The 260,000-nt window shown below is 36.9% G+C and overlaps 5 protein-coding genes and 1 non-coding gene across 21 annotated transcripts in view; 5 read left to right on the top strand and 1 right to left on the bottom strand.

Moving 5' to 3' along the window:
- The first annotated feature begins 2,883 nt into the window (after positions 1-2,883).
- ZCCHC14 (zinc finger CCHC-type containing 14) lies at positions 2,884-114,253 on the top strand. Of its 3 annotated transcripts, none has more exons than XM_074286261.1 (13): positions 2,884-3,561; positions 42,750-42,873; positions 70,972-71,045; positions 99,228-99,299; positions 102,459-102,568; positions 104,159-104,253; positions 104,350-104,404; positions 105,307-105,589; positions 106,665-106,756; positions 108,329-108,456; positions 110,213-110,353; positions 110,433-111,914; positions 113,703-114,074. In XM_074286261.1, the coding sequence occupies exons 1-13, from the start codon at positions 2,986-2,988 to the stop codon at positions 113,756-113,758; spliced, it is 3,288 nt and encodes a 1,095-aa protein (XP_074142362.1). In that variant the 5' UTR covers positions 2,884-2,985; the 3' UTR covers positions 113,759-114,074. The 3 variants fall into 3 exon arrangements, with proteins under 3 accessions (XP_074142362.1, XP_074142361.1, XP_074142360.1); XM_074286259.1 differs by lacking the exon at positions 113,703-114,074 and adding an exon at positions 114,117-114,253 and having other exon boundaries at positions 2,898-3,561; XM_074286260.1 differs by lacking the exon at positions 99,228-99,299 and having other exon boundaries at positions 2,897-3,561.
- Positions 114,254-119,241: 4,988 nt separating this feature from the next.
- MAP1LC3B (microtubule associated protein 1 light chain 3 beta) lies at positions 119,242-130,091 on the bottom strand. Its single transcript, XM_074286262.1, has 4 exons — positions 129,681-130,091; positions 123,731-123,786; positions 121,697-121,803; positions 119,242-120,954 (listed from the first exon to the last, which is right to left on the bottom strand). Exons 1-4 carry the CDS (start codon positions 129,718-129,720, stop codon positions 120,780-120,782), a joined length of 378 nt encoding a protein of 125 aa, XP_074142363.1. The 5' UTR covers positions 129,721-130,091; the 3' UTR covers positions 119,242-120,779.
- Positions 130,092-150,142: 20,051 nt separating this feature from the next.
- Positions 150,143-210,243, top strand: FBXO31 (F-box protein 31). Of its 10 annotated transcripts, none has more exons than XM_074286266.1 (10): positions 150,146-150,505; positions 180,948-181,019; positions 185,806-185,892; positions 195,817-195,893; positions 199,239-199,406; positions 200,074-200,148; positions 203,281-203,390; positions 204,186-204,339; positions 206,037-206,458; positions 209,870-210,243. In XM_074286266.1, exons 3-10 carry the CDS (start codon positions 185,838-185,840, stop codon positions 210,090-210,092), a joined length of 1,284 nt encoding a protein of 427 aa, XP_074142367.1. In that variant the 5' UTR covers positions 150,146-150,505; positions 180,948-181,019; positions 185,806-185,837; the 3' UTR covers positions 210,093-210,243. The 10 variants fall into 10 exon arrangements, with proteins under 10 accessions (XP_074142371.1, XP_074142367.1, XP_074142366.1 ...); XM_074286265.1 differs by having other exon boundaries at positions 150,146-150,443; XM_074286263.1 differs by lacking the exon at positions 150,146-150,505 and adding an exon at positions 162,603-163,047.
- On the top strand, positions 161,033-161,105 carry TRNAM-CAU (transfer RNA methionine (anticodon CAU)). Its single transcript has one exon. It is a non-coding gene; the product is annotated as a tRNA-Met (tRNA).
- Positions 210,244-233,872: 23,629 nt separating the features above from the next.
- C2H16orf95 (chromosome 2 C16orf95 homolog) lies at positions 233,873-256,107 on the top strand. 4 transcript variants are annotated; one of them, XM_074286273.1, is made up of 9 exons: positions 233,882-234,136; positions 235,558-235,725; positions 239,083-239,128; positions 240,141-240,192; positions 243,789-243,938; positions 247,134-247,280; positions 249,396-249,432; positions 253,639-253,864; positions 255,854-256,107. In XM_074286273.1, the coding sequence occupies exons 2-9, from the start codon at positions 235,698-235,700 to the stop codon at positions 255,870-255,872; spliced, it is 705 nt and encodes a 234-aa protein (XP_074142374.1). In that variant the 5' UTR covers positions 233,882-234,136; positions 235,558-235,697; the 3' UTR covers positions 255,873-256,107. The 4 variants fall into 4 exon arrangements, with proteins under 4 accessions (XP_074142376.1, XP_074142374.1, XP_074142377.1 ...); XM_074286274.1 differs by lacking the exon at positions 233,882-234,136 and adding an exon at positions 235,286-235,382; XM_074286275.1 differs by lacking the exon at positions 247,134-247,280 and having other exon boundaries at positions 233,873-234,136.
- A 3,074-nt stretch (positions 256,108-259,181) lies between these two features.
- LOC141554412 (uncharacterized) overlaps positions 259,182-260,000 on the top strand; it is an 11,001-nt gene continuing 10,182 nt past the window's right edge. For both annotated transcript variants that reach the window (XM_074286277.1, XM_074286278.1), the window contains exon 1: positions 259,182-259,254. In XM_074286277.1, the coding sequence (XP_074142378.1) occupies positions 259,250-259,254 (5 nt within the window). In that variant the 5' untranslated portion in view covers positions 259,182-259,249. The remainder of the gene's footprint in view (positions 259,255-260,000) is intronic.

A 260,000-nucleotide genomic window follows, 5' to 3' on the forward strand; every position in this document is an offset into this window, starting at 1 on the left:
CCAAGGGGAAAGAGGAAGTTGTACGGCTGATTGGAACAGGATAAGAACAGAAAAAAAGGCCTCAGATTTTGCAGTTAGATTAATTGGTAAATAAACAATGTCAGTGTAATTATGAGTTTGGAGTGAGAATGGAAAGAATTGAGGCGCAGAATGTAGATACCACGTATGCCCTGGCAGGTTTGTCTAGGAATCTGGACGAGAGAGAAAGGAGGAGGTATACCGAACAGTGGTTTGAGGAGAAGGAAGGCTATTTAATATTCTTTTTGAGGATGAGAGAACTTTAAGCTGCTTTGAAGGACGTGGGGATCGAATCTGCACAATGAATAGGTTGAAGATTGAAGGGGAGTTCAGCGTGGTGGTTGAAGATACATAATTTACAGATGCTAAAGAGGTGGGATCAAGTGCCCCCGAGGATAATTATCTAATTATCTCATATCAGACACTTTAAGGGACGCCTCACTCTTTAGCCTGACTTGCACGATTTCCCATAATTCCGGTTCCAGCCGACTAACCTTTTCAGCCTTACCCTGCTCCGTGTCACATGCTGCAGGCAAACTGACTCCCTAGCGCTTAGTGCCTTCCCTCTTGTTTACCTGAGTTTACCCCCCTTCTGCGAACCTTGTTTGTGCACAAAATTGTTGCACGTTGTATCAGAGCGTGAGCTCCCTGAGAGCAGCGAGTGCACTTTGCCTATCCCTACGGCTCTGCACCGTGCCTGGGACACACAGCAGGCTCCAAATAACTGAGGACGGGCTCACACTCCGTTTTCCCCAGTCTCCGGGGTCTCATCCTATAAACTCCCCGCCATTTTTAAGTCCCCTTCTCTTCCTTTAAGGTCAAGCGCGTCCACCTTCTTCCACGACCATTTTCCGGACTTGCCATTTTCATCAGGTGAAAGTGATTTCCAAAGAGGCGCCTCCCAGTCTACAAGTCAGCGCTCGCTCTGCGCGGGCCTTCGGGCTACAGCGCGAGGCGGAAACTTTCTGCCTCCAGGAAGCCCATTCCGATGGGGCTGACCGCAGCCACCAGCCTAGGGTCCCGACTTCTCCCTTCGCATTTAGCTCCCTTTGCCTTGAAGCCCAGTTCTTTGTCTTTCCCCAGTTAAGTTCTCCGCTTCGAGGGAACAGGGCCTGTGGATCACCATCGTTTGATCCCCCTCCTCTCCCCCCGGCCCCAGTGCTGAGCTGACGCTTAAAACATGTTTGTTGAATCAATGTCAGCTATTATTACTATTACACAGAGAAAGTCTGTCACAAGGCACCCCTCACCCTGGCCTGCTGCCTAGCAAATGTCATACCACTGGCCTCATAGGGACAAAAGCCAGGGGATGTAGATGATACGTTGCAAAACGTTCCTGCCCTGCAAAAACATCTCAAGACACACGTGCTCCTTCCTCGTGGGCAGGGACAGTGTCTTGTTTTCCCATTGTATCCCCAGCGAATAGCACATAGCCTGGCACACAATAGGCGTTTAATAAATGCTTGTTGACTTGTCTGATGCTTGGGTCTTCGGGGACATCGTGGGGATAAGGAAGGGCATTCCATGATTACGAGGCAAACAAAGGGGAAAAAAAAAATCCATGAACTCCGAGCCCCTCGCTTTCCCCAGAGAACAATGCAAAACGGCGGAATCACAAGCGGCGCTGAGCTGGGAGTCGAGCGCCCAGAAACCCACCCGGGAGCCCAGTCCACCCCTCTCTCGGCCGGCCAATCAAATATCACTACTGTAGCCGGGCGGGGGCGCTCGGAAAATGATTGACAGCTCCTCGAGGGAGGAGTGGCCGTTGAAGGAGCCGGACGGTTGGGAAACCAGAACAATCAGGGGCAAAGAAGGGAGTTGTTTGAACCAATCAGCGGAAGAGAGGGGGTGGAGGGGGCCGAGCTCGGAAACCCGGTGCTCAGACTGTCGCGAGACGAAGCCATCCCCCCCCACCCCCCCTCTCATTCTGCTTCGTTCCCGCTGTTCGTAAGGGAGCGGGAGAGAAAGGAGATTTCGTCGTTATCCTTCCGCTGCCATCGCCGTCATCTCCGTTCGCCGGTATCCGTCCGCGATAGCGAGCGAAGGAGCGCGAGGAAAAAGGGGTAGCGGAGCAAAGTGAGGAGGGGGGAGCGGGGAGAAAGGGAAGTCCCGGTCGAGCGAGATCCTTCCGCTCCATCCTTCGCCGGCGGCTGTGAAGTGTCCCTCCACCTCGGCCCTGAGGGAAAGGGAATTCTTTCGGCGGCGGCCGGCGCGGAGGGACCCTCGGGGGCGACCGTCGGCCGAGAAGGCGCTAGAGGCGGCGAGGGCGGCGGCCGCGACCACCCCGGCTCGGGCTCGGGCTCGGCTTCCGGCCCGAGCGGCGCTTCTGTGGTAACCGCTGCCCGCGCCCGAGCAGCCGGAGGCGGAGGCGGCGGCGGCCCGGCGCGGGCCGGCATGGCCGGGCTGACCCCCGTGGGGAGCGCCCCGCAGTGACAGACCCTGCGGCGCGGGGGGAGATGGGGGCGGCCGCCTCCGGGGCGACGACGACGACGACGACGAGGAGCAGCCGCCGCCACCGCCGCGCACCGTCCGCCGCTGGGGACGGGCGGTGGGAAGGAGCCTCCCCGTGAGCGGGGAGCAGGAGGCCGCTCGCCGCCGTCGCCGCCGCCCCCGGCCGCCGCCGCTCCGGCTCTGAGAGGAGGGGCCGCCGGCCCCCCTGGGCCTCCTCCCGCGGGGCCCCCGACCCCGCCCAGCCGCCGCCGCCGCCGGCACCTGGCGGGGGGCCCCGCCGAGCTGCGCCCCCCCGCCCCGCCGCGCCTGCTACCGCTGCCGCCGCCGCCACCGCCCGCGCCGACCCCGGCTCCGGTCCCGGGCCGCAGCGCGTCCCAGCCCCCGCCGCCGCCGCCGCGGCTGCCTCCCGGCCGCTCCCCCCGCCACTTGGCCCCGGGCCCTCCGGCCGTGCGCGTGTCCCTGGCCCGCCTGCCCCCGGGCTCCCGGAGCGGCGGCGGCGGCGGCGGCCAGGGCAGCATGGTGGAGAAGCGGTGCCCGCTGCAGAGGGACGGCGTGTACCGCTGGTTCTCGGAGCTGCCCTCTCCGCAGCGGGTGGAGTTCCTGTGCGGCCTCCTGGACCTGTGCATCCCGCTCGAGCTCCGCTTCCTGGGCTCGTGCCTCGAGGACCTGGCCCGCAAAGACTATCACTCGCTGCGGGACTCGGAGATCAAGGCCAACAACCCGGCCGACCTGGGCAGCTTGACCAACCTGACGGACGAGGTGGTGCGCAGCAAGCTGCTGGTGTCACTGGCGCTGCTGGGCTCGGAGCAGCGCGAGGCGGCCGGGGTGCTCTACCGCACGCTCACGCACATCGACTCCATCATCCACAACTACGGGCTGCAGCTCAACGAGGGCCGCACGGGCGATGAGTTCCTCCTGCTCTTCACCATGGCCTCCAACCACCCGGCCTTCAGCTTCCATCAGAAGCAGGTGCTGCGCCAGGAGCTCACGCAGATCCAGAGCAGCCTGAGCGGCGGCCCGGGCGGCAACAGCGGCGGCAAGAGCTCCCCGGGCCACGGCAGCCCGCTGCCCACCTGCCCGGCCTGCCACAAGGTGCGTGTGCGGCCCAGGGGGCCGAGGGACCCGGGCGGGGGGGGATTGTTACCGGGGGCGCCCCTCCCTCGCCGCGGCCCCGCTCTGCGCCGGCCCTTCCTTTGTTTTTTTGGAGGCTCGCAAAAGATGCCGCCTGGAGCGCCGTTCTTAGTCTAGGTTCTTGTTTTGTTTTGTTTTAACCATGAATTTTTCATTGTTTTCTTAAGGTTAACGTTAATTTCCCACGATTCAGTAAAGATGCGATACCTACAATGTCGTTCTTAACCTTGTATTTTATCTTTTTGCCACAAATGCTTAATATCGCTCTTTTTAGAGGCAGCTACTTGTGTGTATTCTGAAAGACAGCTGCTTGGTGCCTTAAATGACATAAACCAAAGTGAGCGTTTGGACCCCTTTCATTGTTCGTTTGATTGGGACTCTCGGGTTAGATTTCTTCGGAAATGTCCTCAAGGTAGAAAAGGAAAGCCTGCTTTGTAATGATAGTTTTGTCATTTTGAGTTTTAACACTAAGTACTTTGAGGTTATTATGTAATCGTAAAATGCCTGTGGAACGGTCTCCTCTCGGGCTCAGGCCTTCTCTCTTCCCCTCCTCCTCTTCCCACCTCTCCGCCTGCAGATTTTTGTGCTAAACACTTTTTTAAAAAGAAAGATGACTATGAAATTGAAAAATCATGAGACAGGCTAAAAGCTCTACTCTATTGTTAAGAGTTAACTTAGAAGGGGTTAAAAATCAGTGCCACTTTACGGGAACTGATCGTTAATTTGAGTTCCAGATCTTCATTGACTAGAAACCAAAAAAACCTTTGATCAGGGATTAGCTAGTGAAGGTAACAGTACCATTTCAATCAGTAATTCTTTCATCTTGTTTTGATCTTGTTCTTTTTGTGGCATAAAGTAAATCTTGTTTTCCATTCAAATTTTTGTGGTACATTCTTTTTCATATTTAGGGTTTTTAAATCACTATATAAAAACTTCAAATGTACACACACTTGTGTATATATGTATGTGTGTGTATTCAGTATCCACCCCAATTTTAATGTCGGGTGTTAAGACTATTTACAAAATAGAGAATAGGCCAACTGAATGGAGATTTTTGTACTAACCCATTTGGCTAAAGTCAAATAGATTGACATGTTTGTGATGCAGTGGATCTGTTTTATGTGACCTTTTTAGTCTTCGTTTATTTTGCTGTTATTTATTTTAAAGATAACAGAATCCAAGAAACTTCATTTCTTTAGTGGTTATTAATGGAAACCTGGCAATTGCTAGTGTATTTATAATGGATAGTGTTTTTTATTCTGAAGATGCACCTTTAGGAAATTAATTAACACAAAACAAAACAAATAAGATAACAAAAGAATCTTGGAGATAGGAATATCCATCTCTCCTCCTTCCTTCCCCCCTTTCTTTCTCTCTTTCCCCACTTCCCTACTGCCCTGTTGTTTGTCATACACTCAGATTTTTACAAATATGATGTAACTAATACAGAATATATATGTGTGTTTAGAAGTTGTCCATCTTCCAGAAACATTTTTGAACCAGGTACTTGTTTAATTGACATTTCTTTTAATCTTGCAAAATTGAAAAAAACATTCTAGTTGACCATAATTAAGAAGGCCCATAGTTAGGTAACTTTGAAGTTACTGGAACCCAGATTTATTTTTAAGATATTAAACAAACCCATTTAAGTTCCTTGTCTCTCAATTCCCATCTTCTCCCCCCCCAAAAAAAAAACAACAACAACAACAACACAACCAAGAAAATTATTTAATCTAAGGATGGTGTTCGTTCTGATGGCAATTTTGGAAGATGACATTTAAACATTTTGCCCTTTTGTTTTAAAAATCTTGAATATTTCCCCTGAAAATTAAATTTGTCTCAATTTGCATTTCTATTGTGAATTCATATTAATGCCATGTTATATTAAACTCCTAGGGGACCATGTGAAGGCATAAGTGTTTTTCTTCCAAACTGTTAGAGACGTTGGAGAAATATAGCAATATCATTGATTTATTTTTAAGATTTTGATGTTGCTTTAAATAAGTTTTGTTCTTAATTAAAATAAATAAAGGCACACCTGTTGATCTGGCTTTTGGGGGAGACCTTTTTTTAAAAGATTGTAAAAAAATTCAAGGGCTATCTTCTATCTTTCTCAAGAATAAAAACATTTTATCTTTATTGGTCAAATAATGGAATGAATTAATTTTTACTGTTATGAAGAAGCCAAAAAAGCTATTATGGTTTGATAATTTCTTCTTTTAAATTTTATTCGTGGATGTCAGTTAATAAGGACGAGGCTGGAAAGTTACCTTTTCTCATGAAATTTTAATTTTATAAAAGTTTAAAGCCAGTTTGTCCTGTACCAAAGTTTTGGATATATCTGTATGCCCTGAATTTATTTCCGTTCTGGTTCTTTGTCTCCTACTTTTGTTGAATCAGTTAAATTCAGCAAACATATGGATAAAAGGAAAGTTTTGTATATAACATATAGATGTTTTGCCATCTATGTGTTAGTCATTAAACTTAGATTCTCCAACTTCTTTCCTAGAAAACTTATCAGGATTTGTATTTAGTGAACCATCAATTGGTAACTGTCAAAGAGCTTTTTTACTCATTACCTTTTAAAAAAAAAAAAAAAAAAAAGACCAAAATTTGTCTCTAATAACAGATGGTGCTGTGCTAAGCATTGTACAGAGATGGTATTGATCTGTTTTCTATGAATGCATGCTGGTGTGCATTCTTAGCTATAAGCTAAGTATTCTTAACCCGGAGACTACCCACTTTCCAGGCGTTCTCAGATATGTGGATTGGCAAATTTCAGGAGTCTGTGTACTTGAATGGGGAAAAAATAACTTTGTTTTCACAAATCTCTAACTGAAACTTAATATTCCTTCAATTATTTAATAAAAAAGCAGTATTCTGAGAAGAGGTCTCTAGGCTTCACCTACTTACCTGTCAGAGGGACACAGGAAAAAAAAAAAAGTCTCAGATCCCTGGCTCTCTCCTAAACCACCATTTACATAGTTAATGTTCTTCTCCTGGGTCAAGGGTTAGTTGTATTTTATATTCTGTTTTGGTCTACATTTTTGGAACTACTAGATAAAACACATAATAAAAAGTGCCTAAGAAATAAGTGGTAATAAACTGTGGAAATAAAAACTAAAATGTCTTGGAGTATAAAAATACTTTGAATCATCCTTTCAAATAGACACTGCTTAGGGCAATCAATAACATATTTTGGTTAACCAATAGTCCTTTTTCAAGACTGTTAAATCATTACAGTCCAAAAGTGAAATATTGGATAGTTTGTCTTATGGTTATTATCAGTTAGGTAGAAAATGACTCCTTCTGATTCCCTGACTCTGATCCTAAATTCTTTTCTGTTACCATCATAAATATTTCATCATTCTTTCTGAATTATGATAGCTCACATTTATGTAATTTTGTAACAATTTACAAAGCTGTTTCTTTTCAATACTGTGATAGTAGGATAGATCAAGTATTAAATATTTCTGGTGTTTTTCTTCCAAAAGTAGAATTCTAGAATTTTGAAAACAACAGTAGAAAACTGAGGCAGAAATCAAAGGATATGGATTAAGTCCTAAATCTGGTGCTCTTTTCACTACCTAAGTATTTTTCTGTAAATGTAGGGGATGTTAATACTGACTGAGGCATAGTTATGGCCTTCAGGTATGTTGGAAGTTTCTTTAGGAGAGCAGGGATGGTTAAAGGGGTTTTAGTTTTCTCCTTTCTCTTGGTTTCCTTAGTGTCTAGCATAGTACATAATTCCCTGGTGACTATTAAATGCATGTTGATTGATTTCTCAGCTATCCTTCTGAATTGTGAACTTCTCCACAGTTTGACCTTTCTTTTTATAAAATGTTACAAAAAGAATTTTAGTTAGGCCAGTTTGGGGTTTGAGGAATGATAAAGTAAAACATTTGACTCACTTTAAAAAAAAAAGCGGGGGGGGGGGGGCATCTAGGTGCTGCAGTGGATAGAGCACCAGCCTTGAAGTCAGAAGGACCCGAATTCAAATATCATCTCACACACTTAACACTGCCTACTTATGTGACCCTGGGCAAGTCACTTAACCCCAATTGCCTAAGCAAAAAAAAAAATAATAATAATAAAAATAATAATAATAATAATAATAAAGGCATAAATGACATAATTTCTTTTACATAATAAAGAATACCAGAATAATTCTGAAATGAACATAGATTTCCTGGAATTGCAATAAGATTAGTGTTGTAAGTTCTGATTATAGCCTGTTGATTTTCCTGTCCATTGATGATATTCTCAAAGTATTTTCCATAAGAATCAGTTGATTTTTTTTTTGTTTCTTTATTCTATCTTGTATTTAAGATAATAAAATAGTATTTTTTAAAGATAATAAAACAGTATAGAATGTTGTTTCAGGACCTGATTTTGAATCTTTTAAAAAAATATGTATGTATATGGGTAAACACATAAATGCACATATGCAAATGCAAAATAACTATTTTAGAATTTGTAACTAAAGTCACAGCATAATTTGAGAAAATAACAGGCTTATGTTAGTTTTCATAATAAGATTTTAAATATCAGCTAATTAATTAGGCTTTTATTAAATTGTGGTGATTCATTGCTTAGGACATGAAAGTAGTATTTATCCTATTTTTTAGACTAAATGCTTTGCATGTAAATGGCATCATTATATTGAGGCATGTAAACTATAGTAGATGGAGGGACCTGCTTCTGCTACATCCTGGCATATGGACTCTGGGCAAGTTACTGATGACACTAAGATTATTAGGTGAAAAATAGTTGCTGGTTTGTATTAATAGAGGGGGAAATTTTCCACTTTGGGATACCAATGGCAACACAGGTGTAGCCCCAAATAGCATAGTACATCATTTGTTAGAATAATGCATCAATAGTAGGTGAACCATTTTATCAAAGGCGAAGACGTACATGTATTATTAAATACAAGATTGTTATAAAAGGAAGCGCACCTGTATCTGGGGATATCAAGAGAGCTTTTACTTAGAAGAGGTTGTTAGAGAGAACAATGGATTCTGAGAGGTGGCAGTGAAAAGGGAGTACATTATAGGAATGAGAAGCAGCCAGTGCAAAGGCAAAGAGATGAGAGATGCAGTATATTGTGAAAGAAACTGTCAGGAAAACAGAGTATTTTTGTCCTCTCTCCCTCAATTTAGCTTGAGTTTATTTTGTATTTTCTGTTAGATATATATGTTATTTCTCTAAAAGAATAAGTTGAATGAAGGAAGGAATATTTTTCATCTTTGTCTTTTATCTCCAGTGTCTAGCATGTGATGGTAAATTAATAAATAAATGTGCAGGAAGAAGGATAATGCCTCATAAGTTTGGGAAAATAAGTTGGGGCTGGGTTGTGAATGATTTAAAAAAGCCAAATTGAAGGGTTTATATTTGATTATAAAGGCAATAAGGAAGCCCTTTTTGAGTGACATAGAGAAACTCTTTAGGCATATCACTTTTTTTTCCCCCTTGAGCTGTATATGTGGAGTATTGATTAGAGTGGAAAGAGACTTTTGAGAGGCAGGATTACCAATTAAGAAGGCAAGAAGTGAAAGGGTTCTTGAACTTGAGGTTGTAGCTGTGAGAGTGGAGAAAAGGAGATCAAGATGAGAAAGAAGATAGAAACAATAAGATCTGGCAACTTAATGGAAATGTGATGTGAGAAGAGTGAGAAGGTTGTACTAAGCTTGCAAACCTGGTTGAAGAGAACAATGGTGATGTCTTAAGAATAAGAATTTGAGGGGAAAGATAATAGTTTTGTTTTGGAGTTGTTGAATTTGAGATGCGTATAGGACATAGAATTCAAAATATCTTCTAGAATTGTACATGTTTATTGGATTACTTATTACAATATATTGGATTACTTGTTGCCTAGGGGAGGAGGGAAGGGACAAAAGGGAGAAAAATGGAACACAGGTTGTGAAAAAGTGAATGTTAAAAACTCTCTTTGCATATATTTTGAAAATAAAAGGCTATTATATATGTATATATATATATATACATGTATTAGATGTGACAGTGGAACTTAGGAGAGAAACTAGGAAGGTAATGAAACCTGTGAAGGCTGTGAAGGTCATTAATCTATAGCTTACCTGGATAAGTTTTAAGGGGCCATGCACTTGGATGGGGGAAAAATATATCTTTATTTTCCACTATCCTCTAACTGAAATTCAGCATTTCCTTCAGTCTTGAAAAAGTCGTTTTGAGAAGGGATCTATCAACAGGCCAGACTAGCAAAAAAAGGTCTATAATGGAAAAAAAAAAGTTAAGAATCCCTGGTGAAGGGAAAAAGAGCTCCCAGGGCAGAGTATTTCTACAATTAGGGGGTGTGATGTGGACGAAGAATCAGCAAAGGTGACTTAGAAGGGGGTGAGTGTCATGGTCAAGAAAGATAACCAAGAAGAGAGCACTTAATGATGTAGAGAAGTTAGGAAGATTAATTTGAGAAGAGAACCATCAATCGTTGCTGATTTTGGAGAGAGAAGTTTCAAACAAGCAAGATTTGAGAAGCAAGTAAGTGGTGGTAAAATAGCCTTTTCAAAGAATTTGGCTATGAAAGAAAGGTGCTATAGGACAATAACTTAAGTGAGTTTTTTTTTTTTCAGGTTGTGCAGACTTAAGCATGGGAAGTGGTTATGGAGGCAGTCCCGTGGAAAATACCAGAAAGAATGGGGTTTAGGATACATGTGGATTGGCCTTGACAAGGAATAGGGTTACCTCTTCACAGTGTGGAGAAAAAGAGGAGCAAACACAAGGAGATTTGATATGTAGAGAAGCAAAGAGGAGGGAGTGCAAGTCAGTCAGCAGGATTTAGTATGTGCTTGTTATGTGCCATGCACTGTTTTAAGCATTGAAATTACAGAGAAATGCAAAAATAAGTCCCTGACTTCATAGCTCTTGTGCTAATTTTCTTGGTAAAGTCTGAGGCAAGGTCCTCAGTGGAGAGTCAGTTTTGTAGGGCTGGAGGCTCAAGAATTAAAATCAGAATGGTGTTTTTTGAGGAGTGGAATAGGAAATAAATTAGGGAAAATTACAAGGACTGCCTTGCTGTGTGGGAGCTCATTTGGGAATGGATAACATAAATCTCTAGTGTAAAGATATACAAGTCAGCCTTGCTGCATAATCTAGGAGTAGAGGAGGCAAATGGTGGGGATTAAGCAGGGTTGGAGTTGGTGAGAAGTGTGAGCATTGATAGGACAAAAGGGATAAGGGCTCAGGAAGTAAGATGACACTTGAGAATTGACTGTAGTGATCAAAATTTCAAGTCATGGGAGAAAAATGTAAGGACAATGTTACAGGAGAATGCTAAGGAATGGAAAGGTTGGATTTCTGGTAAGGAATCCTTATGAAAAGGATTGTGCAGAATGATGAAAGTCTTACCTGTAGTCATTACTAATAATGTGACATTGGACAAGTCACTTTAACCTTTCTGGGTATCAGTTTCTTTATCTATAAAATGAGTGGGGTGCTCCAAGTGACTTCTGAGATTACTTCCAGCACTGTCCAGCCTTAATCTCTGCTCCACACTACCTTAAAGACATAGCTCCTGAATTGCCTTAAAGATGTGCTCTGTATGACTCTTAAACATTATGCAAAACAGAACCATTATCTTTCCCCAACTCAATCCCCATCCTGCAAACTTCTTTTGGAGACACCAACATTCTAGTCACCCAGGTTTGTAACCTGGGATCACTGTAGTCTTTCTTCTCTCCCTGACTCTCCATATGTATTCTAAGTCTGGATTCTGACTCCATAATTTCAAAACATCCTTCCCCCTCCCCCCACCCTCATCCACATAGTTATCACCCTTCTGCCTGGATGACTATAATAAAAATCCTAATTGGTCATTTTGTTTGTAGCGTCTTTCTTCTCCAGTCTAACCTCCACAGGGCAATCAAAATAATCATCTTATGGTACGAGTCTGATCACATTACACAAAAAATGTCAGTAGCTCCTTTTTGCCTCAAGAACACTGCTTATCTTGGCATTTAAGGCCATCTGCTTTTTCTACAACCTACCTTTCCAGCCCTATTTCATATTAATGCCTTTTGTTCATTCTACATTCCAAATGTTTTCCTAAAATCAGCTTTCCCTTTCCTTGTCTATCTTTGCTTTGTACATGTTACTGTCTCAATGCCTGAAAATTATTATTTTTTTCATCTCATTTTTCATTTGTTCAGGAAGTCAGAGAAGGCTTTGTGTAATTTATAAGATATATCAGCACGAAATGGATTATACTTTATTCAAGTTTATGTGTTCCAGTGCCTAACTTGGTGCTTTGCATACCATAGATGCTTAATAAATGTTGGATTGAAACACAGTTATTGATTTTGTATTCCATACTGTATTTTGATTTATTTATTCCTAATCTTCCTCAGTAGGAAGGAAAACAGTAGGATTTAGGGTTATTGGGTCTAGCCATTTACTATCTATCTGTGTGACGTTGGAGGAGTCAGTTTTTCCATCTGAATTTTAGTCCTGAAAATTATTTCATCTTCAATTTCCATAATCCTCCTGTTCCTTTAAGGCAATGCTCAGTTTCCAGCTCCTTTGTGAAACTTCTAATTTCTCTTCCACCTCCTTGCCCCCAACAAAGGGTGTTTTTTTGTCTTTGTGTTCTGAAGCACCCAACAATGTTTTGGGTATATAATAGGCACTTAATGTTTGTGGGATTAAAAAATAATTCTGTGACTTTAATTCTCAATTTATTGTTTTGATTGATAGATAGTTGCTTGCCCTTCATAAAGCAGTTAATAAAGTAATATTGATTGAGCCTTGGGAAATCAATTTCTGTTTGTATATTATTTGTTCTTCAAGGCATGTATATGATCCTTTAATTCACGATGTAGGGAACAGGATCCTGGGTGAGGAGACTCCATTTACAACTGCAGGTCTGCAATTTGTGCAACTTTTAGATCCAGTTGTCTTGGACCACAGAGAATTTAAGTAACTCTCCTGGACTCTCACAGCTAGTGTATGTGTCAGAAGCTGGATTTTGAACCCAGTTCTTCCTCACTTTGAAGCCAGTCATACTCCCTATATAATTGAATATTTATTATTTTAATTATCATGAATTTAGAGAAATCTTGGTAAGAAAATTTCCTCAACCAATACATATCAGCACTCTGCAGCAACTTAAGAGTTACTTAGGGAATTCCAAATGTATATGATTTGTACAGGATCACCCAGCCAGTTAAGAATTGGTGGTGGCTTCTTGATTTGATGACCAGTTCCCTACCCACTGTTCTATGCTGTTTATTGATATTTTTAAAGAAACTTTTTATGAGTTGCTTTTTCCTCCTACTCAGTACACTGAGTATTATACAGGGAAGTGGCAGGTTGGTGGTGAAGTGGATAGAGTGCAGGGCCTAGAGTAGGGAATAGACATTAGTCACTTCCTGGCTGTGTACTTCTGGGCAAGTTACTTAACCTGTTTGCCTCAGTTTCCTCATCTATAAAATGAGCTTGAGAAAGAAATGGCCAACCCTCCAGTATCTTTGCCATGAAAGGGATAATGAAGAGTTGGATAATGGGAAATCAAACAAACAACTTAATATTTGGACAGGGAACTTAAAACTGGAGCTAACACAATACCATCAATTTATTTTGATTGTTAATAATGATAGATTGTGGTTCTTTGAGTAAAATACACACATATATATATACATATATATATATATATACACACACATACACATACACACATATACACACTCTTGAGGATTTTTATTATTATTATTGCTTTCCAGCTTAAATATTTTAATATTTAATATTTTTGGCTTTAATTCTATTTGTAAAGATTTTTATATGTCACAACTATATGCTATTTGTAAAGATATAAGAAACAATCTCTGTACGGATAAATTGGAAATAATCAGCAGAAGAAAGGTATTAGAATTAAGGAAAGACTTCCTATAGAAAGTGGGATTTTGGCTGGGATTTATAGAAAGCAGGCTGTGCAAAAATGAGGCAATAGTATTCCATGCATGGGTGACAGTCTGTCAGAATACCCACGGTTGAGAGATGGAATGTCTTATTTGAGAAACAGTGGGAAATGACTGAACAAAGCAAAAAATGAAGAAGCCAGTGTTATAGGTCTCAGAGTACTCACTGAAATTTATTTAGTGTGTTTGGAGTGTTCATGACAAAGAGACCAAGACATAGTCAAACTTTCACTTCAGAGTAATCACTTTGACATCAGAGTGAGAAGAAACTTGTGCTTGGGAGTTCCACCAGTAGTCTGTTGCCATAGTCCAGATATGAGGTGATGAGGAGCTGTTACTGGGGTGATGCTAGTGATTTTTTAATGCATACATATTTATACAATTATCTTGCTGTACAAGAAAAATCAAATCAAACTGGAAAAAATGCGAAAGTAAATAAAGTGCAAGTAAATAACAGAGAGAGTGAGAATGCTATTGTGATCCACACTCAGTTCCCACAGTCCTTTCTCTGGATATAGATGGCTCTCTTCATCTCAAGATCATTGGAACTGGTCTCTATCATCTCATTGTTGGAAAGAATCATGTTCGTCAGAATTGATAATCGTATAATCTTGTTGTTTCCATGTACATCTCCTGGTTTTTCTCATTTCACGTAGCATCATTTCATGTAAGTCTCTCCAGGCTTCTCTGAAACCACCCTGCTGATTATTTCTTATAGAACAATAATTACAAAACCTTGTGTTCTGATTTTTTCTTTCCTTTTCCCCAGCCCCTTCCCCTAGATGGCAAGTGATCCAATATATGTTAAACACAGGCAGTTATATTTCCACAAATATGCTGCACAGAAAAATCAGATCAAAAAAGGAAAAAAAATGAAAAAACAAAATGCAAGCAAACAACAACAAAAAGTGAAAATGTTATGGTTCACATTCAGTTCCCACTGTCCTCTCTCTGCGTGCAGACGGCTTTCTTCATCACAAGACCATTGGAACTGGCCTGAATCGTCTCATTGTTGAAGAGAGCCATGTCCATCAGAATAGATCATCATATAATCTTGCTGTTGCTGTATATAATGATCTCCTGGTTCTGTTCATGTCTCTCCAGACCTCTCTGAAATCATCTTGCTGTTGATCAGATTTTGCTTATGCAGCATGTTAATTGTGGAAATATATATAGAAAATTGTACGTCTTTAACATATATTGAATTATTTGCTATCTAGGGGAGGGTGTGTGTGGGGAGGAGGGAGGGAGAAAAATTTGGAACATGAAATTTTGCAATTGTGAAATGGCAAACTATCTTTGCATGTATTTTGAAAGGGGGGAAGCAATGCATTCAAGGGACATTAATAAAGAAAAATTTACAAGCCTTGGCAACAGATTGAATATTGAGTGTGAGAGTGAATAGTTGAGGATGGACCACTAGATTGCCAAAACTAGGTGATTTAAGAAAGGTAGTAGTAGCCTCAGCAGTAACAGGGATATTATTAGAAAGAGGTAAAGGTTTGGGAGTAAAGTTAATGAGTTCAATTTTGGTGACTCTCTTATCCCTTCTCCAAATTTTCCAGTCTTTTAACACTTGACCACCCTACCATCCACTCTTGATACACAATCTGAGATGCCCAGTAGGCAATTGGAAATGTGAGACAGAGTCAGTAGAGAGTTCAGGACTGGAGAAGTTGATGTAAAGAAGATCTCTCAAGCAGGGCAGTTAACTAGTTTACTAAGAAATTGGTTTTCCTTTTCTCTTTGAGGAATAGCTTGGATTTGAAATAGGAGTTATTTTGTGGATAGGTAGGAAAATAATTTTTTTTTTTTTTTTTTTTTTTTTTTTTGGCTGAGGCATTTGGGGTTAAGTGACTTGCCCAGGTCACACAGCTAGGAAGTGCCAAGTGTCTGAGGTCAGATTTAAACTCAGGTCCGCCTGACTTCAGGGCTGGTACTCTATCCACTGCGCCACCTAGCTGCCCCCGGAATATAAATTCTTGAACAGAAGTAGGTTGGGAAACACCTGGGTCAGCTTCTTAACCTGAACCTGGAGTGGAGACATAGGAATCCAGACGATCTGTATTTTTCTTTATTAAACATTTCCTAATTAACATTTTAATCTGATTCCAGTGACACTTAGGCCAGGCACTTCAAGTTTGAGGTCTCTGACCTTTGTAACTGTAACAAATTTTAGTGGGAAAGGTATAACCTCATTTCTGTGAACCCTGAAAGTCAGAAAAATTAGTATTTAGACCTTAGACTATTTTCAGCTATTGAGTCTTAATTCCTTTCCAGCTTAGAAATGTTTACAGAACAACAGAAGTAATGACTTTCTATGTGTATGTTGAAAAGACTTAGTACACAATGGAATATTTTTAGCTAAAATGTTAAATATGGTTGTCAAACATTTTCTCTGGTACTTTTCTTACTCTAAACTAACAATGCCTTTTGACCGGTTCTTTAGATCTTTCTTAAATGTCTTCATCAGCTGCTAGTTATATTTATTTTTTAAAGGATTGTATTTTTCTATCATGAGTAGAAATAAAAATAGATTTGTGTAAGTATCTCACCAGAAGCAGATAGTTAGCTGGTCACACAGCAATGACAGAATTAATAAGTCCGCATAATCCTTGGTTTCCTCCTCGTGCCCAGAGAATAGAATGAGGTATTTGTGAGTAGACCATTTATGGCAAATATATAGAAAATGACAATAAGATGCTATGAAAAGCAAGCAAGGTAAATCTCAGTGTGAGTCCTGCCTCGGACACTCACTATTGTGTGACCCTGGGCAAGTGTACTAGTGTCTTGCCTCAGTTTTCCTCATTTATAAAATGATGACAACACTTAACCTCACAGGGGTAAGTTGGTGTGAGAATCAGAGCATATATGTTTAATGCTTTGTAAACTTTAATATAAATGCTAGTCATGATTATCATCATTAAAGACAATACCTAGATAATTGAAATTACCAATCCATTTGGAAATTCATGAGACCCTAATACTGATTTTCAGTGATCTTACAGTTTGTGACTATTCCCTTGCAAGTAAAGTAAACATATAAGTAAACACTTATATGATAAATTCTGTCTTCTGCTACCTGCACTCCTTTTTGTATATGTTATATAGGGATTCTTCTTGATACCACATTTGCATTAGACTAGATGACCACTGAGATTTGTTGCAACTCTGGAAGCAAGAGATTCTGTGCTACATTATTCTTAAAAGCTGACTCCCTACTGTCATTCCATAAACTACTATGCAAATGAGGGGCCTTTCCTTACTCCAAGAAACTAAATAATTTTTTTAAAAATCTAATTTAGATTGCAAAGACAGATTTATGAAGTGAAAAATCGTGCATATTATTAAGGGAAGACATAGATGCAGTTTGATTATGATAAAATGCTGAATTGCACTTTGGAGTTTTCAATCTACAAGTGTATTTAATTCCTTAGTGCCAATATTGTTAAGGATTTGTTTGTTTTAATTATTTGAGTTCTTTTTATTTTTTAAAAGCTAAGATGACTTAAAATGGAATTGTATTCTCAGGTATTTTGAAGGACCAACAAGTGATTTACATATCATTGAACAGTTCTATACAAACTTCTGCATTTTAAAGAATGGGACTGGATTAGTGTTATAAAGAAAAGGCAGTATGGGCTTATCTCTTATTAATGTTTATAAAGTAAACAAAGTAATGTTTTCAAAGAATTAAATAAAATTATTTGAGAAATTATATCAGATTCCTCATTTGATTTTTGATGCATTTAAGGAATTTGTTATCTACACTAATTCTAGGAAATACAGTCTAGGGAAAAGATTAGGCAGTTTGGAATTGGAAGAGAAGTGATAATGTGAGACTAACACTGGCCACCTAACTAAAGACTGGTGAAACTTTTGTAAAGTGCTGATTTGTGTAGAAGGAGAAATAGAAAAATGTGCTGTGCTTGTGCACACACTGTGTGTGTGTGTGTGTGTGTGTGTGTGTGTGTGTGTGTGTGTGTGTGTGTGTAGCTAGGTACAATAAAGTAAAATACAATTATGTACCAAATCTGTATATGTGGGAGAATGAATTTATTTTTCTGGTTTCTGGATGCTTACAGAATCTTGCAGGGGTCAATTTCTGTTTTTGTTTTTTTCCTTTTGATGATATACTGTTCTCTCTCTCTCTCTCTCTCTCTCTCTCTCTCTCTCTCTCTCTCTCTCTCTCTCTCTCTCTCTATATATATATATATATATATATAATTTTTTTTCCCTGAGGCAATTGGGAGTAAGTGATTTGCCCAGGGTCACATAGCTAGAAAGTGTTAATTCCCAACTTGAGGGCTGGTGCTCTATCCAGTGTACCACTTAGCTGCCTCTTTTTTTATGTTTTAAGGAAGGGATGTATTAATGTATTTTATGGAGGATAAGCCATCAAAATAATTAATTTTGCTTAAAGCCTATTAATAAAAACATGTCTAATCAAATAGCTAATATCCCTCACAAGAATAGCTCTCCTTTTTCCTTTCCCAAATTAGTTTTAAAAATATTTAATATTTAAAGTAGAAGAAAAGTTTGGAAAGCAAGAGATGTTTCCTACATTTCCTGGTATGGTTTATAGAAATGGAGTAGGATGATCAGACAAACAAGGCTTTTTTTACCTTTATTGTTGGCTTCTTTGGTAACCAAGGATTTGTGGGGTCCTTCTTGAGAGCTACTGCTTTAGAAACATACCTTTTCACCTTTTCTCTCCATCTATCCTCATTAGTAGAGATAAACAGTATATCTTGTCATTCAATTAAGTGTATTATTACTTTTATTACTGCTCTGTGAATTTATCAATGTACAGACAGATGAACAGCTATTACTATGACGTCTGTATTTCTCTTTAGATAAAGTTGGCATGGAGTTTCCTCAGTCCTGGATGGGCTCTGTCAAGACCTTGACTCCAATTCCTTACTATCCCAGAACGTTCTTTCTTGTTCTGCTTTCCAGAAAGACTTTCTTCTTTTGCTTCTAAAACCTTGGTCCCAACCAATAGTATTTGCATTGGCTGCCCGAGGTTTAGGACAGGTAGTTTGTTGACTGTTTAGCTCTAGTTTAGTTAGCTCATAGTATTTAGTGATCCCCCTTTGAAGTTTACCACCTTTGTGGTCCAGGGCAAGTCACTTAACCTCCATGAATTATAGTTTCATTATATGTAAATGAAGGGTTTGGACTTCTGAGGTTCCTTTTATAAGTATCCTTTAAGTGTGAATTGGAAAGCGTTTTGGATTTGATCTTAAATTTAAATCCTGACTGTTGCTTAACCTATGTAGAAATCAACAAATGCCTTTATTTCTTGAGCCTCACAGCTTCATCCTTAAAAGAAGAGGCTGGATGAGGGGACGCCTAAGGTCCTTCTAGCTTTGCATTCTTGGTGCTCTGATCCACACCCCCCCAGGATATTCCCTTAGGCTAAGGATGAACTTCATTCTCTCAGAAGTTGATTTACTTTATCTAGCTGCTGCTTACTTTTTTCTTCCCTTCACCTCATGCTTTGATCTAATTAAACTTAAATATGGTTAATGTTTCATGATGATCACTATTTTGGTTGGCTCAACAAACATCTTTTTGACATACTAACAGTTTTGAATGAGGAATCCACAATTGCTAAATTAACTGTTGGATTGAGCTGAGTGTGGGGGTTGAATAGGAACAATTTTCTGATTGTGGTTGAACTTTGATTGCTATTTGGAGGGAGCTGATTTTGCTATCATTTTTTAATATGCTTCTGTCATTGCAAATATTTTCATTCTGTAATGACGTTAAAAGATATCACATAGATTTGAAGACTAAAATTCTAACCCTTATTTAGCAGTGGAATTGACCTTGATACCAGCTAAAACAGCAATTGATCCCTTAGGTCCTTCAAAGAGCCTGTTTTTCTTTCACATTAGACATAATTCTTTAAAATATATATTTGTACGTATATTTGTATATGTTTTTCTATTTAACATGTAAAGACAGTTTTTGACATTTATTTTACATTTTTTGAGTTCCAGATTTTCTTTCCCTCCTCAATTCCTTCAGACATTAAACAGTTTTATATAGATTACTCATATTCAATCATGTAGCATATATTACTACTTTAGCCATTAGATATAATTCTAATATATATCTTTTTAGTGTTTCACAGAAGATTAGAAGGAGACAATTTGAATGAGAAGATGGGAAAGATACGCTGGAATCACAGAAACAACAATGCTGATAGGAAAAACATAAGAAAAACTGTAAAAAACAAAAAAACAAAAAAAAAAAAAAAAACAAACAAACCCAGGCAATCCTTACAAAAGCATAGCACTCTGAGGGTATTGAAGTGAGGGGAAACAGTTCTATATTCATTCCTTGATAGTTCCTGAAGGCACTTTATTTGAAGACATTGGTAATGGTAACCCAGATTCAACCAGGCAAGTCTCAATCCCATTCATAAAACTTTTGTTGAGAAAAACATGGAAATATACATGATTAGTTTTGAAAATTATTTTTTCAGGCTTAGAAGACAGAATGCATGACTTGGAATCAGGAAACTTGAAATTCAAATACTGTCTCTAATATCAGTAGCTTTGTGACTGTGGGCAAAAGCACAGCTAGGTATAGAAGTGGAAGGGTGGAGTCAGGAAGACCGGAATTCAAAATCAGCCACAAATATTACAAAATTGTGTGATCCTGGGCAAGTCACTTGACTCTATTTGCTTCAGTTTCTTCATAGGTAAAATATGAGCGGGAGAAGGAAATGACAAATTGTTTTAGTATCTTTGCCAAGAAAATTCCAAATGGAGTCACGAAGAGTCAAACATTGTTTTAACACTTTTATGGACAAGCTACTCAGTTTCTTGTGTTCTTCAGTTATCTTCCCAAGATTTAACTACTAAAGACATGGACTAGTTTTTTTATATAGATTTTGCAGGCATTCTATAAAAAAAAAAACAAAAAACTAAGTATAGCCCACTTTTAAGAGGGTAGCTTTTTTTTTTTTAGTAAATTGTTATAAGCTTAATTTTCTCAAAAATCTACTTGTGAATAATACATAATTCCTGCTGTGATCAGGTCATTCAAACAATACTGAATGTTTTCACTATTTTATTTTATGATATTCTGAATGCAGCAAAGGTTTCTTTTCCCCCCAAAATTTATTTTACTTAAAGAAACAGTGAGGAAAAAAAAAGAAAAACAAACAAAAGAATACAAAATAAAAATGAAACAAAAGAGAACATTGTTTTGTGCCCAGCAGAACATTAGGGAGGATACAAAATATAACAATAAATTATCAGTTCAAGAAAGTATATATAAGTAGAAGAAAGTATATCCATGTATGTCCATCTTTACTTCCTTATAAATTGTTCTTTTGTTCTCTGCTGTGTACCTTTTTTACTTAATTCTTTCTTTCCCCCTTTTATTTCCCTTAGCACCACTCTTAAGCAGGCTAGTAGTTAAGAAAGGATATATTTATATATATACACACATACATACTCTACATGTAGACACACATCTTTCCTGTCCCTACTGACCCTTTACTTTTTTCTGCTCCTAACTTGCCTTGCTATTATTTAACCTCTTCCCCACCTATGGATCCCACCCTAGTCTTTTTCCCTCACCTTTTGTTTCCCTGATCACCCATCCCTTCTCCGTTATTTCTTTATAGATTTTGGAGGATGCTATATCCTTCATAGTATATATGTAGTGTTGCCTAATAACCCATTCCCAATGTGAGTAGGTTTTCAAACTACAAGCCCTCCTCCCTCATCTAATGTCTCTGTATCTATTCTTTCTCTCCACCTCATTTGTATGACATAATTACTATTTTTACCTTAACTTCCCAATCTTTCTTTTGAGCTCTTGTATTGTTGATGTCAATCTTAAATTTATGCTATCTTTTATGTAAAATAAAAACAAACAAACAATTTATCCATGGTGAGTTCCTTTAAACTAATCTTTGATATTGGTTCCTATATGTTAAATTTTCTATTAAGTTCTGGTTTGGTTGATAGATGCAAGTTCATTGAACGCCAATTTTTTCTCGTTCAATATTATAGATAATTTTGTTGGATATGATATTTTTGATAATAGATATGATTCCAGGACCTGTGATCTTTTATTGTGATTGCTGCTAAGGCCAATTCTAATTGTAGCTCCAGTGTTTTTTTCCTTGTTTCTTGCAAAAATGTTCTCTTTGATCTGGGGGTTTCAAAATTTGACAATAATGTTTCTATGTATTTTCCACAAAAGATCTCATTGAGGTGGTGATCAATGGATTTTTTCCTATTTCTACTTTCCCCTCATGTTCTATCACATTCCAGGACAGTTTCTTGGATTATTTCTTACATAAGTGTTGCAAAGGTCCTTTTTTTAGTCACAACTTTTAGGCAGTCCAATTATTACATTTTCTCTTTTTGATCTGTTCTCCAAATCAGTCACTTTTTCCTTTTAAGATGTTTTCCATTCTGTTTTATTTTTTCATTCTTTATAGTATGTTTTGTTATTTCTTGATCTCTCATAGCTTCATTGGCTTCCCCTTGCCCAATTCTAATTTTCATCTTTGAAACTGTCCTTTTCAAGTTGGTTAACTTTTTTTTCATAATAACCTTATTTTTATTGGGTGGTTTTTATTTGTTTGTTTTAGTTTTTCCTCAGTGCCTCTCATTTGATTTTTAATTTTTTTATTTCTTTGATAAATTCTCTCTGGGCAGGGAGCCATTTAACATTACTCTTTGGGGTAGAAGCATTTTTTAAAAAACTTTATTCCTCCTCTGAAGATGATCCCTTGTCTTCTCTGTTCCCATAATATGTTTTTATAATGGAGTTAAATTCTTTGCCAGTTCATTTTAGATATTAGTGTCAGCACTTCTAATGTGGGGGGAATGGAGGGAGGAGGATGTTTCTTCAGCTCTTCCCTCAAACCAGGAATCCCAAACTAAGAGCGGCACCTTCCAGCAAGTGCCCTCAGCCTGCAGCATCCCTGCCCCACTGTTTCTGCACTCACCAAGTGCTAGTTCCCTGTCATGTCTCTGCAGCCCAGCTGGGCCTGGCGTTCGTAACCAGCCAAGGCAGTCTTCTCAGACTCATACCCAGATTTCACAAGCAGTCCAGGAGGTAAAAGTTTCTGTGGTTGGCACTGAGGTGCCATCCAAACCCAACTAGCCCCAGGGCTCCCTACTTGGTGTTTCAGCCAAGCTAGCCCAGAGGTGTTTGCATTTCACAAGGGTTAATCTTGGCGCCCCCCTGTCTTCCTTCAGATCTCTGTTTGTCTCTAATAAGGATCCCTGTTGACTCCTGTTTTTACCCCAAACCTTTTGGAATTTTCCTAAGTGTGTGTTTGCCCTGAGACACAAATTTGTTCCATTTGTGGGGGAATCCGGAGAACTTGAAATTTGCCAATTTACTCAGCTAAATTATCTTTCTTGGAATATGTTCATTTTTAAAATTTCTTTTAAACAAAATGTTTTCAAAGATATTTGATCTTAGTTTTTTTTTTTTTTTGTTTTGTTTTGTTTTGCTAAAGTTTAAGAAATAAATGTTTTTAGGTAAGAATTGAGTTTTGGTTTTTAATATTTTATTTTCGGTTAGCATCGGATTTAACTTGGGCCTAAGTCAGCAAATAACTTCATTCTTAAAACCATCTATTTTCTTTTTTTTTTAAACTTTAAAACATATAATTACTATTTTAGTAAAATGCTTACTTAAAGTTTTATTTTTTTCTTATTTTTAGATTTTATCAGTGACTTTTGAAGTTTTAAATTTTATATCTGGTCTTCATATCATTAAAAATATCACTTGGAAATTAATCGAAAATGAATGATTACACCCTCAAATTTATTTCAATTTGGATTTCAATTTCAATTTGAATTTTCTTGTAAATGTAAGAATGATTTTGTAATTAAGTAAAATTTATATTGATTCCCATAATGCTATTTTCACTGTCCAAATATGTTCTTAAAATGGTGTGATTACATTACATTAAACTTTTTGAATGTCTTTTAGCTTGTTCAGTTATTATCCAAAGAACTAAAAATGAAAATTTCTGAATACTTATTTTTTTAACTCATTAGTGTTAGGAATAGTTTATTCTTTTGTGTAAAAATGCAAAAAGATAACTTGGTTTCCTTAAAGAAAAGTTTTCTTAAGTATCTGATCCTCTTACCAAACATATACAACTATTTAGTATGCTATATTGCCTATTAGCTCTACTAACCTTAGAGGCCAAACCCTGGGGGCTATCTTGAGCTCAGGGTTTTAAATGTAGTCAGTTGTGCTGAATGAGGAATCAAATTAAGGTCAGTATTAACCGGAGTTCTAGGTTTGTGAAATCATCAATTTACCTGAAGAGGAATGTAATAGTGGCCATGCTGATCATTATTGGGATCATAAATAACCCGTAAGGGGCTCCTCTGTGGCACAGTGGATAGAGCACCAGCCCTGAAGCAAGGAGGGCCTGAGTTCAAATGTGACCTCAGACACTGAACACTTCCTTAGCTATGTGATCCTGGGCAAGTCATTTAACCCCAATTGCCTCAGCAGTCCCTCCCAAAAAAAGTAGCCCCTATATTTCCAGCATAGATGATGCACTCTTTAAATGTTCATGTGTACATAGCATTTCCACTCCTTCTATTTTTGTCTGCTTGCATTTTTGTTTTCCTTCTTAAGTTATTTTTACCGTATTTCTAAGCCCAATTTTTCTTGTGCAGCAAAATAACTATGGATATGTGTATGTATATATATAGTGTTTAACATATACTTTAACATATTTAACCTGTATTGGTCTACCTGCCATCTAGGGGAGGAGGGAGTGAGGGGAAGGAGGAGAAAAGTTGAAACAGAAGGTTTTGCAAGGGTCAATGCTGAAAAATTACTCATGCATATATCTTGAAATATAAAGTTATAAAAAAAATTTAAAGAGAAGAAAAAGATTATCACTCAGAAAACCCCAATTGATATTATTACAAACAATATAATTCTGTCACAGTACCTTTGAAAATTGTTTTAGCTCATAATGTTAAGTCTAGATAACTCAGTTCATCTATGACAATTAAAAAAAAAAAAAAAGACAAAAGAAGCCTAGCGTTAGTAGCTAAAGAGGGGTTTCTTATATTTTTGGTAAATCATTTAGTATCTGTGCCTTAGCCATTTTCCCCCTAAAGATTTTGGATTAATATATTGGATTACTTGCCATCTAGGCAATTGAAAAATATCTATGCATATATTTTAAAAATAAAAATCTTTTAAAAATAAAAAAAACCAACTCGCAGATAATTACTGTTAACAATGCACTTTGCATTGTTTTCTTACCCATGCATGTGCAGAGAAATCTCTTTATACAGAGGGAGGTGAGGGTAGTATCTAGAGGAAATATAATGCATGGTAGCAAGAGTTTACCTACATTCCAAAAGTGGGAATCAGTTGAACAAAAGTAGTAACAAGCTTCCTCTTTATAAAGAAGTACACAACCAAAATAAATGAATGAATGAATAAATGTGCATATGTGTGCCTGCATTCACACCTGCTTTTATATCTCTTACAGTTGTTGAGATGTCACTTTTCATTCAGCCAATATTTGTTATTCACTTTATTAGACGCCCTTGTAGTTTCTGAATAAGCAAAGACAAAAATAAAGTTTATACAGAATATGTTCTTGATATATGTATAAATTTCCTTGATAACTTAAAATTTACCTCTAAAGTTATAAACTTTTGAAGTTGATTTGTCAATGTTACCAAATACAATGTTCTTTCTAGTGCACCACACTTCTTCGCCTTTATTTTAGCCTTAGTTAGCCTTAGCCTTTAGTTTGTTTCAAAATTGTTTTAAGTAAATGTTTTTAGTTTGCATCACATTTTTAAAATCCTCTTGGTAAGAGGAATAGAGACTTCATGTCAGTCTAAGGTTTTTTGGTTAAAATCTATTTCAATTCAAAAGCATTCCTCCCCTACCCACCTCCCCTCCAGTGGGGATGGAAGGGGGGAGACATCAAACTCTTATAAGCAAATATGCTTAGTTAAGCAAAGCAAATTTTCACGTTTAACCATGTCTAAAAGTATGACTCATTTTATATCCTTTTTGGGGGTCTCAAGAATTATGCTTGATCATTGCATTAGTTAGAATCCTTTCATGATTGTTTTTATAGTGTTGTTATATAAATTGTTTTCTTGGTTCTGCTTACTTTAATCTTGTACTGATTATATGAGTCTTCCTAGGTTTTTCTGAAATTCTCCCTTCCATTATTTCTTACTGCAAAATAGTATATCATTAAATCATATCCATAATTTGTCCATCCATTCACCAATTGATGGATATTTCTTTACTTCCAAGTTCTTTTGCCACTATAAAAAGAACTGCTATGAAATAAATTTACAACAGTCTTTATATAGACTTTACTCTTTGATTTCTTTAGGTAGTATAAATTTACTATCTATTGGTGGATCAAAGAATATACAAAGTTTAGAGATTCTGGAGAGGCATAGTTCCAATTTCCTTTTCAGAATGGTTGTTTCAATTCACAGCTTCACCAACAGTACATTAATGTACCTGTTTCCCTGAAGCCCTTCCAACATTTGTTGTTGCCCTTCTTGTTATCTTTGCTACTCCACTGGGTATGAAGTGGAATCTCAAAATTGTCTTAATTTGTATTTCTCTAATTATTAATAATTTTGAAAATATGACTATTGATAGTTTGAATTTCTTAACTTTAAAAGCTGTTTATAGATAGATAATCTTTGGCCATTTAACTGTGGGGGAATGGCTCTTGTTACATGTTAGAATCAATTCTTTACATATTATAGATATCCAACCCTTTCAGAGAAACTTAGTACCAAAAATATATGCCCAGTTAACTGTTTCCCTACTGTATTGATTTTGTTTGTACAAAAAAAAAAATATTTCAAGTAGGCAAAATTGTCTGTTTTTTTCCTCTGACAATCTCTTTGTCCCTTCTATAGTCATGAGTTCTGTCATTATAACCAAAGGTAATTTCTTCCTTGCTCCTGTAATTTGTGCATGATGTGACATTTTAATCTGTCATGTATTTATTTGGAGTTCACTTTGTTTTGGCCTAAACTTAGTTTATTCCAGACTGCTTCCAGTTTGCCCAGAAGTTTTTGTCCAGTTCTTTGCTCTATTAATTTGTTACTAAGTATGCTACGTTATCTGTTGTGTATCTTTTCTGTTATGCTTTCCTAAGGAGGTTAAGTGGTATCTATTTTAGAGGATAAAATGTTGCAATAATTCTTTTTTTTTTCCCTGAGGCAGTTGGGGTTAAGTGACTTACCCAGGGTCACAAGGCTAGGAAGTGTTAAGTGTCTGAGACCACATTTGAACTGGGTCCTCCTGAATTCAGGGCTGGTGCTCTATCCACTGCGCTACCTAGCTGCCCCGCAATCATTCTTTAAAAGAAAAATCCAACTTTTAAAATTAACTTTTAAGTTATGCATTCAAATGGGTCACTTACAAATTTTGCTTTAAGAAAACATAATTTGCTTACATCTTTTTATAATATGTATGCAAGTTCTGATTTAAGAACTAGGATAGTATCAAGTACTTTCCCATTCTGTGGAAATGTGAAAGAAAAAGTGTATGTACATCTACAATTGATAAGGGAGTAGCTTGTGTTCTTTGAAATGCCAAAGTGCCCCGAGAGTAGGGGACCCAATATATGTGTTTTATTTATTTACATTTGTGTGTTGTTTGCACATTCACATTTTTTTTATTTTCTCTTAAAATAATTTTGAAACAATAAAAACCTGTCACAATTTAAGATTATTACTTGTTTGGTGTTCTTTATTTATTGGATACTTATATCCAAGAAACTTTGACAGGCTGGGAGAGGAATTTGGCAAGAAGGGGAATATAGAGAGTGTAAGGGTTAAAAAGCCTCTAGAAGCAAGGAATGCAGTTCTAGGCATGTGGGAGGACCTGAGGGATGAGAGGTTCTGAGGCACAGGCGAGTCCTACGTGGAGGTGGGGCACAGCCCCATGTGGCGGTGTCTGATTCCAGGTCCACGCCTCCCTCTTAGTGCTCTCATGGCCTAGCACGCCTCCCTCCTTCTTCTCGGGCCAATCCCATTATGCCAGGTTCCTAGAGGACTTCCCCCTTCCCCCATATCATCAGTGGGGTATAAATATGTGCTTTCTCAGAATAAAGTTCTCTTTTGCTTCACCCCTACCTAATGGTGGTCTGTCTCTATGGGATCCGGGTTGGTGCCTGAAGACGGGTAAGTGTGGCCTAGCCGTGCCGTCGACGGACGGGCATTAAGAGTAGCTCTAAGGGGAGCTACCAGGTTAGAGTAGTCCATAGGGGTGTAACAGAGAGGATTAAAAAAATGAGTGACATGATCCTTCATAAGAGGGGTCAGCAAACTTTTTTGGTAAAAGAGCTTGAAAGTAAGTATAAGAGAACATTAAGTATAAGAGAACAAATCAATTTCTACAAAAATTTTGGTGACATTCAAATTAATTGAGTGGAATTTATGTAACACTGGTTTACATATGAGAAGAATGGAATGCTTTTTTGCAAATAACATTTCGCTTAATTGGGATTCAAAAGTAATGCTTTTGCTTACATGAACTGATATTAATTGAAATGAGTAGAACCAAGAGAACATTGTACATAGCAACAAGATAATGTGAATCAGCTCTGATGGACTTGGCTCTTTTCAACAATGAGGTGATTCAAGGCAATTCCAATAGACTGTGATAGAAAGAACCATCAGCATCCAGAGAGAGAAAACTATGGAGAGTGTATGTGCTTTATAAAAGCATAGAATTTTCATCTTTTGTTGTCGTTTTTTTTCTTTCTCATTTTTTCCCTTTTTGATCTTATTTTTCTCTCGCAGTATGATAAATGTGGTAACATGTTTAGAAGAATTAAATGTGTTTAACCTACATTGGGTTACATGTCTAGAAGAGGGAGTGGGAGGGGAAAAAATTGGTTTTGCAAAGGTGAATGTTGAAAATTATCTTTGTATGCATTTTGAAATCTAATTTGAAATCTAATTTCTAATCTATTTTAAAAATAAACAAAAGGAGTGTTTTCTATGATTAGGATTGATTGCAAGTGTTCATTTGTTAATGACGATGTATAATGATATTTTACATATTTCATTTTTGAAAATGTGTTTTTACATGGGTATATGCTGCCCAGTACTGATATTAATAAACTATGAGCATATGATTTTAATTGAGCATCATGCTCATTGCATTTATAGAACATTATTATATTTGTTCTTTTTGTATCTGTATTTAGCATGCCATTACATTGCACATTAATTACTTTCAATTGAAAGTTAAATTGAAGTTCCTCAGTTGCAATTAAATGGATTTTAAAGTATGGAAATTCCTTTTGTTCTTGCATCAACATTCAAAAAATGCTGTAGGAACTGTAGTTTAACTTGGAAAATCTGTCTATTGAAAATTTAGGTGTGAATGGAAATCTCTATTCTTGTTTTAACTTTTAACAGTATTGATATTACTTGTGATTCAGACAGTGTTAATTGTCATCTAATTGATTTTGCTACAGTATGTTTCACATATAAGCACTGTTTTGCTTTGTAATTTTAAGTTGAATTCATTAAGGAACATTATCAAGCCTGCTGCAAAAGCTAATTTCTCAAGTAATTTAATGTTCAATAATAATGGTTAGGAGAAGATCTCATTCAGAAAAGCTTAAATCTCAGCTCTAGGCTCAAGAAAAAACAAACAAAATAAAACTTTTTCTCCCTCTTGTTTGGACATGATAGGTGTGAATTGGTAATAAAATATTATGTTATAGTGATATATGTGGTGCCCCCCAAAATTGTCAAGTTATAACTATATTGTTGTGATATGCCAAAATTCTGAGCAGAAGTGGAAAGCAATGAGAGTACCACCTATAGTTGCAACTAGTCATGCACAATATGTAAACAAATGAGTATTTCTGTGTTCCAGTAACACTTTATGGTCACTGAAATGGGAATTTCATATGGTTTTAAATGTTTTTCAACCATTAAAAATGTAAAAACTCTTAGCTTGGGCCGTCCAAAAATAGGTGGTGGGCAAAATTTGTGAGCTGTAGGTTGAAACCCTTGTTTTGTAAATTCTTTCTGGTTACAGCTTGTGCTTTTCTACACAACAGGATAGGTTTAAGAAGTTTTCCATTTAGCAGAAAGATTATATTTGTATGTGTGTATGTACATATGTGTGGGCAAACACACATGTGTATATATGTATGTATATTATATATAACAATTGTACACATATAAAATAAGAAGTATGTATAAAGTGTCACGGGAGATAGAAGAGTTGCAAGTCACTGTTGGAAGGAATATAGTGACAGATCACCTTTGCCTGAAGAAGGTAGAATGGGATTCATGAAAGGGAGGCTGCACATGATTTGGACTTTAAAGGATTGTTTGGGTGGGGGCGGCCAGGTGGCACAGTGGATAGAGCACCAGCCTTGAATTCAGGAGGACCTGAGTTCAAATATGGTCTCAGATACTTAACACTTTCTAGCTGTGTGACCCTGAGCAAGTCACTTAACCCCAGCCTCAGGGGAAAAAAAAAGAAAAGAAAAAAGAAAGTTATCAGGGTACACATAGGTCATCACAATTACAATTAACTAAGAAATGAAATACAATAAAAACAAATGTAAAGATAGGGCCAACAAGTCATAAGCAAAAAGCTTTCTTTAAAAAAAAAAAAAAAAAAAAAAAAAGGATTATTTGGGGAAAGCATTATAGTGAAAGTAAATAGCATACTTGAAAGATAAAAAAGTAGAAAGCATATATGAAAAGTGACAGGTGATAGAATATATAGGGCATATGTAGAGAAATAAGCAAGGGCAGCTGGATGGTACAATGGACAGAGCACTGGTTCTGGAGTCATGAGGACTAACTGTGTGACCCTGGGCAAGTCACTTAACCCCAATTGACTCGATTCCCCCTAGGAAAAAAAAAGAAATAACATTAAGCTATGTGTCTTGTCTCTCAGACTTATTTGCATATTCCAAGAGAAATAAACTTTTGTTTTGCCTACAGTACTTATTAGTACAGTGTCATATATTAAATACAGGTTGGTTGAATGGAAAATAAAACATTAAAATTTGTTACTTGAGTGGTGGTGTGGGGAAATAGTCTAAGAATCCTCTTTTAAATAGATTTTAATGAGCTGAATTATCAGAATTGTTGCTAATTAGTACTAGAAGAAGCATTTCTCTGCTTCTGCATTAGACTGCTAAAACTTGGGAGAAAGAATTAGTTTGGGAATGGAGGGACAAGAAGAGGAAAAGACACAAGTAAATACTGATGGAATTGGGGAGAAATATGGTGGGAGTTAATGTGGGGGAATTGCTAATGTGTAATAATGATGTGAAGCAGATTGGAGTGAGAAAAATAAGTCTTTGGAAGGAAATGATGGAGTAGAGAGGTAGTAATCATGGTTGATGTACCTAGGTAATTACTCTGATTCTTGACTTGCTTTGATTTTTAGAGAGATGTCTCATGTCCAGAACTGGTTCCTTGACTTGGTCTGCCTTTATACATATCTAACCCCCTACTGTGTGACCTCCTTAAAAAGAAAAAAATTAAAAAGGACCTACATGTACAAAAATATTTCTAGCGGCTTTTTTTGTGGTGGCAAAGAGTTGGAAATTGAGGGGAATGCCCATCAATTGGGGAATGGCTAAACAAGTTGTGACACATGAATGTCATGAAATAATCTAACACTATAAGAATTGGTGGATAGGCAGATTTCAGAAAAACTTGGAAAGACTTAAACAAATTAATGCAAAATGAAATGAGGAGATCCATGAAAACATTGTTTGATGATCAACTATGATCGACTCAATTCCTCTCAGCAATGTAACGGTCCAGTATAGTTTCAAAAGATTCATGATGCAAAATGCTTTCCACATCCAGAAAAAAAGCTAAAGTTTAAATGCAGATTGAAGCATATTCAATGCTCTCACTTTTTTTTGTTATTTGTCGCTTTTGGGGCTTTTTCCTTTTGTTCTGATTCTTCTTTTATAATGTGACTGATGTGGAAATATGGTTTACATGATTGCATACATATAACCTGTATTAGAAGAAAGGGAGGAAAATTTGAAATTCAAAATCTTATTTAAAGAATATTGTATATTGGATTACTTGACATCTATGGAAGGGATGAGAGGGAAAAAATTTGGAATACAAGGTTTTGAAAGAGTGAATGTTGAAAATTACCCATGCATATGTTTTGAAAATAAAAAGCTTTAATAAAACATGTTGGAAAAATACCTTTATAAGTAAATGAGAAAATACCATTTAAAATTATATATATTTAATATAGTAAGTATGAAAAAGAGGGAAATGAGTCCTGACAACTCCTATAAGAGATAGGTGATGTATGGAGCTGAAATGTAGGGTATTGGTTAGACTATGGCTCAGAATTGCAGATTGCTTTGCATGTAAGCTGAAAATAGGGGCAATTTCAGAGGTAGGTTCAGAGAAACTTGAATATGTAGAGAAGGGGAAATGACTTGGGGTTGAAGTAACAAGGAATCCCATGGGGTGCTATAAAAGGATGCCTCTTTAAATAGAATATTGTTATTTTGCAAGTATGATGCTCAGGCTAGTTGAGGGGAAAGGTATATTGTTACAGTAAGCTTCTTAGTTGAATATCTGAAACCACATATATAGTGTTGTCAAGATAAGAAAGAAACATGAATGTTAATTTATATATTGTTTTGATACCTTGTTTTTACATCTCTATATTTTCAGTGTATCTTTCCCTTACCTTTAGTCCTCCCCCTGCCCCCAAAAAAGGTTCTTCATAATAAAGAATAAAAAGGAGGGGGAAGTTCAGCTAAACTAAGCAACATGTTGTGAAAGTTTGAGGGCATTCTCCACAACCATTTGCAATATTCCCCCCTCCTTCTTCCACAGTCTTCAATAAAGGCAGTGGGAGTCCTTGGTCATAACTTTTCTTTGGGAACCAAGCTTGGTGGTTATAATTTTGAAGCTTTCAGTTTAAGTTTTTTTCCTTGTTATTTCTATTTAAATTTTAGTCACTTTCATAATTTTCTTGAGTTGGTTTACCTCATTTTTGTTCACATTTTTCCCATTCTTCTCTATTCCTCAATTTTCCAAGAACCAAAAATTGAGTACTCATCTTTTATTTTTTATTTTTATTTCTTAGATTATATATGTACATATATATTGTACCTAGGATATACTATAACATATTTTATATGTTATGGGAATGCCTGCCATCTAGGGGAGGGAGTGAAGGGGAAGGAGGGGAAAATTCGGAACAGAAGGGAGTACAAGGGATAATGTAAAAAAAAAAAAATTACCTATGTTTATGTACTGTCAAAAAAAGTTATAATATAAAATTAATTTTTAAAAAATTATATATGTACATTCATTTTTTATATATTTTCATATGAGTCATGTTGGGGGAGAAAATCAGAACAAAAGGGAAAAATCATAAGAAAGGGGAAAAAAAGACAAGGGGGAGGTAAAAATATTATACTTTAATCCACATTCAATCTCCATAGTTGTTGTTTTTGTTTTTTTTTTTTTTTTCCTGGATGCGGATGGCATTTTCTATCCAAAGTTTACTGGAATTGTCTTGGATAGCTGAATTGCTGAGAACTAAATCTATCACAGTTAATCATCACATAATCTTGTACAGTGTTCTCCTGGTTCTGTTCACTTCACTCGGCATCAGTTCATCTAATTCTTTCCAGGTTTTTTTGAAATTTTGAAATTGTTCTTATAGAATAATAATATTCCATTACATTAATATGCCATAACTTATTCAGCCATTCCCCAACTGAAGGACATCCATAAGTTTCCAGTTCTTTGCCAGTACAAAAAGGGCTGCTACAAACATTTTTGCACATGTGGGTCCTTTTCCCTCTTTTATGATCTCATTGGGATACAGATCCAATAGAGATGCTGCTAGATCAAAAAGTAAGCACAGCTTGATAGCCCTTTCGGCATAGTTTAAAATTGTTCTCTAGAATGGTTGGGTCAGTTCACAACTCCACCAACAATCCTGCCTCATTTTTTGGTAATTTTTTTGTCAGGTTGGTTGAGTTTGAGTTATTTTGACTTTAACTTCATTATTAGTCAATTGGAGCATTCTTTCGTATGGTGATTCATTTTGTATAAACTGTTCATATCCTTTTACCTCTTATTCTTTTGTTTACTCTGGTGTCTTAAATGCTGCAATAGATAGAACTCTGGACCTAGAATCAGGAAGACCTAAGTTCAAATTTGGTCTCAAACTCTTAATAGCTATGTGATTGTGGGCAAGTCACTTAACTCCTCGATGCCTCAGTTTCCTCCTTTGTAAAATAAAGGTAACAATAGTATCTACTTCCCGTGGTTGTTGTGAGGATCAAATGAGATAATACTGTAAAATGCTTTACATTTTTTTGTTAAAAGTGCTATTTATTGCCATTATCATCATCATTATCAGATATGTATGGAATAAGATAGATGAGCTCTTGAGTAACTACTTTGTTCCATCCTTTTTCATTATCTAGGTAAAGAACTATATCTTGTCACAAGTTTTAATTTACATTTAGGGAGTGCAATGGATTGAGGACTGGATTGGGAGTCTAGAGGACCTGAATTTGAAAACTGCCTCAGACATTATTATTAGGGTGTCATTTTATTATTTTTTAAAAATTCTCTTAAGAGAATTTATTCTTTGGGATGGAAGAATATGAATAAAGATGTAAATCCTGATAAACTATGATTGTAGTTAGATCTTTTATCAATGCATGAAAGGAACCTTTGATAACAGCTAATCAAATATCTTCATTTCATAAAGAAACTGAAGGCTACAGAGAGGAAGTGAGCTGTCCAGGGCCATACAATCAATGTGACAGCATAGTTACCTAAAATCCAGGTCTCCTAGAATAATAAGTCCAATGCTTGAGTTATTAGGCTTTTACTACTTGTTGATTTAATGGATGGATTATTTCATGGTTTCCTTAAGGAAAAAAATTTTGTCAGTTTATTTTCTTTATATCAATAACTCATTTTCTACGTGTTGGAAAACTAAAAATGCTGGAATTGGAGTAGGGAATTGAGAATGTGGTAGGATGAAAATCAAATTGAGATCTACAGCAGGACAAAAAAGAATTTATAAGTTATCCACCCTTTAGTTTTCCACAGCCAGTGAAAGTTCCCTCACCCTCCCAACACCAGACCTCCTTCCATTCTACATTGACTTCAGGGCCCTTCAAGAGCATGGATTCTTAAACAGGTTCTTGAACTCAGAAGGGAGCAAAAATGACATCTTTACCTTTACTAACTTCTCAGTAAAATTTAGCATTTCCTTATATTGGTTTTAAACATTATTCTGAGACTTTTCTATAGGCTCTACCAGTTTGACCAAAGGATTCATGACAAGAAAAAGGTTACAAACTGTTGCTCTAGAGTTCTTCATTTTACATGGGGCCTGGACGGGTCTGGGGCACAACTTCCATAAAGATGTGATAGCATGCTATAACAAGGTACTCTTTCATGCCTTTTGAATTAGAGATGTGGTTAATAGGTAATCTAGCTGAAAACTTCTACCTTCCACAGTATTATTTGCTTATCTCTATTCCCCTATTCCCCTATAATCTCCCTTTCCATTGTTCTGTTCTTTCCTTCTTTCCTTCTTTCTTTCTTTCTTCTTTCTTTCTTTCTTTCTTTCTTTCTTTCTTTCTTTCTTTCTTTCTTTCTTTCTTTCTTTCTTTCTTTCTTTCTTTCTTTCTTTCTTTCTTTCTTTCTTTCTTTCTTTCTTTCTTTCTTTCTTTCTTTCTTTTTCTTTCTTTCTTTCTTTCTTTTTTTCTTTCTTTCTTTCTTTCTTTTCTTTCTTTCTTTCTTTCTTTTTTTCTTTCTTTCTTTCTTTCTTTTCTTTCTTTCTTTCTTTCTTTCTTTCTTTCTTTCTTTCTTTCTTTCTTTCTTTCTTTCTTTCTTTCTTTCTTTCTTTCTTTCTTTCTTTCTTTCTTTCTTTCCTTTTCTTTCTTTCCTTTTCTTTCTTTCTTTCTTTCTTTCTTTCTTTCTTTCTTTCTTTCTTTCTTTCTTTCTTTCTTTCTTTCTTTCTTTCTTTCTTTCTTTCTTTCTTTCTTTCTTTCTTTCTTTCTTTCTTTCTTTCTTTCTTTCTTTCTTTCTTTCTTCCTTTCTTTCTTCCTTTCTTTCTTTCTTCCTTTCTTCCTTTCTTCCTTTCTTCCTTTCTTCCTTTTCTTCCTTTCTTCCTTTCTTCCTTCTTTCTTCCTTTCTTCCTTTCTTCCTTTCTCCTTTCTTCCTTTCTTTCCTTTCTTTCCTTTCTTTCCTTTCTTTCCTTTCTTCTTTCTTCCTTTCTTTCCTTTCTTTCCTTTCTTTCCTTTCTTTCCTTTCTTTCCTTTCTTTCCTTTCTTTCCTTTCTTTCTTTTCTTTCTTTTCTTTTCTTTCTTTTCTTTCTTCTTTCTTCAAAACATACTGTGAAATTTTATTTGTGAGTTAACATGGCCAAAGAGTTTTTCTCAGCTAGGCTTCTAGAAAAATCTTGTCTGCATTTACTGTCTAATTCCTCTTCTTACATTCACCTCACAGCCCTTTGCAATTTGGCTTCTTATTCTATCATTAAATTTAAAACAATTCTCTTTGAGGTTCAACAATTTTTTATTGCTAGATTCAGTGACCTTTTCTGTCTTCATTCTTCTTAATTTCTCTAGAGTATTTGACCCTGTTGACCATCCTTTCCTGGATATTGTCCTTGAATTTTTGAGAGTTTTTGTACTCTCCTGGTTTTCTTCCTGTTGGTATAGTTGTCTCTTCCCAGTCTCCTTTGCTGGATCAAAATCCAAGTTCTGAATTTTAACCCCAATTAAGAGGCAATTGTGGTTAAGTGACTTGCTCAGAATCACACAGCCTAGGAAGTGTTAATTGTCTGAGGCAAGATTCTAACTCAGTTCCTCCTGACTTCAGGGTTGGTACTCTATTCACTGTGCCACCTAGCTGCTCCTTACCATCTATTTTTTGAAGGGCCTCACAACTTGCTATTTCATAATTATTATTCTGAGTTTATCATTTATATGTTATTGGATCACATGATACCAAAATTTTTTATCAGTACTGTGATTCAGATGCAGAAACATCCAGGTAGATAAGGCAGAAAAATATACATAGGCTAATCTATCAGCCAGTATTTATTTAAGCATCTTATAAGCTGTTCCAACATGAACTCCTCTAAAGTGGATTTGTCTTCAGTGTGCTTCAGATTTATTTTGCATGTGTTTTTAAAAGTCACAAACATTTAATAGGATAATTATGTGTATGTGAACTCATGCATGTGTGTGCATGTGTACTTGTGTATATGAAATTAAACACCTAGGAAAGTGTGTTAGCTTCAAAAAGGTCAAAAAAATCACTTTTTCATAGTGAAGTTTTTGAGTACTCTTAAAATTATAATTTTAGGAGTCTATACTTAGAATGTTCCTTAGGGACTACCAGGCCACATTCCTATTTACTGTGTTTATTCTGTTTCCAACATTACTGCTAGATCTTCAGTTTCCAAGGCAGCTTAGTCTATTTTCTGGAAAGTTCTAATGGTTATAATTTCTTTATATAAGACTGAAATTTTATTCAAAATTCACTTGATGATTTGTGTTACTAATTGAATATAAAATAGCAGCATGTAATCTGTGTCATACTAATTTTTACTTATATAAAATAGATTTATAAATTGCAAAAAAAAATACTGAATTTAGATTCAGTCTTGGGAAGGGGGAGTTAAAGGAGGGAGGGAGTAATTTTGAAACACAAAGTCTTACAAAAGTGAATGTTGAAAACTATCTTTATTGTATTTAGAAAAAATAAAATACTATTGAGAAAAAAAGATACATAACCATAATATCATCTTCCTAGCTAAAGGGCAACATTTGGAAATTATCAGATCTCTACTCTTGAGGATATAAAACTAAAATGACTTATGCTTCAGCGTGATTGTGAGTCAGAAATCTTTTGAGTTGAACTGCTTAAGTCACATGGGATAAATTAACTTTAACCCAAAGTAACCAAAAAAATGTTTTGAAGGTTTCTGGGAAGTTCAAATGTGTATAAAATGGTTTTGTAGATAAACAAAATATCAAAGTAAAGATGATAAAGGTTTCTGGGAAGTTCAAGTGTGTATAAGATGGCTTTGTATATAAACAAAATATCAAAAAAAGAGTCCCTTGTGCCTTTATTGGTATATTTTAGTGTAGTAGAAAAAAAGCTGGATTTGGAATGAAAGTACCTGAGTTTATCTTCTTGTCTTGCTACTTATACTATACCTGTATTATCTTAGACAAATAACTTCTCTAGGTCTCAATTTCTTTCTAAAATGAAGGGGAATGCACTAAATATTCTCCAAGTTCAATCCTATTCATGTATGGAAAAAAAGATTGCCCTTACAAGTTCTTAATTAAAATTTCAAGATAGATAGCTGGGGAGAAAATGTAAGGATTTGAATCAAAGAAGGGAAGACAGGACCAGAAGAAACTTAATGGAACCTGACATAATTGTTGATGGAAATACATAACTTCTTAGAGTCTGATTATGGCCTTAGAGTTAAGATATAAATCTTTACTTTTGGACTTGTTTTATCCTGGGATTTTGGAAGGGACTCCACTTTACAGTTTCAAGCTTGGGACATGAATAAGTAGTGCTGTAGTGTAGTTTGTAAAGCTGGGGCTCTTAATTATTCTGAAATCTGTCTAATGAGGGTGTGGTTCTTTTCCTGTTGATTTATGGGAGCTAACAAACCTCCATTAGGGAATGAAAAAATGGCAAGAGCTGTTTCTGTTTAGGCACACTATCCAACAAAAGTTTCCACTAGTATCTTAGTGTGTTGCTTAGGTTATTAATGTCTCGGTCCTCTGTAGGATGAGGACAGTGGATTTGATCTGTAAAATCCATTCTGGCTCTAAATCTGATCATTTAGTAAACTATCTTAAGGAAGTTGGGGAGAGGTGACTACAGAGGAGGGAGAAGATTATAGTAATAGGAATACACACACACACACACACACACACACACACACACACACACACACACACACACACAATATGAATGAAACATAAGTCCCTTAGTCTTTAGGAACTTACAGAGAATCAGTTGAAAAAACATAACAAATAACTGGATTAAAAACTCATGTGTGATATCTTATCTAAGGGATTTAAAGGAAAAAGATCACTTCCAACAATATCAATCAGAGAAGACTTGATGGGAGAGATCGAGTTTGTTCTGGGTTGTAAAAGTCACTGGATATGATTTTTTTTTTAAGCAAATTTCTTTTTTCTTTTTTTTTTCTTGCTGAGGCAAGGTCACAGAGCTAGGAAGTGTTAAGTGTCTGAGGCCAAATTTTAACTCGGGTCCTCCTGACTTCAGGGCTGATACTTTATCCACTGCTCTACCTAACTGCCCCTGGATATGTTTTTTTTTTTTTTTTTAAATAACTTTATTTTTCAAAATACCTTCCCATCTCTCTTGACAGCAAGTAATTCAGTATAAGTTAAACATTTCCACATTTATCATGCTGTGGAAGAAAAACCAAAAGGCAAGGGGATGAGAAAGAAAGAAAAAAAAACAAGTAAACAACAACAAAGGTAAAAATATTTATATTGTGATCCACATTCAATCCCCATAGTCCTCTCTCTAGATGCAGTTGGCTTTCTTCATCACAAAATCATTGGAATTGGCCTGAATCATCTCATTGTTGAAAAGAGCCAGATTCTTCATTGATCTTCATGTAATCTTCTTGTTTCTGTGTACAATGTTCTCTTGTTTTTACTCACTTCACTTAGCATCAATTCATGTAAGTCTCTCCAGGCCTTTCTAAAATCAGTCTGCTGATCATTTCTTATAGAACAGTAATATTCCAATACATTCATGTAACTGAATCTTATTGTAATAGATGGAGATCCAGGGAATGCTTACATTGGACAATGTAAAGTGCAATGAAGGTTTATGTCGATAAGTAGTGAGAAGTACCCCCAAAATAGACTACAAATTAGATTGTGAGAGGCTCCTGAATGACAGCCTGAGACTTCCTTTCATAGTACATACAACTTGACCTTCTACCCTTTTGACATGTTATTTCCCTACCAATCCAAATTGGCCTTCCTCTTCAATGCATACTATATTCTGTCTCCTGTTTGTGGACTTTTGCACTGGCTGTTTCCTATTACTGAAATCTTCTTCCCTGTTTCTCACTAAATCTCTAGTTTCCTTCAAGGCTTATTTTATTGGCCAACTTCTAAGTAAAAACTTTTCACATTCTCTCTGCATCCCTCTCACCTCAGCAGATACTACTGCTTCACCTTCAATTATTTTCTATTTTTGTACATACCTGATTAAGCATATGTTGTATTTCCTGGCCAGATTGCAAGCCATTTTACTTGAATCTTTGGAAAATCCTCGTGTTAATTTTATTGATCAGTTGATAAAGAGTTAAGAATTTTGTATAGGTTAATAGTCACTGAAGATTTTTGAGTAGGGGTGGTTGACTCGAATGTTTGTTGAATGAATGATAAAATCAGTGTGTTAAGAGAATTTCACTATTATGTAAGATTTGTAGGAGGAAGGATGTACCAGGGGAAGGGAGGCTGAAAACTCAAAAGGCTGTCTTGGTATGACATAATGTGGTCCAGGCCTAGCATGCTGCTATTGAGAATGGGAAAAGTGGGGAAGGAAGACAAATAAAAAATACATTATGAATGAAGAATTGATAAGGCCTTTCTGGCAGGATTTAAGAGTCCATGGATAGGGAGTAGCCAAAGGTACTTCCAAGATTTGGAGTTTAGGTAGCTTAAGAAATACCCTTATCAGAAAAAGGAAAATCAGGAAGAGAGAAGATGACTAATTTTTGAGGTAATTGGACATTCAGGTGGAGATGTCTCACAGGCAGTTAAATAATGGCAACTAGAGCTTTGGTAAAGCTAAAACAGGATTTTGGATTCTTCTTCATAGAGGTGAACTAGATGAACCTAATAATGGAGAAATTATAGACTAACAGAAGACAGAACCTTGGGATATTGCTTATGTGCTAAAGATCTCCTTTTATTTCCCTAAAGCAGTCATGCCTGATGTGGAGGCATCAGTCTGACAGTGCTACAGAACAAAGCAATTTGAACAATTATCAATTCCTCTTTGTATAATCCTTTTAATGTTCTAGAGTACTCTGCTCAAAAAGTAGACAGTATAAGTACCATTCTAAGTGAGTGAAAGTTGTAAACTTTTAATTTTATAAGGCAGCTAAACAAGAACTATATCTCTTGATTGTTTTTTAATTTCATTTTATGATTAACTTATTTTGTTAGAGCCTGCTTCTAGTAAGACCAGAGTCGTAGGTTCTTTACCTAGAGAAACAGCCACAAATGGCATATACCCCAGCTCTAAACAAACCATCAAGCCAAGCCTACTTGATGTTAGCAAAAAATAGAGGAAAGAATGGATAGGTCAGCACAATTCTGTTAGAACTGTTTGGCAAATAACTTAGCAAAGATCCTGTGAAGAGGTTGGCAGAGTTTTCATATACAAAGAAAAGCATTTGTACTAAAGAAAGTAGCATTCTGTACATTTTTATATTCAAGCACTTTTTAAAAAATAAATTTCCCATTCTGGTAGTGGATAATAAGAGCACTAGATTTAGAGCCCAGGAACCTGGGTTCTGAACTTTGCTTTTACTTCTCAGGAGACATTGAAGTAGCATGGTACAGTGGAAACAAGTCATAACCAGATCTTATGCTTATTATCTGTGGGATGTTATATAAGTCACTAACCTTTTTTGGTCTCAATTCCTCATCTGTAAAATGAAGGCAATGGAATAGGTGACCTATAAGTTTAATTAGGAGCAAAAAAGGTAGTAGCTAGAAAGCCCCTTTTGTGGCAATTCGAAGGAAACTTGAACACCTTAAAAAGCTTCCTAACTTCCTTTTAAAATTTTGTGACCTTTTCCCTGATGTAGCTGTATCAGTGACATAACTTTATTCTTTATAATTATATATTTATGTATGTATATTTATATTATATACTTTAATTATATGTGGTAGAAAAATTGTCTTTAGAATTTTTCATCTGTCTTATTTGGTTTTGCATCTTTCTTGCCTCATTCTGACCCAAATTATTATCCTATTGTGAGAAGCAATTTAAAGTGCTTCTCAACATCCCAGAAGTTATTTGTGCTTGCCTAGTATAAGAGCTTTTATTTACTCCTTTGTCTGGGGAAGCCTAATGTTTTAGATGCATAAAATCAACTACATAGTATTTTAAAAGGAAACCAATTATCCTGAAATATAGTTATGAAAATGTTTTTAAAAGTTCACAGACCCATACTGTAGTAGAAAAAACGTAAGTAGTTCAATTTGATGTCAAGTAACTTGCCCCCAATCATAACTTGGCAGAGTCAGAATTTGAGCCCAAGTCTTCTGACTTCAAATCCATTGCTCCTTTTACTACCCCCATTGCTGACTTTTGTTCTGCAAATTCTTTATATTTGCTTACTTGTGTATGAATTGTTTCTTTTGAGAGAATGTAGGCTCCTTGAGAAGAGGGACAGTTGATTTTTATCTCTATCTCTAGAACCTAACATTAAGTTTGTGGCATAAAGAAATGCTTGTTGATTGTTCACATAAAATTGGAGGAGTTCTAGATCTGTAACATAGGAATAAAGTTTTAAAAAATAATAATTTTTACTCATTAGGTTATGCTGGAACTCTGTCTTCCCAGAAATCAGCTGGAGTCAAGATCACTAAAAGTCTTTATTCTTGATCTTTTACGGTCAAGGGCTTAGGCCTAGCAACCTCACACACACCTTCCTCCCTCAAACGCCTGGAGAGACTGACTCAGCTGCTCGCCTCCATTCCTCTTCCTCCGCCTACTCCTCCCACACACATCACTCCTCCCTCTTTGTCCCACCAATCAAGTCAGCACAGAATAGCTGCGGAGGGTCAACCTTCAAACAAGTTAATAGGGAACTGTCCAATTGGCAATTAGTCTCATGTGCTTCATTATCCAAGTACATTGCTCAGTTCTAGCCCTTTACAAGGTTACTATTTCAAATTAAGAAATTGTTTATTAAAAATTACAAAACTATATACTAATCCACAGATTTGCTACTGTCAGCTAGTTTTATTCTGTGGGTACAGCCATTCAAGAAGAAAAATTAACTTTTTTTATGAAAAAAAGTTGAAAATGTATAATTATTGTATGCTTGGTTTTGTTCCCTTAGGTTACCCCAAGAGCAGAGACCCCTATAAATAGTGTTGGTAACAGTTTGGAAAATGCACTACATACATCAGCACATTCCATTGAGGAGTCTTTACCCAAGAGGCCTTCAGGAAAACACTCTAAAGGTAAGTACAAAATTGTGTTTGTATAAGTACAGACTTAAAAAATGAAAGTTTTTTGTTCTTCAGTCATTTCCTTACTGTCTTGGGGTAAATATTTTATTCTGGAGATCTCTACTGAGTTATAGGAAAGGACCTTCCTCAAGCCAATATTCTGAAAGTGTCAAAATTAGAATAATATGGTAGTTGTGGGACATTTATTAAGCAAAGGAAATTTACTCGATAGATTTACTCGATAGTGGCAAAGCAAGGTTATTAACTAATATTAATTATTCACTGAGGAAATGGCATTATTTCAGCTGAAGTAAGAATAAGGAAGTTTTAAGGAAAAACTAATCTAACTCTAGTGGATTTAGTATTTTCCTTTTTTTGTTTTGTTTTCCTTTCCCTATTATTATAATATTCTGTCACTAGAATTCATGTCTTAATTATAGATATCTTTCTAGTCATTACCTGTTGCTTCTTTATCAGAACATAATACTTTTCTTGGATCACTACCATATAGATTTTCTTAGTCAACATTTTGATTTATATTTGTTCCTATTGGTATTAGAGTTTAGTCATTATTGCTTAGATAAATGAGGACAATCAAGCAGAGAATTTCATTGCTTTACTTTCATGGATACTCTGATTTATATATGATTTTTTACTTATTTTTCAGTTTTTAATAAGTCATTAATTATTAAGCTTAGTGGCAGTGGGATAAACACTAAAGATAGAAAGAAAGGTAAAAGATAATCCGTGCCCTCAAGGAGTTCACAATACAATGGAGAAAAAAGATACATGAAAAGAAGCTAAAGGGAGTGGTGGGAGGCAGAGATAAAGATTCTCAGTTTAGAGACATGATTATGGCTTGTTAGGAAATGAAGAGATGGCTATCCTGGGGACCATCCTTAATTAGAGGATTGGAGAAAGGCTCTCCACTGTCTTTTCTCCACTCCCTTCAATGACAGAGAGGGAGAGAATGGAGGGGTTCTAGAAGCAAAGAGTACCGGACAAGATGCGTTTCAAGGTTAATATGATCCTGGGGAATAGTCAAGTTCTGGAAATCATGATGAAATTCAGAGGACTGTGGCCTAGTGGAAAGTGAGCAAAGAACTCCTCTTCAAGTTGATTTCTCTCTAGATTAGCAATTGTTTCCTCTTAGGAAAAATGTTTGGTTTCGATGAATTCTATTAAAATAGCACTAAAAATGATATGTAGTTATTTCAGGATTAAACACACTAATGGAGAGTATCAGAGACGTACCTCCCAAAATCTATTTTTTTATTTTGGAATGTGTTTTTGTTCTTATATTTGAATTTGGGTATAATTTTAATGAGGAAATTTACTTTCAGTAAATGGAAAGTGTTCAAGTTGTGGTAAGCATTGGATTTGTAATTGGAAAACTTGATCCTGTATCTTTTCTCTAACACTTATGTCACTTCGAAGTCAATAAAATTCGCTTTCCTTTTGGGAAATAAATGGAAACCTTGAATGAGGCTAGGTTTTAAACTTCATGACCTTAAAAGCTATTATCTTCTGTACAAGTAAACTGAGTGTTAGGAAAAGTTGTACTTTGTCTATATTGATGTAGTGGTGATGTTACTTTGTGTCTTAAAACACTTCTTTGATTATTAAATGAAATTTAGATTCTTTGAAGTGTATTTGATTATATTAGCCTGCTCATACCCACATGTTCCTGTTTATTGTCCATTGTGTGTAATACTTCTCTTTAGTTCTTCAATGGCAGTAGACCATTATGTATTTTGTGTTTCACTAACATATAGTAGTATTGGCAGAATGTTAATATCAGAACGTATTTTGAAATCTGGGTAATAGGCATTCTGCTTCTATTTTGATCTTTACTTTTTGGATGAATAGACCAAATTGCTTTGAGGAGTTACTGATCTCTTTAGTCTCTGCTGTTTTTTAGGTCTTGAAAGGCTCTTGGAATGATTTTGCCTCATTGAATATCTTTGCCAAGCTTTTTAAAAAGTGGTTTTACCTTCTACTACTCTACTTTATTAATATGTTACGGCTACAATCATCCATCATCCTTCTTTTATAGAAAAGTTTATATTTTAACCCAGTGATACTTTTGGCATCCACCTCTCCATTTGAAAAGTCAAATGTTTGATGACAGGTGCTTTCTGGGCTTTTTAGTCCTCCTTTAGAAGGACTTTGGAAAAGGAGATAGCTATTCCTACCAATTTGTTAGCCGTTACCAAAGAAGCAGCACACAAGACAGCCTCACTCAATCCAAGCAAAGACACACTGAGGATAAGACAGAAACCAGGCAAGTCAGATCACCATTACTACCTTGACCACAAATCTTTGTAATGATCTGTTCTCTCTAAATCGCGATCGTTCTCTGTGGGGGCAGGTTTCTTGGGGGGCTTCTGGAGGCATCCTTCCTAACAAATCTTCCCTCAAGAGTATACTGGAGATAAGCCAGCATCCTCATTCCAAGATTCTTGGAAATAATTGGGTTCTGGCCACCCTCATTCTGGGAAGGATCCCTTCTGAGAATGTAGCCTAGCAACTGCACATGCAGGTGCTCCTGAAGACCCAGAAAACACAGTAGTTGTCATCGAAGTCAAATGGTTCAACATCAATAACTGGACTTGATTTTGTCAGTGATGAATGCTATTAAAGAAGAGGTATCACCATTTCTAGGGATTGCCACTGTATCCTAAAGTCTAGGGAAACTTTCCATCTAACATGTAGCTGAAATCTTCCATTTGGGTTGTCTTCCTCATTAGAATTTGAGCTCCTTGAGGGCAAAAACTGTCTTATTTTCTTTTTTCATCCCTAAGATTTAGCACAGAGCTTTGCATATTTTAAGTGCTTGACAGATGCTTTATTCATACATTCCTTGTCATGGCAATTGTTTTACATTGTTTTAATTTCTGGATGAAATGATGATAGTGTCAGTACTCTTTTTGTTCACCTAAAAATTAGAAGGGTGAAAATCTGCCTGTCATGTCTTGATTTTATATAAAGTCCACATAAAGCAAAATGTAATGCTCTATTCACATTTAAAGATTTCATTTATAATGTAGGTTAATTTCATGTTTATAAATAAAATTATAAAAATATGTTGAATTTAATAAACCTAAGAATCGATAGATAACAATTAAAAATTACCTAAAGCCTTTTCATTGTACAAAATAGAACCAAATAATAACATACAAGTATCACACATCTTTTGTCACTCTTTACATTATTTGAAGTTCTACTGCAGTTTGACTTTGTATTTTTATATGTATAAATGAATATTTCACTGTATTTTAAGAGACCATTTTAGGAAGGGAAAGAGATTTTTATATCAACACATAGCAAGCCTAAAGATATTCTTAGTCCTTCACTTCTAGTTTTGATAGCTTTCTACCTTTAAGATATTTTATATTAAATAAAATTGTTATAATATGAATTATAAAAATAAAATCAGGAAGTTTTTAGATATAAACAACCTTGAAGAAGCCATGTTATTTTTCATATGAAAAAGCTGATCCCTTAGTTGGGCAGTAACCTCTATTATAAGAAGTTAAAGACAGACCTGGGAATCTAACCCCTTCCTAATTTTGTTATTCTTTCTATTACAACATGATATTTCAAGTTTTAGCATATAAACAAGCCTGGATTTTTGTTGTTGTTGTTTGTTTTGTTTTATTAGGTAATTGCGATTAAGTGACTCTCCCAGGGTCACACAGCAAGTAAGTGTTAAGTATTTGAGTTTGAATTTAAACTCAGGTCCTCCAGTCTTCAGGGCTGGTGCTCTATCCACTATACCATCTAACTACCCGCAAGGCAACAGACTTATTTTTAACCCTCAAAATGAAATTTGTTTCTGGGGATCTGGGAAAAGGAGAAGCTAGAATTGCTTTCTTTTAGATTTGATATTTTTTCATTTTGTCAGATTTTGAAATATTCTAAAGTTTTAATTTCACAAACTGCAAACAATTTTGTACAGTTCTAGATTAGATGAGGCAATGTCACTATTGTTTCTCATGAAATTCCTTGATCATTATTCTGCTGGTGGCAGTAGAAAGATGGCCTTTCTAAATTTTTATTAGTATATTCATGGAAGATCAGGGCAGCTTTACAAGTTTGTATGCCACCAGGTTCAGTTCCTGCCTCATATGTTAACTAGCTCTCTGATCCTAATTAAATCCTTAACTTTTGTTAAAATGAAAAGATTAGGCTCAGTGACTAGAACCCTTCTAGTTCCAAATCTATGTTCCTGTGATCTTATTAACATCTTAACTCAGGTGGACCAGGGAGTCCTCCAAAGGAAAAAAAAATGCATAATATGCTCATTTATTTTAAGACTTTTCTTCCATTTTTCTTCTCAAAAGTATTCCATAACTTGAAGAGTTCAAGTGTATACTAATAATTGTATTGAGAACTCTTGAGTATCATAACCCAAATAACATTGCTGGAGTTTGCTTTGATTTACTGGACAGCTCATTAGGAGCCTTAGGTTGAAAGCAGCTGCATTTGAACAGCTAAAAACAACTTTTAAAAAAAGAGAATTATTCCATGAGTACCACTGTATTGTGATGATAGTAGTCGTTTCTTTAAATTTCTTGATGTCTAATGAAATAAATTTAGCTTTCACTTGTTTGAGTCTAATTTTTAAAGAATTATTTTTTTCAGTGAACTTTTATACCTCCTTTTTCATTTGGATACTTCTTTTTTTTTTTTTTTTAATGAATTCTTCTCTTCAGTGGATTTTTGTGCCTCTTTTATCATATGACCTAATTTTTTTAAAGGTTATTTTCTATACCTTTTTTTAGCCTCCTTTACCAAGCTGTTGACTTTTTTTTTTCTCGTCTTACATCCATGTTTTACAAACTATATTGGATTGTTTTCTGTCTAGAGGAAGGGGGAAGGAAGAAGGAAAGGAGAAAAATTTGGATGGAACACAAGGTTTTTCAAGGGTAAATGTTGAAAACTTAATTTTGCATGTATTTTAGAAAATAAAAAGCTATTATTTGGGGGAGTGAAATATTTTCTTGCATCATTCTCATTTCTTTTACCAATTTTTCCTCCACCTGTCTTACTTAATTTTTAAAATCCTTTTTGAGAGCTTCTAGGAACTCGTTTTGGTCCTGAGACCAATTTGCATTTTTCTTTAGATACAGTTGTTTTGACATTATTGCCTTTTTCAGAGTTTATATTTTGATTTTCTTATCACCATGGTGAATTTCTGTGGTCTGGTTCTTTTTTATATTGTTTGCTCACTTTTCTAGCCTATTTCTTAATTTTAACTTTATATTTTAACAATTTTAAAAATTATTTTTAAAATGTTAAGTTGATTCTGCATGATAAAAGAACATATTTTCGCTTGGTAATATTTTTAAGTATCTGTAATTTTTCTCCTTACTACATACTGTCATGTGGTTCCTAACATAGAGCTCATAGTAGATATTTACTGAATATGTATTCGATTGAAATCAACAAGTCTTTTGGATATTAATATTGATATTTCAGTCTCATTTGTTGAATGATAAAATTTTTAATAGATTGGTGAAAACTAGTTATTTTTATTAAATTCTCAAAGTGAGATTCATTATAGCATTGAGAATAAAGAATTGGTCTTAAAATCAGCAAAACTAGGGTCTGTGGCATACGTCTGACATGTATATTGACTAATCCAGGGAGAAACTTAACCTCTCATTGCTGAAGGCCATTGTCTTAAGACTGTTAAGTTTCTATGCTTTAATATAGTTAACATATATTGGTCAACCTGCCATCTGAGGGGAGGAGGGGAAGGAGGGGAAAAGTTGGAACAAAAGGTTTTGCAATTGTTAGTCTTGTAAAATTAGCCATGCATATATCTTGTAAATAAAAAGCTATAATTAAAAAAAAAAAAAAAAAGACTGTTAAGTTTCAGAGAAGGGAACTTGGCACAGAGATTATTTTTATTCAGAATTTCAGGTATTACCCTGACCGTCTCAAAACTATACCCAATAAATAGATCAACATATCTCCAGACTGTTGCCAATTCACATTCGGTTGTTTTTTTTTCCAATTTTTAATTTGGAGGGAAATTATGCAGTAGTGATATGCTCTTCCAAATCTTATCAAAGCTCAGGAATTTTTACTATTAAAGATTAGAAACTATATTTGATCAAGAAGTTCCTCTATAACATAACAAACATGTTTTTTGTCCAGTATTTGCATGATGATCTGTAATGAGGGACATCCTACTACTCCAGCAGCTCTTTATGCTTAGGAATAGCTTTGATGGTCAGGAGATCTTTCTGTAAGTGGAGATGAAATTGCCATATATTGTTAACTTCTGGGGCTTAACAGAACCAAACCAGTTTTGTTTCCAGGTAATAATCTCTCAAGTACTTGAAGACATTTACTACCATATACCACCTAACCCATAAGTCTTCTATAGGTTCAACATTTGTAGGTTTTTCAATTGATTTTCAGCAGGTCTTAAGTTGACCTAATGATACTGGACTCTATTTAGCTTATGAATATATTGCTCAGAACCAGGAGGACATTATAATCAATAACAGCACTGTATGATAATCATCTATAATAGATAAAACTCTTCTCAGCAATACTGTGATTCAATATTCCAAAAGATTCATGATAGAAAAGGCCATTCAATCCAGAGAGAAAATGGAGACTGAATGTAGATCAAAGGATAATTTTTTTTTATTTTTCTGCCTTGGTTCTGATTCTTGTTTTCATAACATTACTATATGGAAGTTTCTCTTTGGTTCTGATTCTTGTTTTCATAACATTACTAATATGGAAGTTTGACATGATTGTACATGTGTTACCTATATCAGATTGCTTACTGTCTTGAGGATTGGGAGAAAGAGCAGGGACGAAGAAAAATTTGGAACTCAGAACTGTCTTTACATGTAATTAATTAGGGAAAAAATATTGTTAAGTGAAAAAAGAATTATTTCCCAGAACCTGTTTTGTTCAGGTGTATTTCAGTCATGTTCAATTCTTTGTGATGTTATTAGGGTTTTCTTGGCAGAAATACTGGAGGTTTGCTACTTTCTTTTCCAGCTTATTTTATAGATGAGGAACTGAGGCAAACAGGGTGAAATGACTTGCCCAGTGTTACATAGCTAGCTAGTGTCTAAGGCCAGATTTTAACTCACAAAGATGAGTCTTCTAATTCCAAGCCTACTTTGCTCTGTGCACTATAGTGCTGCTTTGCTGCCCCAGATCCTTTACGAATACTTCAGGGTTTTATTGGCAAAGATACTGAAATGGTTTACCATTTCATTCTGTAGCTCATTTTAGAGATTAGGAAACTTTAGGCAAACTGGGTGAACTGATTTTCCCTGGGTCTGCTATTAAGTGGTTGAAGCTGGATTTGAACTCAACCAAGATGAGTCTTTCTGATTCCAGGCCCTGTACTCTAGCCATTGTGTCACCCAGCAGACCTGATAATAATCCTCCAAATATGATCTGATCAATCAGTCAGCAAGCTTTTATTAAATGGCAGGCACGAGGGAGACAGCAATCACCACATACAGCAGTCCCTCTTTTTTTTCCCCTAAGGCAATTGGGGTTAAGTGACTTGCTCAGGGTCCTATAGCTAGGAAGAATTAAGTGTCTGAGATCAAATTTGAACTCAGATCCTCCTGACTTCAGGGCTGGTACTCTATCAATAACTGCTCCAACTAGCTGCCCTAGCAATCCCTCTTCTTAAGCGGCTTGCATTCTCTTATAGGAAATGATAGGTTCAAAATAAAGATAACATAGGATTCTATAAGGCAGAGGTGAAGAAGGGAGTATATTACAGACAAAGGAAAAGATTAAAGAAAAGACAGGTGGGAAATTGAATGAGAAATATGGGAGTAACAGAGAGAAGACCAGTTTGCCTGGATTTTTGTGTCCAGAAAGGGGAGAAAAATGGGTAATAAGGCTGGAAAGATAGGATGAGGCCAAGTTATAAAGATCCTCAGAAGTTTATATTATATACTAGAGGCAGCAGAAAGTCACTGAAGTTTATTGAGTCAGACAATAACACAGCCAGACCTGCATTTAAGGAAAATCACTTTTGAAGCTGTTTGAAAAATAGATTTGAACTCCTAATAATTCTAAATAAATCCTTTCCTGATCGCCTACTGTGAAAGTGGTCTTTCTCACTACATTGTCCTGGCCTCTCTTTTACATTTATAACTTTCTTATATTTTATCATATTTTTCATATTTAGTGTGGCCAAGTCTCTCTCCCTTAAATCAAGGTCTGTTTTATATCTATTTATTCCCAGCACTTTACCCATTATAGGAGTCTGATAAAATTTTACTGAAATGAGTTCAAGGCTATTTATATTGTCTTAATGTTGTATTTTATTTCCATTTTAGAATACTACAATTATTCTTTCAAAGCTATAGGGATTACTTAGCAATAGTATTTTACTGTCTGATCTCAGTGCTTGAGTGCTCTATCAACCTGATAGTCTTCAAACCAAGCTATGCTGACCCCAAAGCCATTTATTTGTAATCACATTGACAAAGTAACATATATGCTTCTCATATTGTTGAAAACTGGACACAAAGAATATTAAAACTGTTTAGTAGAATTACATGGCTTGATGTATAGTTTTAAAAATAGATACAATAAAATTGTAATAGTGACAACAAATAGAAGCTATGTTATGTTTATTTTTTCTCTTTGGAAAGTGTTATACAACTTTTTCCATTCCTATGCTAATGTTAACTTAGAAAAATCAAAATTTGACAGATTGCTTATACATCTAATGGATATGGAACATCATTCATGATTAGAATGGAAATTAGAAAACAGAATTTGCTTAAATGAGACATTTGTGAGATACCAGCAGTGAACTTTGCTTTTCTTGTCTTAGGTATTTTGTATCCCTAGCACTTTAACACATAATATCTGGCATAAAGTAAGTGCTCATTCAATGTTATTTCATCCATTATTCATTTTATTGTTTTTGTAGAGGCATCTATGGTGTGATGTTTAGAGAACTGGACTCAAGAAGGCCCATGTTGAAATCTGCCCTAAGACACTTAACTAGCTGTGTAATACTTAATCTTTGTCTACCTCAAATTTCTTAATTCTAAAATGGGGGGTAATAATAGTTTTTGCCTCACAGGGATATTGTGAGGATCAAATAAGATGATATTTGTTAAGGGTTCAGCAGTGTCTAGCACAAAATAAGCACTTGGATACATGATTTAGGACTTTAAAAATAGAAATTTCAGGGTGTTTCCAGAGAAATTTATTTTATTTTGTTTTATTTTATTAAAGCTTTTTATTTTCAAAATATATAAATGGATAATTTTTAACATTCACCCTTACAAAATCTTGTGTTCTAAATTTTTTCCTTCCCTTTCCCCCACCCCTTGCCCTAGATGACAAGTAATCTAATGTATGTTAAACATGTGCAATTCTTCTATATATATTTCCACAAATATCATGCTGCATAAGAAAAATCATATAAAAATTTAAAAATGAGAAAGAAAACAAAATGCAAGTAAACAACAAAAAAGAGTGAAAATACTATGATGTAATCCACACTCATTTCTCATAGTCCTCTTTCTAGGTGTAGATGGCTCTCTCCATCACAAAATCATTGGGACTAGCCTGAATCACCTCTGTTGAAAAGAGCCATGGCCCTCAGAATTGATCATCATGTAATCTTGTTGCTGTATATAATAATCTCCTGATTTTGCTCACTTCGTTTAGTATAATTCATGTAAGTCTCTCCAGGCCTTTCTGAAATCATCCTGCTGATCATTTCTTACAGACCAATAATATTCCATAACATTCTTATACCATAACTTACTTAGCCATTCTCCAACTGATGGGCATCCACTCAGTTTCCAATTTCTTGCCACTACAAAAAGGGCTACCACGAACATTTTTGCACATGTGGGTCCCTTTCCCTCCTTTAAGATCTCTTTGGGATACAGGCTCAGTAGAGACACTGCTGGATCAAAAGTATGGAATTTGATAGCTCCTTGGGCACAGTTCCAAATTGCTCTCCGGAATGATTGAATAACATCACAACTCCACCAACAATGTATTAGTGTCCCAGTCATTCATTATCTTTTCCTGACATCTTAGCCAATCTGAGAGATGTGTAGTGGTACCTCAAACTTGTCTTAATTTGCATTTCTCTGATCTATAATGATTTAGAGCACCTTTTCATATGACTAGAAATATTTTTATTGCTTCATCTGAAAATTTTGTGTTCATATCTTTTGAACATTTATCAATTGGAAAATGGCTTGAATTTCTATAAATTTAAATCAATTCTCTCTATATTTTAGAAATGAAGTTTTTATCAGAACTCTTGAATATAATTTTTTCCTAATTTATTGCTTCCCTTCTAATCTTGTCTTCATTGATTTTGTATGTACAAAATCTTTTTAACATAATATAATCAAAATTATGCATTTTGTATTCAATAATGTACTCCTGTTCTTCTTTGATAACATGTCTTCCTTTTCCACAGATCTGAGAGGTAACCAATGCTTTGTTCTTCTAATTTGCTTCTAGTATCACTCTTTATGTCTGAATCATGAAGCCATTTCAACCTTACCTTGGTATACAGTGTTAGGTGTGGGTCAGTGCCTAGTTTCTGCCATACAAATTTCCAGTTAGAGAAATTTATTTTAAAAGAATATAAGCAAATCAGTAGATGTGGACACTTAGTCTCAGAAGTGAGGGAGTTAAGTTGTAATTTGTATTTTGCTTGTAAGTATATGCAAAATGTTAAAATGCATATATTTGTATACCCATGGACCAAACTTTTCTATCTTCTACTCTTTTCCAGTCTGTCCCAAGTTCATGTTAATTATTTGCATGAGACTATCCATCTCATCCTCTTTCATCCTCTTCTCTTTTTGCCTTCAGTCTTTCCAATGTCAAAAGGTCTTTTCCAGTGAATTGTGTTTTCTCATTATATAGTGAGAGTATTTGACTTTCCAATGAATAGTCTGAATTATCTTTAAGTATTAACTGATTTAATGATCTTGCTATTGAAGAGACTCTCAAAATTCTTCTCCAGCACTAAATTCAAAAGCATCAATTTTGCAGCTTTCTTTATAATATAACTCCCATAGACACTCATGGCTACTAGAAAAACCATAACTTTTGACTATATGGACCTTTGTCAACAAATGATATCTCTGCTTTTTAGTATACTGTCTAGATTTGTCATAACTTTCCTTCCAAAAGGCAAGCATCTTTTAATTTCATGGGTGCAGTCACCATCTGCAGTGATCTTTGAGTCCAAGTATATGAAATATGACACTATCTCAGTACTTCTACCTCTATTTGCCAGAAAATGATAGGACCAGATACCATTATCTTAGTTTTATTTAATATTAAGCTTCAATCTAGCTTTTACTCTCCTCTTTCACCCTCAAACAAGAAACTTAGTTCTTATTTACTTTCTGCCATCAAAGTGCTTTGTCTGCATATCTGAAATTGTTACTATTTTTTGATTCATCCAACCTGGCATTTCACATACTCTGCATATAAGGTAAATAAATAAGGTGACAATATAGAGCCTTGTTGTACTCCTTTTTCAATTTTTAAATTAATCAGTTGTTTCATTTTTGGTTCTGTTTAGTTCTTGGCCCACATACAGATCCCTCAGGAAACAAGTTGATCTAGTTCTCCCATCTCTTTAGTTAGGATTTGCTACATTTTGTTGTGATCCACCACAATTAAAGACTTTAGTATAAGTGATGAAGCAGAAGTGGGTGTTTTTCTGGAACTCTCTTCATAATTCAGCAAATCCTGGTAATTTGGTTTCTAGTTCTGCCTCTTCAAAAAGCAAACTCCATTTCTGGTCGTGGTTCATATGTTGTCGAAACGTAGCTTGCAAAATCTTAAGCATAACTTTGTTGGCATGTAAAATGAGTGAAATCATTTAGTAATTTGAACATTCGTTGGCATTGCCCTTCTTTACGATTAGGATGAACAATCCTTTTCCAATCCAGTAATTACTGTTGTTTTTAAATTTGCTGGCATACTGGATACAGCACTTAATCTCTTCTGCTTCTGTTTAAGTCCCTACCATTTCTTTTATCATATCCATTTTTGTATGAAATGTTCCCTTAATAACTCTTTTCTTTTTTGAAGAGATCTTTTGTCCTTCTCATTCTGTTTATTTCTATTTTTTTGTATTGCTTATTTTAAGAAAATCTTATTTCTCCTTGCTATTCTCCAGTTAAATGTCTTTTCTTTTTCCACTTTCACTTTCACTTTCTTTCCTCAGTTATTTGTAAAGTCTCGACAGCCATTTTGTTTTCTCTCTTTTTCTTTGTTATATTTTTGTTGCTGTTTCTCATACAATATTTCAAACTTCTGTTCATAGTTCTTCAGGTACTACCATATCTAATCCCATAAATCTATCAACCAATCAATAAAGGATGGTATTTAGGTCATACCTTTATAGTCTGATGGTTTTCCATACTTTTTTTCAATTTAAGTCTGAATTTTGCAATAAAAAGCTCATGATTTGAACCATAGTTAGCTCTAGGTCTTATTTTAACTGATTGCATAGAGTTCTTCACCTTTGACTATAAAGCATATAATTGGCCTGATTTTTGATATTGATTGTTTGGTGACGTCCAAAGTATACTTTTGTATTATTGAAAAAAATTTTTATTATGACCAGTAAGTTATCTTTAGTCTCTGTCTACCCTGCTTCATTTTATATTTCAAGACCAAACTTGCTTGTTATTCTCAGTATCTTTTGATTTGCTACTTTAGCATTCTCATCCCCTATGATGATTGTGACAAAATTTTTTTGTGTGTTATTTGTAGATGATATCAGATCTTCATTATAACATGCCCTCCTGGCAGTTACAATTACTAGTCCTTTGACCGCTGACCTTTGCAGTGTCAATTCTACCCGGCTCGCCTCCTCTGAGGCCTTCAAAGGTTTCTGGCCACGATTTCTTGAATAGTAGTTTAATAACCGGTAGCACACTCAAGAACAACTGCGTGTAAACTTAAAAGCCTTTATTATACCCACTCACATAATGCCCTGACTTGTTAGTTCCCTAGTGAACACCTGGTCTGAAGACCCATGTGTTCACTACCAAACTTCTTACCTCTCTTGGCTATCCATCGGCTTGGCTTGGCTACTTCAGGCTAGGGAGCCAGGTTAAAGAGCGCCAGGTTAAAGAGAGCGACTGCTGTCTGCAGTGGGCTTATAAAGGGCCTGTGAGGTCACACACAAAGCCAACCAGCGAGAGAGACGTCACCCATTACCAAGCTATCTCAATATGGCCAGGATCCTACCCACAGGGTAGTCCTATATCCACAGAGAATACTTCTGGGCCACTCAAATCTCCTGTTGCGCCCATTTAAAGGACCCTTACAGTTCCCTTCTCTTGTTTTGCGGGAACTGCATCCTTACACTTCTTAAAACTGACCAACTTTGATCTTTAGAGCATAGACTTATATTACTGTGACATTCAGTCATTTGCCTTGGATTTGAACAGCTTCTCTGTCATTATTGAGATTATACCTCAGTACTTCTTTTCTCACCCTTTAATTGATTATGAGGGCTACTACATTTCTTCTAAGAGGTTCTTTCACATAGTAGTATATTTAATGATCACCTGAATTAAATTCATCTATTCCTATCCATTTAAGTTCATGGATTCTTATCTTGGTTCATAGATCTTACAATCCAGGTTCCTATGCAATGTTGATCTGTGTAACATTGGGCTTTCCTTTTGTCACCAGAGAGATTCATAGCTGAACTTCATTTACAGCTTTGGTCTAGCCACTTAATTCTTTCTGGAGGCATTTGTAATTGTCTTGCTCTTCTTCAGTAGCATGTTGGATACCTTTTGACCTGAAGAGCTCATCTTACAATGTCATATCTAATCCAATTTTAACACTTTCCATGGGGTTTTCTTAGATACTAGAATGGTTTGCCATTTTCTTCAGTGGATCACCTTTTGTCGTAACTCTACACTGTGACCTTTATAGCTCCTATGCAAGCTGTTCAAGTCACTCTGCCACAAAGCAGTGATTCAGGAAGGGGGCAGGGGGCTATAAGGGTCGAAGATAAAATTTGGCAATGGACTAGAATATGTGGGGTCCAGAATGACACAGATTTTGAGCCTGGGTGAAAGGGAGGATGTTGGTGCCCTGAAATGTATTATAGTGCAATAGAGAAGTCTAGAAGTGAGGAAGGTTTACAGGAAAAAGATGATGAGTTCTGTTTTGGACGTGCTTAATTTGAGATGTCTACAAGAACATCCACGTCCAGATGTCCAGGAGGCAGTTGGGGATATGTGACTATTTTTTAGCAGAGAGATTAAAGCTGAATGTTTTGGTCTGGGAGTCATTTGCTAAACCAGGAAGTAGTGTCATGAAAACCAGAGAAAGTATATTAAAAGGGGGAAAATTTGATAGTATCAGTTGTTGCAGAGTCTCAGAACTAAGGGGTATGGAAGTAAAGGCCATTTTATTTTACAATTAAAAGATCATTGATTATTTGGGAGAAGAGATCAGCTTAATTCAATGATGAGGTCAAAAATTCATGAGTGGAGAAGTAGAAGCACAGATTGTAGGTTTTTTCAAAGTTATCTAGGAAAGAGGAAAGATACAATAATAGACATTTTTCCCTTTAAAAAACAGTAATATTTTATGATTCTATTTAGATTCATTTCTTAATTACAGTATTGGACAAAAACAGTGCAGCTGATAATTCAAAATGTCATCTTAAATATTATTTATTTTGGCTTTAGAATGTGTTTTGTACTTTCATTTTTTTTCTTTTTCTTTTTGTTTTTGTTTTTTTTTTTTTCATGATCACTGTGATTTTTTTTTAAATTTTTACAAAAAATTTATGCATAGGTAATTTCCAGCATTGACAATTGCAAAACCATTTGTTTCAACTTTTCCCCTCCTTCCTCCCACCCCTTCCCCCCGATGGCAGGTTGACCAACACATGTTAAATATGTTAAAGTATAAGTTAAATACAATATATGTATACATGTCCGAACAATTATTTTGCCGTTGTACTTGAATATGGGTGTCCTAATCTTGTATTATATATTTAAAAAAATAAAGTCTTAATTTTGTAGGCTACATTGCAATGTTTTCAAGACTGCAATTTATTCATTTTAAACCTACTGCTAAATTCTTTGAGGCCTATTTTATAGTTTTTCAAAGAAGATTCTGAGTCTTTTTAAAAAAATCTTTAATACAAAAAAGCTTTAATAAAATAATACAATGAAAAAAAACCTTCATAACTTTCTACTTAAAAGTTTCCTTTTTTTGTGACTTTCCTTTCTACTCATAAGCAGTTGCTTAAATGTTTAATTGTCAAATTTAAAGTACTCATAAGTACTTTATATAGTACATATAGTACTCATAAAGTACTATAAAGAAAATGATTCTCATTCTCTCTCTCAGTAGAAAAAAATCTCATTAAAAACAATTTTTAATAAAAACACTCCTGTTATTAGATCAAAATCAATTTAATTGTACAGTTTATTATTTACTACAAAATCTGGTATTTATTGAACAGTGCCATTAAAAAAAAGATGCCAAATTTCAAGTTTTTAAAAAAATCAAAATCAGTATTTTATTTTCTTCAAATTATATACAGGTTAAATTTGTTTTGTTTTGTTTTTAAAAGCTTGCAATAGAGAACTGTAGCAGGTAATCTTTCAGTGACAGGAAGTCACTTATGACTAATAAGGCCAGGTTTATCTTAAAGGGGAAAGTATTTGTTACATATTACTTTCCACCTAGAAATATCCATTTGATGTTTATCCCTTTTGACCCAGAGACACTAATGTAAGGCGTCTATCCTAACCAAGGAAAGAAAGAAAGTTTTATATATAGCAAAGTATTTATTAGAAGAGCAAAAAACTGGAAGCCATATAGATGCCTACTGATTGGGGAATGGTTAAATAAATTATGGTATATAAATGTAAATGGAATATTATTTTGCTGTAAGAAATGCTGAACATATAGTACAGAAACTCATGTGAAATCTTATGTGATCTAATGTAGAATGAAGCAAGCAGAGCCATGAAACAATGACTAACAATATAAATGAAAAAAAAAACACCACAAAAAAATATAAAATGAATTCAATGTATTATTGGACTATCTGATATCTAGGGAAGGGAGTGGGGGGAAGGAAGGGAAAATTTGGAAAACAGAAGGTTTTGCAAGGGTCAGTGTTGAAAACTTACCCATGCATATGTTTTGTAAATAAAAACTATAATAATAATAATAGAAAAAAATGAATGAAAAAATACAAGTACAAAAATGAGTGCAATAAGCATAAACAGTCTTGGTCCCAAGAAGATGTTTAATGCCGTTGTACTAATTCTCATTCCTTTGTAGACATAGAGAATTCACAGGTATGAAATATTGTGCATAATGTCATTTTTAAAAGTTATATTGAAAAGTTTTGCTGAAATTTAAAGAATATTCTTTTCTTACTACTTTTACCCTCTTCCCCCACAACAAAGAATTACATTCTTTGTTAAAGAGGTGGTTCTCTGAAGAGATCATTCCATTTATCTTTTTGAAACAGAATTACATCAGGAAAATGTCTGGCACCCCAGAGATACTTAAGGTCTTAGGACAAAGGTGATATTGTCACAGGTCCTGCTTAGTGTCATGCAAGAAATTTTCAGAATTGAATGGATGCCCATCAATTGGAGAATGGCTTAAATAAGTTATGGTATATGGATGTTATTGAATATGATTTTTCTATAAGAAACAATCAACAGAATCATTTCCAAGAGGCCTGGGGAGATTTAAATAAACTGATAAGTGAAGTGAATAGAATCAGGAGAACATTGTACACAACAACAAGATTATACAATAATCAGGGCAGCTAGTGGCGCAGTGGATAGAGCACCACCCTTGAATTCAGTAGGACCCGAGTTCAAATGTGATCTCAGACACTTAACACTTCCTGGCTGTGTGACCCTGGGCAAGTCACTTAACCCCAGCCTCAAAAAAAAAAAAAAAAAAAAAAAGTAAAATGAAATTATATGATGATCGATTTTGACAGACATGGCTCTTTTCAGTAGAGAGGTGATTCAGACCAATTCCAAAGGTCTTGTGATGGAGAGAGCCATCTGCATCCAGAGAGAGGACTGTGGGGTCTGAGTGTGGAAGACAACATAGTGTTTTCACTTTTTTGTTGTTTGCTTGCAATTTGTTTTCTTTCTCATTTTTTTCCTTTTTGATCTGAGTTTTCTTGTGCAGCATAATTGTGGAAATATATATATTAAAAATTGCACATGTTTAACCTCTATTGGATTACTTGACGCCTAGGGGAGGGGATGTAAGGAAGGGAATGAGAAAAATAATTTGGAACACAAGGTTTTGAAAAGGGTGGATATTGTTGAAAATTATCTATGCATGTATTTCAAAAATAAATGGCTTTATTTTTTTTAAAATCTTTAAAAAAAAAAAAAAGGAAAAAAAATTTTCTGGGACCATCCATATCCAAATAGGTCATGGTTATTGCTGCTGTCTACTTGTTGGAAATAATTTTAGTTTGTGGTATTTTAATAGAGTTCCAGATTGATCCTCTGACTTACAAGTTGTTAATTCTTATTACATCTTTAACAACTCAAATAATAGTAAAGAAACTTGCCTAATTCCATCCCTGTAAATAATTTTTTAAGTGAAAAGTGTTGAGGAATCACCTTCAGAATCAAAGATAAGTGATTAAATTTCCAATAAATTTAATATAATGCTTTATTCATGATTGTGATCATAATAGTTGGATCCCTTATGCCATACCCCCATTTTTTTTTTGATCTAGGGAAGGAACGCAAAACTTAGTCAAAAGTCCTGGGTTTAAGCCTGAACCTCAGTTTATTGATTTGTAAAATAAAAATAATAATGTTTACCTTATTTCACATAAACATAAAGACACTATATGAATGTGAAATATAGTAGTTCCAATTAATTGGAACTAAAAATAATAATATAACTCCTCTGAATATTTTCCTATTACACCCTTATTACTTTTGCAAGTTAGATTAGAATAACAGGTTTCAATTTTCTCAGTCATACCTTCATGATATCAACACTTAGCACCACAAATATTCTCTGCTGTTTTTGTTTGTTTGTTTGTTTTTTAAACTAGGAATCTCCTGCCCACTTCACTCAGCCTCCTAAGAATACCACTATAGGGACAGCTAGGTGGCGCAGTGGATAGAGCACCAGCCCTGAATTCAGGAGGACCTGAGTTCAAATGTGGTCTCAGACACTTAACACTTCCTAGCTGTGTGACCCTGGGCAAGTCACTTAACCCCAGCCCCAGAGGAAGAAAAAAAAAAGAATACCACTATGCTTACTTTGAGTATTGCTTTAGTTATTGAAAAATGAAGCAGCATTATTTGCAGATATTAGATTTTATTGAAGCCAACAGTGACTTTTAGGCCCTCTTAAGCATGTCTTAAGGGAGAAATATTTGGAAATTTGTTATATTTTTAAATAGGAAAGTAGTTTGAAAAGGGGGAAGGACTTTTGCCTGATGCTATTAATTTTCCCTCCTTTCAGAAATTCAGGTCCACTACAAATGTATTATTTTCTCATGACCAAGTTTTGCTTATTGATTAACCTATCTATAATTTCACTCTTTTCTTGATGTTTTCTCTTGAGGCTATCCTGTCCTCTCTGATAGTAGTATTCTTTTATGATATATTAGCATTCAATCTCCATTAACTTTTCTGAATAAAAAGAGTATTAAAGTGAAATTTAGAGTTACCTATGTAATCTTGGACCTCTGGTCACCTTACTGAAAAGTAGATATGATATACGATTCTCTTCATCTGGAAGAATAACTATTAACTCTGAATGCCCCATTTCTTTTGAGGTGAACTTCAGAATGGTGTTAAATAATTTTCGTGCAACTACATCACAAAATTTAGAAATTCTATCACTGACAGATAAAGGCCACTTTGCCTGTATAGTAACTTATGGCCATTTCAAGGCTTAATGAAAATGAATGGAAAGAACTATCCTGTGCCTAATACAAAGCCCTTCCTAATAATTTAGTTCAAATGTGTTTCATCAATGAAGAGACAAAAGAGGCATCTGACTATAGATTAAGCTATCCCATTTATTGACTTCTCAATACAAAGCACTAGATTGGTCTGAAGATTTTGAAAAGGTCTCACAAACATTTAAGTCCTACAGCATAAAAGCCTTTTTTCTTTGAAAACAGCTGAATAATATCCATCTGTTTTTCACATTTTCCTGTCAAGATATGAGTCACTTCCCCCTTTGAGTCCAGATGGAGAGGTTGTGTGTGTTTTCATAAACCCTGATATTATGGAGCCCTGGAACATGTAGGTAGACATGTGGTATTTTTGTGGCCAGTAAAAATGCTGACTACATCATTCTCTTCTTTAGTTTTTATGTTGGACTGTTTAAGAAAGCTAAAGGATATAGATGAGAGTGATTGTTTTGAAAACTTATTTTGAAAAACTGTTTACTGACAATCTGAAGAAGTAAAACTGAACTACAGTAATTTCACTTAAATGGAAATGTAGAAGTGTTCACCGTATAAAACAGAACTTTCTACATTTTGATTTCAGGATCCTCAAAAGTACATATTAACGAGTATATAACTGGTGAATTGAGGGGAGGGGATGTAAAATTAAATCTTCAATTCAGTGAGGTATTAAAACATAATTACTATATGTATATATGCACACAAAGCTAAAGGGATAATTAGTTAATAAAATTAACTTCCAAATGGAGCCACTCTTTCCTCTCTCTGTATAAAACTGTCATCTCATCTACTAAACCTCAAGCATTTCTTCTCTCATGCATCTGAGTGTTGCTATAAGAATAGATATTGTAGGATCATTACTCAATATCTTTAAACACTGTTTATATATATATTCTGTTTTCAATTTGAAAGAAACACAAATCCATATATTATTTGATTCTTTGTAAATTTATGTATCCGTATCCTTCAAGTGAACTTAATCTTAGTCACCACTATACCACTAATGGTTTTAGTCATCATACTATGACCTTTGTTGAGTTATTTCATCTAAGTCTTCAACTTTAAAATGAAAATGTCTTTTCAACTTTAATATTTTGTTATTTATTTATACATTGATTAAACTATGGGTTGAAATACAACTTCAAAGGTGAATAATCTGGATTTTTATCATTAGTTCTCTGGAATCCTCTTTGGTCATTACTCTGATAAAAGAGATCAGCACAATAGTCTTGGTATCACATTAATATAACATAATTTGTCTATTCCCCAATTTATGGGGCATTCTCATAGATACTCATTCATTACCTCCTCAAAAAAAAGCTACAAATATTTTTACATGATCTTAAAATTTGTTTTTCTTAGGATTCTACCCGCTTTTTAATTCTTCCTCCTCCTCCCTATTTCCTTTGTTGTGTTTTGTATCTAACTCTGAGTTTATATATCATCCTTCTTTTCACCAGTTCAGGTAAGAGAGGTTCATGTATCAGCTGTTTTTCTCTTATTCTACCTCCCCAATTCTATAGATATCAATTTATACATCCTGATTTTTTAACATAACTTTCCCTTCTCTTCCCTGTCCCCTACCTTCAGCCATGTATTGCTTTCTTCCTTTTCATTCTTTTCTTCTTAAAGATCATCAATACATAATAAACCATTCTCAGGCTTCCCTGATTGGACTTTTTATATATACTCTGCAATGATGTTAAGGATTAGAGGGGACATATATGTCATTTACCATATTTGTAAGCTTTATCCTTGTCTTTATGATTGCTCACCCATATCTGCCTTTTTTATGTTTCTCTCCACACCAATGTTTTAACTTCAGAGTTGTTCCACTACTCTGATCTTTTTATTAGTAATGCATGGATGTCCTCTATTTCATTAAAGTTCCATTTTCACCCTTACTGTAGCATTATATGCATTTTTCTGTGTAAGTTATTCTTGAGCGTAAACTCATATGCTATGCCTTCTAGATCATATTCTGATTTCTCTACTCCTTCATAGTTATTGCTACCAAATAGTGTGTGATTCATACCATGGCCTCTTGGAGTTTGAATTCTTTCTTTTTGGCTGCTTTTAGTATTTTTTCTTTGATCTGAAAGCTCTGGATTTTGGCTATGATGTACCTGAGAGTTTCCACTTGGGGGTTTCTTTCTGATGAATTCTTTTCTATCTCCACTTTGCTCTCTTTCTAAAAGATCTAGTAAGTTTTCTTTTAAAATGTATTGAAACATGATGTCTAGGTTTTGTCATTTGTTTGTTTTTGGTCTTGGCAGTCACATAATTTCAATTATTTCCCCTCAATCTGTAGTCCATATCATTTGGGTTTTTACTATGGTTATCTTATATTTTCTTCCTTTTTTCAGTCTTTTGACTTTGTTATAATATTTTGGTTGCTTCATGAAGTCAGTTTGGTCCATTGTAATTTTCAGGAATTTTGTCATTTGGGCAAGGTTTTATAACTGGTGCTAAGCTATAATTCTTTCTTCTATAGCTCATGCCATTTCTTTTCCAATTTTGTTCCTCAAGCATTCTTATTCCATTTATAAAAAACATTAAAAAAAAACGCTTACTTCATCTCTTCCAATAATTGTAGTTGATTTTGTTCCCGAACTGTGTTTTTCTCTGAGACATTGTTTACAGAAGATTTGGAGTTTTTGTTTTCTTTGTGTTTGTGTCTTCAACGTCCCTGCTACCATAATAACTCATCATACTGGGATTGTTTATGTAGTCTACTTCTAACTTTGGACTTTGTTAGGGCTGGACTCAGCCACATTTCTAGAAGAAAGATCTGAGCTGATACTGTTATTATTTTATTGGGAATTTGGGTGTTGTGTTTTTCCAGGATCTTAGGGAGAAGTAGAGGAATTACAAGATTTCAGTGCTACCCAAATAGTCTGATCCAGGACAAAATCTGATTGCTGCTCCCCTACCCTTAGCTCTATAAGTTTCTGATCTGGGTTTGGATCTGAATTCGGGTTGGATTGATGCTAGAAAAGGAGATCTTGCTCAGAGCCTAAAGTCTGAACTATACATCTGCCACTGCCACTGCTGCTGCCTTCTGAATGTCTTGTCTTAGTAAACTGCTCAGTACAATTCTACCTGAGAATGCCCATTTCTACATTCATTTTCATCTGCCCATACCGGTTTTGTGACCCCCAAACTAAGTTGTAGATGACAAAGTTGGCACCTGTTGTCATTGGAGTTCGCTAATATATGTCTGACATATCCACTTAACCTGGTACACAGTCTCTCCCAGGCTACTACCCCATTGTCTACATGCTTTGCTTCTGTCTCCCTATATTGAGCTGGGCTGGCAAAATGACTCAGCATAACTTTTTTAGATTTGATCTGATGAATTTTTGTTCTGTTTGGAGGAGTTTGTGGAAGGAAACACAATAACTCCTGTCATTCCATCATCTTTGCTCTGCCTCTACAATATTGTTTACAAAAGCCTAACTAACCATTTCAAACCTTTAATAACAGTATCCTCAATATATAGAGATAGCATTATTCTAATGATTTTATAGAAATGAGAAAGCATAACTACCGATAGTATAAAATATTTAGGAATCTTATCTGCCAAGGGAAAATCAGAAACTATATGAGCAAAACTACAAAACACTTTCCACACAAATTAAGTCTGATCTAACCAATTGGAAAAATATTAAATGCACCTGGATAGGGTGAGCAAATATAATAAAGATTTCAACAGTAATACTATATGATCATCAATTCTGATGGACGTGGCCATTTTCTTTCTTTCTTTCTTTTTTTTTTTTTTTCCTGAGGCCGGGGTTAAGTGACTTGCCCAAGATCACACAGCTAGGACGTGGTAAGTGTCTGAGACCACATTTGAACTTGGCTCCTGAATTCAAGGCTGGTGCTCTATCCACTGCGCCACCTAGCTGCCCAGATGTGGCCATTTTCAACGAGATGAACCAAATCAGTTCCAATAGAGCAGTAATGAACTGAACCAGCTACACCCAACAAAAGAACTCTAGGAGATGATTATTAACCACTACAAAGAATTCCCAGTCCCTCTAATTTTGTCCACCTGCATTTTGGATTAACTTCACAGGCTAATTGTATACTATTTCAAAGTCCGATTCTTTTTGTACAGCAAAACAACTGTTTGGACATATATACATATATTGTATTTAATTTATACTCTAACATATTAAACATGTATTGGTCAACCTGCCATCTGGTGGGGGGGGGAGGGGGAAAATAGAACAAAAGGTTTGGCAATTATCAATGTTGTAAAATTACCCATGCATATATCTGGTAAATAAAAACTATTAAAATTTTTAAAAGAAAGAAAGAAATGAAAAAAGCATATGGATCAGATGGATTTAAATTTTCTCAGTTTTCTTGTTTTAAGGAAATGGTAAAATAATTTTTTTCCCTCCAAGCATTTGGTATTCTCTCTTCTTTCAGTTATTTTGAGAATCCATCTCTTGATACATACAGCATAAACCTTCTTGGTCTGATTCAACTGCTGTTCACTTTTGTCTTCTTTACATCTATTTCTGCTTTCTCATGCAGCTTATTGGGAGCTCTGATGTTAGAGGCCAAATATGGTAATTCTGCTATCATAAATGGAGAAAAAAATTTGAGGGTTTTCATCTTCAAATATCCCAGTGGTTATTTGGCTGAGTTTGGTCTTTTTGTAAAGTCTTCTGTAAATCTAACTTCTCTACTACTTTTTGCATTTTTATAAGGCAACATTGTACATTCTTTCCCCAGGTGAGATAATATTTGTAAAGTGTTGAGCACAGTACCTTGCACATGTAGGCTCTTAATAAATGCTTCTTCTCCATCCTATAATTTCACAATACAAAATTGTCTTCTAAACTGCTGTTGACAACCCTGTCTTTCATAAGTTTCTGTTTGTCAAGATCAAATGGTCAAGACAGTTTCAAAAATCAATATACAGGACAGGAAGTGAAACCACAGTTATTTTAACTTGCCATTGCTCTTACCCTTAATTATTCAGAATATGTTTTCAAAGGGTCATTTGGAATATTGCAGTTTTCCCTTTGAAAATATACCTGATAGGAAATAGTTCCTAGTGAATTATATATACACACAGAAATGAATAAAAAAAAAAAGACATTTTAGTTATTGGACTTACTACTGCTATGTGATGGACTATCAGTTCTATACCCCCATCAGCCTTCCTCTCCCTTTGCAGTTTATCTTATTTCATCTTCATTAAAGTTTTTTTTTAATTTCAAGTTATTTCTTTTTCTTTCTTTCTTTTTTTTTTTTTTAAACTGAGGCAATTTCTCAAGGTCACACAGCTAGGAAGTGTTACACGTCTGAGGCCAAATTTGAACTCTGGTCCTTCTAACTTCAGGGCTGGTGCTCTATCCACTGCGCCACCTAACTGCCCTGTTTTTTTGTTTTGTTTTGTTTTTTGTTTTTTCCTTTTATGATCTTCTCCTAAGCCAAATTGCTTTCCAGTTTTCCCAGAAGTTCTTGTCAAAAAAGAATTCTTCCTGATAATTTATATTCATGGATTTATTTCAGATACATTTTTGACTGTTTTTGTTTCCTGCTTTGCTGTACCATTCTAATCATGTACATACTGAATAATTTTGATGACCCTTTTATAATAGTCTGAAGTGTCATAATTCTCTTCTTCCTTTATCCACCTAAAATGAAATCATTATTACTAATGAACAGAAAAGACAATAGACATCAATATAAGACCATCACAATAACCTAAAGCATTTTAACCACTGTAAATCATTAGCAACAATGAAGCACCAAAGGATTTTGTAATTGTATAAAGTGCCTAAATATTCATTCATGTGATCATCCCCCTATTATTCCTATGCCCCACAGATCCAATGTATCCATGGCAGGATTCTTTGTAAAGAACTAAAAACAAAGCGAGTACCTATCATTTGGGAGTAGAGACTGGCTGAAAAACCTATTGTATTTGAATGTGATTCACTATCACTGTACTGTAAAAATTAGAAACATTGAAATTGAATATGCTGTTCTAATGGTTCTGTGTAAATTTTTAAAAAAGATCACCAAAAAGAAGTAGCTCTCCAAGTAAATGAAAAATGAAGGTTTTCAGAACAAAAGTGAAGCATATCCAATGCCAGATATATAGGGACTACTGGAGGAGAATATTGTGTATATTGTTAGATATGATCAGTGTAATGGATATTTAGCCTTTTTGTTACAAGGAGCATGGTTCAATTCAGAAGGGTGAATATGATAATTTTGGTTTGTTTTCCCCCAGAAATGACTGTTATCTAAATACAAAAGGTATCAGAACTTATTTTGGGGGAGCCAGGAATCAGGCAGTTATCAAAATCATTTGTGAATTGTTAATTCTGTTCTAATTTAGTATTGATTTTTTTTTTCTTAAGTTAGTAATCTGGAGACAGGTAGATGGTACAGTAGTTAGATTAATGTACTTGAATTTCAAATATGGACTCTGATAACTTAATAACTATGTGAATTTATTCATTATGATGTCATCATCATTTGTTTCTAGTTTATTGTTGGCAAACAACAACAAAATTCCTTTAAATTTATCCATATCTATTTAGTGATCTTTTTTTTTTACTGACTGATGAGTTAAAACTATTGATTTGATTAGGAGCTATCTAGATTTAATACAAGTCTCTGTTGTTAATGATAAAATTTATATTTTAACTAGGTTTCTATATATGTGTTAAAAATACCTACGTTTGCACACCTTCATTAATAAATATTTATTAAACTTCCAATATATGCAAGCACAATGCATATTTTGAATTTAAGCAGCATTGACCTTCTTGATGTTCTTCACATAAGACACTGTCTTTTGAAACCCTGCCTCTTCATTTCATGCTCCACATGAGAAGTTTTCCCTTCTCCCCTTTGCCTTGTATCATTCCTAGCTTTCTTTTAACACTCAACTCAGATTCTATTTCCTAAGAGGCCTTTCCTAGTGGATACTTCCCTCTTCCCTATGAGATAACTTCCCATTTACTATATGTATATATATATAGTGAAGGAAATAAAAGATTCTATGAGATTTAAGCAAGGAGAAAGGATATCACTATTGATCAGAGAAATGCAAATTAAGACAACTCTGAGATACCACTACACACCTGTCAGATTGGCTAAGATGACAGGAACAAATAATGATGAATGTTGGAGGGGATATGGGAAAACTGGGACACTGATGCATTGTTGGTGGAGTTGTGAATGAATCCAATCATTCTGGAGAGCAATCTGGAATTATGTCCAAAAAGTTATCAAACTGTGCATACCCTTTGATCCAGCAGTGCTACTACTGGGCTTATATCCCAAAGAAATACTAAAGAAGGGAAAGGGACCTGTATGTGCCAAAATGTTTATGGCAGCCCTTTTTGTAGTGGCTAGAAATTGGAAAATGAATGAATGCCTATCAATTGGAGAATGGTTGGATAAATTGTGGTACATGAATGTTAAGGAATATTTATTGTTCTGCAAGAAATGATCAGCAGGATGAATACAGAGAGGCTTGGACAGACTTACATGAACTGATGCTGAGTGAAATGAGTAGAACCAGGAGATCATTATACACTTCAACAACAATACTGTAATGAGGATGTATTCTGATGGAAGTGGGTATCTTCAACATAGAGAAGAGCTAATCCAATTCCAATTGATCAATGATGGGCAAAATCAGCTACACTCAGAAAAGGAACACTGGGAAATGAGTGTAAACTGTTTGCATTTTTGTTTTTCTTCCCAGGTTATTTTTACCTTCTGAATCCAATTCTTCCTGTGCAACAGGAAATTCGGTTCTGCACACATATATTGTATCTAGGATATACTATAACATTTCTAACATGTATAAGACTACCTGACATCTAGGGGAAGGGGTGGAGGGAAGGAAGGGAAAAATCGGAACAGAAGTGAGTGCAAGGGATAATGTTGTAAAAAATTATCCATGTAATGTACTGTCAAAAAAAAAGTTATAAAATTTTTAAAATTGAAAAAAAGAAAAAAAAAGAAGGATATACATAATGGGGGAGAGAAGAAGAAGGGATGAATAGTTATACAAAGGTTCACAGCTAAGAGGTAGAATCCCATGTATAACTAATTTCAGGAAGGATAGTGCAACTGAACCGTAGAATGCATGCAAAGGGAGAACTGTGTTGTAAAGCAAAACTTCTTAAACATAAAAATTCACATAAAATTTCTTGAGCAAAAAGGAGTTGCAAGTATAAAAGTTTAAGAAGCCCTGTTGTAAAGTACATTGCATACAGAATTAGAAAATTAGCAGTTAAATTTCTCAAGGAACAAATGCCTTCTATAAGTAGTTCTACAATATTTGTTATTTGTGTTTAGGAAAGATGATAGGAATAGGTTATTTTCATTTGTTTGTGCTTGTTAAACTGTCTTTTTAAAATTATAACTTTGGGAGTCAAATAGGTAGCACTACAGTCAGGAGGATCTGAATTCATACACTTAGCATTCACTAGCTATGTGAACCCTGGTGAAGTCACTTAACCCAATTGCTTCGGCCCACCCAAAAAAATTTATAACTTTTTGCTTCCTTGTATTATAAAAGCAATATTTAACAAATCCCTGCTTGGTTTTTCACAATTAGACTTGTCTTTGTAATTGCTGCCTCCAATAAAAATCACATTTTTATCACTGACATAATTTTGGTCTATTGAGAACTGGACCATTATTTTCAATATACATATATATTGTACATTACTGAATTAATGATTTTTAAATTCATATTTATTGATTCAGAATTGCTATTTTCTTTGTCTTCATCTGCCTCCTACCATTTTGCCCCCAGCTCAATCATTGTTTTCCTGCATATTTTCTGATACTTGGGATTTTACCTGCCCACTTCTTTCCATTTAGGGTCCTTTAATTCCACAAAGTTTTTCAAAAGTTGTGAAATAGTTGTCTCTAACAATTTATCAGGGTAGGTGACAAGATGGGTGGAACACGAGGCCTGATCCTAAATAGGGTCACAAAGAGTTGGACACAACTAAAAATGACAGAACAACAAAAAGTAATGAAAATTGTTGAGAGCAAGATAGTTGATTATTATTGCACCTCAGTTTAATTTCAGGATTTTTTTTTTTCTTTTTCTTTTGCAGTGGGTGTTGAAAAGATAGAACTGAAGGGATTATCGCATAAGAAAAATGAAAGAAATGTTGAATGTTCCTTTGAGGTAAGGTTTTTAAATTCTCCTTTGTTCAAGAAGATGTGGAAAGTGTTTTTTTGAACTTCACAAAGATTATCAGTGCAACATCTTTATTTTAGTATGTATCTCATGGGGCCTCCCCACATTCTGGGCTCCCAGTTAGCCACCCTAAATTCTAATTGTTTATGGATCAGAATCCTCTCCAAACCATTATTGCTTACTGATATACTTTACTTTTTAATCAGTCAGTAGGATTACACATTTTGATTAGAACCAAAGCATTTTATCAAATGACAATGTAATTAAAATCACCATAGAATAACTTCTTCCAAATTATAGCTCTTCCCCAGTAAGCCTTGAGCTTTCTTTCTCACAATTGCAGTATATGCAGTTGGAAGAGTAGACTTTGGTCACCAGAAACATCCACACGTGGGGAACCTGTAAAGAAATGCTTATGGAAGATCGGGCCTACACTTTTGATTTTGCAGAACTGTCATTGGTTTCTCCTTCTCTTTGGCTGAGCTGCTGAGCCAAATTGCTTTTAGTTTATTCTCTATAGAGAATAGAAAACAAATTCTCTCAGGCTGCTAATTATCACCCATTATCCTGAAGAAATTTCACCATAGATAATATAGCTAAACTCTTTCATAAGCTCTTTTAACCACTTTGAAATCCATGTTGCAATAATCAAATAACATATTTGTGAAGAACATAGTGCCTGGCCTATAGGAAACACTATTATAAAATCTTATTTGCCTTCTCTCTTAGAGGCAGCTTCCCTACTGCAAACCCCACACCTCTTCCGCACACATACATACTGAAATCCTTTGTACTAAAAGAGAAGAGGCTATAGATCTCTCTTTGGTAGAGATTAAACCGTTTTAAAATCTCTTAGACCTTGTTTTTCAAGAACTGAAAGATTCTACTCTATCACCATCTTATCCTTGCCTGCATCTCTAGCCAAAAAAAAAAAAAAAGTGACCAGTAACTACTTATCTTGTTAAATCTTTGAGAATGGTTTAACCCTATATTGAAGTACTGGCTGATGAAAATATGAGAACAGAATTAGGCAAATTTACAGAAGATTTAAAACTTCTATAGTAGACTGAAATCAACAAAGACACATAATTCACTGAAAAGTATAGATTAGAACAATCGTTTGAGTTTTTAAGTTTCTCTAATTTTATCTTTTCTGATCTTTTAAACCAGATATAAATAATAACCTTTGTTATCACTGATATGGGAAGCTCCTGTTTTTATTTCTAATCCTCCTGAATGAGAGGCTGATGTCCCAGGTGGAAATCTCTGGTAGAATTCATAGCTGAATTCTTTGCATTGAGAAAATCATCATAACCTCACAGTTAGTATATCCAATTATAAAGCCAAGTCATAATGTCAATCCCCGAGATTATATTTCCTCTATAAAAGTCCTACTCTACTGTAATTCCTTTGCCATCTCTTTTTAGGGTACTAAATCCATTTTGGAGTTAGCTTACTGGTCAGTAACATATTCCCACTTCATGGCATTTTCCCCCTTAATGGTATCTTCCACCAAAACCACCAAAAAACAAACAAACAAAAAAACAACTTTTCCTCACTAAAAACCCTTATGGATTTAACCCATTTTTATAAGCATAATAAAATAAATAGATACCTAGATAAATAAATGAAAACTGAAAATAAAGGAGATTCCTATCAGTTGGGGATGAACTAAATAAATTGTGACATATTAATGGATTGAAACAGACCTATGTTATAAGAAATGGTACATATGAAGATTTCAGAGAAGAATAGAATTGCTTACTTGAACTTGACAGAAAGTGAGATAACCTAGATAAGGAGAAGAAAAAAAGAAAGAAGTTAAATACTATATAATTATATTGATTAAACATGGCCACAGAGAATAGTTGCAGAGGTCTATGGGTGTGGAATATTGCATATTTTTAAAGAAAGATTTGATGTGTTGGTTTTATATAACTGTTCTTTTTTCTTTTTTAAAAAATTTTTATTACTTTGAATGGCTCACTAAAAAGAGGTTGGGGAGTAATAGAATACAAAGCAAAGATGATATAAAAACAGAAGGTATCACTAAAAATAAAAAAGCTTTGTTTTCACATGGGAATATTATATTTTATTTGGAAAACTTCCCTCCAATATTATCTTCCTCAGTAGTGCCAGATAAATGATCTGTTGCTATATTGCTGCATATAGTAAAGTTGGTGATCATTTAGTGTATAAATCTCCAAATAATTTTTGGCTTACAGAAACCAACTTAACTAGCCCAAAGGTAATTGAATTTATGAATTATATTTGTTGATGAATCATTCTAAATAATTGGAGAAGAATATAACTATTGTCATCATCCTATTTGGAGAGTCACGGTGTACTTAATAGAAAGTTGGCTTTGGAATCAGGAAGATTTGGATTCAAGTCCCATTTCTCAAACATACTTAACCCCTATCTCCATTGTTCAGTAACCTCTCTTCCTTTGAGGTTCATGCTATTCACATTTCCCACCTAATAAAAATCCTGTAAGCAGTTGTCTACAAACTTCTAAGAAGGTCACTCTTCTTCCTTTCTCTATGAAGTTTAGCACATAGATCAGTTTTTCTCTCTTCCCTAAGACGCTTCAACATATCTATATCTATCTATATGTGTGTGTATGACATATATGTGTGTGTGTGTGTGTGTGTGTGTGTGTGTGTGTGTGTGTGTATATATATATATATATATATATATATATATATATGTTCTCAAACATCCTGACTACTCATACATAGTTCCTCAATTTACTTACCTCATACAAACTACTCCTCCGTCCTATCATAGTCACACACAAAAATAGTCATATCCTTGATCTTTTCATCGCCCATAAATATACTACTTCCAAGGTCAAAAAGTCTAAAATCCTCTTATCTGACCAGAAGCCATTGTCTTTTCATTTCTGCCTTCCCTTGTAAAATTCTACTCTTCTTCCTCACCTTCAAACCCCTGATCATTCAGTTCTCTCCCTGGTCATCTCCTCTGCATTAATTACTCCTCTTTGTCCCATCTTGACCCCTTAGTGAACCAATTTAACTGTATACTGTATTCATCTCTTGAATCTGTAACTCTTATCACATCACCAATTACATCCTTCGAATCTCAACCACTAATTCATGCCACTAAACAAGGTGGAGAAAAACATAACCACTGGGTCCTATTTCTATTATCATCTCACTTTCTAATTTCCTACACCACCTCTTCCAAACCTTCTCATCCCTCCTCAAAACTTCCATAACTTCCCATTCTATCACTCTGAACTATAAATGTTGCTTCGTATTTTACAGAAAAAAGAGGCAACTTACCATTAACTCCCTCTTTTTCATCTTTTTGTCACTCAGATGATTTCTGCCATTCTATCCTTCACCTCTATCTTACCTGATGAAATGGACTTCTTACCGTGGCTAACCACTCTAACTTGTTCAAGTGATCCAATTCCATCTCCTCATCACCCCGACTTTTTCTACTAATTCAATCATTAACTATCTACTGGTTCAATCCCTACAGCCTATTAAGCTTGTTAATGTGTCTCTGTTATGGAAAAAAGCCTTACTTGATCCTTCCATTCCTGCTAACTATTGCCTGATTTGCCTGTTGCACTTTGTAAATAAACTCTTTTTAAAAAAAAAAAAAAAACCATCTACAGGGGCAGCTAGGTGGTGCAGTGGATGGAGCACCAGCCTTGACAGGAGGACCCAAGTTCAAATTTGGTCACAGACACTTAACACTTCCTAGCTATGTGACCCTGGGCAAGTCACTTAACCCCAGCCTCAGGAAAAATAAATAAATAAAGCCATCTACAATAGATGCCCTCCATTCTCATAACTCCTTAATATCTAACTTCAGAAACTGCTTTCTCCAAAGTTACTAATGATCTTTTAGTTTCTGTATCAAATGACCTTTTCTCAATTCTCGTTCTTTTTGACCTCTTGCACAGCTTTTGATAATTGATCACTTACTACTCCTTGATATAGCTTCTCCCTTCTGGATTTTCAAAGCATTCCTTTCTTCTGGTTTTCCTTCTACCTTTCTAACCTGTCTCCTTTGCTGAATCCTCCTCTGGATCAACACCCTTTATCTGAGGTGTCTCTCACAATTCTGTCCTGGGTGTACCTTGAGAAAAGGTTAAAAAAAAAAAAAAGTAAGAGAATTCTCCTATAGTCTTTCATTTGGTGATCTTATTAGCTCCCATGCATTTACTTACCTTCTTCTGATAATTTTCACATTTACATATCCTGTCCCACTGTCCATGTCACATTTCCAACTGCCTTTCAGACATCTCAAATTGGATGTTCAGTAGTCAGCTTAAAATCAGTATACCAAGAACAGAACTCATTTTCTTCTCCAAACCCTCTCCACACACAACCCTCCCCTGCACTTCTCCTATTACCTTAAAGAGCAACAGCATCCTTCTAGTTCCTCCCATTCACAACATAGGGGTCACCCTGGATTCCTCACTATCAATAAACACCCTCCTCCTATATTTAAGTTATTGCCATGATCTATCAATCTCATCTTTGCAACAAATCTCAAATATGCCTGCCTTCTCTTTTTCCCTAAAACACAGGTCCTCTCAAGCTAGAGATGAAAAGAAGACCTGGAAAAACTGGTCAGAAAGAAATTATAGGGGACTTCTGGACTAATATTAGTCACAGACCAGATGCTATTTGACAAATCCACTGCCTATACTCACTTCAGGGTCACAGTACAAGGATGGAAAGGAGCACTAAAGCACATGTCCAACCAGGTCACCCCACACCCCTACTCAGTAAACTCCAGTGGCTCCCCTCAAAAACAAAATGCTCTGTTTGGCATTCCAAGACCTTGTAAGCTTCCTCCTTTCCAGTCTTTATTTCCTACTCTATATTCTTTGAACTAGTGGCATTGGTCTCCTGGCTATTCCACCAAGAGAAGACATTTCTTGGCTCTGGGCATTTTCCCTACCTGTCCTCTAAGTCTGAAATTCTGTTCCTCCTCATCTCTGCCTACTTACTTCCTAATCTTTTTTTTTTTTTTTTTTTTGGCACTTAGCACATTGTCTGGAACATAATAGGTGCTTAATAAATTTTTATTGATTGATTGAGAACTCCTCAGTGCCCCACATAATTTTCTGCTTTAGTAGGGAGAATTTACTTACTAGAGAATTCTCAGTACTCATAAAATAACAAGATGAGGAGTTCCTGTTCTCCTGTTCCTCCACCCTTCCCCCCAGCTCCCAAAAGCATTTGGAACTAGAAAGAATCTTCTCATCTAATAATATAAAAGTTGTTTTCTTGCATGCATTGTTGGTTTTTACAATTTATATTTTAAATGTCTCCGAGTTGGGTTTCATCATCTTGCCTTCAAAGCAGCTAATGTTATCTCTATAATTCTGCCTTCCAAATAGCTATCCTGTTTAAAGAATTTCTTTTCAGGGATAATTTTTTCTTTATTTCCTTAATACCAATTAATGAGAAGGAATATCATCTTTCAAAATCAAACTATGATATGCCTAAATCTGACAGACTTTTGAAACAAAATAATTATGATATATTAATGTTTGAATAAAAAGTTGTAATTTACTTTGGAGACCTTCTCTCACATCTGAAGAGGTAGCAAATGTGCCTAAAGATAAATGACTAGATAGACACAAACACATGCACATGTGTGTGAGTGTACATATAGCTATATAAATATTTCTATACATGTGTGTATATGTATATAGATAGATATCTATACATATATCTATATACCTTCCTGAAAATCTGATGTCCATTTACTTGGTACAGTTTAACTTTAGGCCATGCTCACTTTTCTTTTTCTTAAAAAGCTTATGCCCCAATACATAATGAAGTATATATGACAGATAATTTTCAGTGATGTAGAGAGAACTGGTTAGAATTAATATTCCAAGGATGTTTAGATAGTGTTTCATAAAATACAAGCTAATTTTTAAGCAAAATGTTTATCATTAATTCTTATACTATACTAGGAATAATTATTAACAATTATTGTAAACATATAATAATTAAATGGACAATGTTGCTACCATCAGTTAGTACACCCTGATTTTCCCTTTCCAAAGCTGTTGCTATTTGTATTTTCCATATTTAACATGATATTGCAACTTTGATTTGCAAGATTGATTGTTCTCATTACTGGTAATAGCCATTAATTTTTTTTAAAGGAAGAAACCCATAGAAAAAGTATAGCCACTTTGCTTTTCAAAAACACATTAATTCTAAGAAGACAAAAAAAAATCCATGATAATAAAGTAAAATAAAAATTTGCCCTTTTTTTAATATCACTGAGATGGGAGAGAATTAGTAAGAATGAGGATCTATTCATGAATAGATAACTACAAAACACTTTTGCATAAATAGACTTAGTATTTGGCAATCCAAAGTTTAATTAGATTTTGAATTTAAAGTATTATTATTAATAATGCTGGAAAGCAGCATTTCATAATGCCTTTAGAACGAACCTAAGAATCAGCCTCTGACATGATATATTAACTTCTTGACCTTGGACAAGTCACTTAACATCTTAAGGTAATTCTGTAAGACCTAATATCCCCATAACGAGATTCTGATTATGAGAGTTCACATCTGAATTCCTTCTTACCCCACAAGAAAACACTGATTCTGCCCAGAAACACAAAACAAAGGGAGAGTAATTTGAATGAAGGATAGAAGAAGGCGGCAAGAGCAGCATCTACTCAGAGTGCTGAGTAGAAAGAGCTTCTGTTTTAGAAAAAAGAGACTGCATCCCTAACTGGAGTAGGCATTCTACCTTCACTCAATCAATAATCATTTATTAAGTGCCTATTACATGCCATGAACTGATATCAGACTAGAAAGAAAGGTAAAAGACAAGAAACCAAGTCCTTGTGCTTCAACTCACATGTAAACTACTCTGTACAAACAATCTATATACAGGATAAACTAGAGATGATCAGCAGGGCATTCTTATTCATGACAGTTGGAAAGACTTCTTGTAGAAGGGTGGCGTCTTAACTGAGACTTCAGAAAAAGCCAATAGCATCAGAGAGGAGGGAGAAAATTACAGACATGAGGTGTAGTAAGTGACCATGACATGATGAGGGAAATGGAGTGTCCTGAACAAAGAAAGCTGTGTCCTGGGATCACAGAATGTCTGGAAGTGTCAAAAGCTGAGAAGGATAATAAGGTACTAGACTAGAAAGGGTTTTAAAAACTAAAAAGAAGATAATAGGGAGCTAATTTTATTGAGTGAATAGATGGGTGAAATAGATCTTTGCTTCAGAAGATTAATCTGACAGCTGAATGGAGGATGGCCTGGGATTGAGAAAGCCGGTCATGGAGATCAACCAGAAATCTATTTCAATAAGAAGGAAGAGAACTAGCATTTAAGTACCTACTCTGGTCCAAGGCATTACAAATATCCTCTCATTTGATCACAACAATCTTGAAAAGTAGATGCTATTATTATCCCCATTTTACATTTGAAGAAAGTAAATCAAACAAAGGTTAAATGACTTGCCCAGGATCACACAGCTGTTAAGTTTCTGAGGCCAGATTGAAATCAGGTCTTGAGAAGAAGCATTAAGCATTTCTGAGATGTCTCAATAATCAAAGTATGAGGTGAACAGAATGTACATCAGAGTCAATAGGAGAGAAGGGAGCAAATATGAAAAATACTGCAGAGATAGAAACACAGTTTGCAATTGGATATGGAAGATAAGAGAGGGTGGAATAGAAAATTCTATCTAGTCTACATGCCTGCATTATTGGGAGCATGTGATACCGTCTGCAATGATGAGGAATTTTGGAGAGTATGAAGGGGAAAAATAAGTTCTGTTTTGAACATGTTGAATTTAAGATGACTACAGGACATCTAGTTTGGAGATGTTCAATAGGCAATTGTCATTCTGGAAATTAGGAGAGAAATTAGGGATGAATCAATAGATCTGAAAATCATCAGTATAGAAATGGAAAATTAATCCATTGGAGCTTCATGAGATCACTAAATGAATGATCCTCGTCCCAGATAGGGAAAGAAGAGGGCACCACTAAACAGAAGTTCTGTGAGTGTGAAAGTGTATTTTGTGATAAGAAGCAGGGGATTTTATGATAAGCTTTATATGGGGGGGCCTTTTCACATTAGGCTTACCTTTTTAGATGGCTTCCCATCCCAAGAGAAAGAAATGTTTAAGTCCCTTTTAGGCATTAAACACCTAATATGATAAGGACATATAATCAGAGATAGAATAACCTAGATTTAGGAATAGAAACTGATCCTGTTAAGGGATGGGTCCTATTGATTTATGACACTAAGTACTTTCCCAATATATTATTTTCCAATCAACTTTGCTTCCTTCATGAATTACAAATAAGGTATAGCAGAAAATGAAAGAATTGGCAAGATTTACACATGAAATAACAGAAATGAGAGAAAATATGGAGTTAAAACTGGTTCTTAATAAGATTTAAACCTCAAGATGAATTCAGAATACAGAAGGAATAAATAAATACATATGTATGTATATATCAGAATAAAATTCAGATTAGAATAGATGGGAAGAACTTAGACATGAGCATAGCAAAACAGCATTCACTAAAATATGAAGGAGAAGTGAAGATTTTTAATTATTCTTTTGACTGGAAAGGAAAGGAGAAGAGTCAAAAGAGGAAAAATAAATGCCATTGTTAATTTCTTTTTTTATTCCTGAAATAAATTGAAGGGACTTTGGATAGGGCAAGTTAAGCAGAAATGGGTTAGAACTGAGGGAAATAGACAAGCATCAAAATGTAGGGTAATCAAAATTATTTACAAGGATAAAGTATTGATTTAAAAGAAGGAGATGGTAAAAAGCAATACAAAAGTAATAAAAAGTAGAAAATCCAATCTTAACCTAAGATGTAAATAGATTCAATAATCTAGTGAAACTGAAGTGGCAAAATGTGTAAGAAACAAAGCCAAGAAATCTGCTATATACAAGAAATAGTCTCCCCAAAAAATAAAAATAAAAAATAAAGTCGTCTTCTGTAACGAGCTGTCGTCTCCAGAAGCTGCTGGATCGCTCTCTGGGAAGAGATCTGCTGTGTCTACTCAAATCTCTCAGACAGATTCTTCTTCCTGTAGTGAACCGTTGTCTCCAGGCAGTTGCTGTTAACTCTTGTCCTTAGAAGTGACTTCCCTTCCTGCAGAGAGCCCCGTCAAGCCTGATGCAATTCAGAGTCTTTCTTCTTGAATCCTGGCTCTGAATCTCCTCCAGCTCTTATCCTTCTTCAGGCCGATCTGCTCTCTGCGCCCAGTGCTGTCTCTTTTTATCCTCCCAGAGAATGGGCGTGGGATAATGCAAGGGCTTCTGGGAAGAACCACCCCAGCCAATGAGCTTGCCCCCTCTATCAAGTCAACCTGAGTTCTCACCTTGTAATTGTCCAGAAAACCTGAATTCTCACCTTGTCACCATCCAGACAACCTGAGTTCTCACTTAGTAATCCTAACATCTCCCCCTTTCTTTTGATTTAGAACATAGGACAGTCATGACCTTGAAACATAAATCCATCAATATGGGAAGTATTACAGATAATTACATAAATAACCTTGAAACATAAATCCATCAATATGGGAAGTATTACAGATAATTACATAAATTACATAAGCATATAGTAACATAACGCATGCTAGAAGTATATAACATAATCAAATAATCATAAATTGAAAATTTATAAATGTCCATAAGTCCATTGTCCATTATTCTCATCTTGTGTGAGGAAGTCCAATGATTCCTGCTGGTTTTTAAAGTTCTTTAACAGTCTTCTTATTATCCATGCTCTTTCAGTGTCAGATGTTTCTTAGATCTTCTCCTTTATTTTGAGGTCTTTCTCTTTTTCTGTCTCTCTCTGGTGGACAAGGCGAATATGACTCGTTGGCACCCATCTGATTCCTTCTCCTGCTGAAGAAATACAAGCAAACCCTCTCCCCCAGGCAGTTAACCTATCTGGTTACATTCTATTTACCACTTTCTAAATCTCTTCTCATCATCTGGCAATTACATTGGAGTTGTTTGCACTGGGCACAGCCCTGTTGGTTTAAAAGGCCTGTATTCTCCCCAAGTGTAATCCATTTTTGCAATCTGATTGCCTTTTGACTCACTTATCAGGTAATCCCTTTCTGCCATGTGATTGCTTCTCTGCTGATTGATTAAATCAGAGTCCTGGCCTTCTAAAGGTTCTTTGGGTGTAACATCAGCTGCCATCATGCCCCAAGTCTTTTTTGCCTGGGGCCCTGGACCTGGGCCCCTCATCCCATTTCCCTGAATTATTCTACATTCTGATGCCCAATGGAGTCCTCTGTTGCACTTTGGACATGGGGTTTTAGGTCTTCTTTCACCCTGTCTTCTCACTGTATCTCCATACCTACACTGAGCTCTTAGATGCCCAATTTTTCCACATTGAAAACATCGCCGAGTTTCTCTAGAAGTCCCTTGCCAGGAGGGACCCTGCCTTTCCACATTCATCATTGTCCGGGTGTAAAAAGCATTTGTTCCCACTGTAGCACAGCGTCTTATGATCTCCTCTAAAGGAGCATCCTTGTCTAATCCCCATATAATTCTTTTGCAAATCTCATTGGCATTTTCCTTAGCCAGATGTCTGGTCATTATTTCTGTAGCTGAATTTTCTCCAATAGTTCTTTTGACAGCAGTTTGCAAACGACCCACAAAATCTGCAAAAAGTTCATTGGGATCTTGCTGTATTTTAGTGAAAGCCTCTCCCCGATCTTTCTGTCCAGGAAGGACACCCCAAGCTTTTATTGCAGCCTTAGCAATTTGCTCATATATTGTCATGGTATAATTAATCTGTTCCGAATTCTCTCCATACTGACCTTCACCAGCTAAGTGCTCAAAAGTGAATTGTGTGTTAACTCCTATTTCCAAATTGCATCTGACTTGAATTTTACATAATTCATGAAATTCCGCAAGCCATAATAAATTTTCTCCAGGTTCCAGACATGTCCTTGCTATGGATTTCCAATCATTCAGGGTTAGGACTTCATAAGACAAACCATCTAGTAACATTTTGACATAAGCTGATGTAGCCCCATAAAGGGTACAACCTTTTTTCAAATCCTTAATTGTATTCAAATCTAAAGGTGCATATCTTCTCCTTTTTTTACCTACAGAGTCAGTATTTTCAATCACAGGATATGCATGTATAAAATCACTTATATCCTGTCCTTCTCTCTTAGCTTTAACCAATGCTTTTTCTAATCTTGTCATAGGCTTAGGCTTCTTCACAGGCAATTCTGTTTGTGTTTCTGCCTCTTCCCCTCTTTCTTCCTCCATCTCTGAAGGTGGGGTTGATGTGGGCCTGTCAATAATCTGTTCTCTAGGCAGGGTTGAAGCTTCTTCAAGAGAATCATACCATAATTCCTCATTTAAATCCTCTTGCTCTAGGGAAAGATCTTGATCTTTCCTTTTTTCCTCACACTTCCTCCTCTGTTCATTTTTAAAACTTTTCCTTCTCCTACAACTTGCTTGATAGTTTAAGGCTAATTGAACTATGTTGTAGATATAAAATACTTCTGCAGAAATTGAACGAGGCCCATTTTTTGCTTGAAATTCTTTCATTTCATATCCCACTAGCTTCCATTTATCTACATCTATCTTTTCTTCCTCTAAGAACCAAGGGGATGTGCGTCTTAATGCAGCCAAGAGTTTAGCAATCTGTACCCAGGTTACAAGTAAACTCTGCTCCTCAATTATCTTGATTATACTCTCTATAGAACCACTCCTGAATGGAGCTGAGGTTGCTTCTGGGGCTGGGGTTGAGTCGGCTGAGGTCCAGGGATTGAATATAGCTAACATCTGCCCCATTTCAGCTATAAGAGATTCCTGGTTTAGCCCTTAACAAGTTAAGTTCCTTATTTATCTATTAGCACGCTCACTTAATCTTTAACAAAGTTTCCTTGTTACTCACGGTTCTGGGTCAGAGAGACTGAGATCTGGATGGGAGGCTTTTCCACTGGAATCAGGACCGTGTCTGCCCCACGTTGGGCGCCAAATGTAACGAGCTATCGTCTCCAGAAGCTGCTGGATCGCTCTCTGGGAAGAGATCTGCTGTGTCTACTCAAATCTCTCAGACAGATTCTTCTTCCTGTAGTGAACCGTTGTCTCCAGGCAGTTGCTGTTAACTCTTGTCCTTAGAAGTGACTTCCCTTCCTGCAGAGAGCCCCGTCAAGCCTGATGCAATTCAGAGTCTTTCTTCTTGAATCCTGGCTCTGAATCTCCTCCAGCTCTTATCCTTCTTCAGGCCGATCTGCTCTCTGCGCCCAGTGCTGTCTCTTTTTATCCTCCCAGAGAATGGGCGTGGGATAATGCAAGGGCTTCTGGGAAGAACCACCCCAGCCAATGAGCTTGCCCCCTCTATCAAGTCAACCTGAGTTCTCACCTTGTAATTGTCCAGAAAACCTGAATTCTCACCTTGTCACCATCCAGACAACCTGAGTTCTCACTTAGTAATCCTAACAGTCTTCATGGCAGTGAGTGGAAGCTTTAAAAGCCCTCCTCCATGGCAGAAATTAGATATGGATCCACACTTAACACCATATACCAAGATAAGATCAAAATGGGTCCATGATTTAGGCATAAAGAATGAGATCCATAAATAGATTAGAGGAACAGAGAATAGTCTACCTCTCAGACCTGTGGAGGAGGAAGGAATTTATGACCAGAGGAGAACTAGAGATCATTATTGACCACAAAATAGAAGATTTTGATTACATCAAACTAAAAAGTTTCTGTACAAACAATACTAATGCAAACAAGATTAAAAGGGAAGTAACAAATTGGGAAAATATTTTTACAGTTAAAGATTCTGATAAAGGTCTCATTTCCAAAATATATAGAGAACTGACCCTAATTTATAAGAAATCAAACCATTCTCCAATTGATAAATGTTGAAAGGATATGAACAGACAATTCTCAGGTGATGAAATTGAAATTATATCCACTCATATGAAAGAGTGTTCCAAATCACTACTGATCAGAGAAATGCAAATTAAGACAACTCTGAGATACCACTACACACCTGTCAGATTGGCTAAGATGACAGGAACAAATAATGATGAATGTTGGAGGGGATATGGGAAAACTGGGACACTAAATACATTGTTGGTGGAGCTGTGAAAGAATCCGGTAATTTTGGAGAGTAATTTGGAACTATGCCCAAAAAGTTATCAAACTGTGCATACCCTTTGATCCAGCATTGCTGCTATTGGGCTTATATCCCAAAGAAATACTAAAGAAGGGAAAGGGACCTGTATGTGCCACAATGTTTGTGGCAGCTCTTTTTGTAGTGGCTAGAAACTGGAAGATGAATGGATGTCCATTAATTGGAGAATGGTTGGGTAAATTATGGTATATGAAGGTTATGGAATATTATTGCTCTGTAAGAAATGACCAGCAGGATGAATTCAGAAAGGTTTGGACAGACTTACATGAACTGATGCTGAGTGAAATGAACAGAACCAGAAGATCACTGTACACTTCAACAACAATGCTGTACGAAGATGTATTCTGATGGAAATGGATATCTTCAACATAAAGAAGATCCAACCCACTTCCAGTTGATCAATGATGGACAGAAACAACTACACCCAGAGAAGGAACACTGGGAAGTGAATGTAAATTGTTAGCACTACTGTCTATCTACCTAGGTTACTTATACCTTTGGAATCTAATACTTAAAGTGCAACAAGAAAATTGGATTTAAACACATATATTGTATCTAGATTATACTGTAACACATGTAAAATGTATGGGATTGCCTGTCATCTAGGGGAGAGAGTAGAGGGAGGGAGGGGAAAATTTGGAAAAATAAATACAAGGGATAATGTTATAAAAAAAATTACTCATACATATATACTGTCAAAAAAAATTTTATAATTATAAAATAAAAAGCCCTCCTCCCACAAATTAACTGGATTTAAACTAAGATAACCAGACCAAGCATGTATGGGTGACAAGAACTTTGGAATAGAGTCTAGCCAAAGATTCCTAAAGCATGAAGTTGTATTTTTCTAACTCAGAACTCAGAAATCTCTGTAGTTCAGTCAAGAAAGGCCACAGTTCCTGAATCAGAACACTCAAGCACAGGTTATCCTCCATTTTCCTCTTCACTAATTAATCTTAGAAACAAAAAGGTCAGGAATCTCAAATAATGGGGAGGAGGGAGGAGGAAAAGAGGAAGCTTTAGTAATAACATTCAAACTATACAGTAGTAATCAAAATTATTTGATACTATCTAAAAAAAAATCCACCAATAACATTAGCTTATATATAACATACATAAACAAATGAACATGGTAATTGATAAACATAAAGATCAAAACCATTTACTGTATCACAAAAGCTGGGAAAATTAAAAAGTAATTTGGCATAAACTAGACTTGGATTATCACATCATACCATGACACAATAAATTCTAGATGTATCAAAATGGACACCTGACTTTTGAATATAAATGGAAATATTAATAGTGATATCATAAACAAATTAGAGGAAAATAACCTTTGCAGCTATGGATGTGTTAAAACTAGAATCATGAAACATAAAATGGATAATTTTGATCACAAAGTTTTTTTTTAATTTACAAAACATATGCATGGGCTATTTTTCAATATTGACCCTTGCAAACCTTCTGTTTCAGCTTTTCCCCTCCTTCCCCCCTCACCCTTCTCTAAATGGCAAGTAGTCCAATACATATTAAATATGTTAAAATATGTTAAATCTAATATGTACACATATTTATACAGTTATCTTGCTGCACAAGAAAAATTGGATCTAGAAAGAAAGAAAAAAACCTAGAAGGAAAACAAAAATGCAAGCAAACAATAACAGAGTGGAAATGCTATGTTGTGGTCCACACTCATTTCCCATAGTTTTCTCTCTGGGTGTAGCTAATTCTCTTCATTACTGAACAAATGGAACTGGTTTGAATCATCTCATTGTTGCAGTGTATATAATCTCCTGGTTCTTAGCATCAATTCATGTAAGTCTCTCCAGGCCTCTCTGAAATCATCCTGCTGGTCATTTCTTACAAAATAAAATTCCATAACATTTATATACCACAACTTATTTAGCCATTCTCCAATTGATGGGCATCGCCTCAGTTTCTGGCCACTACAAAAAAGGCTGCCACAAACATTTTTGCCCATACAGGTCCCTTTCCCTTCTTTAAGATCTTTTTTGGGATATAAGCCCAGTAGTAACTCTGCTGGATCAAAGAGTATGCACAGTTTGATACTTTTTGAGCATAGTTCCATATTGCTCTCCAGAATGGTTGGATTTGTTCACAATTCCACCAGCAATGTATCAGTATCCCAGTTTTTTCCACATTCCCTGCAACATTCGTCATTATCTTTTCCTGTCATCTTAGCCAATCTGAGAGGTATGTAGTAGTATCTCAGAGTTGTCTTGATTTGCATTTCTCTGATAATGATTTGGAGCAATTTTTCATATGACTAAAAATAGTTTCAATTTCTTCATTTGAAAATTGTCTGTTAATATCCTTTGACCATTTATCAATTGGAGAATGGCTTGATTTCTTATAAATCTGAGTAAATTCTGTATATATTTTCGAAATGAGGCCTTTATCAGAATCTTTGAAGATCACATAAAGTTTTTGCACAAATAGATTCAGTGCAGGGGCAGCAAGGCAGCACAGTGCATAGAGCATGGGCCCTAGAGTCTGGAGGACTAGAATTCAAATGCCACCTTAACACTTACTAGCTTCATGACCCTTGGCAAGTCACTTAACCCCAATTGCCTTGCAATCCCCCCCCCAAAAAAAAACCCCTAAGCAAACAAAAAAACAACAAATAGATTCAGTGTAGTTAAAATTAGAAGGGAAACAGTTGGGGAAGAGGGAAGGGAATCTTTACAACAAATTTCTCTGACAAAGACATCCTCTGTAGAATAAAACATACTTCTTTTGTTTAGCTTTTAAAAGCCTTTCATAACTAAGACCCAAACTATCTTTACAATTTCATTATATACTTTTCTTCTACTTTGTGATTTAGCTAAACTGGTCTTTTCTCTGTCCTTACTCCAGTTGTTTCCCATGTGCCTCTCCTCATCTGTGACAATTTTCATATCTTCTTCCACCCACCTATCTCCATCTTTCCTCTCTAATTACTTTGTATGTAACTTATAGGTATAGGAATTCACATAGATTTATCTATGTATCTGTGGTTTCCCCATTAAAATGTTAGTACTTTATAAGTAGGATTTGTTTCATTGTTTATATCCCCTGGGCCTCTAACCATTGTGCCTGGAATATTACTCTTCAATGCTTGATTGTTTTGTTAGTTGTTGTTGTTGTTGTTTAATTTGTGCAAACAAGGTAGCACTAGGTTACTGGAGAAGAGAAAGGAGGAAATTGATATAAAAAATTGTTGTTCAGTCATAGGCAACTCTTTGTAACATTGTTTGGAGTTTCTTTGGCAAAAATACTAAAGCAGTTTGACATTTTCTTCTCCAGCTCATTTTACAGACAAAGAAACAAGGCAAATAGGAATTAAGTGACTTGCCCAGGGTTCCACAACATACGTTTCTGAGGCCAAATTTGAACTCAGGTCTTCTGATTCCAGGCCCAGCATTTCTATCCACTGAACCACTTAGCTGCCTAATAAAAAAATTAAATATCCATCTTAGGTTTTAAAATCAAAATATGAATTGTTGATAGCAATATTAATCCCACCATGTTTTAGGATTTTTATGGTTATTTTTATAATAAATTTGAAAATTATAGATTACTTTTTTGGGGGAAAGGAACAGACATTTGTTAAGTATTAAGTATTTATTATTATGTGCCAGACATTGTATTAAGCACTTTAACAAATCTTATCTCATTTAGTTCTCATATCAACCCTAGGAGATGAGTGCTTTTAAAAAGAAACTGAAGCAAATAGAAGTGTCACATAACTATTAAGTATCTGAGGCCTAATTTGAATGTAGGCCTACCCCCATCCACTAGCAACAACTTGCATACACATATGTATGTTCTTTAGAGATACAAAACCCAGGCCGAATTGAACTAAATTAAAATTTAATTAGGAAATATTTAACAAAGTAAATTTAAATACAATAGAACATAATATTTATATATGGCTTTCTAAGTAATACAATCTGCAGAGATTCTTATGTAATGTGCTCTATTTGAATTTGACACCACTAACGTGTGTTGATCATGTTTTTCTTTTTTTTAATCCTAAATCCCAGATGGGTTAAAACTTAAAAGCTAGTTCTTAAATTCCCTTCTATGTTTCTAATCACCTCTTGCTTTGATATATATCTGAAAACCAAATATTACTTTTCTCCAAATAAGATGAAAGATCATTTTGTGTAATATAACATTTTTTTGTTAAGTATGTTGGATTCTAAAATATACCTTCTGTATCATCTTTTTCTAAATCAGGGGGTTTTAAATTTACTATTCTTTTCCATGTTTTACTTTATTTTCTCTCAAATTTAAAATACTCCTTTTGTTATTGATCAGTCATAAATGACTCATCATGACCCCATTTGATATTTCTTAGCAAAGATACTAGAGAAGTTTGTCATTTCCTTTTCCAGCTCATTTTACAGATGAGGAAACTGAGGCAAATGAGGGCAAATGGAATGACTTGCCCAGAATCACTCAGCTAGTGACTATCTGAGTGACTCTCTGAAGCCACCTATGACTCTAAAACTGTTGCCCTAACCTCTCTCCCAATGTGCTCTAACTCATTCCATTTCCAGCTAAATACTCTGGGATAATTCTGCATTCAAGCTGAATCTATCTGGACTGCAATCTCACTTCTTAATGTTTAGTTAACATACTCCCACCCTCTCCTTCTCTTTCCATCCCCTTCTTCTCTTCTCACCCCTTTATTCTCCCCACCCCAAGTATCCAAGAACTCATGTGCAAACCTTAGCTAAAGATTTTTAGAATAGGAATAATAGAATGGGAAATCTGCTGGAAGATCACAGGAAGAATCACTTTTGTACATGGAAGAGTTTGCCTTGGCAAAGGAAAAGACCTCTTGTAAGACAGGAGTTGAGGAGGAAAGAATTGTGGAAGGCATCTGGTTGATGAAGTTTCTATGATGGTATTCTCTTCTGGTTTTCCTGACTCTTCTTTCTCTATCTCCTTGTTTTGTAATTATTTTTTATTAAATCTGTTTATTTTCAAAACATATACTTAGATAATTTTCAACATTCACCCTTTCAAACCTTGTGTTACAATTTTTACCCTTTCCTTCTCCCCACTCCCTCCCCCAGATGGCAAGTAATCCAATATGTTAAATATGTGCAGTTCTTCTATACATATTTCCACAATTATCATGTTGCACAAGAAAAATCAGATTAAAAAAGGACAAACTTGTTTCTCAGTCTCTCTTGATCTTCATCCAGGTGACACCCACTAACTTTAGATGTCCCTCAAGAGTTCTGTCATGGAAACCCTCTTTTTTCTCCACCTATACTGTTTCATCTAATCTTTGCTTGAATCTCTATGCAGATAATTCTCAGATCTTGTTTAACTCTAACCTCCACACTTAGATCTTTAACTTCTTATATAAGATCTCAGATTGGATATCCTATAGACATCTTAAATTCAACATGCTCATCTTTCCCTCCATATCTTCTTCTCTTACTTCCTTCTCCATCCTTCCAGCCACCCAAGTTTGCAGTTTAGGTGTTAATCCTTTTCACCCTCTCTCACCCCATATTCAATAATTGGCCAGGTTCTGGCATTTTTTTCTTGGTCATGTGGCCCCTTCCTACCTTTCCAATCTTTTTTTTAGGCAGGTTACATTCCCCTTTTTGTTGTTACATTTTGAGTTTTGAGTTGTCTCTGACCTTTCTCCGTACCCCACATTAGAGAAGGCCAACATTTGATATAGGTATGGGTAACTACTATTTCCAAATATTAGTTCTTTCTCTGGATGTGAATAGCATTTTCCTTCATAAGTCCTTCACAGTTGATTTGAATGATCATATTACTCAGAATAGCATAGTCACTCACAAATAACTCTTTTAATATTGCTGTTACTGTATACAGTTTTCTCTTAGTTTTTCTTGTTTTACTCCGCATTATTTCATTATTTCAAATTTTTCTGTATATATCTTGCTTGTATAGTTATTTGCATATTGTCTCCCCCATTAGTTTTTGAGCTATTTGAGGGCCAGAGACAGTTTGTTAGTTTTGCTTTTCTTTGTATCCACAATGATCAGGACAGTACTTGGCATACAATCAGTACCTAATATATGCTTACTGAATTCACTGATGGCAAGAGCCACCTTTGGCACACATGTTCTTGATTGTATTTGCCTACACTGAAGTAGAAGAGAGACTTGTTTTAAAGATGAGTTAGTTAATAATAAAATAGTAGCTTCAGGTAACTCCAATTTCCTTTCTGATTCAGGAAAGTTCAAGAAAAGCTGTCAATCCTGTTGGCCAGTGGGGAAATAGTGATAAAGTCTGGCATGGGGGGGGGGGGGGGAACAAGATTTTTCATTTGTATCCCAGTACAGAAAATCATCAGTACATCCATCTCCACTAAAGTTCTACTCTTATGCCTTTTAGCGGCCAGAATTCTAAGAACAGGAAATGTTCTTAGGGATTCTTAATCATCTGACTACTTTGGCAGTTTCATTGGTCCTAATACTTACACCTTCTCAGAAAAATATTTTTAATGAACAAAATATATAAGATCATAAAATGAAGCAAAAAAATTATATTTAAATAATTTTAATAAGTTCACAGCCCCCGTATTTAATACCATTAGTGAATATAGCTCATGACCCTGATATAGATTGAATGTAGGTTTGTGATTCTAGGATTAAATCTTGCCAAGTATGAAGAACAACTAAATTTTTTACCTCTGCAGACTGTCCTAAAATTAAGATAATAATCTACCTCAGTGGAGTGGAGTATCCACATCAACAAAATTATACCAACTATCAATGAATTGTTAAAGTATCTGTTAATAGGCTTAGGGTATATCTGTGAATTAGTTCATTTTGGAAAGTAATTTGGAATTATGCAAATAAAAATTAATTAACCAATTAATTAGCAAATAAAATGATTTTTTGACCAAAATATCCCACTGCTGCCTATTCCTTGGAAGTCATTGGTTAAAAAAAAAAAAAGGTTTCATATACCGCAATATATGTATAGTAGTACTTTCATATGGTAGCAAAAAGCTAAAAACAAAGCAGATGCATATGCCCATTGTTTGGGAGATGACCAAACTGTGATTTCTCTGTTCTCTCATTTTTCAGTTGTGTCCAAGTCTGTGGGAACCTATTTGGGGTTTTCTTTGCAAAGATACAATAATGATTTGCCATTAACTTCCCCAGCTCATTTTACAAATGAGGAAACTGAGGTAAACTGGGTTAAATGACTTGCCCAGGGTCACAAAACTAATAAGTCTCTGAAGTCTGGATTTGAATTCACAGCCTGACTCCAAGCTGGCTCTTTATCCCCTCAATCACCAAACTGCTCACACAAACCGTTTTACTTGAATATAAGAAATTTACGTACTGTAAGAAACAAGGAGGAGAATGAACACAAAGAATCATAGACTTATCCAAACGGATGAAGCCACCCAAAAAACAAAATACACAATAACTACAATAATGTAAATGGGAAAGAACAATCATCACAGAATAACTGAAATCAACTAATTCATTGATTGGTTTTACTAATTTTTTCTTTTTCTTTTTGAGCAAAATTATTTATTATAAAAGATATTAGAAGAGAAAGTGACACAAAAGACATTCTAGTCAATGAAAAATAAAATATCAATCCATTTCTTTTTAAATTTTTTTTTTCTCTGAGGCTAGGGTTAAGTGACTTGCTCAGGGTCACACAGCTAGGAAGTGTTAAGTGTCTGAGATCAAATTTGAACTCCGGTCCTCCTGAATTCAGAGCTGGTGCTCTATCCACTGCGCCACCTAGCTGCCCCTCAGTCCATTTTTAAAAAGATTAAATGGACAGATGGTATCACTCATTCAATCAATAGGCACTTGCATGTTTGCTGTTATGGATAGGAAAATAGGAATGATACTTTATCCTGTTTCTGATATTGTATCTTTTACTTCAAAGAAGTTCACAGATAGAAAGTAAAATTAATGCAAAGAAAAAATTATTATGAAAAATTTGCAGAAAAAATTAAAGAGTTTCAGAGACTTCAGATACTGAATTGGTAAGGAGTTTTTATGTGAATTGGGCTTGAAAGAATTGTAGCAGTATGGATTTACAAGTAATGCAGTGTAGCACATCCATAGGGTTTTCTGGATTTTTTTTGTAAGACAGTTATAGAGAAAGTATCTGAAAGACCTTTTTAAAAAATCACGTATATGATGCTGAGTGAAGCAAGCAGAACCAGAAAAGCATTGTACATATCAACAATATTGTGTCAACTATGATAGACTTGTTTCTTCTTAGCAATTAAGTGTTCCAAGGCAACACCAATAAACTTTGGATGGAAAACTACATCCGCATCCAAAGAGAGAACTATGAAAACAGAATGTGGATCAACACATATTTTTCCCCCTCATGGTTTTCCCCCTTTGTTCTGATGTTTTTCTCTCAATATGACTCATATGTGTAAAAAATGTCTATGTATATCCTTTTTTAAAAAAAAAAAGTTAATTAAAACATAGGGAGAATGAAGTATAAGTAAATATTCAGGATAAAATATCTGTTTTATTACCATTATTTAGTCATTCCTTCTTGGCCTTTTTCACTAATCATCTCCATTATCTTACACCCAGTGATGGGTGTCTTTCAAGGTCCTGTCTTTGGTTCTTTTCTCTGAATAGTGATAGTCTCATTCACTCCTTTAATTTCAATTATTAACTCAATGCAGAGGGTAAAATGGACCTCAGGAAGCAGAATTGGAATTGGTACTATTTGTGTGTCTCTGGGAAATATGTAATATGAGATTATTTCAGTAGTACTTAATATAGAGCTGTTGTGATAACCAAATGATATGTAGCAATTTAGGGTTTTTGGGGGGGAGGGTTGTTTCTTTTTCTTTTTCTTTTTCTTTTTCTTTTTTTTTTTTTGCAAACCTTAATGAGCTTTATAAAAAGCAGGTATTATTATAGGAACTTTCAAATTTCATATGATATTCTATCATTTAATTAACATTTATTAAGCATTATATGCTAGGCACAATGCTAAGCACTAGTTAGGCAAAAGACAGTTCTGTCCTCAAGGAACTTAATCTAATGGGAGAGATAACTTGCAAATAAATATATGCAAAATAAGCTATGTATAGCATAACTAAGAAATAATTAACTAAAAGAAAGCACTAGAATTAAGAGGGTTTGGGAAAGGCTTCCTATAGAAAGTAGGCTTTTAGTCTGAACTTAAAAAGCCAAGGAGATAAATAAAGCTGAGGGGAGCAAGCATTACAAATACTGGTAACAGCCAGAGAGAATGTTCAGAGCCAATACTTGGAATATTATGTGTTGTGGAAGTGAAATCAACAGACCTTGACAACAATCTGGATATTGGGGTGGAGGGGGATGAGAGACAATGAGGAATCCAGGATAATTCCTATGTTATGAGCCTGAGGGACTGGAAAGATGCTGTTGCCCTCTACAGAAATAGAGAAGGCATGAGGGGCAGGATTTGGGGGAAAATAAGTTCAGTTTTGTACATACTGAGTTTAAGCTGTCTACTGGACATGGAGATGTCTGAAAGGCAGCTGGAAATGTGATTTCAGTTATGCAAAGAAACTGGGGCAGAACAGATAGACTTGAAAGTCATTGTCATAGAAATAATAATTAAATTCACAAGAACTGATGAACTCATCAGGTGAAGTTGTATAGAGGGAAAAGAGAAGAAGGTACTGGGAAAGAATCCTAAGGGATACCAACAATTAGAGGGTATGATCTGGACTAGGATCCAGCAAAGGAAATAAAAGGAGCAAACAGAGAAATAGGAAGGAAATCAGGAGAGAGTGTTGCTCTGAAATTCTGGAAAGGAGAAAATAATCAGGAAGGAGTTAATAATCAGTAGTGGGAAGGAGAATGAGGATTGAGAAAAGGCCATTTGAATTAGCAACTAAGAGATTATTAGTAATTTTGGAAAGAATCATTTTAGTGCAATTACAAGGTCAGGAGCCATATTGTAAGGGGTTAAGAAGAGAGTGAGAGGAGAAAAAGTGGAGGCACTTTTTTGAGGAGTTTAGCCACAAAGAGTAAAATTATGTATGACAATAGTTAGCAGCAATTGAAGGCTTAAATAAAGTGTTTTTTGGTTTTTGTTTTTCTCAGAATAGGAGAGACATGAACAAGTATGTAGGAAGTGAGTCAGTAGATAACTAAAAGATTGAAAAATTAAGTGAAAGAGTGGAAATGGCAGAGGAGATGAGATGGAGTAGAGTCACCTAGAGTCACAAGTGGTTAGCCCTGGTAAGAAGTAAGACTACATCATCAGGTGAAATGGGTGAAGGGTAGCAGATGGGGAAGAGAAAAGAGAGCATTGATGATAGTCTCAACTTTTTTCCTGTAAAATACGAGGCAAGATTCTTAGCTGAGAAGGGGTGAGGGATGGGACCACAGAGGCTTAAGGAGGGAGGAAAAGGTCTTTTGCCTTCCTATTGGATACTTGAATGTCCCACTGGCATCTCAACCTCAACATGGGTTACTTAACTCATCAGTTTTCCCACCCCTAAATCTTCCCTGCCTTTCAGCTTGCCTATTTTTATATTATTGATATTACCATCTTTCCAGTCATCCATCCTCAAAACATTGTTGTCATCTTTGATTCTTTTTTCTTCCTCTCATCCCAATCAGTGACATGTCCTGTCCATTTATTTCTCATCTTTTTTTTTTGTAATTTTCCTACCATTTTCTGTCCTCACAATTACATTTTTTATATAACTGATAAAGAATGCTTAATAATAAACAAATCTGATCAGTGAATTGTGTGTACTCCCCTGCTCAAAAAATAGCTATCTTTTCATTCTTATTACTTTTTGGTATTTTTCTCATACTCTCCAAAGCTTAGTCTTTATTATCTTCAGTCATTAGGAAAATAGAAAACTAAGAATGATTGATAGAAGTTATTTAAGCTATATGTTATTCACCCATCCAAAATATTATTGTTCTCTTGTTTTTTTAAAAAAAAAAGTTTTATGTTATATCACATAGATATAGTATTGGCTCAAATGCAGCATAATAGTTCATAAAATATGTTTTTAATATCTATGATAATATAGGCACAACTAATAGAATTAGTTCACCAGAAGGTTGACTACCAAGTGAAGATAAAGGCAAGACATGAAAACAGCATCACTATTCATCATTTCCTTGTTTTGACACTTATTAGAATAAGAGAATGCAAAAAGTATTTGTATATTGAGGCCAACTGGTAGGAGGCTTTAGCTTTGATCATAGTGTTCATCACCAAAAAGTGGGATCAACAGGTAGGTTTTTGTTGTTAGCCAGTTTTTCTGGTCAGTGTCTCTTCCTATTCAATTTCTTCCTTTTACAGAAAGGGAACTTCTTTTTTCCCCCCAGGGTGGCCAGACAATTCTGCTTCCCTATAACAACCACTGATGCCTAGGTAGCTACTTTGAGGCCACTTGAGGGGTCAACAATAATAAGCCTGAATAGGGACTGCTGTAGTGAAAAGAGCACTCACCCTGATATCAAGATCTGGGTTCTGATCCAGGCCTGGGGCAAGTCAGTCAGTTTTTGCATCTGTGAAATGCAGAGCCTTTAGCTGGATTCAGCATTTGATTCAGCATTCTACCTTTCAGCAGTTTGTGATTTTCTGTCTTTACTTGAACTTTTCTCTCTTTCACCTGGCTTTTGACATCAGAAAGTACTAAACTAAAGATAGCCATGAAAGGCTATCCATGGGTTAGATATCATTGGGGTTCTTATATGGTCATCAAAAGCCCCTAAAATGGATTTAAATAGTGTGGAATAGTAAATGTGATTGGAAACAGACCAAGAGAAGTATCTTGTCTGCTCATCCTGGTTTTATGGGTTCCATAAATTAAAATTGGAGAAACTAGAATAACATTTATGTTTTGAAATGAGAGAAAAATAAGTCCCAGACAAACAATTCAGTTTGGTATAATTTGTTTATTTGAAACTACATAGGTATTGGTGAAGGCAGATAACCATCTATCTAAACACAAGATATCTATGCTGTTTTTTATTTCTTGAAAACTGAATTTTAGGGGCAGCTAGGTGGCGCAGTAGATAGAGCACCAGCCTTGAATTCAGGAGGACCCTAGTTCAAATGTGATCTCAGACACTTAACACGTCCTAGCTGTGTGACCCTGGGCAAGTCACTTAACCTCAGCCTCAGGGGGGAAAAAATAAAAGAAAACTGAATTTTGTATTACAATTCTTTTAGTATGTTTTCATGTGCTATGTGCAAGTGAACATAGGAAGACACTGTAAAAGTAGAAATTGCTTGGGTTTTGTTGTGGTGTAAATTATTAGAATAACAAGTTTTTAAGTCTTTAATGTACATTTTTTAAATTCACATGCTATTTATCAGTGCTTTTCAGAACATTTTGGTTATTGGAAAGTTTTTCCATATGTGTCCAAAGTTACCATTGATTATTTATATGGGAAATGTTCTTTTCCTATCCCTCTCTCTCAACATTTCTTGCTTTGCTGCAAACAGCTTGGGTTTGATGTTATCAAAGTAGCAGAAATGTTATTTGAATGGGAAGAATATATTTTAAGATAGTAGTAAAAATTAGCCTACACTGTCATCAGTAATATTTTTTGTAGCCTCTGGAACAATGAAATTATATGACAAACTGCACATTAATGAGAACCCATTCAGTACTCTAAAATGACTCTAGTATTCTACATAATAGCATATAAGAATGAACTTAAGAATACATTTAAAAATAGAAAATTCTGAATAATTCTTTATGAGGACAACTATCCCTTAAGAGATTTGCTATGCTGCTATAATAGGTTATATATTTTGTTTGTATCAATTTTGTTTATAAAAAAAAATAGAAAAAAAAGACCAAAAAAAAAAAGAACATAACATTGTCCTGTGCCCAACAGAATATCAAGAAGGATTCAAAATGCATAACAATAAATTATTCAAGTTCAAGAAAGGAAATATAATAGTAAAAGAAATTATACTCATGAGTGTCCATCTTTTCGTTGCTTCCTTGTAGGTTGTTCTTTTCTTCTCTGCTTTGTACTTTTTTTAACTTTTCTTTTTTTCTCCTTTAATCCCTCTACTTCCCCCAAGCAGGTTATAATTAAGCACAGATATATTTATACACACACACACACACACACACACACACACACACATACACACATATTAAATACACATTCAGCCAACCACAGACCCACACATATAAACATTTATATACACACATGCATAGAGCAACATGCATACATATCTACATGTACTCAGACACATATGCTCACATTTACAGGGCATATATTTTTAAAGTCTGCAGATAATTAATAGTGACTATATCTAAAGATAGAGTTGAAATGAAAATGACTGAAAGTTTTGTTAAATTTGAAAAAGTTACTAATTACCTACTTTTTATGAGGTAGTTATCAGGAAAGGATCTCAATTCCTCAAAAATTGCAGTGAAATCATCTACTCCTACCTCCAGGATGAAATATAAAGTTCTCTATTTGGCTTTTAATGCCTTTCATGACCTGTCCTTACTCCACCCCTCTCTTTATTATTATTATATTTTACTTCTTCCACATACTCTGAGATGCAGTAATAACTGGCCTCCTTGCAATTCTTCTCACATTATAGCATCTCTTTACTCTTCCTGCATTTTCATTGGCTTATCCCTATGTCTAGAACTCTTCCGCCGCATCTCTATTGGCTGCATTATTTCATGCAGATCTTAACTAATATCTCACCTTCTTTAAGAAGCCTTTCCCAGTTTTCCTCTTAATAATATCTTTAATTTATCCTGTTTATATGTTTGTAAGTAGCTGTTTCCATAATATTTCATAAGGACTGTGAGCTCCTTGAAAGTAGCTGTTGTTTGTAAGGGCCCCACATTGATTAATTCTATCTGACTCTTTGTGACCCTTTTGGAATTTTCTTGGCAAAGATACTGGAACAGTTTGAAGTAGAAGGCCACAGATAGTAGGGAAACTCTGGGTGAGGTTTAAGACCTTTCAGTCCAGAGGGAACCTGCTATCTATGTCAGGGAGCAGTGATAACCTGTGTTGAAATCAAAGCAGTGTGATACCAAGTGGCAAAGAGTCATCTCCATACAATAGCAAGTTGTTTATGTAATCCTGCATGTGCAGTGTTACTGGTTATATTAGGGTATTAGGCTATATAAGGCTAAAATAATTTGGAATAAACGCACTCCATGTTTTGAGAACATCCATGAGTCTCACTTCATCACTTCTTCACTAAGACCAAAGACTCAGGCTAGTCCCAGAATCCTCTAGAGAGCTAGTCCAGATGGTATATTTTGGCATCCCAGTATGGAAGATCCAGAAAGCATAGTACATTTTGGTACCCAAACTTGAGGGCTCTGGAAAGCACACAACAGTATGCTATTTTCCTCTCTAGCTCATTTTGCAGATGAGGAAACTGAGGCAAAAACAGTATTAAATGCCTTGTCCAAAATCACAAAACAAACAGATGTCAGAGGCCAGATTTGAACTCAGGTTCTCCTGATTTCAGGACTGGCACTCTATTCACTATGCTGCCTGCTTTCTTTGTTTGAAAATAAGAGTGGTTTGTTATTGAGGGAGGGCAGGTTTGCTTTTGTTTGTATTACCGAATGCTTCAGACAGTTAATAAGCATTTAATAAATGTATTTCGATTTCCCTTTTTGTTTCAGACCTATTGCTTTCATAAAAACTCAGTGATGAAAGATTCACTTGTGATACTATTAAATATATGCAGAAATTGCTGAAATTAACAATGACTGTGAAAATATTAAGGAACAAAATTTAGGCTCAAAACTTGAGTAATATTTCTTTTGGAATACAAATTCTTTTAAAAATTTATTTTGACTTTTTGTGCTTTTTTGTAAGAAATGTTTCATCTAATTAGTGTATAGTGTGTAACAAACTTAGTATATTTTATACCTGTGCTAGCTAATTTATAGATATGTATTTAAACATGGTTGGGGTCTTTTTGTATGTTTTTATAGGTCTTGTGGTCTGATTCTTCAATAACATCACTAACCAAATCTTCCACTGAAGTGACTGAATTTATTTCAAAGGTAAGGGACTCCCAGAAGAGTTCTCTTCTCTTGTTTCATGGCCTTTTTTAAGCATGATATTTCCAAAATTGGTATATTTTTAGTGAACCAATTTTGTTCCCAAGGAATGAAGAAATAAAATCAAAGTGCTACTCCAAAAGGGATGTGTACATCAATCATGGGTGTTTTTGCTATGTATTGTGTAGTAAAGGCAAAAACTTAAGTAGCTCTATGGCTATGCTGCACCTACCATATAATATTTCAGTGCATTTTTATAGTCATTTTATAGAATAGCTACAACAACAAAAAGTGAATAGAATAAAAAAATAAAAAAAATTTCCTAAATAGTTTTAAGATACAAGTAGAAATTAGCCTTCTGATCATCACATTCTTTTTCATCAATCCATAAAGCAATTTTACACATATGGATATCCTTCAAATAGTCAATATTAAAGTCATACTGATTTATACTTTGCAGCCAAAAGTAGAGAAGCTGTATATAATCAGATAAAAACAAGACTTGCAGCTGACTGTGGCTCAGATCGTATTGCAAAATTCAGACTTAAATTAAAGAAAGTATGGGTAACCATCAGACCATAACATCCCTTATGAATATGAAGATAAGATGATGAATAGATTTATGGGATTAGATGTGGTAAGCATAATACCTGAAGAATTATGGATAAAGGTTCAAAATATTGAATAGGAAAGAAGAAAAAAAGGGCAAAAAAAGCAAAATGGCTGTCTGATGAGGCTTAACAAATAGAGGAGGAAAGAAAGGGAAAGATATACCCAACTGAATGAAAAATTCCTGATAATAGAAAGGAGAGATAAGGTTTTCTCAAATGAGCAATACAGAGAACTAAAAAAAACATAATAGAATGGGGAAGATAAGAAATTTCTTTAATAAAAATTATAGATAGTGGAGGGACTTATATGCAAAAAAAACAGGCATAATAAAAGACAAAAATAGTAGGGATTTAATAGAAGCAGAAGAGATTAATAAGAGATGGCAAGTAACCAGAATGTATCATTACTGATTTAGAGTCATACATCTCTAGAGAATGAAGTCAGGTGAGCCTTTGGAAGCATTGCTAACAGTGAGGCTAGTGGAGGAAATGGAATTCCAGTTGAGCTATTTTAAACCCTAAAAAATGATACTGTTAAAATGCCATAGTCAATATGCCAGTAAAGTTGGAAAATACAATAGTGGCCACTGGATTGGAATAGATCAAGTTATATTTTAATACAAAGAAAAGCAATATCAAGAAGTGTTCAAATTACTGAATAATGGAATTCATTTTACACATCGGCAAGATTAAACTTAAGATTTTACAAGCTAGGTTTCAGCAATATGATCTGCAAGTAACCAGAAGTACAGGCTGGTTTTTGTAGAAGCAAAGGAACTAGAGACCAAATTGCCAACATTCACTGGATTACAGAAAAAGCAAGGGATTCCAGAAAAAATCTACTTCTGGTTCATTAACTTCACTAAAGCCTTGCATTGTGGATATCAATAAAATGTAGGCAAATTAACTTTTTTTTTTTTTTTTTGGCAAATTATCAAAGAGATAATTTCACTTGTCTCCTGAGGAACTTGTATGTGGTCCAAGAAGCAAACCGTTAGAACCAAACATGGGACAACTGATTGGTTTAAGATAAGTAAAAGAGTACAAAAAGACTATATAGTCACCTTATTTATTTAACTTATAATGCAGAATATATTATATGAAATGTTAGACTAGATGAATCAAAAAATATCAGCAATCTCAGACAATACCACTCTGATACCAGAAAGTGACGAGAAATTAAGAAGCCTCTTGATTAAGGTGAAAGAGAAGAGGCAACTAGTTTGAAGGTTAATATCAAATAAAGCTAAGGTCTTGATAAGTGGTCCCATCACTTCCTGGCAAATAGAGATAGAGGAAATTTAAACAATGTCAGATTTTATATTCTTGGACTCAAAGATCAATGTAGATAGAGCTGCAATTGCTAGAGCATCAGCCCTGGAATCTGGAGGACTTGAGTTCAAATTTGGCCTCAGACACTTAACAAACACTTCCCAGTAACAAGGCATGGCTGCAAGAGTAGGATATAAGGAAAGCTGAGCATTGCAAAATTGATGCTTTTGAATCATGGTGCTGAAGAAGACTTTTGGGAGTCCCTTCAATACTTAAAGAAATTAATTCAGGCTCTTCACTGGAATGTCAGATGGTCCTGAAACTAAAATACTTAAGTACTTTGGCCACATAATGAGAAGGACAGGACTCATTGGAAAAGATCCTGAAAAGAGTTGGAGTTGAGTTGAAGAAAAGTGGAAAAGAATTGAAAAGAGTCTAGGCAAAAGGAAAGGGGGCCAGCATAGGTTGGAATGATAGATAGTGTCACGGAAACAATAAACATGAACTTGGACAGACTTTGGCAGAGAGTGAAGAATTAGAAGGGCCTAGGAGTCAAGAAGAGTCAGACAGTTGTACTACTGAACAACTAAAAGATGTTAACCTGAAAACACATTGTAATCAGTACCATCTTTGTAACTTCTGGCATAATAACATTACATGACAAACTATACACTAATACATAAACTAAGGAATCAGGGATGATAGCCCACAGAGTTCCTTCAGTAAGATGTTGAAAAATTGGGGCAGGAATGGTAATGATTGCGGTATGCCTGTCATTATGACTGCTGGGTGGTGTATCTGTTAACAATTTGCTTTTTTTCTCCTTTTTTCACCCTTGTTTGTTTGTTTTTTTCTTTTGAAATAATGGGGGTTAAGTGACTCGCCCAGATTCACACAGTTAAGTGTCTGAGTCCAGAATTAAGCTCAAATTCTTTTTACTCCAGGGGTTGTACCCTATGAACTGTACCACCTAGCTGCCCCTCATCTCTTGTCTACAAGTCTCCCCTTTTTTATCTCATTATATCAAGTTTATTTTAATTCAAAAATTTATTAAACACCTATAATAGTCAAGGCAATGAAATGCAAAAAAATGACAGTTCCTACACTTATGGATTTACTGTACATTCATCTGGGTAGGTAGTACATATTAAGGAGAAGTAAATACATAGAAGATAATTATTAGAGGATTTCCATACTATTTTTTTTATCCATTGACTTAAACTTTATTTTGAGCATCTTACGTCTGTCTCATATTTCTTATTTTGTTTTTCCCCCCCAGTTATCTCAGCTATACCCTGAAGAAAACTTGGAGAAATTCATTCCTTGCCTATCTGGTCCAGATTCATTTTACCTGGAGAGAAACCACATGGACCTGGAATCGGACCTTAGGTAACAATTCTAGGAAGGTGTTCATATTTCCTGGAAGGGTATACTATTCTAGAACCATAAATAAGCCTGGAAGGGGGAAGGTACTGCTTTTATAAGGACCAGTGAAGATTGCTGGCCTGGATCACAGTAATAAAAATCCTCCTACTCTGATCCATACACATCTTGGGTGGCCCAAACCTGGGATAATTCTCTTAATTTGCCTTTTGCGATGACAACTTTGAACCCATATACTCCTTCTTAAGAATTTTCCAAATAAAATTTTCTAGAATAAAACAGAAAAACAAGCAGAAACTGGTTTTTTAGAGTGTAGATAATAAAATTTCAAATTTCAAAAAATTTCAAAACAAATGTTAATAGTAATTGTCTCTTTCAATAATTGGCAGTTAAGACTGAATCAAGATGAGAAGTTGTTAGTTATTCAAAATCAAAGACATTTGCCCATACTATTATTTTCTTAAATCATAACTAGAGAAAATTATACTTGCAGCCATATGCAGAATTAATATAAAGAATAACAAAATTAAATTAAATACAAAGATACTTTATAGGAAAGACACTGTCATATGGGGGGTAGGGTAGCAAAGGCTTTTTCATGTATAAAGGTGATACTTTAGCTACATCTTTAAGGAAAAGAGATGAGCTATGAAGTAGGGTTGAGAATACACGGAGGGAATCATGGAAGATAGCCATGTGTGAGGAACAGAGCACTTTGGTTGCCTCAAACAATTTAGGACCAATGAAGATGGAAAGATATGTTGGATCAAGGCTGGGAAGGAGTTCAAAAGCCATACAAAGAAATTTGTTTTATCCTCAAGATAATAGGGAACTACTAGGATTGATTGCCTAAGGATTGTGTTTGAAGACAGTCATTCTGGCAGCAGGCAGAAAGATTAATTAATTAAGAGTCGGCAATAAATGATGTGTTGACTCTGTGGATATAGAGAGAGGTCTCATTTGAGAGATAAAGTGAAAATGGAAATGCCAGGATCTGCCAAGTGCTCCCTGATAGACTGGTACTACGCCTTGCACAACAGTTGGGAAGTTTTAGAGAGAGGTGGAGGTATCCAAAAAGCCAGTTGGTGGTGATGCTTGACTTGAGTTCAGGTGAAAGACTAAGGCTAGATATATAAATCTCTGAGTCATTTACATAAAGGTGATAATTAAATTTGTAAAGCTGATGATATAACTAAGATAATAGGGAGAGAGAGGAAGAGTCTAGATTTTGATGAAGATAAAAAATGGGTTTTAAGAGGAATGACATGGAATGTTAAGAGACTACATTGAGATAATTTCAGTTTTTAATTAAGGAACAAAATCCCATTGACAGTACCACTAGCTGAGGTGTGGGATAAAAGAGTAGGTACTTAATGAAGATAGAGGAATTGAGAATTTAGGGAATTTGAGAAGGGTCAGTGTTGAAATTGCTGAGAAAAGAATAGTGTATAAAGTGCTGAAATTCTTGAGAGAGAAGGGATGACTGAGGGGTCAAGATCCAAGATTCACCATGATGTGGGTAAAATGTTAATCTATTTGAAAAGATGATTCATACTTAATTTTCAATAATAATTAGGTGTTTGGGATTTTTTTTAGGTATTTGGCCTCATTACCTTCTCACATATTAAAAAATGACCATGTTAAGAAATTTTTCAGCACTTCAACTCCTATCCAACAACTTCAAAGTCCAAGTGAGTTGGTTTTGATGTCGTTTTTTAAAATGAATTTGGATTTATCAGAGTAATAGTTAGATATAATTGACATCACTTTTAATTTTACATTTATAGGTCCTGGTACCCCTTCCCTTTCCAAAGTAGGTACTATGATGGGAGCATCTGGAAGGTAAGAAATTCTTCATTTGTAAAAATTTTTCAGATAAGAAATTATATAAAGTATCCCCTTCCTTTCAAGCCATTATTTATCATGCATGACTATGGATTTGGGTACACTCAATTATAAAGTTAAAGTTTTATAATTGACTTGATTTTAATATTTAAAAAGGATTTAGAGACCTTTCTCAGCACAATAGTGAAATAACTTTTGCATAACGCTAAGGAAAGTCAGATTTTTCTCAGTGTATACTTGAGGTTAAACTGGTTAATAGGAAAGAAAAATCTTAGAAACTGAATAATAAAGGCTCATTAATGAATTTTCACTGATGATTATCTGGTTTCTGCATAGAAATAATAAGGAAAAATAACAAACAATCCAGTCCATTTTAAAAATTGTCACAATTGTGACAGCTAGTTAGTGTAGTGGATACAGCACCACCTCTGAAGTCGGGAGGACCTGAGTTCAAATCTGGCATCAGACATTTAACACTTCTTGGCTGTGTGACCCTAGGCAAGTCACTTATCTCTAACTGCCTCAGCCAAAAAGAAAAGAAATTGAGTCATCACTAGGTTTAAAGAAACTAAATACATAAAAGCAGGAGTCTAATTTTCCATTACACTAAAAGAAATTACATTTGATAACTATCAAAGTGCTAAATTGTGATTTTTGTTGTTGTTGTTGTTGCTGAGGACTCTGGTATTTCTAACTCGCAGGACTGGTGCTTTATCCATTACATCAACTAGCTGCCTCTGACTAAATTTCTTTACAGTAAAGTCCTGAAATTGAGTTATGTCCATGGTGTTTATATCAGAAATAGCATTTTAAATCCATATTGTTTATAATTTTAATGAAAATACAGAATAGTTACATATCACAAGGTAGTGCTAAATAAATAAAAATTTTACTTTCAGGCCTGTATGTGGAGTAGCTGGCATTCAGTCTTCTCAGAACAGTACACAGCATCATATGCAACACTCCGCCAGTGCAGCTGTTGCACTGCCCCACTGCTCTCATTCAGGGAGTACTGGCTCATCATTGACCTACCGAACCCAGATGGACACCTCTTCCCCCATATTAATGTCTTCCAGTCTTCAAACCCCACAGACCCAGGAACAAAATGGGATTTTAGACTGGCTCAGGAAATTGCGTTTGCACAAATACTACCCTGTTTTCAAACAACTCACAATGGAGAAGGTAGAGTTATAAGTGATCCAGAATTTTTATTTTTTTTATTCTTTTCTCAGCTTGTATGCCTAGTGGGAACAAGTTTAATTTTTTTTTTTTGGGGGGGGGAGAGGAGGGAATCTGAAATAATATTGCTTTGGTATTAGATAATTAGAAAATAAATTAAACCAATTATGTGAACTCTTAGTGCCCTCTACTGGCTAAAAGTGATGTGAGGATTTTTAGTTTAGTTTAGTTTCCCACACACACATTCTATTTGAACTTAGAAATTGTTTTGGGGGAGGTTAACTAAATTAATTTACTAAGCAATTTTTTTTGTGTTTCATTTTCACATTCTTGAAAGGGAAAAAAAGTAAACTATTCTAATTATGGTTCTCTGAAACTTTTCATTTAAATTCTTAAGTTGAAAATGCCAAGTGCATCCTAAAGATTTGAGTCTTTTTTGTTGTTGTTTAATATTTAGTCTATAGTTTATCATTCCTATTGGATGGCATCTATTTGATTGTGACAAGTGCCACTTTATAAGTAGGGAACTGTATCTTTTAAAAACTTTTTATCATTTTGAGAGGAATGGAGCTTGTTTATCAAGGCGTTCCTTCTTGCAAACCCTCTCCGTGTGGGACAGAAAATACAAAAGCTGGTACGTAGGTGATTATAATTTAGTTATAAGTTAGTTATAATTTAGGAAGCAATAAATTAAAAATATGTTGTTATACATTTTGGGGAGGGTTGAGGGGGGTGGTGGAATGAGATAAAAAAAAAAACAGTTGCTTAGTTTTACTTTTACAAGTGAAGATTAAGCTATAACTTCAGGTGCATGTGGCAGTGAGTATCTACTCACTGACCTATTTAAGAATTCGCTCAGTGAAGGGGCCCTTTTCAAATTCTTATGCCCTACCCAGGTTAGAGGTTCACTCCTTGAAACTCAGAACCATAGACTCAGCACACCTTTCTTGGTGTTTGGCCATCTTAATTCTCCAGTGTCATTGGGATGGCATAAAGTGATTATTAAATTCACCATCATGGTTTCTTTCAGAATCCATGTCTGACTTATAATGATTGTTTACTTTATTTCTTTTGTAAGTTTTTGAGCCTGACTGAGGAAGATCTGAATAAATTTGAATCCCTGACAATGGGTGCAAAGAAGAAACTCAAGACTCAACTGGAGCTAGAAAAGTAAGCTTGAAAGCCATTCTTGATTTATAATACTCTAAATGATTGACTTTTTTCTTCAGAAAGCTTTACAGATTCAAACCTTTACTTTGCTTTTAATATTTATCCATTTAAAACATGGATAGTGAATAAATTAATTCTTATAAAATACTCATTAATAGTGAATTTGAAAAGAATCAAAAGGATTGATTTAATCTTCATCTCCACTACCCATCTGACATCTCCTTCTTAGGAAATATGTGACAATAATAACAGTTTGTTATTCTTTGTTTACAAAGAATGCCACTTTCAGGAAAGGGAAGGTGAATGTAGCTGGAAATTAAGGTTATGTAAAAACATATCAACAAATACCTCAATAATTTTTTAAAATAAAATTATATGAAGAAATATTATCCAAAAATACAATGTAATAGTTTTTGTAATACTTTTCAATTTACATATCATTTTTTCACAATAACCCAGGCAACATAAAGTAGTAAAAGTAGTAGTATGCCCAATTTATTATTTTTTTTATTATAGCTTTTTATTTACGAGATATATTCATAGGTAATTTTACAGCACTGACAATTGCCAAGCCTTTTGTTCCAATTTTTCCCCTCCTTCCCCCCTCCCCATGGCAGGTTGACCAATACATGTTACATATGTTAAAGCATAAATTAAATACAATATATGTATACATGTCCAAACAGTTATTTTGCAGTACAAAAAGAATTGGATTTTGAAATAGTGTACAATTAGCCTGTGAAGAAAATAAAAAACGTAGGTGGACAAAATTAGAGAGATTGGGAATTCTATGTAGTGGTTCATAGTCATCTCTCTCCCAGAGTTCTTTCGCTGAGTGTAGCTGGTTCAGTTCATTACTGCTCTATTGGAACTGATTTGGTTCATCTCATTGTTGAAGAGGGCATCAGAATTGATCTTCATAAGTATTGTTGTTGAAATACACAATGATCTCCCGGTCCTGCTCATTTCACTCAGCATCAGTTCATATAAGTCTCTCCAGGCCTTTCTGAAATCATCCTGTTGTTCATTTCTTACAGAAAAATAATATTGCATAATATTCATATACCACAATTTATTTAGCCATTCTCCAGTTCATGGGCATCCACTCATTTTCCAGTTTCTGGCCACTACAGAGAGGGCTGCCACAAATATTCTTGCACATACAAGTCCCTTTCCCTTTAAGATCTCTTTGGGATATAAGCCCAGTAGTGAGATTGCTGGATCAAAGGGTATTTGTGCCCAATTTATAAATGAGGATGTTAAAATTCAAAAAGATTTGTGACTTGCATAATAAGATGTGGAATTGAACTTTTTGATTTTGACTTTGCTTTGACAGGCTCCATGATACAGTGAAAGACCACTTTCTGACAAAGTACTTACATGGGCTGGTGGGGGAAAGATTATGGATTTGGAACTTGAAGACACTTGAGAGACCATCTAGGCCAAACTCTTTTATGCTGTACAACAGCCTCCATTGTGTTTTAGCTATGCTACATTGTCCCTCAAAGCAAAATTTGGGGATTGCATGAGATTCTTAAGTGACTAGTGATTAAGCTGCTTCTCTTTTTCTAGGGAAAAATCAGAAAAACGATGCCTGAATCCCTCAACACCATCTTCAGTAACCAATAGTGGTGTAGCCAGAGTTCCCCCAACTAGCCATGTAGGACCTATACAAACCATCCGTGGAAACCATGCTGCAGGTAAATATTATAAGTGAGAATTTTGTTCCTATTTTTTAAAACAAAAATATTTTTAATTAATAATTTTTCATGGTAATATTTTTTTTAAAAAGCCAATTGATTCCCTGAGAAGTCTATTGAAATGTACTAGCTACCAAATAACTTAAATTTTAGGGGATTTTATGATATAAAATAGTTAGCATAACTAATAAAATTACAAATACGAACTACTTTGTAGTTTCATTACTTTCTTGGAGAGCTGCTAATAAAAGCACAGGACTGCATGAGGTTATCCTGCAGTAGTAGTCAAAAAGGAATAATGATTAAAAAAAGAACATAAATAAATGGAGACATTTTCTCTCTCTCTCTCTCTCTCTCTCTCTCTCTCTCTCTCTCTCTCTCTCTCTCTCTCTCTCTCCTCTCTCCTCTCTCCTCTCTCCTCTCTCCTCTCTCCTCTCTCCCTCCCTCTCCTCCCCTTTCCTTTTCCACTCTCTCCCTTTCTCTTTCTGTCCCCTTCTCTCCCTCCCCTTCTTTTTCTTCCCCTTCCCTCTCCCCTCCCCCCAGCATTTTGTAATAAGTACTACACTAAGTGCTGAGGATACAAATAAAAAAAGCTAGACAGTCTCTGTTCACAAGAAGTAAATCCTAATTCAGGGAAATAAGAAAGTTTCGCTTTCAAGCAGAAGGAAAGACCCAAGAGTCTTAAGCTTTTAGTTGGGGTTCTTAAAGATCTTTAAGCCTTTAGTGGTTTAAGTCAAGTTAAATAAGCCTTGGGCAGTCTAGGACCACCCAGTAAGAGGTGAAGAGATAAGAGTACAACTTATGTGTCATTTTTATTATATGACTGATTAATATAAAATCAACAATAATTAAAAACAGTAAGTAACCCCTCCCATTGCTTCTTTTTTTTCCTGAGGCAATTGAGGTAAAGTGACTTGCCCAAGGTCACACAGTTAAGAAGTATTAAGTGTCTGAGACCAAATTTGAACTCAGGTTCTTCTGATTTCAGGGCAGGTGCTCTATCCACTGTGCCACCTAGCTGCCCCTCCCTTCCCCCTCCCCCTACCTAATTGTTTCTAGGAGCTACTGTTCTTCTCCACCCCTACTTCCCCCCATCTTGTGTCACCTAGTTATTTCTAGTTAGAGGTAGCACCCCCAGTGCTCCCTTTTTTTTTTCTCCATTTGACTACCATCAGTTAGTTACCTGATCTTATCTCTACTAACTTTGAGGGAAATGAAAAATACATCTTCTTTATCATAAGATAGTATTCTTCCACGTGATGGAAGAAGTTAATCTTTTTACAAAATGAAATCTAAAGAGTAGTTGAAAAGTTATAGAAAACCCACTACAATGTAATTTAAGTATATGGATTAAGATTCTATCTTAACTCCAAGCCATTTAAAAATTCACACATATGGGGCAGCCGGATGGCGCAGTGGATAAAGCCTGAAGTCAGGAGGACCTAAGTTCAAATGTGGCCTCAGACACCTAATATTTCCTAGCTGTGTGGCCCTGGGCAAGTCACTTAACCCCAACTGCCTCAGGGGGAAAAAAATTCATATCTACATTTCTAGACATATTCATGTGTATGTATTTTCACATCTTTTCAGTATTGCTTTAAAGGCTGTCTTCTATGGTGTTCTGCTTTATCAAACTTCAAGAGAATTTGGGAACATTTAAAAATAAAGAAATTGTCAAGTTGCATTATTTAATGCATAGCCCACAAACAGGCTTCTGCATGATTCTTTAGTCTGTGATCAATCTTTTCTTCTCCAGAGCTACGTGTGGATGTGGAACAACCAGCTCATCAGATGCCCCGAGAAGGCAGCTCTTCAGAGTATTCTAGTTCCTCTTCTAGCCCAATGGGGATCCAGGCTCGAGAAGAAAGCTCTGACAGTGCTGAGGAAAATGAGAGACGTAAGGAATCCAAGCAATACTTAAATTTGTGTTGACCTGACTAGTGAAGCTATATTCATAGGTCTGTTTCCATCTCTAGGTTTAGAAATTCACTTGGAGGGTTCAGATAAGGAGAAGCCAGTAATGTTACTGAATCATTTCACTTCAAGTTCAGCCAGACCCACAGCTCAGGTTCTACCAGTGCAGAATGATGCAGGCTCAAACCCGTCCGGCCACCATCCCCTGCCAGCACAAATGATGACAGCAGCTGCCTCTCACATAGCTCCTATTCGAATGCTAAATTCAGTACACAAATCAGAACGAGGAAACACAGACATGAAGCTTCTTTCATCTTCTATGCACTCACTTTTGTCTCTAGAAGAAAGAAATAAAGTTGCATCTGGACCAAGAGGCAGCATTAAAGTGGAAAAGAGTTTTGGAAATACAATGATGGAAGTCTTACCTGCATCCTCTCCCCACCAGCCCATGCAAGTCCTTTCTGGGATTCCTGAAAGCAGTTCAGTATCACCCACAGTTTCCTTTGGTCCTCGAACCAAAGTTGTCCATGCTTCCACTCTGGACAGAGTGATAAAAACAGCCCAGCAGCCAGCGTTGGTTGTGGAAACGAGTACTGCCGCTACTGTCACGTCTAGCACTGTCTTCCACGTGGCTCGTCCACCAATCAAACTTCTGGTCTCTTCGTCTGTTCCTGCTGATTCTGCAATTTCTGGACAAACATCCTGCTCAAATAATGTGCAGATAAGCGTGCCCCCGGCAATAATAAACCCTAGGACTGCCCTGTACACAGCCAACACCAAAGTGGCCTTTTCTGCAATGAGCAGCATGCCAGTGGCCCCGATGCAAGGCAGCTTTTGTGCAAATGGCAACACTGCCTCTTCCAACAGCCACCCATCAACTTCATTTGCGAATATGGCAAACATGACCAGCTGCCCTGCCCCCAGTTCTAGCCCCACACTTTCCTCTGTTACAGAAAATAATTTCTATAGCAGCAGCAGCAGCAGCAGCAACAGCAGTAGTGGCTCCACAGGAACCATTCCTGTACCCAATCAGAACCATCACCACCACCACCACCATCAGCAGCAGCAGCAACAGCAGCCACCACAGCAGCAGCAGCCACCAGGGTGCATAGTGTGTACTTCCTGTGGATGTAGTGGGAATTGTGGTTCAAGTGGTATGACGGTCAGTTATGCTAACTATTTTCAGCACCCATTTTCAGGACCTTCAATGTTTACTTTTCCCTTTCTGCCCTTCAACCCCCTATGCAGCAATGGCTACATCAACACACAGCAGTACAGCAGCGGCACAACTTTCCCAGTGGTTCATTCTCCTTATAACAGTAACTTAACCCCAGACTCTGTCCTGAGTGGTCAGTCCACATTTGCAGTTCCTCCAATGCAGAACTTTATGGCAGGGACAGCAGGGGTGTACCAAGCCCAAGGAATGATGGGAAATAACAGTTCGGGCCACAAAAAAAGTGGAAACCTTTCTTGTTATAACTGTGGGGCCACCGGTCACCGGGCTCAGGACTGCAAGCAGCCACCAATGGATTTCAATCGTCAAGGTAAAGATTGACAGTTGTAGCATTTTTATATTGGGCCTGGTTTGTCTCTTAAGTGCATTCAGATTCTCTTGGTATAGAAATCTGTTTGTTAGGAACTCATTACTTAGAAAAACATTACTTTTTTAGTTTTACATTATTTCCTTTTCTTTAAAAAAGTTGACCCAGTGACAATAGTAGATTGAAAAAAAAATTACTGTACAAAGTATTAGTTTAAAAATCATTAAGAGTTGCCTCTGAAACTCATACCGAGGCATTCTTTCAAGTTAGGCTATATTTTGTAGACCACTTAGATCAGAGTGGGAAACTTTTGAGTCCATAAAATTGTCTGACCTTTCTTCTCTAACTTCTGGAATTAGCCCCAAGATATGATATATTCCCACTTAGACCTAGAGGTGAAGACATGGAGCACCAATTTAAAAGGCTCTAATTGCAGTGCACTAAACACCATAACTTGAAGGTGTTTTTTTTCCTCTCTTTCCCCCGCCCTTATTTTTGTTCTTTTTTTCTACCTCTTGCCCTCTCCCCTTAAGGATCAAAGTGCATCCTTGTCTTCCCTCACCTTGCCTCCATTTTTTCTGTATTTAGGTCTTAAGTCAGGAAACCTGGATTCAGATCCTAGCTATGACATTAATTCATTGTGTGACAAAACTTCAGCTATAAACAAAATTAGGAGGCTAATCTCTGCAGTAAATTCCAGCTCCAAGAGTGTATCTGTGTCGCCCTTTCCTTGTAGATAAATTTTTATCTCCCTCTCCTCTTTCTCTCCTCACCTATCCATAAAGACAATAAATAGTTCTGATGTATTTATTAAATAGTTTTATGTTCTCTGTTTTTTTTTAGTGGAAAAGTGCATTGGACTGGGAAATCAGGAGTCATGGGCTCTAGGCCCAGTTCTGTTGTTAATTCATTGCATAACCCTTGGGCAGTTAGGTTCATCTAGACTTATTTCCTCATCTATAAATAAGGCAGTTGGATTAAGATGATCTCTAGTACCTCTTCCAGCTCCATAATTCCATGATTCTTAATCTTTGAAGTTGATGAGTAAATCATTTTCTCTTTAAAAACTTTAATACGGGTCTTAATTTTTTCCCTCTTACTGTGACCCATAATGTAGTTTCCTTTCTCTTAATTTTTCCCTTGGGTACTTCATCCTCATCCTTCTGATGGCCTTTTACTGACTATTTAGTAGTGTACCAGAAGATGGAAAAAAAATCTTAAACCAATCTCTGTTTTAGCCATTTCAGTAAAAAGTTAAAAGAAAACCATTGACATTTGACTAAAGGGTTACTTGGGGATTTTCTGGGCATTTAAAATTGACCCCACCAATCTTAAACCCCTATGATCAAGGTACTGACTTTGTAGAGGTAGATGCATGCAGTCTTTTCTAGAACAGTAAACAAGAAAACTACTTCCAATTTTATTAGGCCTTATTTGCATTTTAACTAAGTATTTTTAAGGATTCTCCAGAATGCCAGATGTAATCAATTGGATGCCTAAACAGACCCAGTACCAGCTATGAGAATCTTTCTTGAAGCTTAGAAAAAGCTTATTAAAATGAGAGTAGAAGCAGCTGTTTTATCTTGTTCAACACTATTAAAAGGTTTTGCTTTTATAAATTTGTAAAAATAAAATCCACCTTTTTTTTGGTGGGACCAAGTGATAGATACCAATTTCCAGCACCAAGGTGAGGAGCTTGGCTGCTGTGCAACTACATTTTGACAAATCATTTGGTTGTGATAATCATGCAGTGATTCAAATTTGACCCTTTTTTTTTCCCCCTCTCTCCAGGTACTTTTAGGTTGAAATATGCCCCTCCAGCAGAAAGTCTGGACTCCACAGATTGATATTTTTCTCTGGCAACAGAACACTATTAAGCCATGGAGACATAAGGAAAATTAAATACAAAACTGAGAAGTCTAGTTGCTGTTGAGCTTAATATTTTTAATCCAAAGGTGCTTTACTTTACTAGACTGGATAGAAAAAAAAAATCTAGCTTAGGGGTACATCATACCCAATTTTATTGATTGCCAAAATCCTAGTTTGGAGCTTGATGTCAGGACTTGCCTAGTGGGTATCACAGATGGTTGGTGAAGTTTGCCACCTACATTTCTTTGTTGCAATGCAAAAAAAAAAAAAAAAAAAAAAAAAAAAAAAAAAAAATCCACATTTACTGAAGAGCATTGCCGTAATTGGTCCTTCTAGGCTGAAACATAATTCCAGGGCAGCTACGTGTGATCTGAATTGAGAGCCGGAGGTTGAAGTTTTCAAAGTGGAGTTTCGCCAGTCGGACTCTGACACCCCTGGGCTAGGTAAAATGTCTACTTTTTTTTTTTTTTTTTCTAAAGTGGTCAGGCACTAATCTCTGGGATTTTTAAGGATTGCACTACAGAAGAATGTAAAATGATTTAAAATCTCTGCAGTTCTGGTAGACAATGTTAACGCGTATTGAGACCAGTGCAAGAGAAAGAGACGACCCACACTTAAAGAATTGGCACCAGCAGGCTACATGGCCGACTACACAAATAAAGCAATCTTATATTTTCCTTTCCCTCTGTAAAACATGTGTGGCAGTTTCAGTCCTTTCTGTTCATAAATGTACACTGTCAACACTTATTAGCTAGAAACCGCTGACCAGCAGCAAAATGAACTTAATTTCCTAAGGGTCCAAGTCCCAGAGACGCCGGAGTCATAATGGCTCTGAGAACACCTATTTTTTTTTTCCTAACACATTAAACAGCGTTGAGTCCTGTTCCTATTAGACGTGGAAACCATCTTTCAGAGACATATTAACTACACTACTTTTGTAAATGAGTTTGAAACCAACCTGATGCTGAACACTGTTAGCAGACTTTTTGCAAGCCGTTCTTTTATGTAATGCTGACTTCTACTACCCCAAGGTTTACTGCTAAAGGATTCAGGTGTTGAGACACATATTTCAACAATAGTACAATTTCATAATTAATGAGCAAAAGACTTTGTCAAACTCTTTTGTTATTTTTAGACTACTAGCTAATTCTGTTCGCTACCTAGAATGTATCATTTGAATTGATGACTTGAAAGGAGCCCCCACTAAATGCACATAATTTTGTAAAGGTGAAGAAATAACTATATTCACCATGGATTCCTAAAATTTTATCCATTGGAATGGTAACACTTGGTTTGAAAGCCAGGGATTAGAGAACAAAGGTAATTTTCTGCTAAAATAGGACTTAAATGCTTAAAAACCTCTATATCACCAACATGTACTGAAAAGGCAAAGTACTGTCATCCAGGGGTTTTCCACCAAGTTTATATGTGAAAATTTCAAAATGTTCAGCCCATTTTGAAATGAGGATTTCAGCCTCAGAACAAAACATCATAGAATTGGTTCCAATGTAGAGGCATTAATGTAGAGGCATTGTAATAGGAAATGGCAGTGATAACTACACTTGTTTCAAATTTTGGAGGTCAGTTTCCCAGCTTCATGGAAAACCAAAGCAAAAAGGTTATTTAAATTTGTGAAAAAATAGTACATACAAGATTTTATTTCTTATTTCTATGCAATGTAGAAGCTACAGACCTCTGTATTTTCAGCTCTATTTATGCTACACCGTATTACAGTATTGAAATAATTGTGATGTTTGCTAATGACTTTGAGGATGTTTCATTGGATCTTTTGGGAAAACTATAAAAATGTGAGAAGGATAAGAACTAACACAGTGCAACTTTGCCTTAAAGAGTTCTAGACAGTAGGAACAACTTGTCATGCTGTATACACTATGTTAAAGGAAGACATAAGAGTTTTCAATGTTTACGACTTTTTAATATTTCTGAGGGCCTTGCACAGTGGCCTGGATGTGTGCTGGAAGCCAAACTTTTAACTTTTTTTTTTAAGCGAATACTTCAAAATTGTATTTAAGTAAGCCCTATTTTCAACAGTGTCATTCATTGTTGGAGACTGTCTCATAGCAAAAAAAAATGTTCATTTATGTAAGTTGTATTTTTAATGGATAATATCGGGGAGTCAAGTGTCTGTTACCATTCTGACTTGTTTGGTACCTATAACCATTATTCTATAATTCAATCTTTTACAAAATTAAAACTCTTTGATTTGCGAATGTAAAATTCACAAGTTGAGCAGCTCATATTGTTTTCCAAATTAGTTCAATAGCCATTTTAAGAAAATCTTGTGTTTGAAAATGGGTTTACAGTACATTGTGTCAGATGAGGACATTTTAAGTTAGGAAAATTTCAGGAGTAAACAAAGAACTCTTAATGCAGAAATGGTTAAAATACAGTGTGAGAGCTTTCCCAAAGCAAATTACCATGTTTTATGGCTTCAGAGTATTTGCCAGCAGTATTATGAATTTCTATTGAGAAGCCAAAATTAGATAAGCCCATGCAGCATTTTTGCATTTCATTAGAAGAGTCTTTATTTACTTATTAGGCACAGATCATCTTTAACCTTTCATATTATTAGCATTTTGCTTTAAATTGTGGTCTCAATCTCAGAGTGGCTGAAACAACCAGGTAGGTAGTTGCTAATGCCACTTCTTTGTGTCTGTTATGTATTAAAGAAGCTTCAAGCACCACTACCCCACTCCACTTCATCCTGACCCTTTTCTGCTCCAGCAGGCAAGCAGGGTGGGAGGGGTAGTGGAATGTACAGGTTGAAGTAGAATACAGTGTGGGATAAAACAACTATTTAAATACTTTTTTTTTAAAGGAAGAACACTTAACTACCTTATGTTCTAACTTTAAACTCATTGTAGTATAGAAAACTGGAAAGTGTTAAAACTTTCTGGTTATTGAAGAGTACTAAGTACATGGGAGCTAGCACTTCTACAAATTCTATTTTAAAAGACACACATATACACACACACACACACACACACACACACACACGATTAGAAATATTGGAAATAAAACCAGCATTGTGTGTAACCTATAAAAGATTCTAGGAGTCAGTTTGTTAATAGAAGGCAATAGGTTCAGTATTTTTTATTAAATATTTAGAACTCTAGATCCTTTATTGCAAGAGGTCAACATGGTTCATTTACACTACAAATTGTATGTATTGAGGCACAGTAGTAGTAACTTTACCAAAATCACTCAGCTATATCAAATCATTAATCTTTCTGAGCACAGTATATAGGCTTCCAATCTTCATTTTCTTTTATAACTTAGTAATCTATAAAGCACCTGCCAAAAATTTGGTTGTGAATAGTTCCCTGCCATTTTGTTGTCATTCCTGATGCTTAAGTGGCTTTTTTAAAAAAAATTTTTGGCCTTGCTAGTTCTACATACTGATATAACTGGTGCCATTAACATGTTGGAAAGTCTTAAATTAGTAGGGGGAAAATACCCCTAACTCAATTTTCACCAAGAAAAATAAATCCTTGTGCATAAGTGAGTTTTGTTGTCCATAGTCGTTCACTGTGGATTAGTCCCAAAGAACAAATAGTTTACATTGAAAGCCATGGATTCTGAAGGAAGGCTTAATTGTTTAAAAAAAATCCCAAGGGTCTTAATGAAAATGAGCATATTGAACTGTAACACTTGCAATATTCATATATATATATACATATATATGTATATATACTGTGCTGGTTTGAGGCCAAAGGTAAATGTTACTACAATATTAACTTTGAGGGAGTGGAGAAAAGGTAATCAATCCCCAAATGTAACCATATAAACATGTGTATTGTTAACAGCCCTCATCAAATTTTCTACATGTTTATAAGTTCATACAAATAGCAAAAGGCATTTGGTACCGAATGTGAAAGCAAACCTTATGTACTCAAGTACAAGTTAAACTTCAGACTCTCGGACATAATTTTATGTTAGGAATGAAGGAAAATTTTCCCATTTTTGAGCCATTATTTTGTCACACTTCTACAAATGCATGTAACTTTATAAATATTTTTTAAAAATATAGTTTTGTAAATATTTAATATTCCGCTAATTTGATTTTGAACTGTAAATGTCAAGTATTCTGTTATTGGGGTTTTTATGTTTTATTATACTTTGTTAAAAAGGAAAAATTGTACATTTTTAGAATGTTTTTATGAGTAAATTTAATGTACTGAAAATAAAAATTAAAAACAGGTTTAGTGTGCCATTGAATTAGATTTTATTTTGAAAAAAGAAATTTCAAAGTCTTCAGGTCATTGAGTCATTGACTCCAAACAACTTTCCTTAGATTTTTGCAAGTGGAATGGTAATTTACTGCCTTTAAATATTAAATAATTTTCAGTAGAACATCTTTGAAACCTAGGCACACATATTAGCTAATTACTGTAGTTGATCTAAGATGGCTTAAGGTCAATGTATATGGTCAAGAAAGTATGTATGACAGTCTTTCTTCCCCTCCCCCATGAGATGCTGTTTACTGCTGCTTATTTATGTATTACCTAAATAAGTAATTGTATTTTAGTTCCTGAAGAGGAATACTAGACTACACTACAGCAGAAAGGCTTGACCTTCAGGTGTTTAATGACTATAGGAATGTTAACAGGCTTTGGGAAATGAAAATCGTCAAATAAAAGTTTTCTAAGAAGCAGTAGTAGAAAAAACATTTTTACCAACAAGTAGCCTACTTACTATACTTGGTACATATCTCCCTGTCTCCCTCAGAAAAAGGAAAAGCCAGTTATGCTGTTTCTGGAGACTCTTAACATTACTTAGAAATGCCTACCTAGCAATGGGCCAAACCAGACCAAGGGCTTATTTGGGTTAGAATGGGGCTGGAACATTATGGGTATAACACACTTAGCATGATTAGTATGGAATTCAGTAGTCAGTATACTTTTATAGCTACTTTATTTACCATGAACAGCCAAACCGTGTGATGATCATCCTGTGCCTAATCAACCTCTGTGGGACAGAATTATGTGATTCAATCAGTTTTAGCTGGGCTTAAATTTTAGTTGGGTTATTTTAAACTGTCTGCTAGTGTGTCTTACTAGGTTACTAGAACTTGTACCAGATTTTCCATGAGCCATTTTCTCATTTCAGATTAGCTAAGCCAAGAGCAGCAGTAGTGCTCCTTGTGTGTGCCTAACCTACTTTCTCTCCGTCACTCCTACCTCCCCCACCACTGCTTTTTGCAGTGATTTTGACCCTTTTAATTCCTTGAACAACCCTGAATCAGGCTTCCAACTCAAAGGATGCACTTTTTACATATTTGGTGAAAGTGCTACACATTTTGGACAGAATGAGACATTCTAGAATCCTTCACTTTAATCTTCCTATTAATCCCATTGCATTGGATTAATTGGATTAAATTTTGTTATTCTTCTGGAACATTGCTGTTTTATACATCCTAGAAATAAAACTACCACTCAAGTTTAATTTGGGATATAATTCATCCCTATCCACACTGTATTAAATTAAAAAAAGCAACATATTTTACAGAAACCTTACTGATCACACAGCAATTACAAGATTGATGTCAGGTGTTTTGTTAAACATGAACATCTTATACAACCTAACAAGACAGGTTGATTAAGAATTTACATAGCAGTAAAAACACTCATGAAAATTTAGTAATATGGACAGATGCATGCAGAAGGTAAACATAGGCAAACAAGTTGTATACATTTATTAACTATAGTGCCAAGATGCAATAATATTGCTTTTTTCCATTATGGTAAATAGCTTTCACTAATAGTTGTAGATATTTCACACACATCTAAATCATACAAGGGTAATTTTAGCTGATCTGCTACATACATACTTCAATCCAAGTGGTGTAACAAAGAACTTTCTATGACACTCAATGAAAATAATTTGTCAACGCCCCATTCAAGTAGCAGGAAGCACTTAAATAATTCTTTGTTCGAGATATTAAATAAACTGACGTTGTTGAAAGCAGCTTTACCCCTTTGCTACATTCTCCTTTACAAAATGACATGCACGTAAACTCAGATGGGTTTGTATGATTAACAGTAATATCTGAAGTATGCTTAGTTTATTTTTAATAAAGTATTTTAGTGAAGCAATTACTTTTCCACTTGAAATATAACAAATCAGACTATAGACTTAACCCAAAAGGTGCAAGGGAGTGCAAAATGAATTTTAATGCTCCAAAGTTCTGGGATGATGTAGTTTCTAACAGCATCAATAGAGACTACTCTGTTGCACCTGTTTAATGAAACAGTCACTAGTTTTGAGAGTCTCTAAATCAGAGCAAATCCATAATATAAGAAACACCAAGGAACTTTTAGGAAACCAAGCAATAAGAAAGTGAGATTTCAATTTACCCATAGAATTCATGGTGTTTCTGTATGACTATAGAAAACAAGTGACAAGGAAGTTGCTAGTTTACTAAGTTGGAATCTATGCATCAATTCCAAAATAAGCTAGATTTTTTTGCCCATTTACCCTGTTTTGCTGCAGCCACTGATAGTAAATGGACTTTAAAAAAAATTAGATACGACATTTGACAAGCCTACTTAAAGAGAAACCTTCCTATAAAAGTAGCAGTTTCCATACATTACTAAATGCTTAAAGATTACCACTGGAATTGAAATTACTATTTTTAAAAAAATTTCACTACAGCAATTCAAATGTCCATTTTATTGGCAACTTAGAATGCAAGGTATGTTTCTAAACCTAAAACTTAAAAACAAGATATCCTAGGTGAAAAAGGAGTTTCCAAAGCTGTATTGTATATGCTTTTGGAAATGAACATGTATTATTACATATTACATATGCATGTAATACAAGACACAACTTACTAAAAACCCCTAAGGTTGTAGGTAATACTTCTATTTTGGTGAACTGACTGTGATTAGATGAACTGATCAATTTCAGTTGGTAACATCCCTTTTTTTCCTGGGTGAGGGCTTAAAAAATTCTAGTATAGAGGCTTTGTATTAGGTCTTACACTGAAGATTTCTTTCCAAATGTCTCCTGAGAGGCATATACCATATACAAAAATCCATCTTCATCCTTCTCGCTTTCATACACTTCAGAAATAGGTGTTGAAACGCTCACCATGCTGTGTCCATTCACCAATAAGAAGAAAGCTTGATTAGCATTCAGCTGTAGGCGCCTTCTAATGAAAAAGAACAAAGGCTGATTTAAGCACTTTAATTTAAGGCCTTTACTAACTAAATTCTAGATCTAAACATGTGGTCCACTTCCAAACCAGTGCAGCCTAAATCAGATTATGGATAAATTAGTGACCCTCCATTTCTATTTGTTTGAGACAATGCCTCCAAATTGCAATACTTTTAAAGTTTTAGCATCAAGTAGGAATGGGGGTGGGAGGGAGAAGAATGAAAGAAAATTATATCTATGGCCAGAGATTCAAATATGCGTATTTATGGCCCAAAGGTAGTCAATTCTTGTAGATCTAAACATGTGGTCCACTTCCAAACCAGTGCAGCCTAAATCAGATTATGGATAAATTAGTGACCCTCCCTTTCTATTTGTTTGAGACAACGCCTCCAAATTGCAATACTTTTAAAGTTTCAGCATCAAGTAGGAATAGGGGTGGGAGGGAGAAGAATGACAAAATTATATCTATGGCCAGAGATTCAAATATGGGTATTTATGGCCCAAAGGTAGTCAATTCTTGTTTATCAACACATCTGTTAAACTCTAAGATGATTTCCCTCAGTTTTAGTTCTAGGCTTGGCCTATACCTATAGCCTTCACTTTTCCCCCTTATATTGTCATACTTATTTTAAATTTTACAAACATTAGGAGACTGCAAATAGAAAACTAGCAAGAACAGCACATATTTGAATCTTAACTTCTAGAATATAAAAATATGTAAAAGAATTAATGAATACCTAATTATTTTGATTAGTTCACTCATGTTGACATGATCTGGTACAAGGAATTTGGTTTTATCCAGTACAGGAAGTTGTTTCTCACCCTTGTATCTTTCTATTATCACCTAGAGGGGAAAAAACACAGAAAAAATGTTTTTTAATAGGTAATTATAATACTTTTGATATCATACCAAAAAGTGCTTTCTGTATTTTGTGAAGATTTTTTTAGGTGTTATTCTTTTGTCAAAGATAGAACAAGGATACTGTCAACTAAGTCAAATTAATGACTAAGACTGCCTTCTTAAGAAACTCCAAATACCCTATCATTTAAACATCTTAATTTAAAGAGAATTGATGAGGACTTCATTGAAAGAAATAACATAGCATTCACAATAACAGACCCTTATTGGTACAAATGTGCTTCCCTAGGGAAAAGCATTTTTACCTTGTAAAACACAGAACTTCAAAACACATGTGCAATTAAATTAATGGTTGGCCTTAGTCTCCTCTCCCATGCAAGTCACTTCCTGGTTCAGTCCTTCGGTAGTCAAATACTTTTAACTGATTTGTTAAGAAGGACGTAGAAGGAACTACATCATTCTCCATAGCGAACCTCTGCTAACTGAATAAAATAAACTGAAATCTCATAGTGAATGTAATAAGGCTTATATCTGCAAATATATAGCATATAAAGGAGTTGAGCAAGATCTTGATCCAAGGGCCCAGATACAGCAGGATGGAGGGTTGAGTAGACAATATCTAAGCCCTTTGGAATAGCCACATCTCTATTTGGTCAATTAGCCATGACCAGTTTTGTCTCTAGAAGAATCCATTCAAAGTCACAAAATGTTCCAAGCAAATTTCTCCTGATGCATCTGTCTATAGTTTTTTAAAATAAAACCTTGCACTTAAGAAAAACTGAAAGAAATAATCAATGCTTTTTTTCAATGCTTTTTTTCAACAATCAATATTTTTTTCCAGAATCAAGTCATAGCCAAATTGTTCATTCCACCGCATCAAGCAAAGACAAAAGGGGGAGGGTCAACTAAAAAGGTAACATCTTGAGTCAAAGAATAAATCTTCAGAAAAGCTTGGCCTATAGAACCATGACCACCAAATCAAGGGGGTGCCACAATGCCACCTACCTTTCAATGTCAGGTGAAATTCATTTCCAACAATTAATCTACAAATATCTTAATCTCACTTTAGGAAACCTAAAAAATAGTCATCTTCACCAGCACCACTTCTCCCTGTAATAATACCATTGGCCATTTTGCCAAGAATCAAGTCAAGTTCACAGGAATATATTTATCAACAAAGTTTCTAACATGTAGTAAGAAGGTGCTGAATCAAACACTTGTTTTTTAAAGTTCACTAATGTTGGCCCAGAAATTTTACATGCCAATTCTTTAGTAAGAGATTTATCTGTCTTGATAAGTATGAGTCAGAGATCACTCCTCATAAAGATGCTCCAATTGAGTGCAAATTAATCCCAAATTAAGACCAAAAAAAGCCAAACCTGAAATTCACTAGATAGGATGTTGAAAACATTCCCTCAACATCTCTCCCTTCTTGAATGAAAGAAATCAGGAACACAACCCAAAGACCAGAAGGCCAAAGGGTAATACTATCTCAAAGAGGTTTTGTTTTTTTCTAACCACAGCTCAAGGGAAGGGAGTCCAGCACAAGAATTCCCTGTGCTAGAACCTGTAAGATAACAATGCCTTTTCTATGTAGCACCTAAAAAGTAAACCAAAAACATGCTTCCATTAACAATTTTAATAAGTTGTTTAAGCAGAAATCCTAATACCTCACAGGAACAAGCAGTCAGTGTCCAGATTTTCCTTACTCTAATCATAAGTTCTATGCTCTTAAAGCCCCAGAAATGTAAAATATAAACCTAACTACATTAATGGTAAGTAATTATCTAAAAATCTAAAAATATTTCAATTATTATGCCTTTCAAAATAAATTTAAGTGATAAATTCTATCTAGACCACAACTTCAATAAAAGCTTTTTTTCCCCCTCCCTATGAAAGAAACTTTACTCACCGGTATCTTAGTAGGATGCTGCTCTCGAATAAGTCTCACATCTTCTACTCTTTGTTCTGCAAAGGAGATAAAAATCATATAAGTGCCATGCAATTCCAAAACTGGATGGAAAACATTTATCAGTATCCATAGAGAGAACTATGGAGACTGAATCAACACATTCTATGTTCACCTTTTTCCCCCCGTTTTTTCTTTTGGTTTTTCCCTTTTCTGATTTTTTTCCTCACCCAACATGATTCATATGAAAATATATAAAAAAATGAATGAATAAGTATGTGTAAGCAAAATAGTTTGAAATGTAAATGGGGAAAATTGCATTTTAAAAAGTGCTATGTTCAAGATTAAAATATTATCTATATCTTTAATCCCCTATCCATTCATGCCTAGCCCTGAAATTTATTCTTCCTACCTATTCTATGCAATGGCAATGGCCAACAGGCTAAATTTTCCAGGCATATGGAGACAGGTAGTGTAAATAGAAAAGAGATAGGCAAAGTACCTGTACTGTGGAACACACAATGGAGCCCATTCAAACACTAAGTATCAGCTTGGCCTCCCTATAGTGTCTGAAGAACCATCCTAAATTTCATAGGAAGTTCAAAGAACTTCAAAAGAAAGATCTTTTAGGAGAAAGAGGAAAGGCATAAAAAAGCTAATCAATATTTGCATTTTTAGTTTTAGTTTTTGTCCCAATAGCAAATTAAAACAAATCAAAATGTGTGCAGTTTGGCACAATGTCCTCAAAATGTACATTTCTGCTCAGATTCAATTGCTAGGCTTGGGAACCATCACCTCTGAAGCACATTAGAAAGACTCAAGACATTTTTACCAGCATGTATTCCAAAAGTATCCTCTGGAACACAAAGAATGCTGAGGTATCTCACAAACTTTTTAACCCAATATAAAAGTTAAAGCAGTACTAGATCACTAATCTATAGTTAGCTGTTTTTAAAAATGGTCTACAGCTTAAGAGGCCATTATAAATCTCTGCTCTACTTAAGCATATTTCCCACCCAAATTATCAATTATCTTTCTCAAGTCTCGTTCTCAGTTTAAGTGATCAAACTGCTATACTCCTAATTCAGTGTCTTAATAGCTGAGTGCCAAAATTCTTGAAGCACTTAAAAGGATGTTGGTTATATCATAAATGTTAGAAGTAGTATGCAAAAAAAAAATTTTATGGGGCAAGAAAATCACCAAAGGGACTCCAAAACTAGTTTCCTGGCCTAGGATGTCCCTAGGATAATCTCCCCCTGTCCTTCATTATGAACTTACTGAGTTCTCTTTAAAGTACACAATATATTCTGAATGGTTACAAAATGTTTCAGGATGGAGGTTTAGTTGTTTGGTTAGATGGGGAGAATGGCTGTATCAGTCATTTAAAAATTACATGTTCTGTAAACACAAAGTTTTCCATGGGGCTAAGAATACATGCTATTAAGGTTTTTAAATTCTTATTTAAATTTTTATTTAATCTTTGAGTTCCAAATTTCTCTTCTCCCTTCAAATACATACAGGTTTGTGCAAGCCTGTAAAAACATTTTCAAATTAATAACTTTGTGCAAGAACTTGAATTTGAAGTGAAAAATAACATGCTTCGGTCTATTCAATCAATCATTTCTGATGAATACTATATACTACATCCTTTGGGATTGTCTTAGATCAATGTATTGCTGAGAATAGCCCAGTAGTTCAACATTCTTCACTTAATATTGCTGTTACTGTATACAACATTTTCCTGTTTTTGTTCATTTCGTTATGCCCATCACTCCATGTAAATCTTCCCAGATTTTTCTGAAATCATCCTGCTTGTCATGCTCAATAATATTCTATTACAAATCATACACCACTTGTTTTAGCAACCCCAACTGATGGGCATCCCTTTCTTTGCCATCATAAAAAGATGCCATTATCTGTTGGATCCGAGGGTTTGATAGTCCTTCAGGCATAGTTCCAAATTGCTCTTCAGAATGGTTGGATCAGTTACTGTTCACAACTCTACCAGCTGAATTTGTTCTATATTTTGCAATGTTAACCAGAATGTGGCAGAAAATAACTAATCCCCAATTTACATAAGTGACTTCCCTCAAGATGCTATCTATATCTCTATATCTACATCTATATCTATATAGAGATAGATATCATCTATAGATATCTAGGAACTCGCCTTCCCAGACTCATCTTTTATCAATGCTCTGTTCACTAGATCAGTTACAAAAATCAACAGTCTAGGACTGTAATAAAGCTCTAAATTATATATAAATTAAATCAGGAAATGAGCCTAATGATGAGAAAGCACATGCTTCCCTCATTTTCCTATAGTCAGGTTTTTCTTTTGGCTTTCAATGGACCCTTTTCAGGCTAGAATAATTCTTTTCCAAGTAGATACTAGGTCCTTTAATCGTTTAATAAAAATATCCCAAATATACATTCAGCCAAATGTGTTCTCCAGTTAGGAATGTAGCTTCCCTCCATCTCTTTCAACCACCTACTATGTATTACCAGATAAAACAGGATTCATATTAAAAAAGATTTCTTCCTTTAATCCCTACTTCATCCTACAAAGGATTCAAGCAAAGTTTCCTTTCAATTCTCTTAGTATATTTTAAATAGGATGAAAGGTAGTTTCTACAAAGCTGTGTTATTACTTAACTTCACAAGGTGAGTTAATCCCTATTAGGATGAGAGATTCAGATAAAAGCAATTTTGGAGATCCTTATCTCCTTGATTTACAAATGATCAAATGCAAAGGAGTCTTACAAAGGTCAAATATTGAAAGAAGCAAAATTCAAACCCAGGTTCTCAGCAAATCCAAGGCTTATTTCTAAACAACCAAGTGTTTCCCAAGATCTGGATAGTCACTTGCTGAAAGAAAATATATCCAAAACAAGACTGGGTGAGCTCAAATTCAATTACTCTTTACTAGTCTTGGCAGCAGTTACTCCTAACCTGAAGAGACCCTAATTGACCCTGGAGCAGAAATGCATACAGACATTTACTTTAGTATGAATTTAAGTATAACTAGTCTTTTAGACTAGTTATAGAAGAATATAGAATAATTATAGAAGAATTAGAATAGTTAATAGAAGGAAGTGGGAACATCAGTAAAGTGTAGGTGATTCGATGCAATTTCACTCAAGTACAATTAAATCAAATTGTTTCTCAGGCAAATTTTAAAAAATACTTGCATCATAAGACAACTAATTCAAAACGCTTTATGGTTTAAATGTGAGGTCTATCTTCATGAATATCATTTGAGCCACTGACAAAGTGCAAGTTTTTTGTTCTTAAATATTTTTGCCCAAGTTCTGCTACCTGATCAGCCATAAAGGTGCAAAACATCAATGATTCTGTCCACTAGTTTTCTATCTCCATTAATATCATCCACTTGTGGGGAAAGTGAAATCAATCTGAGAGTTCAGTAGTCTGCACTTAAGTGTATTATTGGTCTCTTGAAGATTCCTCTAAGTTAAGTAATCAATTTAAGCCTGACAGCTACAAATCCCACAAAATTATCTGCCTTTGGATTCAAATTTACCACCATCAGGGTTAAAGCAAAGCATTAGTCATTAAGTGATATTTGATACTTTTGATACCAGAAAGCTATTAAAGAGCCTTTTAAGAAGTTCCAGAAAAATGAGCTATGCAACTAACTTGCTTATATAGTAAAGGGAAAACTAATTTTCAATTGAAGCAACTTCAGCAGTCAGTAAATTTTATTATGCCCAAATCAGTACAAAAAAGACAAGTTCCACAGCCTCCTTGTATGCATGCTACAGTCAAAATAAGATCTGTTTTGTAAATAATAAAGACTGCTTTTGACAGTATGAATTGCATTAAGTAAATGTTTGTTGGCTAATGTCCTGGATAAATTTAATACCTGTGACTGAGATTGCTGACAGGAGTGGGAAAGCAAAAATTTGAGTGCCAAAAGCCGTAGACGTTTTATGCTCCACCCACAAGAGGGTGGATGAAATCTGATGGCTTTTCTTGCATGAGACTCAGCCCCAATGGAACAGTCTTAGTGAAAGATTGGGGGGAAGGAGGAGAGTAGTGGGGAGAAGCAGTTTGAAGCCAAACAAAACTTATGTCATTCTAAAGATTATTTCTTCTATGTACTAAGTAATAGCTCAAAGAGGTCAATGAAGATAATTTCTAACAAAGGAAGTCATGTCTTGACCCTGCTAATTAACAGTACTTTTTTAGAAGCTGTTCTGGGTTTGGCAGGCTACAATTAGAAGGTAAAGTTTGTTTTGTGCTTTAAGCACTTTATAAAAGAATCTGCAACCAAGTGACTGGCTCATCTTTTCCTAACTTCAAAACTATAGTAGACAAAAGTGGACACAATGAAATTCACTTTACTTGTGGAGCTGAAAGAACACTTTTAAAAGGTCTTTTAGCAGTATCAGAAAGGGGATTTCCAAGGTCAAACAGTACTTATTAAACTCCTACTAAGTATTAGATATTGTAGGAGATAGAGGCAACTACCAAGGAGCTTTACAATCTAAGGTGGTTATAAAAGATTCACATACATTTCATATTCAGCATTGCTTCTAGTTTGACAAAAATTGCCTTCCTCAAAAAAGGACTAACTACCATTGTTTTTCCATCGTTATTACAGCAAACATTGTAATCAAGACTTTTTTTTCCAAGTGAAATCAAGTATGGCTTCTGGTTCCAATCAAATCTTCAGGGAAACTAGTATGGATACTATGGGAGCTAAAAATAGGAGCAGCCCAATTTTAGACACAAAAGGAAAATATAGCCTGCAGATCTGTGTGTATAAGGATTCTCACAATAGCCACCACAGTACTTTCACAACAAAGCATCCTTAGGTAGGTAACAACTAGTGACCAAAACAAAGGGTTTATTTCAACCTCAAAAGTATTTCATCAGCAGTTACTGGTATCTTTATATTCCTGCCACTTTGTCAGATTAGCAGTTAACTAAGGAACCAAACTACCTGTTGAAAATCTAACCTGTAAAAAGAGGATCCAAAGCATCCTGTATTTAAGGTTGGTTTAAAATTAAATTGTTCCTCGGCTTTCACCAAGGCCTTCATAACACAAGGCCTGGCAAGTTAACCTCACTGTCGGGTTAGAGGTGTCAACGTCCAAATAGAAACAGGTGCCTCTGGGGCCGCACGACAGAGAAAATCACAAATTAGCATTATCTAGGTCGTAGTATATTCTCTATTTTGTTCCAACATTTCCCGGTGGTACAGGAGTTTAGCGAGGAGTCTGACCCCTCGCCTTCCCAGTGGATAAAGAGGCAGCCCAAGGGGTGAATGTCGCCAAACCAGGTCCTCTGCTAGCCAAGTGCCAGAGCCCCCGGGCACAATGCCAAACAAGGGACCCTCCCGGCCACTCACAAGAAGCGATCCCTGAGCCCCGGGGCCCGGCATCTCGGGACCAGGGCCGGAGGAACGGTTGACCCGGCCCGGTTCCCCGGTCCAGTCCGGCCCCTCCGCACTAAGTCGGCCACGTCCACGCCCCGGCGGGGCTTTCTTTGTCGACTTCCCAGCCGCGCAGGGCATGGCGCCAGGCCCGAGGGCTCGCATCCGTCCCGTACAGCTCCCACCAAGTCCCCGAGGGTCTAAATCCCTCCCCACCTCCCCGCCAGGAGACCCCGCACCCCGGGCAGTGCCCCTTGGAGCCTGGCCAGCTTTCACTCGGCCGCCCCTGGTCTGGGGTCCTCCCCCCAGGGCAAGGGAAACGGCCGTTGGGGGGGGGGGCGGGGGAACGACGAGGAAACTCGAGACTTCCAAGGAGCAGCCCCCGGGCGTGTTAGGAGCCCAGGCCCAGCGGGGGCCCGGATCCCCGCGACGGGGAAGAGGCGGGCAAGGATCCTAGGCGGCTCCGGCCGCGGCCTGGGGTCCCATAGGTGCGTCTACCGCCTTATCCCCCCGGCCCTTAGGCCTCCTGAGTTCTGGGGCCGCGGCGGGACCTACCGAAGGTCCGGCGCTGCTTGAAGGTCTTCTCGGAAGGCATCGTGCGGGGCGGGGAAGGACCAGGGAGGGGGAGCGGGCTTCAAAGTGTCCGACGGGCTCGGGGTCGGCGGCTCTCTGGCGGCGGAGACGGAGGAGGCGACGGCAGCGGCAGAGAGAGAGGTTTCTGAAGTGCCCCTCCGGCCGCAACGACTTCCCTTCTGTCCCCGAAGCCCCGCAGCCGGGTCAGGTGATCCCCGGCGCGTCACAGAGGGGCGGGGCTAGAGGGAGGTCCTCGGGACCGCCATAGCGAGCGTGGCGGAACGCGAGCTGGCAGCGGGAGGCGGTTATGCGCCTGCGTCTGCGCGGCTCCCGGCGGCCAGTGCGCATGCGCCCTGGGCGCTGGCTGCACTTGGCCGGCCCTTAGCTCGCGGCGGGGGAGGGGGGGCGCTGTGTGGGTGTGAAGTGATCGCGTCGGGCGGGGTCCACCGGCAGTCCAGGATCATCTCGTCCCCGCCCTCCCGCCAGACCTCCAGACAGAGGAGGGGTCCGTGTCCCGGGGCTGAGTTCGAGGTCTGCGGGCTCCCCTGAACTACAGCGTAAGCCGATTTCTGTGGTCCGCGCCTGCTCTGAGGCGGGGAATGGCCCCCGTAACCAGAATAACCCTTCATAATAGCTGACGTGAATGCGTGGGCCTCGAGGCGGCACAAAGGAGGGGCTTTGGGGGTGCAAGACCCCCCGCAGAATTTAAGTCCCGCCTCAGACGCTCCCCACTGTGCGACCCTGGGCCAGTCACGGCACTCTGCCTCAGTTTCCTCGTCCATCAAATGGCCAGGCGTTGGGGATCTCTGCGCAGAGACCGGACCCCGCCACGCTCCGTGGCACCTGCCGTGCGTACCGTGCCGCGCGCGGAGGCAATCTAGGGCCACGAGCTCTCTAGTAATACCTGGGAGGAGCAGGAACAAGGGACATTTCTGGGGAGCTCTGGTACAAAAGCAGCCCTCAGCTCCCAGGCTTCCCGCTGGAGACAAAAAGCAGTGACTAAGCGCGGGGACCCCGACGGACACAAAGTAGACGAACTCCCTGTTTGGGAGTAACAGTGACAGTTCTCTTTTGTCGCCGGTACCCACAGATTTGAAGATGTTCTTGTTCTTCTCGCCGCTTCCAGTTAAAAAAGGGAACCAACATTCTTTGGCTTAAAGCCGATAATACATTATCATCCCTGTTTTACTGATGGCAATACTGAGGCTCAGGGAGGTCAGCTAATAAATACAAGATTAGGGATCGATCTCCGTAGGATCCTAGAACGTCTCATTCCAGAATCCCTAGCTTTTTTTGTGTCCTAGACCTCTGACCGTCTGGTAATGATCTTCTCAAAATAAAAGTTTTTTAATGAACAAGATAAAACGCATAACTAAGACTTAAAAGGAAACTATTGGAACATAAAAGTTACCCATACACACACACACACATATATATATATATATATATATATATTTTTTTTTACATATATATATAATGTTTTCAAAAACAAGTTCACAGTTCCCAGATTCAGACCTCTATTTTATTTACTTTTCTAGATGCACAGAATATCCTGTTAATAAATCAGTTTGCCTTACATTCTACCAAAGGTTTCAAATCTGCCAATGAGTTAAAGGGATGTCTATCCCAATCATGGGAATGCTTCCCTAGAAAGGGAAGAGAACACTTTGTTCTAGGGGTCATAGGGTGACTGAAGCAGGTGGTGTTGAGCTTGGTCAGACATCAGAGGTGTCAAAGTGCCTGGGGAGCCACCACCAGTCTGCCTTTTGTTCTGCCACTCGAGAGAGGTCAGTGATGGGGCAATTCTGCCTCACTTAAATCTAGTTCACACAAGTCAAGATATCGCCCTCTGCAGTCGTTAGTCCTCTTCTGAAAAACCAAGGATGAACAACAATTTACAAGCATATTTTAAGATATGAAGGCCGAGAAGCGAGGAAAAAGAAACCATGGGGGTGGAGTGAGAGTGGTGGAGGAACTTGAACATCAAGTAGGAAGATTTCACATCTGGAAGAAAATCCAAGATAACATAAACAGTTGAAGTTTGAGGCCTGGAAAGACCACTATTGTCTAAAATTAGATCTGAATTTGTCATAGAATCATGAAATTTAGATCTAGAAAAAGACTTAGGACAGTGCCCATCTTGGCACTTAACTTGGTGCTGATTGATTATAAGATTCTATCCTCTCATTTTAAAAATAATATAACTGAGAGGCAAGGAGGGGAAGAGTCTTGCCTAAAGTCACACAAGTTATTGATAATACAAAGAAAGCAATGGTAGTCATGGAGAAAGAAGCTTTGACTTCAGAACCAATTTCTTTTCATAACACAATACAAAAGTTTGTCTTCTGTACCAAAAGTGAAGAAAGGTTAATTGAGCACAGGCTACTTAACATTATAAAGAATCACATAAAGTCCTTAGTTCTAATGGTTTGGATAATTTTTAGGAAGACAACAAGATGATGAAGTGTTCTTTCAGAATGTGTCCGAGCAAGCTTTTGATTATAGGGTCCATCCTCATATTGTGTGAGCTTTCAGGAAGAAAGGTACTATTTTTAAAAGATAATGATTAGGCTTTAGCTATGACCAATCTCTTCCTACTTGTGTTTTCATGAGAAGCACTCAAATTAACTGAAACATGAGGTAATGTGAATAGCAAAAAACCAAAACAATCTCCCCACCTCCATCATAGGCAAGAGGAAGAGTGCAAACATAAGAGTCAGTCGGAATAGTTAATTTTCAAAGAAAAAACCTAATTTTTTTTTTTTTAAGGATTCTGAAGTTCTTATTCTCACTCCCTCCAGAACAAGCTAATATTCAGGTAATTTCCAAGCAATATTTTACCCAAACTGAGCAGCATTACCATTTGAAAAACAAAAAGAAAATGAGTTGAATCAATTCTTTGTTTTGCATTGCTCCCATTTGGTGTTGTTCAATTGTGCATGACTCTCCATGACTCCATAGGCCATAGCACACCGATATTGTCCATAGGGTTTTCTTGGCACAGATGCTGGGGTAGTTTGCCATTTCTTTTTCCTGTGGAGGAAGGCAGAGATTAAGTGACTCATTCAGTATCACATAGCTAGTGGTTAGGCCACATTTGAACTCAGATCTTGTCTCCAAACCCAGTGCTCTAACACTGAGTCAACTAGCTGCCTTTCACATACTAACACCAGCCTCCCCCGCCCCCCGCAAAAAAAATTGTTCTATATATGTATATATATATATGTTATTTATACATAATTGTTTATCTATTTTTACTTCCAATAGACTTGAGTTCCTTGAGAATAGGAACTTTTTTGTTGTTGCCTTTGTGTCCTCAGTGCTTGACACATAGTAGGTGTTTAATAAATGCTTGTTAAACTTGAGTGGACTTGACAGATCAGATTACTGATAGAAGTAATCATACTTACCTCTTTAAATCTCCCTCCTAGCCAACTGCAGTATGGAGATCCTGGGTAACACATTTCAAGTAGCCATGGCATCTCAGGTGAAGTTCCCAATATGGGATGACATAGGGTCACAGAGAATTTAAGAGAGCACCTGCTTTGCATTCTGAGCAAAACAAACATGCTCCATATGGGCAAAACAATACCTCATCCCAAGCAGAAGATGGAGTCACTGTGGGTTTGACTATTTGTCAGGAAGGTAAAGAGAGGATACTTGGCACACATTAATTCCACACCTCATCATAGCAAACCAATGATGTGTGCATAGCAGGTTTCACGTGGCATATGAAATAGGTTTCTTGACTTGCCAAGTAGCCCAGAGTCATTCAGTCATGTCTTTATATCACCTTATTGATCCCAGGAATTATCATTTTATTTATTCTCATAATTATTAGAGGTTCTCTCTAAGAAACATCATTAGCAAAGTGGGAATGCAAGAATATTCTGGCTAGTTTTTTTTTTTTTAATAGTCCTTTTCCATTTAAACTTTTGTTTTAAAAAATAATAGTGGAAAGAAGAGAAACAAATAGATCACCCACAGATATCCATTGATTCAATGGGAAGATATTTGTTTGAGGTTTTTGTTTATTAACATTTTTAGAGGTTCCAATATCAATAGCCATTGTAAAAAAAAATACTGTATGATCTGATGTCAAAAATGATCTTAAATATCTTCTTTTGTTTCAGTTCTTTACAATTTCCAAGTTAATTTAGAATTTTTTTTCAAAAAAAAGCAAAACAAAAATAATTAAAATTTTCAATTTAGCAGGCTTATAATCAGCAATTACTTTATTTCCAAAATACAATTATTAAAATTTTGTGGACATAAAAATAAAAAGACAAATGCAATCTCTTTCCTGGGCTTTTAATGGTATCAAATACTGACTGTTGAAAGCTTTCTTGGCCCTATCATTGCTTGGTAAGAAGTGGTTTTTGCCAGAATATTCAAAATGCAAAGAAAAAAATCAATGTCTGGTATATGGAGAAAGATCTCATATCTCTTTAATATCCTATGAAGCTTTATGAAATCCACAAAATTTTATTGCGAATATAGGGGGAAACTTATGTTAGTTATATTAAGTGATGGAGAAGATTAATTAGACTATTAAAGTTAAAATTAGAGCCATAGTTTACATATAATTCACTTGAACCCCTCATTTTACAGATGAAGAAAACAAAGGTCCATAGAATTTAAGTGGCTTGCCAAGGTCACTCAGGTAGCAAAATACTGTATAGTCTCTGGATATGGGTCCTCAGACTCTCAGGAAATCCAGTTCTTCCACTAAAGCCAATGCCTTCAGGGATATATAAAATGGCTACAAATCAAGAGTAGAGGTGTGTCTATACAGGAGTTAATCTTGTCATGGCATTTAAAACTTTGTAAAGAAAACTTAGTCTCCTCCCAAAATTGTTATTAATTGGTATGGAAAATACTTTATGGCAGATTGATGTTTTTAGGACCAGAACAAAGGGTTTTTCTTGGCCTAAAACTCTAATTCTAAATATATCTTATGAGGACCTAAGATTCCAAAATGTAAGTCAACTCACTCATTGAATTCATTCCTGCATTTAATAAGCTTGCATTTGACAATCTACGTGCATTTACAGTCCTACAAGGTGCCATTTACATGTTGCAAAAAAAAAAACAAAACAAAACAAAAAAAAAAAAACAAATAAATAGAAACAATTCCTACTCTCAAGGAATATACATTGTGTTTAGTAATGGGGTAGGGGAGTGAGAGACTATAGACAAAATTAATATATCAATATAAGATAATAGGAAGAGAAAGTTAAACAGGGGAGAGGCAGAGACAAACAAAAAAGAGAAACAGAGACAGAGAGGGAGAGAAAGAAATTAGTAGAGACACAAGGAAAGACCTTGTGCCATTTGAGCTGAGCTATGGGATACCAAGTGCTATGCTAATGGTAAGTGCTGGGGCTACAAACACCAAAAGGAAAAGTCCCTGTCTTCTAGGAGCTTACATTTTATTAGGATAAGCAACATATGTACAGAAAATTCAATATAAAATATATGCAGTCATTTCCAGGGATAGAGCACTAGTAAGCAACTGGAGGAGAGAGGGAAGGAGAGAGAGAAACAGAAACAGAGACGGAGCTCTTCCTAAGGACCCTGCAAAACACCAGCTGTGTGACCTTTATATTCTAAGGCAGAAGACCACAAAAGAGGATCTGAAATTCTGGGAGGGGTGTGACCTAGGGGCAAGCCAGAGTAAAATTGGGGTGGAAGTTGGGCCTCCGGAATTTCTGACAAGGTCAAGTTAACTATTGAGAAAAAAGAAAATTGTTGTCTCCTTTCTCCAATTCTTTTCACTTCCCAAAAAAGTTCATGACTGTGTGTGTGCCTTTAGCAGGGACTCATTCAGAACTGGTACATACTTTCCTCCAAGGAAAAAATCACCAGTCCTCATTGAGTTTCCTTAGCTATCTCTGTGCACCATCTCTTCCCTCATAACACACAGTGGTACACTGTACAAATAGACTTTGGAGTAGTATCATCTTCAACAGTCAGGAAGTCAATCAACATTTATTAAATTCCTACTGCGGGCCAGATACTGTGTTCAATTCTGGGGATATCAAGAAAGGCAAAAGACAGTCCCTATCCTTAAGGAACTCCCAGTCACCTGGGGAAATAACAAGTAAACAAGCCATAACTAGGTTAAATGGAAATAATCAACACCGTGAAGACACTAGAAAGGAGATCCAGGAAAAACTTGCTGTAGAAGGCAGGATTTTTAGCTGGGATTTTAAGGAAGCTACAAAGGCCAGTATTTAAGGATGAGGACAGAGAAGATCCCAAGCACTGGAGAACAATCAGTGAAAATGTCTGATGACTTGTGCAAAAAAAAAAAAAAAAAAAAAAAATAGCCAAGAGGCCAGTATCAATGAATCCCACTGTGCATGAGAGAGTATAGAGTGTAAGAAGATTGGAAAGACGGAGGTGGTTTGGGAGAAGACAGGTCAGGAAAAGCTTTAAAAACTAAACTGGATTTTTTTATTTTATATTGGAGGTGAGGAGGAGCTACAGGAGTTTATTGAGGAAGAGGATATATAGTCAAACCTGTACTTTAGAAAATCACTGACAACCAAGTGGAGTATGATCTGGAATGGCTCAAAACTTATGGAAGGAAAACCACCCTTTTATGTGAGATGATAAGTCCCTATACAACAGTGATGGAAGTCAGAGAGAAAAGAAAGGAATGTATGAGAAGAGATATCCTGGAAGCAAAATGGACAGGGTTTGGCAACAGACTGGAAGTGAGGTGAAAGAGTGAGGAATTAAGGATAATATAACCTAGGCTGAAAGCCTAGATGACTAGGAGGATGGTGTTCTGCTTGACATTAATAAGGCCATTTGAAAGGGGGGATGGTTTGTCTCCATAAAACTCCCCAATAAAACAAACAAAAAGATGTCAACCAGACAGCCAGTTCTAAAGTTTGAATAAGTAGCTCAGGATGAGGGACTGTATGTAGCTCAGGAAATAGTTAAAGCTAGTTGACAATCATCAGAATAGAGATGATAATTAAATCCTTACAAACAAGTGAAATCAAGGGAATTAAAATAGGAGAAGAGAAAAGAATCCAGGACAGAGCTATATAAACATGTTCTATATATATATATGGTTGTTCTCCCATGCTTATTATATTCTCTGTCTTCATCTTTAAATCTGGGTCTTATATATTGTAATACTTTTAACATATTTTACATGTATTGGTCTACTTGCTGTCTGGGGGAGGGAGTGGGGGGAAGAAGGGGAAAAATTGGAACAAAAGGTTTTGCAATTGTCAATGCTGAAAAATTACCTATGCATATATCTTGTAAATAAAAGGCTATGATAAAAAAAAAAAAAATCTGGGTCTTTGTGACTCAGCTAAAAATCCTGCCTTCCATTTCTATTCAGAAGAAAAACCAAGAGACAACAGTGTTCCTAGAGAGGAAAGACTATTAAGGAGAAGAAATTGATAATGTCAAAGACTGTTGAGATCAAAAGGATGAGACTTAAGAAACTTCCTGACAAACTGCTCTCTCTAAAGTTTAGTTTAATGGTGAAGACTATAGAGAATTGAGAGCAAGAGCAGAGGGACCCAGGTGTTATTATTATCCCCATTTTATAGTTGAGGAAACTGAGGCAGAGGTTAAATGGCTTGCCCAAGTTCACATAGCTAGTAAGTATCTGAGGCTACATTGGAACATGTCTTTCTGACTCCAGATCCAGCACTCTGTCTACCCTGCCTTTGGGAAAACACAAATGTAAGCTAATAAGGGAAGGAAAAAACTGGGGATAGGAGTGTGGAATGAGAGAAAAGATTAGAGAGTAATGGAAGAATATCATTTGGGCTGGAAAAGCAGAAGAAAAGGTGGAAACTCTAGGCCCAAAACAAAATTAGAATCTCTAGAACAAACATATCTGCAAGGGGTCTTTTCAGATCTCCTAGAATGAAAGTTCCCAGGCCCACTACTTTGTATTTATTTTGATTAGATTTTGTTTATACTTACCTGGGACACCACACCTTATCTCTAGGGAAAAAATGTAAGCTCTTTGAGCATCGGGGACTTTTTTGTAGTTGTTTTTTTTCTTGGTATTTTCTAAAGTACCTGATACATAATAAATAAAATGCTTGTTGATTAGTTTAAAAATATCCTTTTACATCTCCCTAAATAGCCCACTATCTCATTCACCACAGTGGTGCTTCTAAATCTTAAACCTCCTCAAACTTCCACCTCTCCCTATCTTCAAAATAGATCATTGGATCCATCCCTTCCCAGGTCCCATATCTCTCCTCCCTTTCTCTCTTTTATAGATAAACTAATTTAAAAAAACTAATTTCCTCTCCTCTCACTCTCTTTTTTAATTTTGGGTAATCCAGTCTCAGAATTCAACAGAACTGACTATCTCCAAAGTTAGTGTGTTTGGTTGGTTCATTCATCTTTTGGAAGCAGTTTAGTTAAGAGGAAAGAATAATTTCTTAAATGTTTCTAGATCTGGGTTCAGAGACTAGCTTTTTGGCTAACCAGTCTCATGACTGTACACAAGACTTAGCACTTAAGGATCTCATCATCCTAATTTGTAGAATGAAAGAATTGAACTAGATGATCTTGAAGGTTGCTTTGTGCTCTAATACCATTGATTTAATCCATTCCCAGAGCGAGAATGGATGGCATCTGAATACAGCTCAAAATACAATTTTAAAACTTTATTTTTCTTGGGTTTTATTTTGATTCATGTTTTCTTTCACAATATGACTAATATGTAAATGGGTTTTGCATCAGTTTCATTAGATTCCATCTCTGCCTTGATGATTCTCAAATTTTTTTTTTTAATTTCTCCTCCTACCTCTCTGTCTACTCAAATCTCCTTTGCTTTTATTTTTATCCAGATCACACATTGTGTTCTCCAAAGCTTTGTCCTGGGCCCTTTTTCTTTTTCTTTTTTATTAGTTCACATGATTTCATCAGCTACTAAGGATTTAATGATCTGTAGGCTGATGATTCTCAGATTAATTTATCCAGCCCTAATCAGTCTCCTCACCTACAGTCCCAATTTCAAGCTTCTCTATTTCTCTCAAAGGCACCACACCATCTTCCCACTCACCCAGACATAAAACCTCAGTTGTGTCATTTTCAATTCCTCAATTCTTCTATTCCTCTTTTCTTCCCCCACAACCAATCGTTTGCCAAGGCCTATCAATTCTTCACTTCTCTCTTAACCCCAACCATTCTGTTCTCAATTTAATCTTCATAACATCTTTCAAATACTCCACTGTTCTCTCTTCTGATACTGTGACCACTCTTGTGGAGGATTCCAAACTATTGTATAGTTAGTGTACCACAGGTCTGTCTCTGATCTAGTGATCCTCTACTCAGTTCTCAAAGAAATTTTCCTAACACACAGGTCTGACCATGTAACCCCATACTCAAACTCCAGTGGCTCCCTATTACCCCAGGATCAAATACAAATCCTCTATCTGGCTTTTAAATCCCTACATAATCAGGCCCTCGTCTAAGTTTTCAATTTTCTTTTACTCCAGGTGAATAATGACCCAGTTTATTGGCCTCTGACCAAGACATGCAATCTCCTGACTCCCTTGCATTTTCAATTGCTGTTCCTTGGGCCTTCTTATTTCCATTTCTTGGTTTCCCTCCCCTCCCCATATTCCACAAAATATTTCCCTATTCCTTTTAATATTAGTATCATCCCTCAGTGATTATCTCCAATTTATCCTGTTTATATTTTGTTTATACATCTTCCTTGCTTCTTTACATCTTTTATTCAACTTTGAACTTCCTGAGAAAAGGGAGTGTTTTTGCTTATTTTTTTCTTTATTTGTCCAGTACTTAGTACAATGTCTGGCACATTCTAGAAAGTTAGTAAGCCTGATTTAAAATGAGCCCAACAAAATATAACCCTTGTAGGTTAGTTTTCAGGGGAATCTATCCTAATATCTGTCATCTATCATCTATAGATTGTTGTGCCACAGTTCTCTCTTTTTTTTTTTTTTTTTTTTTTTTCCTGAGGCTGGGGTTAAGTGATTTGCCCAGGGTCACACAGCTAGGAAGTGTTAAGTGTCTGAGACCAAATTTGAACTTGGGTCCTCCTGAATTCAGGGCTGGTGCTCTCTCCACTGCGCCACCTAGCTGCCCCCACAGTTTTCTTAATGTCCTGATCCAGTTTCCCTAATTGTCCTATTCAGTTACTCTGCCTCAGGTTATAACCATTCCCTCTTAATGTTAGGATAAAGGTCTTATATCTTAGAGCTTAGGCTATAATCATTCCCTCTTAATATTTGATGGGATAAAGGTCTTTATCCATTTTAGACATCATTAGATGTCTCCACTACCTTCCTCCATTACGTCATTCTAGGTGCCTGCCTCCATTATGTCATCCTCATCCTAGGTTCCTCCCCCCATTAGGTCATCCCCATCCAGGTACCTCCCCCATAATGCCATTGTTCTTGTTACCCCATAAAAAAAACTTGTATTGGACATTTACTGCTAAATTCTTTAAGAGGATAGTCTCATTCAGCCCTGGGACCAAATTATGGATCCATGTGGTCCCAGTAACTCTCCCATTTAATACATTATTAAGTACTCTCTAATCTCTATCTTTCGTAGTTTCTTTGACATTACAAGATATTTAGGCCTTTCCATCAATTTTCCTTCTGCCTGTATTTGTTTTCTAGACTCTGCTATACTTGTCATTACAAGTATCCTCCCGATACAAGAATCAATCCTGGATGAACTTCCTGAATATACTCCTATCAATATTCATATTGTTGACATCAGAGGATATTACTACACAGCCATGTGAAGTCAAGCACAGCCAAAATAACACATATATGATCAGTGCAATGCAAATAAAAACATTAAAAGGCAATAAGATTCAAGTCAAATACAGTGGACAAAGTTAGAATTATACTTTTGTTTAATAGTGTCCAGCTCTTTCTGAAATGTATGGGGTTTGGTTTGCCATTTCCTTCTCTAGTAGATGAACTGAAGTTAAATGACTTGTCACCTGGCCAGTTTCTGAGGGTAGATTTGAACTTAAGTTCCTACTCCAGGCCTAGCACTCTATCCACTGAACCTCTTAACTGCCTCTGGAATTATATCAGTAAAATTAAAATATGTGTCTTTTTGGTTTTGACTATCTATGGTATTTTAGATTATTATTTTCTTGGAAGTATTTTGGAGGAATTTGTTTCTATGTTTTTTAGGAATTGTATCAAAAAAATGTATTTATAACAACAATAAACCCTGAAACAATGTTCAGTCAGTAGATTGATTCTTTTTCCTAATTTTCAGATAATTAATATATTTTTGTTTCTCTCCTGCCACAGTGTTCCTCCAAAAATATTTTTCTCACTCTCCTCTTAAAATATTTGAGAAGGAAGGGTAGGGATAGGGGGGAAATGTTTTGTCTTTGATTTTTAAAAATGTTTTAAACTAATAATCATTCTAAGGAAATGATTAGAATGGAATGGAATAAGCATCTATTAAACATCTACTATGTGTCAGTCATTTTGCTAAGAACTTTAGAAATATCTCATATCACAACCTTATTATTCTACCTTTTGAAGTAACAAAGATATAAAAGTAGAAAAATATTAAAAAAAAACCAGATGGCTCTCTGAGAGGGAAAGCATAGAAATATAGATGTTGTAAACAAAAGGTTTCAGTAAATTAAAAAATAATAATTTATGCTAAATAAACAAGAAAACAACTTTGTGTTGTCCTCTTCTCCCACTAGAATGTAAACTCCTTGAGGGCAGACTGTGTGCTTGTATTTGTACCCCTAGTTTGGTGGAAAAGAAGTTCTCTATGTATCTTTACATCTTGATTTACTGTATTTTCCATTAAAAAAACCTCCATATTATTTGCATAATTAAAACTCAAACAAGGATGTAATACTTATAATAACATTCATGTCTTATTTTTCCATTTCTATAGTTGGGTAAAAATCTCCATAATATTGTTGGGGTCAAAAAGTATTGTGACACTAAAAATCAAGAATCATATTGCTTATTCTGCAGTTGAGACCTTGTCTGACTGAGCACATCCAAAGAATTCATCACTGTCACCAAAGGAAGAAAGAAACATAACAAAGTGAAGCTGGTGTGCCACACTCAATATGGCTGCCCAGGAGTGCAAAGCCTGGGTGGAGCTCCTTTCTGCCGGCCCAGGCTAACCCCACCTATTTTTCTGCTGATTAGAAGTCAGACTCCCCTAGCATGGCCATCCGGGCTACTATTGGCTTACTCTCCGATCAGTCAAATGTTACCTCCTTGAGCTTTAGAACAAGTAAACAAACAAGAGATTGCTCAAGGAGTGTGTTCAAAGTTATTCTCAGAAAGGAAGAGGTCAGGCAGGCTTGCAAGTTGAGATCTAATCTTTAGTTTTAGGGAAGCATCAAAAGCATTGTGATTATTACCATGCAACTGTGCTCCTGTCCACATAGAAAATCAGCCCCTTTAAGAACAAAAGTTCAGTAGCTCAGGAATTCACAGTGTGGTCATTTACACAGGCTGAAACCAGGTTTGGAAGGATTGTAGAGGACAGGACTCGGATACAAGGCTAGCCCACGATCCACAAAATTGTGTCAAGCACCTGAGCAATGCTACTGGAACTATTAATCATTCTTTCTCCCCCAGTACAGTATGGGTAGGGGTGGGTGGGGTTTCCCAAGGTGCCATATTTTTATTTTTATTCTGACTTTAACAAACATAAAAAAGAAAAAAAAAAACATTTTTATAATTGAAGTAGAACAAAGGATTATTTTGTGAAACTGTGAATCACTATGTACTTCTTAGTTGTTTTTTTTTAAAGATATAATCAATTCATTTTAAATTTTATTTTTATTCTGTACTTAACGACATAAAAATTAATATTTCCACATATAAAGTAGAACAGAATTATTTGTGAAAATTCCAGTCACTCTGTATTAGGAACTGCATACTTTTAAAAAAGTTTATAATAAATTAAATACATTTATAAAATATATAATAAATAAATAAATTTATAATAAAATAATTTTATTATTAAAAATTTATAATAAATTATAAAGTAAATTATAATAAAAATTTATAATAAATAAATGAATTTAATTTTTCTTGCTCTGAACTTAACAAATCACACAAGAATTTTTTCTATATAAAGTTATTAAAGTAGGATATGAATGTGTAAATGTAATGCTTTCCTTGTTTTTTTTTTTTTTTTTTTTTTTTTTTTTTTTTGAGCCAATTGGAGTTAAGTGACTTGTCTAGGGTTACACAACAAAGGCCCTTAAGTGTCTGAGGCTAAATTTGAATTCAGGTTTTCCTAACTTCAGGGCTGGTATCCTATCCATTGTACCATCTAGCTATATAATTTCATGGTAGCACGTTCAAAGATGTTCTGAACTTCCTTGTACTCTCCTCTGTGCAGTTCAAAAAATGCATCAGTGCCCCTCTTTTTTTCTTTATACCTCCCTCTCTCCACCTACTCTTTCCCGAGTCAGAAAGACAAAAAACAAAAGCCACAATTCTTTTTAAATAGATAACCCTAATTAAGTAAAATAAAGCCACAGATTTATCTAGGCCCCTTATTTAAAATTATATTCCATTGGTCCCTTTTATTAGTTGACAACCCAGGCCTGTAAGTATATTTCCTTTATTCTATACAGTGTGGAATTTTCTGGTGAAGAACAAGTAAGGATTATCTTACATGGCACAGTTGATAGTATGTTTGATTTAAGTCAATAAGACAAATTTAAAACTTGCTTCAGATACAAGTTAGCTGTGTGATCCTAGGAACTCACTTTTCCTTAGTTTACTCATTTGCAAAATGGGAGTTGTCATAAGAATAAAATGAGATAACAATTTGCAAAGTATATGATAATGATATTTTCACCATCAGGTACCAATATGGATAGTCATGAGTCTATTAAGCTATTTTGCAAGAGAAGTAATAATTTCAGGGAAAAAAATTTAGGATACCACTGTGAAATTTGAACTTATTTCTCAGCTTCCTTCTCAATTATACCCTGTTAGTTCAAACTAACAAAGATTTCATTGTTGTAGAGCATGTTCTTGGTTTCATAACAAATGATTCTTTTCCCTTAAGCAACCTTGCTTTTCTTTCCTTCTCCCATAGAGATTTACTGGGATCTTCCTTCAAATATTGTTTTATTCATTGTGTTTATATACCCCATGCTTAACCTAGTGCTTGGCTCATAAAAGGTGCTTAATAAATATTTGGTGGTTGATTGAGCTATCTTAGCTTCGCTTAAAAAGATTTGTTAGACTCTGAACACTGCAATGGCCAACCATGATTCCAGAGGTCCATGATTTTGTCCATTTTATTTGATATTTGTTTAGTTCAGAATAAAAATAAAAATATGTTTAAAGCTATATTAGGCTATTACATAGACTAAGAGCTGACATCAAAAATATAATATACAGGGGGGCAGCTAGGGGGCACAGTGGATAGAGCACCAGCCCTGAATTCAGGAGGACCCGAGTTCAAATCTGGTCTCAGACACTTAACACGTCCTGGCTGTGTGACTCTGGGCAAGTCACTTAACCACAGCCTGGGGGGGTGGGGTGGAATATATATATATATATATATATAATATACAGGCCAGAACTTTCATTATTGTTTGTTACTCTTTTAAGATTCTGAGTTCTGTAGTCATCTGTAGGTTCTCAGATTCATTTTCCCATCCATTTCCCTTCTGCCTAAATGTACTTCCTACATTCTACATCTGCCCCTTCCTTTTTATTTCCAAAGCAATAGTGTAACAGTTTGGGTCCTTGATTATTACAATATCCTATTTACTGCTTTACTACCTGTAGTTTCTTTCTTTTCTAATCTTTCTAGAAAGTTCCATTAAAATTCCTAAAACAGCTTTTTCTTCATCTCATTCCCACTTTCAATAGCTCTTCTGACCTATTTGGTAGGCAATCAACAGGGAGATTGGTGCTATTAAAAAGAAGTTGACTTTTCAACTCAACTATTTGTTGTGTAACAGAATCAAACACATGATCATTCTGCAGTTTGGGGTTAGTTAGCCCATTTTTCTAACGTAGCCTTCTTCTTTTTTTTTTTCTCTTTTTCTGAGGCTGGGGTTAAGTGACTTGCCCAGGGTCACACAGCTAGGAAGTGTTAAGTGTCTGAGACCAGATTTGAACCTGAATTTAAGACTGGTGCTCTATCCACTGCGCCACCTAGTTGCCCTCAAACCTAACCTTCTTAATACTGCAAAACACAAAACTTCTTCCCTAGTCGAACTGATCTATCATTGATTCCTGGATATGCCATATTCATCCTTTTTTTTCCCCTCAAGAGTATTTTCAAATACATGTAAAGATATTTTTCAATATCCATTTTTGTAAAACTTTGTGTTCCAAATTTGTCTCCCTCTTTCCCTTATCTCTAGCCCCTTCCCAAAACAGCAGACAATCTGATATAACCTAAATAGGTATAATTATTTTAAACAAAAGAATTTGGTATTTCAGACCAAAAGAGAAAAAAAAAAACATGAGAAAGAAAAAAATAAAGATGAAAATACTATGCTTTGATTCACATTTAATCTCCATAGTTCTTTCTCTGGATGAGTATGACATTTTTCATCTGAGTTCATTGGAATTGCCTTGAATCATCACATTGCTGAGAAAAGTCAAGTTCATCACAGTTGATCATCACATAATCTTGCTGTTATTATGCAAAATGTTCTCCTGGTTCCTCTCACTTCATTCGTCATTGCTTCTGTCATATTCATTTAAATTTTTTTTAAAAATAGCTTTTTATTTTCAAAATACATGCAAAGACAGTTTTTAACATTCACCCTTGAAAAATCTTGTGTTTCAAATTTTTCTTCCTCTCTTCCCCCATCCTCTCTCCTAAATAGCAAATAATCCAATACATGTTAAACATGTGCAATTCTTCTATACATATTTCCACAATTATCATGAGGCACAAAAAAAATCAGAGCAAAAAGGCAAACAATGAAAAAAAAAACCCAAGTAAATAATTAAAAAGGTGAAAATACTTTGTTGTGATCCACATTAAATCCCCATAGATCTCTTTCTGGATGCAGATGGCTCCCTCCATTACAAGTTTATTGGAATTGGCCAGAATTACCTCATTGCTTTCAAATTAATTCTTGCCATAGCCTTGCAGGTCCTCCCTTTTGAATATCTGATTCTTTCCTTTTTGCCTGTTCAAATCCTCCCCACCCTGTTCTAACTGCTTCTTCTCCAAAGCATTTCTAGGTCATCCTAATCCACAATGATCTTATCTTCTTTAATCTTGTTTTTCCCCAAATTTTTAACATTTTTATTTAAAGTTTTGATTTCCAAATGTTATACCTCCTTCCCTCCCATCATTCCTTCCTCTCCCCTTCCTTGAGATGGGAAGCAATCAGTTATGGGTTATACATATGCAATTATGTAAAACATTTCCATATGGGGACTCAAAGAAAAAAAAAAAACAACTGGAAAGACAGGCAATGAAAAAATAGCCCACTTAAGTCTATATTCAATCAATATCAGTTCTTTCTCTGAAGATGGATAATATGCTTTATCATTAGTCCTTTGGGATTGCCTTGGATGATTGTATTGCTGAGAATAGCTAAGTCATTCACATTTCTTCATCGAACAATATTGCTGTTAGAGTGTACAACTTTCTCCTGGTTCTGTTCACATGCATTAGTTCATATAAGTCCTGGATTTTTTTGGAAATCATCCTGCTTAATATTTCTTATAGCACTATAATATTTCATTACATACATACTACAGCTTGTTTAACCATTCCTCAATTGAGGAACATCCCTTTGATTTCCAATTCTTAACCCTTCATAAAAGAGCTGCTATAAATATTACTACTAATATAAATATAAACAGGTCCTTCCCTCTTTTTTGGGATGTCTTTGGGATACAGATCAAGCAATGGTATTGCTGGGTCAAAGGATATATACACAATTTGATAGCCCTTTGACCTTAGTTCCAAATTGTTCTCCTGAATGGTTAGATCAGTTCATATCGCCACCACGGATACATTAGAGTCTCAGGTTCCTTACTTCCCCTCCAACATCCAAAATTTTCCCTTTTTGTCATATTGATTCTAAAGGATGTGAGGTAGTATCTTAGAGTTATTTTAATTTATATTTATTTGCTCAATAGTGATTTGAAACTTTTTTTTCCCACATGATTAGAGACATATCTTTGATTTCTCTGTCTGAAAACTGCCTTTTCATATGTTTTGACCATTTATAAATTGAGGAATGACTTGTATTTTAAAAATTTGACTCATTTTTTATGTATTTGAGAAATGAGATCTTTATCAGAAATACTTATTGCAAAATTCCCCAACCCTCCAATTTTTTTGCTTTCCACATAATTTTGGTTGTATTTGTTTTGTTTATGCAAAACTTTTTAATTTTATATGATCAAAATGATCAGTTCGACATTTTGCAATGCTCTCTATATCTTATTTGGTCCTAAATTATTTTCTTATTTACAAATCTGGCAGGTAAACTATTCCATGCTTTCTTAATTTGTTTAGGGTATCATCCTTTATGTGTAAGTCATGAATTCAATTTGAGCTAATCTTGTGATACAAGTTTGAGATGTTGGTCTATTCTTAGTTCCTGCCACACTATTTTCCAGTTTTCCCAGCTGTTTTTGTCACATAATGCATTTTTGTTCCAAAAGCTTGGATCTTTGGGTTTATCATATACTATATTACTATGGTCATTTACTATAACATAATAATAATAATAATAATAATAATAATAATCTATTCCACTGATCCCTTGACTCTTATCTAATCTTAATCACTGATTGTGTATTGCTTTAGTCAAACGGAGCCTAGTTAAAAAACCTTAGTTTAAAAAGGCTAAGGTCTCCCACTGTATCCAAAGTCATTTCCAATATTCCTGATCTATATCTTGCCACTGAGCCCAGAAGGCTCAAGAGAGAAAGTGAGGTTGATTACTGTGCATAGCCCTCCCTCACTTCAATCCAATTTATTTGTATGTCATGGCATCATCTCTCTCATGCCATGGTCCTCTTTCAGAATGAAAGACAAACAACAGTTCTATTTCTTAGTCAGGATCAAATTGCCATTTTATAATACATTTTGAAATCTGATACACTGCCTTTTTTTCATCATTTCCTTTGATATTCTGGAATTTTTGTTCTTCCAGATGAATTTTGTTATTATTTTTTCTAGTTTTATGGAATAATTTTTTTTCTAGCTTGGCAGGGCACTGAATAAATAGATTAATTTAAGTAAAATGGTCATTGTTATTGTATTGATGGCCTACCTATGGGCAAAAAATATTTTCCCAATAGTTTAGATGTGATTTTTTGATTTTCAAAATTTCCAATTGTGTGTTTAATTGGGAAGTTTTAATTTGTTCTTTGTTTAGTGTTTTTAATTTTATGCCCAATTTATTAATCTGCTTTTTATCTATTTTATTGATATAAGCAATTAGGGATATATATTTTTATTGACATAATCAATTTTTGTAGGTGCCATTTACTGCTGAGAAAAAGATATATTCCTTTTATTCCCATTCATTTTTCTCTAGAGAGTTATCATATCTAACTTTTCCAGATTTTTATTCACCTTCTTAACTTCTTTCTTGTTTATTTTTTGGTTAGATTTATCTAGTTTTAGGGGCAGCTAGGTGGTGAGGGGATAGAGCACCAGCCTTGAATTCAGGAGGATCAGAGTTCAAATCTGGTCTCAGACACTTAATACTTCCTAGCTGTGTGACCCTGGGCAAGTCATTTAACCCCAGCCTCAGAAAAAAAAAAAAAAAAGGTGGTCTTTCACTCTATCATGGAGCCTGTCAAAGCAAAGTCAAAATCAAAAAGTTCAATTCCACATCTACTTATTATGCAAGTCACAAATCCTTTTGAATTTTAATATGTTTACTATGAAGATGATTTCATTGTCTTTATTATTACCTTTCAGTAAATATAGTTTTCTTCTTTATCTCTTTTAATTAGACTTATTTTTGTTTTTGCTTTTTCTGAGATCATGATGGCTATCCTTGCTTTCTTTGCTTTAGCTGAAGCATAATAGATTCTGCTCCAGATTGTAGGATTCTGACTTTTTAATTTGTAGCTTTTTATTTTCAAAATATATGCAAAAATAATTTTCAACATTCATCCTTGCAAAACCTTGTGTTTCAAAATTTTATCCCCACCTTCCCCCTCCCCTAGACAGCAAATAATCCAATATATGTTAAACATGTGTAGTTCTCTATATATTTCCACAATTACTGCAGAAGAAAAATCATCAAAAAGAGAAAAATGAGGGAAAAAAAAAAAAACAAGCAACCAAACAACAAAGGTGAAAATACTCTGTTGTGATCCACATTTAGTCCTTATAGTTCTTTCTCTGGATGAAGATGACTCTCTCTATCAAAAGTCTATTGGAACTGGTCTGATTCATCTCATTGTTGAAAAGAGCCAAATCTATCACAGTTGATCATCACATAATCTTACTGTTTCTGTGTACAATGTTTTCTTGATTATAATCACTTCACTCAGCATCAGTTCATGTAAGTCTCTCCAGGCCTCTCTGAAATCATCCTGCTGATCATTTCTTATAGAACAATATTCTCTTGCGATACGGGAGCCACCTGACCTGGATCACACTTCCATGAGGTGATGGAGATGCATACATAGGCACTATATAAGGGAAAAAGTTTTATTTACACAACACGAAATAGAAAAGACTTATAATGGAACTTTTGGATTGTCACTTGACAGAATATAGAGAACTTGAAATGTCTGGACTTTCCTTCACTCAAGTTTTCTACATTACACTCTAATTTCTGTGACTTAAATAGTTAGTTCCTTGACCTCATTTGACAGAAATGGTCTGATAGTACAGTGGGGCAGTGGTTAGTCTGCATGACATGGATGTCCAGACACTCACTAGTTTCATGTTCCTGAGCAACATATTTTCAGCTCTCATTTGTAAAATGTGGAAATTAATAGCAACTACATCATGGGATTACTATTTTTGAGGAACAAATAAGATAACACAAGCAAAGAACACTTTGCCAGCTTTTAAACATTACATAAATGCTAGCTGTTATTACCCAACTTATCTGCTTCTCTCCTGGAAAAAAAAAAAAAAAAGTTCAATAGGAACATGCCTTATATTTCTTCATAACTCCCAGAATGCAGCAGAGAAATACTAAATGATTAGTCATTTAATTCGAATAAACAAAGATTTAAAGTGCAAGACCTTATGTCAGGCCCTGGGGATACAGAGAGAAGGACAGGAGGTCTTGCCCTCAAACACTTTAACTTCTTCTCAGAAGAGGGGAAACACAACTAGGATTTGGAGAAAGGAATGTAGGCTCCCACCCCCAAGAGGAAGGGCCCTCTAAGTTGAGCTTTAACAGAAAGCAAGGATGCTGAAAGGGGGAGGGGAGGAAGAAGGGGAGTCTAAATCCTGTGTGAATGCTTGCAAAAGGAAGATAGAATTTTGAGTTCGAGAACAGCATGTACTAGTTTGCCTGGAATGTCAATTAGGGAAAGCCCAAATACTAATGGGAGGAGTTCTTTATCTTAGAGGAAGGAAAGAACCATGAAAAGTTTTTGAGTTTAAATGATCAGATCAGTGCTTGAGAAGGATTATTTTGTCAACTGTGGAGAAGATCATTTGGCAAAGGCAGAAACTGGAAATGAGGAGAGCAATTAGGACATATTACAGTGACCCAGGCCAGAGGAGGCGATTGATGGTAAACCCTTAAAGAGACTTAGCAACTGATTGGCCGTGGTAAGTCTGGAAGAGGAGTCACGAATGATTCTGTGCTTACCAACCTGAGTGACTGGAAGTAGGTCGGTGGCTTCAATTTGTTGCTGTTGTTCAGTCATCCTTGTTCAGTTGTGTTCATGACCCCACTTAGGTTTTTCTTGCTGAGATTATTGGAGGGAAGTGTTTAATGGGTTGGGGTTAAGAGGATACATTCTTTATTGTGCCTGCTGTGCTTACACCAGCTTCTTGGAGTCATAGGTGAGAGTTCAGTGGATCAGGTGGACGCCAAAGATGGAAAGCAGCCCTTAAAAGGGATAGGCAGTCCTCACCTCAGAGGTATTAGACTTCCCTTGACTATATCCCTATTCCATCTGAATGTTACAATTAACAAAACTTCCCTCCGTATCCTATACCTCCAAATTTCTGATACTTTATCTCTCCCATCTTGTTACCTTTGTTACAGTGAATCAGAACAAATGAAGTAGAACTTCATCCATGGAAAATTGTGTATGGAATTTGTATCTGAAAAACTTTAGACATTAATAGGTACCATTTGTTTTTTAGGCAGTTTAGCCCTTTCCATCTCCCTTCTGAACAAAAATTCCCTGGGGTTTTCTTGATTTCTCTGATGTGCTGGGGGTGTCAACCATAGCACATTCAGATTCTTCCTCATCTGAGTCATTAATGTTTTCTGAACAATTATCTAGCTCAGTCTCTCTACAATTGGGGGTTGGGCCTTTTTCTCAAGGTTCTCTTGGATAACTCTCCATAATTCCTTTTCTCCTGTTCTCCAAAAAACCAGACTAACTTCCTAATAGTATGATTTGTCTGTGCAGAGACCAGACCATTTTCAGGAGCCATCTTGTCACTGACAAGATGTTCAATCTTTCAACTATGTAATTATCCTCCTTATCCAGAATTCATTATTTGAGTTTCATGGTTGTGAAGGTTCATTTAATTTGTAATTTCATTGGTGAAGGGACTTTCCAGAGTGTATGCTTCCTTTATTAAAATAGAGCAGTGGCAACTATTCTGAAACTTAAGAGTTTTAGACAGTTGACCAGGAGCATTAAGAGGTTTTTTTGATGGCTCTACAGTCACCTTGAGGAGTATGTTGGAGGCAAAGATTCTGAGACTAACTCTGAACCAGCTACTGATAATGTCTAACTTAGTGCTCATCAAAATAGATGGATGCATTCTTCTTAGTCCAAGCTTCAAACAACTCTAGAGGTTTGGTCTCAGAACTTCCAACGGATTGATCCCTTCAAAACCTTAAACTGCAGTTTGTGTATGGGATAAAATGTCTTACTCCCATTAAGTCCTCTGCTGAAAAATGCAATAGTTTTCTAGTGACCTTTGCTCCCTTGCTAAAAGATTATTTCTTCACATCAATGGGTAGCATAAATAGATAGTTTGTATATATGTATGTCAGTATTGGTGCATATGTGAGGAAATTGATCAAATCCATTTTTCATTCCTACATTTTAAAAAATTGCTTTCAATGGATCAGGCCAGATTGACTCCTTTTGCTCAGAATTTAGTTTTTTAGTGCTTTTCAAGTATATATTGCCAAATGAAACCATTGAGTGATTTAGCATTGATATAATTCTTCCCAAATTTCTGATAGTCATCCAGTTATTTAAAAAAAAAAAAAAGTTCCTGTGGATTTCTGGGATGTGACCAGTTAAGGAATTCCTTCTATTTTAGATTTATATTCTCTATTTTGAAACTTGTTATAAGAATTCAAAAAAAATCTCTTTGTATACAATTTTATCATGCTATTTTTTTCTGGAACATTTGGTTAAATAAAGGCTAAAAAATGATTCATGGATAATAATATTAAGGGAAGATCTTTTTTTTTAAATTTTAAACATTCCTCAGATCAGAAATCAAAGAAAGGCCTGAGCTTTCCAAAGTGATTTAGCTATTTGTAAAAGGATTCTTCTAACTGGGAATATCTGATTATCATTATGACATGTAAATATTCCCCTCTTAGCCCACTGTTAATTTTCCAAATATAGTTTAATCTGTAACCTGACTTAGTTTACCTATACAGTCTGTTTAACTAGATCTATTTCCTTAGAGGGTGTAGGAAATCATGGTTTTATTTACCTAAATGTGTTCAACCTTGATTACCTAAGAGGAGACATGTCAAAAGTTATTTCCCTATTTCTGGGATGTAAGTATGTCTATAAAAAGCCATTTTAGAATCTTAATCTTTGTTAAGAGTTATTTTTCTATCTCCTGAACCTGTACTTAGATTTTTTTACCTCTAAAATTTATGCATTGTGATAGATTTATTCAGCAGCAGTTTACCTACCATACAAATCCAATGGAGAGATATTTCTCCCATAATAAACTTATATATTTGGCAAAGGCTCTGCAAAATGAGCACTTGTCAATTGACAGCTTCAAATCTGCATCCTCCTGCTATTCTAAAACTTTCCTCTTAGCCTCACAGAACCTAAGAGTTGAAAGAGATCTCATTCTCTCTATTTTATCAATGTCCTTTCTTAAATTATGATACCCAAAACTGAACACAATACTTAAGATGAGGTCTTTTGAGAACAGATTAGAGGGGAACTCTCTCTTCCCCGTTCTGTGCTGTGCCTTTTGTGGTTATCATCTCATATTTATGACTCATAGTGAACTTGCAGTCCAATAAAACCCCAGATATTTTTCAGAATTGCAATTTCTCCTTGGTTTCCCCATTTTATTATATCTGTGAACTTGATTTCATCTCTATTGAATTTCTTATTGTATTGAGAATAAGATTATTCTAGTCTGTCAAGATTTTTTTGGATCTTGAATCTGCTATCCACTGAGTTTATTGTTGTTCAGTAATTATTTTTTCATTTGTGTCCCCAATTCTTTGTGACCACATTTAATGTTTTCTTGGCAAAGATATTAGAGTGGTTTGCCATTTCCTTCTCCACTGGATTAAATACCTATAAATTTGATTATTATATCACTGACTTTGTCAAAGTCATTGATAAAAATTATAATTAGCAAAGGGCCTAACCAGATCCTTGCTGTTTTCCCTTGGAGTTCTCCTACTACTTGGACATCAAACTCTTTGATCTTGGTCATTCAACCAATTCTGAATTAATCTAATAGTATTATTGTCTAATCCATCTTCTTTTTTTTTTTTTTTTTATAAGAATAGTATGAGGTTTATTTAAATCTGATTTATCTAGATTTTAGTAAAACTTATGATAAATATGTCCATAGTATGCCAAAAAGGAAATAGGATTAAGTCTATCGTGTCCCATTCTTGAAGAGAGCAGTTTGATGCTTATTATTCCTGTTTCATGTCCTAGGTATTTGCCAACCCTCTCCTTAACAAATATTTCTAGGATTTCTTCAGAATTCAGAAAGAAACTTACTGGCTGATAAATAGAAGATTTTGTCTCCATTACCACAATCACAATTCTTTTTTTTTTTTTTTTAATTGACACAAATGTCTATACTTTTCCAATATTATGGCCTGTCTCCCATTTTCCATAATCCTTCCACTAGACCTGTCAGTGACTCATCAGTCATATGAGGAATAATTTTTCCTCTTTGTATATTCAGAGAATGTTGCTCATATGGAGCAGGTATTTTGAATTCACAAAAGATGATTAGATATGCTTTCTTACTCTTTTCTTTTCTTGGGTCCTGGAATAAGTTCTTCAGTGTCTGGGGTAACTGACTTTCCACTGCTGTTTCTTGATGATGGTTAGGTGGGTTAGGTTAGGTTAGGGTCTATAGTCTTTGTAGAACCAAATTTCTATTTATCTCTTAAGTGAGTCCAGCATGTCTATGTCTGTCTAAACCACAGCTCTAACAAAATATAGCAAAAAACAAAACACACAAAAAAACCCCTAAAACCAAAACCAAAATAAAATATAACAAAATATACAGATTTGTGGCTTTACTCTTCTTATATCAGGTTGCTATGATCTTTGGCTTTTTTTTTTTTCTTTTTTTTTTTTTTTTTCTGAGGCTGGGGTTAAGTGACTTGCCCAGGGTCACACAGCTAGGAAGTGTTAAGTGTCTGAGACCACATTTGAACTCAGGTCCTCCTGAATTCAAGGCTGGTGCTCTATCCACTGTGCCACCTAGCTGCCCCCTGCTATGATCTTTGGACCCAGGATCTTTTGTCTTTCCTGGAAGAGTGTTCACAATTCCCATATCCAAATTGACCCACTATCCTTAATTTCCAGTTCTTTGTTACCACAAAGAGAGCTGATATAATTATTTTAGTACATAGAAATTCTTTTCCTTTTCCCCTATTCCTCTTGGGAAATAGACCTCATAGTGGTAGGATTGGGTCAAAGGGTATAGGCAGTTTAATAACTCTTTGGGTATAATTCCAGCTTGTTCTTCAAAATGGTTGAATCAGTTTACAATTGGGGCAGCTAGATGGCGCAGTGGATAGAGCACCAGCCCTGAATTCAGGAGGACCGGAGTTCAAATCTGATCTCAGACACTTAACACTTCCTAGCTGTGTGACCCTGGGCAAGTCACTTAACCCCAGCCTCAGGAAAAAAAAAAAAAAAGAATCAGTTTGCAATCTACAAACAGTGTATGTGTCCCAATTTTTCCATGTCCTCTCCAACATCTGTCATTTTCCTCTTCTATCATTTTAGCCAATCTGAGAGGTATGAGATTTAGTTTGGGAAGGGATCTTAGAAGATACTGACTGCAAAATGTGTGTGACACACAAAAAAGTTAAGAAACCCTAATTTAGAAACATTTTTATTTATATAACATAACATAAAAAGAGAATTCAATATATTCAAGATTGTTTCAATTTGCATTACTTTAAGGAACAGTGATTTAGAGCATTTTTTTTATGTGACTATGTATAGTTTTGATTTTTTCATTGAAACACTTGTCTATTCAGACCCAAAAATCAATTGGGGACTTTGACCATTTATCAATTGGAGAATGACTTGTATTCTGACAAATTTGACAAAGTTTTCTTCATATACTTGAGACATGAAATCTTTATCTAAGAAACTGTCTCTAAAGATTTACTCCAAATTTACTATTTTCCTTATAATTTTGGCTACAATGTTTTTACTTGTTCAAAGCCCCCTTTAAATAGTATTTTATTTTTTATTTTCCCAAATACATATAAAGTCTTTGTTAGCAACTTGTGTCCATGGGAAGTTCTAATAACCCATGCTCAAGTTTTCTCCCCAACTTTTATCTCCAAAAGGATGTGAAATGTACCCTTGGTTGTGATATGGATAGGTCTTTGTGTGTGTGTGCCTTGGAAATTACTTCATATCTCTCTAAATTGTATCACAGAGAGCTCTCTCAATACTTTGTCATCCTGTTTTTCAGGCAATCCAATAAAAGGAGTCCCCTGTGGGGCTCTTAGGTTCACTATTTCCCACCAATATTGATACTAATTTTAGCTTCAATCACATTCAACTATAGCACAGCTTAAAAAATGCATTAGTTATAGGAGAACCATGAGTTTGGGCTCTAAAAGTTACATGAAAGGAAACAAACATTTATCAAGCTCTTACAATGTATCACACATTGAGCTAGCTTCCTGTAGGGGTCAGTTTTCATTAGAAAATCCTTTTGTGCAGTCACATTCTAAAGAAAGGAAAATATGCATGCATTATATTGATGTGTGTGTGTGTGTGTGTGTGTGTGTGTGTGTGTGTATGTATGTGCGTATGTGCTTATATTTCTATGTATATACATAAAAGAGGGGGAATCTTAAATTCCTACAATGCTAAGGCATTAGAAAATAGATACCTAGAACAAATCTCCAAAATGTAGCAATTGGGACACTTCTTGCATTTTGGTCCCCAGAAAAGGTATCCCAAGTTTCAGGGGATCATTATATAATGAAAACCATAGTCCACAAGCTTACTTTTACTAGCTAATCAGTGGGCACATCTGTTTTTTTTTTTTTTTAAATACCTTTATAAATAAAATAACAAGGAAAGACTTCTCTCCTGTCATGAGAAACATATTTTCTTCCAACATATATATATATATATATATATAGCACCTACCATGTAGTAGGCACTATGCAAACTGCTTTAAAAAGACAAAAAAACAAATATTATTTCATTTGATCCTACAACAGTTTTATAATTTAGGTACTATTGTTATTTCCATTTTTGAAGTTAATGGATTTGCCCAGAGTTACATAGATCGTTAATGTTTGAGGTCGGATTTGAACTCAAAGCTTCCTGTCCTCTCTCCCAATACTATACACGGGAAACCTCACCCGGCCCGGACACGGAAAGGATTGACAGATTGATAGCTCTTTCTCGATTCTGTATATATACGTGGAATATATATATATATATATATATATATATATATATATATATATATATATGTATGTATATATACGTGGAATATATATACGTGGAAAAACTAATAATAAAAAGCCACACTTGCAAAGATAATAGGATTGGAGAATTATAGATTTATAGCCAGAAGTGTTATTAGACATCTGAGTTCAAATGCAGCCTCAGACATGTAAATTGCTAGTGAATCTGAGGAAGTCATTTAACCAAGAAATTGATTTATTAGAAAAGGTGAACTTGGAACAGAAAACGAATATATTCTTGTTTCCATATAGAGCATGTGCGGGTGTGTGTGTGTGTGTGTGTGTACTGTTTTTTTCTACTACAAAATGGATACATAATAATAGCACCTATCTCCCAGCTCTGTTGAGGATCAAATGAGATATTTGTAACATATTTAAAATATTGCCTGGCAGAGATCACTGATTGAAATCCAAGTCCTTTAACTCCAAATATCATATCCTTTTCAATGTAACCAGGATCATCTCTACATGTGAATAGTGCATGATTAGGGTAATCGATACATAGTGACATTACATATGCTGTCTCTTTGGTGATGTCTTCATTTTGTTCTCTGCTATGTATCTCTGATGTTATACTCATCAAAATTCTCTCTGCTACCATATAGACTTCAGCTCTTCAGAGCCATCTTTTGGACTCAGCTCACGAATCTGCTAAAAGTATAGTGATTAGGAAACCTCTCCTGAAAAGGTCAGGCTGATAATATTTACATACATAGTGAGGATATGAGCTATCACAGCTAACTTAGGATGCTTAAAATAGCAAGTAGAACGTACCCAGGCTAACATTAAATGTATTCTGTTGAATTCTTGTGTCTGGTGCTGATTCAAGTTATAGCCCCAGATATCTATCTGATTTAGAGTTAAAAGATTACCTTTAATTCTTAAGCCATGATGGAAGTTCTATATTCCCTAAACACATGAAGCTGATGAAATTTCCCCACGACTCTTTGGAAGCTTTGTGGAGATTTGGAGTATGATGGTCATCTTGCTTCTAAGATTCAAGAACAGTAGTTGAGTGAAATAGGCAAGTCCATAACTCTACCTGCATGGCCTGCATTTCTTCTTTCAATATGTATGTTTGCCAACTTAAAAAAGGAAAAAGTAAAAAATTTTGACTTTTGTGCTTCATATTGTCCAGAGCACTTTTATACTCACATTTACTGTTTAAATTTCATGACTGATCCTGCCTAGGGCATTGCCAAACCTCCCCAAAGAGGGGTAAGAGATGAAAGATTGAAGTTATTCTTAGACTAATATAACTCTTCACCTTACTTACAAGATCTAGTTTAATACAGTAGACTTTGAGGTGGCCATATCTCGAAAACAAATAAACAACCCTCCCCTTACCCTCTCCCAATCTACTCTATTATCCTGGTATAGTACAAGAAAGTACAATTGTAGATGAGGGCCTACATATTAGCTCTAGAATCCAATTGTTTCCCTGGATGCAATGAATCTTTGCAATTCAGTGTGCTTTAAAAATGTGTGTCAATTCATATACAAGAGTAAAAGATGGGTTGAACAAAAAATATTTTAAAGAGAAAAGATAAAGAAAAAAATCAGGGTGAAAGAAAGATGAAAATAAAGTTTTCATAGAAAGACAGGCTTAAAAGGAGAGAAGGAGAAATGTAACAAAGTCTGGTAAAAAAAAAATCATCTCTATACAGAAAGGGAAGAGAAAGATTATTAAGTCATCATGTGATAATGTATTTAAATATAGAGCTATTGTCATGAGATGAACCCTCTTCATTGTCCTCCTGTTGAATCTTGCTCATTGTGTTAAAAGTTTCTCTATAAATATACTCATTGATTAAGCTAGGAAGGCTGACCATTATAATCTTGAAAATCATAAAATATTAGTATTAGAACAGGAAGAGATTTTACAGATTATCTAATTCATTCCCCAATGTTTAAGCTTAAACCTAGGAAGGTAAAATGATTTGTCTAAGATTACAAAATTGGTTTACTGGAAAACCATAACGGAAAACTTAATATATTCTTGCTTCCATATGGGGTGTGTGTGTGTGTGTGTGTGTGTGTGTGTGTGTGTGTGTGTGTGTGTGTGTGTGTGTATGTGTGTGTTTGTAAAGCTTTTAGCTCTTTGATGATATGAGTTGCAGATATGGTTGAAACATTGACATAATGTACATCATAAAGAATTCATGAGGGAACTTGGAGTACCATACAATGAGGCAATCAGAGAAGATGTCCCTTCCAGTTTTAATATTTAATGAACAAGCTTGGATTTGAGAAATCATCATCATCATGAAATTATAATCTCTTTGAAGGCAGGGACTGCTTTTAAGGATTTTAGCACTTAGCATGGTGCATAGCATACAGTAGGTGCTTAATAAATGATTAATTATTAATTATTACAATATAATTTATTATTGATTTTTATTGAGAATTAATATTATCAGTAAATTACATGATATATTACTATAATACAATAATATAAGATTTATATATTCACTGATTACTAATAGTGATAACTAACATATGAACTTCAATAATTACTAAGAACTTTATGTGTGAATATTTCCAGATATTATATAATAAATCTGTGTATATTCACATATATGAAGTTCATGACATTTATTGAAGTCCTACGTGTGAAGTATCATTTTATGTGCATACATACATTTGTGTACATATATGTACACCTTCAATAATGTATATCTGCATACATATCTACAATCATACAATATACAACACAATATCACACACAGATAATACACATACAGATGTGTACATATCTGTAAATATTTATTTATCATTAATTTTTTTTTTTTTTTTTTTTTGCTGAGGCAATTGGGCTTAAATGACTTACCCAGGGTCCCACAGCTAGAAAGTGTTAAGTGACTGAGATTAGATTTGAACTCAGGTCCTCCTGACTTCTGGGCTGGCACTCTTCTCCACTCCATTCTCCAGCTGCTCCTCTTTTATATTTATTTATGCTTTATAAATGAACAAAGGTTAATACTAATGTGCATCTCCCAGAAAGCTACAAAACCTGATAGACTGGTTGATGTTACAGTCTACTCCCACACTAAGAAGGAAATGTTAAAATATATTAAAAAAAAAAAAAAAAAAAAGATTTTTTTTTTCTTTTTAAAGCAGATAGCTGTGATTTTTAATTGTTTTTTCTAATTTAAAAAAAGCTGGACTTTTATGGATGCTGAGGCAATTAGAGTAAGGCAGAGTATGTTTACTATCTTGGTAGACATAATTCTTTTGGAATATCTATGAAAATTGGTAGCTAATTTAAAACTAGATTTAGAATCTTGAAGTGGTAACCCATAAGAGCTTACGAGAATTTTAGACATCATCTCCAATTCCCTCATTATTTGACTTTACGCTTTAAAAAAAAAATTAATTTGATGGAAACAAATTTTGCAAATATATAACCATCACCAAATTGTTTGCTTCCTCAGGTAGGGAAGGAGAAAGGAGAAAATTTGAAACTCAAAATTAAAAAAAAAAAAAAAAAGTTTAAAATTGGTTTTACACATGACTGGAAAAAATAAAATATATATCATATAAATTACATATAATATAAAAATATAAAACATTTTTCAAATTAAAAAAAAATAATTTGCACGAACTGGAAAATGTAAAACACATCTACGTTTAAAATGGGATTCAATATATAAAAGAATGGGAAATATTTATTATTTCTTTTCTTCAAATCCAAAAGATCGTTCCAATTTTTTTGTTATCTAAGGTGCATCTAGAGCCAGCCCTGCAGTCACTGGGGTTCAACAGCAAAGAACTTAATTGATGGCAGCCCTTGAAAGACCGAAAGGGTGTCCATGAAAAAAAAAAAAATTAAGGTGAAATATCAGTCTGCAGTCAATAAAACCAGTTCCTGAATTAAAACATTTCTTGAACACTTGCAGGAAATATGCTGCCTGCTTTCTCTATAAGTTTCATAATAATTAATCGCTATAAATATTATTAATAGATTCTACAATGGATCCGGGTACACACCCAGAAGAACGTGATGACAAATTGGACCCTGATTTCTTTCCCCTTTAGTTTTGGTTTGGTACAAAATGATATTAACATTTAATTCAATGACTGTTCTTATAATGTCTGGGAGGTTTTAATTCATTAAACAAGTTCGAATCCAGTCTTTTACTAAAAATGTGAGGACATTTTTACTCGAAATTATGTAAAGAACAAGAAATAAAAGAAAGCCAGCTGCCGCGCTCATAAATTTATTCAAAAGCCCTTTCACGGAACTCGTTGCTAAGGAGCCTCGTTAGCGCAGTAGGTAGCGCGTCAGTCTCATAATCTGAAGGTCGTGAGTTCGATCCTCACACGGGGCATCCGCATTAGTTTTTCTTTCCTCCTGGGTTTTTAAAATATAAAATTAATGTTAGAGATTTAGGGAGGATGCGGCATAAACTAGAAGGGGAGGGCTTACAGTTCGAAAGTGATTTCTTGTTTTCTCTCTCTCTTTTTTTTCTTTAAGTTGTAAGAACCGGCGCATTTAGGGTTAAGAAAGGAGAAAACGCCCTGCCCCCTCCTCTCCTAAGTGGGAATTACTCTGCTCAGATCTGGCTCCTTGGGGAGGGGACAGGCGGGCCCGGCGCGTCGCCGCTACAATGTAACCAGATAGGCTGGGCTCCTGGCGGAATAGCTAAAGCCGACCGAGCCGTACCGGGACGGTTGGAATCGCAGCAGCGCCTTCTTGCCTCGGCCCCGGTTTTCTCATTTGGATAAATGAAGGGATAGCGGTGATTTTTGAACTGCTTTTGTGTCTTTGTCGGGGAGTGTGAAACCTCCACCCCTCTCTTCTTAAACCGCTCCCCTCCCCCAATTACAAATCAAGAATTAAGCGCCTACTAGGTGCTCAGGGGAAACAAAGGAAGGCTCCCCAGCTCTCAGACTTCTCTGGATCTTGTGTTAAATGCATTGAGCTGTAAGTGAAACCATCCTGCAAGAATACAATTGGCCACTTAGTTGGGGTCAGTCCCAGCTCAGACTTTAGACTTAATGCAGGGTATGTTTTGATGTGACTTTATGGCCTCCCTCCCCCCCATTATGTCAGCTCCTTGGAAGCGGGGGTTGTTCCATTCATTACACGTATGCGCCCCCCACCTGGCATACAGCAGGTGCTTCATATGTGATTCAGCTTCTTTCTTTCACTGTGCTTGTATACCTGGCATACTGTGGGCGCTTAATACAGCCTTCGAGTCCCTGCAGTAGGGTTGTTTTATTCATTGTACTTGAATGCCCAGCACCTGGCACACGGTTGGTGGTGCTTTATAAATGCTTGTTGACGTCCTATGGCACATGAATCTCTAGAGGCTCCCTTCTCAATGGGGAGGGGGAGCAGCTGCAGTTTGCGCCGCCGCTGCGGGTGGAAAGCTTGGCTACCCTCCCCTCCTCTTTCCCCCCAACTCCACCCCCGCTCCTCCCGGCTTCCTTCGGCGCAGGCGCAGTACCCTCGCCGGCCGGCGGCCCCTGGGGCGGAGAATGCCTTCAAAGGGCCGGTTTTAGACTCCAGGTGATTGGAGAGGAGGGAGGCGTGGCTTCGGGGGACGGGCTCGTCCGCTCTGTGTTGTCACACGGGAAAGGGAGGGGGCGGGGCCTGACCTCCTCGGGAGGAGGGGCAGAGAGCATGGGGCGGGGCTAAACTCGGGGAGGCTGGAGTAAGAGCGTGTGTACCCTCGGGCGTATAGCGGGATTGGCCTAGGCCGGGAACCGACTCCGTACCTGCGGGGGTAGCAGAGGCTGCTGCGCGGTGCGGGGGCGCAGGCGCGCGCGTGCGCGGACACCGCGGCGGGGGCGCGGGGGGTGCTGGGGGGGGGGGCCGTCACACAGGAGCCGGGATGGCGGTGTGTGCCCGGCTCTGTGGGGTGGGTCAGTCCCGGGGCTGCCGGAGGCGGCAGCAGCGCAAGGGCCCGGCTGAGGCGGCGGGGGCGGCGGCCGAGAGCGAACCTGACACGGACCCGGAGGAGGAGAGGATCGAGGGCGCCCCGGCCATGCCCAAGCCGCCGGGGGCCTGCGGGGCCGCGGGGCACGGGGGCGCGGGGGACCCGGGGGCGGGCTTGGCGGCTGGGGGCGCCGGGACCCCGGCCTCAGCCTGCCCGCAGACCCCTGCGGCCCCGGCGCGCTGCTCGCTCCTCGAGTTGCCTCCCGAGCTCCTAGTGGAGATCTTCGCCTCTCTGCCCGGAACCGACCTGCCCAGCCTGGCCCAGGTCTGCACCAAGTTCCGGCGCATCCTCAACACCGACACCATCTGGAGGCGGCGCTGCCGGGAGGGTGAGCGGGCTGGTGGAGAGGAGGGGGCAGGGGAGGGGGCGGCACTGTGCGCGCGCGCGTGTGGACAGGGGAGGGGGCGGCACTGTGCGCGCGCGGGAGGGTGTGCAGGGGAGGCGTAGAAGTGTGTGAAATGCAAGTGAAGGAATGTTTGCACTAGGGAAGGGGTAGTATGGGGAAAGTGACTAGGGAGGGGGAGGAAGTGGATGTGCCTTCGAGAGAGGGGACAGCGACTAAGTGCAAGGGAAGGGTAAGTTGGGGTGCAAGAGGAGGGAGAGTACACGTGTATGCAAGAGATAGTGAGTGTTCCGGGGAGAGTGTGCATGTGTGTGTGCAGGAACAGGGGGAGGAGTGCGCCTGTGATGGGGAGGGGGCGGAGAATGGGGAAACTCAGGAAGGCCCTGGGTCAGCCCGTCAGCCAGCTTTATTAAGTGCCTCCTTTGTGCCAAGCACTATGCTGGGAACTGGGGATACAAAAAGAGGCAAAAGACAGTCCCTGTCCTCCAGGAGTCCACGTGAACTACCTGGGAGCTATCGACAAATAGGAGGTAATCAAAAGAGGGAGATCAGGAAGGACTTTCCATTGTGTGTGGGGGAGAACTTTGTACTGTGTGGTGGGGTAGGAGGCTAATTACAGGGCCCTGTGAGGGGGAATTCACCAGGACCATGTGTGTATGTATGTAGGGGAAGCGGGGGCGTCACTGGGCTCTGGGGGGAAGGTCTGTGTAGGTATAAAAAAACCTTTATTGAGTACCTACAGCGCTGTCATGTGCTCAACGAGTAGTTGTACTGGGGATCCAGTATTGTTCTATATGACCCCCGAGGCCCCTCCTGAGTCCTAAATTTTGATACTGGGGTTCCAGGTGATGAAAGGGAGGGAAGTTTGTGTGGCGGAAACAGTGATCTCTTTGGGGTGCTGAGGGAAAAGTTTCGAAGTGTCCGTGCGTGTTTTAAAGGACCTGATGGTTTTTTTTTTTTTTTTTTTTTTTTAATTTGCTTCATTTACATTGTCAAAGATGGAAGATGTTGGCTAAAAACAAACAATTTGAATCTAAAGCACATCTTTTGGTGTATATAGTGGATAAAATTGGGTAAGATATTAAATACAATTTTCTTAGCATATTGGATTTTGCTTGATATAGAAAGCAACTTAAAGCCTACATAAAGGCATAAATAACTAGGACTTTATGTGCTTTGGGAAAAGTCAGCTGCTCATCTGAGAATGAGCAACTTTAGGACTGTTGAAATCAAAACTGAAAAGATGACAATTATATCAGGTATTTATATACATTTATAACAGCAGAGAATAGTGATGAAAATAGGAAATTATTGCTTTGATTTTTATGGATGATCTTGCTGAAATAAACTGATTTTATCACTCTATTCTGGACTGTCATCTTTTATTTAGATGTATTTAGATGTAATATCTCTGCTTGATGCCTGGTTAGAGGAGCCTAAATATGTGCTTCTTATCTGTCAATGCTGAAGAATGTATGGTAACTTCGGTAAAAACAATACAAATTCACCTACTGATAACATTATCCGTAGAATCATCATTATTTTAAAGGATGGTATCTTAATTGTGGAGAAGAAATGAATACATTTGAGTTGTCCACACTCAGTAAACATTTCTTAAGGATCTAGTAGGTTCTGGGGACACAAAAAGAGGCCAAAGACAGTCCCTGTTCTCCAAAACTCAGTCTAGTAAAGGAGACAATATGCAAATACAAACAAGCAAACTCTTTACAGTATATATGGATATAAAGAAAGTAATGAGGAAGGCACTAGAATGAAGAGAGGTTGGAGAAGGCTTACTGTAGAAGGTGGGATTTTATTTGGCACTTAAAGAAAGCCATGGACAGATCATTTTGAATAATTAAAAAAAAAGCCAATTAGAAATAGGGAAAGAGGGTCTCTTTTAATGTATCTTATTTCACTACAGAGGCAGTCTGAGTATTGGTTCAATTTCAGGTTGACAGAAGAACCTGTATTTTTACATAGTGCTTAGGGATGATTTTAGAAGTCTTAATGTCAATATTTAGCTAATTTGAATTAAATTTTTTTAAGCTTCTTATGTACATTATCTTAGACTTGTATGCAGAACATACATATGGGCTAAATTCTCCTCTGTTTTAAAGAACAAATCAAGGTAAAACCCAGCATTAGCGTTAATTTTTTTTTTTTTTTTTTTTTTAACAGTTTGGAGCTTTTAGGTTGACTGTATATGGAATACTTTTCAGATTTGCTATTGTGATATGCAGTGCAGGTTAATTCCATTTCAGAAGATGACTTTGTGCTTTTAGTGGGAAAGGCACAGAACCAGATAACACTTGCCATCTTTCAGAAATATGAAAGCATGATTTTTAAAAGTAAGGTAAACTTTTTCTGAAATCTAACTCTTTTGGAAATTTGCAGCAAATTGTGTGTAGTTCTATAAATCATTTTTTTCAATGTTCTGAGATTATAACCCAAATATATTTTATCAGTGACTATAACTTGATTTATTTTTGTTAATGCATAACAATTTACTGAACACTATTGAAATCATTATAGTCAGCTTTAACTCTGAGAAGCTTAAAACATTATCCAGGGAGTGGCTAACAAAGACTGAAGTGCTCAAAAAAAGTGGCTTTAAACTAAGGGAACAGAAAGCAGACTCTCTTAGTGGTTTTTACATAAAATTTCCCTATAGAGCCTTAGAAAGCAGATAGAATATTAGAATTTTATAGTTTTGGATGACTTGCTTTGTGTGTCCCTAAAGCTCAGCTTTTCCATTTTAAACATGTCATTAGGAGAAATCGTTTATGTCATACTTGAGGGGTGGATGTTTTCAGGATTCTTATAATAATATTTGTAAAATATTTTAGCTGAAGAAGAAAAATTCTAAAATTTTTAGTCTTTTATTTTTATCCAGGGTACCAGAGTTTCTATCCAAATTAGTTGTACATAGTCAGAAATTCTCTTTTCCTATGATACTAATCTCTGTTGATGACTAAGTAGGAAATGTATAATTACCAACATGCTTTTTATCTAGATGAAAAAATGAAAAGCTGTCTTGTGTATATATGAAGTAAGGTAGATGCTTTTGTTGGCAAACTTCAAGATTTTTATTGACAGTACATATGATAAATTAATATATAATATTATATAAATAATAAATAAAGCCACTGACTCTCCCTTGATTTGTTCAGAGGCCATATAGACCAGGTTGTATCATTTTACTTCCCCCCTGGTTTTTTGTCATCTAAAGTCTGTCTGGGTTAACTGATTACCTTTGAAGAGCCTTTTTAAGCTTAGGAGGAGAGAGGAGAGATTCTAGTTCTGGAAAATGTTAGACAAATTAGAAGGAAAGTTGCGTTTGTTATGTAAAGTATTGTTCCATGATTGAGGGTTGAGGGAGGGTTTAGAGATGCCTGAGCCTGAGAATAGAATGAGATAATATTTGATGCAAGCATTTATTATTATCCTGTTTTCAGGACATAACAGCTGCCTATGAAAAAGAAAATGTTAAATGAGGGGTTTGGGAAATGCTTAGCAAAGTGCCTAGCACTTAATAGGTGCTTAATCAATGCTTGTCCTGTCTTGTGTCTCCCCCTCTCCCACAAATCATTTAAAAACAACCCTTTATTTATAGTATATTGTTATATCTGACTAATTTATACATATGGACTGGCCTCCGTGATCATTGAACTCTCTCTGATACCAAGGAAAAACATTTATGTAAAATAAACTGACATGCAAACTTCTTGTGACAGTATATGCATCATTCTTCATCTTACTGCCAAAATCAAGAAAATAGACTTTATTATAATTTGTCATTAAACTTCCTCAGGGTTCTTTTCACTTATATCATTGTAGTCACTTTATATGTTCTAAGTTCTCACTTGATTTTTCATCAATTAATTATATGAAAGTTTCTTAAACTGTGGGTCTCAGCTTCATATAGGTTTCAGTAACTGAATGTGGACTTGGAAAAACATTTGGCAATAGTAAAAGGTTTTGAATGCAAGGACCAAAAATTAATTTTAATGAATCTGAGCTGTTTCTGACAGTGTTTGCAGTGTTTGTCTGTTTGGCTTCTTGAGACTTAACTTCAGTTCTGAACAGACAACATGCACACTTTGCATTGAACATGCATGAATGCTGCCAGAAACACCTTGGCTCAGATTCAAGATAGGGTTATGTAAAAATTTCTCTTGTGAGTGGAAGAAGTTTAAGAAGCCCTGAGCTAGATAACTTCCCATGTTTCAAAGGTCAGTGTGTCTATCATTTGTTACTCACTGTCAATAATATTCATCTACCACAGTTCATAGAATCAAAGGCTTTGACTTTTGGAAGAGACCTTAGCAACTGTCTGGGAAAAAAGAACAGCTCTCCATAACAAATCTCCTATGATATCATCAGACCTTGTACTGATCCCTAAGGTGAGGAGGCAGAAGCTGAGTGTGTGTTGGGAGGGGAGCTATGCGAGCTTTGGTTTGAATATCCTTGAAGGTGAGCACTGATGAAAAGGAGGTTTACAAGAGGCCAGGTGGAGAATGGGATAGTGAATTGATTAAAGGGGTGAGGTGTAGAAGAATTATCTAGTAGTGGTGAGGGCCCAATCAAGGTAACATGACATAAATGGCCAAGGAAGCCATGGTGATAAGGAGAGAGCCAGATTTCAGTATAATTGGTAAAAGGAGAGAATTATCATTATTTATTTATTTTAGGAGAGGAAACGATTTAGAGTGAAAGGAAGTTTGTTGCCTTTATGGAATAGGCATTCTACAGGGCATAGTGGAAGGGTTCAAGGATGTTTGGGTCAAACTTTGGAGTGAAAAGGTTGGGACAGAAATAAGGAATTGGGAGGTGGGGGTGGGGAATGTGGGGGGTGATGGCTTAGGGGAGCAGAATTACTGGGATGTTAAGGGTCTGACCAGGTGAAAGAATGTTTCTGATGGAGTGAAGGGCACCATTCCTCTTCCCAAAGGAAGCTAGAGGCAGATGCACGGCCCAGTGATCAGATAGGAGGTCCTGCTTTACTACTTCTTTTCTCTGCAGAGGGGGGAAGGGGAAATCAGACCTCCACAAAAGATGAAAAAAGTCCAGCACTTCCTCTACTCCCTCTTTCTCTTTCTTCAAGGGACAGACCCAGCAGGAGATGTAAAGCCTGAGGTCAAAAGGCACCAGAGGGCCTCCACAGTCCACCTAGGAGATCAAGCAGATGACAGGGGATAGAAGTTGGCTTGTGCTGGCACAGAAGGGAATTGTTGCTTTGAGGTAGTTAGAAGATGCTCTTGTGGGCTGGCTCTTGTCACCTTTACTCAGGAGATACAGGATAAAACGTCCAAGGGGTGGTCTGAGCAAGGTTTGACTCTTCTCCCCTGAGAAGGGTAGACTCCATGAGTTGGGAGGGGGTGTCTCTGGGGCAGATGGAAGATTCTAGGCCCCTTTTTGCCAATCTCTGGGGATCCTGTGCCCAGCAGGAGATGGAAGGTGCAAGGTGAGTGGTGGTTCTCTGTACTGTCAGGTGAGATTCCCATCAGGGGTGTTGTATTTAGCTCTGGGTGCTGCATTTTAGGAAGGAGTTGAGTCCCTGGAATGCATTCAGAATGGGGCAGGTTGGGTGGTTAAGGCCCGGAATGGTGTCACATGAGAGTCTCTTGAAAGAAGTAGAACTGTGGAGCTCTCCTGGGGATGTCAGGTTAGTCTTGTATACAGAATTGGTAGCAGCTGTAAAGAAGATGATTTTGTTTCTGTGTCAGGAAAAAGCTTCCTCCTGATGAGAGCTTTACAAAAAGTAGTGCTTGTTGTTCTGGACCATTAAAGGTCGAGGGCCTTGCTGGAAGTTTTCAGGAAGAGGCTGGATAATCCCTTGTTGGAGTTAAATTTGTTCGGGGACGTAGGACTTGATGGCTTCAAGATTCCATGATTTTCTGACCTTTCAAAGGAAGGTCTGTGAGTGACCACTTTGTTTTTGGGCTTTGTGCTTGAAGAAGAACAGAATGACATCACCATGTTAGGATCAAGGTGTGCAATGTCTGACTAATGAGACCCTCAGGAGCTCAGAACCCAGCTCGGGCACAAATAATCCACATGAACATCTGGAGTGGAAATGTCTTTGCACCTTGGTAATGAATTAGAAAATAAAACAGAGAGGTGAAGACATAGGACCTGTAGGATTCCAAGCTGGGAGTTATCGGCAATAGCCATAACATTGACAGAAAGGTTTGGAGAGACACCTGGCCTACTTAGAGGGAAATTCAGTTCAATTCAACAGACATTTGGTGCCCATATGAGCAAGGCACCATGCTTGTTTTTTAGGGATATAGAAGTAAAAAGAATTATTCCTGTCCTCAAGGACCCTGCATTCACTTGAGTGAGATAGACTACCTAGAGGTCTGTAGAAGATAGAAAACAGTGACAATGAAAGAGATGAGGAATATCTGAGGATTGAAGGAGGTGAGGGACCTCCAGAGAAGCAGGGCTGAGCAGTTAGGGGTTGAAGAAGGGTCGAATGATTCTGACTCATGATCTCTCTTCTAGTGAGTTATAGCTGCTTTTTGTTTTATGGTTTAATTTTTAGTAGGGATATCTAGATTAAGTTGGTCATTGGCTAAGAATCTTTTACTAAGAATGCAAGAAACTCACAGAACCCAGGGGTTCTTTCCATAAGGCATGAGTGAGGAGGACAGTACTCCTGGCATAAGGACTGCTTGGTTAGAAGCATGTTACGTGAAGAGTGTATTGTTTAAGGAAACCATCCTGTTTGTATATGACTGCAGAACAATATTGCAAAGGGACTAGGGGCCAGATTAACTGGCTTTGCCTTCTATCCAAGAGGCAATAGGAGTCATTGATGATTTTTAAGTAGAAGATGGTGGTGTGATACTGGTGTTAACCAAAAATCCAGTGAGATTCCAACAGAGAGAGTATATGTAGGAGAGGATTCCAGAAGGCCTAGGACAGGGCTGTGGAGGATATGCTTGGACATAGGCATAGGACCTGGATTAATTCAGGAAAGGAGACAGAAGGAGCAGTCCCATAGGCAGTAGAAAGCAGTGTAACAGAAAAATAAGGTTGGATGAGGGTGATTGGGGGAAAGCATTATCCATAGTGTTGAAAGCTGCAGAAAGATCCAGTAGGATGAGAATAGAGAAAAAGATTGTTGGATTGAGCAGTCCAGAAATTGTTGGTAACCTTGGAGATATGGGGCCTGGTTGAACAGTAGTCCCAGATGTCACATTTTAAAGGAAAGAGAAGTGAATAGAAAGGGAACAAGTGGATGCAAGGATTCTGGGAGAGGAGTTAGGCTGTGTAAGAGAGGGTTATTATACTTTTGCTTGAGACATCAGATAGCAGGTTCATAGGCTGATAGATGGAGAGCTGGAAGGGATGTTAGAGGAAGTGGAAACTCGAGGTTCAGTGCCTGGCCCATCCCTTGGAACGTGGGCCCTATAATTTTAGAGCCCAGTGCCCCTTCTGTGGTACCATGCTGGATTTTAGTTATTAAATGGACAATAGGGGAAAAGCCAGGAGATTAAAAAGAGATTACCGATTACTGATGAGAGAAGCACTCGAAGGCATGTATTTGCCCAGGATATACTTCAGATACCCATCTTAGAGCAGTGCTTCAGACTTGGCTGATTTTTCTCTATTCTTTGCCAGAAGATTTGTTTGGAGATTGGCAGTAGAGCCTTTTTAAACTTGAGTCACTTGTTAATGATTCAGCATATGAGGAGTTAAGAATTACCTTGTATTTATGTTGTTTTGTTTGGATGATCTCATCATCATGAGTGGCAAGTATGTCATAAATTTCCACAGATCTTCAGGCTTCCGTATATTCAGGTAAAAATTTTGAGTCAAACAGATGGCTTTGGTCTGAACAAACATACATGTTCCCTGACAGCTACAGAGCAGTTTTCTAAATGGTGCTCCTCTGTAGAGGGTATTACTAAATCAAGTGTTTGAACTGACAGCCTGCAATACGAAGATGTATTATTTACTTAGAAGGCACAGCCTGGCCGCATTGGTGACCAGCTTTTCATCATCTCTGAACTAATGGGTCTTACTCAGCAGGATGGAATTGTGTCTGAAGGAGAGGACATTTTGTTGCAAGCAAACATAATTAACTTTAAAAGCATTTAAGGATAGAGTTTATACAACGGATAAGCTGTTTTCAAGTTGGTGTCAAACACTTTTAAAAAATAATTTTTCTCCTTGAATTAGGTAAATGCTGAACATTTTGTCTTTTTTTTTTTTTTAACAAGGAAAGTTGAGTGAGTCTGGGATTATTTTAGCTTTTCCATTTCTGTTTTTATCAGAGGTTTTCACGAACATTAAGAAACACTTACTGGAAAGTATGTCCTAGAACTTGACATTTTTTTTTTTGTCTTTTCAGATTATCAAATATATTTATATACATGCATGTACAAATGTAATACATGTATATATATACATATTTATTTCATTTGTTTTTATCATGTATTTTTTTCCCTTGATCTCAAAATTACCATTTGATAACAAAATACACCGAATTTTCTGGTGTCAGTGTGCAGTATAGTTACCCAGACTTAAAAACATGAGCTCCACCCTAATTTCCCTTCCATGTTCTATGTAATACTAAGCACTATTGAATCTTCATTTGCACTACCTACTTTCACTCTATTTTTGTTCTTTAACCACCTTGCACCCAGACCATTGGTCAAGGGGAAGATAATATGTGCACTACCTTCTCCCAGTATTTTGTGAGAATCAGTCAAATAAAGTAGACAGTGCTTATGAAAGTGTTAGTTAATTATACAGTGCTTCATAATGTAAATTACTATTGTTGCTTTCCCTTCCGTGAACTTTCTCTTCCAGCCAAGCCAATCTTCTCATCCCTTAAAAGTACTGTTTGTATCTGTGCCCTTGATGGTAGGCCATTGTCCCAGTCTTTAGTGGTTTTCCCCCCATTCTTCGTCCCTCCCATCTTCCCCATTCCTCCCACCTCTCGGGTTCTACCTCTCCTTAAGGTTTTAGTTCACATTTTCTCTTTGGTTCTCTAGAATTTTGCTAGAGTGGCTCTCTTTCAAACTCCTAGAATATTCATCCATACTAGCAGTTCATAGAATGTAGTTGGTCAGTAAGCATTTTGGAGTTTGAGATTATTTTCAGGATGTCTGAGGGGAAAAAGGAAACATACCCAAAACAAACTCCAGCAAACTATTTTCATAATAATACTAAGACATTTTAATTTCTAATATGGTGACTATTGTTAATTTTTAAACTATTTTTTAATAGTCTAAATTGGTCCTGAGATTAAAAAGTGAGAACTGCTGATTTGTGCAGATATCTGACAACTTAAGCATCCTAAAAATAATGGTACTCATTTCCATTCCTCAGGTGATTAACTGTAAATATTAAACAATCTTAAGGCCAGAAACATAAGGTTTTTGCATTTTCTCATCATTGCTCTATCAGGGACAGGATTCACTATTAATAATAGTTTGTACTTTAAAGTTTATAAAATTCTATGTATATTTTATTCCCTCATTTGATCTAAACATACAGGAAACAGTCTTAAGGTAGTCACAGGGGCATAGGTCTGTCTTGCTTGTCTAGTCACTGGCAAAGCCGCAATTCAATGTAGGTGTTCTAATTGTTAAATGTAGAGCTACCTTGCAATCCACTACACTGTGTTCCCCCTCTCCCCAGGTTGAAGGAATGACATATTCATCTAGGTTGGTTGAAATGTGGATTGATTTTTCTGTCTATAGTCTTTTTCTATTTGACAGTCTCACTTTATAGGCCATTTTTTTGTTGATTTTATCATTTTTATAACAATTGTTTATTTAATGTCTACTATGAGCAAGGTGTAATGGAGCTATAAAATAAACAGTCCCTCATCTTGTACTTGGACCCTCTTGCCCTTAACAAACAACCATTTTTGCCCTTAACAAATAACCATTTTAAATTTCTTTTAACTCTTTTTCTTTTGGAAAAATGTTCCTGTTTTTTCCTAGTTATTTATTGATGTTATTTAATTTAATTGAGTGTTTATTTGATGATTTTTTTCCTAGTTATTTAATGATTTTGTTTGTTATGAGATTATTTTAATGTGCCTTTTGCTTTGAGAGAGACCGAGTCCTCGGTGTCAGCAGATTTCTGCAGAGCTCTGGTTCCCTGCGGTGTCTCTGTGTTCTAGTGTGTGCTCCTGCGGACCAGAACCATTTGCCCCCCCCTAATTTGGCCCCCCGGTGTGGAGCCCCGTGCCTGGCCTAGGGGAGCTGTCTATCAATGTTTCCTGATGGACATTCTAATGGAGAAACTGGGCTGGGAGGAGAGGTAGCTAAGCAGGAGGAGCCTTGAATGGCCTAGGAGGGTAATAATTTGATTACTCTTCTCTGAGGTAGAGTTGGAAAGCAAGGGGAATCTGGGTAGTTTGGTGTGCAGGCCAGAGAATGAAGTGACCACGGTTAGGGACTTCTAGTGACATTGCAACCCAGTATTCCTGCTCTGGGAGGAGCGGTGTGGAGGCCAGGCCTGCACTCTGAGGTTTGGGATATATTCCAGCTCAGAGACTGCGTTAAGTAGTTGAGGTCATACCTGTGACAGGGAAAGTTTCAGAGCCCTAAATTCATGGTGATTGTGAAATTGGGATTAAAATAGAAGTTAAAAGTTCATATTTGTTCTTTGCATTTTATCATCTTTCTACTCATTCTACTGTCTGTCTTCATGACCTAGAGGGTTTTTCCTTTAGAGAATTCTTTTTTTAAAATTTGTTCTTCTATCCATCTTTTTTAGTGCAACTGCAAACTCACATTGTTTATCATCTTAAAGATAGGGGAGGAAATGAGTCATTCCTTTGTCCTCTGATTTAAGAGTCCTGGAGATTCTCTAGAGTTTCTTAACCTGGAGCCCTTGGGCCCTTATGAGGTCTGTGGATAGGGGTCTCTTTATTTGGAGGGGAAAAGTGACTTCTGTGTTTCACTGACCCTTAAAACTGAACTTTAGCACATCCTTCATTTATTTCAAATCATTATTCCAAAGTGTCCCTAGTGCACTGGTCTGACAGAGATTATATGACACACACAACAATGGAGAATTTCTGATCTCATTCAGTCTCTATCATTTATAAACCTAAGATTGAAGCCCAGAGTGACTTGGCCAAGACAATATAGGTAGTGACCGGAAACACTGCTTTCCATTGCCTCTCCAGACATTTGATTGCTTTCTGCATTAATGAGAAATGTTCTTTTGGTTGTTGAAATGCTTTTGTCTGTGGTAAATTCTTACTTCCCTTCATACTTCTGTTGCTTGTACCCTGAGGATTCAGTCAATTCAAATAACAGATTATTTTAGATGTTATAAAACAGTTTTAAGCAAACACTAAAATTTTTATTTTTTTATTTTAAAATGTAATTTAATTTTTCTTCAGCTTATTTTTATTAAATTATAGCTTTTTATTGACAAAACATATGCATGGGTAATTTTTCAACATTGAACCTTGCAAAAGTTTCTGTTCCAACCTTTTCCCTCCTTCCCTTCACCCCCTCTAGATGGCAGGTAGTCCCATACTTGTTAAATATGTTAAAGTATATGTTAAATAATATATATATATATATACACATACATATTTATACAGTTATCTTGCTGCACAAGAAAAATCGGAATTAGAAAGAAGGTAAAAATAACCTGGAAAGAAAAACAAAAATGCAAGCAAACAATAATGGAAAGAGTGGAAATGCTTTGTTGTGATCCACACTCATTTCCCAGAAACACCAAAATTAAGAGTCCAAGCTGTATAAAACTTGGAGGGTTAGAACCTGTGAAGGATTGTCATTTAGGGTCAAATTTTCATTCTATAAAACTGTTTGTCCTTCCTGTACATGGTGTGCCAATCACAGAGATGAGCTCAAACCCAGAGCTGATTTGTACAACCCTTTGTACCCTTTTGGAAGACCTTTGCTTTTATAATCGGACTTTTTGGAAATCAAAGATTCTTGGAAAAGAGAGCAGGGTCTGGGACAAACAAGTTTTGAGTTTGTAAATCATAAACTTTGGCCAATTGGGGAGCTGCCTCTTATTTTACCACTTAAATTTCTTTTTAAGAGACCTAAGGAATACTATTTCAAAGCAGATCTAGTTCAGTCAGTCAACATTTACTAAGTGCCTACTATGGAATAAGTGTGCTGAGACTGGGCCACGAAAATATAGTATGGTGGGAGTATTTATGTTCTCTAGTCAGGGGTAGTAGATACATTATCCTAGAATACTCTAAAACATTTAGATATTGAGCATAATAACAAGGTTATATGGAAATAAGAAAAAAAAAAAGACCTGCAAGATGGAACAAAAAACCTTAAAGAGTAAATCCTGTGTCTTTAACATTTTCTAATACTGTTCCTAAAGTAGTATATTATAGATCTAGCATAATAGAATCCACCTTGTTGATTGTTTTGTGTTGTTTTTTTGTCCTTTATAACTTGGATTTGTTGACTTTTCTCTCCTATCTTTATATAGCTCTATCAATTAGTAAAATATCTAAACCTAGTGACAGTGGAAATACAAATACAGTGATGAAACAATCTGTGTTTGAAAAGAAAGGGGAAGGTGAAAGGAAATAAACATTTATATAGCATCTACTATGTGCCAGGTACTGTTCTAAACACTTTTACAAGGATTATCTCATAATATCCTCATAACAACTCTTGGAGGTAGGTGCTTTTGTTATCCCCATTTTGCCAGAAAGGAAACGGAGAGAAACAGGTTAAATGGCTTGACTAGTAAGTGTCTGAGGCTGACTTAGAACTCAGAATTTCCCAAGTACAGTTCTCAGTCTACTGTGTCACATTTTGATTTCTTGAAATAAAACTCAGAAAAAACTGGCTTTAGAAAGAAATACTGGTTTTAAAAGTGTTTAATATTCTCTGGACCCAGCCTGTTGTGTTTCAAATGGAACTATCTAACTGTGCTTTTTAAACCTAAATCACTTTGGCCAATGTCTAGAAATAGTCCCAACCCAGACCTCTGTGGGCTATGTTTTGAGCATTTAGAATGCCTTAAAAAATGGTGGCAATTGTTTTCTGTTCTGCTAGAAACTTGGGAATTCTCCTCCCGGACTGATATTTGTGTGGTGGTGAATTAAGGCATCTTTCTAGTTCGCACCCAGCCCCTGGTCTTTGAATGGGTTTGCTTCATACGGAGACTGGAGAAGGGTGTTAATTTGGAAAGGCCTAGGTCACCCTGTAGAGCCTGGGCCAGCTTGTCCCGTGGCTCTGGAGGAGAGAATGAAGCTGCTTCCCTTAAATGCAGCACCCTCGCAAAGTCAAGAGTCACCCTCGTGATGTGGCAGCAGGACAGATGCCACCTTATGTAACCTTCCCTTCTGAGGGGCAAGAAATGAAGAGGACAAGGACAGAGCAGTTCAGTGAAGGGTCCTGGGGGAAGGGCGGGAGGCTGTGGCAAGGAGGGATCCCACAAAGACTTCTCAGGGGAGGCTGAGGGAAGGAGGCAGCATATGTGAAGGCACTGAGGTGAGACAAGGAACAGAATGTGGGGCTGGAAAGGCAGGCCCAGTGGTGAAAGACTAGAAAGCGGCCCCTGGGAAGCAGTTTGAGTGGGGTTATGACCTGGTTCTTCTTTGTGCTGCAACTGTGCAGCAGGGAGGCCCGTTTGGGAGGCAGTTGTGATAATCTGGGGGACAGGTCAGGAAGGCCGGGTCTAAGGTCACAGCTTAGAGAGAGATGGGGTGTGAGTGGGTAAAAAAAGGAAGGTTTGGCACCTGATAGGCCATGCAGGTATATGTAAGCATTTTGTAAATTACATGATGATGAGGTTAAGTGACTTGCTCAGGTCACACAGCTAGGAAGTGTTAAGTGTCTGAGACCAGATTTGAACTCGGGTCCTCCTGAATTCAGGGCTGGTGCTCTATCCACTGCTCCACCTCATGATGACTATCATATATTTAAAAGGAATAGCAAATTGTATATAATAGAGCTGCAATGTTATGTAGTTACCTTTTTTAAGTATTCTGTTATTGAATTCCTTGTTTTATTCCATAAATTAAAATTTAGGTAAATTAAAAATAAAAGAATTTGTCTTAAGGCACAATAATATTTCATTTCATTTGTTCATCTACTTCCCAGTTATTATGTGTCTACTTCTTACTTATCTAGTATCTAATTTATGTCTTTTTTCCCCCTATTTATTACAAATAGTGATATTTGAAATACTTTTGTTTAACATAGGTCTTACTTTTGGGGATATAGTCTTGGAAGTGGAAACTGAATTAAAATGTTGTGTACATTTTTGTAAATTGTATGGTTCAATATTTTTAAAAATTCTGGACTTATTCTCAATTTGGGTTAGAGGTGAAGTTTGTTTTAATTCTTTATTATTACTATTTTTCAGTGTATTCCTGTAAGGTGGAATAATCTTAGTCTTAATACATTGATTTAGGGATTTTGAACGTTAATGTGATAGTTGGTAACTTTTGTTTCTTTCTTCTTCTTCTTCTTTTTTTTTTTTTTTTTCAAATACTATATGTTTACCATTTCATCTTTGTTTATTGACTGCATCATCACTAGCCTATCGATCATTTCAGACTGGATCTCCTAAAGACATCTCAAGCTCAATATGTCTGGAAAAAAACTCAATGATCTTTTCTCCCAGATCTCACCCTTTCCTAAATTGCTCATCCACCCTGCAAGATCCCATCAGTCTTGGTCCACTGTCTCATCTTTGTGCCCTGTCTCTCATGATATTCTAAATGCCCTTTTTAGGAAGGAGCTCAGCTTGGAACACCATTTCTCATGCAACTGCAGTACTTTGGGACTTCTTTGACTTCACCTTTACAACCCTTTTCAGCTTCTTGTTGTTGGGTGTTATCTGTTCCCATCAAATTGTAAACTCCTTGAAGGTGGGACTGGCTTTTTTCATCTTTGTGATCCTGACTTCAGGACTGGTGCTCTATCCACAGGGCCACCTAGTATATGGTGATCTTTTGCATCCTCTTATCTCAAATGTTAAGTCATCTTTCTCAAAGCAGATTTGATCTTCGTTCAAGTTATTGGTAAGAAAGTTAAACAGCCCAGGGCCAAGATCAGTCCCTGGGGATGTCCCTAAGCATTTTAATCTTCCTGCCCTGTTGACATATTCTTTGAGCCTGGCCATCCCACCCTGTGATTCATCTTCATAATAATAATGGAAAATAGTGGATCAATCTACGTGAGTGACAGAGCCTTCCTGCTGTCTTGGTGACCCTGTCTAGAAAGGGAATAAAGTTCCTCTGGGGTGACCTGTTCTTAGGTCAGGTTGGCTCTTGGTCATGTGTGGGTCCCTGTCTACATGTTTTGCCAGCCCTCTTTTTAAAAAAATTTATCTTTTTTTTTTTTTTTTTTTTTTTTTTTCTGAGGCAATTGGGGTTAAGTGACTTGCCCAGGATCACACAGCTAGGAAGTGTTAAGTGTCTGAGACCAGATTTGAATTCAGGTCCTCCTGATTTGCCAGCCCTCTTTTAAATGAACTCTTCTTTTGAGAAATTTTTTGAGAATTGAAATCGGATTCATTAGCTTTTAGTTTGAAAAATGGAGTGGAGAAGACTTGGAAAAGCAAAATGATAGATATTTAGAGGATTGTCCCATGGAATGGATTAACAACATAAGCGCTAGCATTTATAGAGCGTTTATTGTGTGCTGGCCACAGGGCTAAGGGCTTTTGCCCATATGGTCTCAGTTAGTCCTCACAGTGACTCCTAGACGTAGGTGCTGAGACAATTCCCAATTTAACAGATGAGGAACCTGAAGCAAACAAGTTAATGGCTTGCCCCAGACAGTGAGGCTGTGTATAAGTTTGGATTTGAACTTGGGTCTTCCTGAACTGACCTCAGACTGGGTGCTTGCTACAGCCCCATAGGGGTTCCCTTTGGCTGTGTGGAGACTTGGCAGATTGTGTAGTGAGAACTGTCCCCCGCCGGGTGGCGCAGCAGGCGCAGTAAGGGTCCTGAAGTCAGGGGTGCTCATCCTGAGTCAGACACCAGCTAGGGGACCCTGGGCATGGCCCTTGACCCTGTTTGCTTCAGTTTTCTCCTCTGGAGAAGGAAAGGGCCAACCTTTCCAGTGTCCCTGCCAAGAATACCTCAGATGGGACCACCTGACAGTGAGTGGGCAGCACAAGGGTGGGAGCATGAAGGGGAATGGGCTCCCCTCAGGGAGAGCAGCGGGGCTCCCCTTACTCAGGCCAAAGTTCTGTGGACACTTGTTGCACAAACATGGGGAGATCCTCGCTGCAGATGGTCTCAGAGTGGGTTGTGATTCTAAAGACATCTCTGCTCATCTTGTCAGTTAACTAGAACTGGATTCTCTATTGCACCATCCAAACCTAGAATCAGGATCAGCTTTTGGCACCTAGCACAATTTAATGCTTGTCCATTGGCTTTAGTCATTGGATCTCTGGACTAACCTAAACTTGGCGGGGTTCTTCTTAAAGACTTTTTTTTTTTTTTCCTACTACCCATTAAAGGTAGCAGGTATATTAAAAATAGTATAGATTCTTGTAGTAATAGAACTTAATAGAATTAGCAGAATGGAACATGTAGATAGTGTTCATTCACCCTGTGTAGCCCAGAATTCTATGGATGTAGAAGGAGCCAAGATTTGACCGTTCTAAAATTGGTGGGTAATCACTGCCCAAGTGGTGCCAGATTGAAACCATTTAAATAGGTCCCATATAAACATATGTGTAAAGGGGAATAAGGGAGCACTGGCCCATAGAGTAGGGGGCTAGTGCTTAAATCAAATGTCCAATAGGTTCCTCATTTCAAAACAATAGATTTACAAATTGCCCATCCATACAGCAGCTTTGCGTCTTTCTGCCAGAGCCCCTCTACTGCTTGTGATAGAGAAATGTAAAAGCATTTACTAAGTGTGCATATAAGCCAGGCAACAGTATGGAGTGGGAGTGACTGAAAAACTTGTAGATTTTAGATTTTGCTGTAGATTCAGGAGTTTAAGGAGGGACATTTTTGTGAAAATAGCTTATTTTCTCAGGCTTGCCTACTTCTCTTTTTCCCTCTGCTTCCTTTCTCTACTTGAATCTTATATCATTTTATCACACACTAATGTGTCCTAAACACAGTAGCAGCTTAAATATTTATTGAATTGGATTGTCTAAAATTCCATCAATTTAACCACTTCATTAAGAGTAAGCATATTTTACGAGATTATAAAAACCTATTGTGTGATGAAAGGGTTATTAGTCATTCATTCAAATAGTAATAGGAATTCCTCCAATCACGTTTCTTTCTTTCTGATACCTTGCTTGGGTCTTCTGTACTTGAGGGGTCTTGAGTTTTGCTTATGGAAGGAGAATGGAGGTGGTAATTTTAAGGATGAGTAGTTATATAGGACAAAGCACAAGGTAAGCTTTGGGCTTGCCACTATGAGGGAGTTTTAGGCTATAGTGAGAGTCTTAGAGATCTGTTGAAAGAGACTGTTCTGGAAGGTTGGAGAATAATGTGGAAAGGCAGAAACAGAAATGCAGCAAAAAGATTATGTTTCAGCAGTTTTCCCATAAGATTGCCTAGTACTCATTTTTGATACTCGTTTATATTCTCTCTTTTCTGTATCATATGGTCACAGTTGCTCACGGTAGTTACATTATACCTTGGCTAAATATTTGTTGGGATAGTGAGGTAGTGTAACCTTCACAAAAATAGTGTTCTTCTGCAGTCCAATTTCCACACAAATACACAACCTGCAACATTGATTATTATTTAGCTCTGGTTGACTGACAAAGTGGAACAATAGGAAAATTCAAACTGTCTCCACAGAGTGGGACAGGTTGAAATTTGAGGGAGTGAAGATTTTGATTTCCCCATTCTCTGGTTTTGCTTTGTGTTTCTTTGAATTTAATTTTTAGTAAATTTCTATGTTTTCCAGAGTATGGTGTATGTGAAAACTTACGGAAGCTGGAGATTACCGGTGTATCCTGTCGAGATGTCTATGCCAAGCGTGAGTTAATCCATTTGTTATCATAAATATTTCTGTTAAGAAAAGTCACCTTGGTGATTAAATTTTAGCTTTGAATAATACATAGAATATGACCATATTTGGCAATCCCATCTTTTCAACACTTCCACTTAATGAATTTGTCACAATTTAAATAATATAACACAGGACTAGAATCTGAGAATTATACATTTGCCACTTATTTTTCCCTTATGTTAACATTCCGGTAATGTAGTTCTTGTTTTTTAGCCTGTCCTGGATAAGAAATGTGTGCCTGGAAATCAAGGAGCTTGTGCATTGGGCAGTCCTAGGTTGATGGGGAGCAGTAGTTGCTTCTGTTTTTAGTAATTTATGTTGTGATTTGGGGAATGCTCTTTGATTCCCTTTTTAGGATCTGCTGCTTGTTTAAATTCATGGAGAGCCTTCCTCTAGAAGGCATTCAAGCCATGACTTAATTGGATTTTGGATAGGATAGACTGTAATCTGAATGAAAAAGTTTCCCCTTTCAGAAATCCTTTAACAGTGGCTTTCTTCCACACTGTAAAGCTGGCCTTGAGAAACATAAGTGTGGGGTCCTAGTAACTATGATGAAATCACTCTACTTCTTGGGTCCTCAGATTGAACTACAGCAAGATTCTTCAGTTTTTTATCTATCCACTAGGTAGTGCACAGGATAGAGCGCTGGCCCTGGAGTCAGGAGGACTCATTTTCAAATCCAACCTCAGACACTTACTAGCTGTGTGACCCTGGGCAAGCCACTTAATCCTGTTTGCCCCAGTTTCCTCATTAGTAAAATGAACTAGAGAATGAAGTGACAAACCACTCCAGAATCTTTGCCAGGAAAATCTCAAATGAGGGCATAAAGAGTTGGATGCAACTGGATCACTAAACAAATTTCTTAAACTTTAGTGCCATGGATCCTTTGGCAGTTTGATAAGTGCTATTATGGACATGTTCTTAGAATAATTTTTCAAAATGTAAGAAAAAAGATAGGATTACAAAGGAAACCATTATGGAGAAATAGTTACAATTTTTTTTTTTTTTAAATTATCCCACGGTACCAGTTCACAGGGTTTAGGACTAGATGATTTCTTAAGTCTATTTCAAATCTAAAATTCTGTGATCCTTCTTTCCTGCCTTTGCTTTCCTACAAGTGAAATATCATGTAGAAAAAAGGACAGATTTTATTCTCCCTGGTTCTGCTTTGTTTTATTTTTTCCTTCTAGAGTTAGAGCACTTGTTCAAATATAGCTGGAAGCTGCTAAAGGGAACTGTAAGCTGTTATCAGCAGTTACCTTTGGATTTTTTGTTGGTCATTAGCCTGAAGGATTGGGGTATAGCAAAGAAGTTGCATATTTTGTCTGTGTTAAATCTAATTTTAATAGGTTGTTTTTTTTGTGAGGCACAGTTTGTTACTTGAGACATTATCTGTCATTACAGGCCTAAAGGGGCATCATAGAGAAAATGGACCTTTAGTCAACAGAGATGGGCACAAGTACTTTTGAGGACGATTCAGAATGGAAGCAGAAGGGAGATCTGCTCACTTCATTCTGCATCCATATCTTCCCAGATTTCTCTGAAACTGTTTTTTTCTAGTAATAATATTCCATTGCAATCCTAGGTCATAATTTGTTCAGCTATTCCCCTAGCTGATGGGCACCCCTTTTGTTTCTAGTTCTTTGCTATAACACAAAGAGCTCCTGTACATATTTTTATAAATATAGCTTCATTTTCTTTGATCTCCTTAGGGCCTCATACTGACCCCACAACTAGTGTCCAAGACTCTGTGACTTTGGAGGCACTAAGTTGTTTATGTTGCTATCCAGAATGGCTGGATTGATTCATGGCTTCATCTACATTGCATTAGGGACCATTTTAGTCTGAGCCCCAGAGGGTAGAGGCAAAAATTCTGTCTCTTTATTTTGTTATTATAAGGAAGCTTTTGAAAAGGGATCCTCATTTTGATTTTGGCTTTAAGGCAGAGCACCTGGATTCAAATTCTGTTTCTGTTGCTAGTAATTTATGTGACCTTGAAGAAGAGTGAGCATTGATCGAGTACCTTTTTTGCATCAGGCATTTGCTAAATAGTTTATAAATATTTTCTAATTTGGGGAAGGTAATTCCCCTTTCTGGCTTCAGTTTCCTCATTTGTCAATAGAGGATTTGTCTGGGGTGAGGTCCCTTTAAAAACTAACCCTAGACCTAGATCCAACACCAGGTTAAAGTTGGCTTCTCATTGGTGGCTGCTTGTTTCAAGGGAAGCTGATGTCACCTTCAGTACATCTGATGCCCTTATAGGGGACTTGAATCATTTTCTGTCTTAGTCTCCAGGTGAATACAATGATTATTCTGTGGATTTTTTATCTTCTTGAAAACTCTTGGGATTGAAAGTACAGATTAATTTTGGGCTGTATGCTGCAGTGATAGAGGAGAGACCACATAGTTAAAAGGGTTTTCATCAGCTTCCTTCTCTCATTGTGCATACTGTTCCTGTGCCATTTGCCTGTAACATATGGTCTTCCTTCTGTTTCCTAAGTTGAGGCTGTTGCTTTCTTTGGGGTGACTTTTCTTTCTTTCTGAGGCTTTTCCCTGCCCTTTCTCTGGCTGCTTCTGCAGCCCTGCTGGCTAGGCCCTCATCTCCAGTCACATTTGTGAGCTACTCTCTGCTCCACTGTTCCCCTTACCTGGGACCTCTGACCTCTGCTGTTTCCACTCATTCCTTATTCTCTGGGCCCTTGTCCCTGTTGTTCCCCTCGTTCCCAAACTCTAAGGCAATCTTGCCCTGCCCAAAGCCCGCTTCTTACACAAATTCCTACAAATCGTAAGTTACAGAGGAGATGTGTGCCCTAAGAAAACCATCTGTAACTATATTACTGAGATGTGGAGGCCTTAGAGTTTGGGAGCCTGGGGGCACATTGATCTGGATTCACTGTGAGATTTCTCTGCCCCCTGTGACCCTGGACAAGTCATTTCATCTCCTCGAGACCCGGTTTTCTTTAAAGCTTTAGGGGCTTGGAATTAGGCAATTCTAATCTAGTCCTTCCAGGGCTGAATCCTTTGTTTTTAGGAATATTGAGTATTTTCTTCTTAATCCTAAATCTTTGTATGTTAAACCCTCTTGTGATAACAATGCTTAGTGTTGTTAAATGCTGAGGATACAGAAACAAAATGGAAAACGATCCCTGTGCCCAGGGAGCTTGTATTAGGAGGGGACCTCAGAGCTTGGATTTAGATGCTGCTTTGAGGTTTGCCAGTGTATTTACATATGTTAACTCATTTGCTTCTCCTGGTCCTGTGTTACTGAGTGTTGTGATTTCCTCCATTTTCCTGTGAGGAAACTTTTGCTGAGAGAGTGTGACTTGCTTAAAGTCACACAGCTAATAAATATGGCAGAATTAGAATTCAGATCTACCTGACCACAAGTCCAGCACTGGCTATTTTTTTTTTTTAACTGAAATTAATACAACAAAATGTATCTTCTCAGTTGTAATGTCCTTTGGAGCTGGTTATGGCCCTTGGCCTATCCCTTCTCAAGCTTCCCTCAGAGAACCAAGAGGACTTCTCTCTTAACCTTAGCTACAATAATATGGTAGAAAATCCCTTAATATCTTCCTATTGGTTAGTTGGTGTGCCCTATAACCCTGTGAAGTATACAAGTGAAAGATAAGAAAACTTTCTGGCTAGCTTATCTTGGCTGAGGCTGTAGAAGTCTGGTCTGTGTCCCCAAGACGGAGATCTGGCCAGGTGCTGCCGCTAAGGAGGGAGAGAAGTGGGAAGGGAAGTGATCGGAAAATTGAGCATGTGTATGTGCATGCATGTATGTTTGTGTGTGTGTGTGTGTGTGTGTGTGTGTGTCTGTGTGTGTGTGTGTGTGTGTGTGTGTGCATGTGCGCGTGTGTGTAGAGGACATTTCTAACAAGAGTTGGGATGGGGGCAGTGTTGTATGTAATGAATTTTGTAGTTTGTAGAAAAAATGACATCATATTATAGACTGGAAGCCTCCATAGAATGTTTCCGGTGATTGTCATTACCTTTGTGGTTAAGGAACCTTGAAATAGTTAAGCTGATATAGAGTCCAGTTTTCTGCTGCTCCTTAGAACAGGAGCTGCTATTTTCAGGGCAAAATCAATTTAATAGTTCGACCAATCGAATTAGCAAAATAGAGATGCTGCATATTTCTTTCCTGTTCTCCAAAACAAGGGGCAGTACATCCAGTTTTTTAAGAGGCTTCCGGGGAAGAAATTACCTTATCGTAAGGACAGGTGGTTAAAAAGATACTGGTTGTCAGATCTTGGCCTGTCTGCTCAGACCAGTAAAGTGAACTTGAAGTTAACCTTCAGATACATGAAGAAGGTCTCTGTTTGATTCATTTGGCTGTCCACTATCAGGGAAGCCAAGTCTTGCAAACATTTTCATTCTTCTTAACACCTGCCTCTAATAGGCTCTAGTGAACCTCATTAATCTCTTGAGTTAGAAAAAAAATTAAGCACAAATTAAATGGGAATGGGGAGTAACTGAGAGAATTCTTGTAAACATTGGTAATATTCCATTCTGGGTTTGTTGTTGGAAAGTCCTCCTTTAGAGGACTAGTATTTCCCAGAATTGAGTGTACAAGCTAGGGCTGAAGATTTTGACCAGAAGCTGATCACATATTTGTACCTTGTATTTTACTTGGTTTATTTATTTAGCACTAAGGAAAAAGACAGTGTTACAGCCTATGAAAATGTGCATTATAGTCATGAAAATTGTAAACATCTTCTTTAGTACTTTCCCTGCTGTGTCTGTTCAGGTATAAATCCACGAGTGAAGTCAGGACGTTTTATGAAAATTCTCCCCGATTACGAGCACATGGAATACAGAGATGTTTACACCTGCCGTACGTACTTGCTGTCAGCTTATGCTTTTTGCAGAGAGCACGCCCAAGATGCTGCATGATGATCCTAACACACAGAGAATGTTAGGATTTTACTGATCTCAGAGCAAACTGACGATCACTTTGGCTTTTATACTGCGCGTCACTTTTCTGGAAGATGTACTTAGCTTTGGGTAGAGAGAGTATTTCTGAGTGGTGGCATTGCTTGAAATTTATTAGGCTTAGGGAGTAAGTCTTTATCATATTTGTGATCAATACTACATAAGACCAAGGAGCCTACTAATTATAGAGGGTTAAAAGTATACGGAGAGGACTCTTAATTTGGTTCATGTAGGATCAAAGCAGAGAGTACTGGACAGAAGTCCCCAAATCTTTTCTCTTCCTCTGAAATGAAACTTAAACAGTTCACTTGTTCTGACCATTAGCCATCATTTTACATTTGAATTCTAGATGAGCTTCCTTGCTGAATTTACATCCTTAGTTATGTAGGGTGGTAGTTGGATAGGAAAAAAATCTTTTGGAACCACGTAATATTAACTTGCCCTTCAAACTTACCCTGATCCTTCCTACTTTCATTAGTATCATCTCCATTCATTTTTCTAGTTACCTTAACAACTTCTCATTTAAGAGAATGAATGTGTGCTTGCATCATGATATTAAGATTAAGTTAGTTTTATTGTTTCACAATACTTTTTAGATGATTTATACAATTATAAAGAACTTTGAGAGAGGCAGTGTAACATAGTAGATAGTGAGTCCCTAAGGAGTTGTGAAGACCTAGATATAAATCCTGCTTCTGGACATGTGGTGGGTCATTCAGCCTTCTCCGGATACTCTGGACCACACTGCTCTCTCAGATTATAAATTACAGGTTAAGGTTTCTGACTTAAGTGAGTACGAGTTTCCCATACAGATGAAATTAGAAGATTGAACAAGCAAAAAAAAAAATTTGTGTAACAATGACTTAAAAAAGTGAAGGTGACTTAGATATGATAGTACTGGCTTTCTAGTAGGCTTTTTCCCATCATTAATACATCCTCTTTTTTACCACTTTCCTATCCCTTGTTTTCACCCTCCATAGATAATCCTTATCAGCTATGAAATAGTGTCTAACCAGAAGAGATACTTCTAAAGATGTAGAAGAAGCTCAAAATTAACTGAAACCATCCTTGAAAACAGTAGAGACACAGTAAGAATGATGGGAAAATAAGCTGATTATGAAGACATTTGGATGTCTTTGGATAACAAAGACATTTAAGGAAGTCTTGGGAAGAAGGTAGGGGAGAGATCAAGAACAGGCATGAGGGGGATGATGCAGGCCAGCAGAAGGGCCAGAGATTTGCTGCAGTGGCCACATTAGAATTGGAGGCTGTTATGTGCTGTGACTATGGGTGTGGGCTTAAAAAAAACCAAATTTACTAAAACTCTTGTTAATTGGAAAGCAGATATTATTACTGATTTTTAAAAATGATTTCTTTCTAGATCTGAATTAAGTATTAATATTTGTTTAAAAGCCTTTTTCCTTTTGGAACTTTTTTTTTTAAGAAAGAATTTATAATTTAAAAATGATTCTAAATGCTTTTAACATCTAACATTCTAGCTTTTATATTTATATTGAGAATAATGGTTCTTTATTATCACATAGGAATATTATAGTTTTTGACATATTGATAGAAAGATGAAATTGTTTTATAGCCATGTGTAGCCTATATTTTATGTTATACCATGAGCTTTAAAAAATTGATTTTGATGAAGTAAGATGCATATTTAGATTGAATAATAGGAAACTATTGTAAATTGTCTTAAATGATTTTCTGACTTGGGGGGAGAAATAATTCAGCTGAAACTGAGTAAAATAACCTAAAGAAAAAAAATGAGCTTGGCTTTAACTAAGCAATATGGAGATCATATATAATGATCTTTGGGATTATTTTATGTGAAAAATGCTGTATTTTAAAAAAATAATAAATTTTCATTTTCAAGATATATGCAAAGATAGTTTTCAACTTTCATCTTTGCAAAACCTTGTGTTCCAAAATTTTCTCCCTCCTTTCCCTCATTCCCTTCCCCTAGACTAGACAGCAAGTAATCCCATATAGGTTAAACATGTGCACATTTTCCCACATTTTTCAGAGCATGCTGTATTCTTCAGTGTTTAATGCTGTATTGCATGGTTCTTGGGTATGAATATTTGCTTTATTAACCAATCTTAGATTTAATATTGGGGTAGCTTTTTGGTTTCCCTCGTCTATGTGATCTGTAATGGTTCTCTCTCTCTCTCTCTCTCTCTCTCTCTCTCTCTGTGTAAGTTGCTTTTGATGCAATTTCAAGTCACATAAATGAAAATACAAACTTTAAAGAGTTTAAAATAGCTGTTCAGGTTGTGACACTTCAAAGTACTTTTCCCTTCAACTTTCCCTGTTTGTGGCATAGTTACAGTACTCTTGCTCTCTCTCACTGTATTGCCCATTTTGAATAAAGCCCCTTTGGGGGAAAATATATAGATTTTCCTTCCCAGATATGTTATATTCTAAGTATTTCTCTCCAGCATTTCCAGTTTCTTTCCAATAAAAACCCCCCAGCATGTTATGCTAGAAAGAAAAGAGGACTGACTTGAAGTCGGGAGACTAGAGTTCTGGACTTGACTGTCTCACTGACTGACCATGTTGGGGTTATGGATGAAGCATTTACTTAATCTGTAAGGAGGTTTGTGAGGATTAGATGAGATGGAAAAGTGCTTTGAAAACTCTGAAGGAAGGAAAAGACATTTACTAAGTGCTTCCTAGGTACCATGCACAGTGTGAAGAAGCAGCTGATGTGGTGCCAGAGTACTGGGCCTTGAGTCAGCAGTGTGACCTCAAGTGCTTATTAGCAGGGTGACCCTCAGCAGCAAGTCACTTCCCTTCCGATTGCTTCAGCTTCTTAAACAGCAAAATGTGGCTCATCATAGCACTTACGTCAAAGAGTTGTGAGGATCAAATGACATAATAATGATAAAAACTCTTAGCCCAGTGTTTGGTGCATGGAAGGTGCAATTTAACTATTTATTCTTTTCCTTTTCCTCCTTGAAATAGAAAAATGTTGTTATATCCACCCCTCTCAAGGAAGTCACATTCTGCAGTAGACTTTGAGTTTGAATGCTTAGCAATTCAGCTTGAGAAAGCACTTAATTGTATGGTACCATATCTTAGTGGGCAGTTTTCAGAATCTTCCTAAGAGACATTTCAGATAGTCCCAGGACAAGTCATTTAACCTGTCTGCTTTAGTTTCCTCATTTGTAAAATGGGAATAATTACAGCACCTACCTAATAGGATTTTTGTAGGGCTGAAGTATGCTGATTAGGAAAGACAATACATCAAAGAAAATTCAGCTGCAGGTTGGCTAGAGGATCTGGTTCTAAAAGTTTAATAGAGGGACAGATGGCAAGACCCAAGTTTGTCATTAGGTCTACTTGGCAGTTACTGGGGTTTTTCAGGGTATAGAGGCAGGACAGGTGGTAAAACCTAGAAGTCCTTTATTTCACTAGATAAGAAATAAAATCACTCAGACCTCTCAAAGACTGGCTAAGATGACAGGAAAGGATAATGATAAATGTTGGAGGGGATGTGGGAAAACCAGGACACTAATGCATTGTTAGTGTAGTTGTGGAATGATCCAACCATTCTGGAGAGTAATCTGGAAGTATGCCCAAAGGGTTATCAAACTTCATGCCCCTTTGACCTGGCAGTGCCATTTCTGAATCTATATCCCAAGGAAATCATAAAGGAGGGAAAAAAATCCACATGTATTAAAATGTTTGCAGCAACTCTTCATGGTAGAAAAGAATTGGAAAATGAGTAGATGCTTGTCAATTGGGGAATGGCATGAAGATAATATTATTCTTCTATAAAAAATGATGAACAAGCTGATTATAGAAAATGCTTGGAAAGATTTACATGAACTGATACTAAGTGAATCAAACAGAACTAGGAATACATTGTACACAATAACAGCAAGAATGTGTGATGATTAACCATGAAAGGTTTGGTTCTTCTCAGTAGTTTAGTGATCCAAAGCAATCCCAATAGACTTTGGACAGAAAATGCCATCTACAACTAGAGAAAAACTAAGGAGACAATTTAAATCAACACATGCTATGTTCACTGAATTTTTTTCATTTTTTTTTTTTTTTTTGAAATCTCTCCCATGGTTTTTCTCTTTTGCTCTGATTTTTCTCTCCCAACATAATTCATAAAATAATGTGTATTAAAAATAAGCAAACTAAAAAAAAAAAAAAAAAGAAGAAATAAAATTGGAAACTCCTTATCTTATCCAACTGGTTTTAATAGTGAAGCAGCAAAGATATGTTCTGGGGCAAGGGAGGAGATAAATGGGGAAAGAGTGGGTGGAATACCTGGGACTTTTCCCTTCTCTTCCTCATGGAGTCACCCCCTCCCTATGTTAAACCATACCCACTCCCCAAGTTCTGGAAAAGTTTGGGGTCAATGAATGTAAAAAGTTAAGACTCCTAAAACCCCCCCACAACTTCTCTTGCTCTGCTGTTCACCAGTGTTGGCTGCTGAAAAGTCTTATGGTGTTTCTGTTGAGAGTTAACCTGAGAATAGTCTATTCCTGTTGAGTCAGTTAGAATATTTGCTACTTTGAGTAGTTGTCAGAACAAACCTTAATATTGGTATAGAATTTTCCTTTTTGTTGTTGTATAGTTTCAGTCACATCCTGCTCTTCATGATTCCCTTTTTTGGGTTTTCTTGGCCAAGATCCTGAGTGTGGATTTCCTTCTCCAGCTCATTTTACAGATGAAGAAACTGAAGCAGAGAAGGTAAAATTATTTACCGAGGATCACACAGTCAGTATATTTCTGAAGCAGAATTTGAACTCATGAAGATGAACCTTCCTGATCTCTTTTCCATTGGTAATAGATATACCTTAGCCAGAGGTGTCAAGTTAACTAGATAAAATGTAATTGGGAAATATTTAATTAAATAAAAACACTGTGACATATGTGATGTTAACTTGTGGTTTTCTAGGTCAGTATGTCTGTAGGAATTGTTTCTATTTGAGTTAGACAGTGATAGAATGCCATCTGTTCTTTGATAGTATAAGGTTAGTAAGCTAAATGTAAATTTGAGCCACCACTCTGAATTTTTATAATGACTTGATGTTTTAGCTTCATCAGTACAACTCTATATGAATTGGGTTGAATACAACCAATAAACAATTTAATTTGAGAAATTTACTTGAAATTTAATAATTTAACTTGAGAAATATTAACCAGCTTTGTTAAGTGAATTTTCAGGGTTTTTTTTTTAAATACTAAGAGCTTTTTATTTTTCATAATACATGCAAAGATAGTTTTTAACATTCAACTAAAATTTTTCTCCCTGTCTCCACACTTTTCTCCTCCTCTATGTATCAAGTAATCCAATATAGGTTAAACATGTGCAATTCTTCTAAACATATTTATCATGCTGCACAAGAAAAATTTGATCAAAAGGGGGAAAAAATGAGAAAAAAAACAAGTGAACAACTAAAAAGGTGAAAATACTATGTTGTGATCCACACTTAGTCCCCATAGTCCTTTCTGTGGATGCAGATAGCTCTCTCCATCACCAGTCTATTGGAATTGATCTGAATCATCTCATTGTTGAGTAGAACCATGTTCTCCAGGCCTCTCTGAAATCCTCCTGTTGATTGTTTCTTATAGAACAATCATATTCCATAACATTCATATACCATAAGTTATTCAGCCATTCCCCAACCAGTGGTCATCCATTCACTCAGTTTCCAGTTCTTTGCCATTATAAAAAGGGCTGCCACAAACATCTTTACACATGTGGGTCCCTTTCTCTTTTTAATCACCTCTTTGGGATACAGACTCAGTAGAGACTGCTAGATCAAAGAGTATGCACAGTTTGATATCCCTTTGGGCATAGTTCCAAATTGCTCTCCAGAATGGTTGATCAGTTAGTGACTAAATTGTTGTAAAATATTTTAAGAACTTTCTTTTTCAACTTAATTGCTAATTTTTTAAGGTGGGTTTTAGTTTAGTTCCACAAAAACAGGAAGGGATCTACAGACTATTGTAGGGAAGTTCTGGTGCAAGAATTTTCTCTATTACATATCACAATGTCTGTGCCTTAGTAGATACATCCCAGGTAATTGTCTGAAATCCTGAGTGGTTAAGTGACTTGTCTAGGATTACATAACTAGGAAGATCAGAAGCACATGTGAAGCCATATCTCTTCCTTGCTGCAGTCTGGTATTCTGTGTTGTTTATGTGAGACAGTAGTCATATAAAAATTGAGAGGGAGAGAAAGATGTTTGAAAAGCATATTGTAAGTAAAAAATGTTTTTGTTAACCATTAAGTAATGCAAATTAGTTCCACAAGTAAAAATTCTCTACTTTTTTGGCAAATTTCTTTGCTATAGAATGACAGAATACACTGTGGAAGAATTTCAGTGTGTCAGATGGTAAAACTCACTTTAAGGTGGAAGGTTCTGAGTGGCCAAATGCATGGCTAATGACACTGCATGAAACTAGAGATTCTTAGAAATAACCTACTTCATTCTTCATGTGATCCCTATATAAAAATTAATGACTACTTTCGGCTATCTTATATTAAGCTGCTTCCAGTTAGTGGAATTGTGTGTAGATATCAATTTATGCCTAATATGATTAGAAGCATTTCATCAGTAAAAACAATATGCTTTCTTAGATTTGGTACTTAGAAACCCCTGGAACCCAAGCATAATAGAAGCACAAATATCCACTTGAATGAAAAGCATTGTTTTCACACCAAAGTTTAATCTGCCATTTGTTACTGATTTTTCAATTACATATTTCTTTCTCATTTAGTCAGAGTTGGAATATTGTAAAATGTTTTTGTGGCACTTTTCTTGAGCATTTTGTTTCAAGCTTTATTTGGATGCATTAGAAAATTCTAGTGCAGGTGATGAATTACCACTGTTGTTATAACAAAGAACGGAAGTTGTGTTGGTACTGTAGTTTAAAAGTTTAAATTTTGAAAAAGTAAACTGTAAAATTATTTTTATGTGTAACAACTTATGAGTAGACTTATTAAAAAACTAAATAAAGCCACTAAATAATATATAAGAATGTATATTTAAATGCTAAATTATATACTATTGGATATTTTTTAAAAAAGAGAAAAAAGGCCAGAGAAAGCTTTTCATTGGATTATTTGTATTTATATGAAGAATCATAGATCTGAAAAGGACCTTCATAATCAGATACTCTGATTCTTAGAAATGAAGAAGCTTAAGGCCTATAGAGATGAAGTGACTTTACTACAGTTAAAAACTGAGGCTGGAAGTCATGTCATCTGGTCTTTCCTGGTCCTGTGTTTTGCATTGAGAGACAGTCATATCTTCCCTTCTTGCTGATGTATACTTCTCATTATTTTTAAATTATGATTTGTATTTCTTAATTCTTCCAGTGATAGTCAATACTATTGTGTTTTAGTACCCTCAAAATAATGTGGAAGTATAATTTCATAAAGTCTTTATCCCCTGCCCTTGAATTCAACATTTCTTTCTCTTGGTTCATGACTTCAACATTTTAGTTAGTTAGTTGTAACTCAACAAGGATGGTCCTAAGTATCACTATGGGGAAAAAAAAACCCCAACCCTCTACTAAGAATATGTAATAGTCAAAATTTCTCTGGTAATACATTTTCTTTCAATTTAATCTTTGAATTTGTTGGGGGTATAAAGGGCTATAACTGTCTTTTCCTAATAATTAATATTTGTCATTATTTCTCTGATTCTTCATCATATTGAATTTATACACATTTTTCTCCCATGTATACAAACATTTAAGTACTTTATACAGCTTTATACAACAGATGACCATAACACACCATTTGGAAATGAACTTAAATTACTTAGTCACTATTGAGACCTGAGGAACATTGTTTAAGACTAAATCATAATTTAATTCTGTCTCTGTGACCTTTAAATTTGAACATCTAGAATGTAATGTGATGTGTTGCATCAAAATGACAAGCAGCCATGGCTTACCTCCAGGGACAGTCTCTGTTTACAGATATCTAAAGTTCACTTGAACAAATCCCAGCCGTTGTTTTGTTTCATTTAAACTTAAAACAGGTGCTTTGCTGTTTATTAAGTGAAATCAGTTTATGGTTTAGCTCTTAAAAAAGAGACAGTATGAGGCAGATTCTTTGTGCTATAATATGACAATTTTTGATCCTGTATATTTACTAAAGAAAGGTAGCTTTGGCAGAGGGCTAGACAGGACTAACCTGGGATCCAGGATGACCTCTTATTCTCCATCTGGTCAAATCATTTAATTTCTTATTCTTTAGGTGTAGTAGAAAAAAGGATCTTTTTTCACCAAAAGCTTTTCCCACAGAGATGGAATCAAGGCCTGGAACAAAAAAAAAGTAACTAAACTATAAATTTATTTTTGAATTATAGCAATGTCTTGGATTTATCTAATTAGCAGTAGTAATAGTGGTAACACTAGTATCTGCTTCCAGAGTTTATCAGATATGACTACAATGTAATAGTTACTTTCATTTTTTTTTTAAACAGATATCACAGAAACTTTTCCAAGGCGTCCCCTTGGAGGGGTGGCGATGGGGATGGGAAAGCCTCTGTACTTATTGCAAGAATGTTACCATTGCTTAGCGCATCTTTAGAGCTCCTCTTGGGGACCAGTCTTCAGAGCCTCGGCCTCCTACTGTAGAATTTCCCCAGGAGTGGCAATCTTTTTCCTTTGAGAAGAGTTCTCTTTTTGGGCAAGAACCAAAAGGTGTTTGTAGCCAAGTCTGGTGCTTGAACTGGGTAATCGCCTATTTGCTCCAAAAAGGGATGTTGACTGTAAGCTAATGAGACTTTTCTGGTGGGGCTTCTCTACTACAATGCCTAACAACACTGTTGGGAATAGAGTCTACTGGGAGGGCAGTTTTGAAGAAACAGTACTAATTGGATGCGCATGTTTTCAGTAATTTTTGATTACCGCTTTTATTTCCATATTGATAGTTACTAGGTTGATCCATTTACCCCACGTGTCTGTTAGGTCAGTCCTTGTCTTTCTTCCTGTACCCAGCTTTTAGGGCTACCTCCAATGATGGCATGCTTATACTAGTGCAGTGGCCTCCAGACTGTTCCTGTGGTCCCAAGCCCTTCACACACAGCCAGCATATACCCTATGTGGACAGAAAGCCTCCCCTAACTTCACATAGTCACCAGTGAAGGCCAGGCAATTCAGCCTGCTCCTTCAGACAGTGGCCCTAGACCTTTTTCCAGGCTTAATTATTCTCCCCTTCTGATGCTTCTCCCATCCCTCCCGTTTTCTTGACCTGTTGGGGCTGACCTCTTGAGTTATTTTGCTTATCTAGCTCCTTCCAGACCTGGAGTGAATAGTGCTGCTGGGCAATCTGGTCTGGGTGGGTGGGAGTGGAGCCTGACCTTCGCAGAACTGATGTAATTTCTAATCCACTCAGGGTTATTTTCACAGAGACAGGTTATCATCAGGGTTATTTTTTTGTGCAGGCCATACCTCTCCTCGGTAGTTATGACTCTGCCTTACATAAAATTCTCATGGGATTTTGGGACCGTGTCTTGCAAACAGCAAGTGCACACAAAATACTTGCTATTTGAGTGAATTTTTAAAAAGCTCCCACTTAAGCTCATAACTTTCTATGCCATTTAAGGGTTTATTAAGCATTCGTAGTAATAGGGAATATTCTTGATTATTCATTGTCCAAAAAATTCTAGATAAGATTTGCTGCTTTTTCTATTTTCATAATAGACTTTCCCCCCTAAAACTTCATGTAATGTGATCTCTTATCTCCCCCCCCCCCTTTGCTTTATTAGCCTCTTTAATTCAACTTAGTATATTCAGTTTGAAATGTAGGCTTGATGTTTCTCTCTTTCCTCAGTGCTTCACCGATATAGACATATTTTGGGATTGTGGCAGCCAGACATTGGGCCATATGGAGGGCTGTTGAATGTTGTGGTAAGTTGTCAGAGAAGTTTTATTTATGTAAAAGTAAACAGTAAAAATCCCCTCTTCCTTTTTTATTAATTATGTGTCAAATGTATCAAATTATTAGCATGGGTGTTTTTTTTAATACAAAGAATCAAAAAAAGGGACTGCCTATGAAACCTTTTTTCCTTCAGAGAAGCTTTAATGGTTGTCTTGTACATGAAGTTCAGAGCTATTGGAATGATTTCGATTTAGCATCATACCCACACTGGGACATTTTGGGGAAATATCATGGAAGGCCCCAGACTGAAGTTCTCATTTCCAAGTTCCTTTTATTCTTGTGTGCCCAATAAACAGGGTTCTTGATTGATTTATTTATTTATTTTATACTCTTACACGAAATTTGGAATATTATCAAGAAATTATACATATGTAATTTTTCAGGGCACCAGATTTTATTATCTTATCAAGTCTGATTGGAGGTAGCTTTTTAATCTTAATTATTCATAGACTCTCTGATAAACAGATGTTGACTGTCAGAGAAAAATTTCCATGTAACTTGGTTTATGTTTGTTTTCTTATAGCTAGTGAATGATAGGCAAAAATTATCAAAATGGCCCTCCCCTAGAGAGTAATTTGTGGCAGGGTGATTTTTCTCTTTTGTTTATGCCTCTGAGTTTAAAAGATAGCACTGGGGGACGAGAGTCTCTGGCTGGCCTTGATTGAAGATCAGATCTTTCCTGAACAGCTCCAAGCTGCCCCCCTGGCCCTTAGGACCAGGCCTTGCACACAGCAGGCATTTACTGACTATTTGTCTCCAGATCTTGGTGTTCGTGCTATTGTCATGAATTTTTAGCTTTAGGGCTAGGTTCTGACTAGTGATTAGAGAGAGTACCAGAGCAGTCCCAGAGTGGGCACCATGGGACCTCTAAGCACAGCTGCTCCTCTCAGCCAGATCGTGTAATTCCTGCCTTTGGAGAGCAGGTGCCCGATTAATTTATTTTTCCCTAATATCATGTGTGCTTCTAAAAGTACTTAAGCATTATTTGGTATATTTATCTGTATGTTAAGTTTAAGAGAGTAGTAGCATGCACAGGAAGCGACTGTCCCAGCAAGAGGTGACATTAAAATCAGGGAAGCAAAGCAACTGAAATTGGCTCACTTCCCTCCAGGCCTCTTTGGGCAAATTGGAAGAATTGAAATTGGCATTTAGAATTAGGGTTTATCTGTTCTCCTATTAAATTCATTCTTACTTTCCTCTAAGAGTTTACAGATTTATTAAATTTGTAGCTCTTGGATTTTAATAGGAGTAAGTAGATTAATTATAGGAATTAGTACGAGTCAGTAAATAGTGGAGATCTTGCATAGTAATTTGGTATACCGAGAATTATGTATGATAGTGTTTTCTGCCATCTGTACATTAAAGGGGTAGTGCCTTCTTTCAGGGATGTGAAACTCTAGTCCCAAGTTACAGATTAAAATTTCATTGGGAAATGTGTAACAAAATAAAGATACAATACAATTTAGTTAATGTTAACTTGCCATTTTCCAAGTCTAAATGTTGCTGCTGGGATTAGTTCTAGTTGAGTTTGACATCACTGTTTTATATCACAATACGCCAAATGCTGCTGCTGAGCTCCAAACCCCATTAGTAATTTGGGAATTGACTGGGACCATCCAAGGCATGAGTCCTTGAGACTTCCTCTGGCACTCATGATCTGGAAGAGTTCTTTTGAATTCTTGGATAGTCGCTAAAGATCTAATGAATTCGTTGGGATTTCTAGTTTTGCCCTGTGTCATAGAGTCTGTGCACTCCTGTTATGAATGTCCCTCAGAGGGCTAGAATTTCCTTTGTCCTTTTTGGCTAGGAAGTGACCATGCAAAAAGGATGAAAAAGTGGGGGAGGTAAGGCTGAAATTGTCCTTTCTCCATTCTGATTCTAACATGAAAATCCAAGGACTTCAAGGTGTGTGGCCAGATAAGCCTATAGTGTGCCAGCTTCAGAACATCTTCAATTAATTCCTTGTGAAATTTCATTGCAACTCATGTTGCTGTTATGATAAAGCTTTGGGAATAAAATTGAGTGATTATTGGGGAGTTTAATTTTTGTTTTTAAGCTCACTCTTTTATTTGTACCTAGTTCTGGAAATCAAGGTGAAAAGCTGCTCTCTTTGCCACTCCTTTTTTATACAGTTTATGTGGTCCACTAAACCCTGCAAGCTCATTTCACCATCGAGTTTTTAGCTTCTTGTCTACCTACAACAAGTTCATCATGAAGTTAATTTTGGAGAAGGATCCATATGGAAATAAACCTGTTGTCCCCTGACTCGAGAGTATTTTAAATTTATATTTTAGCATTCTTTTTGAATGAATTGGATCCTCTTTTGACTGTTTGCTATTCACTTTAAAAAGTAGATATATCCAGTGAGACAGATATGAATGTAAATATGGGCGCCCCTAGTTGTATAGCCTCATTTTTAGTGCACGCAGAGTTGGTTTAAATGAACCACATTTTTGACTAGTCTTTGTTGTTCCAATTCATTATTTTGTTCCGTTGTCTTGAGTTCTGCAACCTGGAAGAAGAAGCACTGATGAATTCATTTTTGGGATGGACTTATATCTAATGTTATAAGAGAAAACACATGGCTTGCTTTTTGATTGTTTTCCCTTTGAAATGAGCATAATAGTTTTTTCTTTTGCTCAAGGGGAGGCATTGTTTTTCTTACTGGCAGTGAATAGTAGAGTAAGGAGAAAATGCTATCTTCCAAAAGCAGTAAATAAGTAGATGGAAATAAATAATTCCTTATAAAAGGATAACTGTCCCAGTTATCTTGCCCCAGACAATGATCTTGGTGTAGCATAATGTAGTTCGCTCAGCTCTGGATTGGGCATCAAAGTCTGTATCTTCCTACCAATGTGAACTTAGGCAGGTCACTTAACTTTGATAAAACTGTGAAACGTGGGTGGGCTTCCAGCTCCAAACCTGTGATCCCAAGAGTTACAAACTGAAGAGTCTCATTTTCCCAGCTTGTCTTTGGAACTAGAAGCCACATGCCTAGATTTAGGTCTTGCATGATAAAGAAGGTTTTGATCAATTAAACATTGATTCTTAGAGTGTCTTAAAACTGGCTTTATTAGAAGGTGCCTTTCTTTTTTTTTTTTTTTTTAGTTCTCACTGAGAATTTGCCATCTGTTTGAGTCTCAAGCTGATAATTAGAAAAACAGTTTCTAAAACTAAAGTATACTCAGAGAAAGTAGTGGGAAAACTATAGCATATTTGAAGAGGCTGGGGTTAGAGCTATGGGTACATTTGAGATCTGTCAGTTGTTGAAGGACTTTTAACTCTTTCTCATAGCTTTCTCTCTTTTGGTACAGGTAGATGGTTTATTTATCATTGGTTGGATGTATCTGCCTCCCCATGACCCCCATGTTGATGACCCCATGAGATTTAAACCTCTATTTAGGATTCACTTAATGGAAAGAAAATCTGCAACTGTTGAGTGTATGTATGGTCACAAAGGGCCCCATAACGGCCATATTCAGGTAAGCATATTGTACACTTCTCTATTTATATCAACTAGGAGCATGTGTTTAGTCATGTGTCAGTTGAGTTAGGAGTTCATTTTTTTGGCTTATGTTCATATATTCTACCAGTAATTATGCCGTGGAGAGAAGACAATCTTTTAAACCCTCTCCTTCTTGTGAATTATTTACTCTCTTTTGACTTGATGTAACTCTTAAAAGGAAAATTCAAAGGAAACTATTGATTATTCATTCACATTGAACTCTGGGTTATCATATGGTGGTTTTCCCACACTTGGGTCTTTCCTGTTGCAGGAGAACCTGCATTGCAGTAAACCACCCTACCCTTGGCATTAGATTTTGGCAAATAGTCAAGGCCTCAGAAGTTCTGTGAGGACACAATGCCTGTCTTTCTTCCTTCAATGTTGCTTGTACCCTCCCCTCTGAGAAGGGAATTGTTATTTCAGGGTATTGATATGTACTTTTGTCATTTTAACCTTTCATACTTATGATTGCCAAAATTGCCTTCAAGATAGGATTGTTTGGTTAATCGAGTAAACCAGAGGGGCCTACCTTGGAATATCCCCGATTTCCTGTTTCATGTTGTGTGCTTGAATCCTTTTTGCCAAATTGCTCACATAATACTTCTTGTTGTCAGTTTTCTTTTTCTCCTCCTATGAATTACTAGATTGTAAAGAAGGATGAGTTTTCTACCAAGTGCAACCAGACAGATCATCATAGGATGTCTGGTGGGAGACAAGAGGTAAGTCTGTCTTTGGAATGCAGGTGGGTGGGCACCCTAAAGAATAGCTTAACCGGGATATATTACTAACTGTTTATTGTATTCCTTTTGGAGAAGGAGAGGGTAGAGATAATATTAGCAGAATATTTAGCATTGAGATGTATTTTAGCACATTTTTAGAAGCTGCTCCATGTGAATATGTTTATAGGTATAGATTTTCTTCCCTAAGATGAATGAACTAAGCTTAATGTTTATAACACCTTTGTTAAGTGACTAGAGCTATCTGTAGAAAGCTTTAAAAAAGCCTTCTGAAAAGTAAAAGTGTTTAATTTGATCAAAAGGCATTTTTAGTCAAATAATGTTAGCTTGATTTAAGAAGCTCCTGAGTCTGATTTCTCAACATTTTGTAGCTAATCTAAATTTCATAACTGAAGAAGTGCTATTATTGAAGAAAGATTTTGAAATGCTAATTTTGCTGGATTTTGTAGTGAGGATCCTCCCTTTGGAATGACTTGAGACAATCTGATGCATTACTTTATTTGCAACCTTCTATATTCTCACACCATTAACTGGAGATCAGGTGGTGCAGAACCTTGTATTGCAGATAGAACCTTAGGGCTGCTGTCATGAATCAGTGATTCAGTCTTCAGTGTAAACTACAAAGTGATTAAAAAAAACTGATTGAATTTCAAGTCTCCTTTTTTTCTGTGTAAATGCCATTTTTGGTTCATTTTATTGTTAAGAGTAATTGATGTGTGTGCAAATGGGTTTATGTACATAGCTCTTAAGATTTATGAAGCACTTTCACATGTATTATCTCCTTTAACCTTCAAAACAACCCCCTTGAGGTCGATCTCAACAGAGACATTGTTATCCCTGTTTTACAAATGAGGAAACCAAGGCTCAAAGAAGTTAAGGGACTTGCCTACAGTCCCACAGCTGGTCATCGGCAGAGGGGGATGTGAGCCAAATCTTTCCCAAGTCCAGGTCCAGCGCTTTTCCCACAATACCCTGCTGTCTTTCATTTTATATCAGCTAACGGTATCTGAGAAGCTGGCTTGTAAAAATGTAATTAAGATGGTGGTTGTATTTGTGTGTTATAAATGCTTCTGGCAGCTGTCCCTGTTCCTGTCGCCTGCCTTTCAGTAATTCTTTTGTTTAGAGTCTGTTACAGTTTGAATTAGAAACAAGCAGAATGTATCCAGTGTTAGCATTTTAAGAGTGATTTGTGCTTCTGAACATCCGGGTGATTGATGTGATAACTAATGGAAGCAGGTACCTTAGTGCTACTCTCTTGCCTGCCTCCTCAGAGAAGCTGAAACTCCTCTCTTGGCTTTGGATCCCGATCAAGGAGGATGCTCCATGTACTGGAGGCTATCTTCTAGCTGGCCAGTGTGGCTGGATGGGCAGCCAGTGGGAACATCTTCATTTGCTAATCGCTGCTTGTATCTGCTCTAGTTGGTTTGTAGTTGTTTATCTTGGGGTTGAAAGGGTTAAAGGCACATTGAAAAATAATTCTCCCTTTTTTCTAGTTTTGAGTGCTATTTCCATGAATGCTGCCCTTTGTAATGCTTTTGGCATACCCACTGATTTAAGTGGCAGGGATGGTAATTATTCCTCTATACAGATATATAAAAAGTTTTTTAAGTATTATTCTGTTAGGTTTGAGTTTTTTAAGAATATATTTCTAGAGTTGTCAGGAAGAATGGGTGTCCACAAAATATCAGTTATATTTTAACTTTTTTGTCAGTTAAATGACATCTTTTATAACCCCATTTAAACTCATATAATTTCTTAGCTAACAAATTTACATAATTGGCCATTCATTATGGAAGTAAAATAAGTGGATTTAAATGCCTAACTAGATTTTAAAAAAAATTTTGTTTTTAGTTCCTTTTTTTCTTTTTAGTTCCAAATGTTCTCCTTCCAGCCCCTTCCCCACATATTAAGAAGGCAAGCAATTTGACACTCATTATACATGTAGAAACCATGTAAAACATAATTAGTCATCCAACTAAATTTATAATACAATCATTCTTAATAACCATTATGAATCTTTATGCCTTGGGTTGCTTGTTATTAGTGATATGAGATGAGAAGAGATAAACAAATCTCATCAAATGAGCTTATGGCTTCATCAAACTATTAGTATTTATTGAGTGCTAGCTTTAATTAATCTTACCCAGATGGCATACCAAATTTATTTTTAAACTTCCTAAGACCTATGGGCATCTGGTACCTGTGGGCCTAGGTTAGAGAATTCCAGGCTAGGCTATTCTACGTCCTTTACTGTTAAAAACCACCTCATTTTGCTCTTTGCTATAAATTGCCATCCAACCCCTAGACCATGTATTTATTTATCAAGGTGAATGAAGTTAGTAGAGATTCTGGGATTGTTTCTTGATTTTATCTAGATCTTTTGGAGCTATTGCTTCCAGTTAGAAGTTGATAGTTCCTCAATGAATTCATTGGTCCCTTCCTTCTCCATCCTCAGATTCAGTGCTCTAATAAGCTAATTATTAGAACAAATATACTTTAGAGAACTTTTTCATGGTTTGTTTGGATTAGTAGTTTTTTTCTTATTTTTTCAATGTTTATCATTTGTTTTTGTTTTGTTTTATTTTATTTTTTATTTTTTGGGGAGGAGGCAGTTGGGGTTAAGTGACTAGCACTGGGTATAGTCATAACAGCTATTAAGTGGTTAAGTGTCTGAGGTCAGATTTGAACTCAGGTCCTCCTGACTTCAGGGCTGGTGCTCTATCCACTGCTCCACCTAGCTGCACCTAATGTCTATTTTTCAAAGAACTCCATCACAATGGGCACTTGATTCACTTTTGTTAAACTGCTTGGATTGGGGAAAGAAAAATACTCCAAAATAGTTCACAAATTGGAATAATTTGAAAATAAAATCTGAATCTGCTGAATGTTAGGATTAGTTCTAAATAATGTTGAAATTTGTAGAATTTAGGAACTAAGAGTTTTGTATAAATTATGTTGACTTGAGTAGTTTTTAAGAGTTAAATATACTATATTCTAGTACATGGTGGAAATATTACTAGTACATCATCTACAAACAGCTGGGGGATGATCATTTAAAGATATCTCTTTGTGCCAATTTTCTGGAGAATTTAATAAATTTTATTATTTTGGCAGGAATTCCGAACATGGCTGAGAGAAGAATGGGGGCGGACCTTAGAAGACATTTTCCATGAACACATGCAGGAGCTTATTCTGATGAAGTTCATATATACCAGTCAATATGAGTAAGTGTCAGCATTACATACCAAGAATTCCTGATTGCATCTTTCCCCCTCTGAACCTGAAGAAGCTGCCTAGAGCAATTCCACAAAAGGCTTGCATGTTTGACAGTACTTTGAGCATTTGCATTTTTGTCTATGCAAAACAGATACTCAAATATGTATTTAATATGCCTGTGTTTATATACACAAACTGCAGTGCTTTAGTGGTCTGTCATTACTGTGAGTCTCTCTCTCCCTTAATCAGTTAGACTTTAATTAAGTTTCTCTCTCGTCTATGTATTTTTCTTTCTTCATCTTTGTATTTTCTCTGTATTTCTTGATATACACATACACATCTATGTATTGATAAATACAGATATAGGTATTTACTTTATTTAAAACATTTTTTTCTCATTGATATTTTATTTTTACAAATATATTATACAAAGAGTTTTCAACATTCATTTTTGTAAGACTTTGTGTTCCAGATTTTTCTCCCTCTCTCTGCGAAAGATAAGCAGTCTTTTTTTAAACTTATTTCCATATTTGTCATGTTGTGCAAGGAAAATCAGACCAAAAGGGGAAAAACCATGGGAAAGAAAAAAACAAACAAAAAAAGATGAAAATACTAAGCTTTGATCTACATTCAGTCTACATAGTTCTCTCTCTGGATGCAGATGACATTTTCCATCTCAAGTTTAGGGAGATAAAACAAACTGTGACATTTCCTGAAGTTTAAAGAAAGAAAAATAGGTGATGATTTCTTCCATAAATCAGAAACCTTAAAGTGACACTGCTGTGATTTTTGTACCTTTGCAGCAATTGTCTGACTTATAGGCGGATCTACCTCCCTCCTCGAAGGCCTGATGACCTCATCAGGCCAGGCCTCTTCAAGGGGACTTATGGGAGTCACGGCTTAGAGATTGTCATGCTGAGCTTCCATGGGAAATGTGCCAAAGGAACAAAGATCACGGTAAGTCTGCTGGCGCTGTCTCTCTGCCGGCCTGTCTGGCTCCTGGACTCCAGAGTAATTTCCAGCATCTAACTTTTTGTGGTGCCAGGTAGGGGAATGATGCCCTTGGTGTCGGAGAGCCTGGGATCATCTCGAAGACTTGGGAATGGAAGACCTTAGAAATCGTCCAGTCCTTCTCTTAGGTTTTATACTTGAAAAAACTGAGTCCCCCCTCCTCCCCCCCCCCCCCCCCCCCCCCGAGGGGATGTGACTGGATAAAGCAGGACTTTTGACTGTCATAGGCAGAGCTGGGATTGGAAGTCAGATCCATCCTGGCTCTAGGACTTGGACTTGAATTCTGGCTCTGCTTCTCCCTCTCTGTGTGACTCAAGGCAGGTGTCAGCTTAGCAGCCTTGAAATAGTTTCTGATGTTCCGTGAGGGCCCAGCCCCCATTCCCAGGTGATCAGCATCTAGTAAGGACACCTGAACAAACTAGGGGTCAGGTTGCCCCAATGCTCCAGCTTGTCTCCTACTTCTTGGGTCAGTTGTTTCTTGCTAGTTCCCCCATTTTAACCTTGGACTAAGAGTGAGTCCTTATTTTCTGAGCCTTTCAGTTTTGTGGAGAGCTGGTAGGATTTTTAGGGGGCAGGTTAATGAGGATCTGGTCTCAGTTTTGCCCCCAGGGTTGTCAAGTTGAAATTGTTTTCCTCGAGGCTGCCCGGCCCCCACATGCAAGCTTTTGTGCATTGAACTCTGTTTAGAAATATTTCCTCTTTAAGTCCCTCTTTGGGCACTTTGCTCACTGTCCACAGGGATCCTTGGGGGGGATCTCCATATTTCCCTTTTCCCCCATCTTGGCCTTACCCTATCCTAACCTAGCCATCTTTTTTTTTTTTTTTTTTTTTTGTCCTTGGCAAGAAATAGTTTTCTTCCTCCCTCCCTCCCTCCCTCCCTCTCCCTCTCTCCCTCCTTTCCTCCCTTCCTTCCTTTTTCTTTTTTGCTTTTTTCTGAGGCAATTGGGGTTAAGTGACTTGCCCAGGGTCACACAGCTAAAATGTGTTAAGTGTCTGAGATCAGATTTGAACTCAGGTCCTCCTGACTTCAGGGCTGGTACTCTATCCACTGTGACACCTAGCTGCCCCAAGAAATGCTTTTCTTGAAGACACTTAGCTCAGTTGTTTAGTTTAGCCCAGGTTTACATTCTCTTTTTGGAATTTTTGCCTTCTTTAAAAGTTTCAGATATCTTCAGAAATTTGCACATACATTCCCTTTCCCCCAACATTGTTTTTTCATGGCTTGACATAAACAATTGCAAATCAATTCTGATTTAGCTTGACTGTACATACCCACATTTACACTGATTTTTACTACAAACCTTTGAATAAAGATGCACTACAAGAATATCAATTCAAGTGATGTAAATGACCTAGGGACAAATGGTTGGATGGGGTTCAGGTTGATTCTTAACAATCCTCCCCCCTCCCCCCATGTCCCATAATCGCCAGAATCCCTGACAAGGAGAACACTGGGCCAAGTAACCCCATGAGCTATGCAGAATGGGAAGTAGACTTAATAAAAGGCATCTGAAATGTCTTTCTTTGTTACAGCTGCATGGGAGAGAGGACAGAAATCATATGGTCTTCAGTAGAAGCTGGACAATGCATGTTATCCAGGTTACTCCTGAAATAACATTCTGCTGATTCCTTGGCCCTTTTAGGGAGATCCCAATATTCCAGCTGGCCAGCAGACTGTGGAAATTGACCTCATGCATCGAATCCAGTTGCCTGATGTCGAGAACCTGCGTAACTTTAATGAGCTCTCTCGTATCATCCTGGAGGTACGGGAGCAAGTCCGTCAGGAACAGCAGCAGCAGGAGGGGCAGGAGGAAGGGCAGGGCCGTGCCCGCCCGAGCGCTAGAGAAGGCCCACCAGGGCCTGCTTACCAGAAGCCAGAGCCGCCCATGCCCACTCCCTCTCGGGCTGCAGAAGAAGGAGGCGGGACTGAGAAGGGGGTAGAAGCCTCTGGAGGGGGGCCACCAGCAGCTCCAGACCCGGCTCCATCTGAGGCCGGGCAGCCTTTTGTGTTACCTGCAGGAGTGATCTCCAGAAACGAAGACTACCCTCGAACTTGCCGGATGTGGTAAGAAATGGGGGTGGCCCAGATTTTGTCTTCTGAGTTATGAATTGGGGGAGGTGGTAAAGTTCTGACCAGTCCGTTGTGAGCAATTTTAGGTTCCCACTGTGGGGAGCAGCTAAGGGGGAGTTAGTTCTTGGGCTCTGGGCTAGTCTGTGCTCATGGCAGGTCCTGGGGGTCCTTGGGAGAGCCTAGGCCTGTGGGAATTCTCCGCTGCCCACCCTCTGCTCTCAGCAATGCCAGTGCCTGTGGGATCTGCTGACAAATTTCCAGGGGCTGGCTCCTGGTTTCTTCCCTTCCCTGTTTTTCCCTTTTCTTTGTGCCCATCTTTGGTTCATGAGACGGTGTGAGCACAAAAGGACCCCCAGTGAGGGTTGATTTGCCTCTCTTCTTGTCAGCACCAGACTTACTTGACATGCTGTGAAAAGAGTTTGAGATCATTGCTTCTCCCTGTCTCTCTGGGATGGACTTGCACTCTAGCCTAGCCAGGCCTTTCAGCTCACACTCCAGCACAGGGGATCTTCTTGTTTCCTAGCTGAGAACTTATCTTCTTCTTCACCTAATCTTGACCAGGGCCACCGCCTTCAATCGGCATTTCTGCATGCTGGCCATGACAAGTCCCTATAAATGTTGATGCAATTGGTTCTAGGAGTTTTTTAAAAAAGCTTTTGTCGGGCTAGGACTTCCTAACTTACTTTTTATGTTCACATAGTAGGCACTCATTGAATAATTTTTGAAGTTATAAAAACAGCACAGTGAAATTATTTTATCAGACTAAAATGAATAATGGGTAACAGTCCACAAAAGTCATCAGAATCAGCTTTCCCTGTGCAGTCAGGCAATTGTTAAGATCCAAATCCACATCAAATTAGAAGGATTGAGAGAAGAAATCTCTGAAAAATTAAAATTGCTTCAACGCAAATTATTGACACGAGTTGTTGATTTTGAAAAAATGGGACATGGAAAAAGGCAAAGGTACTGACCTTGTTTATTTTTGTTTCCAACAAAAGCTTTAAGTTGTTGTAAGAAGAACAAGAAGAACAGATGATCTCAGAAATCTTTTTAGAGACTCTAGCAAAAACACTTCCTTTCCTTGTCAGATGTAGAGACACGGCAGCCAAGGACACCATTAGTTTAGAAATTTATTTGTAAAACAGTGTAGGAAAAATGGGAAAAGATGATGAGTGATATCACCTCGTAAAAGAGCAAAAGACAATGGAAACAGAAACAAATCTTCTGAAAACTTGGCATGGCACCCAGATGAGGCCTATAATCCTGAGTGTTTGTAGATAAAACAGGAACGTAGGATCCATTGTGATAAAAGTGCTGGCAATTCCCTTTCTTTTATTATTTTTAATTAATTTTCTTAAATTTAAAAACATTTAAATTATTTTTCAAATTAAAAATAATTTTAATTGAAAATTTTAAATTATGGCTTAAATTTTATAAATTAGTTTAATTTTTTGAGGTCCTATGACATTTGGATCCTAATACCTAGTACTCCTTTGTATTATTTAAGTCTGGCAGAGTGAGTGGTACACACCAAGTATGTACCCAGGATTTGGGTTAGAAGTGACATAAGGATGGAAGGAGCGATATTGTTCTTTTAAGACCATTTAGGAAGGAAAAGGGTGGAAAATACAACAATTTCTGAACCCTCAAAAATGGCTAGATTTTGAGAATGCAGCAATAACTGACTCACAGACATCCTTCTGAGAATACTACACACATAATGAGGAAATTCTTTGAGGGGAATTGGCAGAATTTCAAAAATGGTTTTCTGTGACAGATAATATCTTAGTCTCACAATTGACTATTGAGATCCCATTGTTTTGTAGTGATTATTTGTCAGCAAATTGCTTAATGCCTCAGGCCTCAGTTTTTTCATCTATAAATGAGATGATTGGACTTGAGGACATGCAAGGCTCCCTTCTTGCAGGGGGGGGGGTCCAGCCTCTTCAGGGAGTCCCAGGGGCTGAGCAGGAGGAATAGGATTGGCGTCAAAGGAAGACAGGAGTCGTGGGGTAGTCTGAGTGAGGAACTGATGGAAGTGATGCTCCCACTTCTCTCAGGCTCCTTCAGGCTTTATTTTATACTATATCATGATCATATACTTTTCTTTAGGTCAATATAGTCTTCAGACGTGTCTGACTTATTGATCTTTATATGTTGCTACATTTGACATTTAATATTTGAGTAAGTTTTTTATGGTTAAGTGTTAATTATTGATTACATTATGTGAAGCCAGTAATGAAAGGTAAATGTTATACAAGGTTAAATGTCATTGAATTTTGTTAATTTACTTTATGTCTTCTTTGTCAATTCTATGGATTGTTTGATTCCTCTATTTCCCTGATACAAAGGCATTTAGGGCAATTCTTAGTTATACTTTAACCATCTTTTGGTTTCTAGGCATACTGATCTTTTCTGAGTCTAAGTTGGTAAACACCATTATTTCTTGCACCTTTGGATTCTCTCTCCTTTATCATATGTCTCAGTGAGAGATTAGTTTTTTTAGGACAGAATATGAATGTGGAATAATTTCTAGTTAACTTGCCCAAATTCCCCTTGTCACCAGGTTTTTTTAGATAATGTTTAGTGCTGTATTCAAACCAATTATAAATCATATAGGAAATAGTAGTCCACTAATCATAGAAGGAAATGTTGTTCCTGCATGAGTGCTGTGCACATTTGATCTCAGTGCTGGCGTGGCCAATCAGCTTAGAGATTGCGGCTCTCAACACTTTCTATCTCCTAAATTTGCGATCATTTGATGGTGAAGAAATACTTGATTAGAAAGAGAATTGGGTGAGGGGAAAACAAAGAATATTAGATAGATGGTCTTATGTTGTCCTAGTCCCCACACAATGTTGTTTTAAAGAACAATTCTAGAGACTCTCTGTAAAAGCCCTTGTAACAAGAAAGCATCAATAAATTGCAGTTTGTATTAATAGAGAGAATTTCCCACAATAATGGACCCCAGATCTAGCCAGGTTTGAAATTTGAAATAATTAGTGCTTTACTGACTAAGCTTTATTGCTTGAATGTTGTTAATGATCTTTACCTGTTTGGGGTCTATGGTAACTTTTTCTCCCCAAAGTGAGAAATCATTTATCTTGCAAGCAAGTGCCGGTCTTTCTAAGCACTGGGTCAGGCCTATTTGATTTTAGCTCTATTTTTGCCCCTACTGATACATTCCCAACTTCACCATTTTCCCTCTCTAACCAGGAAGCCAGAGGCTGGTGTTAAGTCCGGGTTTTTTGGGAGAAAGAGGCTGAGGGGGGGTGACTTTGATTATTCTCAATGATTAAGTTTTAGCCTGCTGAAGAAGGGGCCTGTTGTTTGTGTGTCTTTAAAAGACTTTCCTTTGTCCCCTTCCCCCCCCTCACCATCTCTTCCTTTTTCTTTCCCCCCCAGTTTCTATGGCACAGGTCTGATAGCAGGACATGGCTTCACCAGCCCGGAGCGGACTCCAGGCATCTTCATCTTGTTTGACGAGGATCGCTTTGGGTTTATCTGGCTGGAACTGAAATCCTTCAGCCTTTACAGCAGGATCAAGGCCACTTTCCAGAATGCCGAGCCCCCTTCCCCAGAAGCTTTTGATGAAATGCTCAAGAATATTCAGTCATTGACAACTTGATGATCTACTTCTCATCATAGAGGGAGGCTCGCTGGAAGGGAACATCTCATCTCCTTTGGCTTCTGGAGGATGAGATAAGATTTGCAGACATTGGTATCTATGACTCAAAGCAGCATGCACTTTTGAAATAAGGCCTTTTTACCAAAATGCACACTTTATTGTCAAAGGAGTATAAGTTCACGCACCCTTCCTTGAAGTACTTTCTACGTAGTATGTAATATAGATCTGTATATTTGCCAGTAACCTTTGGAGAAGAACATTGAACATGTCGCCACTTACACAAAACAAAACTCAATCAGAACCAGACTGAGGGGAATGGTCCAGGGAGTTGTGAAGCTGCTAGCATGAGGGAGGTGAGCCTGCCTTTGGCTCCTGGCAGTTTTCCAGGGGAAACAAAAACCTGTTTCAGGGAAGTTGGTACTATCATGTCAGAACTCTCTTAATTGTAGTCAGGAGAGGAGTGATCAGAAAATGGATGCCCCAATGGCTCTTTTGCGTAGGATCAAAAAAGAAGATAATGACTTGTAGATCTGAGGGAATCAGGCAGGCGTCTGGATTTTCTTGAAGATGAGACTGAATTATTCAGCTTGGGTGGGTCCATTTCTAGTAAATAGAACTGATCCGGAGGCAGTAAAGTCCAGTGGCTAGAATGCCAGCTTTGGAGTTTGGAGGCCTGGGCTTTCTTCCATGTTTTTCTGCTGATTCATTTAGACTTTGGACAAAACACTTAACCTCCAGCCTGTGCTTCTCCATTTGTAAAATGAAGCTTATATCTGTCACTTGAATGTCAGAGTGCTCTGAGATTCTTGGAGGAGCAGCCACACACAAATACAGAGTAGGGTTAGAAGAAGAAAATAGAGTCCGTTACCCCTCTTCCTGTACACAAAGCTTGCCTTGTACTCTGTATCATCCATACGCTAGTTCAGATGACCATCTTCACAGTCACTTCCATGGCTAACTAAAGCTAACATTGCATTAATTTTCATATTATGCTATGCTTGATACACCTGTGTGGTGATACTAGGAATGAAACATTAGGCCAGATAATTCTCTCTGAGTGCAAGGTGTAAGGGATATATCTAGAGATTTGATCTTAGACAACCATGTCACAGTCACTATTGTGATCTCTTTGGTGCTGGGTTCGACTAAAATTGTTTAGCAACTGAAATGGATGCACCTCGAAGGCCTTTGTTTGTATATGAATTAAGTCCTTGAGTTTGAGAAATATTGTCCCAACATATTGAATACTTTGTGAATTACAAATAGTGAGAACTGTCTGCCCCTTGAGTTTTCTTTACCATCTGAAACTCTTGTGGATGGTCTGTCTCATGATAGAATAAATACTCAATCATTTTCAAGACCTTGCTTTACAGTTGCCATTGTTTTTACTGTTTTATTAAGAACTATGACTAAATGCCAGGCTTCACAATTTGTTTTCTTTTTAAGCCTTTTATTTTGCCTCAATATAGGCAAGTAGGACATTTCCTTATGCTGAAGAGATTCTTGTAGAAAGTGCTCTTTTATTTTTGTTTGTTTTTGTGTGTGTGGCACATGTGCTTGGTAAGAATTCTCTTCGATTACCCTGGCCAGCATTCTATTTGGCAGTTGGACATGTGGAAGATGTAGTAGTTTGATGGAATCTTTGCTGACCCTTGCCTTAGATATTTCTCTGAAACTCTCTGAAACTCCCCTTCTATATTTTTGTTTTTTGGTAATAGCTCCTGACTGTCATTTTTCAATTTGAAACAAGGCCATCCCAGACTTAATATCTTGGGCACTGTCCTTAATCAGCTTATGCTTTATTTTTCTTAGATTCTCTTAAAACCCTAAGAATAGTGTTTTGAAAAACTATTTTGAAGTGCTTTTCTTTGCACTTAAAGAGAGCGTCGTTAGAGTGTATGCTGAGATATGTAACAAGGGGCTGTTTCAGACCAAGTGCCCCTGGTTGTCTTTGCCACCAGGAGTTTAAAAGCATCTATGCCCAAGCACTTTTTAAAATTGGATTTTTCTTTCAGTGAAGCAGTGAGGTGAAGCCTGCAGCAGAAATGAAATGTTTTGTACCAGATATTTTTTGCTTTTTTTCTTGACAAGACCAACTGTAAGCCTTAGCATCTTTCTCATCCTGATGTTTTAGGCTGTGGTTATGGAGAAAACGAAAAGCTTAAGCATAGTTGCAGGTGCTAATTGTGTGTACCTTTTAGGTTTCAACAAATCCAATTAAAAAGATATTTTTGAATAAGATACTTATACCTGACCTGTTAGATCACTGACTCCTTCAGAGTGAACCTAAATAAACCCTTTATAATGTATGTGTTGTTCTCTCCCTCTTTGGACTGTATCAGTAAGGGAGTCCCAAGACCATTTATTAAAATATGTTAGGTTCCCAGCCCATCCTTGGACTGGGAATCTCTGGTTTGGGTGAGGAACAGCTTATGTTGAGCTCGAAGGAACATTGTGGCCATCGAGGGCAGTTGTTTGCTGCAGGAGGGCTCAGGTGGGCCAGCACCTTCCAAACTGGTGTTTTTCCACAGGGAACAATTACCAATTATGAGGGTGCTTTGGTTTCTCAGATGCCATCATTTTAATAATTATCTTCTTCCATTCTTTAATGGTTTGATTTTTTTTCTTTTTAAGACTAGATGAATGTTAGCGGGAAATTACCAAGAAAAAAAAATACACGTGGAAATGTAATTTCCTGTAATTACCCGTAAACTTCCAAATGAGAAGAGAGAAAATATCAGAAAATCCATTATGGCACAGTGGTTTAATCACACTAATTTTGAAAATTGTGGTTAGCTTTTATTTTTTGCTGAGGTGAGAATTTGATCCAGATTGCCAACAAAGGCCAAAACTTTGTTGATCAAACAGTTGATGAGAATTTCAGTTTTCCTGTGGAAAAACTAGAACAGATGGCACTTTCTATAGCATGCATTTCTCTTTATGGTTAGGTTTAAGATCCTCCATGAAATCACATGATATGGGCTTCAATTTTGGCGGAAGTTAGTAGTTCCATCTGGAAAGTTCTTGGCTTCTGCAACCTGATTTTGCATCAGTGATGACTTTTATTTGTAAATTCTGCTCCTTTTGCAGCATAGTAATAGATTGGGAGTGGGATGGATTTACTGTAAATCTCTTGATCCTTGAACACAGCCCATTTTCACTTATTTTCTTGGGGTTTGAGAGTTGATGTGAACTAATTTGACCAGTCCTTACTGAATTTTCTTCTTATAGGCCATGAATGGAAATGTTGAATTTGGCATGTAGGTTATATGATGGTGGTTTGCAAGGATATCATTCCTTGACTAGTTGGGCCCTTACTTGGAAGGTAAACATAAATTAGCATTTGTACCAAGAGTAATTTAAGGGGGTCTAATTTGGCAGCAATCTTTCCATTGAACTTTGTGCCCATCTTTGAGGCATACTTTCCAGGCTAATCTCTTCAGCTGATTTTATGAACCCTTCTCTTCTCTGTTCCTTCCCCTCATTCAGACTTAAATTGTTATAAATATATTCAGGGAGTTAGGAGAAGAGGATTGAGCAGTTCTCTAGAAAGGTTTTCAGCCAATCTAGAAATAGCCGCGCTTCATTTTATGTAGTTCTTTGAGAGCTTGGGAAAATGGCCTACTTGATTGGAAGTAGAGCCTTATGTTTTCAGAAGTTTTCTTTTCCACTGAGTCCTCTGGGCCTGGGGAGGGAAGTGAGGAGTTGTTGGGGTCCACCAAGAAAGGTCTCTCTTGGGACAGATGAATTTTGCAAATCATGATGGTTTGAGAGCTACTTTTCATCATCCGGATCAAATGAGATAATATGTGTAAAGTGCTTTGTAAACCTTAAAGTGCTATAAAAAATGTTAGCCATTGTTTCCTGGGTGGCTCAGGTGTCTCTGGGATTCACCCATCCTTCTGTGCTTCATTGTTTGACCACTTTTCTGCTTATTTGTAGTTAGGTGAAGAGGTGAGTCTGGGATCGGCTTCTCACTGGGGGCCCGGTCTATTGTTAGATGTTAGGGGGTGTTTTGGGAACCAGCCCCAATTAGGCTTTTGGATTGGGTTAGTTCATTTGTCCTGTAGTCATGTGTAGTTGAACTAGCTGTTTGGTGTAGTAGTAGGATTAAGATAAAAATTGCTAAAGAAATCATTGAGTCATGTGATTTATGGAATTATGTGTTTTTTTTTTTTTTTAATAGTGTTTAAAACTCTGTCAAAATAATTTCTAATGGTGTGTCCACAAACGGTGTCCCAGCTTTAAAAAATTCTCAGGAGAAATGGTCCTATCACTCTCTTGAGACAGGGGTGCTGTCTCCCTCTTCCTTGCTCCAGTCTTCTTGTTAATTTAGGGATTCTTAGCCTATTGTCATAGATCCTTTGGACAGTCTGGCTGAGCCTATGGACTTCTGCTTAGAATAATATTTAATTACCTATACCCCAAATTAGAGGAAATGTTGAATTTCAGTTGAGATTAGAGAAATAAAGATGTGATTTATTTTATTTTATTTTATCTTATCTTATTTTATTTTTTTACTTTCTAAGTTCAGGGATTCCTTGTAATCTATTTGCAGACCCCAGGTAAAGAACCAGGATTCTTTGGGTTAATTGACAGCACATTTAAGACAACTAATTTATTTACTAATCTGAGGCAAGAAATTTAAAATTGTATGCTAGAAGGTCATAGATGATGTAGGTTTGAATGCTTACTATGATTGACGGTGGGTTTTGTTCTAAATTATCACATAGCAGGTGTAATTTAAGTGTTAAATTTTTACAAAATAATTACAAATGTACTACCTTTTCAGCCATCAAGGGAGAAAAAAGGCTGAGATATTTATGAGCAGCCTTTGGACACATAGGAGTTGGCACCTTTAATACTAGCTGGTACTTCTAACTCTCACAATTCTATTGATTTATAAGGAGAGCCAGCAGAAGCCAAGGTGTATGGATTTGGTTTCTTTGATGATGTAGTTAAGGTAAAGTTGTTAAACTTGGTCTGATTGACAGGTATCCTATATTAAAGACTTGGTAGGGCAGGAGGAGAAGACAGCTCTATGTTCTTTCCTTAAAGGCCTTGATTTATAAAATAAATCTTGAAATTGAAGGCATCGTCCAGCATCTTTTCAAACCCTGTAACCAGTCTGCTTAGTCAGGTCAGGGCTTGTTTTTTAAGGGAGTTCCCTCTGGCCAAAGCAGCACTCATTTGGCCATGGATTTCTCCGGATCCTCCATGACGAGGGGTTTTGTGTGTGTGTGGGGGAGGGAGTGGGAGGGAGGGAGGGAACCTTTCTGGATTCATGGAGCTTCTGTACTTTTTACATTAGATTATTGTTACATGGGGAGCTGTTTGATTTTTTTTCCCTTTTCAGTTTTCAATAAATGAATTTTAAAAAAATCTTGTTGTGTTGTGATTTGGGAACTCTGGCATTGCAGTGAAAATGTATTTGGAATGTTGAAGCCTGATGAATCAAGAAGAATGGTACTTGACCTGAAAGACATAATCTGTTACCTCTTTAAAAAAAAAAAAAAAAAAATATATATATATATATATAATTTTTTTTTTTGGTTTTTATGTTACTTAAATTCCCTCCTGTACCCTCTTTATGACAAATTTGTTTTTAAAAAGGAGAAAAAGAAATACACACCCTGAATAAAATTTGACAGTATGCAGAATACTCTAAATTTGTTTACCTTCCTTCTCTCCCCTTTCTGGGAGAAGGTTTGATTACTGTCTACAGGACCATTAATTTTAACTTTTTTAATTTAATAAACTTTTGTTTATCTGGTGTAGTAGTAGAAATAACTTAAAAATAACCCATGATCTCAGAATCATTTTGTTTTGGCTCTCTGATACTTTATTTTGGCACAGCAGAAGAAAAAACTACTAATTTTGCATGAGCTAACATTGAAATTAGTTTGTATTCTTCATCCACCTCATAACAGTGGCAAATGGTGGCTTGGTAGCTTGCCTTATGATAGGCCTGATAACCTACAGATAAAACACATTCAAGGTAAAAAAAGCTATAGATGAAAGAAAACTGACTGTGATTTCAGTTTTTACTGACCCCAACACTCTAGTGAAACTGGTTTGAATGAGAGATTAAGCAGTATTAGTTGAAAACACCATTACTTATGGATCCTGGGAAACACGGGTCTGATTTGGTGCATGATCTAAAGTGAAGTTTTTGAAATGGTCTCCTTTTAAATTCCCATCCAACTTTAGTAAGTTGCAACTCTTGAGTTTTAAATTTCTTTTATGCAGACTTGATTCCTGGCATCCAAATGATTTGGAGACGAGAACAAAAATTCCTGAGTAACTAGAGGCCAGATTAGTTATCTCAAAGTGTTTCATAAGTATACCCTACAGATATTTGGGATTCGAACATGTTCAGGTTTTACAAATGGGGAAACCGAGTCAGCTCTCTTGGCCATGGTCACATGGCAGTTTAGTGAGCCAAGAAGGAGCCAGATGATGTCACTTCTCTCTCTGTGGAGGCTCATTGTTCCTATAAATACTTGGCTTAATCATATTTAAGAGAATCTTGATCTTGCTGACTCTCTTTATGGGAAGAGGATATATTCTATTCTTTCTCTTTGCAGGTGATTTGCCGGCAGACTTTGGCGCTGTGTCCTTTGCAAATATCCTGTACCAGAATTTGTTTTTCTTCTTTCTGGCACATAAAAATGAAGTCTCTTTGTAGTCTGACCTCTAGTGTCCATGAGGGTTCATTACATAAATGTTTTGACAACCTGCTAAAATTTAAAAAAGGAGGATCCATGAAAATTCCCAAGCTTTTACAACTATGTCCTTTTTTCCCTCCAAAATAATTATTAAATTTAAGCATAAAGATTTTCATATGTAAATAAAACATGCCCTCTCAAAACAGGACTGTAAATGAAACTTTAAATTTTACTTTATACCACTTGCTTTCAAAATGTAATTCTACTTCCACTTCAAAACGGTTCTGCTTATCATGTTACTGGCTGAGTAATTGAATTTTCCTTATGTAAATTTAAATATTACAATGGTCCTTTAAAACATCATCATCATCATATATTTTAAATTAACTCCACTTTCCACTAACTTCCCTTTCTTCTTCCCAATTAAAAACGCAAATGGGTAAAGTTTATATGTTCCCTTTTTTAAGAAGAAGGAAAATTTGCTTCTTAATCTAGTAGTTTTCTATCTTCAATGATTACATGCTATTCCAGTTTTGAACTGGGAGACTGGATTGAAAAATAGTGCCTTTGATTTCATTTCCCACAATCTAGTGCTTATCTAACCTTAATCCTTTTCTGCCATCTGATCTTAAATACAATGCCTTTGGTGTATGAAAAATAATTCATTTCTATAGAACTTTTAAGGCTTAAAAAGTGTTTTTCACTTGTATGAACTGATGCAAAATGAAGTGAGAAATTTATTTGATAACAATGTAAAACTTAGAAAATTTTGGTCATTGCAATAAAACCAACTATTATTCCAGAGGATCACTGATGAGATACTCTACCCACCTTCTGATAGGTGATGGACTCAGGATAGAGAAAGATAGAATTTTTGACTTAATCAGTGAGTGAAAAAGACATTATTTAAGGAAACTACTATGGGCCTAGTACTGGGAAAACAAATAGGATAAGTAATACTCCCTCAAACTCATGCTATATTGTGAGAGACAACACAAAAGTCCAGCTGCTGGAACAATGGCATTTCCTAGAGGCCCTTAGGGTTAGGACAAATGCTAAGGCTGGTGGACCACCATCTTACTGAAGAAAACAGAATTGTCGACTCCCATCTCATCCAAGTCCTGTGAACAACCAAATAATACAATCTTATGGATCTTCCTCCAGTCTCCATGCCAACCTTAAAGGTTTTGGAACATGACTGTAGCCCAGGGGCAAGATGGAGGCAGGTGAGAAAAGGTGCCCTAGTGATGGGGCAGGAGAATAACCAAAATTAAAAAAAAAAAAAAAAAAAAAAAAAAAAAAGGGAAAAAAAGGATCACTGAAGCATTTTTCAAGAACTCACAAAAGAGAACAGGAGGAAGGTCAATGGGAAACAGACAAGCAGTGCCACTTTGAAAATAACATGTTGAATTTATTATATACTTAAAAAGAAAAGCAAGTTGTACACAATAGAGAACTGTGGTTTCATATATAGTCTTTCTGTTTTACTTCATGTGTAGAAATGAATGTTTTATTTGGTGTTGAGAATAAAAATTTTAAAAGTTAAAAAACATAACATAAGGAGAAGTGAAAAGATCTGATTAAACAAAACCCCAAAACTTGACAGTTTAAAAACTCATGCTATCTTAGATGACTTACGAAATTTACCCATACCAATTAAACAATGTCTTGTGGGTTGCGGAGTTGCTTTCCTATGAGGCTAAGTGGTATAAATATGTGGAAATCTGAACCTCTGGGAAGTTATGATTTGCATGGTCACACAGCCGAGATCCAAAGCTTGGGTTCTCTTCACAATGCTAGATCTTAAAGCAGTTTGTACAGAAGTCTTACAAGTACTATGAAGGGAGGGGGTTGGTGGTGAGGTTGGGGAAATGGTGTGTGGTATTTGGGAGTGGAAGGAAGAGCCATTCTAATTTACTTCAAGCTCTTAAGTACATGCTAACAAAATGACCATCAAGGGAAAGACTTAAGTTTTTCACTAATTCAAATAAAGTCACTTGGATGATGAAGTACTGTAGGGTGGTTCCATGGCTCTTTGGTATTGTCATTTTTCCAAAGCTTAGGTTTTAAGTCAAGAAAATACTTGCCCATAATTTATCTAAATCTATTTTATCTGTCCATCTATCCATCCCTCCATGCATCATCTCTATCCCCTGTTTGCCATCCATTTTAGATATTCCTAATATCTAACTACCTATGGCAGCCCTTCTCTATGGGCTGGTTCACTTGTCCCAACTAGGCCTGGTTTTTTTTTCCCAGAGCAGAAGCAACCATGAACTATGTCCATGTCCAACTATGTTACTATGAATCACTACTCTTCAGTATTTTCTATTGACCCAAATAAAACTCTCCTGGTGATAATGACCTCATGAGATAAAACTCAAGAAATCTATGACCTAACAGTCCTTAATTTAATCTTTACATAATTCTCAAATCATTTTGATTCACAATTTTGTCTATTGTAATCTAAGGTTTTATGCAAATTATCTGATGGATAATATCTTAACATTTTCCCCTCCAAATGCATTCTCTTGGTACATCCATCTGAGGGGCAGATCCCTAGCTGGTCAGTGTCTGCCTGTCATTTTATTTCAGGCTCTTCACAGGTTGATTTTGTCAGTTTGCATTATACAGATCACCTTTTGTCTCTTTCAGCAACCAAATATTTGTATATGTGATATAAGTGACCTTACAATTATACTGGTAGTAAAACATTATATAAGGGTTTTTTTGATATTGAAAAATATCTAGAGAAAGGCTTATTTATGGAGGAGTTATACAAAGAAGGACAAGAATCCCACAGGATGGATTGCAACGAAAAGAAGTCTCACTGAAGATCAATGTGTCAAAAAATATAGAAATTTAATTTTGAGGGTCTCCAAAATCATTTTATATCTATCTTTGAACAACCGAGTTTGTCATCATGGAATTTCTGCAACATTGGAGGGAGCCAATGATTATGATACTTATTTTCGAGAAGCAAAAATTTGGACCCAGGAAGGTTCAGTTCAGTCAAATCAGCAAAAATTGGCAGTGCTAAGCATTGTACTTGGCTCACAATTCTATTCTTTAAGCCATGCATGGTAATAATTCAACATTAAGGTTATTCTTAGGCCTGTAGCCAAGGCAGCACGCTACAGAGGAAAAGAACATTGCTTTTGGAGTAAGGAAAGATGGAGATTTGAATATGGGGTCCCGAGAAGACCTACATGACTGGACAACCCCTCTCTAATGAGTTTAGGCTGAATAGCTATGGAAACCCTTCCTCGCCTGAAATCCTGTGGTAATCTCCAAACCCTAGCTCTTATGAAAAGTGTAGCAGGGTCAGTGTTTGCTGGCAGTACCTACTAGTGGGCCTCTGCCAGTGAAGCTATTTGTCTAAGGAGACTCAGACTGGACCCCATCTGGATGAGGGACCCCTTCCTGCAGGCCCTCATGACACTGAACTTGGAAGCAGCTGAGGCCAACATGCAAACCATACACATTCTGATGCTCTTGCCCTCCTGGGGTTTCTCTGGGGAACATTACCGGATCTTCTCCTTTATTGCATCTTTTCAAGACACTGTTTTCAGAAACAACACAGCTGCTGAGGACTAATTGAACTGCTCGCAGCAGGAAGAAGCAGCTCTTAACTCACTCCACCTGGCCTTATGTGAAAGCTGCCAACCTTACCCTGTTCTCTTGGCTCAAGTCTGGATAACTCCTCTTTGATTTCTCTGAGGAGAGCTGACAGAGAGGATGGTGTCCGGTAGATGGAAGCAATGAGCTAAAAATGTCCTTTTAGTTTCTTGGCCAAACAAGAGAACAGTTGGGATTTTATCTTACCATTTTCTGTCTCATTTCCCCTATTAAATAAAGAGAAAAGCTCTCATTACCAATTTGCATAGAGAACAAATTCCTGTATTGTTCATGTCCAAAAAATGTGTTTCTTTTTCTATCTTGAATTCATTCCTCTCTCTGTAAGCATAATTCACCACTTGTCCTCTGGACCCATGGCTGGCCTTTTCACTGATCAGTTAAGTCTTTCAAGATTGTCTTTACAATATGATACTAATGAACATTAAATTGTTCTGGTTCTACTCTGCTCTGCATCAGTTCATACTTATCTTTTCAGGTTTTTCTGAAACCATCCCTTTGAAATTTTCTGATGGCTCATTCATATTTTATTATATTCACATGCCATAACTTGTTTCCAATGTTTCCAAAGGCTTCCCATTAGTTTCCAAATTTTTCTGTGTCGGACAGTATCAACCACAAAAACAGAGACTCAGAGTAGGAAAAGCAAAAAGGAGTTTATTGCAGTCTAGGGAGAAAGGGCAACTCCCATCTGACAAGGTGTTTGTCAGCAAAGAAGTACAAAGCACAAACTGCAAAACACAAGATTAAATAGGTTCCTGAGCGCAGAAGCCCCCACCTCCTGCTTGGCCTTTTCTCCTACTGTTTGAGGGGAGTCTGGGATTATGTTATATCCCAGAAATCTATTCCAGAAACAAAAGAATAAATTGCCTTTAAAAGAAGTATTAAAATGCTAATTAAGAGATGGGGAGAAACAAGAGGAGAATGTTCATTCTAGGCATTGAACACCTGTGGCTTTTTAAAGTCATAACTCAAGGCATAGATCAAAGCCACATCCTTATGAGAGTCTTTACTCAGTTTCTCCCATTCATTTCTACCACAGAAGTAGTATCTTCATTCAAATAGATTTTTTTCCTTTTTTAGGATCATAATTTTGGGGTCTGTAAAAAAAAAAACACAACAAAATACCTTAGAGAGAGTCTACTTCAATCCTCTTGTTTTAAGAGAGGAGAAATTAATTTACATGTTGTCTTCTCCATGTAACCTCCTTGAGGACAGGGGATGCTGTTTTTGACTTTCTTTGTATTCTCAGTGCTTAGCAATCAATGAATGCTTAATAAATACTTGATGACTGACAGATCTCGGACAAAATTTCTCCAGCCAACATTTATTACCTATAAATCAAAGATTGGACTAAATGACCTCCAAGGTGCCCTTTCAGCTAGAAACTAGTCATCCTAGACTTCTAAGTGTTTCCTTAACACTACAAAGAAAATGGTACAACTCCATTTTTCAGATGAGGAAACTGAGGTAAAGTGAAATTAATTGACTTATGTGTCAGTCTTAGAGCTGGAATTTAAACTCATGTCTTCTGACTTCAATGCTCATTTCCTTCTAATACTAGACACCGTCTTCATAGTAAAAGGAACTCCCCAAGGAGATATGAGGTATGTACAAATGTGGAATTTACTGAGGACTGAGAACCTCTGTCTATTTTTCCATCCACGCCCCAGTTATTCATCAGGTTATCATTTACTCAAGGGCGTAATCATGGCACTAGGAAAAGGTGAATTTAAGTCTAGCCTGAGCTTTTACTAGCTTTGTGACTCCTCCTCCCAAATCATCCTGATTCTGATCTTAACCCTTTCTTTATTCACAAAATGGGAAATGTATTTTACCGCCCTTTTTCAGGCATATATTATATATTCATGGATTTGTTTAATAAATATCTGAAAGGATACTAGCATGAAAGTGGTAAATAACAGAAGTAGTTCAATGAAATGCTAAAATTGCCCTTTAGGCTGTTTCTTTCTTCCCATGCCAGTCATCCAAGCTCAATCATCATAAGAATGAATGAATTAATAAGTGAGGAAAGAAGCATTTATTAAGTGCTTATTGTGTACTAAGATACAAACAGAAAACCCAAGATTATCCCTGCTCTCAAGGAACTTACATTCTAATTGGGAGAGACAGAACTTAAGAGGCCAACTGCCAGAGAGACAAGCCCAGAAGTAACTGGCAATTTTTGTAGGTAGTGACATAAAACTTAGGATCCTCTGTCTTGACCAACCCACAATGAAGTATTTATTATCCACTTCAACATTCTGCTAAATTTGTTAAGAAGAAAAGTGGTATGTTTTGGACAATTCCTAAATTTGACCTTGAAGTTAGAATAATCTAGCATGCAATCAGATAAGTGGGCAGTGTACCAAAGAACTGCTCTCATTTTTGCCCCTTTGGGAGTCGGGGTAAACAGCAGGCAGCCCTTGCCGTTCCTGGATTCCCTGTCCTGCTGTTGGCTTCATTGTTCTATATACACTGATTTCTTTCTCCCTTCTGGTGTTTCTATTTCTAGCCAACAGAGGGATCTGAGGTGGATAAGAAAGAGGGAAATTTAAGGGGCCAGGATCATTTGTAGATTGGATAATGAGCTCCAGATTCATCCAGAGTTGATTAAGTGATAGTTATAAATTTCTACTTACCCTTCTCATATATCTTCCCCAACTCCCAAATTTTCATTGATGTCATAAGTTGTCCTACTTCATAGGCTCAAAGGTTGGTGCTTAAAGAAATTATAAAGATCAGGTTTGGTTTTTTAAAAACTTTTTTGGGGGGGATCCCAGGACCCCTTAGCAGTCTATGAGCCCAACCTTGGAATAATGTTTTTAAATGAATAAATTAAAACCTATAGGATTATAATGGAAACCCATTTTACCAAAATACAGAAAGTGATTTTGCTCAAGGTCAAACAAGTAATTAAGCAACAGACTAGAAATTTAGAGCTCTCTCCACTGCAACATCCAATTTTCCCCTTTTCTTGTTTTTGGCTTTATTTTCCTTTGCTTCCTTTTTTTTTGATCTGTTCTTTTTCGACTCATATTTATTGGCCTTGTATTTCTGAGCTCTAAGATAATTTTGTGGGTGGTCCCGTTCGCTTTCCCTTCTGTTGGCTGTGTCCCCCTTTTCCTTGGCTCCACTACTCTGGAATCACACCACCCTAATCCCTTGAACCCCATTATTGAACATGTTCCCTGCCCACAGGCCTAAGAATCATTGCCCAATTCCTAATCATGGTTGATAGTCATAAAATGGCAAAGTGGAAGGAGGGGCCTGCTAGTGCTCATATGACCTTAATCAAATCATTCTACTTTGCAGGGACTCTTTTTTTCCTTATCTGAAGAGTGAAGAACTAGAATGAGACGGTCCCTGGGGTTTCCCTTCCAATATATTCTGTATCTATGATCCAATAAAAGACTACTTACAGAAGAATAAACCTGAGCTTAGAGAGGGTGTTTTATTGTTTTTCACTCAAGTCCAACTCTTCATGACCACATGACAGAGGTACTGGAGGGATTTGCCATTTCCTTCTCCAGCTCAGTTTACAGATGAAGAAACTGAGAGAGACAAGGGTGAAGTGACTTGCCCAGCATCACACAGCTAGTGAGTGTCTGAGGTCAGATTAAATTTTCCTGACTCCAGGCCTCATGCTGTATCCCCTGGGCCACCTAGCTGGGCCACCAATATGCCAAAAGAATTCCCTTTGACTGTAACTTCCCAGTGAGGTGGCAGAGTACTTCTCCACCTTCAGGCAGTATAATTAATGGTCTTACTCATAAGGGCGAGAGTTCAACTGGTTGAACACCAAAGTCTTTGAGATGATGAAAGAAGGCATTTGGCTTAAACCTTTCTGGCAGGGAAGACCTGCCAGCTGTGATGGAGAAGGTGATGAGGATGATGGTTGGCCAAAAAAAAGGGAGAGGCAACAGCATGTGGGGAGGGGAGGACTTTGAACCATAGCACAAAGTGTGCTGAACCTGTTACAGGCTCTGAAGTCAAATCCAACTTACTCATTTACTACCTGGGCAGCCTTAGGCAATCAATTAATCAACACTTATTAAGTACCTCTTAGGTACCAGATACATTTAATGCCTAATATGTGCTAGGCATGGGTTACAAAAGGAGGCAAAAGCCTCTCCCTGCCCTCTAGGATCTTACTATATAATGGGGATGACCTTGTGCAAACAAATAGTACCAGTATAAGCTATAAGTAATATATATAATATATTACTTATATAATATATATATTATATATATAATATAATATATAAGTAATAGTATAAGCTATATACAGGATAAATAGGACACAATTACCAGAGGGAAAGCAGTGGAATTAAGGAGACTTTATGGAAAGTATAGAGGTCTTCAGTCAAAGTAGAGGTGGAATCGTTCCCAAAAGGGGATGATCTCTAAAGTGCAACTTTAAGATGCTATCTCCAATAAATAAATAAATGAAAAGAATAAAACAAATACATATATACAATACAAATATATATAAATATAAATGTAAATATGTATATTTGCATTTGTTTTTATTTTTTAAGTTTTTAAAATTTTTATTTTCTCCAGTTTCATATTGAAACAATTTTTTTTGGTTATAGATGTATATTCATTAAAAATATATTTCCTTATGAATAATATTGGGAGAGAAAAATCAGAATAAAAGGGGAAAACAAGAAAAAGTGAACATCTTACTGTTTAAAAAAATTCAATAGAAATTTATTTTTCTAATTACATTTAAGATAGTTTTCAATATTCCTTTTTTAAAATATTTTTTTAATTTTATAATTATAACTTTTTTGACAGTACATATACATGGGTATTTTTTTTTTTTTTACAACATTATCCCTTGCACTCACTTCTGTTCCGATTTTTCCCCTCCTTCCCTCCACCCCCTCCCCTAGATGGCAGGCATTCCCATACATGTTAAATATGTTATAGTATATCCTAGATACAATATATGTGTGCAGAACCAAATTTCTTTCAACATTCCTTTTTAATAAGATTTTGAGTTCCGAATTTTTTTCCCTCTCCTTTCATTATCTCCTCCCTGTCCAAGACTGCAAGCAAACTGATATAACATGGATTATACATATACAATCAGTTTTTAACATTTCCATATGAGTCATCTTGGGAAAGAAAAATCAGAACAAGAAGGAAAAACCATGAGAAAGGAAAAACAACACAAAAGGCAAAAATATATATATTCAGCTTCCATAGTTCTTTGGATGTGCATAGTATTTTCCATCCCAAGTCTATTGGAATTGTTTAGCATTTCTTTGTTCTAAGGCCTCTCTCAATTCTAAATTTTGTGAGCAAAAGATAGGAGAGAAGCTGAGGAGCTTCTGGCTGCAGATGCCTCAGTTCTCTCCTGCTGCCTTTGTTTCTACCAAAATGGAGGCTAAATAAGCAAACAAACTTTGAAGAAGACAATGATGGACCGGGATTCCTTGGAATGCATTTCTGGCCCTTTTGACCCTCCCAGCATGTAAATGATTTAACAGCCTGAAAGTCAGGGTTCCCTGCAATCACCAGCCAACATTCCTACTACCCACCTTTGCACTGCCTCCTTTTCTAAACAGTGAGGATTGTCCTCAGCATCTATGTCTGTCCAGAGAGCTCAGCAATATATCTAATGAAAAGGCAACAATGGGACAGGTAGCCGCGTGCCTATGATTTCTACCATTACCATTACTGCAGGTCATGTTAAAAAAATGCAAATATGTTACCCAAGTTGGATAATCCATAGACCCTTAGCAGCTATAGTTAATTCATTATTTATTAAACATCTATTGCATGCAAAGCATTATAGAGCTGGCTGGAACAGACCTTTGAGGCTATCTGTCTGGAGAGGGGACAAAGACTTGCTTCAAGCTTGGAAGCTAGAAGCCAGCTCTTCTGTCTTCAGATTCAATGGTCTCCACCCACATAGATCAGTGAAATGGAGAGGACCACTTTGAAAGTCAGAAGTCCCCGAATTCTGGCTTTGCAACCTGGCCAAAGCATTTTCTCCTATCTGGATCTCAATTTCCTTATCATAACGTGGATACAATAATCCTGACACTTCTTATCTCATAGGGTTATTGTAAGATTTCAAATCAAGTGCTTCAGAAATACAGAACAATGAACAACTATGGGATGTTTGTTGGTCATTGTTGATGATGGTGGACCAGACAGCTCCTTCCACACAGTTCTGCAGTTCTGCTAGATATTGTAAGAAATATACTATAAAGATAAAAAGGACTCAGGAGTATATGAAGTAAATTGATTATTTACAATTCTAACAAGAAATGGGTGATCCACCCAGGGGCAGGAACGACCTGGGAGTGAGTCTTATTTCCTATTCTGAAGTGCATCACCCCAGTTGACTGGGGATGATGCAGTTAACAGACTTCTTGGTCTTCCTATTGCATGTTTTTTGGCATGTCTCCCCCTCTCCCCATCATATAATCCATGTTCAAAAGTCCTTTTTGGAGGATAAGTTAATATTAATTAATTCATTAAGCTTGTGTACTCAGTGCTTACAGTTACCTTTCAACCACTACTTGTTTTGGAGTGATTAGTTTTTTTTTTTTTTTTTTAATCAGTTTATCAGTTCAGTGGCTCAATATCTTGTTTTGTACAACTAACTCAGTCAGCTGACATGACCTTTCTCTAAGTCTTTGCCTCTGTATCTAAATATACTGAATCTAAATAGACTGAACTCAGTAAAGGAACTTTGTTGTCTTCTGTAAATGATATATCTTCCCTCTGGATCCTGTCCATTGTAGATGTTTGGCAAATATTTATTGGTTGACTGTCTCAGTTCCCAGATACCAGACTTATGGTAAGGGAGAGAGGAAGAGATCAAGCATTCATAAAGATTGTACGATGTGTCGGGTATTCTGCTAAGTGCTTTATAATTATTATCTTAGTATATCCTCATATTATTATCCTATTATATGTTCACAACGATCCTGCAAGGGAGGTGCTATTATTACTTCTCTTTTGCACTTGAAGAAACTGAGGCAAATAAATTAGGTGACTTGCCTGGGGTTACATAGCCAGTGTCTGATGCTGGATTTGAAATTGGGTTTTCCTGATCTATAAGAACATAGGGGTCCCAAACAGATCTGAAGCTTCATGGGAGCACTGGTTACAGTAGAAAAAAACTTGAAACAAAGTAGATGCCCATCCAATTAGAGAGTAGTTTAAAAAGGAAGTAGATGCTTTAATGAGTGGACTATTATTTTGCTGTAAAGGACAATGAATGTAAAAAGTTAAGAGAAATTTGGGAAGACTTAGCAGAAGCATGAAAACAACATCCACAAAGATTGCGCTCATGCAAATGGGAAGAACAAAAATAAAACCAACTAAAATTATAGTGACCAAGCTTGTCCCAAAGAAAAAAGGAGAAAATAAACTTCCTTTTTTTTTCTACAGAAGTGGGGGACTATGGATTGGAATATCAAATTTACTTTAAATTTGGTTAATTCATTGATTTATTGTGCTACTTCTTTCCTCTCCCTTTTTTCCTGTGTTATTTAATTTGTTCCAGGGTATGGCTGTCAGGATAAGGGAGGGTGAGTGTGAGGGATGCATTCAGAAATGAAAATGATGTAAAAACAAAAGATGAATAAAATAAAAAAAATTAAAGCATGCACGAGTCTGTATATGCAAATATATCTTGCAGCTCTTCAACTAAAATTCTACTTTGCTACCAGACGATAGGTTGTATTTTTTGGGGAACCGGCCTCATCTCCAAAGGGCTGCCTATCAAATGGGGAGTTCATCGTGGTTGTAGAGATTCAGAAAAGCCATCACCCAGGACACCGGGGCCTTTTATCTATATCAGGGATCTATAGATCTACTGCCTTGAAATGATGGTTCTATGAGACTTCCTGATACCCATACACCATATTCACATTTATCTAGCACTGCCAGTATGCAATATCACAATTGATATTACAATAAGAAAAATGAAGGGAAAAAAACCCCCTCCCTTTCTCATTTATTTTCTAACAGGAATATTCCTTGTGTTCACAAGAGAAAAAGTATATAATAATAACAATAATAACATATAATACTTTAAAATTTGCAAATGTTATCTTATCTGATCCTTACAGATACCCTGGAAGGTAGGCGTTATTATTAAGCCCCTTTAGATGGGGAAACTGAGGCAGACAGAAATTAAGTGACTTGCCCAGAGACACACAGCTAGTTAGTATATGAGGCCATATTTGACCATAGGTATTTGGGGATCCAGATCTAACATTCCATCTTCTGCACCACTTAGCTCCATTTAAAATAAAATGTAATTCCAAGAGAGAGAGGAAGTTTCACAGCTAGAGGGATGAGGGAAAAAAAAAACCTCATGCACTATAGGCATTTGAGCAACTTGTCCGGTTCTGACCTAATTCCTCAATTAACAAGGATATTAAACTACTTTAGAGCCAGAAATCCAGACTTTTAAAGGGTCCTTTAAAATAAAGGAGATTCAAAGAACCAGTGGCTTGTGGTCCCTTAGAGCTCACTGCCACAAGGCCCAGTATCAGAAAACAAATTAGCGTTCAATCCAACCTGTTCCTAAAGACATCCAAGGCCCTGCCTGAAGTATTAATAGTTTTTACCTCAAGATTTTAGGCTTATATCTCTATTCCTTTATTTCACTTTTCTTAAGTTGAATAGAATAAACTTCTGCAAGTAATATGTACAAAATATTTTCAGGTCTCTGGTAGATAAGAATAGCTGCTGAAGCCCTTTCTCATTCTGAAATTCTGTGGTTCTGTAATTAAGACTAAGTGAGGGGTTCAGGGCATCAAAAGAACCCCTTTGTACTTGAGTTGTTCAGTCTAGTTGATAAATCAAATGAAAAATTCATTTAACAGACAGAAAAAAATGTTTGTGGCTGTGCCTCCTATTTTCTTTTTTATTATTATTAAAGCTTTTTATTTTCAAAACATATGCTTAAATAGTTTTCAACATTCACTCTCGGCCAAACCTTGTATTCCAATTTTTTTCCTCCCTTCTCTCCACACCCTGCCCTAGACAGCAATTAATCCAATATATCAAACATGTGTAATTCTATACATATTTCTACAATTATCATGCTGCACAAGAAAAATCAGATCAAAAAGAAAAAAATGAGAAAAAAGCAAGCAAACAACAACAAAAAGAATGAGAATGTTATGTTGTGATCCACATTTAGTTCCCACAGTCCTCTCCCTGGATGCATATGGCTCTCTTCATCACAAGATCATTGGAACTGTATGTTTCCTATTTTCTTGGAGCCCTCCTTCCTGACACCCTCTCATTAAGGCTATAACTATGGTGGTGCAACTAGGGCTTTGTCTTAAGGTGCTAATTAAAAAACAAAACAAAATACTGACAACACAGTACATAGCTCAAGCTGTTACTAAGACTTTTGGGAAATTATTTCAGGGCTTATCTCCTAGTTCGAAGGAATAATTACTTATGCAGGAAACTATTAGTAGATGAGGGGGGGAGTCTTCTCCAGACCTATTTGCTTTCCTGCCCTGGATTCCAGAGTAAAAATCATATCTAAGGTCTTTGTGATGTTCTCAGCTGTGTTTGGTTGTGTTTATCCCATCTACTCTATTTCTCATAGCTTAAACATGAATTTTGATCCCTGTAGATTTCTTCTCTACTCTTTAAGTCATTGGCTCAAAAGTTAGTCCAACCTACTTTGGAATGGTTCTGTCTGTTTGGAAAGTTTTCCATGTATCAAATCTCAGTCTGCTTCTTTGCAACTTCACCCTTTGGTCCTTCTTTCAACTGATAGCTCACTTTAAAAGATTTGTGTGTTGTTCAGTCATTTAAAAAAAAATTGTATACATCTCTCCAATGACTCTATTTGGGGATTTCTTGGCAGAGATGCTGGAGCCATTTGCCATTTCCTCCTCCAGCTCATTTTACAGATGAGGGAACTGAGGCAAACAGAATTAAGTGACTTGCCCAAGGTCACACAGCTAATAAATGTCTGAGGGATTTGACCTCAGCAAGATAAGTGTTTCTGACTTCAGGACTGGCATTTTATCTACTAAGCCACCTAGTTGCATAAAAGATTCAATTCCCTTCAATTAGGAAAAAGGTTCCTATCTCTATTTCTGTCAGGAGCACCAAAATGTTTCTTCTTTCCCTCCCTCTGTCCTTCAATCCCTCTCTCCCTGCTTCCCTCCTTTCCTTTTTTCTTTTTTTTTTCTTCCTTTCCTTTCTCTTTCCAGGGTTAAGTGATTTGTGCAGTATCACACTAGCTAGTAAGGATATAAATCTGGATTTGACTCCAAGACTTTTTCCTGACTCCAGAGCCTATGCTCTAGCCACGTGCCATTTAGCTGCCCCCTCTCAATATTTCTTTAATCTGACCCTTTTCCACCACTCACTAGCACTCTCTCAGCTTAGTCCCTCATTATCTCTCACATGGACTATGGCAACAGACCTAAACTTTTTATCCCAAGTTTCTCTCCATTCTAATTCATCCCCTACCTATTTGCTCAAAGTTGTGTTTCCTTAAACATAAGTGTGATCATGTCATTCCCTACTCAGTATGTGTACTCCAGTGACTTCCCTTCATAACCTGGCTCCACTCTCCCTTCCCAACATTTTACATTATTAGCCTTGCTCTAGTTCTTTACACACTAGCGTCTATCTCTTGTCTATGTGCCTTTGTACTATCCTCTGTTCCTGGAGTTCACTCCCTTTTCACCTCTATCTCACAGAATTCCTTCCTCTAAGACCTAACTCTTTGTCCTAAACTCAAATTAATTCCAACTCTTCTATTGTCCTCACCTCACAGTCAATCAGTGACCATGGCTGGTAATTTCTTTTGTATTATCCTCACATCATTCCTGTCTTTTCTGTTCTTATTGATTCTCTCTCCATTACCAGTTATGTTATAAACTCTTCTGAATATTTGGTTTATGAGAGATCTCATTGTTATTATTGCCCTGATGAATCTTCCTCTATATGTTATAGTCCTGTTTAAGAGGGAAGAAATAAAAAAAAAGAAAGGAGGGATAGATGGAGACTCTAAGGAGTACAGCAGTAATCTTCTACTTCATTTCACCATCTTTAAAATGGGGATAATTAACCTGTCTTACTGGTCATGGCAGATAATAAATCACCAATGGGATGACAGAAAAAATTGTGGGACCATGAATAGCTGACTAGGAGACAGAAAGCTTGGTGGGATGAGCCAGTTGTTTAGAGAAACAGAAGTGGGGAGAACAAAATCACTAGTTCTACTATTTGGTGGTTCTGAGCTCTCATGGGGAACAATGAAACATGTGATTACAGTAGTATAGAACTTGAAGCACCCATCACTCAGATGTGGGGGGACCACCAGAATAGCTACTTTATATTCAAGGCAATCTTGAATTCACAAGGTAATCATTCAATTTTACGTCACTCAAAGCCATGCTTGTAGGCACCCATCAGTATATTTACTTTTTTCTTTAGTCAGTCAGAAAACATTTTAATGGTCATAATGATTTAGGCAAAACTTCAACACAAAACTTCTCAACATTCATAACTTAGACTCAAAGAACAGTGTGTGTGTGTGTGTGTGTGTGTGTGTGTGTGTGTGTGTGTATACATAGGTAGATACAAAGAAAAGAGCTTACATTCTCTCTCTGTATATATATATATATATACATACAAATCTATCTATCTATCTATCTATCTATCTATCTATCTATCTATCTGTGTGTGTGTGTGTGTGTGTGTGTTGGCCATGTAATTTAGACCATTAATTAGCAAAGATGGAGAATCCATGAACATCTTGATTCTATTAATGCTAGGTAGGTAGGTAGACAGGTAGGTAGACAAACCAACAGATAGATAGGTAGATATCCCCTCTCTGAGTCACCTTCCTAATCCAGGCACTGATAAGTTCTCACCTAAATTACTGCCAGTCTCCTGTCTCTCTGTCTCAAAATTCTTCCCACCTTGAAACATCCTCCCTACAGCTGCCAGCATGATTTTCTTAAAGTTTTTATCCAACCATGTCACCTGTCCATTCAGAAAACACCACTGGCTTCCTGATGACCTCAGTGTAGCAGGGAAAATGCTTCAGCACCTGATCTCTTCCCACCTTTCCAGCCTTCTTGCACATCTCCCCTCTGCAAACCCTAAGATCCAGCAAAAGTGCTTTTCATCTCACAGGGTGCTTCCCCTGCCATGTTCATGCCTTTGTGCTGACTGTCCTAGGAATCCTAGGAATGAATTTTCTCCCTCCACCTCTTGGAATCTCCAACACTTACCTTAAGTAAGTATCTGCTGCATGAGCTTTTCCTGATTCCACCTGCTTTTGTCCCTCCCAATATTGCATTTGTTTGATATGCATTCTTATATTTGCACAAGGAAAGCTAGGGAATGCCATATTACACAGTATGCCAGGCCTGGAGTCAAGAATTTCCTGAGTTCAAATTCAGCCTCAGACACTTCCTAGCTGTGTGACCCTGGGTAGGTCACTTTACCCTGTCTGCCTCAGTTTCCCCATCTGAAAATGAGCTAGAGAAGAAAATGGTAAACCATACTAGTATCCCCACTAAGAAAACCCCCATGGAGTCACAAAGAGTTGGAAACAACTGAACAACAAGATGTGTGCATATTATTTCCCCCATCAGAATATAAGATCCTAATGTACTCGTTTAACCTGTATCAAAAGGCTTGCTGTCTTAGAGAGGAGGGAGGGAAGGAAAGGAGGGAGAAAAATTTTGATCCCCTTACATCTGGGTTGAAAATTCTGGAAGTAGCCGCTGCTGCTGCTCCTGATTCAATCACTCCCCAAGTCTGCTCTTTTTCTCCTACATCTTAGCTCCACCCTCCCACTCTTTCTTTTAACAGGAGCCTCCAATCAGTAGTAATTGAAGTCTCCTTCCCTTATGGATTCCCAAATATTCCCTTATAGAGAGCACACATAGATGGAGCACATCACCTAAGGACATATAAATACACGCATACACACATATACACATACACATATACACACATGTGCATATATATATGGGTGTTGCAGAGAGGAAAATGGGGTGATGTGGTAACTGAGTAGTTTACAAATCATTTTGTAAATATTATCTCATTTATGTCATCACAAGAACTCTGAGAGGGAAGAGCTATTTTATTACCATTTTACAGATTAGGAAAACTGAGGCTGAGGTTAAATGCCTTGTCCAGTGTCACATAACTAGGAAGAATCTGAAGCTAGATTTGAACTCATTTCTTCCTGATTTTAGATCACTCTATCACCTGCCATGGACAGTAGGTATCTGTAGGTAAAGAACTTTATTCTATCCTACAGAAAGAAGTATGGAATTCTTCTATTTAGAATGGTGGGGAGGGGGGAAGAGAAGCTTATCATATTGCTTGCTTATTCAACCACTTTTGGATTCTTCAGTTCCAGGGAATAAAGAGGAATCCTACGGTTCTTTGAGACTATGTCTTTAATGTTTGGAAGTTTTGTGTTTAAGTTTTTCCTAAATCATTACACCATTAAACCCATGGTTAATCGTTAAGCTATGTGTACTAGTGCCTCATGCAATGTTAAGGGAATATTTGGGAATCCATAAAGGAAGGAGACTTCAATTGCTACTGATTGGAGGCTCCTGTTAAACGAAAAAAGAGTGGGAGGGTGGAGCCAAGATGTAGGAGAAAAAGGGCAGACTTTGGGAGTGATTGAATCATCATCAGCATCCGCAGCAACAGCAGCAGCGCTGACTACTTCCAGAACTTTCAGGCCAGATGGTAAGGGGGTCCAACGATTAATCAGGAGATTACAGGGGTCTCTTTGCTGGCACTGGGGGCAGGACTGTTACTTTACCCATACTCCTGATCTGGGTCACAGTCCTGGATCACAGGGCAAGAAGGAACACTAGCACACCAGAGTTTGGGGCCACAGTGGAGTGGGCACCCTCATCACAGTTCCAGGGCCGAAAAACCACAGTTCACAAAGCAGAACACAGATTAAGAAAGTAATTAATATACTTCTCCTTAGGTTACATCCACTTGGAATAACTGGAAACTAACAGGTCCCTTGACATAGCTCTAAAAACAGCTGCACACAATCCCTGAAGATTGATCCAGTGCACCTTCCACTCTGGAAGCAAAACCCCACTTTAGCAAAAAGTTAAAAGTCAAGAAACAGACTGAAAAATGAGTAAACAATGGGAAAAATGTCAACCATAGAAGATTTCTGTAGTGACAAGAAAGATCAAAACACAAACTTAGAAACCAACAAAGCTAAAACTCTTATATCCAAAGCCTCCAAAAAATGAATTGGTCTCAGGCCATGAAAGAGCTCAAAAAGCATGTTTAAAATCAAATGAGAGAGGTAGAGGAAAACTTGGGAAGAGAAATGAGAGTGATCTCAGATTGGCTAAGATGACAGGAAAAGATAATGATGAATGTAGGAAAACTAGGACACAAATACATTGTTGGTGGAATTGTGAATGGATCCAGCCATTCTGGAGAGCAATTTGGAACTGTGCTCAGAAAGTTATCAAACTGTCCATACTGTGTTTCTCTTGGGCCTATAGCCCAAAGAGATCTTAAAGAAGGGAAAGGGACCTGTATGTGCAAGAAGGTTTGTGGCAGCCCTTTTTGTAGTGGCAAGAAACTGGAAACTGAGTGGATGCCCATCAATTGGAGAATAGTTGAATAAGCTATGGTATATGAATGAAGATAATAGAATATTATTGTTCTATAAGAAATGACCAGCAGGATGATTTCAGAAAGGCCTGGAGAGATGTACATGAATTAATGCTAAGTGAAAAGAGCAGAATACACGGAAACAACAAGATTATATGCTACATGGCCAAAATGCTTTAGACATAGCCTGCTTAGAGGCAGGGGACTAGATAAAATGACCTCTGGGGGTTCTTTCTCCTCCATGTTTCAAAGATTCTAAGATTCTATGAGAATATAAATTCTTAGAGTGTAGGGAATGTGTCTTTCCTATATGATGTAAAGGGCCATGGGGGATTCGGATCAGGTGGGATCTCACAGCCTTCTCATACCTGATAATGTGTCGGTGACTGCAGGAGAGAGAGTTAGGAGAGATGTTTTCAAATGACATTCCCTTCTTTTAAAGTGTTGGTACACTTGTAATAAGGGTACTTGGTGATTAAAATAATGATGGTGACTGATGATGAAATGTTACCCAACAGATTCTCAGGAGGAGAAGGAATTCAAGAGACTGAGAAGCAGACGAATCTAGACCTACCAGAAGAGAGGCCCTAGGAAGGAATGTCCGAGCTCACTAGGCCTGACCAAAAGCAGCAGATCTCAGGGTGAAGAGGAGGCAAGGATGAAACCAGTGTTTTCAAGACCTAAGGGTAAGTATTCCAGACCAGCAAAAATGGCTTGTGGTCTGATTAGAGATTTTGTTGGAAGATGTCAGCCCTGAGATTGGCCAACTTTTGAAAAGACCAAATATTCTTCTGATGGAGAGATGGGAGATGCTTTTCCATTTTACATTTCCCATTGGCAGGTCAAGTTTGCACTCTCAAAGTAAGATATCCTGGATCGACATGGGAAAGACGGATTGTCCACTAGAGTCAAAGAATTTCAAAACTGAAGGGACCTTAGAGATGACTTAAACTATTGTCTTAATTTTCCACAGAAAGAGAGGTGACTTGGTCAGGCTCACACAGCTAAGTTAGCTGTGTACAGAATCCAGGTTTCCTGTCTTCTGGTCTGCTCTAGTCTACTGTCTTCCATTCCTCCTTGCTCTTTGGAGCTTGGTGACTTAGTTCCTGAAGACATAGTCAGGGGTAGAAAGGGTCCAGTCCATTAGTCACTTAAGCAATCAAGCAGGCAGTCTGTAGACATCTAGTGGCCAGCCAGGGTGACAGGAAGAGGATATTAGAAAAATACCAGATGTCTAGGAGGAGTTCTGTTAGGAAAAAAATAAAAGACCAAACATATTAAGAGCAATAAGTTTACAGTGGAAGATTTATCCATGGGAGATTTTCTTTGGCTTTTTATGCTTAGGAGATCTTACTTCTTAGTGTGATTATTGCAACACATAGAGACTAATAGATTTATAGAGTGGGAGAACTGGAATGGACCTTAGTCAGTCTATCATTTATCCTCATTTGAGGAAATGACCCCAAAGTTGTGGTCAAAGTGGAATAGAGGGGTGGCTTCTTAGCTAAGCTTGTTTGTTCTTTTGGAACACTGAGAATAAGTATAGGGCATTATGACCGAGAAAACTGAACTCCGAAAACCACCAAGTCCCTTGGGAATTTGGAGCCATTTCCAAACAAAGTTAGAGGGCATGGAGAGTGAGGATGGTTGCATCTAACCTTCCCACATGACTGGGGAAGTTGAACTGGCTTATTTCAATGGGGGTCAATTGGAACTGTGCTTTACATAAAATAATAAGATGGTATATCCCCTGAAACATCACGGTTTAAGATTTTACTGAAACTAATATACCCTAATTATGTCTATCTCACTTACAAGTTATTCACTCATTTTGTGTCACTTTTTCTTGACCCCAGTTGAGGTTTCCTTGGCAAAGGAAAAACTTGGAGTGTTTTGTCATTTCCTTCTCCAGCTCATTTTACAGACGAGGAAACTGAGGCAAATAAGGTTAACTTATCTGGGATCACACAATAGTGTTGAAAGTTGGATTTGAATTCAGGGTTTCCTGACTTCTGGCTTGGCACTCTATCCACTGTGCCATCTTAACTGCTCCATTCATTAAAAGGCCTTGATGTAGAATTTTAGAGTAGGAGGTATGTTAGAGCAATGGTTCTCAAACTTTTTGATCTCAGGAGTCTTTAAGATTTTTAAAATTATTGAAGACCACCCCTGAATTTTGGTTTATGCAGGTTATGTCTATGAATATTTACCATCCTAGAAATTTAAATGGCCCAGTATTGAACAGTTTTAACTTGTTACAGAACCTTCAGGTGCATCCCAGAACATACTTTGAGAGCTACCGCTTCAGAGATTCTCTAGTCTAAACCCTTATTTTATTGTTGAGAAAAGGGAAGCCCAGAGATTGTAGGCAAATACAAAAGTGGAGCACTTCTAACTATTCCAAGGAAAATATCTCTGTAGGGCACTGACAATTAACACATTTAGGCATGACTGGGTAGACTTAGAGCTATCCAATAGAGTTTGGGCAAATTATAGTTTGTCTTGCAAATGTTATCTTTTGCACTTAAAATCATAATGAAAATCTCAATATAATATGCTAATAAATGGGGAAAAACCTTCCTCCAAGAATTGTATATTATAAGAATTGGAAATCTGACAAATTTTTGTTGTGGTATATTAAAAGAAAGTAGAAAGTCAGAACGTAGTTATATGTACCTATGGATTTATGGCAAAATTCTTAATTTTATTTTTTCAAAGCATATAAAGATTGAGATTTCCAACTTGGGCAAATATTTAGGCTTGCTTAAAATCATGTCTTTGGGGGCAGCTAGGTGGCGCAGTGGATAGAGCACCAGCCCTGAATTCAGGAGGATCGGAGTTCAAAGTTGATCTCAGACACTTGACACTTCCTTGCTGTGTGACCCTGGGCAAGTCACTTAACCCCAGCCTCAAGAGGGAAAAAAAAAAGAAATTAAAAAAAAAATCATGTCTTTGGAGATCTGGCTAAAATAGTGGGCACACCTTCAGTTTACTTAGATTATATGGAAATATCCTTATTTCTTAAATTTGTTCAATAATCCAAATTTTAGAGAAAAAAGGAGATGAAGAGAGAAACAGTGGCAGAATCACATGAAATTTTCTTGGGTGAAAAGGGGTCACAAATGGAAAAAAATTAAGAAGCCCTGGGCTCTAGGATGTAGGTCCAAATCCTGCCTTTGCTTGAATGAGTGCTGTGAATTTGTACCTCAGCTTCATTTGTTAAAAAAAAAAAAAAAAAAAAAAAAGCATTGGACTAGATGAATTCTTTTTCAAGAAGAAAAATTCTTTTTAACTGCAGATCTCTCATTTTTAACCTTGTTTGTGTCCTAGACCCTATGGTAGTGAACCTTTTTGCATAATCATATGTTTAAGTGCATAAAATGTATTAAATGAATAAAATAAAAGACAGAGCATGTCATTAAGAGGAATAACAAATAATAATGATAAAATAAAGTAGAAATTTTTCTTAAGGTAAATAATAAATAATAAAATGAGATGCAGAGAATTTTATTAAGATAAATAATAAATAGTAATAATATAATAAAGTAGAGGTTTTAATTAAGGTAAAACAACAAAATGAAATGAAGATAAATAATAAATAATAATAAAATAAATAGAGGTTTTTATTAAGATAATAAATAAATAATGAAATTAAATGCAAAGAATTTTATTAAAATAAATCATAAAATAGAATACAGAGGATTTCAAAGAAAACAAATTCATTTAAAAGGCAGTTATTAAAACAAGTTCATGGATCTGAAGTTAAGAATTCTTGTCCTGAAAAGAAAGAGAAAAGGATTAGGACTTTTGAGTAGTAACATAAAAGTAACATGTTATTGACTTTATGGGGTTTTTCTGATTTCAACTGCTAAGTGGTGATTATTTATTTTTAAATCCCTGAAGTTCTTAAGAAATACAAACTTTCCCTAAAGTCACCATTTCATCTCTTGTGAAATGTTCATTCCCATAACCCCTTATCCTCACCTCCTATGTTACTAGAGGAGAGAATGGGACAACATTCTTTCTTCCTTTTTCTTTTCCAGAACAGAGACAGCCAGATTGGGATCGTGACAACAGGTCCATAATTTGGTAGGTAGCTTTCTTTTGTCCATCATAGCAAAGTGTTATATACATGCATGTATGTGAACGTGCACATGTGTATGTGTGTAAGTGCATACATATGTGCAGGAATTTAGAATATGAAGTCATAAGATTTAGTCAAAAGAGCCTGAGAAGATCATGTATTTGAACTCCTTCATCTTATATAAGCTCACTGAAGCCAATGTGCATGCACAGGGAGGAATTCAGAAGGACTGGTATTGGAATCCAGTTCTGTTGAAGTAAACCTAGCACCAATTTCTCGTTGGAATACCAAATAACTTTTCCTCTAAGTGAAGTTTTTAGCCTGGGGTCTTTGGGGGGAAAAAAGCAATTTTTTTGATGGTTATGTTTCAACATAATTGGTTTCCTTTGTAATCCTATTTTTTTTTTAAACATTATTCTGTATATTTAGAAGAATTGCATGTTTTACCTATAATGGATTGCTTGCTATCTTTAGGGAAGGGTGAGAGAGAGAAACATTTGGAACACAAGGTTTTGCATGTTGATGTTGAAATGTTATTTTTATGTTGAAAGCTATTTTTGCATTTATTTGGAAAAATAAAATACTATTATACAAAACAATCCACAAACATTATTCTGAGGAGTTCATAGTTTTCCCAAATTACCAAAGGCATCCATGATATAAAAATAGGTTAAGAATCTCTTCCCCAAATGGTCACACTCAAATGCTATATTCACATCTGGATCACACACACACACACACACACACACACACACACACACACACACACTCATGTACACACACAAGCTCACAACTTTGCCTCCACACACTCACACACAGGCACTACTCCCAGCCTCTGATCTTCTCCTTGACATTTTGGACTCAGAAGGAGGTCCTGTTGGGGCCTAGTTGCTGGACTGCATACTCCGGCCTCTTAGGTGAGCCTCCTTAAGCCTATTGTCCTAACTTCCTGCATTCAGCATCCCCTGACATAAGAAACCTTATATGTTCTAAGGACTTCCTTTTGTTCTTATCTAGGAAAAAGGAACCTCGAAACTTGAAGTCAGAAGTGAAATCCATAGACTTTAAGGTGAGGGAGAAAAAGGAAAAGGGGTTAACTCATCTCAATCCTGATTCTGTCTTCCATCAGGGAATTTGGGCCCTTCAAGGAAAAAAAATGTCAAAACCATCTGTATATTTCTTCAGTATCTGTTCACTGACTCAGACCTCCATGATTCAATCAGACTGCTAATAGTTCAGGATGCAACTGCTGACTGCTAATAGTTCAGGATGCAACTGCTTTTGGGAATTTTTTTGAGGGGAAGGTAAGGGCATAATCTTCAGCTGAAGGGAGGAGGAATGAATGGGCCTCTAAATAGTTATTTAATCTTCCTTTTGTGAAAAGCAATACTCAGTAATACTACAGCATTATTGAGAGAGGGAGAGGGAGAGGGAGAAAGGGGAGAGAGAGAGAGAAAAGAGAGAGAGATGGGGAGGAGATGCCCCTGTCTTTAGTTAGTCAATCAACAAGCATGATAACCTGAAACAATCAGTCCAAGCCTTTGATTAATTGCCCAAAGAATGTCCTAGGCTGTCCTATGAGAATTGCATAGGATCATAGATTTCATTGGAGCTGGAAGGAGGAACTTAGAGGTCATCCAGCTCACCCTCTTCATTTTACAGATGAAGAAATTGAGACAGAGAGACATTAAATGATTTGTTCAAGATTACTTGCTTCATCAGTGTCAGAGGTGCATTTTGAGCTCAGGTGTCCTCTGACTAGAGAGCTAGTGAATGTTCTTTACACTGTGCCATGCTGGTTCCAAAAAAGAGGAGAAATCTCTGTGACTGAGAGTCATTTGGATGTCACATGGGGACCTTGAAGTCAACATGCCCCAAACAGAACTCACTGTATTCCCACTAAGATCCATAGTGCCTTCAAACATCACAATTTCTGTTTGAGAATACCATTACTCTTCCAGTTACGAGCATGCACAAATTTGGAAACATCTTGACTCTTTCTGCTTACTCACCTCTCCTGCCAATCAGTCACTGAATATTGTCCATCATATCCCCACAGTTTCACTACATCTATTCCTTCATCGTACACAGCTTTTCCTTGAGTTCATTGTATTTTGTCTGAATTAATAGCTTAATTGGTCTTCCTGCCTTCTGACTTTTTCCCTATTCTATCCTCCATATAGCTGTCAAATTAATATTCCTAAGACACAAGAACTGACCATATTACTTCCTCCTTTTTGCCCTCTTCACCATCATTCTATGGCTTCCTAGATCTTTATTGTCCCTAGTATTAGATACACATTTCTTAGTTTGGCATTCAAGACCTTCATCAATTTGGCTCCCTTATACCTTTCTAGTTTTATGCTATATTATTTCCATTTCCAAACTCCATTCTAGTTAAAATAACATGACATTCCATCTTCCATCTCCATTTGCACCAGTAGCCCCCATAGCTGGAGTATCTGTTTTTTGCCTCAGCACCTCCTCCTAGAGTCCTTAGCTTCTTTTAGAACGTAAGTCAGGCTCATTTTACATGGAGCCTTTCCTGATGCAGTTATTATTTTGTGATTAGTCCTGTTACTTTGTATTTGCTTATGTTTACATTGTATTTCCAGAGTAAAATTTAAACTCTGTAGTATGGTGAGTCCTAAAAACACTTTTTTCTTTTTTTCCTCCAGTAACTGGCATAGTAACTTGCACACAGTAGGTGCTTACTAAGTATTTAATTGGATTGAAGTATTAATTGGATTAATAGTAAGCAAAAGTCTTTAGAGCTAGTACCCATATTCTTTCAACTATATTGTGCCACTGGGTCTTGAGGACAGCCTTCTAGGGAGGGAGAAGTTGTGTGTGATAGGCTAAAAGTGGGAACCAATTAGTAAGCATTTATTAAACACCTCTTCTATGCCAGGCATTATGCTAGATTCTGGGGATAGAAAGGCAAAAGTGAAACAATGCTTGCTCTCAAGGAGTTTACATCCTAACTATGGGGACAAAACATGCATGTATGTGCATAAATACATATTCACAGAGGATATTCTGAAAGAATCCTTGAAATATTTTCATAATAATGTACACATGTATATATATGTATGTACACACCATAAGACATTAAACACATATACACATATACAAGTTTGTATATTAGACATATATATTGTACATATATAAATATATACATAAATATGACTGTGGATGTTTGTATATATGTGTGTGTCTACAATAGCTATAATAAGCTATAATTTCATATAAAACAAAATTTAAGCTGGCAGATGGCTATTAGAATAACCTTATCATGTTTTTTTTTTTTTAAATGGTGAAACACTTTTAAGATGTTGAAAAACAATTTAAAAAAATAACCCTAAGTTATTGGCAACTCTGGTGCCAATAGGTCACCATGTTGATTATAGTTAAAAGATTAATTGATGGATAGATAATATGGACATTGGGATCCAATAAAACTGTCCTTTCTCTGACAAATTTCTTATGCCAACAAACAAATTACCTAATCTGTTGTCATTACAGCTGATAGCAAAATTATTAGCAAGAATGAAATTGAAGACCTTAAAAAAACAATGACTTGTAATACAATATCCATCATTTATCATGTTGCTGATATGAAATTTGTACACTGGGTTTATTTTCTTCTTGTACAAAACACTAATTCTTTTTTTTCTCTGGATAGCAAAATTATTAGCAAGAATGAAATTGAAGACCTTAAAAAAACAATGACTTGTAATACAATATCCATCATTTATCATGTTGCTGATATGAAATTTGTACACTGGGTTTATTTTCTTCTTGTACAAAACACTAATTCTTTTTTTTCTCTGATAATTAACTTTTTTTTTTTTTTTTCCTCTGAGGCTGGGGTTAAGTGACTTGCCCAGGGTCACACAACTAGGAAGTGTTAAGTGTCTGAAACCAGATTTGAACTTGGTCCTCCTGAATTCAAGGCTGGTGCTCTATCCCCTGCGCCACCTAGCTGCCCCTGATAATTAACTTTCTTTTTTTTAATTTTTATTTTTATTTTTTTTTTTTTTTGAGGCCAGGGTTAAGTGACTTGCCCAGGGTCACACAGCTAGGAAGTGTTAAGTGTCTGAGACCAGATTTGAACTCGGGTCCTTCTGAATTCAAGGCTGGTGCTCTATCCACTGCGCCACCTAGCTGCCCCTGATAATTAACTTTCAAAAGATTTCTCTTGGGTCCCTGAAGTCTTGGACTTCTAGTATTTTCATATTGCTAACCAAAAGTATAAAGCTGGGGGTGAGGTGGAGGGTGGAATGGGAAAGGTCATCTGTAATGGAACTGATCCAGGGAATCTAAGAGATGAAAGTGAGGAAAGAGTATATGAGAAAGCACAATATGGATTTTGTGGGGACAAACGGAGAGTAATTCAGTATAGCTAGAGAGAAGAATTCAGGTGGGGAATATTGGAGATAAAGTTACCTTAAAATATTAGCTATGGCTCATGTGTTCGCCTTTGTATGAATGAGTTTCAGTGTGACTCAACACAACATCCATCACTACAGAGACTGTCTGTTTCTCTTGTTGGTTGAATTTAGCTTCATGGTCCAGATTGGTTTTCTGTTCTGGCCAAGATTAGGATTTAAGATCCATATCTGACCCCATCTTCATGTCTTTCTCTTTTCTTGGCTCAACCAGGATGACTCAAACAATGATAGTTTTTACCAAGTGCCACCGTGTTGTCAGTGTTCCTCTCGACAGCTCAACTTTGGAGGCTTCTTACCTGTGCCCAGGGATGAAGCAAACCTCCCTTACTGGGTCCCTCGGTCCCTGAGACCCCAGAAGCTGGTAGGTGACTAGAAATAGAGAAAATGTGGTTGAGGTGATTGTAGAAGTAAGAGGCAAGGTTACTAAAAAGAAGACAAAATCTAGAGGCAGAAGATTTAGGTTAAAAATTTCTGAATTTATAACCTATAACATTGGTCAAATCATTTAATTTACCTGGACCTTAGTTTCTTCATTTGTGAAGAGAGAGAGAAGTGTTATCAGATAGACTCAGACGTTCCTTCCAGATCTAGAAATAAGTTTGTAAATATGATTAATGATCCTAAGTGCAAACGGTAGTGATGATGACCAGGGTTGGTAGAGATAGGAAATTTTTATTGAACATACATCTTTTTCACTAATGGTTAGTTTCATCTTTGCCAAACATGTCATCTTGGGTTGCAAATTGAACTCCTTTGCTCTCCAGGACATATAATTCCAGTCCCTCCTACTGTTTTTGGTGAATACAGACTAGTCTTGTGTTATTTGTATTTCCTTTCCTCATTTTTTTCTGGATATTGCAGCACAGATTAGTGCCATGCTGTTTTTCCAGACTGAACAAGTTTCTTATTTTGCATTCTCTCCCTCTTGTCCCTGTCTCTCCCTCATTGTAAACTGCTGGATTGGCTTGCATAGCCTGTTAGAAGAGCAGGGTGGGAGGTGGAGATAGGGATGATGCTGAGAGATTCATCATGGGCTATAGGGGTCAGCTTTTTCTGCTGTTAGCTCATTTAGGTAGTTCATTAGGCCCAAACCATATGGATGACTAAAACTGCTTTATCTCTTGTAAGTAATTCCTATTTGGAGAAATATGAGAGGTCTAAAGAGATAGGAAGAAATGCTAAATCCTCTTCCTTTTTGCTTAGGTGACCTGGAAATTTGGATACTGAGATTTTCTTTGCTAAAGGTTTGCTTCCAGTCTGAAGTTGTCTGGAATCTTCCTAGTTGGGTCTGGAAAGAAAATGTGTGGAAAGTTCTGAGTGTCCCTTAGGGTCTGTTACATGCTATGACTTTATGTGGGGGTCATGTTCTTCAGTATATTGAAACAAAGCTTTAATAAAGTTCTTACTACATTCAAGGTATGGAATTCATCAGGTTATAGTGGTTGTAGAGACAGCCTGGGATCCAGCAAGTATTCACTTCAAGTTCTTTCTTCGACACTTTTACTACTTTCATAACCCTAAGAAAGTTGGCGAGCCATCACTGACTCAAACAAATCTCTAAAGCTAACTGCTGTAGAATAGTTGTTGATCTAAGCTGGTAATTTCCTTCATGGTTGAAGTAACAGGTATGGGCTACACCAGAAATACAGGCAAGACACTGTGCTAGGTGCTGAGGGTACAAAGGTAAAAAACAGACTCACAAGGTCCCATCTCTCAAGGAACTAGCTTACGATCTGAGAAGGGGGATGAAACGTGCACACATGTAAGGGATGTCACAATGGATGTTAGGGACAAAGGACTATTCCAACATAAGGCTCCACTCAGAAAGAGAAGGACATTTGCACTTGGAAGGATTAGGATGGACTTCAAGGAGGAGGTGGCACTTGAGCTGGGTCTTGAAGGAAGAAAAGGATTTCAGTCAGTGGAAATAAGAGGAAGTACTTTCCTGGGACATGAAGGACTGCTTGCCTTTGAGAATATGCAAAGGCAAGACAAGATTAGGGTGCAGTGACTGGTCCAGTTTGACTGAAATTATAGAATGAGTGAAAAGGAGTTCATAATTTCTTCTTACATTTTCAAAGAGTTCTGTGATTTTCAAAACTCTTTCAGATCCACTTTCTTATTCTAAACTCACAATTAAATGAAGGGGTATTCTGCATATTTTATAAAATCCTTTCCAACTCTAAATCTATGATCAAGTTAATATCCTTGCCAACTAGGCAGAGATTCATCTTACAGATGAGGAAACAGGATATGAAATGACATTAAAGAATGTTAAGTGATTTTGTCCAATCTTGCGTGGTTTCTAAAAGAAGATCTGGGACCTACTGGCCGCAAACCTTGTGCTCTTCCTCTCATGCTATGTAGACTTTCTAGCTTTAATTCCATTAGAATTTCTTTGAAATTAAGTAACAAACTTTATTGTCTCTCTCTCTCTTACCCCCTGTGCTTGCTAGAAAAAATAAAAACAAAACTCTTGTAATATTTAGCCAAACCAAACCAAAAAAATTCCTATAATTGCCTATGTTAAAAAATGTAAGAATCAGTTGATTGAAAGTCTTCCTGATTAAAACTCTACAGGTTGGAATAGATTCACCCTTCCTGACAACAAAGGTGGTGAAGTTGAAGTTATCAACTCACAATCCCTGGAAGTCTTTATTTAAGCTTCTTGATGTTACTAGGTAGGGCAGTAGTTAGAGCACTGAACCTGTAATTAAGAACACTGAGTTTGAATGCTGTATCAGACATTTAACTAAGTGTGACCATCGGTAAATCATTTTGCCTCAGTTTACTCAGCTGTCAAAGCTGAGGGATAATAAGAGCACTTACATCTTAGGGTTATTATAAGAGACAAATGAGGTAGTATTTGTAAAGTGCTTAGCAGAGAGTCTGGCACATAGGTGCTTAATAAATGTTTGTTTCTTTCCAAACATTTTTGTTTTGTCTTTGTGTCCCTAATACTCACCATATGGTATTTTGCACATTGTTGGTGTTATTCATTTATTGCAGTCACATCTGACTCTTTGTGACTCCATTTAGGGTTTTCTTGACAAAGATACTAGACTGATTTGCCATTTCCTTCTCCAGCTCATTTTACAGATGAGGAAACTGAGGTAAACAGAGTTAAGTGACTTGCTTAGGGCCACACAGTTGGTAATTATCTGAGGGCAGATTTGAACTCGGGGAGATGAGCGTTCAATGTGCTCTGAGCACTACGGTATTATTTAGTGGATAGTCATCAGAGTCAGGACTTTGTATCTATGTTTTTTTGCCCTCAGTGCTCTTTGTACTGTCCCACACTTGGTAATTCTGAGTTTTACAGTGACCAGGATACCATATTTTATGTCCACAAAGACCTGGGTTCAATTCACAGTACTGCAATTTTGACCTGTGCGACTTGGAACAAATTTTCCCCCAAAAAAGAAAAAAATGGACTGGAGGCTCCTCAGATTTGTTTGTTTGTTTTTTTGTTTTAACTTAGTTGTCTTTTATAGTCTTTCTCTTCTTTCATGTCATAAACAATTCCTTTAAATGTTTTTTTTTTCAACTCAAATAGGTCCGGAAAAAATTTCAATCGTGTTACCCAAAAAGTCCCAGGACTTGTACCTGTGCCTGTCACACCTTTGGGGGGCAACTCCCTGTTCCAAGAGACCTTGCTACATTCCCTTATTGGGTGCCTCGATCTGTCAGGTTCCCAGGGAAGGTAAAAGACTTTGTTTTAACCTGAGAGTTGCATGGGGGGCAGAGTGAGGGCAGGATGTTGGACTTGGACAATGGATAGTAATGGAGACCATGGTGAGCTGGTGAGGAAAGTAGCTGCAGAATTTGGGAATTAGGCAGCTAGTGGAGGATAAAGCATTGAATTGCTCCTAATTCCCCAGTAGATTGGAGTGAAGTTTAGAAAGCAGAACATTGGAGGAGACAACCACCATGAAACAATTTTTCATAGTTGACTTACCCTTGGAGAGCTGGGGGACACTTAATGGTCTTCTCCTTTCCCAAGTAATGTTTTCATAAAGTCCTAAAGAAGGTAAGACATAGATGAAGGAGAGAGAATGGAAAATTAAAAGTTTGGGGTCCTTTGACTCTAATATTTTAGATTCTCATGTCCTAGGTATAGGTCTTTATCTGTGTCACCGTGACCAGTCATGAAACATCTCTAACAGAACCATACTGACCCTTCTTCACCCACTACACCTCAACATTCCCTTGCTTTCCCCCTCTTGCTGCCTTATAATTACCAATCTCCTCCCTTCTGTCTGGGCTATTAATATGATATGACCTAATAATAATAATAATATGACCTAAATGTTGAATCTCACCTACAGGAGTAGCTGCAAGTGCTTCTGGGAAAATTTCTCTTTCCCACCCCAGTATACTTGCCCTCTGTTCCCCAGATCACCCCAAGGAAGTCTTGGAATGGTTAGAAGGAATCATTTAGTAGTAGATGTATATACTCTATAAATAAATAATAAAACCCTCATATATGAAGGAGTACATTCAAAGTAACATATACTGAGAGGTCTGTATAAATTTAAAAGTTTGGATACTTCTAAGTCCTTTCTAGCTCTGACATTTTATATTTAGTGTTCTATGGTCTAATATGTGTTCGAAGGTCCCTTCTCCCACTTTGGGGATCTTATTTTCTCTAAGAAGCATCTTCATTGATGAGGTGATTTTGAAGTTTATGTGCTGATTATATGGAGAGGTTTAGATAAAAAGAAAGAATCTTCCCTTTTTTTTTTTTTCTTGAGACACATAGCATGGTATACTAGTTAATATTTTGAACTTGTGGTCAGGGAAGCCCTGGGTTCAAATCGTGCCTTGGGCACTTAGTACATGAGTGATTTTGTGTCTTTCTGTGGCTCAGTTTCCTTATGTGTAAAAATTAGACTGGACAACTCCTAAACTCTCTCTCATCTTTAAATATATGATCCTATGTGCCATGATATGGCTTAAGAACTTGGTTGCTGCATCAGTGGTACTTCTGCTCTTTTGATTCTTTACCACATACATGAGACTGGGGCCCAGTGTCACCATCTCAGTTTGCCATGCTCTGTTTTTTATACTTCTAATTTTTTTCCAGCCTTTCCTTCGTGGCAATTGGGATTGAGTGATTTACCCAGAGTCATCCAGTTAGTAAGCATCTAGTGTCTGAGGGCAGATTTAACTCAGGTCCTCCTGATTCTAGGACCGGCTGTTGTCCGCTGTACCATCTCTCTGCCAGCTTTAAGAGATGGTAGCCTTAGAACAGAGGGAGTCTGTTTAGTACTTAGCCTTCCATTCTCCCTGAATGTCTGGAGGAATCATAGTGCTTTTCTTTGCCAATTCTATCATGAAATTTTCAGAGCATCTCTTGTTCCCTCCTATGACTAGGGAAAATAGGTCTCATTCTGCTTCAAGGATTAAAGCAAATTATAACCAGAAGCTCCCTCTTGCAGAAGTAGTTGATCTGTGCTCTGTTACCATTCTACATTTCCTGAGATTCTAAATTCTCAACTTGTAGGGGACCATCCTTTCCTTATGGATCTATCACTTGATGAGTTTATATTAGACCAAGTTTCAATCGGCCAGGTAGTGCAGTGGATAGGGTCCTAGGCCTGATGTCAAGATTTCAGATCCAGTCTCAGATACTTACTAGCTGGGTGGCCCTGGAAGTCACTTAACAGCTGCTTCTATTTCCACAACTGTAAAAGGAGCACTTATTGTTCAGGACTATTAAGAGGATTCAATGAAATAACTATAAAGTACTTAGACTAGTTTCTGGTACACAACAGGTGCAATATAAATTTTTTTCCCATTTATTTTCCTCTTTTAGACCCATAAGACCACACCAGATTTCATATGGACCAAAAGTAAGTGAAACCTGCTTTCCTACCTGCTCTCTCAACCACTGATGGAAAGAACTCAGCTTTCTGTGTTTCATTTTTGCATTTGCACAGGAATCCCCTGATTCCCTTTCATAATAATAATAGTAATGGTAAAAATGACTAGCATTTATATAATGCTTTAAGGTTTGCAAAGCACTTTACAGCTATTATCTTATTTGATTCTCACAACAAAGCCTAGAAGGTAAGTACTTTATTATCCCCCCATTTTACAGATGGGGAAACTGAGATAAACAGAAGTTAAATGACTTGCTCAGAATCATACAATTAGTAAATTTCTGAGACCAGATTTGAACTCAAATCCTCCCAACTCTAAGTCTAATGCTGTATCCACTGGACCAAGTAGAATGAACTCCTTCCTTATTTCTGCCTCTTGGAATCCTCAGCTCCCTTCAAGCTCAGTTGTCATTCCCTATGGAAAACTTTTCCTGATCCAAATAGCTATTGATGGTTCCTTAGAGACTCTTATGTTTTCCTGTTCACTTATTTATTTATTTATTTTTACATATTATATCTTTCCTCATCAATGCAAGCTTATTCAGGCTAGGGGCAGTTTTTTTATTTTATTTTTTGCTGAGGTAATTAGGGTTTAGTGACTTGCCCAGGGTCACACAACTAGGAAGTATTAAGTGTCTGAAGTCAAATTTGAACTCAGATCCTTCAGGGACAGTTTTTAATTTCTATGATTGCATTCTTAAGATTTAGCACTGTGTTTTACACATAGCAGTGGTATGATAAATATTTGAATTTAATTGAATGGGAAGGATGTTAGAATTTTACTTACTGTGGAATCCTCCCCCTCATTCATCCATCCATTTATCCCTCCCTCTTTCAATCTATGCACCTATCCATCCATCCATTCATCCATCCAAATGTCCATCTATCCAATAAATTTACTAGTATTTATTATATGTCTGCCACTTGGTTCCTGCTCTCAATGAATTGACTATTTGCTTCAGCTTGATGGGGAAAAATGTGGCCCCCAAATAGTTTTCTAATTTGTTCTGCTCTTTTCTTATGTACTACTTTTGGATGCCTTAATTTTTCATGAATTTTGAACACACCCTTAGAGGCCTTTTGGCAGCGGGTATGTTTTCAGTCTGGAAAAGATGGGGTGAAAAGGAGTCTCAGCATGTGGGAATAGAGACAGATGGCATTTAGCTTCATTATGGACAAATTATGCAAGTTGACCTGGCTTGACCGTATACATGTAATCTGTGGTCAAGAACTGAGGCCCTTGAGGTTCTCTCATACAGATGGGGTTCAATCTCGAAGCCTTCTCTAACAAAACTCTTTTAGTTCATGCCCCTTCTGCCTTTTCCCCTAGAGAACAATGGAATTTGACTCCTGGCAAGGTCTCTACAGAAAAGGGGAACGAAAGGGCCTTTAGTCTTCCTGCTAACTCAGTACTAAGCATAACAAGACTTTAAATATAGGACATATTTTATTCAGGTCGACAGAAAAGGCATAGTGTGGTACCTAAGCTCATAAACAAGCAGGAGAAATTGTCCACTAGTAATACCCAAGAGACCACTAGGGTCCACGTGACTCACAGTACCAGCAAAAGGATGCATTCTTATTCCTCTTTAAGCCTTGGCTCTTTCTTTCCTGGAGGTGGAGGAGGAGGAGGTGGAATGTGAATATATAGATCTCTTTCCAAGGCACCTAGTCTGCATTTATTGTGCCTCCCTTTCCTGTAGGTGGGTCTGATCTACTGCTTTCTCTCTGCAATGATGCTTCTCCTGCCTTATTTCTCTAATTCTGGTCTCTGTTTCTTTTCCCTAATAAATATGCCTTCTTTTTCTGGGAGCTTTCTCTCCCTTGAGCTGGCTGGATTCTTGTCAGTTTTTCAAGGCCCAGCTCTAGGGCCAGTTGAACTGGGGGAGCTTCCTTCACAACGAAGGGACAACACACTGGGTCTCAGTTTCAATGCTACAAGGACAAACAGGCTTGCCAAAGAGTTAATTTTGTTCAGCGAATTTCAGACTTTGTTCAGGAGACAGGAGAAATGAGAGGACTTAACTCCTCAGGATGTCCTGTCTGACTCTTCGTGACTTCATGGATCATACCAGTCACAAGGTTTTCATGGCAAAGATACTGGAGGGGTTTGTCATTTCTTTCTCCAGTGGATGAAGGTAAACAGGATTAAGTGACTTGCCCAGGGTCGCACAGCTAGTAAGTGTCTGAGGCTGGATTTGAACTCAGGTTTTCCTGATTCTAAGCCCAGTGCTCTATTCACTGAGCTAGCTAGCTGCCCCCATGCTCAGCTAAACACGGGAAGAAATAAATGAATAAATCTTGATAATTGAAAGGTCTTAAAAGCATCTCCATTGGCAAAAAAGTACTTTATACCACATCTTAAACTGCTTCTAGTTTATAGATTCTTTCTTTTGACTATAACCTTTTTAGCCAAGTGTTATACAAACTAAGAAACCTAAGCTCTAGGCCCAGTTCTGTTTACTAGCTGGATTATTTTTGCTTTATTACTTCACTTCTCAGTTTCTTCATCTGTAAAATGGGCCTGTTAAGATCTACTTTATTATTATTCTCTACTACTATTATTCTAATTTACCTACCTATATTATCCTACTTTTAAAAGGTTTTCCAGAAGAAAGTCCTTTGTAAATTGTAAAGTGTTACAGAAATGTTTTCTCTGTCTTTCTCTTTCTATGTCTCCCTCCCTCTCTTTATTCTTTCCTTTCTTTCTCTATTCTTCCTTTCTTCCTTTTTCTATCTCTATTTTTCTGTCTTTCCATCTGTCTATCTGTTTCTGTTTCTTTGTCTCTCTCTCTCTCTCTCTCTCTCTCTCTCTCTCTCTCTCTCTCTCTCTCTTTTACATTTCCTTGTGTTACCATGGACCTTGCTAGGATTTAGCTTCTTTAGATATAAAATTACAAAATGAAGGAATGGCATTATATAATCTCTAATAATAATAAAATCTCCAAGGTTTCTTTTGTTTCAATTCAGGTCAGCAAGCAGGTTGACATATAGTAGTTCTTAATACATATTCAATGATTGATTGACTTATTAAGTATCTGTTATATGCCAGCTACTTCATCCTGTAAAAACAGAGAGGAAAAGAGTAAGAAAGAAAGGAAAGAAGGGAGAAAGAAAGAAAAGAAAGAAAAAAAGAGAAAGCTTCCTCCTCTCTACTGGAGAGGGGAAGGGGATATATAAGTCTTGAATCCTTTCTATCCATCTATCTCCCCGAGTGACTATGTCTATGAAATTTAAAAAAATAATTTCTATAGTGATGTCCTTGCTACAACCTTGTGAAGTTGGAAGTATAAGAATTATTTATTCCATTTTAAAGATGAGGAAATTGAGGTCCAGAGAAGTTATTATTCAATTTTATCAACAACTATATATATATAAAATGTCCCAGCTATGTTCAGGCCTTTGTGCTAGGTGCTGGGGGATACAGCCATGAAATTCTTTGCTTGGATCGAGGAAGAGGCAGTTGTGTCCTGAGGCCAGAGCTTCCTGACTTGGAGTCGGGAGGGCTATGGGCCAGATACCATCTCAGATGCTTTCTCGCTTAGTGAATTGATGAACTTCTCTGTGGGTAAAGCTCCCTTATCTTTAGAGTAAAAGTATTGAACCCCCAATAAAAAGAGAGGGATGCAGGGAGGTCTCATCCATCTTCTCTTGGATGTTCTCCCATCCTTTCCCTTTCATTCCACTCCCTGCCATTCCTCTTCCCAGCCCTGATACTTTCCTCTGGAAGTTCAATCATTGTTACAAAACTATCTGATTTAAAGTAATCTCCACCAATCAATCCACCAATAAGCATTTCTTAAATGCTTACAATGTTTCTTATCTTTAGAATAAAAGGATTGGACTCAATGGTCTTTTTGGTCCCATCCTTCGCTAAGCTTGTGATTCTGTGATGGAATCAGGCAGGAGACCAGGTGAGGAAGAGATATAGCCAATGGGAGCATGTCTTTAGGGTTGGTTCAGGGGATGAGAGAAGACAGTTTTTCTCCCATTAGGGCTAACAATGATAATAATAATGGGGTACATGAGCATCTATCCTGGGCTGGGTGTGGACCTACCTAGTGAATCGAGAAATGCCATCTGCTGTTGGGAAGTTCTTGGGCCCCTCATCCCCTTGCCTGGGGACCCCGATCTTCTACTTTTTGGGGAAATTGCTTCCTTTTGTCTGCACGACAGGCTGTATCTCCGGGGGCTTCCGGATCTTCTACCACCAATGGCGCATCTGTTGCAATGATGAGCGACTCCACAGGTGGCAGATGATTCAGGCTCAGCTACAAGTGACTGCGCCTCAGGTCCTGGAGGAGGAGCAGGAGCAGGAGAGCAACGGGCTGTTTTTCCTTTCTCCTGGGCTTGTCATTGGCTCTTTTTACGGTCTTGTAATGATCGTGGTCTCAGTTTTTCGGTGAGTAAATGGGCTAAAGGGAGAGGAGAAGGCTAGAGAGGGCAGCAGGGAAATCTCACCCATCTTAACTTGGATATTTTTCCACTCTTTCCCCTTCATTCCATTTCCTGCCATTCTTCCTCCCAATCCTGCTACTTCCCTATGGAAGTTCAGTCATTGTTAGAAAGTTATCTGATTTAAAGTAATCTCCACCAATTAATTCACCAATAAGCTTTAAAAATTTTTTTCTTATAGCTTTTTATTTACAAGTTATATGCATGGGCAATTTTTCAACATTGACAATTGCCAAGCTTTTTGTTCCAATTTTTCCCCTCCTTCCCCCCACCCCTTCCCCCAGATGGCAGGTTGACCAATACATGTTAAATATTTTGAGTAAAGGTGTGGAAGTGGAAGACGGAATGTCCTATGGGAGGAATTGCAAGGAGGTCATTTTAGCTAGATCATTGAGAACATAGAGAGTCCTATGTAATACATCTGGAAAGGTAACTTGGGACCAGGAGAAAAGGGAAAGTGACAGTTGTCTGCTCTGTGACTGGAGATGAAGCCCCTTATTTTAACTAAAGTGAAGAAACTCGAAGTTCTTTGCACGTGGGGTAAAGAGGCTCCCTGACTTTCTGAATCCTTACCTTGTAGATAGCCCCAGATAAAATAGATCCTGCTGAAATATCTAAGAGCTACCCATTTCCTGGCCAGGAAGACTTACTTTTTTATTCCTTCCTTTGCAAATCCTTCCCAAACTCTCTGGCTCAGCCAGACTGGCCCACAAGGCCACACCCCCCAACTCGCTCACTCCCCAGATATCATGTACTGTTTCTCTCCCACCTTTCTTCCACCTCTTAGAAGTGTAAGCTTTCTGGGAGACTCAGGATAGGTTCCATCTTCTATGGGAGCCTTTTTCAACAGCTAGTTTGGAATTTCTTCTTACGATTATTTGATACTAATTTGTTTTATATTTCATGAGCTTCTCAAGAGAAAGGTCATTAGCATTTTTGTCTTTGTTGTCCTATGTTGCCACAATAAGGACTTAATAAATGCTTGTTTAAAAATTGAGACTAATCACTATCACCTCATTCATTTAATATGAATGTTATTATCATTTATTTATAAATACTTATTGATATCTTTTGTTTTTATAACACCTATATTTCCCAATTAGATCTTTCTTTTCCAGAGAGTCAACACCCCATAACCAAAGGAAAATATCATTTTGGCAAAATTAAATCATACATTGAAAAAGTCTAAAATCAACAAAGAGATAGTAAAGGGGGCAGGGAAGAGAATAAACATTCATTAAATACCTACTATGTACCAGGTACTATGCTACATACTTTACAATTAATTTTTTTTGATCCTCACATCAACCCTGGGAATTAGGTCCTAATTTCCCAGAGAGGCGATGTGACTTGCCTAGTATCACCTAACTAATTAGTGAGGTATAAAGATGTGAACATTAGATTTGCCATCACAAACACTTGAATTTCAAATTGTATCCTAGAAGCTGTGTGATCCCAGGCAAGGTTGCTTCAGTTTTTTGTATTTATCAAATGAAGGATTTGGACTGGATGTCCCTTCCACCTCTAAATCAATACTCTTCAATCTGTATCATGTTCCCTCTGGATTCAGGACAATGTATGAGGGAAAGGAGAAAAAAGACCCAATTCTCACCTTCATGAAGTTTACAAGCTAGTAGGAAAGAGACATAATATCTGTAATACACAGTATTCCATGATAAGTGCATTTATTGTATTAGTACAACAGTAAGTGCTGTGGGAGGACCCATAGGAGTATCCTTTCTGAACCCTCAGTGAGAAGCCTTCCTGATTCCCTGCCTGGGGAGCTTGGGGACTCATCTGATCAAACTCAGCTGGGCAAGCACTCAGTCCATCCCTGACATTGTGAGAGGACAGGCTCCTGAGCTGGTGGGACAAGGAAGTATTGTTTGGGTTTGACAAAGAGTGGGTAATCTATGCCTTTCTCCTTGTTCCCTAGCTTCTTCTTCAGATGCTGAGTCCAGATGCTGAGTCCTAATTTAACATCAGTAATAATCAGGAATTTTTCAAAAAGCAGAACAAGATCCTGAAGAGGCATGAAGTGGACTATTTTTAGAGTAATTCTTCACTCTCAAATTCAATACAGATTCCATTTTAGTAGTCATTATTAGGGTGGCTATTTATTGTATATTTGTAGGCATTGATTGTGGATGTTCTATTATTATTGCTGATGATAAATATTATTTGATGAAACTGTGATTCCTTATTGAATTCACCTTTGATTTTCTTCCCTTAAAGAAGGGACTACTGTGACTTGTTGTCCCTTCCCCATGGTTGATTGGCAGACTGGCTCTCTACATGGTTCATAAATATTTTGGAATGCAGTCCAGTCCCCTCATTTTGCAGATCAGGAAACTGAAATCTGAAGGGCTTAAGTTCTCCTATACCAAGATGGCAACCAAGACTTTTGGTCACCGCCATAAAAAGGAACCTAATCTTACTCATTAGAAATATTCCTCAAAAATTGTGTGTAAATTGAATAATTTTTACCTTTTCATGGAGCAGATCATTAAAAGGAAAGAATTGCCTGGTAATTATTTTGATAAACTAAAGAACTAACTTTCTGCTTCACCCTAGAGATGTTTAGATTTTTGTCTATCAGAGTCTCTCCAGAATATATAATACATATTATATTAGAAGCTAGACAAGCCACACAATATGTTGAAAGAAAGACTTTGAGTCAGTCAGACCTAAGTCCAAATTCACTAGATGTTCACTAGCTCTGTGACCTCGGAAAAGTCGCTTAAGCTCCATCTGCCTCAGTTTCTTCAATTGTAAAATGGGGATAATAATAGTATGTCTCCCAGGATTATAAAGATCAAATGAGATGATGTTTATAAAAAGCATATAATAGATACTTAATAAATTCTTGTTTTCTTGCCCATTATCTGGGGGAAGCATGAAGTATAGACAGATGAGGTTTGGTACTTACTTTCCAGTTTTGACTGGCATGGCTCCAGCTTCCAGGATGCAGATGTGCTAAAGCTTAAGGGATCTGTAGACCAGCATTGCCCCTTTTTTGGACCACCTGCTTGCAGTGGCAAGTTAAGAATTAAATTTCTTGGGTCCCTGAATTCACTTTATTAACTAATTCAGAGAATATCTTCTTTTTTCAGTGGTTGACCACTCCACTGATTTGCATTAGGTTTTGTGGGGTAGTTTTCTATTAATATAACATCAGTTCTTTATTGGAAATTCTCTGTTATAGTTTTAATGATGAGTGGCTCTGGTGGGGAATCAGAGTGTATTCCTTGCTGTATCTCAGAGCCTGTCTGTGGAGCTAGGTATAGTGTCCACCTTGGCTCTTCCCTATTGGCTTCCATTTCTTTCACTGTGTCACTCCATGAATAGCTCCCTTTCCTTTTGCCCTAGAATTACATCTTAGATACAAGAGAGAGTACAGAATGAAAGACAGGAGAGGTGTGTGGGGGAAGGATGTCATTGATCAAGGGGGGATTCTTGGAGAAGGGCACATTTGAGTTGGGCTTTAAAGCATGGGGAAGAATTTGACATGGGAAGACAAGGAGAGAGGGTGGGGATATTGGGTCCAAATTACCATTACTCTGGTAGTCAAGGAAGCATAGAGTTTCTTTGGGCAGTCACAACTGGTCCAGCTTCACTGGAGTTTAGAATTTATGGCTTTTGGGCCAACAATTGGGGTTCCAGTTCCATTTAACCATTCAATTAGCTTTCACAAAGGGGCCTTTACTTAGAAGATAGAGCAAGAACAAATATAGAATATTTCCTCCCAATAACCCAGTTCCTACATAACACTAGTCCCTCCAATTTTATATGTAGATGTGTCTAGACTGCCAGATAAATACCCATCTCAGCTTCTGTTGACCCGGGTCCAGAATGTGCCTCCCAAAATTCACTCCTTGCTCCTTGGTTCAATGATGTTGGACTGACCACAAAAACGTGACCTGGACTCTGACGTCAAGATTCTCGTGGTACGCTCTCCTGACTTCCAGATTAATCTCCTTCACTTAAAAAAGAAAAAAACAAGCACAGAAGCCAACAAGCAAGTGGGGTACCATGGCTTCAGAAGAGAGAAGCTTCCAAGACTTCTCCCCTTGTATTCTCACCAGACACCTCGAACAAATAAATCCCAAGAAAGCTGCTGAATCAAGAACTGTCAAAAGACGTGGGCCAAGGCTGATGGGACTTTGAGAATAAACTCCACATTTAATCAAAGAACCACCTTTTTATTACACAGTTAGCCAATTAGAACCAGTTACAGAATGTCTACACATATTCCAGTCTCTCCAAAGTACTTGCAATACAAACATCATGAGTCTCACAGAAGCAGGTTGTTTGGCTAAAAGCAGTTATCAAGGCAGCAAGGCTTCCTTGTTGATAGTAAACAATAAATAAATAGCAATGTCTAGTATTTATGCTTGTACTTTTTGCTTGGGCCCATAAACAAACAAACAAACAAATAGTAATTTTTAATATTTATAGATCTTGTGGCTTGTACTTTTTGGTTGGCCACATGAAGCAATTTTTTCCCTTCCATTTCCTCATTCTCAGTCCCGTTGTTCTGATCTCTAAAGGAACCTGAAGGATCCTCTGGATGTGAAGAGACAGATTCTCAAAGATTAAGCTGAACGGGGGCGGAATACATCCCATTAGTGGGATATGGGAGACTCCTAGGAAAAAAATTATCAGCAAATCACACATTTCCTATTGCTAGCCACTGTCTCAGACTTCATAGAACTTTCTCTTTGGAATAACCAGGGATCCCAGGGATGTCATGTCAGAATCACAGTATTTTAAGCTGGAAGGAACCTTAAAAATCACCCAGGTCACGAGTCCCTTTGGTGGAATGGTGGGGCTTATGGATCACATACAAAAATAACCTTTGTTGTTATTGCTTTTAATTATGATGAAAAAAGGCTAAATTTCAGTTAGAAATGAGTGAAAATAAAGATGTAACTTTTTCCCATCTAAGTTCATAAATTCCTTGAAATTCACCCCATAACACTTGGGAGTCTGCAGAATCTAGATGAGGAAGCCCTGATCTATGCCAACTACCACAGTCAGAGAGGTTTTGCCCTAGATTGCATGGGTTGTGCCAGAGGCAGCTTCATCTCAGACCCGCTGCTTTCTTTCTGGTACTCTTTCTAGTCCAAACCATGTGGAGTCTCTTCTATGGATCATAGAGCCCCTTTGAGGCAGAGGGATGTACCAATTGACCTCTGGCTATTCCTTTCTATGACTCAGTTGATTCTATGATTCAGTGTTCTATGACTTAATGATTGTGATGTATTTCTCCTTGTCTTAATGTGGGAACCACAAGTTACTCTGTGAAAATCACACAGGTCCTGTCCCCCAAATGAGGTAAGGGGTCTTCTCTTTCTAATCCAGAAGACGTGTTCCATCCAAGTCCGGATGGTGATCCCTCAATGCCAACATTAGCACATTTCTTCCCTAAAGCCCAGGAACCCTTTAGTCCTCAGGTCTTTGAGTCAATTCTTTGAGTTTGTTTTCCTCCATCTTTAATTATTAAAAGGAATCAGAAAGGGACCTTAGTGAACATCTCTAAACTTTGTTCTTCCTCCTGAGCCTGGCATACTGCTCTGTACAGAAGTAGTGCTTCATAATTGCTTGGCAGATGAATTAACCTTTCCAAATTCCTAATTTTATACATGAGAAAACTGAGAACTAGAGGAAGGGAATTGATTCAAACAGTCGTGTATGTGTTTAGTGGCTTAGATGGGTCTGGAACTTGGGGCTCATAGGATCGAGAATTCTAAATGACCTTAAAGGTCATCTAGTTCACCTTTCCGATTTTATAAGTGAGGAAAAGACTAGGGGAGTTTCCATCAAAAACTATTTATTGAGCATGTACCATGTATTAGGCACTAAGTGCTGAAGATACAAAGAAGGGCAAACAATGTGGTCAAGTAGTGACCATTATTTTCATGACCTTGCTCAAGGTCAGAAAGGTAACTGTCAGAGGAAGGATTTAAACTCATTAATTCTGGGGCTAATGCTTTTTCATCATATCTCAGAGGATCCATTAAGATGAGAATTCCTGGTAGGTAAAGTCTTTTGCCTCTTTTTGTGTCCTCAGTTCTTTGTAT

This window comes from Sminthopsis crassicaudata, chromosome 2 (genome assembly GCF_048593235.1).
Source record: "Sminthopsis crassicaudata isolate SCR6 chromosome 2, ASM4859323v1, whole genome shotgun sequence".
NCBI classification, from domain to species: domain Eukaryota; kingdom Metazoa; phylum Chordata; class Mammalia; order Dasyuromorphia; family Dasyuridae; genus Sminthopsis; species Sminthopsis crassicaudata.

Excerpts from the sequence above, each read along its gene's own strand:
- ZCCHC14 (XM_074286261.1), top strand. The coding sequence starts at position 2,986 with ATGGTGGAGAAGCGGTGCCCGCTGCAGAGGGACGGCGTGTACCGCTGG. Across the intron at positions 99,300-102,458 it reads TGACTGAATTTATTTCAAAG|TTATCTCAGCTATACCCTGA; the intron begins GTAAGGGACTCC and ends TTTCCCCCCCAG. Across the intron at positions 108,457-110,212 it reads CCGTGGAAACCATGCTGCAG|AGCTACGTGTGGATGTGGAA; the intron begins GTAAATATTATA and ends TTTCTTCTCCAG.
- MAP1LC3B (XM_074286262.1), bottom strand. The coding sequence starts at position 129,720 with ATGCCTTCCGAGAAGACCTTCAAGCAGCGCCGGACCTTCG. Across the intron at positions 121,804-123,730 it reads AGCATCCTACTAAGATACCG|GTGATAATAGAAAGATACAA; the intron begins GTGAGTAAAGTT and ends TTTCCCCTCTAG. Across the intron at positions 120,955-121,696 it reads GAACTAATCAAAATAATTAG|AAGGCGCCTACAGCTGAATG; the intron begins GTATTCATTAAT and ends CTTTTTCATTAG.
- FBXO31 (XM_074286263.1), top strand. The coding sequence starts at position 162,615 with ATGGCGGTGTGTGCCCGGCTCTGTGGGGTGGGTCAGTCCCGGGGCTGC. Across the intron at positions 200,149-203,280 it reads TGTCTGGTGGGAGACAAGAG|GAATTCCGAACATGGCTGAG; the intron begins GTAAGTCTGTCT and ends TTATTTTGGCAG. Across the intron at positions 206,459-209,869 it reads CCTCGAACTTGCCGGATGTG|TTTCTATGGCACAGGTCTGA; the intron begins GTAAGAAATGGG and ends TTTCCCCCCCAG.
- C2H16orf95 (XM_074286273.1), top strand. The coding sequence starts at position 235,698 with ATGAAACCAGTGTTTTCAAGACCTAAGG. Across the intron at positions 235,726-239,082 it reads AGTGTTTTCAAGACCTAAGG|AACAGAGACAGCCAGATTGG; the intron begins GTAAGTATTCCA and ends TTTCTTTTCCAG. Across the intron at positions 243,939-247,133 it reads CCCTGAGACCCCAGAAGCTG|GTCCGGAAAAAATTTCAATC; the intron begins GTAGGTGACTAG and ends CAACTCAAATAG.